We start from the raw sequence: 288,358 nt of genomic DNA on the forward strand, positions 1-288,358 counted from the left end.
AGAGGTCTCTGCTTTGAAACCAAGAGTGATCTGGCTGGGTAAGAGTCTGGGTCACCAGCCAGAAAGCCACAGTGAAACATACACGGATGCATAGCCCGTGGCCACAGGACTCGTGGAATGTTTGGTTTGGAAGCTTTTTAGCAATCTGGGACAGTTCAGAAGGATCAGGTGGCAGCAACCGTCCTCAGGTCCTCAGTCCAGCTGAGCCGACAGCAGGAGTCTCTCACAGTGCGTCTTTGGAAACTTCTAACAGCCAGAGCCCATGAAGACTTCACAGGCAAGGTCCATGGCTGCGGGGGTGGAGGGTGAAAGTGGCTCACCGTGACCACGCACCCCGTCACAGCCATCTGGCAGGAAGCTAATGTCCACTGCGTGGGGCCCGGCGTGAAAAGACCAATGGCCCAGGGAGCCATGCACTCAACACGCAGATCCCCTCTAGCCAGGCTGATGCCAGACCCCAGGAGCTTCCAGTGCCTACCTTCAACCCCTCTCCCGGCCCTGCCCACTTCCCCTTTCCCATCTTTTTGGAATTTTTGATTCAGGATTTTAAGGAAACATTCGAGGTTTCAAAAGAGATACCTTGCATCTCAGTCAACCAGAAAATCAGATATTTTTGTTTTATCTGCCCACCAGGGGAGATCCCAGGGCTCATTTGTGGTGGGGAGCCGGGGAGACTAAAAGCTTGCGGGGCCAGGAGTGGCAGGTTTCTTGGCGGGAGACACATGGGGGCTGCAGCGCAGCTTATCCACCTGCGCACGCTCAACTCGGAATCGGACGGCGGTAGCTCTGCCTCCGACCTCTTCAGGCCTGCACGCACAGCCGCCTTCCTCTGGGGCTTCGGGGATGCTGGCGGTGACACGCCTGGAGCCACCGTCTCGTGGCCCAGAGTCCACACTAAACACGTCACAGGCACGCCGACTCAGTCCCCCGACAGTCCTCTGAGGTTAGCAGGACTTCTGAACCTATTTTACAGATGAAATGGCAGAGGACGGAGAGGCCAGGCAGCCACGGACACTCTGCTTTGCCCAAAACACCCCCAAAGAGAGCCCCCCAAAACTCTTGTGGGGGCATAAGACACGGTCACGCCCCACAGCTGGCCCCACTAGTGTGGGCGAGTGGAGGCTGCCTGGTGTGGTTGGTAAACAAACATCACTGTTTTTGAAACTTAGCCCACCCCCTTTACCTTTTTTTGGCCTCATTTTCCATACTATTCCATACCCTGAAGCCAGAGACAAGGGTTTTAAGCAATCTTCTAGCTAAAGCTTTTGGTACCTATTTGCTTTCTTTATAGAATATGCATGCTTTTCATTTCATAAGCATAATAACCTCTAATTGTGGGAGATGAAGACTTGACTCTCCTCCACTTCCCTGCTGATCCTTATACATTCTAGCAAAATCATTCATCAGGATTGAAGCATTGTTGTGACTACCTGCACACTGATAACTGTTGGGCTAAATGGTATATGAGGACTATGGGCTTGCCCCCTCACCCCCCTCCCCAGATTTCTTTGAATTAATAATTGCATTATTTGTACTTGCTGACTCACTTTTCTTTCAACATTTGTTTTATTGTTATCATTTTTCATGATGCAGTTTTCTAGGTGCAGGGATCCCTCCTCCCTCCCCACCACCTTCTCTCCATATTGTTACATATAGACAGCACTCCAGGATGGAGACAGTCATTTCATGTGCCTACCTTTTGGAAATTAAAATATATGCTATAGATTTGAAAGTGAGTGAAGGGGCATGGTAGAAGATAGACTTTCCATCTGTTGGCTCACTCCCCAAATGACTGCACCAGCTAGGACTAAGCCAGGCCGAAGCTAGAAGCCAGGAACGCCACCCAGATTTCCCTCATATATGGCAGGAATTCAGATGTGTGTGTCATCCTCTGCCACCTTCCCAGGCACCTGAGTAGGGTGCTGGATGGGAAGCGAAGCACCTTGGGCTGCTGCAACGACATGGGACTGCATGTGTCCCTAAGCAGCAGCTTAATGTGGTGCATCACAATGCCAGTCCTGTGTCTGTACCCACCTTTTCCCTGTTTGCTTCATTCTCTAAAAAAGTCACTTAAGAAGAGAAGGCATTTGAAGCAGTGGCTTAAAGTTGTTACTTGGGATGCTTCCATTCCACGTCAGGATGCCCGGTGTGTTTCTGATCCACCTTGGTCCCTTCCACCCACGTCAGAGACCTGGACGAAGTTCCAGGTTCCCCCTTCGGCCTGGCCGTTACACGCATGTGGAGGTGAATTCGTGGGTAGAAGCTCTCCCTTTCAAGTAAAATGGACTTGGAATTCAGCTGCCTTTCTCATTTCTGGCAACAGAAACACTGACAGCTACTATTGACTGACGATAAACTTCTCATCTGACTTCACCTGCCTCTCCCCTTTACGGAGGCCCACAACTTGCTCCTTCACTTACTTCATTGTCTTTGGAACACAAGGGCATCGATGCTGAAATCATTTAGGAAATTTCTTGGGCACAGAATTAAAGCATCCATTGTATGTAGAAATAGCATTTTTTTTTTCATTCAGAATGATTTGGAGATAGAATTTGTTTTTTGAAAATGCACTGTTTCGCCCATTTTCTATCACTTCAGGCAACTGTGTGTTGTCTCTCCAATTGAAAAAAATGAGTGTCACACCTGAGGGAACCCACTGCAGCCCCGTCCTTCGGGCCTCTGCAGCTGAAATCTAGGGCTACAGTAGTATCATGACCTTGTGTCCGTGTCTAGGTTGGCAGACTGAAATAGAGTGATGCTATTTTCAGGGTTGATGTTAGTCCCACATGTACAAGGCAGCTTTGAGTCGATACGTAATCCGGTGACTGAGAATTAGTGCTCCGGAGGCCCCACACTCAGGTTTGAATATCAACTCTTCAAAAACATTTCCAATTTTTAAAAGATGTGTTTATTTATTTGACACAAAGAGTGAACCAAATGACTGCATCAGCCTGAGCTGGACTTATGAGAAGCCGAGAGCCTGGAACTTCATCCGGGTCTCCTTTGTAGCTGCAAGGTTCCAACGACTTGGGCTATCCTCTGCTGCTTTCCTAAGCCACAAGCAGGGATCTGGATTGGCGGTGGAGCAGCTGAAACAGGAATCGGCACCCATTTGGGATGCCAGTGCTATAGGGGCAGTCTAACTAAACCCCAACACTGCCCCCCTCAACTTTGTTTTTCCTTAACTGTGTCCTTGTGCAAGTTACTTGACATCTCCATGTCTGTTTTCTACTAAATTGGATTATCTGCAATAATATGTCATGGAATGGTTGAGATTGCATGCATACATTTAAAAAAAATAGAAGCACACTAAATATTAGCAAGTATTCAACAGCTGCTAGCTACCATATGATTGTAATAACAACTACCTTGTAATGAACATTCATTACATTCAGGTGATAGCTGCTGGACATTTCCCATGCACTCACCTTGAAACTGACAGAGCTAAGCTTCAGGGTCCCTCATTAACAGATGCTGCTGAGAGCCTGGGCTTGCTGGGAGCACTCCAGGAGCACAGAAGCCAAGCTGCAATGTGACACACTTCTTTTTCTTTAACATTTTATTTTATTTGGAAGTTACAAAAACAGAGAGAGAGATGGAGAAGGATCTTTCTTCTGCTGGTTCACTCCCCAAATGGCTGCAGTAGCTGGGGTGGGGTCAGACAGGAGCCAGGAGTCCAAACTCCATCAGGCTAACCACATGGATGGCTGGGGCCAAGCACTGGACAGGGCTTATGTCCCAGGTGCAGTAGCAGGGAGCTGGACAGGAAGTGTATGTGACCTGGCTCCCCAATACAGGATGTCATCATTGTAGGTAGTGACTTACTTCAGTGCGCCATGATGCTGGCCCCAAAGTGAAGCGTTTCTTACAAGCCAACCTGGTCATTGCCAGAGATCGCAGAGGACAGGCATCTGCACTTTTGAGACCTTAATAATTCACTATGATTTTTCTCATTTCGAATGATCCACTTTGTGGGCTTTCCTTTCTTCTCCTTCCCCAAACCCAAATGCCAACCCTTGCCAGAGATGGGTACAGTTTTAGCCTTGACTTCTGCCCCATATTCTGTCCTGGTCAGATGTGTTGAAGCTACCCAAGTCTCCTTTATAGGGTGGCAAGCACCATCACATCAGAGGCACCCTGACTACATTTAGTCAGGTGCAAGGGTTTGGTGAAGTTAGTACAGGCTGCAGCAATAACCTGCTGCAGCAATAACCTGCAGATAACCTGCTTACACTGAGCAATGGCTTGATGTCTTGCCGGGGTAAAAATAAAAAGCCAAGTATGGGTAACATATTTTTTGTGGCCTGTTATAGATTTAAACCTTTGATTTGCAGGTGTGATTTTAAAATAATTTTTCTTCACAATGTATGCATGGCTGCCCTCAGCAAAGAACAACCAAAGACCAGAAGCCTTGGTAGGCTGCAGCACCACAGATGTCCTAAAGGAAGTGGAGAAAAATCAGTATCCACTCCAGTGATTCCTTGTCCTTAAGAATCCTCAGGGGAATCAGACCATCTGAAATAGAAACTCTGCTATTTTTCATACACAATTGCAAATCAGGAAGTTGCCAGACTTCAGCAGGTCGAGTCTTCCTAGAAAATAGACCTAGTACTTCTGTATATTTTACGTTCTGGGAAAAGATATAGCCTGAGTCCTTTCAGCTTTTCCCTTCCCGAAGGACCTTGGAAGCCACTTGTTGATATTCTGGCCTCACGCAGCTAGAGCGGTGCACAGATGGTTGCAATCGGCCCACACCTCACTTCTTTGGGTGTCACCACTAGTATTAACTGAATGGATGCGACACGCCACCCAGTCAACCATGCTGGACCTTGCTAGGTTTATTTGCCATTCAAAGCAACGAACGGGTACACCCAGTAAAGAGGGCTGGGTGGGGCTACTTAGGATCTTACATTCCTCTATTGGGCAGTAAATGCCAAACCCAAAAATTATGCATCAACTTAAAAGAAAACCACCACATGCTGGCTGAATTCAGGGCTCAGTGAACGTCATGTGAACACACACAACACTCCTTCCCTTCCTATGGCCCACTGCTTTTTAACAGGTGGAAAAAGCAAAGGTGCAAGGGCATGTTAGGAAGACTCAGAACAAAATGCATATACACAGGCTAAAAAATGCAGGTGGCATGGAACATGACTACAACCTGTTTCAGGGGCGTTTATTCAAATTCACACATTAGTCGCACTGAGCCACTCCTTCTATCAGTAGAATCCCAAATGGCTCTGCCAAACCAGGTGGGTTATTCTGCAGCTGCTGTAAGGAACCACCAGGTTGATCCTTTATTGGCCGATGGGCTTGAAAGGAATACATATAGGCTACAACCATGTTACTGAGGGTGGGGGATGACTAATAGAAAGCAAATAAAGCTGAGGAGACTTGTTAAGTGAGGAGAAAGATTTCAAAGAATTCTCCCTCTCCCAGAAGGAAAGAGGAAAAAAAAAAAAGTAATATGGACCTATTCCTGCTATGCCAGGAAAAAGAGCTGTATGCTTCCGGTTTCAAGGCGGAGCAGGCAGTCACAGATGAGGCTGCAGCTGTCTGCTGAGCGGTCTTCTGGTCCCACCTCCACTGCTCCTAGGGTTCATCAGGTGCCCTAAGCACCGTCTGGCACAGGAATCCCCATCCTCTTCATGCATGAGCACAGCAGTCTTTGTGCTACTGTCTGGTTGTAGTCTCTGCTAAGTGGGCATACAGCTCTAACAGACTACCTTGGAAGCCAGGGTTGGAGTGGGCGTGGAAAGCACCTGCCTCCCACATCAGAGCAGGTGCATTGGATTTCCAGCTCCAGTTCCTGATTCCAGTTTCCTGCTAATGCATACTACGGGGGCAGTGATACAGTTGGTTTTCTGTCACTCCACTCCCATGGGAAAACTCCTACTCTGACCTTGAGCTTGGCCTAGCCCCGACTTGGAGAAACAAACAATGCTGTCTTCTCAAATAAACACACTAAACGATTTTTTTTAAAGTGTGGAGAACGTGACTTAAAACGATACATATAATTAAATGTCAATTACTTATTTGAGGTTAACAAATGGGTAAGTTAAAGCAATCATTTGGTAGGCCCTAGCTGTTGCAAAGGAATGAAATAGCTCTGGCAAATGACTTTCAGGCAGGGGGCTTCAAAGTGCTAATGTTATACACAATCCTAATGAAAACATAAATCAATTTCTCAATCCATCAAGTACAAGGATTTACTGAGCAACTGCTATAGGTTTTTATAGGTTACCCTGTGCTCTAATTTTATTTTATGTCTCAGGTACTGTTTGATCTTTAGGAACTTGTAACAAAGATTGCCTATATTTCTGTTAAAAGATTTAGAAATATACAGTTTTTTAAGGCAGCTAATTCATTCATTAAGGATTTAGCCAACTTTTTTCCCCCTATGATTACAATACTTTATTCTTTTGAAGTGAGGATAACATCTTTCTTTTAAGGAACAGATCCACTGTAAAACAATTTTTAATTTATCCATAAATAGTATTAATGACATAACATTGCCAGGCAATTACTACTAGCCCATCTCAGTTTCTGCAAGACTCAAATGAGATTCTTATGTGACTTTACTTAAAAGAATGTAAATTATGTATATTCAGATAATTTGTATGTCTCTCTCCCTCTCTATATGCTATTTTTATTATGAACCTGAGTAGATCACAAGTAATACAATTGTTCTCAAATATACAAACTTCTAATTCCATTTGCCTGTTTTCTTGAAACTTGAATACCACTTTGTTGGGTTCCAAATGCCACAACTCAGCTGCCATGCCCTGGGTTTTTAGTACCATCAGTGTGTAGTATTTCATGCAACCCGCATAACCACCTGGGAAAGTGGGCGGGCTCTACATCTACGGTGAGATCAGAGCCCCAGTAAGACCAGTGACTAGATAATTATCAGTAAAGGAACCTCAGCACAGGCCTGTGTGCCTGCAAAAGCCATGAGCTGTCTACTCATTGATGTTCTGAAGGTTGGTGTTTTCCACAACATTATTGTTAAACTTCATCTATAAGACACGAAGAGTCAAGCAGTTTCAAGAACTACCACATTGAAGTACAATTTCCCCTTGACAGTTCAGCTGCTAGTTTGAATGGCTCAGGGTTGTGTCTGTCTGATCTGAAGCAGGCAGCCAGGGTTCTGACCCCTGCAATTAGCTTAATGTCATTTTTGCTTTGATTGTGTAAAAGATACGTTGGTTTCCATTTTTATTTCTCTGAGAAGCAGAGACAGAGTGAGCTCCTACCTGCTGGTTTTCTCCCCAAATGCATGATCAAGCATAAGCCAGGGGCTGGCATTCAACCCAGGTCTCCCAATTGGGTGGCAGGAACCCCATGACTTGAGCCATTGCTGCTGGCTCCAAGGGTACGCGCTGATTGGAGGAACCTGGAGTCGGGAGCTGAAAGTAGGATTCAAACGCAGCCACTCGGATGTGACATGTGCGTGTCTTCAACGCTCGGCTAGTTGTCCATAGCCAGCCTTGCCTTTACTAGGCTGTGATCCATCACTCCTTTAGCCTGCCACTTTCCTCTGTTGTTACGGAGGCCTGTAATCTGCCACGGACCAGTAGAAAAGGCAGTGGTTCTCAAAGTTGAGCAGCTGCCACTCACTTGGTAGGCTAGTTTAAATGCAGATTCTTGGTCCTGCTCCCAAGCTTTCCGATTTTAGTAGTGCTGGAGGAGGGAGGCCTTCAATTTGCTGCCCCATGAATAAACAACACATACTTTATCACTGTGAGAAATGTATTCTCTACAGAGAGCCCATTTTAACTAGCTTTTAATTCTCATCTACAGCGTGGATGGCTGATATACTATGTTTATGTGTGTATAGATACCCACACACATACATATGTATTTGAGGTATCAGACTTAGAAGAACTACAACATTTTAGTACCTGAACTTTCTGCTCCCTGATCAAGCACTAAATATACTCACATTATTTAAAAATATTTGCTTAAATACCATGCACATGGTGGTCAATGTCCTTCCCAACCTTGGTGTGTCAAAATTTCTTCACAGATACTATGGACACAGGTTCTGGAAACATGGGTTGGAATCTGAATTATCTGATTGTCACCGGGTTCACAAATTACCCAACAAGTCATTTTTATTCATCTCTAGAATGAAGACCCCGCTACCTACTTGTAAGGGGCTGCGGGAGTTAGAGGTAAAATGCCTGGTAAACACACGCTATGCAGTCAGCACTCTAAAAAGAGCTCGGTAAATGCATCCCCCCTTCTGGCTGTTATTATCACAGAAATTTTGTACTTTCTGATTCTTCTCAGGAGGTGAGATCTGCTGTGGCTGTCTTTTATTTCTTGCTTTGGCTGTGTCCAGTGGGGTCCAAAATGTTGATTCCTTACGTCACTGTACAGGGAAACCATGCAAGGAAACCGTGGCTTTACTCTCTTAACCGAGACAAATCTTGGGACATTTCAGAGGGGACCATGACCTCCGTGGAAGAAACAGGCAGACTAACATGAAAAAACACATTTTATTGCACTTAAGTTATAAGAAAATAAAATTTCTAAGTGAATCAAACCATAGACACAATCCCTTTAAAGGTCGTTCTCCTCCATCATGTCAGGTTGTTACATAACTAAAATTAACCAGCTTGAATCTGATTGTTTTAAATCAGACTATAAATAAAACAAAACAAAACAAAAAATAAACAGGAGGAGGGAAAAAAAAAGATCGCCTAAGATACAGTGTTAAACCACTTTCACAGTTCAGCTTGAGTTGTGGCTCTTGGAGAATGAGGCAAACCATCCGACTTTTTCATTCATTTCTCATGTTTGCATGTGACGCCCTTACTACAAAAACGGAGTCGTTTCTGCTTTGTCAGTTATACAGAGCAACAAAACTGTAACAGTTGTTTTCCCAAATACTGTAAAACGCTAAGACTGACCAGCAACTTTATTTTCATTTTGTGTTTTATATATTTTTAAAATATTTTTTGTCAGTTTTACTTTGTACGTTCATCCATTCACCACAGCCCTCAAAAAGAAAAATTTCCCCACAGAACAGGCGGTAACAGCTCTGTCCCAAGGAATGTGTAATTTTTGCCCGGATAAAAGAAAATAAGCTTTGCACACACTCTCAATTCTTTACTTGCAGGCAAACTTCACTCTTTATTATCTGAAACTCTTCCATTCTCAGCCTCTTAGAGGCACAGATGGTTCAAGTTTCAGCGGCAAAAAAGTCTTTTTTTTTTTTTTCTGTAACCAAACTAGAGCAAATTTGGAATTCAGTCTGGGACTAAAACGTCACAGCAGAAAAAAAATAAAAAAAAATAATTTGCTTCTTCTTCTTTTTTTTTTTTCTTTCTTTCATTTAGCAGCATAAATAAGTTTGGCCACTGGGAGTACAGTACAGGGGCGGGACAACAATCCCATATTTGAAGACCTACTTCTAGCACCAGCATCCAGAATTCAATCCAACTCGGGACTCACAGAACCCAGGACAACTTGCCACCTTTGAGCAACACAGGAATCGAAGAGTGTATATGGAAGCAATAGGAAAGAGAGGAACAGAGGCTAATACTGTGATTGATTGACATTGGCAATGGTTGGCAAAAAAAAAAAAAAAAAAAAAAAAGAGCTTTTCATGATAACTGTACAAAAAAAAATTCACAGTAATTTTTTCCTTTTTTTTTTTTTTAAGCTTTTCCACTCCAGAAAAATTCCTTTTTGTTGCAGATGCTCTCTAATTAGAAAGTCAACCAGTACTCATTCATTCGGATGTTATTGCAGCTCCTTTCCTAGCTGTCAGTGGTAAAAGAACAGGCCAGCGGGATCAGCGATGATGTTTCAGCAGTCACACTGCCCAAGGACCACTGGAGAAGAAAATAAAGAAATAATTGCACCTGGTTTGATTTAGAAGGTCTCATTCGCAAAGCTGCCCTCAGTCCAGAGTGACGCGTGTCCACGCTGACACAGCAGGCGGCTCTCATTACTCACGCCTTGTCCCTTCCTCTTCACCGTCTTTGTCTGTAGGTCTTGCCAATCTGTTGTCCCAAGCCAACATCCTGCACCACTGAGAACAAGGGATTTTTTTTTTCTTTTTTTCATTTCTTCTTTCTTCTTCTTTTTTTTTTTTCCAGGGGGGAAGGGTAGGGAGTATATTGTCTACACATTTGGACAAATTCATCTTTCTTGTTCTTCATTTCATGTCCACGTCAAAGTCCAGCACCAGCAGCTTGGTCTCCTCTGTCCCATTCCGACTCCCGACTGCGCACACCAGTTTGGTGTTGGAGGCTCGGATCCGCCACACAACTCCCCCGCTCCCCCCACTCTCCAATGTGACAAGGTTGCGAATAAATTCACCCGTTTTCAAGTCCCATAGTTTTACAGTTCCGTCATCTGAGCTGGTAATTACAAAGTTCTTGTTGAACTGTAAACAGGTCACAGCGCTCTGATGCTTGTTGGGACCTAGGCAAAAACCACAAGGGATTTAAGGACTGGTTAGAAAGCATGCGTGGGTTAGTGACACTGTCATCGGCAGACGGCTACATTAGAAAACACAGTAAATGCAACATCTAAAATGCTGCATATTTAGAAACTTTGTTCTGAGTATTTTAGGATCAGCATGGATGTAAGAAAATCTGGTAGCTATTTATAACTGAAGGCTTAACTTTCAAGAGTTTTGTCTTCCAGGAAGCTTGGTCAGCTACCAGGCACACATTTAATTTTCTGGTTGATTCAATGAGAGCTTTCCCTGTCCAGGATATGGGCCATACAGCTCCATACATGCCACTGATGGACAAGGGGGCAGACAGGACCTCCTTCCCCGTCACTCCGAACTGACTGAAGGTAAAAGCTGAATGAATGGACACTAAACCTCACTCTTGGAGAAAGACACAATTCAGTGAAGGAAAAAACTGGCATGAGGCAAACCCACCGGCTACGCTCCCAGAAAATATATTAGTTCAAGGAGCATGGTTAACGAAAAAGTTAATTACGAAGGCCAACATTCTTGTACCCTATCTAATAGCATAGATTTTCATGTTTTCCTTGTCTATTTTAGCAGGCACCATTAGCCTTTTCCAACCCAGATAAGTGAGTAGCTAAACAGAGGCCAAAGCAAGGTTCTATCGTAGATGCTTTACTCTGTCCAACAAAGTAGCCTTTTAAAAGTCAGATACAAAATGAGCACCACTCCAGGTACTGTGAATATATTGTTTCTCTGAGACAGCAGGATTTTCATCTCACTGTTGCATAACTCAGACAAAGTCAACAGAACATTCATTGAGGACGTGTTAGATTTTTATATTCAAAACACAACTTACAGCATGTGTTTGGGTAAGTCAGAGTGAAAAGGCTCACACTCTTCTTGGGAACGTGCGGCGAGTAGGAGGTTAGTTCTCCAGGATGCTGAAGCTCTATTTGTCTGGAGAATGATCTCATGTTTAATTAACATAACTAAGGACAGGCAGTCAATTCTTACCTTGCAATGTTTGTAAACACTGTCCTGTTTTGATATCCCAGATTTTGACTGTAGAATCTGCATTCCCAGAGACGAGGATATTGTCTTTGAGTTCCATCCCACTGGTTAGCGACTGGTGCCCTGTTAGCGTGTGAATGCAGTTCCCGGTCTCCACGTCCCAAACTCGGATGGATGTATCCAGAGATCCACTCACCACGTGGATTCCGTCAAACTACAACAGATATGGGCTGTTAGCATAGAAGCTTGCAGACTCCTCGGATCAGTAAAGGACCCTATTCTTAACAGAAGTCTGTTAATGCCATGAACACAATGAGGATACAGTGGCAACTAAGACAATGTGCTTTTCATTACGCACTCATAGAGTGTTTTCAAACCTTTCTATCAGAAACGCCTTTTTAAGGCCCAGTGGCTTCAACCTAGTTGCTGAAATAAGAAGAAAACAAAACACTTAATGTGACCAAAATATTTTGGGATCATCTGGTCCCACTTATAGCTACACAGATACACTACGGATGATTCAGAGAGATTGTCATTTTAGGTTTACCTTGCTCATAGGAAGTGGAAACTAATGAGAGAGCTTGTGATAAAAGTGGGTGCTTCTCAGCACTGAAGGCATGGAAAAGAATAGAAAAAGCTCTCCTGGTGCACAGAGAAAGTGCCATTAAAAACAGCGTGGCAAATAAAAGTTCCATTTACCATTTACAAAAACCTCATGCTCATTAGGAAATATGCCAAAAAATAATTACATCCAAATTTTAAAAAGTGGCATTTTGGTAACAAAAGTAAGCTACAGAGCTGTTCTCATAGCTTTGTGGCTACATCAAAAGCACGCACACACACACACACACACACACACACACACACACACACACACACACACAGAAATGTGGTTGAAAATTGTATGTTCATTAAGGTTTAAGTATGTTATGAAACATAAAACAGCTGCAATTCCTCCTCTTCTAATTCATCACTCTGTAATTTAACAATCTTTATCAATATTGCATGGGACGGACAGTATCCCACCAATCAGGAAACAAATATCCTAAGAATAAAAATGTCAGTGCTGTAGTTATACATGCATTTTCTGACCATTCACAGGCAGTAATTTGTAAATAAGCTATGTTAAGTGATAGGAAATATTTAAACTGAAAGTGCTATCTTTCAGGGAATGAACAAGTCCCACTTTCTAACCTTGCTATTAGTCTAGTTGATATTTTGAAAAATGACACCTCATTCAAAGCTACCAGGTTCCAATGGACACAGACAAGGTCAGCTTAGTGGAAGTGGCTTCCTTGTGACCATCATCAGGGGCTTGGCACTGCAGAACAGCTCCGTGCAGGAAGGCTCCACCGGCACTTGAAACGGGGACTGAATCACAATTACATGGTCCATCAACTTATAGCTATTAAGGCAAAGGGGCAGCATTTGGCCAAATTAATCCTCTGCTAAGGAGTTTATTAAAACCCAGGTGATTCTCCTATGAGACTATCTAATCATTAATTAATATAACAAAACTTTGAGCTACCAGATCTCAGGTTCTAAGACAAATATTTGTCTTTTACAGGGAAAATGGATCACAGAAAATTGAAGCCACTCAACGATTTAAGTATTTCTTAAAAATTTATGTTTTGATTATCCCCACTTTAATGTAAAGATAAACAGCAGATTAGTCTGATTCATGTTTTGGACTGGACCGGAGCTGATCTGGGTGAAAGCATGTTAGGATTCACGAGCGCAGTGACGAGAGGGGTAAGACCTCTTACCTGTAATGAATAGACTCTGTTCGTGTGCCCCTGCAGCGTGTGTAGACAGGTCTCAGTCTCCGGATCCCACACCTTCACCATGAAATCATAGGCTCCACTAACAACCCTTCTGCCATCGTACTGAACACAGCGGACTGCTGCGACATGACCCATGAGAACATGTAAACACTGGCCTGTCTCAATATCCCAAACCCTAAGAGTTGCGTCTCGAGAACCGCTAACAACACTGCAGCCGGGGAGGAGGACAGAAAACAGAGAAACAAAATATTAGAACTTTTTAACGATGGGACAAACATGCTGGATGAAGCCAGAGGCTTTTCAACTAGTTTTTTCCTTTCTTAATCCTATGTAAAACCTTTTCGTAGAAACATATGATACTGAGTTGCTCTGCTGGGTGTGGGAAGTGTGGAAAGTTGGGAAGCCTAGAATCCCGTCTGCCAGGTTCCTTGACCCCTGACCTTGCTTGGGACCAGTAGCTCAAGGTCTGTAGAACAAAGTTTCTATTGTGTAAGAAGGTAGTCTAACTATATACAGGAAGATCTTGATGTTACCAATAAAATGGCAAGGTGGGAATTTAATATGTATGTGGGAAAATTCTAGCTGGTATCATTTTGAACAGTTTATGTTTTCTTCATTATGCTGTCATTTCGCAAAATTTCAATTATGAACTCACATTAACTGTGTGATTAGGTAAAAATTCAATAAAGATTAATCACTAAAACAAATCAGAATCTACAGTTTAAACAGGGACAGATACATGCTTTATTCATACTATGGTAAAATTAACAAGTTGGGGACATGTACTCAAGAAGATTGTTTACAGCTATACTGTTTAAATATTTAAATATTTATTGGGTCAGGGGACATTAATACACACAGGTCATGAAGCACCTTAAAATTTTGAACCAAATTATTAAAGTATTAATATACTTCTGTGAAGAAAAGCAGAGTGACACAGATCCTTATAATCATTTTTGGATTACAAATCAAAGCTTAAAGCTCTGGTCATTCTTTAAGAAATGCTGCAGTTTCCATGCTTGAAAGAGTAGAAAATTGAAATGCTGAGAGATTTAAGTCAGAACATAACGGGAGCTGAAACACAGAACTGCTTGAGGCTCATCCTCCAAATTTTGGTGGTAGAGCCCAATGCTCAAAGTAGACTCAAATTACAACTGAGAAAGTACTCTTCTGCCTGTATTATAATTCATGTGTGAAATCTGCTTGTTGGAATGGTTCTTAATAAAGAAACGGACAGAGATAAAGTCGGTAGCAGATTCAATGGAAGGACTCTTCAATGACACGCATTTGGATGAACGAAGTAGAAATTACATTTTTAAAACAGGTATACAACAAAGATCTGTCAACAGAAAGACAATCAAGATTTTAACAAGAAGGGCTTTGCAGGAGGACATAATAGCTAAACAGCAAAGATAGTAAGAAGGAAAAGGTAGGTGGCATGGTTTGGCTGAAGCTGTTTTGAAAAGTGGATTGAGGATTCCTTCCTTAGATCAGGAGGTGAGAGAGGGCTCCCAAAGAACAGAGCAGTCATGCAACCATAATTACAGGAGGATTTCCTGTTAGCTATAGAGTATGTAAACATTTGGGTAACAGGTAATGGGAAAATACATTGGAATCTACATGTCTCAGCTTTGGCCTACAGTTAGGAGATCTGATCTAGAGTAGAGGTGGATGTGTAATGACAAAGACTCACAAGCTGGAAGGCTCAATGATGCATTTGTTCTACTTGCTGAAATGAGTATTAAGAAACAGAGAGGGAGAAAATGACTTGGCTTTGGAGACAGTGAGTCATCAAATAGAAAAATAAGGATTACAGAATGGAGAGTTTCAGGGAGGAAGCCCAAAACACTATTAAACAAGAAAACAAGTTGGACGGCAATCTTCCGATTTAAAGTCAATACCCCACTGGCTTTCCTGGTATAGAAACATGTGAAGCCTAATAAAGTCTAACTTAGGAGTACATTACCATATCTCAGCAGTTGCACAGAGAGGCCAAAAACTCTAAAGTAACAGAGAGGAAAAAGTCCGAGCTGTGATGGTAGCTCCCTTACCGTTTTTCATGCAGATGCATACAACGCACAGTGGACGTATGCCCATATAAGGTGTGGATACATTCTCCAGTCTCTGCGTTCCATACTTTGAGGGTCCTATCCGTAGATCCACTGATGATGATGTTGTCCCTCATTTGTGATGACCACACTCCACCTGTATGGCCCACTAATGTTCTCAAACACTGGAAAAATACTTGAGATGATTACTTTGGGGTAGAAAGGAAACTGACTTAAATACCATTTTAACAGCTCATTAAAATTTGCAGTAAAGTTATTTCTTCAACCTGTCTGATTCATCAGAAAATATTTTTTATGACTCAATTTACTGCTTTATTTGCTAGCATTACATCCTCACACACACCCATGAACAAATATGTAGGAGACAAACACATGCAACTTATGATACGACAGAAACCAAACACACGATGTGAAAGTCAACAGTTCCAGCCCGGCCTTGGGTGAAATAACACTACAACTGCAACTTGGTTCTTTCATGGAAATAGTCAATGATAGAATGCCAACAGTGTTGGGTGTGGCCACATACCACATTTCATCTGAATCTGCCCCAAGGCAATAGTTAGGAGCCAGCCAAGCTACTTCTAGACAAGTAAAGACATACATTAAGGCTCTGAAATAAGTCCAAAACTAATATTACACCATGGAAATATGAGGCTGCTGTTAAACATTTAAGCATCTGACTTGGAATATTTATAAGAGTCTAGTCCAAGAAGCAACATGGTGAAGACAAGCATTTTTATTCTTTCTGTCTGTTACTATTTTTTAGCTGGCCAATTACTTAATTCATGGTAACATTCACTAGAGAATCATTAGGGCATGATACTGTATACAACCAAACAGTAAGCTTTATTTTCAAATTCATTTTTAGTGCCTAGTCTGCTTAACTCCCATCTCACAACAGTTTCAGGTAAGTTTAAATTAACATGATTTACTTCTAAGCAACAGGAAGCTCGTCAACAAGGCAGTTATTGAAGAAAAAGTAAAAGTAAATATCCTTCAATTATACCTTTGAAAAACATTGGAAGTAGTGATGTATAACTTAAGAGTGTTAGCAAAGGAGGAAAAAAAACTGAGCCAACAGACAAAGCACATCTAAAAACCTTTAAAATAGTCATAAAAAACACTGCCATGCAAGTCATGCCAACATCACTTCATAAATATGGGTGGGGTGAGAAGAGCTAAGTTAGAATCTTTGATACCTGTTATTAAAACAAGTAAGAATCAAAAACGAATCCTTGCGTTCCTTTTATCATTTGCACCTTACAACAGTGACTTCGTGACATGCAGTAAGGAGTCAGCTTACCTTGCCTGTGACTGCTGACCAAACTTTCAACGTGTTGTCATCAGAACCACTAACTATTCGGTTACCACAAAACTGTAAGCATGTGATCACATGGTCATCGTGTCCTTTCAGCACCTGTAAGATAAACGTATAGATCATAAATACTCTATTAGGTGGTTATGTTCTTTAAGATACTGGTGAAAGGAAAAAGGAAGCTGCAAACAGGAAAAATGATCTAGTCTATTGTAGAATTAAAATGGACATGGAATACAGAGCATCATCCCTTCTGGTGGATGAATCCAGAACTTAACATTTTGTTATTTCCATATTGTATTATTTATACTTGAAACGTTAGCCATTGGTTTTATTCATTAAGGCTTCATAAAGATGGTTCAAACACAAATGTAGCTTATATTCATCAACTCTGCTTAAACCAAAAGAAAATGCATCTAATTCCTGCATTTTTGACACAAAAGAACAAAAGAAACACCTACTAACTAGAAAGATAGGAATAAAAATGATTAGCTTTTTTAATCTAAAGCCAAAAAAATCTATAATGATACATATTATTAGCGTGACAATATTTCCCCCAAATTGCTTCTTTCCAGTGGTAAAAATACAATATTTAAGCATTTTCACAATTTCATATATTTTAAATATTGTACCAGAAGTACATTTCCATTTAAAAATAAAAACATGTGGGACACTTCTCAAAAAAATCATGTTTGGAGTATGACGTCAAAGGGAGGCAGTGAATCTTCAGTAGGATATACTAAAACTCAACAGAATATTTAGATATTTTCACTTGCATAAGGCAGGGATGCAGTTCATCTCATTTTTAAAAGTTCAAGTAGAGTTGGTTATCAGTGTAGAGAAATTAAGTAATATTAGAAATAGCGCTGCTTACACTTTTAGTTAGTTTTAAATACAGTGTTTTCCTTCTACAAGAGATAGACGTTAAGTTCCGAAATGGGAGTGTTCTAGGTGCTAATGCTGATGAATGGCTTCAGTTACCTTAGGAGATTTGAGTTCTCCTCGCCTCCAGTTGGTGTCAATTCTGTGTTGTCTGATGTATGCACTTTTCCATGGACTGTGGATGAAACCTGGTTTTATTACTTTTCTTCTCTTGATGTGCAATGGTTCATCAATCCCTAAATATTAAAAAGTTCAAGAGTATAACTGATTTCACCAATAGTTAAAATTACATTTTATAATGTCTCCAATTTTCCTCAATGCTCACACCATTAAAATGCATTGTCCAATACTGAATACTGTTATTACAATTCGTAAAAATAACATATGGCATATACTTGCATTCACTATTTTATTTCTCAGAAAATGTTGATGAGTATGTAAAGAAAATGAAATACTGATGTTGTTGCTTTTGTGAATGGAAAATAATACAGTCATGAGAAAACACATGGTAGTTCCTTAAAACAAAACAAAACAAAAACCACAGAATTAACACATGGCCTTGCTATTCCACTTCTGGATATATACCTGAAAGAATTTAAATGAGACTCAGATGCTGGCATTCATATTGACAGATGTATCGTTATCTGTCAAAGGGTAGAAATAAGCTAAGTGTGCATTGGCAGATGAAAGGGTAACCAAAATGTGGCTTATACACACAGCAGTGTATCATTCAGCTTTAACAAAAAGAGGGAAATTCTGACCCATGTCGTAGATGAACCACGAGGACAAACTGAGCTAACTAAGCCACTCACAAGGAGACAAATGCGTTACAGTTTCACCTACAGTGGGTAAAGGGAGGAGGAACATGGAGCAGGCATGGCATCTCAGCTAGGGCAGACGCAGGTGGAGACCACTGCACAGCAATGCGCACACACACGACACCACCCAACTGCACACTCAGAAATGGTTAAAATGGCACATTTTGTGTGGCAATGTGAGCAGTTTTTAAGAAGACACCCACAAAGTAATTCTGTGATCCAAAGGAAAAACAGGGCGATTAATCGTACTTTGTGTATATGAACAATTGAGAAGAAGGTTTCACTGATGAATCCTTGCCATGAACCAGGTAGAACCAGGATTAGAAACAAAGTACATGGACTTCCCTCTTCAAGACTTTATCAAGCCAAACTAAACATCAGCCTTCTGTATTTGACAGTAACGGCCGAGATGGGCAGGATCACCCACAGAGCTACCTGCATTACGACCTATGTTCTGATTCTTTCTCACAAGTATTATCTCTCTAAGGCAAATAATATTTTACACATTTTTGTAAAGTCTTGTGTTTTTCTAGACATCTGCTGGAAAGAAAAAGGTTCTCCCTTTAATTAAAATGCACAAAGCTTTCTCCTCTATTGAGAGGCTATCTGAAAACTAGGTGTCAAGAACAGGAGCTCCATGACAGGAAGAAAACGGCAGCTCACCAAGACTCCACCAACACAAGAACAGAGTCCAGCTCACTAGAGGCATTCGATGAGTATTTGTGGAAGGCACAAATAAAACACTGAAGTTTGGTATCTAATTGATATTATAATTTTTGGATTTCCTTTAAATGATTCTCGTCCACTGCCGAACTTTACTAGGTGACTATCCATGATGACCCATTCTTACCCTCTTCTTTGCACTTCTCTCTCCACAGAAGGTTGTCTTCGGCCAGAATTCTCCAGTAGCGACAAGTCTGAGCCGCTTGTAGCAGGTCTTTGGGTTCCAGGAATGAAAGCACATAGAGTGCCAGCTTCGGAAAAGAAGATAAGCATAGTATACCCATAATTTAAAAAGAAGTACAGAAATAATAAGATTATTATTATCCACAGGATAAAATATTTGTGTAGTGTAATTCTATATTAATGATTACCAAAGTTATGAGATAGTATTTTTAATATTTTTTTAAAAAATTTATTTATTTGAAAGGCACAGTGAGAATGAGAGAGTGAGAGAGTATCTTCCATTGCTGGCTCAACCGTCCAACCAGGAGCCGTATTTGGCCTGGTCTCCCACATGGGTGGCCACAGGAACCCACCTGGGCTGTCACTCAGCTTGCACTGAAAGGATGCTGGATTGGAAGGAAAGCAGCCAGAAGTCAAAGCAGCTTTCTGAAATGGGATATGGGTGTGTCTAATGGAGCTTAGCCCGCTGTTCTACAATACCAGCATTTTCAATCTTATACTCTTTTCAAAGAACACCTACTAACTTCTCTCTGTTCTTGTTTCTTCTCTGGGAGTTTCAACTCAATAACTCTACTTTTTTTTTTTTAAACTTGATTACTTGTTTAAATTTGTTTTCTCTACCTGCTACAGGGTAAACTCACCGAATAGTATCTAAATACTTGTCTCATATCCTGAATGATAAGAAAAGAGATTCCAAACATTCTCTGTGGCATGATTTCACATAATTTCTGAGAGGTAGATATCTAAATTAATAATTATTTTCACTTTGAAAGGTTCATAATCACAATGATGAATCTTTGGGACATTTACACCCTTGACTATAAATGACAAAAGGGGACAATTATTAAGTTGTTCCATAGACATATCAGCATAATTGGGTTCTAAGTACTTTATACTGCTTATGGGGATTTTCTTGATGGGTCACACAAAGCTGTAGGCTTTTTGCCAGCCCTTTGATATGGCATTAATTAAAAACTTTTATTTATAGTATCTTTGTATGTGCATAAAGTCAATTTAAATCAACAAACAGAAGAGGAATGGCAGCCTGTGAAAATGCTTACTCAGGTGTGTCACACGTTACCTATGAACTCAATTAACAACATTTGGACAACAGCTCATTTAATCAGAGAAATTAAGTTAGACATGGATTAAAACAAATGATCATTTCAAGGGGCAAGTGTCATGTGGGAAGCGAAAGCACAATTTGAGCTGTTTTTGGCTGCTAAGTAGGAATTACATGGTATAGACTGCTGCTTCCCAATGACTATGTATGGAGTTCAACATCAACCGTATATTCACTGACTACATTCTAAATACAGAGTACTCCAATTAGCTGGTATTCACTTTAATACTAACACTGATGAGTGATACAGAAAAACTTCCTGTAAAATAATTACCTTCTCACTATCAGAAAAAAAAGCACTTGGTATTATGCAGAGAAATGCAGACACTTAAAATAGAAAGGCCTAACTATATCAATAACCCAAGGATATGTATCCATATAAATATGTTAGTACGTATGAATGAACAGATATACCTTTCTCTCAATACTATACTTTTTAATGGATACTCCATAAGTTAGTTAATTATGAAATTAGCTGTCAACCAAAGCCTATGCGAGTTTATATGGTCAAAATAATAGGAATGCAACACAGTCATGATTAATTTCTATGGAATTATAAGTTAATGTAGAAATGATCAGCTACAAAAGATAATTGTGAAAGAGATGCTAGATAATACCTCATATTGGAGAAAAGTGATATTAAAAAACATCTTTCTGTGGTTATCTGACTGATTTAGAAATCAAGTAATTGATACTACATGTTAGAAAATAACAAATCTAGTACAGCTTGGGTTTCCAAAGAACAACCCATATTCAGCAAGTAAAATTCGCTTCCTTAATAATGGCTAAGAGGTCATCTAATCCAATTTCCACATGCATTAGAGAGAAAGGTGAAGAAACATTCAGGTTCTCAAGAAAGTTCAAGGGCTAGCACCACATATGGTACATTTTCCTTTAAAGTAGCAAAAGCCCTAACTTAACCATGAAATTGTCAGATGTTTGTCTATTTCCTTCGAGACATTTTCACATAGGTAATGCAGAACATACACAAAGCAAAACAGAAAAGCATGAATAAAAATGTCAGAACCAGGAGGCATATAAATCAGAAGATTTAAACCAGGGAAAACATAGAACACAAAATGTTCACAACAATGGTTTATGAATTAAACTGCCAAGCAGAAAAAGGGAACAGAAATTGGTTACGTGATTCCTACTGTTGGGGGAAGTATACTAATTCCTCCAGGCGATCTAGGTTTATCATGTAGGGCTCTGGAATGCAGCTAGTATCCAGGTCCCTTCAAATGTGCACACTGAAAGCCTGACCCTCGATGTGACAGAATTAGGAAGTGGGATCTCTGGGGGGAGGTCACTGGGTCACAGAAGTGGAGCGCTCATGCATGGAATAATCTGCCTCTCCTAAGGGAGAACTCAGAGGATGTTCTTGCCCTCTTTCTGCACCTCACATGACAACAAAAAGATGCCAGTCTACATACCCACCAAAAAAAAAAGAAAGAAAAAGAAAAAAGTGGGGGCCCTCACCAGAACCTAATCATGCTGGCAGCCTGTGAGACAGAAATGTGTGTTGTTTAAGCCATGTACCTTTTACAGCAGCCAGAATCGACCAAGACAGATTCTTTATAGGGCTAACAGATTTCTTGCACATTCTGTAACACTAGTAGAAAGTTACAGAGACTCGTATCTTGTAGCCCAGTCAAATGGTCTAGCTAAAAGATTTTCTATTCATGTGGCTTAAAGGCAAACCTATATTAATAATTCTTCTGAAAGACTATTCTGCCTTCAACAGACAGAAACTCTTACACTGAAAATCTATTTTGGATAATCATACCTTTTCCTTGCCAAGTTCATACTTTCAGTGAGAGTTGCCGTTTTTCTTTCTCTATAACCTATCCGTAAAGGCTGCCATTCTGCAGAAGGTGGCTAACACTCACCCAGAATTGCTAGAGTTGAATGGACTGGACTAATCAAGGGGGAAGAAAATGATCAGAAAAAAGAAAATGTTGGCTGATTCTAATGCTAATTTTAAGTTTTGCCGTAGATCACTATAATTTTCTGGACATTTAACTATAAAAGAAAGATAATGCTACTTATTATGACAAGCCTCCCTTTTGATACTAGTCAGATTTCTGTCAAAGGTTTTGAGATTAAGAAAATGTTGGTAAGAAGCTTTGAAATCTGTTTAATGAAATTCTAAGAAAAGTGTTCCATTTTCCGTCATGAAACTAATAATATTTTAAATAGTGATAGTATTTAGTCTTTACTAAGTTAACACTAATCCCCCTAATTGTTGAAAACAAAGTGAAAATGTAGATACAGATCTGCTAAGCCATTGCACTCATTCCGTCATGTGTCACCACTTTTCTTCCAGCAATCTTTAAAAGAACAACTAAGCCAAGGAAATCTTTATTTTATTGATAATTTATGCTTAGTTTTGTTAGGTTCTTCAACATATGTACACATTCTAACTATAAATTGTGCTTGTGTGTTACTATAGAAAAAGTTACTACAGAAACTCAAAGCAAAGCAAAACAAACAAAAACCCTCATCATTCTGTAGCAATAAGGAGATAAATGCGACTATGAGAACATCTGAATTTTAACAAAAACGCTATTCTGTAAAATAATTTGAAAATAAAAGGCGTGGGGACTCTTTTTTTTTTAAAGAGAGATCTATTTATTGCTTTACCTGAATGGTAGAGAGAGGGAGGGAGGGAAGGAAGGAGAGAGAGAGAGAAAAAGAGAATTTTCCATCCACTGGTTCATTTCCCAGATGCCCCAAAACAGCCAAGACTAAGCCAGACCAATGGCAGGAACTCCATGCAAGTTCTGATTTGGGTGACAGGATTTAAGCACTTGGGTCATCTTCTACTGATTCCCAGCCAAAGCAGCAGGAAGCCAGATTGGAAGCAAAGCAGCTTGGAGTCAGTGGTGTAAACTGACTTAATCCGCTTGTCCCTAACTTGTCAACACTGCTCATTAAATTATTAACGTTCATTGAAAAAAATGAAGCTATGTGGTCGTTAATAATGAGAGTATAAAATTTAAACTGACCCTTATTTATATAATCAAGAATGTTTATACTTCCTTAATCAGTCCATAAGAAAAATTAGTGTTGGTTTGCCTAAACATACAAATGGATAGAAAAAAGCTCTAAAGTGTTGGGAGTTGGTTTGAGTGCTGACTGCTCCACTTTTGATCCAGCTCTCTGCTAATACACCTGAGAGAACAGGGAAGGACAGCCTGAGTGCCTGGCCCCTTGCAGCATGTGGGAGGACCGGAAAGAAGCTCCTGCCTCCTTGCTTAGGACCAGTGCAGCTCTAGCCATTTCAGCCTTTTGGGGTGTTAATCAGTGGACAGACCTCTCTCTCTCTCTGAAACCCTACGTTTCAAATAAATCAGTAAATTTTCAAAAAAGATTTTTGGTCTTGAAGGGATTTAGGATAAACAAAGTAAGGTAAAAAGTACTACTGCCTTCATTAGAATTTTTTCTAAAATCTACTATACTGAGCATATCAAGACAACTAAAGGTTAGGTTACAAGTAACCTGTGAAGATATAATCAAAATAATGAAACTCAATAGTTATTCTCAGATATATCACTTATTCAAGCAGTGTGAAGAAGCTGCACAGTCCATAAGCGTACTTCAATTTGACAATGACATTATTAAGTCATGGTAGATTATAGCAATTCACAGGCCTCTTCACCACTAATTAAGAGTGTTAAATTGACAACACTAAATACCATAATTAGCATGACAATGTGTAAAGGTGGTAGCTCATGAGATATATATGCAAGAGCGCCCCATGAAGAATACAGCTGACACTCCTTACCTCTTTAGGGAGCAACGAAATGAAGTCTCGTTGAAACTGGGGTTCTATCACTTGCATCATATGCTTTACTTGTGTCGGCTCGCAACTATCAATGAGTTCATCCAATGCAAGCAATTTCTCTGGCCCGCTCCAGCTCTATCAAATCATTAAAACATGAGGTTTAACAAGTGTTCCGAATTATAAACTCATAAACGAAAACCCACACCCACACGTACTCCAACTCGAACAAGAATTATATACAAGGTAGCTGTGTATAGTAACATTTTCTCTATAGAAGTCACTAGAGTCTTACCAAATTTACTATTTTTTCTTGTCAAAACTTCTGAGAAACAATGGTTTGGACACAGAAAGTATTTTTTATTACGTGACTATAATAGTTATATGTTCATTTGCCACTCAAGACATTTATCAAGAAACTGAAATTTTATTTGAGAACCTTCAACTTGTGTTACTCCCTGCTGGAATTCTGGTTTGTGATTTTCCTTTCTCTACATTCTTTCCAGTTAATTATGTAAAATTTGACAGGTTTAGTAAGACAGCTATCTAACAGAACATTAGAATCATTTAGATAAAAAATAATTGTATATGTTGAACATTTGAGAAGTGCCTTCCAATAATTAAAAGATTTTTGATCTATTCTATGAAACTATTTTCAGATAAATAAAAAGTAATAAAATACAGAAGCTGAGTAGTAAAATGACAATCTGAACAAAAAGCCAGAGAGGGAAAGAAGTGCTTCACTATAGAAAACCAAAAACGTATAATTATCTTTCAAAAATATACATTCCTCTAAAGATATCTAGGGGATTAACAATAAATTATTTTTTTCCAATGAAGAACACCTGTGTATCAAGCCAAAGAAACCCTAAAACAAGCAAAATATCAGTCTCATAATAATTACACAAAACATTTAAGAATCTCATATTGTTTCTACTTAAGTGAGAGAACATTCATGAACAGGCTTCCATTTCTGCAAATCTATGCTGATCTAAGCAGCTCTTTAAAACATGTCCAATTTGAATGTGGGTAAATAGAGAATAATAGATTTGAGTTTTGGGAGCTACAAACATATGCATTTTGACATTTCATTTCCTTTTCAAACAACTCAGATTTTTTTTAACATGTGACATATATAATATTTGTAAATATTTTTAAAAGCATTTACCCCTTTGGTGCAGAGGACAAAAAAAAAAGCTTCATTCCTTCTATCACATGGTTTTAAAAAACCCTATTAAACATTTCAATAGTATTTCATTACTTTTATTTTTTTCTTTTCTTTTTCTTTTTTTTAATTGTTATTAACATTGTATTATGTGATACAGTTTTATAGGCATACTTTTATAACACAATCCATTTAACCACTGAAAAGGAAAAATACTGGCTTCATCGAGTCCTTTTCTTTTAGCTTACACATACACATACTTGGAATATTCACCCTCAATAATCATCTCGTATCATTTTTGGTCAGAGTGAGAAATTATATATAGATATTAAAAATCCAAATGCATGTGTCTACATACATAGCTTGGAATTTGACTATTCTGTTCCGTTTCCTAAAGAGAACTTAAAGCACTGATTCACAGCTTATCTCTTGGACAACGTGAACAACAGCCACTCATTTCTGATAATTCAACAAAAAACAGCAGAAACTAATTTATTAATTGACATCTTTTACAGGATTTGAGGTCCATTTCCTGTAATAGGTAGTCTCCCTCCACCTCCATCCTAGGAGCATTCATGGACACCAATACAAGAATAGGTCCATCTTGGGTAAAGAAAAACTATGCTGACTCAGAATGCAGCTTTGTAAGGAATTTGGGAACAGAATGTTAATATAAATGTGCTGAGAAAGTTTCCAGAGTGTTAATGGTCACATTTTTGAATGAAAAGATAACCCATATTTCTATAGTAAAAAGACAGTGATAAACCTTTCAATGTATAATTTCCTTACATATATGTGCACGTATTAATTACTTATAAGATACTGACTATATGTGTACTTATTGTTTTCAGTTAATGGATTACTACTGTCTTTGAACAATGAGAAAATGTAAAATATATATATTTATACATAATATATATCAATACATGGCATATTATATATATATGTATATATATATGGCAAATATCCACTAACAGATGTGAAATACCTTTTATCAAAGCTTTTGGAAGTCAGAATATAAAATCTTTAGAAAAGAAGCCAAAACAGAAGATAAATAATCAATTCAGATATTTTGTAAATGCCTAAAACACTGTTGCAAATGTCTAGATATTTAAGACAAAGTCACAACAAAACTATTACTACACAGTAAAATGTCTCCAACAATATTTAGCAATATTTTTCTTTTGTTTTAAAAAACATTTAACAAAAGTCAAATCAGAAGTACATTTCAATTTAAATGACACAGTTGTTACTCTGTGATACTGAGAAGATGATTACGGACAAAGATGAGTACCATAAACTGTAATTACACAGAAAAAAAAATCTATTTCCCTTGATCACACCTATTGAACAGTCTAATTGAAAACTGTGTCTCCTAAGTGAAGGCCTGGACCATCAGAATACCCTTTCCTGCTCCAGCATGGATTTCTGCCCTGAAATCCAACTCTGTATATAAAATTGCCCCCTCAATATTTATTCTTACAGATGCAAGAGAAACATGTCCATAATCTTTCCCTCCAATCTTCCCTTCCATAGCCTTCCCTGTTTCCATAAGATGCAACTATATTCTTCTATTTGCTGGAGGGACAACTCGGGAGGTGTTCCTAGCTCCACTCTCTCCCTACCAGATGGCTCTCCCCTGTGTTTTATAGCCTCCAACTTCAAAAGACATCAGCCTCTGATCATTACTACACTGCTCTAAGCTTCCAGAACCTGTCACCTCGACTTTCCCATAACCTTGTTCTCTGGTTTCTCAGCTTCTTACCTTAGCCATCATCATTCTACTCTCTCAGTGATACTGTTAAAAGTCCAGATCTTCTGGTAGCTTCCTATTTCAGCTAAAATGAAAACCAAAGCCCTCAGATTGGCCTACAGGATTTTAATTTCTTCTCACCTTTTTTCTTTCTCACACTGTTTTTCTGTGCCTCAACACTCTAGGGAAGCTCTTCTTCAAGAGTATTTTCACTTGTTCCCTGGAACATTCTTTCCCTAAATACCCACATGGCTTTCTGTTTTATTATTAGTACCTTCCCTAAGATATTTTCTTGACCAATATTTATTTCTTATTTCAACTTATTTTTTTTAAAAAAGGATGATTTATCTACGTTGAAAGTCAGAGTTACAGAAATCCTCCATCCATGGTTTACTCCCCCGACAGCTGCAACAGTCAGCTGTGCGTCAGGCCAAGCCAGAGCTTCATTCAGGTCCCCTTTGTGGGTGCTAAGGCCCACGTGGAGCAGCCTGCATATGAGCAAATGCCCATGAGATCCTGCTGACATAGGCAGCAGTGACGCCTCAAAGTGGGCCTCTGGACAACATTTCCAAAATTGCCAACCAGTTCCAACCTTTCCATTCCATTTTGTCCTAACTAGAATATAAGTTCCATAAAAGAGATTTTTATGTGTTTTATTTGCAGTTGCGTCCCAGATCCAAAGCCAGGAGTAGAGAGCTCAATTCAGTGGTCAAGATGGAGCGGAAGACATTTGATGTTTTAAATAAGCAGTTCAAAACCAGTGCTTAAGAACCTGTGGTACAGTGAGACGGGTGTTCCTTTGCATCCTAACCAAATGTTGTACTTCATGATGCTGAGTGCTACTGCAGCTAACTTTCATACGGCAAAAAACCATTTCCCATCACTTCCTGCCAATCCGCCCTGTGTGGCCGAATAGCTGTAGAGTATCTACTGGTCCCCATCACACAGTGGGCCAAGCTCTTATCACAAAGCTCACTTTAAGAACAGATTCTAACTCAAAAGAATATGATCTGGATTTATTTTTTGAGATAACAAGAACTCAATCTTCCTGCTTTTGATATACTCAAGACCAACATAACATTTCCTCTTGGTCTTCTATGGATAAATTCATGATTTGCTTAAACTTTTCCATATACAACAAGGTTTCTTGAACATACTATACCAAATATAATTTCAAAGTAAGAACTAAATTCAATCTCTTCTGGCATTACGCTGTAGATTTTAATCTTTTGTTGACTAGCAAATAAGACTTAAACAAAATAAATCAGAAGACATGAACAATTTTTGTGTTACCATGAAACTTGATTAAATCCTTGAATATGTAGTATTTACTCCATTTTGAGTATCAAAGAAGTATTTTGTACCTTATTAATACTTTGAGTATAACAGACTTTCAAAATAGTCACAGCTTTAACACAAATATGCTTTGATTAAAATCACATTTATATAATGCTAAAGCTTTCACATATTTTTATAGCTAGCATCTTTTTAGATCTAAGAAAATCAAGACTCCAAAAGGCGGTTTCTCCATTACATTTCCAAGTACAGCTTTTAAGCACATTTTCATGTGTTCTCTTTTTGACAATAGTTTAGTTATGAGTTTTATTGAGTATGAAAATAAAAGGCAAGAGTAGTTACATAATATCAATACAATTATTCAGTTATTAAGGGGGCAAAGCCCAAATTGGAACCAAGAGCTTGACCTTGTAAGTCAAATGTGCTCTTTCTCTTAGGATATTTCTGAATATAAATTTCAACACACAAAAAAAATTACTGATCTAAAAATTTCAAGTGAGAAACCATGTACTCATTTTCAAATAATATACGTAAATGAAAAAACCTTAGTCTCTCCTAAGCAAAGCAGTAATTTGCAACATCAATCCAGTCACCCAAAAGCTGGAGTCAACAGCTACTCAGAGTTCCTGCTCTTTGTTTTTATCTTTCATTTCCTCTTCAGTTTTGCAGTGGCACTCTGTTTTAATTTTCTTTTATTCAAAAGGGTGTATCATTGGTTCTCACTCAATTTAAAAATGGAGTGCAGAGTACTTTGTCAGAATAGATGGAACTGGACCAAAACAATGCTGTAGCATCGCCTTAGGAGCAACAGAAGAACAGAAAGGGACAAGTTCTCCCATGTTGCCTGTTATGCAACAGAGAAGTCTTCAGAAAATGCCCCACAGCACGGCTACAGAAATCATAGCAGTCTAATTATCCCTCAGCCACACCACTAGGTCAGTCAACTCATGCATCCTCCAACTGACTACAGAATTCCCTCTCCGCAAGTCTGACACTGAAGCAGGTAGGTGTTTAGGCAAGTGATTTGCTTGTGGTGACTCTCTCATCAGGGTGGACAACACAGGGTGGTGTACAAACACCGAGGCCCCGAGAGTGCCAGAATAAAAATGGCTTCCATATGATTAAGCTCCTCATCTACTGGTCTACCCAACCTTTTGTTATTATACATTTCTTTGCTACAGAATATTTATCTTAAAAAACAAAACAATACAGTTGTATACCTGCAGGGGTAATTCTGCATGTTGTTATTGTTAACTAATTTTCTTCACAGTACCTACTTCTCTTATGAAAAAACAAGCAAATGCTTATATTAGGACCAAATGCTGGCCCAACATTTTTTAGTTAATTAAGTCCCAATGTTTTTAAGAAACTAGCTTTATTATTATTATTTACAATTGGGATGCATCAAATAATCTACTGGTGGTTCTAATTTTCCAAAATATAATGGGTAGACCATTTGAACTTTTTGGTGGGTTTGTTTAACTTATTTGAATGGTAGAGAAAGAAAGGAGAAAATGATATTTTCTGCTGGTTTACTCACCACAGGAATTCAGATATTTTATTAAGGAAGGCATGAATTAAGCAAATACAGTACAGAAGATGATCTAAAATTTCTTTCAGGACAAAATAAAGCATAAATGCCTGTTACTATAAATCAAAATTACAGAATTTTCCAGTTTCAAGCTGGGAAATATCTTAAATAGCTTGGTATTCTGAAACTTTAAATAATGGGCCCTAATAGATAAAAAAAAAAAAAATCTTACTTGAACCACCTTCTGAAAACAAGCCTTTCATATAAAACAAACGTTTTGCAGGAAGGGTGTTTACAATGATGACAAAGCAACAACCACAGTGTGGTGGTAAAGCACGCCGTGCTTTCTCCTCACCGTGCTCCAGCAGCTCTGGGCCATCGCTGAGTGCTGTGCGTACCACGTGCATGTGCAGGCATGACAACACACCTTGTCCCCATGGCCTAGGCTTACTCACAGATGACACAGCTTTCAAAGTATTTCTACACAACCATATAAATGTCTGAGATTTATCCTCACCTCTTACTGATGGACAAATTTCTTTTTTTAAAAGGCACAGTAAAACGTAACAATTTTGAATTGTGAGAGAATACATAAGAAAAAAAATCGCCTAAAAATTAAAACAACACGGACCTATGGTGAAAGAACCTAAGAGGAAGGTGGAGGTAGAAATTATCCTGGGAGAGATAAGTTTATTCAACAAATGACTACAAAAACTCAACAAAATTTCTTTTTCGTTGTAATAGTTAATCATGTTTTAATGACAATAAAATACAACTTTGATTCACCCGACTCAGATTCTGCATGTTAGCACTGCTGACAGTGAGATGGATACATGCCTGCGATGAACATCTTAATAACCTAAAATGCCCAAGAGAGAACTCTCTCACCCATATTCCTCTATGCACTCATCAAATAACATGCCAAGCCAGAAGTGACGGAATATATTTTTTTGATGTTACTTTAATGGCTGTTATCAACTTATCTTCATTTTATGTTATCTAATTATTATTTGCAGAGTAGTTGAATACTTAATGCATAGTATTTGGTAACCATTTAATCTATGTGCAGTATCTCACGGGAAGGGATAAATCAGTTTGATATTACTATCAAGTTATAAAATTCACTATATTCAAGTTTTGGGTAACTAATCTTCCCAACAAATATTCAAAGAACCTAAGAACTAATTAAAAAAAAAACAGTAGTCTGAATTTGAGCCTACTGAAGAAAAAATACTGCATCAACTCTGCAAGGATAGTAGGAAGGAAACTTACCTACAATACTAATTAACACAGTCTTAAAGCATTGTTAAATGCCTAACCTCCAAGGCATTTTAAAAAGCAAGAGTATATGCAACAACCCAGAAATCCAAAGCTAGGAAAGAAGGAAAACTCATTATTTAATTAAAAAAAATGCACACTTAAGACAAAATGAGCACTGGATTTTTCTTAATCTTTTATCTAAAGTGAGCATCCTATCTTTTAGTTGTATTTTTAACCGCAATATTCATATATGTCTACAGTGTACACGTTAACAGTCATACCACACATCCCTTCCAGGCCAACCATCACCACTGTCCAGCTCCTGGACAGTTTTATCATGCAAAAACAAAGCCCATCCCTACAAGCACTCTGTTCCAAACGTCACTTTTCTGCAAAGACCTTGCAACCACTAATGTACTTTCTGTCCCCATGGATTTGCCTTTTCTGGATACTGCAACTAAGCAGAATTGATGTGGCTTTTTATGTCTGGGTTTTTTGACTTAGCATCACGTTTTCAAGGTTCATCCATGGTGTAGCATGTAATTGTACTTCAGTCTTATTTTTCATGATGAATAATCCTTTATGGTTTGCAGTAATTAAGCAAGGCATTTCAATACAGTATTTAGATATGTCACCTGAAACATCTTCAGCCATTCCTGGAGTCCTGTGGGTGGTTGTACAGATGTAATTCGGCGCCGTTGTTGCCCTTGGCCATTGGCTGCTCTCAGGTCCCCAAAAGTGGTTGGTGTTGCTGAACATGGTACAAGTCCAGTGGTACTACCAAAAAGAAATTAAAAAAAAAACAAAGTAGAAGCAAGATAAACATTCACTAAGTATAACAGACTCTGATTTAATAACAATCTAACAAACTTCAAACATTAATCTAATTATTGCTTTTATTTGCTTATTCCATAGAGCAGGGGATATACAAAACCTACTTTCTATTCTTAGAGTTAAGTTTCCTCCCTCCCACATAACCACCTGTTATCATCCCGGCAGTGGTAACTGCATCCAAATGACAAAATCTCCACAGTAAAACTGTAAGATCTATATAAAAATAATGTTAAAAATTTCCTTGGGCTATGCAGGCTGTGCTTCTACAGTCTGGTCTTCGGTGACATAACCAAGTACAGCTAAATTTTCTTTATAACAATGTAGAAATGCTGTTTATATTGTTGGATTTCACTAGGCACATTATTCCTCAGTTTGTTCCAGACATCTTCAACATTATTCATAACATTCATCTATTTCTCTCCAATTTTGTATTGTTACTCATAGAGCATTTCTAGATATCTGACAGGACTTAGTCCTGATCAGAAATGTTATTTATTCAAACATGGTATCTAAAACTTACTATGTACAAGTTAAATGTGTTGATCCACACATTCTCTCTACTTTGCTCCCGACTATCAGCTTCTTACTACCATGCATCCCGGGAGGCAGCAGAGTGATGGCTCCCATGGTTGAGTCCCTGCCACCCAGCTCTAGCCAAAATGCAGGCTCTTTGTGAATCGACAAACGGGAGTTCTATGTATTCCTGTTAAAGTTCTTTTCTTCCCCCCTTGAAAAAAAGGTAGGGTGTGTTTAAAGACTTAAATCTTCATATTATTAACTAATCTGTCCCAAAACATCAAATGTATACCTCAGCAACAGACAGGAACTTCAAATATACAGATACACAAATATGCTGTTTGGTCTAATTTTGCTTTAGTAAGATTGCATATTACAAGGCTAAAAATAAAGCCTATGCCTTTCAGATGTTTTTTCAATGTAAAATCTAAGCAATTAAGGACAAAATTTTATGAAAATATTTTCTATTTTAAAAACTTCGTATTCATTCATTTTAATTGTCTTATAAATAACTAAACGACATAACACTTTCACCCTGGTATTAGCCATATGAACCGATCATCAAAAGAGTAGGGCTGACTGAATCAAAACAACGTGACACTTAACTTTTTATCCAAGAAATAATTTGTCAAGGCTAGAAGGAAAAAGTAAAATGAAGAAAACAGCTTCACTCGTCTCTGTCCCTCTACACCCTCTGGTGGAAGTGCCAAATACAGTAAAATTGTCAAGACAGAGGAGGTGGGGATTGGGAGAACCAGCACACAGAAAAGCACTTTCCGGAGATAGCTTTGTGTTTGCATTTTTCATCCTTCCGTTTTTTAATCTGTATAATTATGCTAACTCCTACGTCTCAACAAGAATGCTTAAAAAATATTTTCCACAACTGAATGGAAAAAAATTTAATCCATTTCTCTGAAAAAAGATTTTTTTTCTTTTGCTTCTTTTTTTTTGGAGGAGATTTAACCTTCAACAATGCTTATAATTAAGAGAACTTATATCTAAGAAATGCAAGTTTTATTGCATCTGATTAAAACAGCTAAAAATATTTTGTGAGAAAAGAAGAAATGCTATTAGTGACCATGAAGTTCTTACAGTTTCTTTGCTATCCTTCTCACTTGAAGAAATAACAATTATGTTTTTAAGAGACCAAAGTAAGCTCTTAAGATACCTTTGTCATTTAAATTTGAAATCACTGCATTTTAAGTAACATCCAAAGCCATTTTTAATTAGCTGGGTAATAGATATTGTGCCTAAGTCAGCCTAATTAGCATGAGATTAGGAAAAGTTTTACACTGATGCAAAATCCAAAAATGATGGACTGAAGCAGAAACAAGACTACAATTGTATTAGTTGTTATGGAAACTATTCTTCTAGTATAGAAATGTTATGTGTTAAAAAAAAAAGAGAGACCTACCGGACCAATAAAAGGGAATGTCTAACACTGATTTCATGAAATTTAGTAATTGTGATATTTATTTCACTGCTAAGGAATCTATCTTCAATCTTACATATATAAATATTCACCCCAGAATAGCTGTTGCTATAGTAACAAAACATATTGGCTCATGTTCATATCTAGAGTACTTTTTAGAATTTTAAAAAAAATTGTGGTTTTCAAATTTTGCTCACTGGAGACATTCTGCGTGTCTTGCTTCCACATTTCAGTGATAAAATACAAACTGTAGTGGGTGGTCCTTTAATTTTCTTTAAAATAATGTATTCCTCAATTATGTGTAAACCAGTCAATGGTACTCGTAACATTCTATTCTATGAGAATAACCAAAAGAAATGCTTCCAGAATCAACTCCCCCAGAAGCACAAGCATCCCGACAGCATCAATCCATTCCATATTACCTTGTATATTCTGAAACTTTGCATGGTTTCTTTCCCAGTGAAAAAGAACGAACCTCAGAACCATGGTCCAACTTTCTTTTCATCTATAAGATACAGGAAAAACAAAAAAAGATACTTAAAAATATATCTACAATGGTAATTAAGCAGTTAATTAATTCATACAGAAAATGAGTGTTTCATAACTTCTATTTTTTTCACTTTGTTTTACTCTTAATAAACTGTAAGGAGTAATAGCTTTACAGAAGAACAGTATACTGTGATTAGAAAATTTGTATTCATCATATATATTCCTTGAGAGTATTATACCTATTGACTAGTCCAGTTGAAAGACGAGTATGACGAAAAATCTCGTATTAATCCATGCAGAAGAGTATGCAACATGCCTTTCACCCATCTTCCTTTTTTTTTATATTAAAGTATGTTTTAAGAAAGGTAAACAAAATTCAAAACTTTAAAATCAAACATGGGTAGAAGTAACTAACTGAATTTTAAGTCCCAGCATCACAAAAAGATAAGTAGTGCAAATAAGCTAATCTTGAACAGTGATCATAATAAGGTACAGGGTAATTAATAAGTGATACAAAAAAATAAACTCATAATGAACAGAAAAACTAGAGATGGAAAAATAAAGCTGGGGGCTTGTTCACTGATTTATATGCACACTGAACATAGTTCTACCGGACAGATACTAATTTTAGGACAAATATTATAACTTGAAAAACAGCAATACAAAAAAATTTTTGAAGAGAACAAGTCATGCCTTACAACCACACTTGCAGTTTCAGCTCTCTCATTCCGCCATGCTACAACAGAAATATATTAGAAATATGTTTTGTCAACACTGACACAGCAATACTTATTTATTTAATTTATTCCACGATCAGTTAACGGAGGCCATCCGGCTGCATGTTTACTTTGAAACTAGAAAATAAGATCTGGTAAGATGCAACTTTTTCCACTTCAACAATCCTTTTCAGATCTGCATGCACTAATTAGTTACTGTAGAATTGAGCGTTAGACTGGGGTGGGGGGGAATCTGGAATGACAGATAGGTTTTCTCATTTTTTTAATAAGCTGGGAACCTGTGCTTTGCAGCAGCCTTATTTTTCTACCTATCGGCTCACATGGGAACACTGTAACACAGCATGATACAATATAAATGCTGGAGAGAAGCAAAGGGACCCCAAGCATCTTTCTGAACAACCCTGGATAGGGACTGTCTCTACCATCAGGCATAATCCCAGATACCAGGGGCTAGAGAGGAGGGAACAAGCAGCTCATTTACAAGGTCCACCTGAGTTCCAGGAATACCTATTGGGAAGAAATGAAATTGGTCTGAATTCTTCTCTTCAGAAGTTTCTGTTCTCATATTACAGGGTTTTAAAGTGATTATTCTCAAAATCATAATTTTACTTCTCCAGACATTCTGAGTAAAAAGGAAACACGAATATAAAAGCTGTAATATGCAGCTGGCCACGTGCTTCCATGTATGTAGTTTACCTACCCCCCCCACACACAAGTGAATCCATCACGAAGGTCAGTCAGTACAGACTACCTTAAAATCAAGTTTTCTGATAACTTTCCCAGGTTATCTATTCACTCAAATTAAGTTGGTAATACTGGCTTTCAGAACTTCCCAAGATATCTTATAAATACATTGCTGTAAATGCCATCTGCCAATAACAGCAAACTTTATTTTCATCTTAGAAATCCTCCAATGACTCAAATTGCCCAACATGTATTAACAAGGAAACCACTGAAAAGGGATTTTATTTTTACAGTATTTTATGAAGCACCTTCTCTATTACTACAGAAGTCTTATAGATACTGAACTGTTCATGAAAATACTGAGTTTAGAACCAAAAAATAATTCGGCTTTTTTTTTTTTTTGCAGGCACAGAAAGTACATACAGCTTCCTCCATATAAATCCTAAATATTCAATAGATTTTATACTTTTAAGAGGCAGCTAATGAGAAAAAGGAAAAAAAAAAAACTCATACATATGGTATAGAGAAACTGAAGGCAAGAGGCTCACTAAACGGCAAGTAAGGATGGAGTATTTCCAGGTCAGCATTTAACGAAGCCACATTTCTAAAGTCAATACATTTTCAGTGAAAAATTCACATTTTAAATCCAAAGCTCTTTCCAGCTCACACTGTCTTTCAATTATTTGCTTACATTCATGATATAAAACAGAATACCAGACATCCAGCCACCCACCAAAATCAGAGGATACTGCAGCCATCTCTGACGATTCAGATTTTCCTTCTCAGGCAGGCACACACACGCACGCACACACAACCACACAGCATAGGAAGAAAACAGCTTACTTACTTTGTAAAAAATCATTTTTAATGTGCCGTAGAAACCCATATTTTCTGTATTTTTCCCCTTCAGTGGGTCCGTGCCCCCGTGCGTCCGGCTGCTTGGCACTCTCTGACAGTATAAACCTTTTTCAGGTAGGTATGTCACAGATTCTAATGTGGACATGCTCAGGCACGTCAGAAAAGGAAGATTAGGGAGCAGAACCGGCAGCAAAACTCCACAGTAAAGGCAAAGGCAGCTCAGCAGCAAACCGCTCCTCGGGACACACATACATGCATGCAGCTTGACTGAGGAGAACTCGAGGGAATAATGAGAGAGAACGGAGAAGATTATTGGAGGAGACTGTGCCCTGTCAAAGCCTTGACTGAACAGATTCCTCCCTCAGCAGCAGAGGGATCAGATTACATCTTCCCTTGAACACAGAATGGTGCAGTCCAGGATTCAGCAATGCAGACTGCACATCAATTATATGGTGATCCGCTCCAGGGAACCCGTAAGCACACAACGCACTCAACACAGGCAGGATGTGGGCAGCAAATCAGACTGCCCCCGCACCGGCAGCCCCCACTCCCCCTGCAAACTTTCAGGAAATTATTTTTGCATTTTGTAAAATGTGTTTTTTTTTTGAAGAGTTTTAAATAGCAAGCAACAGTACCACAAATAAGTCCTTTCAGAAGCATTTTGAAAATGCAATATATTATTTAACGTACAGTCCCCTCCAACCCAAACACAGCAAGCTATCTGCACGAACTGTCCCCCTACTGTAGTTCTGGTGCAGGCTGCTCAGCTTTGGCAAGTAGCTTGTGTAGTACAAAACGGGCATTCCCCAAAGGGGAAATTGAATATTCTTTGGGGGAACTGACAGGGAAGCCAGACTGGACCATACAGTAATTATAAAAATTATGTAATATATAACATTGCAACCTGCACATTTCTTGCAGTATCATCTGATGGAAATACTGCCCATGCTTTTCTGTTTTACTCTTTTAAAACGCAGCTTTCAAGAAAACCACCACATACTTCCCCAGTCCACAGTAATGATGAGACCTTTTGAAGGTAAAAAAAAAAAAAAACCCAAAACCAAAAACAAACAAACAAACAAAAACAACCAAAAAAACCTAGCAATACCTAAATGTATGGAGCCCTTGTTTGCTCATTTAATCATGAGTAAGGAGGAGATACTGGTCTTCTTCCTCCAAAATTATCTCGATAACATATTATTTATCATTAGAGGCACTTAACAGAATAGGAAAGGTACCAAAGTTTGCCTGAAGGCAACATTTTTCCGAGAATGACTACCACACAAATCTTGATATTTCATCTTGCAACTTGCCACATAACTGGCTTTGGGGGCAATTATAAGATTCCTTGGGCTGAAAAGACTCATTTATTAAGGGTCTAGTTAATTAACTCCTACCCTTCCCATTATAGTTACTACAAATAAACAGAGTGCCTACAGTTATTTAAAGCACTTACGAACTTTCATCAGAAAAAAAAAAATTATTTGAACTTACTACATTTTAATACTCTGTGCCATGGTGGTAAATGCCTTTGTTCAGTAAAATGATTCCAAATACTGCATGAAACAGTATCATGATGATTAAAAAAAAGGTGTGCCTTTATAACTAAGATGTTAAGTAAATGCAATGTGTTTTCATATAAAATAAATGTAAACAAAAATAAGACAATGTGAAATTCCTGAGTCTCCAGCATGTTGTGTTCTACTGTCTATTCTCTTTTAAATCACCAACTACCTCTCTTAAATTAATCCTTTCTCTCAAAAACAGTACCTACAGATTTCTTTTTTCTTTAGCTCACTTCAAAAGGAAGTTCTTTTTCAACTGAAATCTCTTACTCAACTCAAAAAAGCTGATGCTCTGGAATGGACTCATATATTTTTTTTTTTAATTTGAGGCTTCAGAACACTCATGGTTTAGCAAAGAAAAAAAGAAATTTATCCTTCCCGCTCTGAGCTATTTGAAGAGTAGTAAAGCAAACACCTGAAACTTCCCCCTGAGTTTGTCAGTAATAACTAGCTTGTCACAGGACAAGTCAAATGCTAGTGACGTAGAATATATTTTGACTTCAACTAAAATCATGCCTTATACTTCTAGCCAGTCTAACCTTTGCAAATTAGGCTACTCAAGCTCGCTTCAGCAGCACACACACAAAAACTGGAATGATACAGAGATTAGCATGGCCCCTGTGCAAGGATGACACACAAGTAAGGCCATGCAGGTAAGACCCAAAAACAAGTTCAATAAGGTAGAAGCTACTGTCTCAAACCCTAACATAGAAGATGAAGACCTCTCTTGATTATGTGGCTACAGTGAATGGCTACAAAACTACAAGGAAATCTGTTCTCCATAAGTGTTGCCTTATGTAGTTATTCCCAATCATGCTTTCTTTTTGAACAGGTGACATATCTACATGGTTGAAAAGTCAAAGCCGTGCACAAGAAATCTTCACACTACCATGGCTCCCACTTTGATGGGTTTTATTAATTTGTCTATCCATTTAGTTAGAAGAACATAGTGTATGTTTGTAAGTACTAATAATGACTTCATGACTCGTTCTCTCCAATATCTTGTTTAAGATGTCATTCTGAACTGTGGAGAATTTGCCAAAGAACACCAGTCAAGGAAGTCTGTAGTCAGATTTCAAATTATAAAATAAAAAAAAAATTTTCGTGTTTTCAACATTCTCTGAAGAATTGTTGATGAAAATTATGATTATATTATGGTCAACATAATCTCTGAGAATTTTCTCATTTTCCTATTTTCTGGAAGTCTTGGCTAAAACACAATGTTTAAACTACTCAGCTTTGATATTTTAGTAAATATGATTTTGTGAATATCTATCTACTTTACTCTTGTAATAGAAACGCTGTAAGCCTTAGAACAGTCTACAATCTATATTAAATCAACTTATCTAAAAAAGGAAGTATTATTGCATTTTATGCTACAAAAACAGTAGTTCAATGAAAAGGTCAATGAGTCAACCATATCAGCTAAGAATTATATCATTCACCCAAATTTTTAAAAATTGTCATTATAATACACTAGACTTCCATATAATTTTAGATAGGTAATAATTCTTTTTGTTCTATTAAAAATATTTTGTTGACTCACAACTTATAAACATTACTGAAAATCTATTAAGCCAAGAGAAGTAACCATCAAAAAGACCCTGGAACACAACCCCACCCCTAACTCCACACAATGTACATCTCATCGCAGTTCCATGAGAGCTAGATGGGTAAGAAAGGAGAAGAGCAGGAAAAACGCACCAAGATAGGATGGCATCTGTCCCAGAGTGCAAGCCTCTGGGGAGCAACGGCAGCAAGATGAGTAACCTGTGAGTTACCAGCAGAGGAGAGACTCTGGGGAACAAGCGGTTGGGATGATTAACCTTGTTATTTGGGCAAGTTCAAGTTAAGATAATCTACATATAGGGAGTGAGAAAAATGCATAGTCTTCAAGAAAATCATGTATCCTTAAAGAAGCATGTATCTTCATATACAGTGCTAACAGGGAAGTACCAGAGTGCTTTTCCTTATGTACCTATTTCCATTGTAATAGAAATATTACATATACATATGTACAATTGCACTTATCATAGTTCACTGCAATTATTCTTGTCTTTCCCTACTATTTACTCTTTGAAAGTCCACATTCTAATCAGCTTTAGCAACAGCATTCAGAAAACACTGCTAACAAATAATTAGTATTTTCAAACAACTGGTCATACAAGTCAACAGCAGCAACAACGGCATTGTTTTACGAGGTATAAAAATATCTTTAGTAGTAGACAACTTACCTGTTTCTGTTATAATTGGCTGATGACACTATGAATACCACTGGTTTATAACTTTTCTAATATTTAACACTAAATTTGCATTCTATAATAGAAGGAGCATGTTCATCTTCCTACCAGGGTTCAGGCCTTGGGGTTAGGGGTGGCTTGCAGCTCCCTGCAGTGTGGCGGCTGTGGAGGGTGCCCCTGCCGGGCCAGACCCAAAACTGGGGACTCAGACCAAATGAGTCCTTGGCTTTCTCCAGTCCCAAGAGAGATTTTCCCTCAGGGTGAGTACACCATGAGGGAAACTTGGGAACTGGATTAAAGTCCTAGCTCTGCCCTGCCACTAACACCTTGCAGCAGCATGAGTTAAAAAACAAACAAAAAAAGGAATCTACCTACCAAGTCAGCTGTCTTCCCTAGAGCAGAGAATCCAGATTAGGAGTGAATTCAAAATTTCAACATCAAACACGTTCATGCTGAAACTTCACAAACTCACTGCCATTAAGTTTTTGGAATACAAGTTCTTATTAAAAGGTTTTAGTTAAAACTGGCAAGTTAATAAACTCTTTCTGTTATAGGTATTATCAATTAAAATTATATGTCTGCCCAGCATCTATTTTTCACTAATATAAGTAGATAGCAATTTTGACCATGAAGCTGTAGCCTAAATTTACTCACTCTTAAACATTTGTTTAGCACTCACTGGGTATCAGATACAGGGTTGTATACAATTAAGGTGGGTTTTGTTTTGTTTACATCTTTCACCGAATTTTAGTGACTCACTGTACAGAACAAGGTGACATACTCTGAGAAGCCACTCTGAGATCAAGTCTAAAAATTCTTGGGAATGTGCAAAGTGAAACAGAGCAAGGCAGACACAGTTTGAAAACACAACCCAAGAAAACAAATAATTACAATACTAACGGCTTGAAAAATATTCTTAATCGGGGGAATGTTGATTATAATATGCAAAATTCCACCCCCCAGTAAATTAACTTCAAATCAAAATATTAAAGATTGCTTATCAAAATTTTAAATTAAACATACTTGTAGAGGCAGTACCTTCATATTTTTCCAATTTTGAAGATTAAGCTACGTAAAACTCTCCTAACAAAGAGTATTCCCTTGTGATTTGGGATATATTGATTACAATGTTCTTTTTACTCTTTTGGATTGGGCCAAAGTGATGCTCTCACAAAATGCATGCATGTATGCACCTGCAATTATAAAAAATGCACATAAAGAATGCACATACAACAGCACCAGCTTTAACTGTGATGTCAGAGAATAAAATAGTTGAGAGTTCATATATTCTTGAAAAATCTACATGCTTATCGTAGAGCTGTCAGAGACTTAGTATTGAGTCAACATTCTCTGCAATACTTCCCTTTCATTTATGAGAGACAAGAAGGAGACAGAGATTTCCTCTGCTGTTTCACTGCTTGCATCCCTACAATGGCTGGGGCTAGAAGCAGGAGCTGGGAATGCAAGCCAGCTGGGCCACAAGGCTACCTGTGCCATTGATACAGCGTGTAAGTCTCTGCATTTGGCAGGGAGCTAGAGACCACAGCCAGAGCCAGGTAGCATACAAGCACTCCAGTGTGAGACACAGCCACCCTAATCACTATGCTAAACATCCACTCCCGAACATCAACACAATACTCTGACAGCAAAGTTAGAAAGTTTACCCTTGATTTATTTGATTTCATCTTGATTTATCAGCAAAGAGTGTATTCTTCACATCTCATGCTTCAATTTCAAAATAAAGTACAAGTATCCGGAATTCACAGCCAGTTTTTTTCCCCTCAAAATGTTATCATAAATTTCATATGCCAATATCATAAATAAAGCAAGGAAAACTAGATAGAAGTTGACATCAAGAAAAGGGAAACATGGCCCAGTGCCATAGCCTAGCAGCTGGGGCCCTTGCCTCAAACACCTCGACCGATCCCATATGGGGCCGGTTCTGGTCCAGCACCCTGTTTCTGGCCTGGGAAGGCAGTCCAAAACAGCCCAAGGCTTTGGGACTGTGTACCTGTACAGGGGGCCCGCGGAGGAGGCTCTGGGCTCCTGGCTTTGAATTGGCTCAGCTCCAGCCATTATGGTCATTTGGGGTGTGAGTTAGCAGATGGAAGATCTTCCTCTTTGTCTCTCCTCCTTTCTGTATATCTGACTGTACAATGAAAATAAATCTTAAAAAGAAAAAAAAAAGAAGAAGAAAAAAGGAAAGGAAACAACAATATGACCCAGGAAAAACTTTCCACAGGGAAATAAGTGACCCCAATTATTTCCTATCAATAAGACCTAGAACCCTATTTGCTCTTCTACTTTTCGATCCAATTCCATATTCACTGCTGCTACTCAAGATGCCCAATTATATTTCCCTGACTTTAAAAAACTGTTTCACAGGTATGGCATATCAATGTTGCCTCATTTCAAGGATTTTTTAAAATTAGGGGCTTAGTTTCCTAAATTAGCTGTAAGTCATGACAAAAAAAAAAGCTTCTGAGAAAAGATCTAACACCCCTTAAGAACTAGAGTTAAGAAGTAACAAAAGTGGTATCCACTGAATCAACAAAAAAACATTAATAACAGAAAACCACAGAGACATTTTGGAACTCATCCTAGCTATAATTCTCCTGCTATTTCCTAGTATGTGTAACGTGATACTAAGGACAAAGAAAAACAATACAATAACCTTCTTCCCCCAAAGACAATTAAAAACCCAGCTGGTAAGACAAGAAACTATTAGCTAGAAAGATTACGTTATCTATCAAGGGCAAAGTTTGGAGGGAGGAAATAAGAAAAGGGAGCGTTGATTTTAATTGTTTGAGGAGATCTAACACAAGAAATGGTTCTGTTAAGGAAGTAGGAAGTTACCATCCGTGGATTCGGAGGTGCTCATTTGTGGGAATTATCATCCTTACAGTGCAGCTATTTCTGAACTCAAAAGACTCCTGGTGGTTAGGAAGAGGTCTTACAAGGTTCATTACAGATAACCTGTTTGGTGCTTTATCTCTTTAAAACATTTAATGCTAGAGTTAAAAATGTTCTTTAGCTGATTAGTAATGGTTTCTTCCCAAGTACTTCCTGTCATGACTCACCCTTCTGTTTTAGGACTATATGTGTCTTGCTAAGTTAGAACTTTACTGTGTGGGTGTGAAAACTGTTGACTTCATTTTAGTTATAAACACTGACTAATAAGGAGTCTTTTTGTTTCAACAGGTACTCTGACCAGAAAATGGTCAGAATGGTGCTGAAAGATCTCTTAAATAGTCACTAAAATCTTATATGCTCCCAGAAAAACTTGATAAAAAGACAGTAAAAAATATAGCTCAGGGCAGCAGGTGCACACATTCAAAAATGTAGCGTTTGCTTAGAAAGTTTTCACCTTGTTCTTCCCCAGTTTGCTCTCTTTACATCTCCACTCTATAGCCCCTATAATGAAAGCCTCTTTGTAAGTTATTGGCTTCATTACAGAGCATTTATAAAGCACAGAAATTGTTCAGCCAGTACAGAACAAGGGGAAGGGTTACTAGAAACTAGAAGACCCATGAGATTCAGTGGCACGATTAAAGTGCAGTCCTTCTGAACACACACATGCTGTATATATTAATGCATAGTTTTTTTTAAAAAGCCTACATATATAAAATGCTAACAGTGATCATTTGAGTGGCGAAAAGGAAGATTTTCTGCTTTTCTCTTACCTGTCAAAACAAGTATTACACGCTTCTCTTTTGACCATCTATTGGTCTTCAATGACACAAATATCAAATAAATAGACAAAAGTTCTACACAATTCTGTGTCTTAGGAGAAAAATCAAACTAAACGGAATGACACAGATGGGCAGTTCGGGTAGTAGAGAATGCAGTAATTTTGAAAGGCATTGCCAAGGAGATAACTTGCAAGAACAAATGATAGGATACTATATGAAGGCAGTAAGAATAAGGCCGGACTGGCCGGGATGAAGCAACTGATAAGGATTAGGTTAGAGAAAAAACATGCATGACAGATTGTGCAAGGTCTTTCAGACAATGGTCAAGAATTTACAATGTAAAGTTATAACAGGATTTTTTAGAATACAATTGAGCACATCTCCGTATACTCTTTGCTCTTTTTCTCTTACTTGCTGAAGTCAGAGATAGAGGGAAAGGTAATACATGCAAGTACTGAAACCCTTTTAATTCTTTACAGCAACTGCTCTTCCTTTTCTCTTACCACCTGTACCTCAAGACTATTCTCAAACTTAGCACTTCTCTCCACAAGAGTCCTAAACTTGGAAGAACTGGAACACAGCTTAATTAATGTGTTCCATGTTCTTTGTTTCTATCTCAAGTCTCTGAGAATTCATATCCTATTTGTCTTCTTGCTCTTTTATTTTCTATGTTCTCATCTCATTTTCCCAAAGAGAGAGAGAGAGAAAGAGAGAGACAGAGAGAGAGAGAGAGAGAGCGCGCTCAGATCTCTATAAACTGCCAATGTTTCTGCCAATCTGATTTTAGTAAATGCATACTGAGGTGAAAGATGTGATTACTTAGTTTGTGGACATGAAATACTACTTTACAAACTGCTTGTCTGTGAACATAAAAATAAATTAGAATATAATCACAGCACCTCAAAGTTGAAGAAAGTTTCTAGGCCAAGTTTTCTCCTACTTTTACACAGCAACCTCACCAATGTGGTGTTATCCAGGATCAGCTGACTCTAAAATACATCTGTCAACCTCAAATGTGTAATCTTCTATTAGTTGGCTTGCTGACACAAAGTCTGGATTCAAACTTACTAACATTTTAAAAAACGCAGGCCATCTCTTCTCAGCCCAAGCTACTACTATCATTTCAACAGTGCTAATTTTCCAGAAGAATTCTAAATGACAATAGACTAATGCTTTAAAACCTAGTTACCAACAGAAATGTGGGTTTAAAACTCATTACACTTAAAAATATTTTTGAGGACCTAATCTGACAAAAATAACATAAGATTCTTGGCTCTTGAAAGAGCATATCACAGTGATCTTTAATCAGTTCTTTACTTATTTTAGTACCGCTTACTCGTTCTTTAAACACTCGAATGTTTGATGTAGCTGTCAAGTGGGCGGGGAAGAACCTAGTAATCATGCCCCCACTATATTTAAAAGAGAGGAGTCTAAATATTCATTTTAGAAACATCAATTTACATTTTAAAGCAATGACTGTATATATAATTGAACAAAATTGCATTCTTTGAATTGAAAAAAAAAAATCAAGAATTTTATGACTAACACACTGCTTACATGATTCCCTGTCTTGTCCTAAGGTTCCAAGACTAAAGATCCAGGAAAAAAAAATCTGGGTACAAAGAAATGGAAACAAATGGATCATAAAAACAGTATGGCATAATTTTGTTATGGAAACATTTTCAAAATAATTACTAATTTGAGGAGGTATCTACAGTCTTTTATTTGAAGGGGACTGTAAGACTGATGGTTAGGAGTACACTGATTCGCAAAATTAGTGTTACTTCCGCTCAGCCTAACAAATATAATGGAAATGCTTTACAAACTCATTTAAATTATGATGTCTTCTCATATTTCTTTCATAATTCCAAAAAGGCTTCCTAATGCTTTAAAGTTAACTTAGAGTTATATTTTTCATTCTATGACTCTAAAAGGCTCTTCACATGGGTTCAGAACCCTGGGTTTCCTACCAACTACATAAGGTACAGTATGTAACCTTGGAATGCGAACTACTAACACATGTGCATAACAACTTAATTAAGAACTGCTGTGCACACGAACAAGTGCACAGAGCTCGCCTTTGCCTTCCGCTTCAGAGTTCTTTGAGAACAATTTCGAAAACTAATTGTTTAAAATGTTAGATTTAAGTGTGTGAGTCAACGTATGTTCAAAATTGTACAGCAAGAAAATTCACTCTGGTGGTGGGGGGAACTAAAGAACACCAACTCAAAGGATGTAGAACGAAGCGGCACTTAGTGTCATCTGACAATTTAACATTTTGTTAGCTCACGAGATAGACACACACAAGCATAAAAGTCATTTTATCAAGATGTAATACATTTCAAGAGATGGTAAAGTCATGTTTACCATGACTGTGACATAAACATCAAGGATTAAACATTAAAAAGTACATAATACTTTCTATGATATTATCACTCCTCTGACTTTTATGATACAATTGTGAAAAACAGCTTTTGCTATACCAAGATGTAATTTACTTTCTACCAATCCATTTAAAGACTCTAACTTTGAGAAGTTCATTATATTTGTTTTTATGTAGGTAATACAGGAAAAGGTAATTAGTGTAAGAACAATCCTATGGTGATCAAGTAACTCCAAATTCCATTCCACTATTATCATTGCCATCCAGATGAACCCTCTGAGTCTTATACTGGATCTCTAGTTCTAAACAGTGACACAAGAAGCAGGGAAAACTAAGCATTTGAGATTTCAGGTTGGGGTTACTGAAGTCAGGCCCTCCAGGCAGGAAGGATGCACAAATGAGCAATATGTACTCTGTATTCTGGAAGAACTCCCAAGTCAGGGGGAAGGCCTGACAGGTTAATAAAAATTGACAAATCAATGTCACTGACAAATGAAATGGCTCAATTTACATGACAACACATGCTAGAAAGAGAGTGGAATTACTGTCTGAAAATAATAGATAACAAAATGAATAAAGAGTTAAAATTTTTATCCCTAAGTGTCCACTATCAAGGATTTTGTAAAAAATAAAACAAAAGGGGCCTCGCAGCGTGACCTAGCAACTAAAGTCCTCGCTTTGAATGTGCCAGGATCCCATATGGGTGCTGCTTCTAATCCCGGCAGGTCCACTTCCCATCCAGCTCTCTGCTTGTGGCCTGGGAAAGCAGTCAAAAGTGGCCCAAAGCCTTGGGACGCTGCACCCGTGTAGGAGACCTGGATCAGCTTCGGATCGGCGCAGCACCAGCTGTTGCAGTCACTTGGGGAGTGAATCATCAGACGGAAGATCTTCCTCTCTGTCTCTCCTCTCTGTATGTCTGACTTTGTAATAAAAATAAATAAGTCTTTTTTAAAAAACCACAAAACTTGACTCATGCTTGAATAAAGCTTTTTTTCAAAAGTTTAGTTATTTTCATAGATATGAAATGTAGAATGAAAAGGGGTGGGGTGGAGTGGAGGGCAAGCCATTCTCTATCTACTGGCTCCCTCTCAGATGCCCACAGCAGCTGAGAAAGGACCAGTTCCAGGGCCAGTAACTGTGTCCAGGCCTCCAATGCAGGTGCAGAGGCCAAGGGTCTGACCCACCATGTGCTTTCTCCCAGGGTGCTCACAAACAGGGAGCTGGGAGGAAGCAGAGGTGGGACTCCGTCCCAGGGATCCTGATAAGAGATGCAGGCACATCACGCAGCAGCTTCACTTGCTGAGTGACATCCGCCCCAGCAACTCTCTTTAAAAAGAGACTCTTTTAGGACCAAGATTCCACTGAAATATCTTTTCTCCAAAAATTCATTAGTAGTTATTTTGACTTTGCTTTAGTCAGTTGGGTTCTCTGAATATGAAAAATATCCAAAGAATACTTTTAATGTTAGATACATTTCTAGGTATACTATTCACTCAATCTTCAACACAGTCAACATTATTTATAGATTTCCAAATCTTTGGAATCTTCCAATAAATATTCTAATATTACACACTAAAACTGAGCAATGTTATTAGTACATTTTCCTGAAGTATTTACGCTCTTGTATATAGACACAGTCTGGGAGTTTTAAGTAAACAAACTGATGACAGATACTAAGTAACCGTATTAATTCTTTTGGAGTGGTATCGAGGTCTACAAAATGTAATGAAGCAAAAACCAAAACCAAAAATTTTTGAAGGAGGGGGTGGCTTGTCATTTATTACCTTTTTTTTTGCATTAGACTTAATTAATATTCTAAAAAGGTCTACAAAAAGCTGAACAACCTCTCAAGCTCTGAATACATGGCATTGACCTTAGAGTTTCTCAGAATGATTTAAATGTACTCTGTTATTAGTAAAACCTGTTCAAACACATGCCCCATCTGCCAGCACCCCATCTGCAAGAGAGCTTCTTATTATTGCAGACAGTCCAACTTGTGCCTGCTCCCTTCGCCTCTCTGCGGACCAGCTGTATGGTAATGAGCATTAGCAGCTGAAACATACTGCACGATAGCACAGATAATATGAAATCGGCACGCCAACAGCCAGAACGAGGCTGATAAACTATTACATGGAGGTACACGGTGGCGGAATTTAATCGTGAGGATGCTTCTGTGTGGGGCAGCACATACGTAGTTGTGTGAAATGTGGAGTTTACCATATAACTGAAGAAACAGAAACTAAAGGCAGCACAGGATACCAAGAAAGGCCTAAACTCCAGGCACTGCTGTTAACATCTGTGACCTTAAATCTCAAGTTGTATATAGTATTGATATACCACTACTATTCTGATTTTGATATGACACTGTCCATGTTGTAACTGGAGGCTTCATGAAAGGAAACGGTGCCAGAAGTTAATGGAAGCTATTAGACATTAAGGCAGCTAAAATAATATGTGAGTCAATAAATCATGCTCTTCATTCTTACGTAAGCACTATTCAAGATTCAAATGTAAAGACATTTTCAAACAAAATGAAGAGGCCACATACAGTTCTTCATTTAGGAAAACTGAATTAATTTTAAACACATGATACTCACACTGAATCAATTTTCATACTGTAAGTAGCACTACACCACATTCCATTTATGCGCAATACCTTTTCAGCTACAAACTGAAAAGTTATTCAGGAAATTGTTTAAGAAATTTCACTATTGAAAAGTGGTGTTATATACTTTCAGAATTTGAAGACACTGAAACAATACTCAAAACACTAACCCTGAGTGAAAGTAGCCAAATACTATTATGTATCAGAAGAACTAATTGTAATTTTGGGGAACCAGTGCTGTGGTTATCAGGTTAAGCTGCACCTGCAGTGACAGCATCCCACATGGGCACCAGTTCAAGTCCTGGCTGCTCCACTCCTCAAATCAGCTCCCTGTTAATGTGCTTCAGAAGCAAGGGAGAATAACCCAAGACCTAGGGCCCTTGCCCCCATGTGGGAGACAAAAATAAAACTCCTGGTTCCTAGCTTTGGCCTGGCCTAGCTAGCCGTCCCTGGCTCATACAAAGTGTTTAATAGAATGAATGAACAGATGAAAACGGTAACTGCTCAAATGCATCAAGTGTAGTCAGGGGAAAAAAAATAATAAAACTACTGACCTGAATTGTAAAAAAGCTTATATTAACCTTTCTAACCTTAATCATGTTGATACCAAAGACAATTTATCAATTAAAGACTCTTAAGACTATTTAGTAATCTAAGTTTTACTCGTCATGTTGAAAAATTAAGACTTAATTTAAAAACAGCTTCTCATAATTAAGCATTCATCTTTGAAGGGCTGGTACAGAATTAATAAAAGCAAAATTGCACTGATGTTGGAATTTTGCATATTTTCATGAATCAATTTATTCAAATTTTTATTGTCTCACTATAAAAGTATCTTTTTAATTAACATGTTATTTGACTTCAAATATAAATCAAGGCAATACGTATTCATAAGACTTTTTATACTGCATTAGGGTATTTCAAAAAGTTTGCAGAAAAATAGAATGAAAAAGATGTGTTTTCCATAAACCTTCCGAAGTACCCTTATACATATATATATAAGGAAGTGAATTAACAGTTCCAACTTAATGAAGCATTATCAACCACCTTTTAAAAGAAAACATGTGCAAGTTGCTTTTTCTCAGAAGTGCAAATTTCAAATAGTAACAGATTTAATACTCAGACAAAATTCACAAAAACAGTACCATACTGCCCCTACATGTTCATCTGAGTAGTAACAATGACATTTTAAAATCTAAAATGATAATGTAGAGATTTCTGTGGCTTACCAAAAAGCTGTTTAAGCTTAAATTGTTCCCCAGTGAACTATATAAAATCACTCACACATAAAAATGTAATTAAATATAAGAATAACTCACAAGTTTCAATTTCATGTTAAAGACTATTCTTAGAATAAAAATCTTAGAAGAGAATTTCATTCAACCTTATCTCCTCTTTTGCTCAAAACAAATTTCTCCACCATTATATGAGATCATAAAACAACAAGCCATGTCCTATTGTGATAAAATAATACAACTTCTTAGTATTTGGTGGGTTTATGCCTACATTTATTTAAGAAAATTCAACCTGTTGTAAATTTTAAAGAATGTAAACATGGGAATGGAATTCCACCACAAAATTTTATCAAGCTATTTACATAAACATTAGAGCACTACTACAAAATGGCTACCTTAAATTATTCTACTCCTCAAAAAAAAAAAAAAGAAAGTAAAGAACTCTAATGTAACAGGATATATGCTTAAGAAATGATAGTTCCCTTTGTGAGAAAAGCCTGTTAACTTGGTATTTCGTTAGCTGTGAAAAACACTATAAAGGAAAACAGAATTCCAAATGCAGTGCTCATGTATGTGAATAAAATTTAGCTACTCATCTGTGGAACATATATTTGAAAGCATTTAAATTTGGCTGTATTTGAGACTTAAGACAAAGCTTAAGGGCTGGGGTTGTGGCACAATCAGTTAAGCTGCCACCTGCAACACCAGATGCATACGGGTACCGGTTCAAGTCCCAGCTGCTCCATTTCCAATTCTGCTCTTTGCTAATGTGCCTGGGAAAACATTGACTGGGTCCCTGCACCCACATGGGAGTCACAAATGCAGCCCCTGGTTCCTGGCTGCACCCTGGCCATGGTGGTTATTTGGAGAGTGAACCAGCAGATGGAAGGGTTTTCTAGGTCTCTCTTCATGCTCCCTCCCTTTCTTTTCCTTTTTCCCTGTAATTCTACCTTTCATATAAATACATCTTTTATTAAAAGTTTAAAAAAATGTCTTAAAGATAATTCTTAGACTACTGCGACATTTCAATGTATATTCTATTTTTGTATGTGGGCGAAAATTGTAAACATCAAAGTTCCACATTTTAGGAAACAACTCTTTCTAAATTCATAATTATTTTGCATTTTAGAATATAACACAGTTTACATAATGTAAAGGACACTTACAGTACATTATGTAATAATATCCCCGCAGCAAAATATATGAATATCTAGATAATTAATAAAAGCAGAATAATCATATACTAGTTTGGATTCGATTTTGCTATCTTTATTATAAAATGCTTAACTTTTGGAATTTGTTGTACTTCTGGTCTGCAGACAAGGAACTATGGATTTATTTTGTAGCTGTTTACCTTGGCAGGAGCTTAGTTCAAGTTTATTTTTAGCATATTTTTTATCCATCTCCCATATTCTAAGTCTTAGTATTAAGTCACTTCTGTCAAACCTCAAAATTAAAAAACTTGCCATGTATTGTTCAAATAATCAACCTTGGGGCCTAGTGCTACGGTGCAGTGGACAGAACCACATCATGTATCCCCTCCCTATCAGAGTTTCTGACTAAGCACTTCCCACTGCCCAGCAATGTGCCTACAAAAGCAGCCCTAGAAGGCTTTCCTGCAAAACTAGGATGAAGTTCCAGGTTCATGGCTTCGGCCTGGCCCTGACCTTGCTGCTGCAGCTAGTTGGAAAGGAAACAGTGAATGGAAGATCTCTATCTCTTTGTTCCCCCTCTCACTCTGTTGTGTTGCCACTCAAATAAATGGACACATATTTTACTCTTATTTATTTTTTACAATTATATACTTAACAAAAGGAAGTTGTTCCTAGAAGCTGTTTCCATGATGAAGTGCATTTATAAATCATGGTGTGGGGGCAGTGTTTTGTCACAGGGGGCTAAGGTACCACCTGTGATGCAGGCATCCCATGAGCACAAGTTGGAGTTGCAACTGCTCCACTTCTGATCCAGCTGGCTGCTAAAGCCACGGAGAAAGAGGGAGGATGGCCCAAGTGCTTGGGCCCCTGTTACTCACATGAGAGACCCAGATGCCACTCCAGGTTCCTCGAATCTGATCCAGCCCTGGCCACTTTCTCTCTGTAACTGCTGCCTTTTAAGCAAATAAATACTTTTTTTAAAAAAATAATTTAACAGTGGTGTTAATTTGCTTTGCATTCATTTCTGAAAATTGAGGTATAATGCAGTACTATCAGTAATTAAATACTGAGTCATAATAAATTTGGGGAATGATGGGAATTACATACTTAAAATCTCAGGATTACATTGCAGCAATTAACCATGAAGGCATTTGGAGAGGTGGACATGTGGTCTGACAGTTGTTAGGAGTGGCTGGGTTTGATGTGGGCTCCTGGCTTCCTAATCGCAGCTTCTGCTAAGGCAGACACTGGGAAAACAGTGGTGATGAATAAAGCACTCAGGTTGCTATCCATGGAATTCTTGGCCGCTGTCAATGACATCTTGAAGGAGGAGGAATTGGTGGCTAACCAACTGATGGAAGCTCGCGCGCGCGAGTGTGTGTGTGTGTGTCTATTTCCCCAATAAATAAATAAAGATTAAAACAAAACAAAACAAAAACAACTTGCAGGGCTGGATATTGTGGCACAGTGCTTAAGCTGCCTCTTGGCTGGCCGTGACTCATATCCAAGTTCCACAGTCAAGTCTGGACTCCACCTCCGACCCAGTATCTTGCCAATGAGCATGCTGGGGTCAGCAAGTGATGGCTCTGGTACCTGCCACTTACTTGGCAGAACCACATGTCTGGCCCAGCCCTGCCTTTTGCAGACATTGAGAGAGTGAACCAGAGCATAGAAAATCAATTATTTCTCTTTCATTCTGTGTGTGTGTGTGTTTAATTCAGCATTTCAACAGCGATAGTTAATGCTGAAAACAGTTTGCCCAAGTTAAGATTCCCAGCTGTATCACTAGCTATGGGACAAATTACTTAATCAAGGTAGTTTTCCTTTGTCTCTTGATTTCCCACCTATGAAATAGCGGATATGGAGACATCAACAAGTCTTTGGTAAAAGCTATTTAAAGATATGTTTATTCTGGTATTTGAAAATCTTGAAATCCATGTACTTTTATAATATGCATTTTCCAAAAACTCTGAAAATCCCTTGTTTAGATGGGTGCACCTATTCCATCTAGTTCTATTAAATTCATAGGTTTCAGAATAGCTCTCAACTCCTTTGTGCCTGCTCATATAGTTTTTGAATAACATTAAATCAGAAGCAATGTATAAGTGAATAATTTGCAACAGCATAACTGATGTAAAAAAAAAAAAAGGTTGAGAGCCCAAGTAAAACTACATCCAGCATTCTTCTGATCATTTGCTTAGCAGCCCTCCTCATGGTTTTATTTAAAATTACTGTGCAGCACACAGCACTTTGTATGTTAAGTCCATTAAAGCAATTATACTTTTGTACTAAAGCAGTGTCCTTGTGGTTTACCACTGGACTGTGAAGTGCTTAGAGAATGGCAATTTTTCATTTCTGCATCCCTGTGCCTCATTTTTAAGGCATGATATACGAAACATTATTAAGAAGCCTATATAATCTAAAATAGAATTATCAGATATGTAGTAACTGATAAGAAGTCCCTCATTAAGAAAACAGTGACCTTCTGTCTTGCAAATAAAGATGAAAAATTTTTTTTAATCTAATTAAGCACAGGTACCATTCCTCAAATTTGCACAAATTACCACTTTATTCTTTCTTCTGCCCAATGCTCTTCCAGTATTTGCTGCCATTTTCAGCTACTGCAGAATCTCAAAAGCACCACCCCGAAGATGATATCCTGTGTGTTTCCCCATCATTTTCAAAATTGGTAAGTAGTAATTGCTTTTAAAATTAAGTGTCAAACTGTATCTGAGTTTAGTTAAATTTAGAAAATGTAATATTCAAAATAACAGCTGCATAGGCATTTAAAAACATTTAGTAAACAAAAACATGTCATATTCCTGCAGTATGAAAACTTTAAAGAGTTTTCCAAGTTCAACAGATACTTCAACAAATCAGTCATACAAATATTTATACTAATCTTCTGCATATCTCTAGGAGCATAAAAATTAACAAAGGCAACTTCTGAATCTAAGAGTTAATAGCCTATTGCAAGAGAGAAAATATCTATACAGAGTTGTCATGTAATACCAACGAGCACTTGACACACACACACACACGCCACAATTGTTTCATATTTCACTTTAATGAGTGTGAGGAACATCTAGCCCTTGAGCCATATAAGGTCTGTAAATTTATTTGGGCAGATCCTAATAAGGCAAGTGTAGGTGGGACTGAAGAATTTAATAAATCTACAGTAAGCTAATATTTAAGCTGATGATTTTCTATGGTCCATGAATAACGTTACAAATATTCAAACAGCCCTTGGTACCAAAAAAGGTTCCTCATTCCTCCTGAAATGGATGAGGAGAACAGCAGATGAAGTCATGCTGGAAAGGACTCATCAGAGAGATAAGGTGGACTGTCAGGTCATGCAAAGGACTGGAGAGAAAGAGGCAGAAACTGAACAGGTGGATATCAAATTGATTCATATGTAAGAGGGTGGCATCATGCTAACTTTTAAAGATATTATATTTCTGTAGGTTAAGGAGCTATCTGTCTATTTATACTCAGCTAGGAGTTCCATGAAACAGATGTTGAGTTCACGACACCCCTTTTAGGTATCAAGACATTCAGAAGAGCAGACTTGCTACAACTTTAAATGAAAATGAACCAAGGCTGCATTACAATTTTTTAAAAAATAAACCTAGATTAAGGGCAACTGGACAAAACGATGATACAAACATAAAACTAAGTAATAGTCCAATAAGAAACAGACAGTATTCTGGCAACTGCTCTTGCCAGCATGATAAGTACTCTTACGGTAGAGATTATTAATAGCAATACACTACGGGAGAAGCTGTCATTTACACTCTGAAATCATTACACTCAAATTCAGAGCTATAAAGAGTATAAGCTAATGTAACCAAAATTGAGACAACTACAAATTAGCAATAAATACATGTACAGTCAATAATAAGTTATAATATCATACTAGAGGGGCAGTTGTTTAGATAAAAACACAAATCACAGTTCTGAAACAATTGGTGGAGCATAAGAAAATAACAGCTGATAATACTGTAGATAAAGGACAGGTATCTAGCCTAATAGTTACGCCTCTGGTTATGACAGCTGTGCCCTAACCCGCATCAGAAGAGCTAGATGTGACACCCAATTCTGGCTCCTGATGCCAATCGCCCATTAATGTGGACCCTGAGAGACAGAGGTTAGTTTAAGTAGTTGGATTCCTGAGTGGGGTTTCACCCCAGGGAATTGTGGTCCTGGCCTCCATCTGATCACTCCACTTTCACATCTCTCAACGCTACCACAAGCATTTTGGGAGCAGCAAGTGGGCACACATACCTAATCCCTCCTCCCTCAGCCTCCCAAATACATAAAAAATATAATTTTGTTAAATCTATGGCAAATATTACTTTCTGCAAGAATGAAACATAAAATCAACAATTTTAAAACTAGTTGTGTATTTTCCTTATTAAGCCTTATCCTCTCAAAATGTGCGTGCAGCCTTATATAGAGTCCGGAGATTAACTACCAGCCATAGCATTCAATGAGAGAACTGGCAGAGTGCACCTGTGTGTACCTTGTATTCAGTACTCACATAACAGAGACAACACTCAACTTACAGTGCTTAACTAATGCTTAACCATTTAAACACTTAAATGAGTTAAACACTCAAATTAACTGGACCAGTGACTGAGGTACAAAGTAAGTTCATTTACGATGAGAGCATTCATTAACAGTATTATTATACTAACACTACATTTAGAAAATAAACACTAAAAAGGCAGTATTACTGAAATTTTAGGGATCAGATACAAAAAGATAAATGTCTTCATGTAACAAGAGTAAGGATGAAAATTTGTAAAAGAATGATTCAAATTTTCTTTTGTAATTTAATTCCATAAGTTAACCATAAGCTGAGACTTTAAATAAGCAAAAAGGTATGTATACATGACTTATTAACAGTATTACCGTAATAGTAAAAACTTTGTTTACATTGCTCTTACAATAGTGTCATTAAAATACAGTCACACTCATTCATCTAAATGCCGTCGATGGCTGCTTTCATGATGTCAAGGCAGAGCTGAATGCCTGTAACGGAGGCAGTGTGGTCTACAAGGCCTCAAATGTTGATACGCCCTTTACAGAAAGACAGTGGACTCTGGGATTTATGTTATTCTCCAAGGATAACGATTCATGGGGGGGGGGGGGATTATCATTTTTTTCAAAATATACCCAATTACCTCTATTTCAACTTGATTTCCATTTTCACTTTAAAGGAAAAAAAATACTTTTAAAATGGTATTTGTTCTACAGGTTGATATAAAATGTAACCAACAAAAATTGTTTATATCTATCAGAAATCCCAATTATATATTTTGCTATTCTTGGAGTTTTGGGGTTTCAAATGGAGCAGTCTTTGTCCCATCCCAGCACCCTACCCTTCCTTGAGAACTCTACCATCCCATGAGGGCTCTGTGCTGTCAATACCCAAGTCGCACAAAGTCACGTGGCACCTTAAAAAGGCTATCTGCTTAAAAACTAGCACAGTCAGCCAGACATATCAGATCAACAACTCTGTGTCATTTGGAAGTTTCTACCAAAAATAGTGACACTGCAAAATCAGTGTTAATAGGATATTGTAAAGTGCATCATCATTTCTCTTATCACTCAAAACAAACAAACGAACAAAAACTGCTACCACCCTCACAAAGCACCTTAGAATTTAAGTTCAATACCGCCATCATGAAAGGCATTCCAATTGCAAAGTAAAAATAAAGTAATTTCTTCTGGTAAAGTTTCTTTTCCCCTAAGGGACCACACTGAAAACCATTTTCACTTAGAGGTAACTTTAACAGTTAGATCTCTATGTGTTTACTACTGTTGCTATTAAATCCAATGCTTACAGATCTCAGATGAGAAATCAGAAAATTAATGGCATAACAAACTAGACCACTAAAACTAATATTATACATTGCAGTAAGGTTAACAAATATCCTGAAAATGTTTCAGAGGATACAAATTGAAGTTGTAGTTATAACTACTATTTTAAAGGATTTTTCACAATTCTGAATTTTTTTTTATTTTGTGCAAGGCATAAACTGTGCAAATATTAACTAAGCATCTTCAATGTGTGGACAGCATTTTTAAATATATCTTAAATCAAGGTGGCATATATGTTAATAAACAGTAACCACACAAAACATTTAGTTCACTATTGGGACAAAAAAAAAAAAAATACCTCCACAACACAGTGCTCTGTGCTTTAAGCACTTCACTGTCAAGGTACACAGTAACCTGCTTGAAAAGCTAAACATAGCTGCTGTAAGAACTATATACTGTTAGGCATACAATGGGTTAATTATAGCTGAATCATAGCAAAGGCTTTTTAAAAAGTTCTGATAAAGAAAAATATACATTCTAAAAATGTTTAGTACAAACTTTACCAAAAGTTAAGAGACTACAAGTCAATGTAAAGCTTCCTAAATTAACTAGCTGCAAGGAGGAGGGAGGACAGTTTCCCCGCCCCCAACGGTTCTTGCAGTCACACTCAGTGAGTTACGCAATCATCAATTAGCGCAAGCAGGCAGACTAAACCGAATGTGTTAACTTTGTAACTTAAATATTCTTAAAATTTTTTGAAAAACTTTTTAGCATAAACTTTTCTGTTCATATTACGTTCTGTTCCGCTATTAAAACTGCAAAGCTATAATTGAACTTAACATGGTAACCTAGAAAAGTCACATTGAATGGTGACCCTAAGAAGCCCTCAGGGGAAACCATTCAAGTTCACTATTAATTTTTCTTACACAATCTTTTCCTATGCCTCTTAATGTCCATGTTGAAATATAAAGGTGAAAAACTTAGTGGCATATGAAATAACGCACTATAAACTGTACTTAAGTTTATTAGAAATAAGCAACAAAAAATATTAAAATTAATTCAATTGCTAGTACTATATCCCTTTAACTAAAAATAAAGCCCCCATCCCTTCTCTTCAATTTCTAAAACTATTTGTATTGGTACTTTCTTATACAGAAGCATTAAAATATAAGTTAGTTTATGAATGACTTTAGAGCTATTACAGGCCTCTGTGTAAAATGCTTAAACCAGAGCAGTGATCTCATTCAGCAGAAGCTATAAAACTCACAAGGTGAAAGAAGATGAAAGAAGCTCTTTATGCAAACACAGTGAAGCAGAGAAGAAACAGAAGGTGATAGGAATATTTGTGTTTTATCTTCAGTGTTTAAACTGCATTACATTTTAACTTCCCTCAAAATCTTTTCCAACATGGCTGCCACTCGTTTGGGACAGAAGTGGACTCATAATGAACAAAGCTAACCACAAAATGTACCTCGAGCAAACATTACTTAAATCCCACTAATCAGATTTTTCTTTTAAAGATGGGAAAATGTTTTTCTGGCATTCTGGATCATTTTACTTGCTTGAGAGAAAATTGCCCCTACAGTTAAGAACATTTTTTAAAGTACAGAAAGAGAACTCCCAGCACTGATAAACCTAAGCAGTCATTTCATCCCAAGGAGCCTGTGCTGGTTTCTGTTACTGGCAAGAGGAGGAAGAGAAGGAAGGGAAGATTTCATGTGTTCAGGATCACATATTTTAGATCTAAAAATATATCACTCTAGTAAAGAATTCAAAATAGCGATACCAACTAACTCAGAAAACACAAAAAGTTGCTACGAAATAAGCAGGGTCAAAACTTAGTGTGGAGCACTACATGTCACCCTGAAAAAATACCTAGTAGATCATAACCAGATTACACATTAGGGCAAGAGCTACAGAACAGGTTAGTTTCAGAATTATCCATATACAAACCGTATCTTGGCTGCCACACAATACTATGTAACCTTTATTTTATGTTAAGAGCAAAAACTAAAGTCTTTATAATGTTAAGTTTTAATTTTAGAATAACAGTTTTACAACAATTCAGTTCCTGGGTCAAAGAAGGCTAAGGACTAAGATACTCTTAAACAGAACTAAATACTCTATTTCCTCTGGAGAAGAGGAACCCAGCCAGTTTTTTGCTTTCCCCATGTAACAGCGACAAATTGGGGTTTTCACATTTGCCCACGAATCTTCAAACATGGCTCTTTTACATTTGCCAATTTTATAAAGTTCGCAAAATTTTAATGTCATGAAAAATAAACAGAGGCAGCACAGTGGACTGGTAATCTTGTCAGGCTTTACATTATCGAAGTTGTCATTGGCTACACAGTACACTGATATTTTAGTTATAACTATTAACTGAAATATGAAGCGCTTCTTCACTAAAAGCCACAGGACTTAACTTCAACACACACTAATATTTTCCGCACGTGCAGGACTTACCCGTCTTCGACAAAAAGGAAGGCCTTGAGCAATGATGCTAATGCTAAATATCTTCATCACAGTTTGATGTGGCAGAGGCTCTTTTGCACTTTTAAGATCAACAGGAACCAAGCCATGGTTTAGAGAAGCTTTTCCCGGTTTTGACATTTTGAAACTCCTCTTGGTTGATGCGGTACTCTACATGTAACACAGGCACATTCCTGAAATCTCTAACCACCAGACTAACTTGAGGATTTTCACTAATAACTTGAAAAGGCTGAGAACCCAAGGCCTGCTGCTTTTTTCTTTCAACCTTCTCCTACCGAATGTCCTGACCTGACTGTGGCTTGGTGAAGTGCAAACTATCCTAGAATAGCCAGGAATTATAAACTCCTGAAGTGAAAGCTCCTGCTGCTGCCACTCAAACAGCTGGTGCACCTCCCATACAGGCAGCAATGTGAACACAATCAAACAGGCCCGTGCGGCTGGGCACTTTTTCCTATTTTTCCAATGAACTAACCTAGGTGTTCCCTAGAAAATGAAAGTAACTCTGTAGCAAATGTTTAAAATGTGTATCGCCTCTGTTCTCAAATACTTTAATTCTTCCTTACTCACACATTAGATGATTATTTCAGGAATGCTTTAAGCTGTGCCTCAAAGCTAAGGACGACTTGACACATGCTGAAGTACACACACGTCTGTTCTTAGATACACTGGAGGCAGTTCAGCTTGAACATGCCCCCTTTCTTCAGTGGTTTTCCTCACATACCACTGTTTATCACTTGCTTTCTAAGACATTAAACACAATCTAATTGTCTAGAGCTATTCATATGCACTTTGAGTTATCTTCCTGCTAGAGATTTTAAGCTTAATATTCATAATTATGAAAAAATTTGATTCTACATGAAATACTAATCACACAATTGATTGAAGAAGTATTTTAGAAGCATTTATTCATGAAGTTACCTATGATGGAAACCAATTACAGTCATACAACACCTAAAAACATGGTTACATGTTGAGAAATGAGCCATTGTGCCAATGTGGTACTGTACCAACATCATAGTATGTACTTGTTCAAACTGAGGGTTCCACCATGTCACTGGGTGATAACATCTTGGATGTAACCTTTTGCGATCACTTTTATGTATGTGCCCCATTGTTGACAAAAAAAAAATGTGGCACATGAATGCATAACACCAGATAATAACAAGCCGGCTCACTGTAAAACCCTAGCACTTAATTTCTGACACACCATGGTCAGGTAAATCTTCCGGAAACGCAGAGGAACAAAGTGGTGGTGCCCAATCCAGGTAGGAACCATCCATGGCTCCCCAGCGCCTTCCAAAGTTCTTAGGGGTAAGAATCTGCTACCAATGGCCCAAACTAATCCTCCTCTCACACCAACTCAGATAAGTGCTTATTTTAATCACTTATGCAACTAGTAATTAATTCTAATATTATCATTCAATAGTCAGACCCGTGAAACAGACTGCTATGAAAATCACAAAAATTTTCAATGTGAAAAGTTCTAGCAGAATATAATAAATGTGAACTACAGGATCAAAATACTAAGTGAACTACTCGTTTTTGTTTTTCCTCCCTTCAGTCTACTTTTTCCCCCATTAGTCAGTCATCTTACTTATCTCTCCATTGAGCAACTGTTACACATCTTTATAGTAAGTTAGAATTTGATAAGGAGAGAATTATAAAGGAAAATGACAGAAATGGATGGTTCCTTTTTTGTCTTTGGAGAGATCTACCCAATTGGATTTCAAATGGGCTGCTGGGAAAGTAATCTACATCTAAACAAAGCAACACACCCAGTCCTATCCTGATGGTATGCTCTTCAAATAGACCTTCTTCTTACACCAAAATCTAAAATGTAATTAAAACTGCAAAATCACTGGTGTACGTGACACTTTTCCTCACACAAAAGTAAATTCATCCAACAAGAGAAACAAATGGTCGTTTAGCACTTGAAAAAAAAAATTCCCCTAACAAGTTATTAAGAAAATGTAAACCCAAACTGCAATGAGCTACTATTTTATAGATATCCACTATAGAGCTGGAAGGAAAAAAGGAAGGAAGGGAGAAAAAGAGGAAGAAAGAGAAGAAGGGAGTGAGGGAGACAAAACAAGGTAAGGAAAGGCAAGATATATTGATAGAATATAAAAAACTGGAATCTTTACACACTGCTGTGGGAATAATATATAAAATAGGTGTAGCTGCTGTGAAAAATGACACAGCAGTTTCTCAAAAAATTAAACACAAATTAGCACAAGACACAGCATTTCTACTTCTGGATATCTACCCTAAAGAATTTAAAACTGGGACCTCAAAAGACATTTTTACAGCTATGTTTACAGCAGCCTTATTCACAACAGACTAAAGACAGAAGCAACCAAAGGGCCAGTGATGGCTGAATGAATAAATAAAAAGGGCACAGATACATGCTAGAATATGGACCAGTTTGAAGATACTATATGGAACAAAATAAGTCAAAAAGGATAAACTGTGTGATTCCACTTACATGAGGTACTCAAAAGTAGTTAAATTTATAGGGTGAGAGAGAAGGGTGGCTGACAGAAATAAGAGAAGTTAGAATTTAACTGGTACATAGTTTCAACTGTTAAAAAAAAAGAAAAAGTTACAAAGTAATAGCCACTCCTACAACACTGAGTATAATGAAGTATTCTTAAAAGTGACTGAAATATTAAATGCTGTGTAACAGATATAATTACAATTTTATTTGTTTTTATTGGAAAGTCAGCTATACAGAGAAGAGGAGAGACAGAGAGGAAGATCTTCATCTGCTGGTTCACTGCTCCCCAAGTGGCCACACAACCAGAGCTGAGCCAATCCAAAGCCAGGAGCCTCTTCCAGGTCTCCCATGCAGGTGCACGGTGCTGTCCTTGACTGCTGTCCCAGGCCACAAGCAGGGAGCTGGATGGAAAGCAGAGATGTCTGGAAGCAAACCAGTATGGGTCCCGGCATGTGCAAGGGGAGAACTTTAGCCACTAGGCTACTGTGCCAGGTCCAGATAAAATTACAAATCTAAAAATTTTAAATAAAAAGTAAATGAAAATAGAACCAGTATCATTCAAAAAGCCCAACACAGATCAAAGGATGAGAGAAATGAGACACTATGAAAGAACTAAAAGTATATAAACTATAGAAAAAGAAAAAAGTAAGGCTGATATCCAAGACGACTGTCTACAGCCTCACTAGGCTACTCACCACGCTGCAGCACGTCACCAGCGATTTCGCAGTTTCAGCATTTCCTGATACCGTTTATTTTCCAATATAATCTTTCTAATCATGTAATATATAATCTTTAGTTATTTTATCTTTTAGTAGCAAACACGGCTTTTGCTACATACACTCCCACAGTGCTCCCCACCCAGTTACATTCACAATCTCCTCGGCTGACACTGCATTACAGTTGGAGTGGGGAGGCTGGGAGGTGAGCAACACTACAGCCAGGGTAGATGCTACCTGTATTGCTAGCATCCCACATGGGCATCAGTTCATGTCCTGGCTGCTTCACTTTTGATCGAGTCTCCTGCATCTGGGAAAGCAGCGGAAGATGTCCCAAGTTTTTGCGCCCCTGCACCCACGTCGGAGACTTAGAAGTTGTTCCTGGCTCCTGGCTTCAGCCTAGCCCAGTTCGGGCTGCTGCAGTTATTTGGGGAATAAAGCAGCAGAAGGGAGATCTCTCTCCCTCTCCCTATAAATTCTGCCTTTCAAATAAATTTTTTAACTCTTTTAAAAAAGTTTGTCACAGTGATATTTTTAATCCAAAATTACTTTTCCTGAACTATCTAGAAAACAAGTTTTAACCATATAATATGCAATGTGAAAAAATTAGAAAAAGATACCACATTCTACAAGTTTAATACATTTATTCTGCATAGGAAAATAAATCCAACACATTTATTTAATGTTCACTAAATTCACCTGGTAAGAATGACAAAATATTAAATCCTATTTTTTCACTTTCATCATCAAAAGTTGTCAAAGAACTTTGAGACAAGACCAGATCTAGATCTATAACCTCTGTGCAGTCAAAGCTTTAGGGTAAAAAAAAAAAAAAGTATGAAATTGAAAAGAATCTGAACTGGAAAAATTAAAGCCACAATCTATACAGTCTTCATCTTCTAAGGGTAAAAATTATTATGAATCAAAATGAGATTTCTTATTTTCAAAAAATTCTCTCCAATGATAACAAAAGCAAAACGAAGAGTGAAAATAAAACTTGGCTGATACTAAATTCTGTGTTTTACACTAGAAACTACTTTAGAAAAGCTAAGAGTGGGGACATTCTAATTCAGCTTTTTAATCAGTAAACAGCTGCCCTCAACTGGATAACATGGAGTATTACATCTCCACCAAACCAAATGCTATATGAAAATAGACTGAGTATGTATCAACATGCTTTTGTATAAGCAGCACTAATTTCCAGGTGTATGTACTGTAAGTTTTATCTATTTTGGAGAGAAAAGTAACCGTACTTCTGAAACCATGAATCCTAGCAGCCTGAAAACATGTAAAACACCAACTTCTTAAACATGGGGAAAACCTAGAGAGACACTGTACAGAAAATACATTAAAATTCCCATTGCCCGGGTCTAGTAGCTAAAGTCCTTGCCTTGCACGTCCAGGATCCCATATGGATTCTGGTTCACTTCCTGGCTGTTCCACTTGCCATCCAGCTCCCTGCTTGTGGCCTGGGAAAGCACTTGAGGACGGCCCAAAGCCATGGGACCCCCTGCATGCTCATAGAAGACCTGGAAGAAGCTCCTGGCTTCTGGCTTCATATTGGCTCAGCTCAGCAGTTAAAACTACTGTTAGGATCACTACTTCTATTGCTAGGATAAATAAAATTTCAAACAGAATTTTATGGATTCGATTTCCATTTTAAAATCACTAAGAAAGCAAGCTGACTTCATAAAACCCATGTGTATCAACTATGGAGATGCAAGACACAAGTTTCCACAAAGATCTCCATGACTGTCAAAATGTAACTGTAGCTACTTGGGTTACAGCATTCCAGGTAAAGCTGTCCCCGGAGGATGCCAGTACCCTTCTCTGGGGTGTTTGGGCTGCTCCTTTTCTGATCTAGCTCCCTGCTAAGGGTCTGGGAAAAGCCACGGAGATAGCCCAAGTGTTTAGACCCCTGCACCAATGTGGGAGACACAGAAGCAGCTCCTGGCTTCCTTCTGGCCCAGCACTGACCACTGCAGCCATCTGGGCAGTGAAACGGAAGCTGAAAGATGTGTCTCTGTGTTTCCCTCTATAACTCTGACTTTTACAATGAACAAGTAAATCTTTAAAAAAAAAAAGGTAACTGCAGTATCTTAGCCAGAGTGTGTTGATTTTCAGATTAAAGTTATCTGCGAAGGTTGTGGTAAGTAGGTTTCTACAGATTATTTTGGCTACTTTTTATCATTTCCTGGTTTTCTTGTTTATAAAAGCTTACATTAGCAAAACCAATTATATACAAATATTACATATAGTACAATAACAATTTAGTATTTACAAAACACTTTGCATTTTCTAAGCACTTCAATTATCTCTTAACAATAACAGAATCTATCCTGGATTTCCACTGTTTCTGTCACTCATTATTATATGAAAGGCTAGGATACAGCTGTTCTTGCAAAGCCCGCAGCTACAAACAGCACAGACTTTCTATAAACTGTTCCTCAACCAGCTACAAAAAAATCACTTCAAATATAAGCATATATGATTCTTATATCAAGAGTTCTCAAAATCTCACCTCAAAACCACTGACAGGGAGAATACTGACATCATCTCAAATCTATAATATTCAGTACTTCTATAAACTTAAGCAACCAATGACTTAAATTTTATTGAAAAAGAACAATCAGGATGCTAAAAAAAATATACCCCTGCTGAAGACAAGCAAGTGAGACTCAAGATCCCTGGAATCAGACAGATGGATGTTAAGTGTCCTCATTTATTTAGGGATATAGAATAGGACATATGTTTTCCTATACTGAACTTACTTCCAGTTTTTCCAAACACCTTACCTATCTATCAAAATGCTAAGGTATTTTCCTAATAAGCAACTCATGAATTAGGATATAGCCACTTAAACAGTTTTTATGAAGAACTTAAATTCTGTGCTGGATGACAAGTGAACTCTGCATCTTTTACTAGTAGTAACTTAAAGAAAAATCCAACAAATAATATATTACTATTTGAATTGTGGAAACATGCTTCAATTAGTTCAACATCAAAGAAAAAATTATACTTTCATATTTGCAAAATGCCAGTCAAAAATGTTTTGTAATAACCTAAATCACATTTAAAGTGATTCTGAAAAAGTTCTAAGGCATGCAAGTGCTTAAAGCACTCAAAAGGATTATGACTTCCAGTTATAACGTCTGTCAGAAGTCACAGTAATAAAAGTATATGAAAGATCCGAACATAGTATTGTACTTCCTTGCTAATTTTGGGGGGAATCCCTATTTACTTAAGAGAAATTAGGTTGGTGTAAGAAACAGCACATACAATATATGTAAATGCTAAACAAATGTTTTTTAATAATTTAACATTTGCAAAATAACAGGGCATGAACTGTACATGTTCATGCAGTATTTTCAAAATAAAAGTTCTGGAATGTCAGGCTACGTAAAATACCACAACTGCTTTGATTTATACAATCAAGGGCAGACTGTCCAATATTTAGACTACTTCAAATTTTGTTGGAAATCTCCAAATGATTGGTTGAAAATGCTACAAGTGCAAAAGTAAATCACAGAAAACCATTCAAAATAAGCCCTAAGAAAATGAGAAGCTTAAAAGTGAAAAAAGAAAAGAAGTCCTTAGAACACCAGAAACTTAAGAATCAAAAGCTCTACTTATTACTTATTTATAACTCAATTATTGGACTAAACTATGGTCACAGGCAACCACACAGGATACCAAGAATACGGACTTGACAGTTCTAGGTTCAGCTCCACCACTAACTGGTAACCTCAGGCAAATTTCTTAACTTGTGCGACACTTCAAATTTCTAAAAGTGAAGATTGGCCTAGGAGATCAGCAACAAAATCTTCTGCAGTGTATTACGGCTTCTATAGCTTCAGGTACACATACAATATTCTTGGCAATATGTTGGATTGTCTATTTGGTAAGTCTTCCTTTATTATAGCATAATAAATAGTATGTACTCACATAATATACCTAAATAAAATTCTTTTATTTAACCTTGCCAAAACAGACATCAGTGTTTGTATTATTCATGTATACTTCTATAATTAGCAAATACTGTAATTAGAAAAATTTAAGGTACAATGTTTAAAACGCAATTAAGTAGATGAAATCAAGAAAAAGATCACAAGATTTCTGATTCCATGTTGTATTAATATATATTTTGTACAGTAATTTATATATTTTCTTCATTTATCTACTACTGTAACCTAAACAATGACATTCCAAGTAGATAGATAGCTACACGCTGTTTTTTTTCTTTGAGAGACACACAGAGAGAAATAAGAAAGAATTGTCAGTCGCTGTTTCATTCCACAAATGCCTCAAACAGTTGGGGCTAAGCTGGAAGCTAGAGGTCACCAGTGAACTCCAAGTCTTCCATCTGCACGGCAGGGACTCAATTAGTGGAACCATTAGGGCTATCTCCCAGGGTCTGTGTTAGCAGGGACCTGGAATCAGGAGGCAGAGCTGGGACGAGTACCCAGGCATTCCAGTGTAGGACTCAGGCATCTTAAGGATTTCAGTTGTCAACTTTAAAATTACATTCTTCCTCATTCTTTCATTATGAATTTAAAGAAATATTTAAAATGAAAAAAAATTTACCCATCAGATTAAATGTTGTAAGTATTTCAGAAATGCCCACTATGAAGCCCTCACTGATGATAACATAATTTACCTCATGATTAAGTTTAATTCTTACAGTGTGTGCTGTGTTACCCAGCTGTTAAAATAGCCTTGCACAGCTGCTCACCAAGAATTTAGTGGCTGATTACTATAGTCATACCTTTTAGTCAACTATGACAAAAATGACATAGTAATTACAGGTATTTCAGTCATGCAAAAGCATCATATGAGGACTGGGTAAGTCACTTAAAACAACCCAATTCTCTACAATTCCCAAAATATAATTCTCATTCTCACGCTAGGAAAGCCTGTGAGATTTATTAACATCCACTGAAACTATTTCAGCATAGAAGCTGAGTATAGGATTACTTAGAGTACAGAAAACATTTTGTAGAATGGAGCTACAGAAATTACATATTTAGTGACGGCCCCTTTCTAGAATGGGCTGGCAGTTGATATCCGTGGAAAAATTGCATCATCAATAAAATACACCCAATGATATACATCAACAGTAACTTAATAGTTGAATTTTAAAGCAAATTCAGAATTCAAGTTTCCATTTTTTTTTCCCAATAAGTAAAACATTAATGGCTATCAAGAAGAGCTGAAAATAAATGAAACTCATAAAAATCCTCATAGTTCTTGGGATGGAAAGAGAAAGCAGTCTGGGGATGTTAGGAGAGACCACTAAGAGAGCAACGAGAGAGGCCAATGGAGTTTGCAGCTACTGGTTTTGGAAAATTCATTGGTATTATTTCAGATTAAGACAACAAAGACAGGAAATAAAATGCTGATAAAGTTCCTAGCAGATGACCTTTCATTTCACTTAATTCACGACAAAACTGCAAAGTACTTTTCAATAGGCTAGAAAGTGAAGGTTCAGAAAGGCTTAAAATTTTCTCCAAGGCTACAGAACTGACAAGTAATGATGTCCCTGCTATGTGTCACTCCCAATCTCAAGCTCTGTAATAGAATGTCTCTTGCATTATATAGAATGGTAAGTCCCAACCTAGTCGTGGTACTTCTCAGGCTACAAGTGTGGAGACTTCCTTCTGGTTAACTGTATTTCAGACATAAGGGAAAGTTTATCAGATAATTGAGTTCCAGACAATTACAATGAAGCAGTAATACGCAGACATTCGTGTGTTATATACAGATTTTTTCAACATGCTTGGTTTTACTGAAGTTCAAATGAAAAAAATAATGAGTAAGAGGAAATATAATATGACATCCTGTGGCAAACTGCTCTTGAAGATGGTCCCAACCATGATCTCCAGGTTGCATCCACTTCTTGAAATGTGACTCTGACACTGAAAGGCAGAGGGTACATGCTCTTCCCTTAAAAACTGGCCTGATTTTTTTTTAACTGTTTCATCCACCTGATATGGTAAAAGTGACAGGTGACTAGGCTTAGTTGTAGTAAGGAGATTCCGTTTCTACTGGGTTTGCTGGAACATTCACATGGTAGCCCTGATGTGCTGCTTGAGTAAAAATTTTTTTGTATCACAGTGGAACATTAATTTCAAAATTTAACAACAGAAATAACAGGAGATTCAGAATGAAAATACAAGTGGCTATTTTTCAGAGGCACAGAATCTCTGGTATTGATTTCCCACCTTGATAATAATAGCCACAGGTAATAATATATAAACAAATCTCTGGCTGTTTACACATTATACTTCAAAAAACTTACTACTGATTTATATTCAAACTAATTTGATAAGTGACAAAGAGGAGAAATATCAACTCACTTTCAGATATCCAGTCATGCCATTTCTGATATTGTTGGCTAAGGGTCACATTTAAAGGAATATGGCCAGCCTGCATCATATTACCAGCTGATCACGCAGGATAATTAATTACTTCTGTCCCATTCCTGGTGTTGTCCTCATAGAGTATTCTAATAGTTCAGTACCTCCTCTGGTTTAGATTTTCACATAGACTTTATTATTCCATTATTTGTGTTTCCCTACAGAGACCACCTCAAATTCCAATGTAACTTCAGATGTACAGTTATTTGCAGACTAGATCAATTCATCGGGCAATTACAACTAAAGCAAGCATATCAAATTCTAAAGGACAAAAGTCCCTACATCATTTGTTAAAGTAGTTAATGTACTTTAGATACACTGCAATTTCATTCCAAACAATCCAATTCCCATTAAGAGAGCTTCACAATGTGAAACTTTTGATTTTGAATAAACAATCTGTTTATCTATGATGTCTGGTGAAGATGGTGGGTTCTTAGGCCAAGCCAAATCACAGAAACACTTTTGTAAAGTCTGGACACTAACAAACAAACAAAAAACTGAGAAAAATAAGAAAATTTGGAATCCCAGGAACTTAAAAAATTCAAGACCACAGCAATATTAAGATCACAGCTGTAACAGCTTTGATTCCCTGGTCTTACAGGGATCTCCAAAAAGCTTGTAGAAAATGAACACTATGAAACTATGCATGGATTTCAAACTTTATTTTCATCAAGATAAACTTACTATTTAATTCCATTTTCCCACAAATGTCTCCAATTTTTTTCACTAAGTTCATTTCATTCATTAAGTTTCTTTTCAGCCTGGCTTCTTCAGAGATTTCCATCTCGATACTAGATGAGTCTTATAAACTGTGATATGGGAAAACAAAGTTACAGGGCTCTCTTACCGCAAATAATTCCACTGTAGCCAAGGAGTCACTGACGGAAGTTAGTTACGATATGCCAGTTATTACTGATATTTTGGAAATAGCTCTAACACTCAGTAGATTAGGTTTCTCAAACCTCCTGACTTTTCGCAAAGTAAGCAATCTCTTACCTTTATAAAATACTACAAACTCTCAACTCCACACTCATGGAATGAACTGGAATGAACATTAAAATGATGTATGCATTTAGCATAGTAATGGGTCTCAATAGGGTCCTCGCTGAACTCCTTTAATAGCTAATATTAGATTGTGGCATATTTTAGAAGAATAATGGCAATTCTTTGTGCAGAGTAATATTGCTCAACTGATTCAAGTGCTAACTAGTAAAGTAGTGTTTCCTCCAGACACGTTAAAAAGACAATTACACTGATATTTCCAGTTGGTCAACAATATATAATAGCATTCTCTGTCTTGCTCATTTGCTCTCAAAGGAGTAGTTCAGGTGTTTCTCACTATATCAAAATACTGATCTCTTTTTTTTTTTTACTCATTTTAAATTCTGAACCACTTAAGAGTTTCATACGCACCAACTAAATTATGGTTATAGTACATCATTTCATTATCGAGCAAAATAGATCAGAATTCAAGCTTACCATTTATTCTATTCACCTACCTACACATATGAATTTTCCAAAATACAGCAAAGAATTTGGTTTTCATAAAAAAAAAACAGCGATACAGAAAACCCAGAAAACCAGCAAAAACACAACTAAAGGCATATGACATAATTATATGAGGTACAGAACACTGCTGATCATAAACATGACTTTAAATTGAAAGGAAGTTCATCGATATTCAAGAGAAATGATTTAGTAAAAGAATTAAAGATCATGTTTTGTTCATTATAGACTGAAAAAAGAGGATCAACTCAAAAGATGAAGTTATTTTGGGTCTATAAATATTACTTGTAGAAATCTTGCTTTTCTCACATCTATTCCTAGAAATCTTAGAGCAACTAACATTGGCTGGCCTTTTGTTTGGATGTATTTTGTGCAGGCACTTGAAAATAATTTTTATAAGAATACACGTATTTGCAAGTTTATATTTACCTCAACACTCAGTCTTCCATCATTGCATTGTTCCTGGGAAGCACCAGGAATAGTCCAAGAACCTGGGTTCCCACTACCCTATCGCAATTTCTGGATCCTAGCAATGGCCTGGCCCAGCCTCACTTGCTCCAGGCAATAGGGAGTTGAACCAGAAAGATGGAAAACACCTCCTTCTCTGTCTGCTATCCTGCTTTCCTTTCTCTTCTCTCCCTTCCATTCTTCTGTGTGTGTGTCTCTCTCTTCCACCATCCTATCTTTCAAACAAATATAAGCTATTTTTGTGGGTTTTTTGAAACAGCACAAAGAAAACTCATAGATATCCCATATACTCTGTGTGAATGCACACAACAAAGTATCCACATTCTGAGCAATGGTACACTAGAACACAAAACAGAAGACACAGCACTGAGCATTTGTAAATACATGTAAAACAGTCCTATCAATAGCATTCAGGTATTATACGGCCCTCTAGTGTTCAATGAAGATACAGATAAATTCTTACGTAATTAAACACAATGTCTCACAGTAAAAAAATAAAACTCTCCAAATTACCAAGTATGCTTAGGATATTACCATATGAATTGCACAAAAACAGATATTTTATATCTTCTGTGGCTTTATATCATTGCATTTTCTTTGGAATTACTATTGATATTAGGAGTGTTCAGTAAAATCATTCTGAAATGTTTTCAAACATTTTTCCCATTAAAAAAAATTCCGATACCGAGACATGCACAGTCAGCAACCATGAGTGTGTTTTAAGTAGGTTGTATCTCACACAGAGTCTGCAACCTACACATCTCTGGATGACAACTATCATTATATTTTTGATTAAGCTATATTTTTCAATAAGGACATAAAGAAAAATATCAAATAGGGAAACAGCATTTTGAAATTAAAGTTTTAGTTAGAAAGTAATAAACTAAGACAAGTCCCAAAAAGGATCTCAAAATCAAAGAACAATGTCATGTTCACAAATTATTTAAAAACACACACATTTTAGAACTGTAATTTTCCTCTGTATCCTACTTCTACAATTCATTCAACTTGGTTGTTCTCCATCACATTAATTTATATGTAGCAGAGCTATTGATGTTATCACTATTCAGAGTAAAACCCTTTTGGTTATAAAACTTAACAGCTAATATTCTGTTACACTAGCAGCAGCAGCATATATTCTGTGTTCACAAGGTTTCTCAATTATAGCAAGAGTCCATTTCAAGTGATTCCTATATATCACTCAGGTTCAAATAAGTACACTCTATGACATCTGCACAAGGTTAAAAAAGCAAAACAAACACACCTCTCAGAAAGTAGCCTCATCATTAAGTGACCCATGTGTATACATACAAATAAATAAACTGCTAAAAATAAGTTAAAAACAAAAGGCTAGTGGAGGTACACAGTTTTACTCAGAAACCTATAAAATAGTGTTAAGGTAGGGAAGACGTCAAATGGAGCTCGAAAGTAGACAGGGATTTGTAAAAGACAATAACGTGAAGGAAGGCCTCAACACAAGTACCAAGATTGCTAAATTTCTCTGTGTTCAGAGAAGTCAAATAGACTTATGTCGTTGAGATGTGGAAACAAGCTGAAGGAATACAACAGACTGTTAATCTTGTATGTGTTATTAATGTAGCAAAACAAATGAAAGAAAGAGCGGCCCCAGCAAACAAGAAATAGAGGGTAAATTCCTCAATCTGATAGAATATACAAAAAACCTTGGGCTGAAATCATGTTTAGTTATGAGAAACTTGATAACGCCCTGACAAAACATGTCCCCTCTCATAACTATTTTCCAATATGGTACCAGAAGAAAAGGCTTGAAAGTTAGGAAATAACACTGTCTTTGGTCACAGATGACATAATCCTATGTAGAAAATCCTACAAATTGTAATATATATATTATATATATAATATATAACATTCTAATATATATTATTATATAGTATTATATACAAATTGTAATATATTATATAGTATAATATATCATATATTATAATATATTATAATGTTATATATTATATATAATATATATATTACAATTTGTAGGATATATATAAAGCAGTTATAGTGAGGATACAAGGTTAGTATATAATAGTCAACTGTTTTTCTCTATACCAGCAATGGATACACAGAATCTGAAGTGGGAAGCTTTATATTAGCAAAATGAGTATGAATGAAACGTTTAGTTACAAATCCCAAAAACAGTTACAAAAGGTATGTGTAGTCAAGTCTAATAAAATATATGAAAGGAAAATATGTTCCCTGTTGTTAGATGGAAAAAACAAAAACAGTATCTTTAACCTTTTGACAATATTGTTAAGAGGTTAGTTCTTCCCAATTTGGTCCATAACTGGTTCAATCAAAATCCCGGCATATTATCCTATGGATATCAACAAACTGGTCCTAAAGCTTCCACAGAGAGACAAATGACTCACAACAAGCAGAACAGAACTGAAGGAGAAGACCAAAATTGAGGCTGATATCACCCAGTTTCCAGACCCACCACAAAATTCTAGCAATCAAGACAATGCTGAATTGGAAAAAGGATGGACAACTGGATTAGTGGAATAGAATCAAGAGTTCAGAAACACATCAACATAAATACAGTCAACTAGTTGTTGACAAAGGAGCAAAGACAATTCAGCAGAGAAAAGGCAATCCTGTACAAACAGTGCTGGAATAACTAGACATTCACAAGCAAACAAAAAATCTAGACACAGACCTTATACCATTCACACAAATTAACTAAAAAAAGGCATAAATACAAAATGCAAAAGATAAAGCTCCTAAAAAACAATATAATAAGAAAAAAAATTAGACAACTTTAGGTATAATGTTGACGTCACCAAGAGCATCACCCTTGAAATAACTGAGAAGTTGTACCTCACTAAAATTTAAAACTTACATTCTCTCTAAGACAATGCCAAAAGAACGAGAAGAGAAGCCAGAGTCTGGGAGAAAATGTACATAAAAGATCCATCTGATAAATGACTATCCTGTAAAATATACACAATTCTTAAATTTCAATGATAAAATTAAGAACCTAATTTTAAAAATGGGTCATTAATCTGGACACGTCGCAAGAAGATAAACAAATGGCAAAGAGAAGATGTTCCAGCCCACATTTAATCAGGGAACTGAGAATTGAAACAGTAAAGAAATATCACCTATTAGATTGGCCAAAATTCAGAATGCTGACAATTACCAAAGGCTGGCAAGGATGTGGAACAAAAGGAATTTTCTTCTTCATTAATAGTGAGAATGCAAAATGAACATTGGAAGATAGCTTGGACATAAGTAAGCATATTGTCAGCAAAAAATCCAGCAACTATATTATTTCACATTTATCCTAAGAACTTGAAAATTTACATCCACACAAAAACCTAATCACAGATTTATTCAAAACTGCTCAAATTTAAAAGTAACCTAGATGTCCTTTAGTAGGTGCATTTAAAAATACACAAACTGTGGTACACACAATCAGGTAATATTCAGTACTAAAACCAAAGGAGCCATCAGGCCAAGAAAAGACATGCAAGAACATTAAATGCATATTACTAAGTGAAAGAAGTCAGCTTGAGGCTACATACATACGATTCTAACTACATGACTTTCTGAAAAAGGTTAAACTGTGAAGACACCAAAGATGGGTGGTTGGTTGGGATCTTGGGCATGTTGGGGAAATATGAGTCCATAGAGGGAATTTTTTTTTAGGACAGTGAAACCACTGTGTATAATACTACAATGACACACAGCTGTCATTAGTTTATCCAAGCCTATAGAATGAATAACAGCAAGAATGAAACCTAGTGGGAATTACACATTCTAGGTAATAACAACATGTCAATGTGAGTTTATTGACTGTAACAAATATATCAATCCAATAAGGGGTGTTGGCAGTTGCAAAGGTTGTATACTTGTGGGGGCATGGCACACATGGAAGTTCAATACATTCTACTTAGTTTTGCTGTGAACCTAAAATTACTCTAAAGAACAAGATCAACTAATTTAAAGACCAAAAAGAAGTGTGGTTAATACAAAAAGCTCTCCCTTTTACAGGTCTTGAAATCAGTAACTCAAGGAAAGTAGAGTATTGTTTATAAAGGAGAAAAGTATTTCTACCTCTACATCGGGAAGGATGGGGGTTGGGAAAGGTATAGATGAAATTATCAGGTGAAGGAAAGTTAAATAGAAAGAATTTTCGTTAAAGCATACTGGTGAGAGGTGGACACTTTTGAAAGATCTATTTGAGAGCTGATTAGAGACAGCCACTTGCTCACTCCCCAAATGCCTACAACAGCCGGGCCAGGCCTGATGGAAATTGGGAGCCAGAAACTCAGAGGATCCCATGTGAGGGCCAGGGAATCAGCTAGTGGAGCCAACAGCTACTCTATCAGAGCATGTTCAGCAACAGGAAATTGGGAGCAGGGCTGGGAAAGCAAGAAAGGCATTCTCATAGGACCCCGGCCATCGCAGGAGCAACTTAAGCACTGGGTCAAACACGCTACAATAATTCTTTTTGAGTGGCCATGCAGGTCAAATGTTTAAACAGTTTACAAAATAAAGACTATTATCAAGTTAACTGAAAGCAGGGATGCAAAACAGTAACTGATCCAGTCATGCAAATTATATACTGATGTGGAAAGGATGGCCTGTACACAAAAATTTACTCTCTCATTATTTGCTGACCAATAGGTCACTGGGTAATCGACATATAAATATTAATAAGCAAGAAAATAGCATATCAAAGGACTTGAATAAGACACAGGCAAAAAAAAGTTTAATTCAATACAATGTAAGTCTAAAATACACCATAAGATCAGAATCTAGTTGGGACAACTTTCAGAGCATAAAACAGATAAGATGGTGGCTTTACCCATTTGAAAATTACTAGCATTGTTTAGCTGCACCTTCAAAATTTAACAAGCATACAACCTGGATGACTCAAAATAAAATCTGTGTTCCAGTCCTTGCTCTACTACTTGTCAGCTGATCGCTGTTGAATTCTTTCTCTTCACTTACTTCTCATTTCTGATTCAACTACAAAAAAGTAGAAATTCTACCACAGGACTGTACAGATAAAGTAGTTATCAGAGTGTCCAGCATGTATTCACAAAGCACTCGTCACAGCGTCAGCACACTGTCATATATACATAGTTCAATAAATAGCTCACGATCAATACCAACATCATCTCTGTCAATGAATGCCCTCTTCTTGTCCCTGATGAGGTCCAGAATAAGTACAGCTGATAGCTGGACTCTGCTACTGCTAGGCTGCACCATGGACACTTCAGGGGCAACCTGTCCAGGGAAGAGCAACAGGACTGCAATCCTGGAAAGACACTGAAAGTCAACAGACTGGAGAAAAGAAGATGATGGATGAAGGTGACAGCAGTCCGTAGGGCTGTCACTGCTCTAAAGGGAAGAACGAGGACCAAAGCAGAGTGATAAATATAAAAATAAAAAACTTTAATACATAAAGAACTGTTTAAAAATATGTAGATATGTCACTTATTCCATAGTGATGACCTCATATACTAGGTCTTCTGACAAAGCTACCAGGCAAAGGCTCATTTTTGGTTATCACACAGGTCCTTTCCAATTTAAGAGACTTTGTGTTACAGCACTGGCTACCACTTGGGGATTAAATTTAGAACCACAGCTGTAGGCAACAGTCTAGGTTGATTGTACCTAGGCAAGCACTACACTGCTGGGAGAAAATCAGTTAATAGCTGGCTGACATTCTGGATCTGCTTAACGCCAAATTTGTGTTAACTATACCAGCGTGCCAACATAATTGCCCCACCTCTTTTTTTTTTAAGTATGTGGAGGGCAGATGCGGGCATTCCAGCAGACAAGGGCTGGACCACTGGACTCAAAACTCCATCTATGAGGGCAGTTACACGATCTGTGGTCTGACTGTGGAGTAGATATGTCATTCTGGGTCTCCTCGGATGTTGAAGCCTGTGCAGTGGACAGCATGTCCAGATGAACTTGGGGGATATGACAACCAGTTCACTGAGGCCTGCAGAAGATATGTAGTACCATGGAGCACAGAACAAATTGGACAGCTTTGACAGCAAGCCTCCTGGCAAATTTACCCTGAGACTGACTGTGTCAGCCAACGGACCTTGGAAGGACTTCTTCATTCTTGCAGCAACAAAGTCAACAGCATTAAAGAACTAGGAAAACCAGTTTAGCAGTGCCCTCAGAATATGCTCACAACTGAGGACTCTGGGACATCAGGTGCCTGTCCCCCATCCCAGGGCAGTGATGCAGTTGGGCTGCTGAGAACAGACCTATCCCCATTTTCGCCCAATACATAAACAAAAGGAGACTGGAAACAGTTGTCTCACACAGTTTCCTCCATTCCTAGACCCTCCCTATCCTAACCAATGGTCCATATGGGCATGCATCCTTAACTATGTAAACATCACCAAAAATAAATTTATTATAGAATTAAATTTAGAGATAGGCTCTCAAATTGGTAACAGAAAGATTACTTAATGAAATAAATTCAAAAGTGTTATGGAGGCTACATCAAACAACTCTTTAAAGAAACTACACAGTAAACAGGTATCTTAAACAAACATGTGTTACTTTTAGGAAGTTGTCTTAAACATGTAAAAGAATCGCTTAGGCTTGAATGAAAGAATCCGGTCCGTGCTCTCTCCATAACACGCAGCTACATCTTCAGGACAACAGCATTACATAATACAATTTCTTGTGGGGAGCATCTTTTTCTCATTTTTATTTTATGAAAGTAATCCATAAAAGACTAAATGGAATAATAATTGGTCCTAGCAGATACAATTCTTTTTCTAAAATATGATACTAATATATGCTTACTGTAATAATGTTGCAACAAGGGGAATTCTGAAGTGCATATAAGATGTAAAAAAGCAATCCTTTAGTCAGCCACATTCACAGGTTATTTCTCACATTTGGTACAATTACTTGCAATAATTTCTTCGCATCTTTTTTCCACACACAATAATCATCAGTCCCTATCCAAACGGGACTGGTTCCGGTTACTCTGCAAATAACAAAATCTGAGCATATTCACCTATATTGCAACAGAGGATTCTGAGAGCCAATATATGTATAGACAGATTGCTATACATATTTGCTTCATTACTAGGACCGTGCCATAAAGATAGTTTTAAATCCTATACTTTAGGTAAATTGTATTTGTAAGCATTTTCTATTATTAAATGCTCCTTCAAAATGGCATTTTTTAAGGGCTCAGCATGGTGACCTATTGGCTACATCCTTATTCTTGCAACCACCAGGATTCCATATGGGCACTGGTTTGTGTCCTGGTTGCTCCACTTCGCATCCAGCTCTCTGCTTGTGGCCTGGGAAAGCAGTTGAGGACAGCCCAAGCCTTGGGACGCTGCACCCACGGGGGAGACCCAGAAGAGATAGTGGCTCCTGGCTTCAGATTGGCTCTGGCCATTATAGCTGGGAAGTGATCCAGCGGAAGTAAGATTTTCTTCTCTGTCTCTCCTTCTTTCTCTAAATCCATCTTTCCAATAAAAAAATAAATAAATCTAACAAAGAAAAGTCATCTTAAATGGCTATATGAGTTGACTTCAACTGATGTCTGCATCTTAACATGATTCTCACACTGGCATTTTAATTTCTTAGCATAGTCTAATGCTATTAGGGCTAGCTGTATTATAATGTTCCTTAATGTAAGTGTCTATACATTGAATACTGAAGTGTTAAACCCAATTTAAATGATATGCTTATTTGGAACAAATGGTCTAGCTTGTGTACATCAGGGGATAACATGACAACTACACACATTATAACATTACCAGTTCTCAACCTCAATTAGCATTAGAAACAAATGTACGAAATTTCTGTGAAAAAAAAAATTTCCACAAGAACTTAATGTCAGCTCAAGACAAAGTTTAGCAAACGAAGTCACAATGTAATATCAAATGACGTGGATCATGAAGGCAATGAACGAAGGCTTCAGAGGAAGTGAGGTTTTCACTTTAGGATGATGCAAAGATTTGGAATATGTTTGCAGGATCTGGCTGGCTTGCTGCTCAAGGCTACTGCAGCAGCATGGAGATGAACTCACACACACACACACACAAAGACTCTGAAAAGCTGCAGCCATTCATACAGATTTGGTTTATGCAGCGGTAAATATACAGCTACTATTTACTGTAGTGACTAGTCTATACAGAGCTAAGGCATTCTGGTATGATGCGAGAAGAGCCCGAGCCAAGGTGCTTTTCATATGGATCCTCCAGCTTTTGTCCCCATTGCTACAGGTGTAAGGCAAGAGGGACGAAGGCGAAAGATTACAAAAAGTCAAAAAAATTTCAATCAAGTGACGGAAGACTAGGATATTAACAAAGATAAGAAAATCTGAGGAGGAAAATTTTAAGTTGATTCAGTTGACCACTCTGGTGAAGACACTCCACAGAGAGCTTGAAACAGAAAACTATAGCTAAAGAGGGTGACAGAAACTTGAAAAATAATTTTGGACCTCCTGATAAGTAGGGACTGTCATTGTGGTGTTACGAGTTGAGCTGCCACCTGCAACATGGCATGCTCTATAGAAACACTGGTCCATCCTCTTTCTTCACAGCATCTTTCCTACCACCAACAAAAACAATATTAACAAAGATAAGGTTGCTATGATTTTATATACACAGGAAACAATTAGCCTCGGAACCATTTTGAAAGTAACTATTTGAAGTTTATCATATGTATAAATACAAATCAAAGAGACAATATAGGAAAGTTTAGCTTCCCAATTCTTTAGTGTACAATGAAAAGCTATAATTAAAATATACTATAGCCCTTGTGGTTGAATCCAATACATATTTCAACATAACCAACATTAAAAGCTATTATGGGAGGCCTAGCGTGATGGTGTAGTGATTAAAGTCCTCGCCTTGCACATGCCAGGATCCCATATGGTCGCCGGTTCTAATCCCAGAGGCCTTGTTTCCCATCCAGCTCCCTGCTTGTAGCCTGGGAAAACAGTTGAGGACGGCCCAAAGCCCTGGGACCTTGCACCTCGGTGGGAGAACTGGAAGAGCTCCTAGCTCCTGGCTGTGGATTGGCTCAGCTCCAACCGTTGCAGTCACTTAGGGAGTGAACCATTGGACGGAAGCTCTTTCTCTCTGTCCCTCTTCCTCTCTGTATATCTGCCTTTCCAATAAAAATGAATAAATCCTAAAAAAAAAAAAAAAAAAACAACTATGATGGGGGCCTAGCAGTTGAAGTCCTTGCCTTGAATGCACCAGGATCCCATATGAGGGCCGGTTCATGTCCCTGTGGCCCCGCTTGCCATCCAGCTCCCTGCTTGTGGCCTGGGAAAGCAGTCTAGGACAGCCCAAAGTCTTGCGACCCTGCACCTGTATGGGAAACCTGGAAGAAGCTCCTGGCTCCTGACTTCAGATCGGCTCAGCTCTGGCTGTTGTGGCTACTTGTGGAATAAATCATTGGACAGAAGATCTTCCTCTTTGTCTCTCCTCCTCTCTGTATATCTGACTTTCCACTTAAGATAAATATATATATATATATATATATATTTAAAAATTCCAGCACGATAGCCCAGTGGCTAAGTCCTTGCTTTACAACCACTGGAATCTTATGTGGGTACCAGTTCATGTCCCGGATGCTCCATTTCCATCCAGCACCCTGCTTATGGCCTGGGAAAGCAGTCAAGGATGGCCCCAAACCTTGGGAGCCTGCACCCACGTGGGAGATTTGGAAGAGGCTCTGGGCTCCTAGCATCGGATCAGCTCAGTTTTGACCACTAAGGCCAGTTAGGGAATGAACCAGCAGATGGAAGATCTTTCCCTGTCTCTCTTCTCTATAAATCTAACTTTCTAATAAAAAATAACAAATAAGTCTTTTTTTTAAAAAAAAAAAAAAGCTATGATGGTTTAAAATAATGTTAAGAAACACTTTTCAAACTGTATCACAGGAATTAATTAGAAACTAATCATAAGTTAAAATTCATCTTAGCATCCAAACTAAGACTTGCAAAGAATTACAGTCTACAAAAGCTTTCAAATCGGTACACAATAAAAGGAAATGGTACAGATCTATCAACTGGGAAATCTGTATCTGCAATCACATGGAAATGTGCAGTATTTCTGCTTTTGTTGAAGAAAGTCCCACTTTCTACAGTATGATTCCAATCTTCTTGTGTAGCTCTTTAAAAGTATTTATCTATTCCTATCTTTTTCCACTAGATGGTGATATAATGACTCTAAGACTGTTAAAATCACAGACTTGATTGGCAGACATTGTGGGCAAGGATGTATATTTGTGGCATTTAGACTGAAGGATATAAAACAGACAAAATGAGGTCCCGGGCTTAACACTTCTAAATCACTCCAGAGTTTCAGGTACAGAGTTATTTGCTTAACATATTATATTCCATTTAATCTTTACAACACCCAGAGACTTTTTTTTAAATTGCTGGGAGGGGGTACTTATTTGAATTTATTTGAAAGACAACATTACAGAGAGAACAGGGAGCAATCTTGCTCTCCCAGTTCACTTTCCATCTGACAACAATGGCTAGAATCTTATTCCTGATCTCTCGCAGGGGCAGAGGTTCAAGAACATGACCATCTTCTACTCCCGTCCCAAGCACGTCAGCAAAAAGCTGGGTCAGAGGGGAGCAGCCAGGCTTTGGGCCAGGACTTGGACTGGCGTTCCTGCAGAGGATACCATATTCCAGGTGGCAGCTCAACTTGTAACACCACAATGACAGCCCTGATATATTCTTACTTTACAGAGAAAGAATTTGATGAAAGGAGAGTAAATGGTAATGATCATACAGTAAGTGGTAAAGTCAGAATTCAAGATCAGATGTGAAAAGCTATCACTATATAATACATTATGGAAAAATCAATCTTGCCAAATCGTGACCCTTTCACGTACTTCCACCAGCTTCTTCACATCTAGTACTCAAAGCCTCCACCTGCGGCTCCACCATCCCACAGTGGCTCAGGCTCACATCCTGTCTACTCTTCTTCCAATTCAGCTCCCTGTTTATTTGCCTAAAAGCAGCAGATGATAGCTGAAGTCCTCAGGTCCCTGCACCCACATGAGGGACCCAGAAGAAGCTCCTGGCATCTGGCTTCAGATGAGCTCAGCTCTATCCATTGTGGCCATTTCGGGAGTTAACCATCAGATGGAAGATCTCTGTCTCTTTCTCTAACTTCAAAATGTAATTTCAAATAAAAATCTTCAAACAAAATTTAAACAGGCAGAGTCAATGTCGCCAGTTTTCTTCCTTCACAGAGGTAGAAGACATAACTAGCTATCAATGGGGTCATGTTTACAAGTGTGTAATATATTCAAGATGACTCCATTAACTAGAACTTCTTATTTTCCAGGTATACCCAACAGACTTTCAATAGAAATTCTTTGTCTTGAAAGTAGACTAATCTGAGGGCTTTCTGAGGTTATAATTCTCTAGAGTTGTACAGAAGTGTGAAACTTAAAGAGTTCTACAAAATTTCAGATATTAGCCACATTGTGCTACAGTTTCTTGAAACCTCTTGATTCCCTGAGTGGTTGGAGGGTGGTGGACCAAACATACCCGTTATCTTGATCGCTTGACTAAATGACGACCTATCCACCCAATTCCTCTATCATTTATCATTTAGACACTAGAGACAAGAGGAGGCCTTGAATCCATAAATTCCAGTGTACAAGACACACTACTTATTTCAATGGGTACATTTTAATAGGATTTTTTTAATTTGGGAACAAAAGGAAAGTATATAATTGTCAGGAGGAATCTAACAATTAGGAGGTAAAAAAAAAAAAACAGTTTTAAGTAAATGCTTGTCAAATTCCACCATAGGGGGCAGCATAGCACACAAAAAGGAAAAAAAACGATTCAGCGCATTTTAGGATTAAAATCTCCCTGCACCTTTGTGGGAGGCCCAGAAGAAGTTCCTGGCTCCAGATCAGCTCAGCTCTAGCCGTCTGCAGCCACTTGGAGGAGTGACTACATGGACAGAAGGTCATTCTCTCTGTATTCCTTTCTACCTGTAGATCTGTCTTTCCAACAAAAATAAATATATCTTTCTTTAAAAATTTCTCATTTACAGTGCGATTTGGAATGAGCCACTTGGACTCACTGTTTACCTATTACCTATCTTTCAAAGAACCTTGTACACAATCCAGCCTTAATAAATGGCAATTCTTACTTTTTGTACTTTTAGCATTTGTTCCAGAATCAGTAGAAGAGTGATTCACTGACTCACTTCCCAAAATGCCCACAACAGCCAGAGCTGAACTGGGCTCAGCTAGGCTGGGCTCTGTTTAGGTTAGGAGCTAAGAACTCCAGCTAGCTCAACCATAATGATGGTAGGAAACTCAAAATCTTGAGCCATCACTTGTTGCCTCCCAGGGTATGCAGAGCAAAGAATGTGGAATCAGAGGCCAGATCAGGCAGTAAGCTCAGACACTTGCAATAAGGTATACAGGCATCATAATGAGTCTTAATGACTAGGCCAAATACTTGTCCACAAACAGCAACTCCTGTTTACCTGACTACCACTGCTCTTGACTTTTAATATCAGGACAACCTGGAATTTGTACATTGTTTGTCATAAGCTCTCGGGGAAAAAAAAAAAAACTTTCAGGGACAGCACTGTGGCACAGAGGGCTAAGGTGACATCTATAATGCCAGCATCTCATTATCAGAGCAGTTCAAGTTCCAGCTGCTCCAATTCCAATCCAGTTCCTGCTAACGTTCCTGGGAAGGAAGCAGAGGACAGCCAAAGTGTCGAGGTCCTGGCACACAAGCAGGAAGCCCAGTTGGAGCTCCAGGCTCCTGATTTTGGCCTGTTGCAGTCCACTTGGGGAGTGAGCCAGCAGATGGGATATCTTTCCCTGTCATGCTCCTAATAAGATAAATAAACCTTGGTCTTTTTTTTTTTAAGTAAAAAATAAACTAAACCAAATAAAGCCAATATTAACTAGGGTAAAAATAAAGTGCTCCAAAATTCGAAAGTTTTCTATATGCTTCCAAAGAAGCAGCCATGCAACTAGGAGGCATGCTTTCTCATTTACACAAACAGCACTCAAGAATAAGGTGTAAAGGATAGTGATGTTTTTGTGTTTTGTTTTTGGTTTTTAAAGGAAACTGACAGAAAGTAACATCTGAAAAGTATGCTGTATTAATATTTAGAAACTCAATCTTTTATTAACATTTTAAAATATTTTAAAGATGATTCTTATGCTTCTTTTTGAGAAAAAATATTTAATTTTTTAATTGAAAACAGATTTACAGAGAGGAGGGACAGCAAGAAAGATCTTGTATCCACTGATTTACTCCCCAAGTGATCAAGTGGTCAGCTTAGCAAAGGCCAGAGCTGAGCCGATCTGAAGCCAGGAGCCAGGAGCTTCTTCCAGGTCTCCCATACAGGTGCAGGGTCGCAAGACTTTGGGCTGTCTTAGACTGCTTTCCCAGGCCACAAGCAGGGAGGGAGTTGGATGGGAAGTGGAGCAGCGAGGACCCTAATCAACACTCATACGGAATTCCAGTGCTTGTGAGAGGAGGATTAGCCCATCAAGCCATTCCGGTGGGCTGCTTCTGTTCTTTCCTAAAGTGGAGACTTGGATGAATCGGGTGGACTACGGCAGAGTCTGTAGAACTACCTTATGTTTATTTCAAGCTCTTCTAAAATAATGGATTTGAATTACAGTTTCATGACACCTTTCATTTCCAAAGACTTATTCATGTGGGTGACTGACATTTTCCGCTTAATTAACGCAGCAATAGGTGACTTTTCGAGTGTTGTTGGAAGATTGCATACCCTGGGGATGATCCTGAGGAAGTTTCAGGAATAAACCAAAAGGAAAAGACCTGAAGTCAGTTTCATGCTGCAATGCTACTTTGTTAAAGGGCACAACTGCCTTGCAATGGTGCAGCCTTATACTCTTAGCCATATTTATGAAGGCAAATGACCTTACAATAAACAACCTATCAAAGCATGTACACAGGAACCCCCGACACACACAATCTATTCCTGTTGTTTTCAGTAACCAGCCCATTCTTCTTGTCTTATATGTGCAAATAGCTGTAAATAATAACAGAATCGCTAAGAAAAAATTCAATGTTATTTATTAAAATCTAGTGATATAAGCTGTTTATGAAAGTTATGTTTATGACTTTAACCTGAAGGTAATAAAAAATAAATCTGTATCAAGTTTTCCTATAGGATATTATGTTGATTTCTGTTGGAAAAGTATGTAAGAAAAATCAGTGAGCCATCCTAAACTGCTCAGCAAAGCTTAGGCTGGACGGGACTTCTTGCAGGGGTTGGTATTGTAGCTAGCAGGTTAAGCCAACACTTCCTGCATGAGCATTCCATGTGGCTACTGTTTCCTGTCCTGGCTGCTCTATTTCTAATCCAGCTCACTGCTAATGGACTGGGAAAAGTACTTGAGGATAATCCACATGCTTGGGCCCTGTTAACCACCGAGGATACCTGGACGAAGCTCCTGACTGCTGGCCTCGGCTTGGTCCAGCCCAGGTTGCTGTGGCCACATGGGGAGTGAACCAGCAGAGGGAGGGTAGCTCTCTGACTCTGCATATGCATGTAACTCTGAATTTCAAATTAATTATAAATAAAGTATCTTTTTAGAAAATCATGCAATTGAATCTTAAGTATCAAACGCCATTTCCGAGCCTTCAGGCAAAGAAAAAAAAAAGTGTGTGTTTAAAATTACCTCTTGATACAGTCATCTGAATAAAGCCAGATCCAGATGGGATGAAAGCTGGGGATATAACACCATGTAAGACCTAAGCTTACTAACAAAAAGGGTCATAGTTGGTAGCAGAACATCCAACTTGCAGATAGGCAAGGGAATTCGAGCATATAAACACATTTTAGGAGGAATTTTGTAAGCTGGAGTGATGTTGTAGCAATTCAAGCATTGATCTAAGTGTGTAAAATACTTAATTTTAGGTCAAGTTAGGTTAAAGGAGATGATGTAAAAACCATACTATTCATGGGCTACAGCAATGAGTCACTATAAAATGGAAAACTAAGCAACAGGAGAGAGCAGATCTACCATTATAAGCATTATTTATTTTAATATCTGTAAAAATATTGTTCAGGTTAAAATGTTCATTTCCAAAGTGTGGTTTAACTCACTAAGTCTACTCCACATTGGGTATTCAAGCTTTGTATCTATGACAAATGACAAACAACCAGAACAACTTCAAGGCCAACTTCCAATAGCATATGTTGGAGCAACAACAGTGAACTCATATTCCAAACACATCAGCTGCATTTTAATAATAAAAGATCCTTGATTATTTCACTTAAGTAAGTCAAGTTTTATCTCGACCTTCCACACCCCGTGCAAATCCACTAACTTAACCCTATGCCCTGGGAACATTTCTATTTGTAACACATCCTAATACCTTCTGTAAAACAAAAATCAGTTTGCTTTAATTATTACACATCCTAAGAGTAATCTCTAATAAAGCAAGGACTGTAAGAAAATTCTTCTGACACGGCATCTACTCACTTTGGATGTCTTTGTGTAGAGGGAGGAGGAGAGCTGGTGAATGGGGGCGTCCACAGCACTAGTGGAGTTGGTGACACTGTTACTATGTGTATGCTCATCTTCTCGACTACTGTCATCAGACTGATCAAAGTCATCACTCTCCTGGTCCATCTCCTCTTCCTCCTCATCCTCCTCATCCTGCTCACCAGCATGCTCTTCATCCTCCTCTTGTTCTTCCTGGTTTCCTGAGGAGTCCTCATCCACTGAAATAAATCTATTGTTGTTTTCTTCCAATGGTCCTTGATGGGAATCGTTTTGGTCTCCAGGTCTGAGTTCTGCTCCAACAACCTCGCCATTCCTTGCAGTGTGTTCCTCCTCTTGCTGTCGGAGTTGCTGCTCCTCCACCACCCGATTCATCTGCTCCTCCTCAGCCTGGCTTGAGGAAGGGTTCCCTCTCAGAGAGCCTCCAGTTCGTCGTCTTTTGCTGCCCACAGAGAGCAGTTCCTGATTCATTTCCAAAAGCCAGCTTGCTACTTCTTGGACCTTGGCTAGACTATCACAAGATGCAAAAGTTTTCACATTCTGCAGGGGGAAATGGAGGGAAAAACAGGTTTGTACATTTCCATGTGCATTTGTTTCATGCTTGCAGACTAAATATCATTAAAGAATATTACGAATATTTAGTGCCACAGAGACATCAAGACATTCTGCAGTAATTACAAAAGTCACGAGGCTTTATAGAGGCATAAACAACAAATACAGTTAACCACTTTATTTTAATATGCTTCTTTCAACAATTCTAAAAGCAGCTTTATGGTTCAGTTGTTTTGGCCAGTAAGACATAATTTAAAATAATGTTAAGTTTTAGATCAACAGTGTTTATTGAACTGTAGACTATGTGAAACTTCTACGAGGTGTTAAGAAGTGTACCAATAAAAACATTCTATGCTCAACTGCAGGAAATGCTGAGTAAATCCAATTAACACAGTTTTTGTCATCCTAGCAAGGCCCTAAATATTCCTGATGACACAATCTTGCCTTTCTGATACAGTTCTCAAATTAGGGAACAAGGATAATCATTACGATGTTCATTTTTCACAATGAATATAAATCAACTATCAAGCAAACAAAACAATCTGGTTTTTCTGGTTTTTCTTGTTTTTGTTTTTACAAAAAGGAAAAAGTTCTTAGGTTCATACCCTCTGACCCAGTAATTCCATTTCTGGCAATCTATCCTAAGGAAGTAATCCTAAAACAGAAAAAAAGTATACAAAGGATGCTCACTGCAGCTTTAACCGAAAAAACAAAAAATAAAGATAAAAGTAAATGTAAATAAAAACTCAAATGTTCAAGAGGAAAGAATGCATAAAATGAAATATTTATAGCACAATTCCTAAATACCATATTCATCAAAAATATGGATAGATATGAATATGATGTCATTATATTACAGAGAAAATGAAGAAAATCATCAATGATCACAGTATAATTTCCAACCTGCACGCAGAGTCATAATTTAAAATAAGCTCTATTTTGACCAATGATTATTTTAGATTCTTTCAATTCATTATTAACATATTTGTGAAATTTTAATACACTAAATAGTTATTTTTAACACATGCTCTAAAATTATATGTGATATGATCTTTTCATAATATTCATTTTTAAATTTCTTTGTCTTTGGATCTGCATGGACAGGTCTGAGTTTACCTAAGATAATATCAACATATTACATATTATTTTTAAAAACCATTCATAGATATAAAACAAACTATAAATCAAGAAAAGCAATAAATGAAATTGTCACCCTAAAATGCATTTTTTTTTAAATTAACTCAGAGAAAAAAAGATACAGTGTGGTTTAAAAGACTCACATAAAACACAAACAGTAACCAAATCTTTTAAAAATCAATACAAAACTGCTATTTCTTATCATCAAAAGTACATAATGTCAAGATATGCCAAAGAAATAATTTTTGTTTTATTGATAATTAAAAACATTAAGTTTGAATTTGGTAAAATAAAATCTGATGGCTAAATGTTGACACCATTTTCACTATTTCCTCAGCAATTAGATGTGAAGAGATGGTCATGAGCACCACTGATGATCAAAGAAAACCACGTGCTATTTAAATGGAAATGTTCCTCACTTCCCTAACCAGGCCATCAGGCCTCCAAGATGAGTGCTAGCTTGGAGCCCAGCACAAACAGGAGCCTGACACTCAACTGTATCCCCTTTCCTATCTACAAGAACTGGATGTTGAAAAAAAAAAAAAAAGCCAAGAAAGAATAATCTCTTATTGTCTTACATTTACAAAACAAGAATTACTAAAATGCTCAAGAACTGTTACTCTAAAGCAAATATTCCTTGGGCACTCGATAGAATGGGGAACGTCATAATTTTGATGATAATAATATTAAGAAATGATTATTTACATGCCAATGACATTTATTAGCCTTTTTTGATCAGAACCCACTGTAAAATTAGATTTTACATTACAACTCTGCACGCACATATTTAAACGTACTTGAAAACACTGGTTTCAGATAGAAGAAATTACGAAACATTTCTAATAGACAAAGTCTACCAATCCAAATTTTTTTTTAAATAATTATTACATGGTTGATCAGGGTGGGAAGGATCAAGGTTTAGGGAAAATTGGGTGAATTTGTTACTTCCAAATTTGCCATTTCTTGTTGTTCCTGGAGGGAAGAAGAGAAACAAACAGGAAAACTACTCATGACTTTCCACACATCCCAGTGTCCAGGGGCGAGGAACCACCACCTCGTATCAACCCAACAGTTATTATTATTTTTTGTAGTTACTCTATGAAATCTCTTTGGAAACTGAACCATTGCTCTTAAGGGAAACACAATTCCCGCAAACCTCTGATGAGAATATTTTTGCAACCAATCAGTGCACACCCTCATATGTGTCTTAGTTTAAATATACCTTATTTAATACATCTTATTTATTTCATCAGCATTGGACCTAACAGACTACATGAAAGCCATACCTGAGTGAAGCTTATCTACCATGCACATCTTTATTTTCTCCATAAGGCACCACCTAGCCTTGTTCTTATGAACACTAACCAAAACTTCACTATTTTCGGGGATCATTTTAAACATAGAATCAAAAAGAACAAAAACAGGAATGGTATTTTACAACTGATTATGAGAAGAGGGTGTCTTTACAGTTTATGAGCTGAGACAAGAAGGCAATGTCACCTTGTTGACCTCAAATGGAAATATACATGTCAAGCAGCTCCAATTTTTGGCCACTGTGTGCAAGCTCAATTCCACAAACGTCTGTGAAAGTGCCTCACGAATTGATTGGATGTTTATAAATAAATTCTATTGAGTAGGCAAATCCACAAATAAAGAATCCATAAATAATGAGGATGAGTTGTACCTGCTTTATGCAAACCCTCTAGGCTGAGTGCTGCCTGCAATATAAGACTTAGGCAGTATTCTGTTATCAGTGAAGATATCACAGCTTTACCTATTGCCAAGGTTTTACCAATCTAGCAAAGGATAAATTTGCAGAGAAATTACAAGCTTAAGTGGAGATATGTATCACTAAATGTTAAAGTAAATGAGCAATTTAGACAGTCAAGATAAAGCAAAGTTGAACTTTGTAATAAAATACTTAATAGAGAAGGATAAAGGACCTCTTCTTCTGACAGTGTGTTTCATGGAAAGAGTACAGAGGAGATCCCCCAAAAAGACATCTATAAGTCAGCTCCTTCCTAGGGGAAGAAGTGGTATTATAAAAAAATGTGTTCTTTAAAAAAATAAGGTTATTTTTTAAGAGGTCATAGGAAATTCAGTATAACTGTTAGAGACACATTTGTAGCACTTTAGACCTGATTTCAGCGTGTCTTTCAGCTACTTTCTCGTGAACTTGCTTCCCCAAAATGCATCTGAAAATTCAAAACCATTTTAATGCTTACTTCGGGTACTCTAAGGAATAAAAACGGGCAGAGTACATGTAACATCTTAGAGATGAGAGCTCTGACCCAGAGTTGTGAGTCTTCAAGGGAAGAAAAGTCTCAAGACAAAAATTAACTGCAATGATAGTGGCTGCTGAAGAATTCAGGCTCACACTCATGAAGCGGTGATGCAGGCAAATTACCAAAGCCTCCAAAAGTGCAATACAAACATGTGCACAAGTAGTGTAACAGGTAGGACCATCAGACCTGAGCTACCAGGCATTTAAGAAGCTTTAGGACCCAACACCTCCTCCTCCCCCAAAAAGACCCAAGCCAAACTGTACTGACGATCAGTCAGTATAAATCAAAGCTTGGAATTGCCTCCTGCAATCAAGCTAAGATTGGTTTTTAAGGAGTCCTGTTTCCCTCATAGAGTATGCCTTCCTATGAAAGGTCTACTTTTGATCAAATATACTTCTAAGCACCTGGAATACATGATAAACTTAAGCATATCTTAGCACTACACAGACCAAAATCCACAAAGTGCTTCCCATGTCACTCACAGTGGAAGTCATTACCTTCTACACTTACTTGTTGGGCCCAAAGACACCACACATCTTCCACTGCACTGAGCTCACACCTTTTCCCATAGTTTCTCTTTCTCATTTCGCTCTGCCTTTTCTGTCTCTCTAAAGTACCCTACAAACCCAGAGCCTACATCTTCCAGAATACTCTCCCACATCTTTGCATTACTTTCAGTAGGACATCCATCCCTTAATCAAAGAACTTTCCCTAAGCATTTCATTAAAACCATAATATATTTCTGCACCACATCCTCCTGACCCTGCTTCCTGATCTTTTCCATAGCACTAGGAACACAGAAGCACAACCTGGCACACAGGTTCACCTATTTACACACAGTAGAATTTAACCTCGATGAAGAAAGGATCTTTCACTATGGTCATCTCCAGCACCCATAAAAATACCTGGCTCAGCAGGTACTAAAACACTGGTTTACTGAGAGAAGAGATCACTAAATCTGCTTGAAGAAAAACATGCACTGGAATGCTTTCTGCAAGCTAGGCCACAAACACAGCATCAGTCATTTCAAATACTTTTGAAACCTGGGTGTAACTATTAATATCCTAACATTTACTGGTAAATTATCTTTTAAATCATAAAACATTTTTCTCTTTCTCAAATTTTTGCTATTTTCAATACAAGTGCTAAACAAAGATGGAGCTAAAAACAATAATAAACTGAAAACTTTTTTTTATTAATTCTGGTTCCATATCCTCTATACTGAAGCTAAGAGATCATACACACAACTTCAGGTGAAAATTTTAAAAACTGCAAATTTGGCTATAAAAGGATCCTTAGATTAACAAAAATCAAAACAAAATGGACAATACTGAGAAACAGCATCATCTGAGCATTAAGTGATTTCATAAAATTTTATGGGTCTGAATGAGGAGATTTAAATTCACATTTCTAATCCATTATTCATGTCTTTACTGGAAAGCACAGAAAGGGCTGTTTTTCAGTCCACATGAGAATACCTTGTTTTTATGCTGTTTGGCTTACAACATCTATTTCTATTCTGGTCAAATTTAATTCTTTACTCCCATTTACTCCACTATCTCTGGGATCAGGGTTTACCACATTACAAATAAATTTTAACTCATAATAAATACCAGATCACTTGAAGACCTTTTTTCCACTGTAAAACATTCATTCTTTTTTTTAAATTTATTTATTTTTATTGCAAAGTCAGATATACAGAGAGGAGGAGAGACAGAAAAGATCTTCCGTCCAATGATTCACTTCCCAAGTGACTGCAACAGCCAGAGCTGAGCTCATCTGAAGCCAGGAGCAAAGAGCTTCTTCCAGGTCTCCCACGCAGGTGCAGGGTCCCAAGGCTTTGGGCCACTTTCGACTGCTTTCCCAGGCCACAAGCAGGGAGCTGGATGGGAAGCAGGGCAGCTGGGATTACAACTGTGCCCACACGGGATCCTGGCGCATTCAAGGCAAGAACTTCAGCTCCTAAACTACCACGCCGAACCCGATACTCCTTCTTCTCTCTGGTATCTTAAGTTTCCTTGGCATCAACCCTCAGTAAAAGCATTAGGCAGCTCTGTTGCTCTTCTAGATTGCCAGCTCCTCCCTTCCTTGCAGTTTCTTTAAAACACAATGTTTCAACTACCCAACTGGGCCAGAGACTCCGAATTCTATTATCTGCAGCTACAGTGTCCTTCTGCACCTATTAGTTTTATAAAAATGTCAAAAAGTCACCCCAAATTAATTATTTTAAAATCAAAACTATGTGGCCCATACACATCTACTGTCCAAATGTACTCGTTGAGTCTCCTACTATTTTTGCTACTTCAGTGAATGAAACCATATTCTAGCCGATTACACCAGTAAGAAACTGGATAGTTTCTCTTCTTCCTCCTTCTCATCTCTAACAATTTAGAGTTTAAAGTCCAAAAGTGGTCAAGCACGCTGGGTATGTGCAAAGCCAGACAGCAGTACAAAACAGGGGAGTGAGTATAAGCAGATGGCAGAAAACCTCTGCGGGCAATAATGTGATAAAGAGAGGTAGAACAAGCAGTAAGAGATGTCAACCTTGTCTCTGAGGAAGGTGGGGAGTGATCCATACAAGAGGTCAAAGGCAGAACAGGACAAAACCATGCATCTGGGGGAGGGGATTACATGTATGCAGAGTAGAAAGCTGCCTGGGCAGAGTCAACACCTGTCTATAAGGAGGATATGGTTGTCATAGCAGTGTCCAGCTCAGTGGCCACGCAAGCTAACCTGCTTTGGGCAGCAGGCCTGTTCGATAGCCTACAGCCATCTCTCACCTTCAAGTCCTTGGCAATATCCACGTGTGGCCATGGAGCCTCCTGGGCTTCTCCCAAGAAAACTATGATCATAGTGAAATTAACAGAATTAGGCTCACCAAAGCAGGTAACGCCCTGTCCTCTCCATCTTGTCACGACACCTATTTCTCCGAAGACCCAAACAGGGATGGATATCAATATTTTAAAAGCTAAGAGACATTACAAAATGGTTAACTTCGTTAAGTAAAGGCCATTTCAGTCAGGAATGTTTAAAGAGCATCTATCACACAAAGAAATCCAATGGCTTAGCAGAGGCAGTTCTCAATAAAGTATAAAAGAAGAAGGGGCCCTTTAAAGAAAATAATAGGCTAGATTGTGTTGAATACTTTGAAGATGAAGAATGGCTACAGAAAACTAGCTTATGTAGTGCTTATTTTTTAGTCTCTGTAAGGTGTGAAAAAACAGCTGGGTTTTTGTTGCAGTTGTTTACTTCTAGAAACACGATTCTTGAATTTAAAAGAAAAATGAGCTTTTGGAAAACATCATGCTACAAAAGGAAACCCTGAAATGTTTCCACTGCAGCTTGGGGTTTGACAGTGAAGAAGGGTGCCATTAAGCCCCAAGTCTCATTAGAAAGCACCTGGAGAAGCTGTACACAAAACTGAACAGATTCTCCTTCTATTTCAATACAAGTGCATAACTGGGCAGGGGATCCTTTTCGCTGAATCTTCTTTTTGTGAAAATATGACTTGAAAAAAAAAGGGGGGGGAGAGCTGTAGTCTTACACATTCAAGTTCAGTTTTACTGATCTTCTCCAGACAAGTTCTGGATTTCTGTGAAGAAAAGAATATTCTGCTATTCACGGGAAAACAATGAACATTAAGCTGCAGCTTTCAACTTCTCGCACACATGAACAATCTTTTCCTTATTCAACAAACAGCGAGAGTAAGCTCAGCAACAGTCTCGTTTCAGCTGAAAATGAAATCTGCATGACTCACTTAACCCATATTTAATCCAGAATTCATATTTGTGCAGCAAAAAAGACATTAAAACATTAAAAGAAGTTTTACACTGAAGAAGCGTACTTGCAAGATTTTTAAGATCCCAAAATAATACTTCAATGTTTATGCAAACCTGTAAAAAAAATCATTTTTCAAAGAGCTTGGCCTACAGTTGAGGCAGGTCATCTGGCTCAGGGAGGGTATGCTTCCTCAAATCTTGTATAAAACATGGCTGTGCTGCACTTTTGTTCGCATTGCTTTGGCTTATGGTTTTAACAGCTTTAATATTCAAAACTGCCAACATATTTTCATGTTGGAAATAACTAACAAAAATCATTTATAACTTTTATTTTAAACTAAATCTGCTGGGGCTGCATTTAAAAAAATTAGTCCCATTTTGGCATAAGCTAGTTAAATAAAATTTATGAAAAGTAGAGATTAGATTCAAGGAAGCTGAGCTGAGCTTAATTACCAGGGTGTTTCACCTTTTCTCAGGAAGAGTTGGTTTAAGCAGCATATGTAGTTTTCAATAGGGAGCGAAAGTTCTCTTTTGGCTACCGTAACTTATTTGGATCTCATACAGCAGAAATTTGTGATATGGTTAATAAAAGAAAAGATGAAGTAAAAAATTTTTATTTTGTTTTTTTTAAAAAGGAGTTTCCTCTACCTCTTCTAATGATTTATAAAGAGCTGAAATCGTTTGATGTGAACGGGAAACCACACAAAAGAGAGGCCAGTGAGTTCTGAAATACAGAGCCACAGAAAACAGCATCCTCTACTCAAAGAACACTGTCGGGCCCAGCACGGTGGCACAAGTGGTTAAGTCCTCGCCTTGCACGCCCCGGGATCCCATATGGGCGCTGGTTCTATCCCGACGGCCCCGCTTCCCTTCCAGCTCCCTGCCTGTGGCCTGGGAAAGCAGTCGAGGACGGCCCAAATCCTTGGGACCCTGCACCCGCGTGGGAGACCCAGAAGAGTCTCCTTGCTTCTGATCGGCAGAGCATCGGCTGTTGTGCTCACTTGGGGAGTGAATCATTGGAAGGAAGATCTTCCTCTCTGTCTCTCCTCTCTGTATATCTGCCTTTCCAATAAAAACATAATAAAAAATAAATCTTAAAGAAAAAAAAGAACACTGTCAACTATCAATGAATCATTATATCTAAGACCACGCCAATGTACTATGAGCTGAATATAACTACTTCTACACAGCTGTCCCAAGGTAAGTAAGAAAGAAAGGAAGGAAGGAAGGAAGGAAGGAAGGAAGGAAGGAAGGAAGGAAGGAAGGAAGGAAGGAAGGAAGGGAGAGAGAGAGAGAGAAAGAAAGAAAGAGAGAAAGAAAGAAAGAAAGAAAGAAAGAAAGAAAGAAAGAAAGAAAGAAAGAAAGAAAGAAAGAAAGAAAGAAAGAAAGAAAGAAAGAAAGAAAGAAAGAAAGAAAGAAAGAAAGAAAGAAAGAAAGAAAAGAAAGGTAGGTAGGTAGGTATGACTAGAAAGCACAAAGCAGAGAGTAACATCACAACTTGTTTGTGACATTCCTGCCAAAGATGCACAATCTGAATCACCTAAGGAGGAAACATTACATAAGAAGCCAAAGCAGCAGCCACTGCCCAAAGCGCCCACTACCTTCAACAGCGTTATTGGGACCACACAGGAAGAAAGTAATCCAGGTATGTAACTAAACCATCTTACACTTACAAATGTAATCATTTTCATCAGTACTTCAACAACTGGTGAAATTAAAATAGAGTCGCAAGAACTGACAGCATAATGTGTCAATGTCCAACATCCATATTTCAAAATGTTTGTAAGTGATCATACAGGAAATGCACTTGTTTTTAAGAAATAACTACACGAGTGTTGGAGGGTAAATCCCATTGGCAGCTTCTTATACATAATCCAGGGCAAACTGAAAGCTTCATGAGATTTTCTGGAAGTAGAAAGAGGGAGCAGAGGATCTGGATATCACTGGGGTTCCCATCATTTGTTACAAACCATCTTCACTGTGCCCCCACACCTTTGTCGCTACTCATCACCGAATCCTGCTAAATCTACCTCGGGGTCTCTATCCAACACCGACTAATGAAGCTGTCACCATGCGTCTCTTGCTGAACTCTTTCAACAGCAGCCTTAGCCATTTCTGTTGAAATAATAACACTTTGCAAGTCATTTCCAAATTTTTACATGCTGAATTTGTTCTAACAAAGGCAAAATACTAAACAAGTAAAAAGGAAGGAAGTTGATGACAATACTAACTTTTTATATTATCCCAGTATGTTTCATATCTCTTATCTTTGCAAATGTTTCCTTCTCTCAACCTCCTTGACATTTTTATGCCCACTTTTTATTAACGCTACTGACAACATGAATTATCTTCCCTCCTTCTCTTACTCTGTGACACAGAATTAAAGAACTTGGCTAGCATCGGTCTTCTGCAAAAGGTTCTCCTCTTTCCCCCTACAAAAAGGGTAGAAACAAATGGAATATTTAGGAAAACTGGGGAACAAGGTAAGAGAAAGTAGTGAAGTAACTATCAGATGGACAAAGGGGTTAGCCAAAGCACGGAGGCCAGACTACCATACTGCATATTATCTCTTTCATATGCATGAGAGAAGTAGAAGCTAGAAAAGTGACTCTGTGCTACCACAAATGGCCTACTATGCAATTCCATAAAGCAACCAGAAACTACTTTTGCCCCCTTTTTTATGCTAACTGAAAGCATAACTTCAATAAATATTACAAGGATGAATTTTTAAACTGCAGTGACGCATCTATATATTTACAAACATAATAAATGATAGGCTTATTTCTATAGTCAAAAGTGTTGTTCAGCTATCCATATCAACATGACTGCCCACATACCCTGCTACTTATGACTTCTAAAAGGATTGAATGAGTGGGTCTGTACAGATCTCAAACATTTTTGCACACAGAATAACTCTAACATATTTAAAAATTTTATTTGAGAGATGGACAGTAAGAGAGCTCTGGCTAACTCAGTCCCTAACACTCACATCAGACAGGACCTGTTTGGGACTGGCGCCAGGAACTGCTTGAAGGGAAGGTATGGAGGGCTCCCACGTGGGTGTCAAGCCTCAGATCACTGAGCTCTCACCACAGCCTCCAGGGCCTCCAGGGAGAGAACAGCGGTAGTCAGGAGTCAGGCAGGAATCAAACAGATAGATAATCCCTCTTGGGAGGCGGGCATCTTGATCACTAAGTTAAATGACTTCTAAACTCATTTTAAATTCTGTTTTCTGTTAACTTTTTAAAGTATCTCTCACAAAGAGTACACTAGAAAACATAAGAAAAGCAGATTTTTACAACATGAAAAAAAAAGTGTTACACATTTTTTTTTACAATGTTTCCAGACTAAGTCTCCCTCTGAAACAAACCCAGTGCTTGTGCCAACAGATCCTTCCTTTAGGTCCTTTAGGTAGAGCACTGGGGTCACCCCGACCTCACTGCTCACCTATAGAAGTTGAAATCTACACAAGAAAAGGCGAACAACCACGGAAGTCAGACATGTGCATATTCAGTCATTAATTATCCAAAATTTGAGTGGAAAAGTGGGGAGATCCACAAAGGTGACTAAAAAGATAAAGAAGGTCTGACAAACACATGAACAATTATCCATTAATGTCAGATTTGCAAATTAAAACTATAATACTGCCTCCCATCCTCAAGAACTACTTAAAAGAAACAAACGCTACCAATGTTAGTGCAAACAGGAAACAAGTTAAACTGTCACATGTAGTTCATGGGATTGTAAAAACATTAGCAACACTGTAGAAAATCATTTGGCAGTTTCTTCTAAGAACATACATTTATCCAGCATGTTCCCGAATTCATCATTAGGCATTTACCTAGAAATTTTCACAAACAGGCTGGAGAAAGAAGCGTTTTATTCAACCTAGACAAAAAACTCAACTATTTATCAAGAGAAGAGTGGATAAAAAAAATGAAGTATGTTCATACAACAGAAGAGAAATAAAAATAATGAATTTTTGATATATGCATGTAGCAAATATGGATGTTAAAAACAGTATGTTGAATGAACAAAGGCACAGAAAAAGAAATATGGCTTGTTTCATTTTATATATTTAAAACTCCATAAATCAAAGCTAGATGATGAAAACAGAACAATAGTTGTCTACATGTGGTAGGGACTGACTGGAAAGTAGCACAAGGGAACTTTTAGAGAAATAATCTCAGCCAAAGCTGGTGCCGAGTAACAGCTACAAAGGTTTTTCAAAAATTACGCACTCCGCTCCTCATAAAAAATACTGCAACTAAAAATGAACACATACGTTGAACACACAAAGAAAATATGAGACTCCTAATTTGAGCCTGTTACATAATGAAGGAGGCTTTGGTATTCTCTGCTGTGGTATTTTTAGTTGATACTTCCTTACAGTCACACCAGCTATAACCACATATAGTCACACCAGCTATGATCACATACAGTCACACCAGCTATGACCACAGACAGTCACACCAGCTACGATCACATAGTTTCACCAGCTATGATCACATACAGTCACACCAGCTATAACATACACAGTCATACCAGCTATGACCACATAGACAGTCATACCAGCTATGATCACATATTCAACAGAGAAGGTGACCGTCATCCACTGATCCATAATACCTGATTTTGAGGCATCAGAACATAACTTACTGTGAAACACTCTAGAAGGTAAAGATTTTTGATCGAAAACATGAGGACCATATAAACAACTATTTTAGAAGGAACAACACTTGAAGCCACTAGAGAATCAGAAAAAATTACAGTCTGCAAGTTATAAAAACACATGGTTTTAAGGAAATCCTCAACTCCATCATGAGACTCTAAAGAGTAGAAAGGAATTATTAAAATTCTTTTAGCTGATGCTTCTACTCTATCATTTTATATAGAGAAAACGTGAAGAGAAAACTTTTCTATAAAGACATCTTCTGTAAAGTAATGGGCTCACTGGGGGAAGCTAGTGACCATTCAATAGGGTTCTTCTGCACAATCACAATTTTAGCAAGGCAATGAGTTATTGTGGATCACAAGAAGAAAAAGATGATGTATTATTTGCTTTTTAAAACTCAGGACCCTTTCTTTTCATGTGCTAGCGCTTACCTGTGTTCCTGGGAGGTGGCATTTGGTAAGTGTGCAATTAAGTCCCCACATAAAGCCACACTGCTCTCTATTTAATCTCTTTCCCATTTTAAAAATTTCTGCCTGGATTTCTCTGCTGGTTCTCAGAAGCAAAACAATTACCTCATTTAGATGACTATGCCAGACAATCATGATTCACAGATAGACTCCCTGAAACAATCCTTCCATCTTCCTCTTCAAATTCCTGGCAGGAAGGCAGGGCCCACACTGACAGGATAGTGCCTAACTGTGCTGTACTAAGTGTGGTTTCAGAAACCACGTATTTAAAGTGAATTGCAAAAACTGCAAGACAAACATCTACCACAGATACACCTGTGTAAAATATACAAATAAGTAAAATTGCTGTTGTTTGTACTGTTACAGTTTAAAAAAAAAAAAGAGTGAACTTCATTCTAACCAAAACCTGTTTCTGTTCTTATTTCCTCACACTATGGTGATTTAAAAAAACAGAAACTACAACCACCACCATTATAAAAATTAAAAAACAAAAACAGCTAAAACAGTACTTTTAAAACAAGAAATATTATATTCTACTTAAAACTGTTATTTCTTTCTTGGTATAGACTGAGAGCTATTGTTTTATAAATGGTAATGAATGATTATCTTCTTACAAAGCTCTTCTATCTAAGCAGAAATAAAGCAACACTGTCACAACAATTGAATCAGTAAACTACTTCACTTATGTGTTGATCTTTAATTTCTCACACGAGAAATTTTTAAGATTTTTCAGGTTATAGAACATTATTTCTGGACAAACCTAACAAGGCAGTAGTTGTAAAACACTCTCAAACTTCAAAACACCCTTCCATTTCAGTACAAACAATGCTGTGTTGTACACTCATCCCAAAACTAAGAGGAAGCATTGTCAGTTGCTCACAACTGGAATTCCTTATCACAATGAGGATATGCTTTAGGATTTGACCACTATACACAGTCATTAGAGTAATTAAGAAGACAGTAATAGTGGCCACTGCTTCCACAATCACTGAAATTCATATGTCCTCACATCTGGTTTTCTGAATCGTGAAGGTATGCCTCTTGTCTAGGCAAAATTAGAGCACTAACTCAAAATTTGTGAATGGAGACATTAAAAAAAGTCTTTTTTCTATAATAATTCAGCTATTCAAGACACAGAAACCAAAACATCAGCACAAAGTCTGACAGATATGAGACCTGTATATATTCAAATTAATGAAGATGCTTCCCCTGAATTCATTTATTTTTATTTAAATTATTTTTATTTTGATGACCTTTACATAGTTGATTAGGGTGCAAAAGGTCAAGGGCTAGAAAAAAGTAAGACCATTGTTTCCACATTCTTCTTCTGGTATCTCCGAGCAATCCACTGGTTGAACATAGTCCACCTGAGAGTCTCCATTTGCTCAAATATTCACAGCCACTTGGTTCGGGTAGTTGATCAATTTGTTCTGTGCTCCATTCTCCGTTATAGTACCAAGTTATACTGTCCACTGCTCCATCTAAGCCACTGAGGAGGCCCAGCTCTAACACAAGCACTACATAGTTGGACCATGGAACTGCAATTCTCTCCATGGTTGGAATGCTGAATCAAGCAGTTCAGTTGGAGGATCTCCAAAGAAACTTCACCTGATGTGATCCCAGACTGATTCTTCTATGTGCTTGCCCATACAGGGTCCGGCACAGTCTGTCACCCCAATCAGCTCACGTGCACACTGGTGGTTGCAATTGCTGGGTCAGTTTTGTCTCCAGGCCTGTCCCGTACACAAACCAATACATGTTGCAGTGCAGCCCAGTACTACCTACCACACATTTGGCCATGTAAACCAGTGGGAGCTGCAGCCTAGTTGGGGCAACCCTCAATAACCCCCACCAGGCCTGCTCCTGTCCTGGTTCCCATGTTTGCCAGTATGTACAGCAGACTGGTCCAGTTTGTCCCATAGCCATTCAGCTTTCATGAATGTCAATGGGCACTGAAGCCCAGTGCAACCAACCAGCCCCACTATCCAGCCCAACACATTGGCGTCTGCAGGTGCCATTCTCTGTCTAACCATGCCTGTCCCATTCCTGGTTCCCATGCTCGTCACTGGGAGTGCTTCACTGCCTAGCATCTAGTAGTTAACTGTGGTTTCTGATTATGCTTTGTTTGGAATAGTGGCGAAAAGAATAGTGCATTAATGTCACAAGAGAACCTGGATGGTTGTGCTTCAATGTGCTCATGGAGTTTTTGGATTTCAGAGAGATAAATTGATTAAACTTTGACTCTAAAATGAGGTATCAAAGATTCCTTCAAGAAGTGAAGTGAGTATGTCCTGATATTTATCCACAGGCTTAGTTATCTCCTTTTTAATGAGACGCAGAAATCCGGTGTTTATATAACAACAGTGCTGTCCTGACACTGTAGTTAGAATTCTTGAACTCCGACAGCATTTTAGCATTAGCAGAAACTCAAGGGGCAGGTGTCTGGCCAGACATTAAGATGTTAAATAAAAATTCCCGTGTCTTATATTGCGCTGAGTTGAACATCTGACTCTGGGATCTGATTCTAGCTTGTCACTAGTACAGACCTGAGGAGGCATTAGGTGATGGTTTAGCAAGTTGGGTACCTGTCATTCCTTTTCCAAAAATGTTAAAGTATAACCATTATCCAGTGAGATACTGACATTTCTGCAATATTTCTTTATTTTCGGCAGGGGAGCAAGGGAGGGAGGATGTGGAGGGGTTTTCAACAAAGCTCCCATCTTTTGGTTCACTTCCCGAAAGCCCACAACAAAAGGGACTATTAGAGGTCAGGATTGGAGTCAGGAACTCAATCCAAGCATCCCTGTGAGCACCACTAACCTGATTACTTAAGCCAACCCAGGTTCCACATTAGCAGGAAACTGGAATCAGGAACCAAATCCAGGTATTTAATTTGAGACATGGAGGTGCTAACCACCAAACTAGATAATCAGTTTCCCCCATAATTTTTTATCAGTTCCAATTTGAGGTATGTTAGACTTCCCCTCTCTTTGCCCTCTATTTCCCACACCTCTTAAACTTCCTGTTTTGTTTTCAAGCTTTGAAGTTGCACTATTCCTTAGCAACACTGGAATGAATTTACATTGTGTCAGAGCAAACTCAGATTTCTTTTGGTCAGCTGTCCAGGAAGCTGATTATCATTTTAAATAAGGTCATCGCTGGAGTATTTTAGAGCTACACAGTGCTCTGTGGGAAGGGCTGTTTTTAGCTACAAATTCTTACAAGGTAGAAGAGCTTTCTGACTACATCCAGGGCTAAAATTGATACATTGTCAATCTTTTGAACAGCAGTTTTGTTTTCTGTTCATTCACTTAAAGTAGAACCTTTTGGGATTCCAGCTTTATGTGTGGGTGTCTCTAATTAGTTACTTACCTTAATTACAGCTTAAGTCCTTTCATACACTCAGCCACAGCCAAACCCTAAAATTACAAGCTCAAGGCCTGCAAGTTTGGAGAACTCGCAAGGCAAAAGCTGGTCTGAGCTTAGGCTCAGCACCCAGGATCCTTTGCACTTGGCCAGACTGAACTTTTTTTTTTAGGTCAGCACAACTTTAAAGCTATACATTCACTTATCTGCTTTAATTATACCTGTTACTTCTTTGTTTGAGGTTTCTACTAAGTATTTGACCATAGCTAGAAAGAGAAGTCATAACTTCCTAAAGAGAGACTTGGGAAGAATTTACAAAAAACACACTACTGAAAGTGGCTAACAATATACTATTAGGTGGCAACCAGGAATACAGTAGGAAAAAAGAAGAATAAATTACAGGAGTTAAGATATGTGCAATGTTTTGCTGGGCTTGAAACTGAGTTGTATGAAAAGCGGAAATGAAGCTCTTAGACTGAGAGATGTGGTTCAAAGAAGCTGAGCATTCAACCTTGACAATTTCTGCATGTCATAAAATGAACTTACGGCTGGCAATCACAAAGGGTTATAAGCAGGGAGCTAAAACTGGCATAGCCATGCATTAGAATGCAGCAGTAATTTTTAGAAAAGCAATTAGAAAAATAAGAAAGTAGAGCTGTGCTCTTCAAAATCAAACCAAGCCTTTGGGTCCAACTGCCAATTTGCCAGAAATAAAGGGAACAGATGAAATGTGTTGAACTCCATTATGTGGGTGCAATCAGCCAAACTGGCTACCAGAAAACTCTATGAAAAACCAGGTCAAGTATTCCACTACTCCACTATCAATATTCAACACAATAGTTCACTTGTGCAGCTAGGCAGCTAGGCAGCAAGTCGTGGCTGTTCAATCAATGGGCTTTTCTGGATTTCTTTTCTCATCTTTTCTTTTCTCTTCCTTTTTCTTTTTTAAATTTTCAGTTATTTCGGAAGCAAAGAGATAGAGAACCTGCCAGCCAGCCAGCCAGCCAGCCAGCCAGTCAGTCAGCCATTGAGCCAAAAGAATTTTCCATGTGCTAATTCACTCCTCAAACATCTTCTGTGGCCGGGACTAGGTCAGGGCCAAAGTAAGGAGGTCAGAACTCAATCCAGATCCCCTATGTGGGAGTGACAGGTACCCAACTTGCTAAACCATCACCTAATGCCTCCTCAGGTCTGTACTAGTGACAAGCTAGAATCAGATCCCAGAGTCAGATGTTCAACTCAGCGCAATATAAGACACAGGAATTTTTATTTAACATCTTAATGTCTGGCCAGACACCTGCCCCTTGAGTTTCTGCTAATGCTAAAATGCTGTCGGAGTTCAAGAATTCTAACTACAGTGTCAGGACAGCACTGTTATATAAACACCGGATTTCTGCGTCTCATTAAAAAGGAGATAACTAAGCCTGTGGATAAATATCAGAACATACTCATTTCACTTCTTGAAGGAATCTTTGATACCTCATTCTAGAGTCAAAGTTTAATCAATTTATCTCTCTGAAATCCAAAAACTCCATGAGCACATTGAAGCACAACCATCCAAGTTCTCTCCTTGGTAAATTTTACTGGCTAAAGTAACTGCATACATTAGAAGCCTTGGATTCAATTGAATATAATGTTTCATAAAAAGAAACAGAATACATAAGTTATAAATTCATCACCCAGTTATGAATCCCAAGTTTTGGAAAAATTAGTTTAGGGCCCAGCACAATAGCCTAATGGCTAAAGCCTAATCTTGCATGCATCGAGATCCCATGTGGCCACCAGTTTCGTGTCCCAGCTGCTCCACTTCCCAAAAGCCTTGGGATTTCCCAAAGCCTTGGGTCCCTGCAATCACATGGGAGACTCAGAAGAAGCTCCTGGCTCCTGGATTTGGACTGGTTTAGCTCCAGCAGCTGTGGGCACGTGGGGAGTGAATCAGCAAGCAGATGATGGAGGAAAGATCATTCTTTCTGTTTCTCCTCTCTGTTAAATCTTTCCATAAAAAAAAAAATACAGAAATCTTTAAATTAAAATTTTTTCTTTCAAAAAACTGAAAACCAGATACCTTCCTATCACGATTTCACAACATAATGTAGAACTTAAAATCCCAATAAATAACCATACAACCTGTATAAATACAAACAACCTACCTTCTGTAAAATCTACAAAATGCACAAACTCTAAGCTCACTCCATTTAGGGTTAATAACTGCATGCCACGAAAACAAATCTCATTAAAGGAACACTGAGGCTCTTCCTTTTCTCTTACACTAGAAGGCAGCAACCTGAAGACAGGGTAAAAGTAAATAATTCTTTCTATATTTTCATCTCAAAACAGAAGGATAAAAAAATGACCATCTCAAGCTATAAAAGTTTTATAGATAAACAAATACAAAGCAGTTAAATTCATCTAAACCAAGTTATTCCATATTCACTGGCAAGTTACCAGGCACCCCTTAAATGCTCAGCATCATATAGCAGTATAAATAAGCAATCTGGCATATTTTATTTGAACCAGGGAAAAGCCTATGACATGCCTCCTCCCTCAGCGTTATCACTGAATTTATCTAAGCCTAAACCCGATAGTTCAACTAGAGAAGGACTTTTATAGTTTATTCATATTGGAAAAGTGCACGCCAATTTGAATTAAAGTGCTGACACAACCTAAGAATAGCATCCTTCACTCCAAAGTGGCAAGAGTCTAATTAGAGCGAGAAGTTACATCAAGGGAAGAGCTTCACTACCAATTTGTTGATCATCACCAGCAATATCCAAGTAGAAAATATGAACAAAAGAAATGTGTGAATGAATTAAGGGGAGAGTAAACCTTGACTCAAACAATAAAAAAAAAATCTACAGCAATGTGTACACCCAAAAGATATGTGTGTGTATATATATCTTTACAGCTGTATTTCTAAAACCAGTTAAATTTTGTTTCACGTTCTCCCATACAGCATTAAGGACACAAACATGGTAGAAAATAATCATTCTGTAACTTTGGGCAATTTACTAAATTTTCGCCACCTTGAGATTCATATTTAAAAAGCAGATAGTATTTCTTGAGTGGTATGTGCAGCCAGCGGGCTAGATGTCTTATATATTTACGTACACACACACATGAATGACACCTCTTAATATGCAAAAGAAACCTCTCACACAATCAGTGTCATTTTCCATAACTACCATCCAGCAACGTAAAATTTGATTCAATCACAAGGAAGCCTAATTCCAGGGCTTCTTTTTTTCATTCTGTGGTAACAACATGCTGAGCTCAATACCTATACTATCTGAAATAAAAAAAGGACTCTAGGGGCCCGGCGCGGTGGCGCAAGTGGCTAAGTCCTCGCCTAGCACGCCCGGGATCCCATATGGGCGCCGGTTCTAATCCCGGCAGCCCCGCTTCCCTTCCAGCTCCCTGCCTGTGGCCTGGGAAAGCAGTCGAGGACGGCCCAAAGCTTTGGGACCCTGCACCCGCGCGGGAGACCCGGAAGAGGCTCCTGGCTTTGGATCGGCATAGTATCGGCCCGTTGCGCTCACTTGGGGAGTGAATCATCGGACGGAAGATCTTCCTCTCTGTCTCTCCTCTCTGTATATCCGCCTTTCCAATGAAAAAATAATAAAAAAAAATAAATCTTTAAAAAAAAAAAAAAAAAAAGGACTCTAACACATGACAAGATAGCCCGCGGTCCCGTTTTAAAACCCAAAGCTATAAAAACCAAAGTGTAAGAAATGAATAGCTTGGGCCCAGCGTGATAGCCTAGCCACTAAAATCATGACCTTGCACGCTCCGGGATCCCATGTGGGTGCCAGTTCTAATCCCAACCATCCTGATCCCATCCAGCTCCCTGCTTGTGGCCTGGGAAAGCAGTAGTGGAGAGCCCAAAGCCTTGGGACCCTGCACTCACATGGGAGACCTGGAAGAGGTTCTGGCTCCTGGCTTTGGATTGGCTCAGCTCTGGCCACTGTGGCTGCTTGGGGAGTGAATCAAAGGTCGGGAAATCATCCTCTCTGTCTCTCCTCCTCACTGTATATCTGACTTTCCAATAAAAATAAATAAATCTTTAAAAAAGGAAATGAATAGCCTTCTGCTAGGAAACCTATGCCATCAAGCACTACTTCCCTCTATATATAGGAGATGCTTATGTGTCTTAATAACACAGGAAGAAAATATAAATGCACAGACGCACATAAACCCAGTTCCATGCCTAAAGTATCAATGACCAAATGAACAAAACTAGACCAATGGACAGAATTAGACTGCTGTCCATCTTCCTATGAGACATGTTTCTAGAGTACGAATTCATCCATTCATCATTTAGGGTGATAAGGTCAGTAAAACGTCAAAGTCATTTGGTTTTGAATGACTTCTTAAACAGTAATCTATTAATGGTAACAGGAACAAATTTTCTAAAAAAGAGATGGCCTTATCTATATACGATAACCATCTTTAAAAAAAAATTACAAACCCTACAGAAGAAAACAACCACAGACAGAGAAATGGCCTAAAAGTGCTGGTCTTCCCACAAACTTGGTAAAGAAGTTGTGGAAAGACTTTCTTCTTATTCCCTTTTTTGAAAGCCTATGGGACTGTATCCTAGATTCATTTAACAATTTTGACAATTTGATTATAAAGTGAAAATAAATGCCCATAAGGACCTCCATCTCAAAGGAGAAAGCATAAATCTTAAACTTATTATTTGATGCTAGATGCAAATGTTCAGATATATTCTTGGTCAAAATGGTCATTAATTTTGTTAGGACACAGATTACAAAGCTGCAAAAGTTGTCTACTGGTTTGTCCCTAATTTTAGGGCTTGAATTTACAGAACTCTAGTTGCTGTCAGAGAAACATATATTGCTTTACAACAGAATTGCCTGTATTTCAGTATTTAAGGAAGCCTAGTGTTACTAACTGCTTCATTTGGGTCTGGTTTTACTACTTCAGTATCTGCCCTTAAAGAAATACAATGAATTGTAACATAAAGTTACTAAACACAAATTATTTTAGTCCATCCAAGAGACAGCCCATTTTTGTTTTAAGAAATATTGTTTATCTTAAATACTAATAAAAAGCACCATGTTGAAATATTCAGGAATAAAAATTAAGCAACACAAAAATATATACTTTGATAACAAAGGTAAAACATATAATATTTATAAAAAATCAAATTCAAATTCTGGTACATATTGTATACAACAGGCTTTCCATGACCTCCAATTCTGTATCCACATAATCAACTACAGGCTGAAAATATGCATAAAAAAATCACTTTATGACTGTACTGGATATATTTAGCCTTCTTGCCATTATTCCTTAAACAATTACATAGTCTACTGTCTTAGGGACTACATGATGACATAAAGCACAGAGAAGGATATGTACAAGTTATATGCAAATATTATATCATTTTATAGAAGAAACAAACATGCATGGAACTTAGTACCCACACATTTCCTGCAAACAACCCCCCCCAAGACATAAAACTTGTGCTGAGGCAGATTCTTTACTTTTATAATAGTGCCAAAGACAATGACACCTATTAGGATGATATACATTGTCCACTAAGAGCAATGTTTTTGAGTTTACATCACAGGTGGACAAGTTACATAAAAACATGAAATTAAATGAGATCTGCAAAAAGTTCATGAAAAACTACGCATAGATTTCAAAATCATTTTGCACCATAATAAATGTGGCTTCAATTCCATTTTTTCATTAACTTTGACCTGTAGCACAATAGCCATATCAGTACTAATTTTTTCATGAACTTTTTAAGTACTCTCATATTTCCTTAATAAAAACCTCCATTAAGAAAGTACTTTTTATCTACCCCAGTCACAAAAAAGCTGAAGAACAAAAATTAACCTCCACATTTGTTGTGTTTAGTTTTTGTTTAATCTTCAGGCTCTTGAATCCATTAGCAGCATATGGAGCCCGAATCCATGTGTCATTTAGCAGACTCATTGTTTGCTTCTAATTATTTGTTCAAATTAATAAACAAAATGGGAGGAGGGGTGGCAGAGACTACAGTACTACAGCCATCATCATCTGCTTCTTTCCAGGGTAAGCATTATCAGAAATGCTGGATCGATCAGAAGTAGAATCAACAGGAGTATTGGCTTCCCAGGCTGGATCCTAACAACTGAACCACAGGCCTGCCTGAGGTCAACATTTACATTGCTATAGCTCATAAGGTTCTCAAATGTTTCTAACACTCTAATCAAACCTTGATCTTGGGAATATGCTATTAAAATTAAAGATTACATTTTTACCTGAAACTGTTTTAAATTCAGGTTTTTTTTTTTAAGGAATATTTTTCCAATGATTTGAAACAGATACAACCTAAAATACCAAATCAACCAAGATACAAGAAGAGCCGACCTACCACTTTAAAAATAAGCAGGATATTGGAGCTGGCAAGGAGAAGATGAAACTCATATAGAGCAAGTACAATAATACTAGTAAACAGATTCAAACTAATCATTCCCCTTTCCAAATCCACATCCTACGCATCATACAGAGTATCTGTCCTTTGGACCTTGACCACTCATACCATATCTATAATTCTATATTATTCTATATTATAATTCTATAATATTTCTTTTACAGTCTAAATTAGAATTACAGTAAAGATTTCCTTTGGACCCAGAGTGGTAGCCTAGTGGCTAAGTCCTCGTCTTGCAAGAGCCAGGGTCCCATGTGGGTACTGTGGGGCTTAATGGGAGAATGGGTCACTGATTCAACAAGATGGCGACTAACAGTCAAGGTCATTGTGTTACACAAGGCAAACAAGATGGCAGTCAAGGACAGAGCCCTGGGAGTGAACCAGAGCGGGGTTCAAGTCGTTTCAAAGAAACGCTGATTGGCCAGGGCCATTTTGCTCACCTGCCCCTGGCCTATGGGAGGTGGCTTCTGCAATTATGCTGATCACAACTGGCCACTAGTTTCTCCCTTCCTGGAATTACTGCCTGAGGCTGTTCACTACTCTATATAAGAATCTGGATTTTCCAAATAAACTAGAACTGCTAAGATGGAACCCCTGTCACGTCTGTTTGTCTCTTGCATACCAGGAGGGTGGATGGTGGGCAGCAGATTCATGCCCTCTGATAATGGGGTACTAGAGGAATCTGTAGGGGGGACCCAGCAGAGCACCAGTTTCGTGTCTGGTTGCTCCACTTCCCTTCCAGCTCCCTGCCTGTGGCCCGGGAAAGCAGTAGAGGATGGCCCAAAGCTTTGGGACCCTGCCCAGCATGGGAGACCTGGAAGAAGCTCCTGGCTTCGGATGGATTTGCTCAACTCTAGCCATTGTGGCCATTTCAGGAGTGAACCAGCAGATGAAAGATGTTTTTGTTTCTCCTCTGTGTAAATCTGACTTTCCAATTAAAATAAACCTTAAAAAAAAAGATTTTCTTCTTCCACATTACAAACAATTAAATTTCAGAGACACTGACCAGGATATATGACTGAGTTAAAATCTAATACACACTTAATACCAACCGCCCAAGTTTGCAACAACCTCAGGGTTTCCTCAACTCCAAAATGAAACTTCTATCTAATGAATACATTTTAGACAATATAAGGCCTCCAATACCTGGTATATAATAATCACTATCTTATTAAACCATAATTTTTAAAATTAAAACAAAGTATTATGGAGACAGAGAGAAGTAACATCCTTCCAGAAAAAATGATGATTTTCAAACTAGAATCAATGTACAGGCTATTAACATTAAAATCTACTGGATTTCATAAATTATTATCAACATTTAAAACATGACCTGAAAGAAAGTGTTTAACTTAAAGTAGCTACCCGGGAGAATCAAGATGGCGGAATAGGGTAAGGACACATTTAAATGGACGGAAAACCTTTAATCAGGATGAAGCAGAGAGGACATATTTCAGGAAATACGGAAGGACAGAACAACAGCAGAGGGGTACCTGGAGACTGACAGACACAGGAAAGCAGCGGGCACAGCGGTGTGGTGTTGCAGTGAATGATATTCCAGCACAGCGATCTAAACTCCACCAGCAGCCGGAACTCCACCAGCAACCAGGTGGGAAGGGACTTTCACTGGGAGCATGGGAGGTGAACCCAGACGGGGAACTGTCTGTCCTGCTGGTCCGTTTGATTTTACCAGGAACAGAGACAGAGCGGCAGATCCCAGGCGGGCAGTGCGAAAACAGCAAAGATTTCATAGCTCAGTCACCCCCTAGAGCTGAATTGGGCACCATTTTGCCTAAGGAGGAAAGGGCAAGGGAAAGAACTGAGCATGCTCTGAGCGGGGAGTTAGCTCATTCCTGATTCGGTGAACTGCAACGACATGGCATTCTATGGGTTCCATCCAGAATAGATCTGGGTAACCCGCGGATCTGATGGCCAACAGATCAAGAACTGTTGTGTTAGCACGTTGGGCGCCATCTTGCACACTGTGGCAATAGCTTTGGGACTGCAGGAGACAACAGTGAACTGCGCATGTGCTGAGCTCGCAAGAACTCGCTGAGGTCCCACAGTGAAAATAATACCGACTGTGGCATCGTACCAGTCAAAACAGGTCTGTGTGGCACCCAAACCTAACATCCAACAAGTTCCGACAAGATCAGTGCAACCAACAACCTAACTAGATAGTACACCTTGTGTCTCTTTAACCCAGGAACCCACTCCAACCAGAAGAGGGAGAAAGGTTGCAGAGACAACAGTGCAGCCTCAGCATGGTATCACAGGAGGTGGAGAGTTGTGAGCCAAGAACTGGGGCTGTGGAGACCACGGTGGATATCTGACATAAGAAGCCAGACCTGGAACTCACTGGAGGTTGTGGCACAAGTGGCTGCAAGCAAAAAGTTGTGAACCAACTGCAATAAGTAAAATCGCATTGTAGACTTATGGGTCACACAGCTTAGAAACCTGCCCCAAGAAGAAGACTCTACTAACCAGAAGTACAATGATTAAGAGCAAAAGAAGAGCCAAAGGCACAATGAATATAACTGAAAACTCCCCTGCAAAGGAACAAAACCCTACGCCAACTTCAGAGTTAACTGAGGAAGATATCAAGAAAATGGGGGACACAGAATCCATAAGACTCATTTTAAAGATTCTGGTAAAAAATGAGAAGTTAATGCAAGAGTTCAAAGAATTTAAGGAAGCAGTAAAGCAAATCAAGACTGGAATATCAGAAATTAAGAACACAGTAGAGCAAATTACAAGTACAGTGGAGAGTCTCCAAAATAGAATGAAGCAAGCAGAAGAAAGAATCTCAGAATTGGAAGATATCTCCTGTTACCAAGGGGAAGCAAACAAAAAGCCGGAAGCAGAGCTGGATCAGGCCAAAAAAAGTATTCAACAATTGAAAGACACTATTAAGAGGCCAAATATAAGAGTTATGGGAGTCCCGGAAGGTGCAGAAAGAGAAGCTGAGTTTGCAAATGTATTTAATGAAATAATCAAGGAAAATTTCCCTAATCTGAAGAAAGAATTGGGAAACAAGATCCAGGAGGGACACAGAACTCCCAACAGGCTTGATCAAAAGCGATCTTCACCAAGACATATGATTATCAAGCTCTCTTCAATTGAACATAAGGAAAAGATCCTTAAATGTGCACGTGAAAAATATCAATTGACATATAAAGGAAGGCCAATTAAGCTCACAGGAGATCTCTCACAGGAAACTCTACAGGCAAGAAGAGAATAGAGTGACATATTCCAGATTCTAAAAGAAAAAAATGGTCGGCCGAGGATAACATACCCTGCAAAGCTTTCTTTCATCTTTGAAAATGAAATAAAATTCTTCCAGAGTAAAGAAAAGCTAAAAAAATTTGCCTCTTCCAAACCTGCCCTACAAATGATACTTCAAGATGTTCTCTTGACAGAGAAGAGGAATAGCACCTACCAAAACCAAAGGCAAATGGGAAGAACATCCCAGTAAAATGACAACAGAAGACTAAATCAATGAACAACCCATTCCTAAAATTACAGGACCAAAGTACCACCTATGTATATTTAACTCTAAATGTAAAGTGCTTAAGCTCAATCAAACATCATAGATTAGTAGACTGGATTAAAAAACAAAACCCATCTGTTTATTGTCGGGAAGAGGCACACTGCAACAAAGATCAGTGGAAACTATATCACATGGGTTTTGTTTTCTGTTGGTTTCATCTCTTCAAAACACTTTCTTCTGATTAAATCATTCAATGACTCATAGATGATACAGTGGCATCATTTTCTTCAAGAAGGTTCTTGATTTTCACTTCTTCAGGTACACGTTATACATTTAATAACATGTTATTTAACTTCTTGGTGTTGTCAATTTCTTTTTTCTCCCGGAAGTTGATTTTGTTTTGTGGCTCTTCATTTAAGGGAAGGTATAGTAGCTGTGTAATGGAGACTGTCATATCTGGTAACATGTCATTTAACTTCATGGCATTGTAAATTTCTATTTTTCTTTCTATTGTTGATTTTGTATCATGACTTTTCACTTAAGGGAATGTACAGTAGTTATGTAATGGAGACTAACATCCAGATGTGAGGATGCAGTGTGGTATGCATCTCTGTTTCCAGACAAAGATGGACTTACAGTGAAACTGTTTATATTATATTTGACAATAAAATTCTGGACTCTCGGGCATTATCCATGCCCGCAATGATGAACATTGACTGAGTATGAAGAACTATATGTTAGTAATGATATAGAGGAACTGGGGGGCGGGGATTGGGAAGGGGATAAGGGAATATGGAACTGTATCGTAAAATGATAGCAATAATAATAAAATGTGAAAAATAAATAAATAAATAGTAAAATAAAAATAAATAAATAAATAAAGTAGCTACCCAACCAACTCTTGCAAATGGGTGATGGATTTAAGAATCAAGTGAAGGTACAGGTATTGCACCACGTTGGGCTAAGCTCCCACTTGGGATATCCATCCCATGCTGAGTGTCAGTGTTCCCCCTTCCGATGCAGCTCCATACCCACAGACCTGGAAACAGCAAATGGAAGCTCCAGTGAGCTCCTGACATCTGGACCGCAAACCCAGATGGAGTTCTGGCTCCTGGTTTCAGCCTGGCCAGCCTTAAGCACTGTGAGCATTCGCAAAGCTAAGTTGCGGATAGAGAACTGGTGTCTCACTGTCTCTCTCTCTGCTCCCTCTCTCTCTCTCTAGCTCTATCTCGCCCTATCTTCCCTCTTCAAAAAAATAAAACCTAAAAGAGAGGAAGAGACAAACAGTAAAAAACTTACAGACCCGGGCCCGACGCGGTAGCACAGTGGTTAAAGTCCTCACCTTGCACGCCCCGGGATCCCATATAGTCGCCGGTTCTAATCCTGGCAGCCCCGCTTCCCTTCCAGCTCCCTGCCTGTGGCCTGGGAAAGCAGCCAAGGACAGCCCAAAGCTTTGGGACCCTGCACCCGCGTGGGAGACCCAGAAGAGGCTCCTGGCTTTGGATCGGCATAGCATCGGTCATTGCACTCACTTGGGGAGTGAATCATGGGACAGAAGATCTTCCTCTCTGTCTCTCTCCTCTCTGTATATCCGCCTTTCCAATAAAAATAAAATAAATCTTTAAAAAAAAAAAGTTATAGACCCAAAAAAAGATACACACAAAAAAGCAAAAGCCAACAAATGGGACTTCATCAACTAACAAGCTTCAGCAAAGCAAAGGGTAACATCAACAGTGACAAGACAACCTGTAAAATAAGAGAAAATATTTGCAAACTATCCATCAGACAAGGGATTAATATACAGAAGGTGTACCGAATTAAAACACTCAATAGCCCCCCAAAAAAATCTGACTGAAGAAAGGGAAATTTCAAATAGGATACAACTCAAAAGAAGATATTCAAATGGCCAAAAAATACATGCTAACAGGCTCATCATCTCTGACATCAGGGAAATGCCAATCAAATCACAGCTATAATAGTATTCCAGCTAGGAAGAATCACTGTACTAAGGCAGACAAGACACCTAATTCTAGTGAGGATGTGGATAAAGGAAGGCTCCTACACATTGTTGGTGGGAATATAAGATTAAAATAGCCATTGCGGACAACAATATGGAATTTTCTCAGAAAGTAAACATAGAAACCACAATTTATATAATTCATATGCCAAAGAGGTATCTTTACTTGTGTGTTTATTACAACATTCACAATATCCAAGATACAGAATCAGCTCTCCAAATACATGAGTGGATTGAAAAATGGCAGTGTGTGTATGTGTGTGTGTGTGTGTTATATAATATTACTTGGCAATAAAAAAAGGGCTGATGCAGGGCAGGCTTATCCTCAGCCTGGAACACTGGCACCCCATAAGGGGGCTGGTTTATGTCCCATCTGCTCCACTTCCCATCCAGCTTCCTGCTTATGACCTGGGAAAGCAGTGGAAAGTGGTGCAGATTCCAGAGCCCCTGCGCCCACATGAAGGACCTGCAGGGAGTTCTTAGCCCCTGGCTTCTGAATGGCTCCGCTCTGGCCAATGCACCATCTGGGGTGGAAGACCTCTTTCTCCTTCTCTCTCCATAAAAAGCCTATCTTTCAATTGAAACTAAATATTTTTTAAAGAAAAAATGACATTCTGCCATCTACAGTAACATAAAATGTAAGTGGAAGATACCATGTTAAGTAAAATAAGCCAGACATAGACAAATATCACATTTTCCTACTCAACAGTTTCTACTCATAAATACAATATCAGAAAAGAGGTAAGAAAATCTCTACAGAGGAAAATTGACACTTAATTAAAATTAGTGTAAGTTTTACTTGATGTTTCTCACAATAGCTTTGCAACTGCTTCTAATCACTGGTTTACTCAGTAATTTATGCTGCCTGATAACAAATGTCAAATCTAAGACTTAACAATTTTGAAAATTCGTTTGCCAAGAGCACTCTAAAAAGTCCATCAAAAAATGAACTAAAGGTTAACTGTGGTGCCAAAAGGTTTTGATATCCATCCCTAATATAAAAACATAGCATTCAAAATTATCTATCATGTACCCATTTAGAAATATTTACTTTATAAATCTGTTAGTCCATTCAGTCTGTTTATAACTTTTTAACAAAAATTTTTAAACTGTTATATTAGGCTATACTATTAAGAAAATACAATCAGTCTTGACCTACAAAAAAAAAAATACAGTTTCACATAGTTTAACTAAATGCCATATCTAATTTAACTAAAATCTCAAGTGTAGAAGAAGCTCCTGGCTCCCAGTTGTGGACTGGCCTGGCTCTGGCCATTGCAGTCACTAGAGGAGTGAACCAGAGAATGGAAGATCTCTCTCTCTGCCTCTCTCCTTCTCTGTAGTTATGATTTTCCAAGTAAAATAAATAAATCTTTTAAAATAAATACATAAGTCTTTTTAAAAATGGAAGATTTATTTTTTGAATCAGTTGATAAGTCCTGGGATAAAACCATAGTTTTAATCATCATCCTGACTGATGCAGATATAAATGACCTTTGAACCATACTTTGAGAAATATTCTAAATAGTATTCCAATATGCTTTACATGAATAATTACTGCACATAAATTACTGCCGAGTAAGAGATAAACATATCATTTACTTACTCAAAACACAAATATTAGGTAATCATATGTCTTCAGACCAAACTTTTCCTCACTGCAATGTATTTAAGGTATACTTCTCCATATTTGAAACAAATATTAAAGTATAGTATTAGACTGTAATTGTACTTTTATACTGATGTTGATTATTTCTTGGTTGTGCAATTTTAAGTTATAGGAACCCTTTCAATCTGTTTCCTCATCTTTAAAAATAATCATCAGAGTTATCTTTCTTCATTATATTGGATAAAATTAACATTTTAAAAAATTGCATACAATCAGTAGGCCTTAGAAAATGACATAACTCAGATTTCTTAAATGTTTTATCTATAAAACCACTAAGAAAGCAAAACTAAAAAGTGATACAAAATAATTCTATCACAACTCAAGAGAACAAGTATTTACTGTAATTCCAAAAGTAACCATAGCCAGTGTTACAAACTAACGAAGTTCACAAATGCTAAGAAATTCTACTTCATTTAGATAATTAAAGATATTTCATGTAAACTCTTATATTTTAGCCATGTGCTTCCAGGGTCCCCAGACTTAGTATAGTATTACCAGAATCTGTTGGTATTTAAGTCGATACTGAACTAGGAATGCAGAGCACAGAGATTATATTTTGCTATACTTAAAGTTAGTCAATCAATGAACTTTTTATGAATTATTCAGTAGAATCATACGTAATCTCTAAATTTTCATGGAGGCTCTTAACCTAAGTACATGAAATTACAGAAGTTACTCAAAATGTAAAACAAGGAAAACAAAAGGGAAAAATGATTTTGTTTTAAAAAAATAAGTGCTACTGCTTTAAGTAGCTAGTCGTCTCGCTTCCACTCGAGGCTGCAATCACAACAGCCATTAGAGTGCTCCACATCTCAGGGCAAGCAAGCAAGTGGTTGTCAGTGCAGCTAGTAAATCACCTGATCCTATTACAAAATCAATTACTGCAGTGTGCATTTCCATTGCTACACAATCTGATGATGACAAAACGATATTGAATAGCTACTGCAAGGTCAAGAAAACTGCTAAGAACATCTTTCATTTTCCATCATTTGAGCCTAGTTATAAGGCATTCATTTTAATTGTATATTTTAATTGAAATAAATCTATGTAGTTACCTTCGGTTGCCTGGGACATTCGGTGGATAATCTCTGCAACTGGTCTGATGTATGGCTACAAGAGAACAGCTCGGAGCAGCAGGTCGAACGGCTCAACCTCTTCATTAAGGAAGAAACAATGCTGCAGCCACAGCCACACATTGACTTGCTCATTAGAAGATCTGACTTTAAAAATCAGAACTGGTGATGTCCCATATATACTTACAGTGGGCTAACTGCCCCATTCTGCAGCTCCCTGAGTGAAAGAAATACTGCTAAAAAAGAAGCAGACAGCTTCTCTACAGACGAAGCCAGCCTCAAACTCATCGCCAAGATAAACTCAGTATTAAAAACTGAAGTCTCCTGGCTACTCTTCAGAAAGAAGGTAAGATGCTTTAATATTTCGAATTCTTTTCTATGAAACCCCAAGTACTTAACAAAGGAGCAAACTCACGAAATTCCAAAATTATACTAACCACTCTGTCTTCTATCAGTTTTCATCTGTTTGCCTACTCCTTCAGCTCAGCCTATCCTATCTGCTCCCTCTGTTAATGCATATTATTTCAGGAGCCAACAGGAATGAGCCCCACCCCTGTGGATCCCCACACACACTGTTCAAGAAGAGTTCAATATCTGGAAAAGAACTGCTGCTGCATTGCTAGGAGAGACATCAGGGAGCAAAATCATGGGATGGATTCTTTAACGTACCAGTCAGAACTGCTGACCTTTCAGGACTCCACAGTTCAAGAAGCCTGCCAAACCCTCGCAGTAAGAATAACAAACCGATTTTACTTCCATACTACAGATTTAACTTACAGAATTGTTTTTAACCTAAAATTAAATAACAGAAATAGAAACATAGGCCTAAGTATTCTTTTAAACAAACAAAATTTAGACAGTAGCTAATGAGGGCAGAAGGTAAGAGGGGGGTTGAACAAGATAGGAAAACTAAGAAAGACCCCCTCTGAACACTATACTTAGTCTGGGGACTCGACAAGCAATAAAATCCTATAGCAACAGCACTGATTAAGAAAATCATTTTAAAAACAGTACAGATAGTTTAAGGAGGCACTGCTATCATAAATGTTGGAAGAGGTTTTTTTTTTTTTTTTAAGGCATACATAGCTTTATAGATAAATACTGACAGCAAAAAAAAAATCGGATTGTTTTGATACTGAATCATCATCTTCCCATTTGGTTATTTTCATTTCATTAGAAAACTTTATAAAGAAGAAAACCCCCAAGCCCCCTGAAAATATAAGTAATAACATTAACTATGTCAGTCTTACTTTAAGTATTATAATTAAGTATTCCATCTCTCCCAATAATACATGTATTTACACAAGGTAATTATAATACAACTTCAAATATCTAGGTCCAAGAAAGGGGCCTCATTAACACAAAAGTTTTACAGTCTTTTCAAACAATTTAATGGACATTTATAGACCACTGTCTGTCAATGCGGGTGAGCATCATTTGTTTTGGGGAAGAGAGTCTAAAAGTTAACCATAATAATAAACACCTTGATTCAATGTCTATATTTGAAACTTTCTATTTTCTGTGGCATTGGAAGTTTCTTTACTTTGTGTACCTCTCGTGTCTAATTTCTTCAATGATCTACGGCTAGAAAAAGCCAGAACGGCTTCTGCCTTCACCTTGTACTGCCCTTTTGATATTCATGTTTTACTTACATCAATTTCCAGGAATATCTAAAAACGGGCATACATTTCACACTGAAATTTTTTTTAAAACTTTTGTAGATAAAAGCTATGGGAGCAAACAAAATAATGCAGTAACCTTTTACTCGCCTGCTGAAGGTAAGGTCTGCTGCACAGAATTTTAAATTCTCATCTGCAGATGGAATTGAGCTGCAAGTGCCAAGACGTCTGCTTCCCGGAGCTGCTCGGGAGAGCCGTCAGGTGGAAGAGCACCACAATGTAGAGTATTATGTAAAGTATTATCAGTTTAAGTTTCTTATATTATCTGACCAAAAATACTTGTAAAATTTACCTATGACTCTGTTTCATAGTCTTCACATCATGGCAGGCATTATCAAAAAATATTATTCAGAAAAAGCAGTTAACATCTAACTTTGGCAATAGATAAGTTTGAAAAGTAAGAGGCATTAATACTTGTTTATTAATGCTAAGTATCATGATTATCTCTTCAATAAACTTCAAATTACAGCTATTTCCCCTTAACTACATCAAAAGTATATGTAAAATATTTAACAATTTATTTCTGTTGAATTCTCATTTAAGAAAAAAGTGATCATGTCAGGATACACTTAAATAGCAGAATGATGGATTTATGACTTTATGGGAAAACTATTGTAATAACACAGGGCAAATCAGTGAGGAGGGGAATTGGGAAGAGTCGAGGGAAAAGTCCAGAGCCCATGGAAATGTATCATGAAATTATAAAATAAAATATTTACACTTGATCATGTTGCTAAACTAGAAGATATGAAATCTACAAACTTGACCCTGAAACTGGACACCTTTCCTCAATACCCAAGCATCTATGTATATACGTACAGTTAAGCAATATGGCCAATAGTTCTCTCAAGTAAAATACATCAGGTGAAAACCTAGCCTGACTGACGCTATCAACTTTTCCAAAAGTAGTGATTCTGACCATTAAAAATACCATATTATCACATGTAGATTCTAATTCTCAAAATGCTGACCTTGGGATTTCCCAAGAGTCTCACATGAAATGTTTTTTATAATAATATAAATGTCACCCAAGGGTTTACTTTGAACCTGGATTATTACAGTTTACAGGAAGTGAGGTTTTCCTCAGACCATGTGGCATATAATATCCACCACACTGACGACAGGAACAGTAAGGAGAAAGTAAGGGGAACCCAGCTATCTTCTGGTAAGCCAAACTTAAAACACAGTAACAACAGTGAAAAAACAATGCTACTTCAGGAAGATATGCCTGTTCCCTGCCCACAAAATGTCAATAGACAATTAATTGTTACCTTTTAAACTTCTCTTTTATCTTCCAATAGGGCAAATATTAAGATCTATAATTTACACAAATCAACAATCTCTGTAATTCAAAGTGTCCCTAAGATCAAAACAAATTGAGAATCAACAGAAATTTTTACTTGTATTTCTTAAGTCGAAACTATCTCTTGATAAAAATTACGTCAGCAATTTTAAAAGAAGAAATTCTAAAATTACTCAATTTTAAGAGAGCAAATTTGGAATTTTACAATTTTCACTGATACATAGTTTAATACTCAATATTCAGTGTAATTTTGGGGCTCGGTTATCATTAGCCATCATTCACAGTTAACAGCTAACATCTAACATCTATTTTTTTAAAATAGCTGATAACTGTAATATCCACAGACCAAGATTTTTAAAAATAACAGAAAAATTGCTTACAAGCATATATATACACATATATAGACATATGTATATATGTAGTAGAAGAAAATCAGATAACAGAAAAAATGAATATGTGAAATGACAAATTCTTAATACAACCAGATGTTACTGTGTTTTAGGCCAGATTTTCCTCTATATGGTCCCAAAGGGTGACGTTTAAAATGAGTTCTTGAATTTGATCTTGGACAAACTTCATGTCCTCAGTCTTTCTAAGAGCTCTGTTTCCTTTCAACCATTCAATTATAAGCACTAAAATACCTACTAAGCACCTACCACATACTTGGAAGGTATAGGAAATAAATATTTGGCAATATATAAAATAAGCAAAAAATCACCCCTTCTTCATTTAAATAAGAATCATCAACCAGTATTAAGACTGATCTATTAGATTTGATACAATTTTTCATCAAAGGAAATCACCTGAGAAAAATGCAAAAACAAAACCCAAAGAGATGGTATTTATAATAATATACCAGGCAAAATACTTACATCCATGAAATAGGAGGACCTGGAAAATTAGTAAGAAAACAAGGCAGATGACTCAATAAATATGAGTAAACAACCTGAACAGGTACATAGTAAGTGAGCATACCCAAACAACTGCTCAAAATATAAAACAGAGCTTCATATATGTGAAACCATGTGTAAATTACAGAAAAACACTTGTCAGAAAGGTTTAAATACCATGAAATACATAATCACCAGGTTGTTGAAATCCACAATGAAACACACGCTTGCCATAGGAGCTGAACCTAATAAACCTGACAGTATCAAGTGTTGGGGAAGATTTGAAATAACTGCAACTCACAAACGCTGTTGGCAAGAAAGTTCATCTATAACCAATATTGAAACCTGTTCACCAATACTTCCTACATAAATGAACACTCATCTCATGACTCAAAGCTCCTTAGTATGGATAAAGTCAAAAGAAATGAGTGTTCACATCCACTAAAAGATATCTCCAAGAATGCTTGTCGCAACCCCAATAATAAATGACTACAATGCTCACCAACAGAAAGAATAAACTGTGGTGAAATGAAAAAGAGCAACTACAACAGCACCTGCAAAAATGAAGAATTTCACAAATATGATGCTGATGAAATAAAACGACACAAAATACTACAGTTGTCGTAATTCCGGTGACACAGAAATAAGGCCGATGATAGAAGTTAGGGTAGTGGTACGCCTGAGGACAGACTGGCAATCTCTCCACCTGGGTACTGGTTAGAAGAATCCATCCACAGGCAACAGAACATCAATCCTATTGCTTAAGGACCAGACAGGCCACATGCACTACTACAATTAATTCCTTTTTAAATTTTATTTTTAATGTTGCTTAAGTAGTTAAGAGGGATGTATACACACTCGGGTCTCTGATTAGGGTGGGGAGGTATGGAGGAAGGTAGGTAGGTCACTGAACTTCCAAAACACAAAACAAATGTTCACTATAGTAAACGTAACAATTAGGAGTCAGTAGGAAAAAATACACAAAGAAAGCTAAAATTGCCAGGAAAACTCTAATGTGTTTCATGGAAAATAAAATAAACTGCTAACGTTTCAACATTAGGAGCAGTACCAGCAAAATAAATAAAACAAGTAAGTATAATGAGAAGCTATAAATTCATGTATCATTCATGCTCAAAGACTTTTCAAACTATTCTCAATATCACCTTATTTTTCATTCCTTTTCATTAAGACAATTTAAAAGAAATTTCAGAAATACCAATATCTCGCCCAACCACATGCATCACTATGCATACTTAAAGTAATTGGCCATTACCTTTCATACTCACAAAATCATTAAACACACTTATGAAATCATATTTGAATGATTTCAATGTTTGGACACTAGCAAACATTCCAATTTCCTAGACTCTCTTAAAAATATTCATTACTTAACTTGATCTAAACAGAAGCCAAGTGAACCATTCTGTTTATGGCCAGAATTTTTCTCAGGTCTCTTATTTTGAGGGTAATTTCCTAGCGATGCCCTTTCACTGTTTTCAACATCATGGACTTGCACAATTTATGCTAGAAATCTTGTACTCTGGATTTCTCTTTATAACTTCTTTTTTCTCACAATGACCATGTATCTGACTCTAACATGTTTCTTATATTTAACTGTTGATAATAATTATGTCAAACTCCAACCTCAACAGAAACACTAGTCATAGAACACGCAGACACATAAGTCCTAAGTGTGAAGTCTGTTGAATAACTGAAAATCTCAACATGGTGTAATAGCTCTACAGTGACAGAAGAGGGAACTGTAATATTTAGAAATCATATACAAAATTATCTTAAAGTTTAAACACTGATATCAATTTAGCAATACTTAAAAATAACAAACATTTTTTCATATCGTTAGAAAACAAGCTATCAAGAGTAAAGTCCAGGCAGAGGTGCAGGTGTCCAGTCCAGGCTTCTTCATGAGGATTCTAGTTCCCCGTGCACCACGGACACGCGGTGGGCAAATTCTGAGCTTTCCCAAGCCGGAGGTCCAAGAATTTCCTCCATCCAAGGGATCATGCTGTGTGCAGATCTCAAATCGCTCTGGGCATGCTCAGGACCATGCACGGCCCACTGCTGCCATGCTGGTGGGTGCAGTCCAGGTAAATAAGCTCAAAGATGTGGGTGTCTGAATCTCCCCGCCACCTAGCTGTGGCTGGGAGAATCCATGCTGGTTCAGGCTTCCTGCTAGGGACCCAATTTCCTATCTGTGGGCTAAGGAGTTGATTAGTGCTCACTGGGCTGGGCAGGAACAAGCATTAGGCTTGTAGCTAAAAACACTTGGACTAATTGGACTCATCTGTATCCAATCTCCTGGATAAATTAGGACAGGAGGGGGGAAGAGTATATAAGGAGAGGTGAAGGAGCCATAAAGAGAGACTTTGGAGAGACTTCTACCATCACTGGTCTCCTGTCGGTGCTTCATCCCCAGACCCTCTCCCTGTCCACATTACTGGCTCTGCTGGCTGGAGCACCTGTCCACAGCTGCCAAGCAGTGGATATATCCTGGGCATCAACTACTGGCCACCAGTGATGAGCTTTAGGGTCTTGGGGGTATGGAATTACTGCCTAGGGACATCCAAGTGGCATCTACATGCCACTTTACATGTAAATGAGGAATGAGTCCTGAGGAACACCCAATGACAGGGTGACTGTACTTGAGGTAAGCAAGGGGACTGAGACCTGGTGGCTTGAAGGGGAGAGACCGGGTGATCCATATGGCTCAGACCAAATCACTAGCACACATGGGAGTCATGAGTTGGGCTTGTTCTCATGGAATATTGTTGACAACCACATGCCAGTCCATGAGAAAGCTAGGGTTGGGGGCCTGTATAGCAGAGATCCAAGTACCTGACTGTCGGAACAGGGGATGGGTCACACTAGGCAGGCTGTGACACTAACCAGGACACAAGAGAACCAGGTCTGGGGGTAGATTCTGTGGGGGATATGTGGGCCCAACCTTGGGAAAAGTAAGTCCCACCACTTAGGTCAAAAGTTGGGGTGGTGAAGGGCTGAGCTAGGAGTGACCATGAAACCTGCCAAACCTCTTGGGTACAGGGACTGAGAACAGTTTGGGCAGGTCCAGGCTGCAGTACCCACATGTGCACCCTAAAACTGGGTGTGAAATGGGCCAGGCCACAATATTCACCAGATCATACAAGGCCAAGATGGAGGGGCAGACTATGTTGGGCAAAGGCCTAGCACATACTTGCATGCATGAGATCTGAGTCTGGGAGTGGCCCAACTGTGGGAACTTGGGAAACTTTCCTAATGGGTCATAGCTCCGGCTGGTGAACACATGCTCCAGTATACTGGGTGTTGGGCAAGCTGGGGAAGGTAGCTACAACTGTTGGCAAATCTGTGGGTTGGTTTTGAAAGGGGGCAAACTAGGCAAAGCCGAGCAAATCCTAGCTTACTGGCAAGTGCAGAAACCAGGCTGGAGTGCAGGTCATGCGGGGCTATGTTGTCAGACCTACCAGTTTGCCAGAGGCAGAGATGGGAGCAGACTAAGCAGGGCCAGGTTTCTGCACCCGCCAGCCAAAGTTGGGATTGGGGGCTGGCCAGATCAGGCCAGGCTAGAGCATCCGAAGGCAAAGGCCAAGACAGGTGAGGAACTATGCCAAGTTGGATCAGAGAGACCACTGGAACACACAAGATCTATTACTGGGAACAGGCCTGGTTGGGAAGCTTAGAAGATGCCCTGGCTGGGTTGTGGTTCCCATTGGTGAATGCAAGGACCAGAGCGAGGGCTGCTGTCTGGTTTGCACACGGCTGCAGTATCCCTCGGCACAAGTGTGAACTCGGTCTGGGGTGTGCAAGACTAGGATAGACTCCAGCACACACTGGTGCTCATGAAAACCAGGGTAGGTGTAGGATAGGGTGGGCTAGATTTCTGTCCCTAATGAGTCATGTGTGAGCTGTGTCTGGTTGTGAACCAGGTTTGGCTAGGCTGTAACACCAATAGCAAAAATCAGAATAGGTGAAGGCCAATCAGGAAAGGCCACTGTTCCTTCTAGGACGGCAAGTGGACTAAACAGGGCTGGCCTGTGAATGCACTAATGGCTGCAAGATATTGCATTGAGAGAAGTTCTGACGGAGGAACTTGGCAACTCCTTGGTTGGAACACAGTTCCTGCAGGTAAGTGCAAGAACCAAGGAAGGGAGCAGCCCAGATCAGGCCAGGGAATGGTACTCACCTGGGGGTAATCACATGTAACTAGCCCTAGCTCCTTTTGGACCATTAACTCTAAAAGGGACTACATCTTCCTTTCCTTGTCTTGGCTGGCACACCTAAATCCATGTTCTACATGGATTTATTAAGCAAATGAGCCTCTGCTAAGGACTGTGTTTTGTTTAAGAATGGCATACATTTGGCTCAGGTCTTGGGCAAAACAAGCTAGGCCAGTTCATATCACCCACTGGCAAATCCCAGAGCCAGGATTTTGTGTGGATCAGGCTGGATCAGGCCACAAAACCAGTCAGCTTACATTAGGGCTGGGACTAGGAGCTGCCTGGACTGGGCTGGGCTGTAGCTCCCACCAGCGTGAGCTGGGATTGGGGATGGGCCGGGCCAGGCCAGGCTACAGCACTCACTGGTAAATGCCAAGGTAAGGTGGACCATGCCAGACGGGAACGCAGCACCCAAACAGCACACATGAGACCCAGCGAGGGAGAGGGAGAACCCATATCCATTCTAAAGGCTTAAAACAAAGTTTCCTTGTATTCTGATTTTTAGAAGACTGTCCTGAATTCCTTAGTTCATTCCAAACTCTGCCGAAGTCTTTTCTGATTCCCTATTGCCCTGGCCATCTGCCTCCCTATTCTAAGGACTCTGTAATACACTGGGCTTACATGGATGATGGAGACCATCTCTATCTCAGGGTCCTCTACATAATCACAACTACTAAGACAACTCTATCATACCTGGAAACCAGAACACGGACATCTTTCCAGGGCTCTCATTCAACCTAGCAAAACAACACAAAGAAACATTTTCTACTAAAAGGAAAATGTATAGTAGATACCATCAAAATCAAGACACTGGTCTAAAAAAGTTAAATGCAAGTCACAAACTGGGAAAACACTGCTAATAGTATCCAAAGAGCTAACTTCTAATCATATAAAGAACCCTGGCAACTCAATAAGGTAATCCAAAGGGGAAAAATAGGGCCCAGTAGCATGGCCTAGTGGCTAAAGTCCTCACCTTGAATGCGCCGGGATCCCATATGGGTTCCAGTTCTTATCCCAGCAGCTCCACTTCCCATCCTGCTCCCTGCTTGTGGCCTGGGGAAGCAGTCGAGGACGGCCCAAAACTTTCGGACCCTGCACCCATGTGGGATACCTGGAAGAAGTTCCTGGATCCTAGCTTCGGATCGGCATTTCATCGGCCATTACGCTCACTTGGGGAGTAAATAATTGGATGGAAGATCTTCCTCTCTGTCTTTCCTCCTCTCTGTATATCTGACTTTGTAATAAAAAATAGATAAATCTTAAAAAAAAAAAATTAAAAAAAAACAAAGGGGAAAAATAAGCAAAAGATTTTAGAAAGCATCTCAATAAAAGATAATGCATTAACAAATATAAATAAGCATTAGCAGAGATATCCAGCATTACAATTAATTAGAGAAAAGTAAATTACTACCACAATGAGGTACCACTATATAAACTAGTCAAACAAGGTAAAGCAAAAATTGACCATACAAAGGATTCTGGGGACGTAGATCAACTGAAATGCACCATACATGGCTAGCAGTAATGCAAAAAGGCACAACAGCTTTGGGAAAGTTTGACAGTTTTGCAGAAAGGTAAATATATAGCTATTTTGTGACTTAACACATGTCCATTTGACAAACTATACACAAATGTTTGTGGCCTTTTTATCTGTAATGATCAAAAATTGCTAACAATCTAGGCCAGCAACACAGGTAAATGCAAAGTACCGTGCATTAAAAAAAAAAATGGAAAACTATTTCCTAATAAGAAGAAACAGTATATTGATAGTTCATCCAATATTACAGGAACTGGTGGGAAGAAACCAGATAAAAGAGAAGGCACAGTATATAAAATTCCACTGATCTCACATTCTGGAAAATATAAACTGACTCGCTGTGACAGAGGCCAGTGAAGATGGTGTATCCCACAGAGCACCGACGCTCAGTCCCCAACCTGAAACCCTGGAGGGCAGCCATGAAGGTTGAGTAACTGAGTTCCTAGCACTCAGTATTCACCTCCCAGCATCCTGTCAATCTAATCCCAGTGGTTGCCAATACTCGGGGAGTAAATCAATGAATGAGGAAGCCTGCATGTGCTCACTCACGCTCTCCCTCTCTCTGCCTCTCAAAAAAATTTCTTTCAATTTGCTTTAAAAAAAAAAACCTGCAGTAACTCATTTTTCTTATACTACAAACTAGACAGTAATGCTGTATATATTCCATATATCCTAACCAGCCCTTCTGCTTGTGAGTGCTAATGTGCATAGTGGGGAAGAGGTAAGAGACACAGAGGAACTCTCCATAACTTTAAAGAAGAGGTTAACAGTCGTTTTAGTAAGTATTAGGAGAAAGGGGAAGGGAGGAATGTGGGGGGAAAACAGCCCCGGATGCCAACATGGCTAGTCTACAAATCAAAGGAATTAGACTACAAACTCTCTTTTAAGGCACTAATGTATACTAATTGAAATTCATACCAGAAACTGAGGTAACAAAACATGGTCAATCCTGAAATTCTAGTTTTTAAAGCAAAATAAATGCTATATTACTAGGCTAGTTATATAGGAAAAAAAATGTTTTTAACTGTCTTATTACACAGAATATATTTATGGAATTTAAAGTCTTAATTTCCATGACAAATGGATTTAGAGAAATCAAAAAACATCCAAAGCAAAATCTGAATCTACTCTGGAGCCTTGCAGGCCTCCCTCTACTCTCTGTGCTACGATGTGGAGTCACTATTATATCACTGTACATGAGAAAACAGATGACTGTCATTCACTTCTCCTTTCATGACTGCACAGCTGGCCAGGAGCTGTGAGTGCTGCCACCACACAGCATGAAGAGAGTTACCGTGGCATGCCACTGGCCTGAGAAAGCACTGAAATTTGAAGCGCGGTTTCCACTAAATGTTACTGTAACACTTCCGCAGGATTATAAAGACGAAAAAAACATAAAAGCAAACTGTTACAAGTCAGGAACCACCTGTACACCCAGTGAGAAAACTCTGAAAAACAAACAATATTGTGTCGCATACTTTCTCTACAACTACACAAAGTAAAAAATGCAGTCCCTGACACCAGCCAGGCCACCTCCCACTAGCAGCTGCCGGAGCTGTGGTGCTCTTCTGCTGGAGACAGGGCAACTTCCCACAACATCAACATCAAACAAGCTCCTTGTGTCCAGGACAGATCCACATCAAATTAAGACCACCTCCACCTAACAGTAACTGCTGTCGAAGAGCTGCTGCTATTGGCTCCCCTGCTTGTGGAATCTACTGGGAAACCAGGTGATGAAATGGGCCTGCTTTCGGACAGTATCCAACCATTGCTCTGACCATCACAAAACCACCCGACCAAAGCTCAAACCCTCCAGGTCTTTCCAGGCGGCTCCTCTTGGAGGAACACTAAGGTTTTCCATATTTACATGCTCTGTCTTGGGGCAATGAGTAACAAGCCATCTTGTCTAACTGTGAGCAATTCTCCTCGTGATCTCTCCTGCAGGGCATTTATAACAAGAAACAGCCTCAAAAGCACTGTTACAAAGGTGAGGAACAGTGAAATTAGCAATACAATTCAAGCAAGAATCATCAACAGATGGCAAAATCATTATGTAAAAACAGTATAATCACATGGCTTCCAAGAGTCGCCCATTTTGTAATCAGAGGGCGGTGTGTGTGTGTGTGTGTGTGTGTGTGTGTGTGTGTGTGTGTGTGTGTGTGTGTGTGTGTGTGTAATCCGAGTCTGATCAGAGAGAAAGGCCTTTTCCAGAATAACCTGAGAATGTGAGGTTTTCTACAAAGCAACTGGCTGGACTCTTCAAACAGTAGGTGTTCTAAAATATAAAATCAAGGCCACAAAGTGCTTCAAGAGTCTAGCACCAATAAACAAGCACAATGAGGAACCCTGAATTGAGCAGCCCTAGCTAGTGTGAGAAGAGATAGAAATTACTTTTATAGTGCTTTAGAAATAATTAGAAAAACTATACATGCTCTATGTTGCCAGATTTTTGTCAATTTGAGGATAATCCTCATAGGAATAAAAATGGCTTTGTGGTTATACGCAGAAAATATTTTATTCTAATTTCATAAGTGCTTAGTATATACTACCAAAGTGTCTAAAACTTACTAATTATCTAACCAACAGAAATCTTGTGTTAATATATAGATATGGATAAAAACAAAATAGATGGAACACAAGAAAGCATAGTATGGGATTTTTAAAAAAATACAAACAGTTGGTAAGTCTAGGTAAAGAATGTAAGGTTATCATTGTATTTTTCATTTAACTTTAGACCCAAAATGTTTAAATGTTTAAATAAAATACGAAAATAACAAATTACAAGAAATAAACAGAATTTTTCAAAATCTAAAACATTATATGAAGTAGTATAAGGCTTGTTGTTTGGAAACAAGTAACATTAAGTTTAGGATTCCAATTTTTCATTTCTATATTGAAATAATAAATATAATAAGCACCACAAATAATTTTTGTAACTGACAACAAACTGAGAAAATGCTTTTAAAACATGAGGCAGAAAACTAGAATATTAACCAAATAGTTTTTTACAGGCAATTTCAATAGAAAAAATAGGAATATATAAGTAAGCAATTCACAGAAGTAGCCCACTTGCCAAAAGATAATCAACCTCACTAATAATAAACACAGATGAAAATAATAAAGGAATATTTCTCAGTTCAATTATTTTTTTTAAAAAGTGTTACTGAGGGAGAAAGGGAAAAAGAAATTATCACCCACTAATGAAAGTAACACTTGAAGGACAATCTTACAGTATCTATTTTTAATGTTTATAACCTATTATGCTGTAATTATACTTCTTTATCACTCTAATGTTCAGAGGCATAACAGGATTGCTTGCTGAAACCTTGCTTGTGATACCAAGCATATCACAATGACTTGACTTTAGCAGTAAATGGATGATTAACTATTAGACTATTATACAATCTTAATATGGCATACTACATAGAAGTTAGAGTAAGTCAGATTTTATATGCTAATACCCTAAGTATTAACATGGCAGAGACACCAAATTTTTAAAATTCATTCTCACCTTCCATAGTAACAGGACTGAAGCTGAGCTCATGACTCCCTTGCAATTACATGTAACTAAATTCTCACCAAAGGAGGAAGAGTTTTGGAAGTAATGTATGTCCTTCTGCATTGGGTATTTTAGGGAACAGGTTTCCAGGTTATCTCCCTTTCCTGACACAGCTGAAAAAAAACATGAGAATAAAGCACAATGGAGTGATGGAGCCGAGATGAGAAAAGTCTGGATCCCCAGACGAGCACACAAGAAAAATCTCCCCAGGGTGATCTAAAACCTGCATTCCTTATCGCAGCCTCCCCAGGCTGGACATGATTTAGCCTCCTTCACAACCTTACCTTCTACCTCTAGGCTCCAATCTTATTATGCTAAATATTATATGATTCCACTTATATAATATATGCAGATCAGTACAATTCATTAAGGCCAACAACAGGCATCACCAAAGTTAAGAAAGGCAAAATGAAAAATAATGCATAATGAGTAAACAGTTTCTGTTCAGAGTCATGGAAAATTTCTGGAAATAGTGGTGATGGATGCTCAACATTGTAAACGTCATTAATGTTAATGAATTATACATCTAAATTGCTTAAAATGAGAAACTTTAAATCATATATACTTTACTGTATTTCTAAAAGCAAAAATAAACTACTATACATTTCTGAGATGACAGATAACCTTAATCGGAGAAACATCTATTCATAAATTAAAAAACTAAACATTGCTTAATGTCAACTTTTCATCATATGCCTCATTACAGCATATACACAATAAACAATGTATATTATGTCAGTTCTCAAAATCTCTAACAGACGCTTCATAAAAAAAAGATACATTCAAGTAGACAAATCTACATGAATGATGTTCATCATTGGCATCAGAGAAGTGCAAATTAAACCATAGAGGAATGCCTTAACTTGGTAATATTTCATACATATATTATATGCTCCAACAACACAATAACAAAGTTTCCTTTAAATCACTAGTAATGTTTTAAAATAAGAAAAACAGATGGCTTCCTGTTGATTATAAAAGTTACAATAAATTATATACTTACTAGCTGTGATATTGGTTCCCTGTTTCCTGTAGGTTGCACTCAGGATGATGACAACAAACTCATAATTGCTCATAATGTTGGTCAGATAGTAAAACGCCCTGGTTTCTTACTTCTAATTTTGGCTGGTTGTATACTTGATAGTTTCATTCCTTTCAGCTATTTAAAAATACTTTTTCCATGTCTCCTAGCCTAAATGACTCCTTGATAACCTCAGGACATTATTTTGCTCTTGCTGAATTCATGATTTTCTCGCTGTCTTGGGCAGTTTGGCCACGTCAATGCATGGCCAGAGTTTTTCCTGTGTGTCAATTCGGATGTCAGCTGTGCTTCCAGGACATGTAAACTGGTGCTCTCTGCCAGACACTATTAACTCTCCCGAAGCTCCATTCTGATGCGTGCTCAAAGCTGGGTGTGCTCTCGCAGGTCTCTCAAACTCTGTTTAAGTGACTCTACTCTTTCTGCTTTCTAGCTGTCAAGCTAATAAGCTTTATTCATATAAAATTGATTAAAAGGTAGGCAACCTCCAAACTACTTTTCTTTACCCAAATTAAATTTAAGGCAGAGGTGGGGGGAAGTGTTCTCACTGCTTGCTGACTTGACTCAGCCAAGGCCAAGCTGGGAGGCAGGAGCTCAATGCAGGTCTGCCTCATGAGCAGCAAGGACCCATCTAACTGAGCAATGTCCCGCTGACTTCCAGAGTGTGCATGAGCAGCAAAGAATCAGGAGCAGAGCCAGCACTCAAGCCTAGGCAGACCAGATGGGAAGCAGGAATTCCAACAGACACTGCTTTTCTGAACCCTAAAATTCATTTACTCTTCTTTAACATAAAAAAAAAAAAGGTTTGCCTTTATTTGTCAGAAAAAGAGAAACCCTCCACCTATTGGTTCACTTCTCAAATACAGCAACAATCAGGAGTGGACTAGCCCAAAGCCAGGAGCCTACAGCTCCATCCAGGTCCCACATGGACAGCAGAGATGAAGCACCAGAACCATCAGCTGCCATATCCTGGGATGTGTGTTAGCAGGAAGCTGGATCCTGAGCAGAGCAGCGGGCACCACAACTAGGCACTGGCTCGGTATCCTAAGTGGCTATTCACCACATCCTACCCCTCTTGCGTACTCTCTGTAGTGTCTGCTTTTCTGTTCAAATCCTCTTTCACTGGGGCTATTTTCTAATCCTTTTAAGCAAAGGATTCTGTAATTCTTGTGATCTAACTTAAAGTTGTTTCGAAGTCTTTAAAGATTTTTAAAATGTCCAGCCATACCTTAATTTATATTGATTTTTTTCCTTTGTCTGGAAATGGGCCTTATTTTTAATATATTTCTTCCTTTCTTTTCTTCTTCTTCTTCTTTTTTTTTTTTTGGAAGAATTATTTATTTCAAAGGCAGATTTACGAGAGACAGGGAGAGACACAGCGGTTGTCCATCCTTTTGTTTACTCCCCAGAAGGCCACAAGAAGCAGAGCAGGTTCAGTCTGAAGCCAGTAGCCAGGAACTTTGTCCAGCACTCCACATGAACACAGAAGCCCAAGCACTTGACCCATCCTTGCTGCTTACTCAGGCACATTAGCAGGTAACTGAATTGACAGTGGAGCGGCCACAATTAAGCTGGCATACATTTGGGATGCTGGCACCACAGGCAATGGCTTTATTCACTTTGTCACAGCCCTGACCCCAATATTTCCAATTTCTTTGCATAGTTAATAATTTTGGTTGAAAGGAACATTGCCAACAGCATAGTATATATAGCAACTCTGATTTTTGTTAAATTCTTTCAAAGGACTGTTTGGCTTTGATTTAGGAATTACAGAGGTCTAACAGCCTTGCTTGAACTCAAAACTGCTAATGCCGACTCCCTTGCAGTGCAACAACTGATTTCACCTTCTAGACTGCTGTCTTCTTTCGGTCTAAAGCTCTATGGATTATGCCAGTATCCAAATAGTTTGGCAGTCAGCCAACGAATTGGGTAGCGGTTGTATTCAGACACAAGACTCACATCCCTGGTATTCTGCTACTTTGAGGATTTCTGCCCTTGGTTGTAATCATGCCATGAGCACTGTGTTAGGGACCCTTGACATCTCAAGCCAGCTTTTAGTCAACCAAGCTGCAACTAAGTTGAAAAATGTACTCAGTTAAAAAAGAAAAACAGAAACGTGAATTTCAGCTGTCAACCCTTTCTGAAGAGCAGAACTCACATAATTATCAAAAATAAGTTAGAAATGTAATCCCACAGAAACTTTAAAATCATGTACTTATTATAAGGAAAACTTTACATATAGCATATGTAGTTTTGTAAAACATCAATATGCTTTTTTTTGCCTGCCAATTACCTGTATATATCTAAAATCAATGAGAATCTCCAAGCATTTTTTCATCACAAGACAGACATAAAGAACTCTGATAAATCTCAACATCTAAAAGACAATGGTTTATTATGGGATGGAATCAAACATGCATCAATCATGGCCACCTGAACTATCAAGGATGGCTCCGCCCTTTGCTAACCCACAAACCTAAATAAATGCACAAGTGTCATTAAGCATCTCACACAGAGCTAATACTTTCCTGGTAAGACACAGAATCAAAACGTAAGGCTTTTCTTAAAACAATTAGCTGAGGAACTGAAGCACAGATGCAAAAATAATTGCCTCCTTTGGGATTTAGCTGTCAAACACAGGAAACATCAATGCTTTCTTAGAGTCCTATAAATAATTAAAAGCTTGTCATACACCTAAGCATTCAGTGAATATGTATTTTAAAATAAACTTGTAATATGACACCAAAAGCACCAGCAATCAAAAACACAAACAAATTAGACTTCATCAAACACTTAGCTCTGAAAGCCATCATCAAAAAAGTAAAGATATGATTCACAGAATAGGAGAAAAATATTTGAAAATTGTGTAATAAGAACCTAAAGTTCATATCGCACAAATACAATCTAGTTTTTTAAATAGGTAAAGGATTTGAGTACAAAGTAAATAAGCATGCAAGCTGATGCTTACCATTCATCACTATGAAAATGAAAAATCAAAACCACAGTGAGATACCACTTCACATTAACTAGGGTGTCTACAACACAAAATATGCCCAGAGGATGTTTTAAAAAAAAAAGCTCGGAATACCTATACACTGATGATGGGATTATAAAACAGTGCACCATTATGACAGTTTCTTCAAAACAATTATATACAGTGTTACTGTATCAGACATCCATTTCATATCCATATACAAAAAAGAAACTAAAGCCTAAGTCTTCACAAAAACTTATACCAGATAAAAATGGTCACATCAGAAATATTCCTAACAGCCACAATAAGACGATACAACTCATCAACTGAAGAAGATAAACAAAATGTGGTATGCAATGGATTATCAGTCACAAAAATGAATGAGATATTGACAAACACACTTTATTATAGCTAAGTGAAAAAAGCTAGACACAAAACAACAAATATTATTATTTCATTTTTATAAAATGTTCAGAAATGACCAAACTGATATATTTGTGGCTGCCTAGGACTAGGAGGTGGGAGATATGGATAGAAGAGAGACTGAGATATCCTAAGATTAGGCAGTAACAATAATTGTACAACTCTGCAATTCTGCAAAAATATCAATGAAATATACACAGAGGGTTGAACTTATATCACAATATAAATGTCACTAAAAATAACTAAATTTGCAAAGATGAAATAAGCATCAGAAACATTTTTAATACAAAGACAACAGGTTCCCTCTAACTCAAATACATGCATTGATGGAAGAAAATTACAGTAATGACTCTTCTCTAACACATCTCTATAAACAGGTTACCACATTTTACATGAATAAAAATGTATGGGAGACTGTCACATGCTCATACAACTGCTATTCCTGTGACAAAAAAAAAAATGCTGTAAGCCAAATAGTATAATTGTGGAATATTTAATCAGCCACTGTGATTACTTTTAGAAGTTTAAAAACACCATTTGGCTACAATATTTATTGCTTTAAACACATAAAAATGTATAAAAGTTAGTGTTTGTCATTAATTATGAGTGTACTTCAAAAAGTCTGTGGAAATGAAGTTAAAAGATAAGTTTCAGTTGGTACAAAAATAACCGATATCCACGCTCAGTATTTCCAAACATGCAGCTTTTTCTTCACCTATCTAGGAAATCTATTCCAAGAAACCCATTCGAGTAATCTATGCCAAATAAATGTATTCCTTAAATATCTTTTATGGACTAAATTAGAAGCAGCCACCCAAAGATCACATATTAACCATTTGATTACATAATGTCTATGTACTTCTCTCCCATTTTTGAAGTACACTTAATAATTTTAAGATCTATCATTATTAACCAAAGCACTTATAATCTCTATGCAAACAAATCTGAAACATTATACAGCTAAAGGAAAACACATTCTTTGATTAATTAATCTATCTTTACTTAAAAATGCAAAAGTTAACTCATTTCATGAAATGATAGGTTGTGAAACTCTTCATATGACATCTACAACATTTTTCATATTTTACTCTTGCAACAAAGAAACTGGGAAGTAAACAAAATACAACCTGGTCCCAATAATGGCGTTTGCCATTTTGTAGCAAGCAAAACATACTGAAAGAGTCCATGGATGACTAAAGAAGAAATCTGAACTAGTGTTAGCAAATAATTGACAACTATTACAAAACCTTAGCATTTCTGCCCACTAAAACCATTTTTTTAACTTTGCACACAAAAAGAGTTTCTGAACATCATGTGCAGAAAGGATCAGAAGGGTCACAGAAGCAATGAGAAGTCTAGCATCCTGGTAAAAGTTAAAAGAAATATAAATGATAATTGCAACTTACATTGGCTATCATAAATATCACTCATGTAGCATGTCTTTAAACTTTAATAACAAGAAAAGAATATAACATCAGAACAGGTACTCACCAAATATCTATGTAGTCTTTTAGAATCTTGCTGATGGTTGGAACTCCCTAAAAAAAAAAAATAATAATTTTATACCAGGAGCCTATCTGTATCATAAAATAATAATAATAATAATAATAATAAATGTAAAAATTGAAAAAAAAGGTTTCATCTGCTCTGTTAAAGCCACCTAAAATTTCCATTTACTAGAGTAATATGTCTGTATTTAAAAATTTAAAATTCATGGCTGGTACTAAAATTTTGGCATAAGACGTTTTCACAACATTATAATTAACTTGAATTTTAAATGTGATATTTAGAGAAGCTAATGAATTATCAAAACATTGGCAGCATCCCCTAGACAACAAAAAGGATGAATCTCTCAGGAATTGAAGAACTTTAGGCCAGAAGCAGGCATCTGCCCTGTGTGTATGTGGGTCTGCCTCTCTGCTTTGCAATACAATTAACTTTTTAAGTAGAACCAAAGAAGTAGAAAATATTTTACAAATTATTCTATTTTCACATAGAAATCACTTAAGAAACAACATTTCAAATCCCATCCTAGGATTATAGTAATTATATGTATGTTTATATAAATATATGTACATATACATTATCCATAAAACACAATTGTATAATCTACCCAATGAACATCACTACTTATAAGTTAGCTGTAAACAGTGTTACAGTAAACTTGCATTTCAAATCCTTTCAGATGTGCCTCAAGTTATCTTAAGTGCAAAAACTCAAAAATAAAAGCACTAAATAATATTTACAGAGTTCCCTACTGGTCAGGCATTTTTCTCTAGAATTCGAAACATTTACATACACTTTTTTAAAATCACAGAATGCCTTATCGTGAGTATGTCATCTGCTTAATGACGGTAGCAACAACTGACTCCACAACCCAATGTTTTAAAACTACCACCATGAAACTTCAAAAACAAAAGAACAAATAAGGCAGAATATTGCGTCCTAAAAATTAAAACTTTCTCTTTCAAAGCCATAAAAAGAATCTGTTTTTAAATTCCATTTAAACAGTCACCAGAATAAAAATCATCTATCTTAACTAGCGGAAAATGTTGCACACCACATATTATAGTAACACACATAAAAATAAAATATTTCCTTATAAGTAAGCCATACTGAAAGAGATCACTATTGTTAAAAAGCAATAAAATTAATGACATCTATCCATAGGCCATGAAAACAGGGAGTAAGAAGACAAACTGGAGGATCAAATATAAAATTGCAAATAATGAAGATTCTATGACCATCTTATCATGACTTTGAATTAGGCAAGACTTTTTTTAAAGAATACACTAAAAAGCAAAATAAAATAGATTTCATTACAGGTAAAAGGTATTCTTTGATAAAAAAAAAAAAGGAAGGAAGGAAGAACAGAAGGAATGAACGAAGGGAAGGAGGGAGGGAGGGGATAAAATGAAATAGAACAGGAAAAAAAATGGCAGTGCACAAGTCCAACAAATGGTTCACACACAAAATATATTTAATCTTAAAGAAAGCTTCAGATCATCAAGAAAAGGGGCAGTAACTTTTACGATAAGCTAGAAACCAAATAACACTTCACAAGAGAATTCTGAACACCTTTTCTAATTATCAGGAGCATCAGGAGAATACAAATTTAACATTGTAATGAGATACCACTAATACCCATCAAAATGACTCATTTTCATCTAGAAATAAACAATACCAGTGTACACAAGAATGGGCATCAACTGTCACTTTCATACCCTGCAGGCAGAGATACAAAATGGTGCAAACAGTACAGAAAGCAATACTACTCCCAAATGCAACAGAAAAATGCACGTATGTGCAGAAAAACAGGTTGACAAGAGGAGTCCAAAACTGTACATCATCTATACGTCACAGCAGTGGTTGTGGCTTAGCATATTAAATGTTACTTGCAACACCAGCATCCTATATGGACTCAGGTTCAAGTCCCAGCTGCTCTAATTCCCAATTCAGCTCCCTGCTAATGTACCTGGGAAAGCAGCAGAAGATGACCAGGTACTTGGGTCCCCACACTCACATGGGAAATACAGAAGAAGCTCCTGGCTTCTGGCTTCAGACCAGCACAATACCAGCCACTGCACCCATTTGGGGAGTGAGCCAACAGATGGAAATCTTTCATTCTTTCTCTTTTTTCATTATAAGTTTGTCTTTCAAATAAATCTTTAAAGAGTAGGCATCTTGCTGTAGATGGTGATTAGCAGGTAAAAGCTCATCTATGATATTCTTTATATAAGTTGATTCAATTATTGTAATCTTGAGCTTTAAAAGGTCAAATGCTAAAAAGAAAAAAAAACCTACCTCTCTTTACCTCTGTACACAAAATTGCACATTAAATATCAGTATCTTTTTTATATTATTGATTGGCTACTGGGACTTAAGGTCTGGTCTTATAAAACAGCTGGAACATCTCTCTATCTCCAAAACACAGGACCTACATTTCCTCCAACTGTACATAAAACACTTAACTTACAAAGCATGGCTTGATACGCTTTTTAAAAAGCTAAAAACACAAAATTATATCGCCCAATTAAAATGAAGTTAAGGTGTATATGAGTAACAGAAAATCCCAAATACAGAAATTCAACGTTATACCTAAATACGATAATCACATGCATGATTCAAAAAAGTCTCAAAAAAATTTTTCCAAACTGTGGTCAAAGTAGTATCACTACTTTTTTTCTTCTCTATGAGAGAAAAGGAAAAGTTTCATCGGTAAGCTTCCACCATATAAAAAAGAATAAGGAGCCATTCAACCTGAGTTGAAGCAACAGGAAGGTGATAATAAAGAGCAAAAATCAATGGGACTGAAAATAAATGGAGAAGTTCACCAAAACTGTCCTGGGTCAGAAAAAAAAAAAAAAACACATAAAACAAGAAATGGGAGAGAAACAAATCTCTGAATAAAAGCAAGGGTATTGCTGCAACACTAAAACAAATGACCATCTCCATGCCCACATTTCAACAACCGAGATAAAACAGATCATGTGATCCTGAAAGATACAAACTACAATACTCATTCAAGAACAGTTACTTCACCCGGATTGTCCAACATACATGAAAGAAAACTTAGCACTCTTGCTCTCCATCTCACTGTGTGTGTCTGTGTGTAATTCTACCTTTCAAATAAAAATAAATAAATTGGGGGCAGGTGAGGTGGCTCAACAAGCTAATCCTCTTCTGCCTCCTGTTGGTGCCAGCACCTCTTGTGGGTACCGATTCCTGTCCTGGCTACTCCACTTCCAATCCAGCTCCCTGCTATGGGCTGGGAGGGAAGCAGGGGATGCCTCAGGTTCTCAGGACTCTGACCCATGTGGGCGACAAAGAACAAGCACCTGGCTTCAGATCAACTCAGCTCTGTTGACTGCAGCCATCTGGGGAATGAACTAGCAGATGCAAGATCAAGTCTCTCCTAATGCCTTTCAAATAAAAAAAAATAAATAAGTGGGCTTTACCCCAATGTGGGGGAAACGGAGGGTGCTCCAGAGCAACTGGCAAACACTGCTGGCTGAGATGCCAGCACTCCATATGAGCAGAGAATGGCCCAACCACTTGGCACCCATCACCATCGTAGAGGACAAGAAGCTCCCGGCTCTAGGTTTTGCACTGGTCCTGCTCTGGCCCCTGTGGCCATTTGGGAAATGAACCAAAGATCTCTCTTTCTCTCACTTTCTCCCTTTCTCCTTCCTTCCCCTCATCCCTCTCCATGTAACTCTGCCTTTCAAATAAAAAATAAGTCTTGGGCCCGGCGCGGTGGCGCAAGTGGTTAAAGGTCCTCGCCTTGCACACCCGGGATCCCATATGGGTGCCGGTTCTAATCCCGGCAGCCCCGCTTCCCTTCCAGCTCCCTGCCTGTGGCCCGGGAAAGCAGCAGAGGACGGCCCAAAGCTTTGGGAACCTGCACCCGCGTGGGAGACCCAGAAGAGGTTCCTGGCTTCGGATCGGCATAGTATCGGCCCATTGCACTCACTTGGGGAGTGAATCATCGGACGGAAGATCTTCCTCTCTGTCTCTCCTCTCTGTATATCCGCCTTTCCAATGAAAAAATAATAAAAATAAATCTTTAAAAAAAAAAATAAAAAAAAAAAAAAAAAAAATAAGTCTTACAAGGGAACACTTCCCAATTCAGAATACCAAAGACAAAAAACACTGACGACAGCACCAGGCCAGCATAGTGGCATAGCAAATGAATCCTCTGCCTGCAGTGTTAACATTGCATCTGTGTTGACATTGCATATGGGGGCCAGTTCATGTCATGGCTGCTCCACTTCTGATCTAGCATCCTGCTTCTGGCCTGGGAAAGCAGTGGAAGATGGCCCATGGTGTTGGGTTCCTTCATTCAAGGCAGAGACCAGAAAAAAGCTTCTGGTTCCCAGCTTCAGACCATCCAGCTGTGGCTGGGTAGAGATCCAGCGGACGGAAGATCTGTTTCTCCTTCTCTCTATATATAACTAATAAACCTTAAAAAAAAATCCATCATGAAGATACATAGAAACTTTCAACAAAATCTAAGTAACTCCAGTGTAACTATACAAAAGAAATGAATAATATACAGCTCATCACCGAGTAAGATAGATTCATCACAAGAATACAAAGTGGAGTCAGTATTTTAAAAGCAAATAGTGGGATAAATCATTAGCAAGCTAAACAAGAGAAGCTACATGGCTGCAAAAGAGGTATTATCTAATCAAATAAAAAGACAAATACACTCAGCAAAGCAGGAACACAGGGAATTTCTGTAATCTCATAAAGGACAACTAAATCAACCTAACAACTAGCATTATGTTTGATAATAAAAGACTAATGAAAGACCATAAACAAAGCTGAATGTTCTCACCATTTTATTCAGCACTGTGTTGCAGGAACCCTAGTGCATGCAATTAGAAAAGAAAATGAAACAAAGATATATGAATATGAAACAAAGAAAAAAAAAAGGTTTTGTTAACAGGCATGAACTGTCTACGTAGAAATTCCAAAGGACTCTACAAAAAAGCTCCTAGAACTAATTATAGTTTTCCACAGTCACGGGAATCTTAAGTTCAACCACAAGTCCTTCATCCCACGTGGGTGTGGGGCCCAAACACTTGGCCTGTCTTCCACTGCTTCTCCCATGCCATTGGCAGGGAGCTGGATTAGAAGTTTAACAGCCAGGACACAAGCTGGTGCCCATTTGAGATGCCATGGGAAGGCAACAGTATTGCCCACTATACCACAATACCCACCCCACATTAAAAATCAAAACAGTAAAGTACTTAACTATCAACCAGCAATGCACAGCTACGTCAGCCAATGGATCTTGGAAAGATTTCCTCAACCTTGGAGCAATGTAATCAAAAGCATCTCAGAACTATTAAAACCACTTAAGCAGTATCCTCAGAACATATGCCACATCGGAGACTCTGGGATGACATCAGCTGGCTGGTCCCCATCCCCAGGTACTGATGCCACTGGGCTGTTGGGAGTAGCCCTCTCCCGTTCCCTCCCCACTTTCCCCAGATGCAGGAAGAAAAAAGGAAATTGGAGGAAACGGCCTCATCCACTTTCCCCCATTCTATGACCTCCCTAATCAGTGTTCCACATGGGCATGTATCCTTCTCAACTATGTAATAAACATAATCACAAAATAAATAAGTTTATTATTTTAAAAAATACCACTGTGTAGTCATCTGTAAGGTAAAAACCATAAAATTGGTGAAAGACCTACAAAACGGAGAAATACACTATGTTCACACATTGAAAGGCTCAATGTTGTTTAAATGTCAATTATCCTCATATTGGTCTGTAGAGTAAATACAATACTCAAAATCTCAGCAGAACCTGGCTGACTCTGAGTATTCACAAAAGCTTGTCTCCTGCACCCGTCAATAATAAATCTATACTTAAATCTCTTATTAAAAAATGGTGTGGTGTTTATATATAATCTTTGTACATATTAAACCAACTTTAAACTATTTAGGATACTTATTATAATATACATGGTACATAAATTTCATCTTGTATTATTTTTTTTAAAGTCTGTACATGTTTGATATGGATATAATTTTTTTCTGAATATTTTTGAAGTGCCAGTTGCTATATGCGTGTAGTTTAAAGTTACAGGGAAAACGGAGTGGCAGTGTGGAGCAGTGGGTTGAGGCACAGCCTGCCATACCAGCATCTCATGAGAGCACTGGTTCAAGTTCAAGCTACTCCCCTTCCAATTCAGCTCCCTGCTGATGTGCCTGGGAAGGCAATGGAAGATGGCCCAAGCACTAGGGCACCTGTCAGCTATACGAAAGAGTTGGAAAGAGTTCCTGGCTCCTCACTTTGGCCTGGCCTGGCCCAACTCATTATAGCTAACTGGAGAGTGAACCAGCAGAAGGAAGTCATCCTATCTCCTCCTCCCCCTGCCTTTCAAATTAATAAAATAAATCTAAAAACAAACAAACAAAACTACACAGGAAAGCAAAAACAAAAATAAAATAAGAATATATAAAACTTAGGAAAAAAAGGAACACTAATTTCAATAATTACTCCACACCTCAATAATCAAAATAAGGTATCAGCAAAAAGGCACACATGTTGATCAAAAGAATCGCATATCCAGAAAGATACAGATATAAGCACTGATTTCTTAAGACATATATTTAGATCCTACTTACTGAGCTATTTATGAATAAGGCAGAATGACAGAGAAAAGAGGGTAGATATTCCATACACTGGCCCAATTCCCAAATGCAAATTGATGGCTGGTGCCAACAAATCTATTCTTGTCTCCCTCGGGGGGAGGGACCAAGTCAGGGACCATCATTGGTTCCCTTCCCAGTGCATTAGCAGGAGACTGCAGCAGAATCCAAGGAGCCAAAGCTGAAGAGCCAATACAGCACTAAGCATTAATATCCAAGAGGTTAGAAAAAAAGGGAGGAACACACCATGCCACAACGCCCACCCCAACAACTGCTTTCTTTCAACAGTACAAAGGTAAGTCAACCACGGGAAAGAGTGTCTTCAACAAACACTGCTAGAACAATTGGATATTCATAAACAACAACAGTTCACCCAACTCATTCCTCATAACCTATACAAAAGGTAATGCAAGGCAGATCACAGAAAAATGAAATAATAAAACATCTGGTAGGAAAAGGAAAAAAATTTCAGACTTTAGGCAAAAAAAAAATTGTAAAAATACAATTCACAAGAAAATTTTATCAAAAAGAAAAAGGTTTCTTCTGCAAAAATAGACTTAATGATATAAAAACATAGAACACACTAAGAAAAAAAACATTTGCAAATGTTTTGCAAATGTATTTGCAAAGTATTTATACAAAAATCAACAAAAAACTCATGCACAGGTACCTGGCACACTGGTTAAAACGCAGCCATATTCCCACACTGGAATGCTGAATGTCCAGGGTCAAAATCTCAATTTCAGCTTTTCATTAACGCAGAGACCCTGGGAGGCAGTAACTGACAGCTAAGGTGCCAGGTCCCTGCTTTCCCTGCTTACCCTGAGGCAAACCTGGGTTGGATCTGTGGCTCGATTCTGGCAGTTACAGGCTTCAGGGGCTGATTCACTCTCACTTCCTCTCCTGTCCTTTTCTCCTTCTCTCCCCTTCCAGGGAGACAAGCATTGGACACAACTATGGAAGTTACCCCTCGCTGCTTCCCAGGATTCACAGAAACAGGAATCCACAACAGGGAGCGAAGTCAGGTCTCAAGCCCAGGTACCCCAAGCAGCATCTTGGCCAATGTGTCAAACATCTACCCTGGTAATTTATTTTAAAACTGGAAGGGGAAAAAAAAAAAAAACAGGCATAGAAAGCTCTCTGACAACAATCTTGCTTTAATAAAATTAACTGTGTAACTGCTATTCTCAGACTGAAGAACTAAACTATGGGTTGAAAGCAGCACTCTAATAAACAATAAGCCAGAACAGCAAACTTGATTACACAGCTATTAAACAAAACAGAATGTAATAATAATGGCAGTAGAAGTTCTTTGGAGCAAGCTACTTTGAAAGACAATTACACATAATCTGGGCTCTCATAAATTGCACTAGCTTCTTGAAGAAACAAAGGACAAAAATATTTACATACATATTTTATATATACATAAAATGGAGACTTTATTAAGTGGTAAAATCTATTTGTAATGGTTTGGATATTAGTTTGGACATGAAATTTCTGACAAGGTTCCCAAGGTGGCACTTGGAAATCAGTGGAACTCTTAAGGCAGAGCCTAAGTGGCAGGTCCTAGGGCCAGGGGCAGTGCCTGTGGAGTTCAGTTCTCAGAAAACAGTTGCTCTACAACACAGCATTTCTCTCCCTCTCTGCCCTCCATGACTCCTCACATGCACTCTGCACTGCCAGCCACCATACTTGTCACACACAAACCAACGGGGTTGCTCAACTACATATCTGAACCTGCAGAGCTGCACACTAAGTAACTTATAAAGTTACTTCAGGTATTTCATTGTTGCAACCAAAAGCTGACTAATACAGTACCTTTTAAAACAGCCTCACAGTAGCAGTCACCAGGCAAGGTGATGAAGGTGTTGCTTGGAACAGCTATACCCCACACTCGAGTTCCTAGCTTGAGTCCCCACTCTGCTTGCAAGTCCAGTTTCCTGCCAACAGGCACTCTTGGGAGCAGAAGATGATGGCTCCATACCCAGGTCCTTGTCAGCCACATGGGAAACCCAAACTGAGTTCAGGACTCCCGGCTTAAGCCTGGCCTAGGTGCAAAGGCTGTGGATATTTGGGAAGCAAATGAAACGATGGGAGATCTCTTTTTAATCTCTCTCCCAGTCTTTCAAGTAAAATTTGAAAATGAATGCATTTATAAAACAAAAAGTGCTAATAAATACTGAAATTTATTAAATATATAAATAAAAAACCTTACAAATGTAATACATTCATTAGCTATGACATATGGTCAAAGAAAACAAACAAAAAAATAACTTGGCATCATATTTTTCAAATTGAAATGAATACGTTACAATTTGTTTCCTCAACTATCCCCAAGACATCTTCCATTTTGTCAGCTTCTGCAGGTGGAGAGATGGGCGGCCAGATCAACTCAAACCAAAATTCATCCTTGTATTTGGCTGTTTCATCAACTTGGTCTCCACCACCCTCGAATAACCCCACATCCACAAGCGTTTTCCTTCAAATGTTGATATGGTGAGGTATTCTGGCTAGTTTTCTTGTAGAATACTTCATACAACCTGCATTTGTTTCATTGTTTCCCAGAGTGAAACTGAACAATTGCCTGTACTTCCCAGAAAGCTCTGCTAACCAGCTGGTTTCAGAACACAGGAGATAACGAAGCAAAAGCTACCTCCTTCCATATTGCATCTTTACAAGAAACATGGCGTTAGATTATCCTACCATACAGCCTGGGTCACTTGGCTGAAGCAGCAACTTGACAGATCTATTGTAAATGAACATTTTATTCTTTTCTTTGTCATAGTAAGTGTTGTGGAGATTGCCAACTTGGCAACTATATGTGTGTGTGTGTATATATATATGTGTATATATATATATATATATATATATGTATATATATGTATATATACTTCTGGCCCCAACTGTCTGGAGCCAACATATTATGACTACTGATTCAACAATTCTCTTGACAAAGCTTTTCTTTTTTCTTTTTCTCTTCCGGTGATTCTGGACTCATGGGCTGTTTTTATAGTTTTAATCACTGATTACAATCAAAATTTATGTGATGCTTATGTAAGTCCATGAATACGTGGCAGATAACCACTGAGTTGCTTGGATTTTGGTGGTGGGCAACCAACCAACTCCTCTGGGTTGGTTATCTGAAAGTAAACCATCAGTTCATGACACTTTCTTACTCTCTCGCTTGATTTGTATTTTCCCAAGAACTGGCACCTTGTATTTTTCTAATAAGCCTTAGATGTCTTCACTGGCAAAGAATAATTAAAGACTAAGACATGGAAGTTTTCATCGTTCTTCTACATGAAATTTCTGGCTCCTAATAATATTAACATATTAATTTAAATTTCTTGCTCAGGGGCCCGCACGACAGCCTGGTGACTAAAGCCCTTGCCTTGCATGTGCCAGGATCCCATAGCTCATATCCCGGCAGCCCCACTTCCCATCCAGCTCCCTGCTTGTGGCCTGGGAAGACAGTGGAGGACAGCCCAAAGCCTTGGGACCCTGCACCCACGTGGGAGATCTCAAGGAAGTTCCTGGCTCCTGGTTTCAGATCGGCTCAGCCCAAGCCATTGTGGTCCTTTGGGAAGTGAACCAATAGACGGAAGATCTTTCTGTTTCTGCTTCTCTCTGTAAATCTGACTTTCTAATACAAATAAATAAATCTAACAGAAAAATTTTTTCTTTCCCAATAAGATAAGTGTAATGTTTTCAAACTGAACAACAGAGCTAATTGAAATGTGAACATGTTGTAGGGATTAAGGATATGTTTTGGGAATTTTGTCCTATCAGGTCACAAAGACATCACTGTTTTACATCAACATGTTACAACTTCAGGATACTGATGCACCACAGCTTATCTAGCCATTTCTTTACTAGTAGACATCTAATTTGTATGAACGTTTTTGTGTTATTCAAACATTTTCTAATTTATGTTAACTTTAGAGGCATTTATTACATTGTTAAAATTGCTGTAAGGTACAAATTTTTTCTACTAGCTGGTCAGATATTACCTGTCTTCTTTCAATGGAGTCAAACTTGTTCCCTTTGTGAAACATACGGCTCTTTATATCAACAAAGCAAACTCTACATTCTGTGCCTGTGTATGTGTATACAATTCTCTTTTCATTTCTTATTTTGCCTACTGGGGCTCTATTTCTACACCTGTAGCAGAATTTTATTTATGAAAGCTCTTCAGAGGATTTTTTTTTCTTACAATGCTGGATATCAAATTTGAGTCCCAGCTGCTCCACTTCCCACCTAGTATCCTTCTTCAGGCCTGGGAAAGCACTGAAGGCTCACCCAACGCCTCGGGCCCCTGCGCCCATGTGGGGCACCAAGAGGAAGCCCATGGATCCCAGCCTACAGCAGCTCAGTTCTGGCCATCGTGGCAATTCTGGGAGTGAATTAGCATATGGGAAATGTCTCTGTCTCTCCTTTGTAATTCTTTCAAGTAATAAACAAATACATCTTTTAAAAAATAAGGTTAGAAAAGGTAATCTTTACATATGTATTAAATCTGTAAAAACACACTGTCTCACATGTCAAAATTAATTCTAACAAACTCTTTCCCTTACAGAAATTAATGTAATAATGTCTACATCCTTGCCATGGGTTTATTTCCAAAAGAAAAATCTAAACATACAGCAGATTCCAAACATTACAATAAAGAAGTATATCAGGTAACTGCAAAGTTTTCCAAATATAACTACTTGGGAATATGGCCAAGGAAAAACAGAGCCCAGCTCAAAAGCTCAGGGGTTAATTCCTCACTCTGCAACTGCCAGGATCCCATATGGGCACAGGTTCGTGGCCTTGCTGCTCCACTTCCCATCCAGCTCCCTGCTTGCGGCCTGGAAAGGCAGTGGAGGACAGCCCAAAGCCTTGGGACCCTGCTCCCGTGGGGGAGACCCAGAGGAAGCTCCTGGCTCCTGCCTTCAGATGAACTCAGCTATGGCCATGGGAGTCGCTCAAGGAGTGAACCAGCAAAAGGAAGATCTTTCTGTCTCTATAAATCTGCCTTTCCAATAAAAAATAAATAAGTCTGGCGGGGGGTGGTAAGGTAGGGAGAAAGAGACAGAGAACAAAATTCGACTGCACAGCTCTGTACTCAAGCAATTCTAAGACTCTACTCCTATATCTCCTATCTTCAATTACTTTTGTGTGTAAATAGTCAGAAAACTAAAGACGCGTTGCCAGCCTCAAAAACAAAAAAACCCACAGGCATTAAAAATAAGCATAATATTACATCAAATAACCTAAATGAGTTAAGTCTCTAGGGGTTTATGATGTTTTAGAAAACATAAACTTGTATACGTACTCTGACTATGTCATATTCTTTCATTTTGTTGTACAGAGTGAATGGTACCTATACCAACTTATTATGCCACTACTGAGACTCTTTGCCCTTACCTAGTCCATCATATATAAATTTAGAGCAGAGCCCAGTGCAGTACCCTAGCAGCTAAAGTACTTGCCTTGAACACAGAATCCTATATGGGTGTCAGTTCTAATCCCGGTAGCCCCACTTCCCATCCAGCTCCCCCTGGGAAAGCAGTTGAGGACAGCCCAAAGCCCTGGAACCCTGCACCCACGTTGGGGACCCAGAAGAGGCTCCTAACTCCTGGTTTCTGATTGGCTCAGCTCTGGCCGTTGCTGCCACTTGGGGAGTGAACCAGCAGATGGAAGATCTTCTGTCTCTGCTCCTCTTTGTACATCTGACTTCCCAATTAAAAAAATAAATCAATCAAAAAAATGTAGAGCAAAATTAGAATGAAGCTCCTTTCTCTGAAAAAAAAGTTTACATTTTTAAACATGATCTCCATTCAGTCTTTATACCCCACTACTGAGACCTATCCAAAATGGTTCACTTTTGTTGAATAAATCTATCTGTGAAAATACAGTTTTGTGATAATCTAAAAATACATACTTCACAATATTGTATATTCAATGACATGATTTCGTTTTCTTATATTTTTAAGATTTATTTATTTTATTGAAAAGTCAGATTTACAGAGAAGGAGAGACAGAGAAAAAGATCTTCCACCCACTGGTTCCCTTCCCAAGTGACCGCAAAGCCAGAAGTAAGCCAATTCAAAGTCAGATGCCAGGAGCTTCGGCATCTCCCACATGGGTGCAGGATCCCAGGGCTCTAGGGCCATCCTCGACTGCTTTCCCAGGCCACAAGCAGGGAGCTGGATGGGAAGTGGAGCTGCCCCTATGGAAACACAAACCAACACCCCTATGGAATCCTGGCACATGCAAGGCAAGGATTTTAGCAACTAGGCTACTATGCCGGGCCCATGATTTTGTTTTCTACATGAAGTATAACTATCATGTCACTTACATATAAGATTAAAATATAAACGAAGAAAAATTAGATGCTACAAGGTAGACATCAATTACGATTTTTTAAGCAGGCTAGATCTAGGGTCCTTCTACCCTTTTGTTTATCCTGCAAATTGTAATTGATGTGAGGTTTTTTTAATTCATTTAAATTGTTACAAACAAAATAATTTTAAAAGTCCATTTTATAATCACTTTACATCTTTGTATTCCATCAGTTTATTCATTTAGCTCATAGGAAGCCATCTAACAATAAAGGTACTCAATATTTATTAAGTAAAATTATCTTAGTTTCCTAAGCTTCACTTTCATCTCTGTAAAACCAACATATTACATTAATGCCATCATGTTACAACTGCTGAAGATTAATAATACACATCCATGTTAGTTAGGTATCTTGTTTCAGTAAATACAATTATGACTAACAATTGGTGCTTTTACTACAGTTTACAACTTTAAAAGGTCCAATAATCCCCTAAAAAAGCTTAGATGAAAATAAGATGTTTTGAAGAAGTAGGCAAGCTGACGCCAAAATTTAGAGTAAAAAGAAAGGGTACTTACTAACAGATATGAAGACCAGTAAAAACTGTAGCATTCTGGAAAACAGGCCAGTAAAACAAAACACAAATCTCCAATTCAGACCTGCAGAGGCATAGAGGCCTGACAACCGCCATCAAGAGGAAGCCACTACTAAAAGAATGGCTCAGCTACAATTAATCATCCACCTCAGCCCAGCTGAAACTTTCCCAGTTGAATTTTTTTTTACCCTAAACACAAAAAATCTAAATTAAACCTTTAAATTAAAAAAAGACAATATGGGATAATTTCAGAAGACAAAAAAGGATACTAAAAAAAAACCAAAAAGCAAAAACATAAAGGAAAAAATGGATCTACTTGGCAGTGAAACTCTAAATTTGAGTATTTAAAAAGGGGCCCATGAAAGATAACAGTGAAGTGATTACATTTTAATTTCCTTAGGGTAATGGCAATACAAATCCAATAGATATACAAATTTTTCTACATATCCTCCAAAAAACAGGCAAGGCACAACTTCAACACAGAAAGTAAAACTACTCACAAACCACAACATAACTAGCAATTTAATAACAGAATCCAAGTTAAATACAAGTTGATGAAGAATGTAAAATTCCAGCAAAGCAAGCTCTTAAGAACAATCCAGAATCTACACACACACACACACACACACACACACACACAGACAGAAAAAAGGAAAACCGAGCCTGAAGTAAGAGAAACAGGATAATCCTCATACAATGGAAGTGTGTCACTAAGTGCGAAAATTGGGAATGGGTGTCTGGGAAGTAGACTGTCCCCTTTGCAACTGAAAATGACAAAAGGAAATAATGCAGAAAGATGGCATTCCCAGAAAGACAACACTTCCAGAAGAGCGGAGTAACCTGGATGTGGCATCCCTTAGAGTTTCAGAGTTAAAAGAAACAAACAAACAAAAGGTGAAAATTAAAGGTTCTGCAAAAACAAATCCCCCTTCTCCAAAGAGCCCAAAAGCCACAGGAAACGCCAAGTGCAGCCTGTTCCTCCCGGGTCACCACCACCAAACAGCAACCTAACCTGCGAGCAAAGGAGACTGCGCTTCACAACACTACCAATACCATAGCATTCCTCAAGAAAGAACTACTATAAACCAAACACATCCCTCACCTGTTTCTAAACCACCAGTGATGCTCAGCCAAGAAGCTGCAGGCCACATTAACCAAAACTACCTAACAGAAACTCTAAATCAAAACGCTTCGGCTAATGAAAATTCTCACCAACAGCTCAAACTCCAGGAAGCACGTAAAATAACACTCTAAGAAGTAGGTACCTGTAACAGGCATTTACAGATATTAAAAACAAAAATTGAAGAGCCCACAACAGAAATGGAGAAAATACCAGAAAGACATGAAAATGATTGACCTATTTCAGTGGAAACAAAATTGAAGGAAAAGACAAAAGACTGCCTCAGAAACACATTCTAGTAAAACCAGAAAATTAAAAAGCGGGAGTAAAGGGAGAGTTCTTGAGGAAACCTCAAGAAAAAAAAAAAAATAGAAAACTTCTCTTTAGAGAGAACTGAAAGGAAAGATGGCACAAGACTTCTAAACAGCCACATTCAAAGTAGCTTTTTCAATTGTTGTAGCTTCTTCAAGAAATTCAAGCAATGAATATATATAATTCAAAAACATTCCATCTAGTCAGGCAACCTTATCAGTATCAAGACTATCAAACACAAATTTAAACCTGGTAGAACTCAAGGACACATATTACGCACAACCCATCGCAAACCACAAAATGAGCTTCATTCTGTAAAACAGAGGTTAAGAAAATTTTGGCAAAAGTTTGATAAACTTTGACAAATCCTGAATATACTTTAATTTTATCATTAAAAACAAACATATGGACCAAGACAAAAAATGCTAACTAAACACTGTACTTTCACACATGTTATAATGGATTTTTTTCAAGATTATTTAAAAGTCTAAGTTAAAGGTATGGGAAGGGGGAGACGGAGTTTTTCCACCCCCTGGCTCACTCCGTGGCTGACAGCAACGGCCAATGCTGATCCAGGCAAAAGCCAGGAACCAGGAGGAGCACTCAAGTCTCCTCCACAGGTAGCAGGGGTCCCAGCACTTGAGCCATCTTCCATCGCTTTCCCAAGCTGCTAGCAGGGAGCTGGATCAGAAGTGGAGCAGCTAGTGCTCAATCCACTGCCCATATGCAGCAGTTCTACCCACTATGCCACAATGCCAGCCTTATAATGGAATTTTTTAAATATGAAGAAAAGGCAGCCAACAAAGTACAAGGAAAAATCAGCTCATTGACATTGAGCAGGCAATAAATTAATGTCAACAGATGCTCATACTGACAAGCCAAACACCCCAATATATCATAAAGAGAGCATACAGTTCATTAAAGCAAAAATACCAATCCTCCTAAAAACGTATATAAAAAAAAGGCTATGTTGAGAAAGAAAACCAACAAATATAACATAGGCCAACACTAAATATATCATACCAAGGAGACAAAACAGTTGGATGAAGATGTCCATAGGCTTGACTCTCCTTTAAAAAGGGCTCATGTTGTACACTATTAAGCAAGAACAACAAAAAATATAACTTTGGAATAAATTTAAGGAAAGAGTACAACTTCTGTGACGAAAGCCTTAAAACATTTGTGAAAGATAAAATGGAAAGAAATCACTAATTTTAGACAGTGCATCAATGAATAGCTTCATTCAAATAAAAACACCAAGAAATTATTTTTCTCAAAAATCAGTAAGTTGATTCCCAAATTCATTCACAGAGAAATGTGTGTTTGAATTTTGCAAGAAGCCAAATATATTAGTAAGAATACAAAAAGCGACTGAACACCTTGTTGGAAAGTCTATGAAGAAACAGGCCTTCACTTAACTGCAGGAAAAAATGTAAAATGCTATCATTTTTGTACAGAGAAAATAAAAAAATATATACCTACCTACAAAACTACCTATGCGCTTCACTTTTACCACAACAATATCAAATTCTAGCAATTTACTCAGAAGATACAACTCCAAATAGAGAAATCAATTTATTTGGCATTTTTTGGTACTACAATGATTGTCAATCTCTCCCCTCTCCCCACCTCCACAAAAAAAAAAAAAAAAAGAAAGAAAGAAAGAAAAAAAAGTTAGTTCAATAAACTGTGGAATTCCCTACATTCCGTACAGCAGTGGGAAACAGAATGAGGAATATTTCTATGAATTGATACGAGGTAACCTCCAAAAAAATTAAGAAAGGAACGTACTCAGGACTAGCATTATTGCACAGCAAGTTAAGCCACCTCCTGAGGCGCCAGCAAGCTGTATGTCTGTTCCATTTCAGAACCAGCTCTCTGCTAATGCCAAGACCATTTAAAAAGAAAAAGTGCATATTGTTTTAGTATGTTGTTTGTATTTTAAAAGGAATTGAATACATACAAATAAAAACATGCATAAATATTAAATGCCTATTTTTCTAAAGATAAACCAAAAAATAAACCAGAAACTAATAACAAAATTGATTACCTACAGAGTGAGTGAAAATGACAAAAAAGAATAGAAGAAAATAAGACTTCTGAGTATGCATGTTTATATATTTTGAGTATGGCTTTTAGCCATGTTGTTATTTGCCACACTCAAAATATTTTCATTAAATCCACAATAGGGGCCTTGTTAGGGACAGGATTAAGTGTTCCTGTTGGTGGTAGAAAAGTATAATCAACAAAACTTATGGGAATAGTATGTTCACGGTTCATAGTTAAGAGCTCTAGAAACAAAAGCATGCCCAGAATCCTAAGCTTTGCTTTTAGTAAAATCTAATCAACAAATGGTAGAAGTGGTGTAATAATTCAACTATTATACATACATGTAGTATATTAATGTTAGTGACCAGGATACTCACTGTGGAAGAAGTCAAATACAAACATGCAACAGCAACAGGAGATTACAAACCCCGTGGTGCTGGATTGGAAATACAAACAGCAGCGCTTTCATCTTGCTCTGCCCAATGTCGAACCAATGAGCCCAGTTCTCCAGAACACACCATCCCAGTAGCTTGGGTTTATAAACACCACTCCCCTCCAAGAGAAACAGGCTCCTTGGTGAAACAGCCAACTCCAGACCCAGAGCAGAAGATCACCAGGGTAAGGATGGGACTTTCTGTTGTGCCGGAAATCAAATAAATGCTCTCAAAATGACTGGACATGTCGAAGAGGCACTGACCAGGCTAATGAGTTTCTGCTGATGAAATTTTAACACAACTGAGGCTCCAGGAAATAAGCAGATGAGTAACTCAGCCCACCAGAAAAACAAGAAAAAAGAAAAACCATGAGCACACAATGATAATGAAGGAAAACAGAAACTCTTCCTTACAGAAGAATAACAGCTAACAAATGTGGAAACAAGAGTACAACCAGGAAAATCATAATTTACAAGCATCAACATAATCACTACAGCCAAAAATCAACAAAAGTTAGGATCAAAATTAAAAAAAAAATGAGAAACAGTATCTACTCAGTCTGAAGGAATTACCATGCAGATCAATGATTACTTGGGGAGAAAAGAGACTTTTAAAACAGAAACTAAATGTGATGTGAACCAATTCACGTACCAAAAAAATGAATAAATCTTGAATAATGGGTCTAAAAAGTAAGTTATAAAGAGATGTAAGCAACATACAATTTTAAAACAAAATTAATACAATTTACCAATTTAAACAAAAACAGTTCAAGTAACCTTGAGCAAAAAGAACAAGGCAAGAGAGATCAACCTAGCTCATGTCAAAACGTACAAAAATCTACTGTAATTATGACAGCGTGGCATCAGCACAAAAAGCTAGGCACCTACACCAGTGGGACCAGCCATGAATCTAGGGCCGGCTGATCTTTGACAAAGATGCTAAGAACACAAATTGAAGAAGTCTTTTCACTACAGAGCACTTGGTAAATTGGATACCCATATGAAGAACAAATTCCTATCTCTCATCATTTATTAAAAAAAAAAAAAAGATTCAACTTAAAATAAGTTAAAAACTTAAGTGTGAATCCTGAAACTATAAAATTAGTTGAAATCGGGAGTCAAGATGGCCGCCGGGGTTAGAGGGACGTAGCAGAAGGTCCTGGAAAAGAGGGGCGCGAGTAGGCTGCAGGAAGCCCGAGAGGAGAAGAAACACAGGGAACACTATGGGAAGTTCCCCAGTTCCGCCACGACCGAGAGAAACGGCGCGCAGCAGTGGAGCAGTCGCGAAACACTGGGATCACAGAGCGACAGGGAGGGAGGCCTAGACTGCAGACTTTGGTAGGTGGCTAGCACGAGCTGCAGTGAATTGTGAATCAGTACAGAGGGAAGGTGCCTCCCCTGTGGAAAGCCAGAGAGCAGCAGTGCGGGAGCCCTAGACTGCAGAAACCTTGGTGAACTGCTATCACAGGGAAGAAACTGGGTGGGCCGCTACAACGGGAAGGTGCCTACATTTGGCAAGACGCAGGACCGGCCAAGCGGTTAGGAAGTGGTCCTCCCTCTGTGAAAGGCAGACAAAGAGAACCCTCCCCACCCCCTCCAGCAGGAGGCCAAACCTGGCAAACACAGACTACCACAATTAGGTTGAGCTGCAAGTAAAAAGAGAAACAGGTTCAGTCAGTAGCAGGAGGAACCTGAGACCAAACAAAAACAAAAACAAAAACGAAACCCACTAGACCAGCAATACTTCAGGTCACCCACCAGGTGGCAGCAGAGATACCCATGCCGCGAAAGAAGACAAATGATCCAGAAGCAGCCAGTGCTGCTCCAAAAACTCACCAAAAGGCCTGGTCAGTCAGAGATTACAGATGAAGAAACTGAAGACGTATCAGAGAAGGAGTTCAGAAAAATGATTATGATACTCTTCAGAGACAAGGAAAAACAATGGGAAGACCTTAACGAATTCAAAAATCACATAATTACAGAAACAGAATTACTCAAAACCGAATTCAACACCTCAAAAACACACTGGGAAGCTTATCCAACAGAATCACTGCAACAGAAGACAGGATATCCGAATTGGAAGACTCCCAAAACGAAAGCAGACAAATCATTAACCAACTGGAGACACAATTACGCAAGGTGTCCAAGGCATACCAAGAGTTGAACAACCAAATGGAAAAGTCAAATATCAGAATTATGGGGCTCCCAGAAGGAGTGGAAAGAGAGACAGGCATACAACCAGTGCTCGACGAAATTATACAGAACTTCCAAAATGCCTGGAACATGAGCCCAGTCCCAATCCAAGAAGGCCAGAGAACGCCCCACAGGGTTGACCCAAAAAGATCTTCTCCCAGACACGTGGTAATCAAGCTCTCCTCCAATGAACACAAAGAAAGAATCCTGAGGCTAGCATGAAGCAAAGACAAGCTTACATTTAGAGGCAGGCCCATCAGAATCACCGCTAACTTATCAGAACAGACGCTCCAGGCAAGAAGGGAATGGAATAAAATCTTTCAAATACTGAAACAGAACAATTGTCAACCAAGAATATTGTACCCAGCAAAGATCTCATTTGTATTCAAGAATGAAATTAAATACTTCCATAACAAAGAGAAATTAGAAGAATATGCCAGCACAAAACCAGCTCTACAGAATCTCCTCAGAAACACACTACTTCCAGAGAAAAAAGAACCAAACCACAAGCAAGGGTGGCAAGCGGGAAGACTACCACATTAAAGCTCACGCAAGGAAACACACTCAGAAACCAGCATCCTCAAAGACACACATACATGGCAGGACAAAAATCACAACCTCTCAGTAATAACTCTTAACAAAAATGGCCTCAATTCACCAATCAAAAAACACAGATTAGCAGACTAGATTAACAAACAGGACCCAACTATCTGCTGCCTACAAGAGACACATCTAACCAAAAAAGACGCTAAGAAACTGAAAGTGAAGAGATGAAAAAGGATATCCCACACCAATGGACGGGGGAAAAAAAGGCTAGTGTAGCGATTCTAATTTCGGACAAAACAAATTTCAACATAACAAACATCATAAAAGACAGGCAAGGGCGGTATATATTGTTGAAAGGCAAGATACATCAGGAAGAAATTAACCTTAACATTTATGCTCCAAATCCAGATGCACCCAGCTACATGAAACAACTACTTATGGACTTAAAGGAAGATATAGATGAACACACCATAATTCTTGGAGATCTGAATACTCCATTAATTTCATTAGATAGGTCAAAGAGACAAAAGCTCAACAGAGAAGCTACAGAGCTCACACAAACAATAGAACAACTGGACTTGGTACACATATATAGAATATTTCATCCTAAGGCCACAGATTATACATTTTTTTTCAGCAGTGCATGGCACCTTCTCTAGGATAGACCATATGATAGGACACAAAGCAAGTTTAACTAAATACAAAAAAATCAGAATCATACCATGCACCTTTTCAGATCATCACGGAATGAAACTGGAAATCAACAACTCAAAATGCCCCAGGAAATATGTAAACTCCTGGAGGTTGAACAATATGCTATTAAACGAGCAATGGGTTAGAGAAGAAATCAAAGACGAGATCAAGAAATTTATGGAAACTAATGAAAACTCAGATACAACATTCCAAAACTTTTGGGACACCGCCAAAGCAGTGTTACGTGGTAAATTTATTGCAATTAATGCTCATGTCAAGGCACAAGAAAGGAATCAAATACAGGAATTAAACACACACCTCCAGGAATTGGAAAAACAGCAACAGAATGACCCCACAAACAAGAGGAAACAAGAAATTATCAAAACAAGGGAACAAATAAATCAAATAGAAACCAAAAGGACCATACACAAAATCAATGAATCAAAACTGGTTTTTCGAGAAAATAAATAAAATAGACACCCCCACTGGCCTGATTAACAAAGAAAAAGCAAGAGAAAGCAAGAATTAGCAGCATCAAAGATAACAAAGGCAACATAACAACAGACACTGCAACCATTAAGAAAACAATCAGAGGGCCCGGCGCGGTGGTGCAGTGGTTAGGTCCTCGCCTTGCACGCCCAGGATCCCATATGGGCACTGGTTCTATCCCGGCAGCCCCGCTTCCCTTCCAGCTCCCTGCCTGTGGCCCGGGAAAGCAGTTGAGGACGACCCAAAGCCTTGGGACCCTGCACCCATGTGGGAGACCCGGAAGAGAGGCTGCTGGCTTCGGATTAGCATAGTCTCGGCCACTGTGCTCACTTAGGGAGTGAATCATCGGATGAAAGATCTTCCTTTCTGTCTCTCCTCTCTGTATATCTGCCTTTCCAATAAAAAAATAATAAAAATAAATCTTTTTTTAAAAAAAAGAAAATAATCAGAAATTATTATAAAGAACTGTACTCCAACAAATCAGAAAACCATTTGGAAATGGAAAGGTTCCTAGACTCCCACCACTTACCAAAACTCACCTCAGAAGCAACAGAAGACCTGAATAAACCCATAACTGAAACAGAGATTGAATCAGCGATCAAAAATCTCCCAACGAAGAAAAGCCCAGGCCCAGATGGCTTTACCGCAGAATTCTACAAAACATTCCAAGCAGAGCTAATTCCAATCCTCCACAAGCTTTTCAAAACAATAGAAAAGGAAGCAACCCTTCCAAACTCATTCTATGAAGCCAATATCATTGTAATCCCAAAACCAGATAGAGAATTAACAGAGAAGGAGAACTACAGACCAATCTCCCTGATGAACATTGACGCCAAGATTCTCAATAAAATCCTAGCCAATAGAATTCAAAAAAACATCAGACAGATCATACACCCATACCAAGTAGGATTCATCCAGGGAATGCAGGGAGGGTTCAACATATGGAAATCCATAAACGTGATATACCACATCAAAAAACAGAAAAACAAAAACCATATAATAGTATCAATAGATGCAGAAAAAGCCTTCGACAAAATCCAACACCACTTTATGTTAAAAACCCTAACCAGGGTTGGCATAGAAGGAACAATCCACAACATAATCAAAGCAATACACAAAAAACCCAACACCAGCATCATACTAAATGGAGAAAAACTGGATCCCTTTCCACTGAGATCCGGAACAAGACAAGGATGCCCACTATCCCTGCTGCTATTCAACACAGTCCTAGAAGTGCTTGTAAAGGCCATAAGACAAGACAAAGAAATCAAAGGAATCCAAATGGGAAATAAAGAAGTCAAGCTCTCACTATTTGCAGATGACATGATCCTTTACCAAGAGACTCAATGCAGAGACTGCTAGAACTTATGCGAGAATTTGGAAGAGTGGCAGGGTACAAAATTAACGAACAAAAATCAACAGCCACAGTGTACGCAAACAGCCCCAAGATGGAAGAAGATCTAACCAGCAAGTTACCATTCAAAATAACAGAGAAAAGCATGAAGTATCTAGAAATAAATTTAACCAAAAGCTTAGGAGACCTTTTTGATGAAAATTACAAAACACTTAAAAAACAAATTGAACAAGATCTCAGAAGATGGAACAACATCCCATGCTCCTGGATAGGCAAAATTAATATTATTAATTATGTCTATACTACCAAAAGCAATATACACTTTCAATGCAATCCCAATCAAGCTACCCAGAACATTCTTCTTTGAACTGGAAAAAACGATACATAGGTTCATCTGGAAACACAAAAAACCACGAATAGCTAGAACCATTCTGAAGAATAGGAACGTATGGGGGGAATCACAGTTCCAGACCTCTGGACGTACTATAGGGCAGTGGTTATCAAAACAGCTTGGTACTGGCACAAAGATAGAGAAGAGGATCATTGGAACAGAACAGAAACAACAGAAGGAAACCCACATAGATACAGCCAATTAATCTTCCATAAAAAGACGACAACCCGAGCAGATGGGAAGGTCTATTCAACAAATGCTGTTGGGACAACTGGATGATAGCCTGTAGAAACAAGAAGATAGACCCATACCTCTCACCATACACTAAGATCAAATCTAAATGGATAAAAGACTTAAACCTACACCCAGAAACCTTCAAACTTTTGGAAGAAAATGTAGGAAATACACTACAAGATTTAGGTGTAGGCCCTGACTTCCTAAAAAGGACTCCAAAGGCAATAGCAATCAAGACTAAAATAAACAAATGGGACCTCATCAAACTAAGAAGCTTCTGTACAGCAAGGGAAACAATCAACGAAGTAAAAAAGCAACCCACAGAATGGGAGAAGATCTTTGCACACTACATAGGTGATAGGAAGCTAATCTCCAGAATACACAAAGATCTACAGAACAACCAAAGCACCAAAACCAACAAACTACTCAAGAAATGGGCACAGGAAATGGGCAGACGCTTCACAAAAGAACAAACCCAAATGGCAAACAAACATATGAAAAAAATGCTCAAGCTCCCTGGCAATAAGGAAAATCCAAATGAAGACAACAATGAGGTACCACCTAACGCCAGAAAGGATGGCACACATACAAAAAACCACCAACAACCCTTGCTGGCGAGGATGTGGGGAAAAGGGAACCCTACTCCACTGTTGGTGGGACTGCAAACTTGTACAGCCTCTATGGAAATCAGTATGGAGGATACTGAATCAATTGAAAATCAGCATACCATACAACCCAGCAATAGCACTCCTAGGAATATATCCAAAACACCTGTTTTATGAGAAGCCAACATGCACCCCTATGTTTATAGCAGAACAATCACTAACTGCAAAAACCTGGAAGCAACCGAAATGCCCATCAAGAGAGGACTGGATAGGAAAGCTATGGTTCATATACTCCATGGAATACTACTCAGCTATCAAAAAAAAAATGAAATACAGTTCTTTGTGGCCAAATGGGCCCAATTGGAATCCATTATGCTAAGAGAAATGAACCAATCCCAAAAGATTAAATATCACATGTTTGCCTTAATCTGAGATGAAAAGTTGTTAATCTGGAAAATAATATCAATACATTGTAACGTTATTGCAACCTCTGACAACATGTATCCAATGCAATAAGACAATGCATTGTAACCTATAATACAACAATTAATGTGAGTCAGAATGCTTAAGATCTACATCAACGAACTGTAAAACCTAAAACACTTTTAATACCTTATGTTACTCCATAATGGGGAGGGAATGCAGAGAAATCCTCCATCTCCCTAATAAATGAGTGGAAGACGTGAAACATAGCCTACCAGGATCCAAACTGATAACCCATAGATAACATACTCGAATCGGCACTAGACAATAGTAAAGCTACACAGGCATAAGGGGGGAATCAGGAGCGACCCTGAAAGCCTCTTAATAGGAGGTCATGCGTATGGGGCAGAGGGGAGACCCCAGAGTGGAGTGGGAGGTCAGGAGGAGGCTCGCATCCCAACCCTGAAGACTCCCATATCCTCACCAAGGACCATCAACACGGACACCAAAGACTACATCCCAACCGCTAAGGAGACCACGGGGAATAGGAATGCCTTCGGAGCCTCCACAGGGGATGAAAGAAGTTCAAACTCTGCAGTACAGAAACCAGCGCCATCGGAACGATGGCTACAAGCCCTGAGCGATCTGCAGAAACAGAATAATAAACTTCCTCTGGGAATAAGGAGGCGAGCTCTCTCTGGTCCTAGCCTGGCTCTGGCTCTGGCTCTGGGTCCCCACCCTCCCTCACGGTGACCATTAGGATCGCTCCAGTAACCCCTCAAAACAAACAAACAAATATACATACAAACAAAAAATCTAGAATGGACAGACAACAACATGGGAAGCTTAGAATCAGACAGGAAACGCCCAGCATGGACCCAAACAGGCCTCACTAGGTAGGACACAAAGATTAGTAACACCTCACTGGGGTATTGGGGATTTCTCTGCACACCCATCCTAAATAAAAAAAAAAAAAAAATGTATTTACTGCTACATGGGCGGCAGATTCATCCAGACAAGTTCTTTTCAAACTCAAATAGCCAACAAGTATATCTTTCAAAGTCCAACATTATTAATTACCAAGGAAATGCCAATCAAAACCACAATGGACTATATAAAATAAAATAACAAGAGTTGGTAGGGATGTTAAGTTGCACATTACTGATGAAATATCATTTAATACAGCCACTGTGGAGAATACGAAGAAGATTCATCGAAATAAATAAATAAATAGGAGTATTCCCATTACTCGAGATCTATGCAAAGGAAATTAAATCAGTCTGTCAAAAGAAGTATTTAGCACTCCCAATGTTTACTATAGCAATATTCCTAAGAGCCAAAAAATGGTAACAATCTACATGTTCATCACTGAGGAATCGATAAAACGTACACATATACACAATGGAACAGGAATCAGTCAAAAGAATCAAGTCTTGTCACTTGCAGTAACGTGTATGGAACTCAAGGACATTACACTAAGTGATTGTGCCACCCACAGAAAGACAAAAACTGCATGATCTCACTGATATGGAAAAGCTTTTAAAAAATGATCTCAAAGAAGCTGACAGAATCATGGTTACCAGAGACTAGCAAAAGGAAGGAAAGAACAGATAGAGAAGAGTTAGGTTATCCACTAAGCTGCAGTCTAGGAAAGAAGTTCTGCTCTATTGAACAGTAGGTGACCATAGATAATGCTAACAATTTCTTGTTTGTTATTATTATTATTATTATATTGGACTGGAAGAAAATATTTCGAATTGTTTGAGCCATGAAGAAATTATTAAAATATTAGGGCCCCTGAACTCATGCAGGGGATTTGGACGCCGCTCACTCCTGGCTCCTGGCTCCTGGTTTCCACTTGGGCCAGCCCTGGCCACTGTGGCTAATCAGGGAGTAAACCAACAGATGGTAGCTCTCTCTGTCTCTCCTCCTTTTTCTGTTACTCTGCCTTTCCAGCAAATAAACAGATATTTTCTTAAGAAAAGTTAAAGTATACTTTCAAAATAATAATTACCACTGAGAGGCCAAATAGTAGGATTCTTCATTCATCAGAAGCATTCTATGAAACAATAGTAAAATACTAATATTTGCTCATTCTGGCAGGATGACATGAGAATCTTATTAATTTCCTTGTACTACTTTTTACACTTCTAATTATTTCATCACTCACAATTTTTAAATTTAAGAATTGGTATTATATAATTCTTAGTTCTATATTGCTATGTAATACTTAGTTCAGTGATTCCTGGCACCTAAAACTAGTTCTGAAGAACTTCGACTACAAACAGTCCTCTGGTGACTCCAGATGCATGTCATGTCAACTGACAGATGCAGAACAACTCTTCCAAAATGACTTACAAGTAAATGTATTTCCTTTACCTAAAAAATTAATTTGGGAGGGCTGGCATTGTGGCATAAATTAAGTTGCCACCTGCAATGCTAGCATCTCATATAGATACTAGTTTAAGATTCTCCACTTCCAATCCAGCTCCCTGCTAATGTACCTGGGAAAAGCAGCAGCTAATGATCCAAGTCCCTGGGCTACTGCCACCCCCATGAGAAACTCAAATGAAGGTCACGGCTTGTGGCTTCGGCCTGGCCAACCCCTGGCCACTGAGGGGGTGACAAAAAAACATCTTCCTTTCTCTAACACTGTCTTTAAATTAAATAAAATAAACTTTTTGAAAAAAAGTGACTTCAAAATGTAGTCTATGCTGGTGGTATTGTATGTTCTCTGGTATTATCCCTTTCTGGAACTCATGTACCGATCTTAAGATCTAACACCATTTGGAAAACTGAGAGTTTACCTGTCTTAGAGACAGTCGTGTCTCTATTAAACCATTCTACTAATTATTATTTTAAATATCAAATAACAGATCGAGAGGGGCAAAACCTACTATTGTAAGACTTGCCACCATAAAACTCTTTGATAAAACTTTTGATAAAAGTTTTTAGTTTAAATGATTTGGCAGGAATTTTGTCCTTCACTATGTCCCTTAAAGTGCTTTAATCTGTTTATAAAAATTTTCTATTTTCTGCTTAAAAGAAGGTCAATGGCTTTCACTTCACTATTCTAACATAATCATGAATTGAAACACGAACTCTGAGCTCTTTGGACCAACAAAGCTACCAGTATGCCTAGCAAAAAAGCAATCTGTTCATTAATGCCGCTGATAAAGCAACCATTTGTTAGTCTCTGAAACATCAGAAATCTCACAGACACAAATTTGCAACTTTTTCCTGATTTTGTCATTTGTACTTGAAAGTTTTCTTACATGCCATTTATTTTAACAACTAAAACACTAACATTCAGAAATCCAACTTTCCACTCTGGACAATTCAGTAACATATTAGATCCAAATGCAGAAAAGTATCCCAGAGAGAAACTACTTATATTTCATTTAATAATTCTCTTGTTCCCATAGAGTCCATTTGTACAGAAATCTGTGTCATCTTCTATTAAGCAACTAAAGGAACAATTCTTGGAATAGCCTCAAAATGAATAAGCAAAAATGTTTCAATTATCCAGTTTCTACTTACTGGTCAAACACAGTAAGGCATGAAAAAATTCTGAAAAGACTGATACTCAACTCTACCATCAATCAGTCAAATTTAAATAGTAAGAACAAACTGGACAACTACCCCAGTCAAACGATAACAACAAAAAATCTTGGTGAATGCAGACTTGTGGCTGACTATATATCAGCCAATGGACATTGGGAGGGTGACATCATCCTTGGGTTGGTGAAACAGACAGCATTCCAGAACTATTCAAACCACTTGGGCAGAACCTTCGGAATATATACACATTGAGACTCTGGGTTGATATGAGGTAGTGGTCCCTCATCCCTGGGTACTGGGATGTTTGGAAAGTCGTGAGTGGCCTGCTCCTTTGTCTCTACCCTCCCCCAGAAACAAGACAAAACAGCAAAATTAGAAACAATGAGTTCACCCATTTTCCCCCTAAACTTCGATCCTTCCCACCCTGATCAACCATGTCATCATTATAAAAAGTAAAATTAATAAAAGGAAAAAAATGTAAACAGTAAGGAAGGTTTATAGAAGAGTTATTATAATATTATATATAATACTAAAAGAAACTAATATAACTTCCTTCTTGTGGGAAGAATCTTCTTATTCCCACCATTCACTCTCTGCATTTCCTATTCACTTTATAAAATTTTACAAAGAAACTTTGAGTGTGCATATATTTTTAAATTTCATAACATTCTGACTTAAAACTTGAAAATACACACAAAGTAAAACACATTATGGTAACTTCCTAGTTTCCCATAGCCAATTTTGGCAACCACCAACAGTCTGCAATTCTTACTTCATCTGTACTTCCCAGCCCCTGGCAACTAACACAATCACTTCTATAATCTATAGATAAAATTTACATATATTGAAATGCTTTTTAACTGCACAGCTTTAACAGAGAAATCCACATAGCCCACAACTCTTATCAGACACTGAAGGTTCTTAGCACTTCAGGAAACTCTTCCAGGCCCCTTTCTAGTCTAACACAACCTATTCCACAGCCAACAGTCAACTACTATTCTCTGTATTTTTTCACCCCAGCTTGGCATTGCCTGTTCTACAACTCGATACAAATAAAACCATACAGCATTATGTCCAGCTTCTTTGCAAGTTATGTCTGTGAGACACATCAGGCCATTTTATCTACGTTAGTAGTTCCTTTTTATTACTGAGCAAGCATTTCATTGAGTCAATGTAGCAAAATTCGTATTCACTATCCTAACATCAAGGTTGTTCCAGTTGTTAGCTATTATGTTTACTATAGACATTATTTTAAAGATCTTTTTTCTTTTTGTGGATTTGTGTGTTCATTTCTGGGCAGAGTGGGAAGGTGGGAAGCCCTAGCCACCTGCTTGCCAGGAACCCACAGATGAAAACAAAACGGGCATTCCCTTGATCTTAGGCTTCTAGAATTAAAAATTGTGATTTAAAAAAATTGTTTTGCAGTCTAAGCCATGCAAACTGTGGTATTTTATGGCAGCTCTAGCACTGTAACACATTTTTTTAAAAAGCACATCTAAAAGCCTGCACTTAATTTACTGACAAAAGGGTCACGGGTATCATTAGCAAATACTATTTAGTGGAAGGAATAACTTGAGACAAGTCAAAGGTGACAAATGAAAAGCAAATACAGATTCTAAGTATCTAGCCAGGGAAAGAACTAAAAGGTGCAGAACATGGTAACTAGGAAGACATTGTTTAAATATAGTATGGTTAACACAGTATGCCTAAAAACCTATCAGAACGATCAAGTGTAAAAATAAGATACTGAGGAAAAAAAGAGATAATTATCAATGCACAGTGCCCCCAGAGAGCAGGCAAGAGAGCTTTAAAAGAAAAATGACAATAAGACTTCAACATTAAGAAGGAATAAAAAGCTAGGAAGGGTAGCAGGCAACCAAAGGCTCTCAGAAGGCATGCTTACTTTCACTGGAAAATAATAGAAAAATTTTTCAGTAGAAAGAGAAGGTCATGTTAGAGGCCTGATGAGAGTAGATGATTGAAAGAACCACTGAGATGATGACGAAACCAGTTAGCAAGAGTGATGTCATATTTCTAAGCAGTATTAGATCCAACTATGGTTGATCACAAATTTATAGGGAAAAAAATGTCCCCTTACATGACTATAACACAGCATTCAGTGGTGCAGGACTGAAGAAATCAGATAACAAAGTGAATCCACAAGCGGAATTTTTGTCAGGGGTGTGTGTGTGTGTGTGTGTGTGTGTGTGTAAAAGGGGAATTCAGGATACAGAGTGGAAGCAGTTAAGACTCTCAGTTTAGGGATATTAAAAATGGAGAAAGCAGACGACTGGAAGAGGCAAAAAGGCTGGAAACACAAATGAGTTGATGGAGTAGCTACAATGGGTATAATTAATCATGCACTCCCCTGCAGGATGCAGGGTGAGAACTGACAGGCTTAAGTTGGAGTAGAAAAACATCAGATTTGGGGAGATCTGAAAAATGAGACTCAGGATACTGATGAGTCATCCATACAGACGCTGCAGCGAGCATTACCGTAGGACCTGGAAAAAACACAGCTATTACGCTCACTGTGCCGCTGGCTTCCCAGAAGCAGACTCATCAGGAAGGCACTCAATGTGAGGCTTCAGAAGGTCCAGACCAGCAACTAACACCATTCTGAATGCTGTGTAATTACTGATTTCTTTATAAATCTTACAGCAATCTATACCATTACTACAGAAAAAAAAAAAAACAAGTTTCAACAGAATTAATCAACGTTATTCTTAAAGGAAATGTAATGTATCAATAACCAGAAGAGGGTTTCAGGATGAAGTCCCTAGAGACAGTGAAATGTATACAGAACAGACTATATTGCCAATCTCAATAACACCAAATTTGGTCACCTGAAAATCCTCCCTGAAGAAATCTTATTCAGAAGGGTTTGTCAAATCATTCTTCAAAATGAATTCTTTCTGGGCCTGGCGCCATGGCAGAGCAGCTAAAGTCGTCACCTTGAACGCACCAGAATCCCATATGCGTGCCGGTTCTAATCCCGGCAGCTCTACTTCCCGTCCAGCTCCCTGCGTGTGGCCTGGGAAGGCAGTCAAGGACGGCCCAAAGCTTTGGGACCCTGTACCCACGTGGGTGACTCAGAAGAGCTCCTGGCTCCTGGCTTCAGATCAGCACAGCATCAGCCGTTGCGCTCTCTTGGGGAGTGAATCATCAGACAGAAGATCGTCTTTGTAACAAAAATAAACCTTTTAAAAATATATATGAATCCTTTCTATATCACAAAAGAAAAAGCGTTAGTGCCAGTAACACTAGGGAAAAAAAAAATCCTGAAGATTGCAAGCTGGCAATGCTCCTTCCCTTCAATGGTCTCAGGGCCTTAAGCTGTACTATTGACCTGACTCATTCAGGTTCTGGGGATGAGATCTAGGCTCCTCACTGGAAGATGGACAACAAAATCTCCTTTCCACCTGCACTCACTCACATATCTAGGAAGCCAGCATCTAGGAAGAGCTGTAATTTTTTTTAAAGATTTTTTTTTTTATTTAAAATTCAGATATACAGAGAGTAGAGCAGGGGGGGAGATTTTCCGTCCACTGATTCACTCTGGAAGTGGCGGCAATGGCAGGAATTGAGCCAATCCGAGACCAGGAGCTTCTTTTGGGTCTCCCACATGGATACACACAAGGCATGATGCCTAGTGGCTGCATCCTTGCCTTGCATCTGCCTGGATCCCACATGGGCACCAGCTCATACCCCAGCTACTCCACTTCCTAACCAGCTCCCTGCTCATGACTTAGGAAAGCAATAGTAGATGATGCAAGGTCTTAGGACCCTCACTCGCATGGGAGTCTAGGGTTCAAGGGCGAATGGGTCACTGATTCAACAAGATGGCGACTAACAGTCAAGGTCACTGTGTTACACAAGGCAAACAAGATGGCAGCCAAGGACAGAGCCCTGGGAGTGAACCAGGGCAGGGGGTCAAGTCATTTCAAAGACTGATTGGCCAGGGCCATTTCGCTCACCTGCCCCTGGCCTATGGGAGGTGGCTTCTGCAATCATGCTGATCACAATTAGCTCCTAGTTCTCCCTTCCTGGAATTCCTGGTGTGAGGCTGTTCACTGCTCCATATAAGAGTGTGAGTTTCCCAAATAAACCAGAACTGCTGAGATGGAACCCCTGCCCATCTGTGTGTCCCTGGCATAGGGAGGCTGATTGGTGGGCAGCAGGTTCATGCCCTCTGATAATGGGTTACTAGAGGAATCTGTTGGGGAGACCCTGCAAGAGCCCCAGAGGATGCTCCTGGCTCCTGGCTCCTGGCCCCATATCAGCTAAGCTCCAGCCGTAACAGCCACTTATGGCATGAACCAGTGGACAGATGCTCTTTCTCTCTCTGTCTCTCCTCCTTCGCTCTGTAAAACTGCCCTTCTTAAAAAAAAAAAAATCTTAAAAAAAACATGTCGGTTATACACCCACATTCCATATTAGTTTGCCTGGGCTCCAAGTGCAGCATTGCTCCAGATTCTTGCTTCCTGCTAATGCACATTCTGGACTCATAGCTCGAGGGGCTGTGTTCCTGACACCTGCATGGGAAACGTGGACAGAGTTCCACACAACTGGTTTTTGCTGGGCCCAGCCCTGGCTATTGTAGACATTTGGGGGACTCATCTTTTTCTAACTGTATCTCTCTATCTCTCTGTCTTTCAAAAAACAAATGCTCCACACAAGATTCTCACGACTAACACATTTTAACTAACCCTTCTACAAATAAAGCTGCTGCCCACCAGAAAATGAGAATCACATCGGTTATTGCAAAAAGCTCCAATGTCAGAATCTCTATGTGATGTCATTTTCCTGCTCTGTTTTCCTATAGCCAACAACCTAAACTGCAAAGGAGGAGGGGGCTTTTTTTAATGCACAAATCCATAAAGAAACTGTAACTTCCACAGACATGATTCAAGTCTAGGAACTGAGTGAAGGACTACAGGCATCTGTACTGGTAGTTCAAGTCACGTTTTTTCTAGTTACACGTCCAATGTTCAATTGATACAGATCAGGTAGTGCCTCCCTGGAATACCCAACTACTTTAAATCATCAGGATTGACCGCCCACAGTCAAAACAAAGTGTGCAGGCCAGTGCATTTCCAGTCTCAAAGGAAATGAAGTCTATGGAAGGGAGAGCCAGCCTGGAATCCCACCAACCCCCTGTGATTCAAAAAGGCATTATCAATAGAAATATCGCCTCTAAGCTAAAGACAACAGCAAGTACAGCTTTCCAAGCATGCTGGCACCACCGTCAACGTGCTTCTCATCACCCTGGTGAACGAAGTGTCTCTTAACAGAGAATACTGGAGAGGGAACAGGGAGGTCTGTACAGTCTGTGGGAAATCCACTCACTCCACCAGCTCTAGTTCTATTTTCACTAATTTTATTTTTTCCTCTGTGTTAGAGCATTGGGTTTTAAGCATGCAACTTTATTTCATATAGGCCAAAATTCACATCAATCAGAGGAGCAAAGAATTAGTTAGCATTCCAGCTACTTGAGCTGGAACCCTGAATTCAGCCTTGAGCAACTGCACCATAGAAACTCATGCAGCCAAAGCAGCAAGCAGCCTTCCTACCCTCCCTCTCACCTTCTCAGCCACACTTCTACACATGTTCCTGAAACTCTGGGGGATATGTCAGCAAAAGTTTTTCTTTTTTAAGTTCTTTTTAAGTTCATATATAATTCTTGTCGGCTCAGTTTGACTCTGCAAAGGTATAGCATTGACACATAGCTCCAATTCCAGGTGTGAAATAGTAAGAACTATGAGGAAGGATAGGGGAATGCTGGCTTTCCTCTTTAAGTTCTTGGAAAACTTCAAACCACAGAAGAACAGCCTCTGCTAACAATGGACACTCCTGAAATTCAGAGTCTGTAAGAACTATGTGCCCAGAATTTGCCATATGAAGAAATATATTCAAAAGATCATTAGCAGTCATAAATATCACATATATTTCTACACTGATTTCAATCTCCTGCAATTTCTTAAATGAAGGAACTTTTCTATTTGATTATTTTGTTACCATCAATTTTGTATTTATTCATCATTGTGAGCCAGACTCAAACTCAAGAGCAGCTGAATTTATGCCTCTAGAGGGCAGCATTTCTCACAGGACAGACAGATTTGGAGAAATAAAGTTTCAGAAAGGCAGGGCTTAAGTTTCTTTCTTCTGCAGCTCTTAGAGCTTTTACCGTATTAGTAAGTGTTGTAACTCTTCAACAGGGTGCTATTATAGTACACAATGCTCCTCAACCTAAATCACAGAACTCCTTTCTTCAAGAGCCATCTCCAGTTGTCAATTTCAGAGAGGCACTCTGGGAAGAATCTGGCAAGAAACTTCTCCCTTTATTCAGATTTACTCTTCTGCCTTTTACAGCAGATCTTCAGACCCTCTTGCACTAACAGGTCATGGCTGAAAACGGAATAAAACATGGCAAGAGCATACACTTACTTCTGTAGACATGAGAAACACTGAATGCTACTGTCTAGGTTGCTCAAATGATAACAGGAACCTAATAACTAATCAAAGAAAAACAACTGGTAATGCAGCTGAGATATATATCGCCATTTCTAGCTTTAAAATCACATGCGGTGAAAAACAAAAACAATTAAAAATACTGTGTATGTACACAAATTCAAACTATGAAAGCTATTTCCATTAACAATGCTTTTACAATCTACATCCACTCAAACTGAGTTCACTAGGGCCGACAGTGTGGCTTAGCAGGGAAAGCCACTTGTGAGACTGGCCTCCCAAATGCCTGCCAGTTCATACCCAGGCTGCTCTGCTTCTCATCCAGCTCCCAGCTAACGGTCTGGGAAAAGCAGCAGCAGATGACCCAAGTGCCTGGGGCCCTGCGTCCCTTGGGAGACCCAGCGAAGCTCCTGGCTCCTAACCAGAGCTTGGCTCAGCCCTGGACACTGCAGCCATCTGGGGAGTGAAACAGCAGACATAAGACTGCTCTTTTTGTCTTTCCCTCTCTCTCTGTAACTGCTTCTCAAATAAGTAAAAAGGCTTGTTATAAACCTGACAGACTTATGTTAGAAGTCACTAAACAAGACTATTCTTTCTTGGTTTTTAAGGCAAATAATGACATCAATTTTAAATACAGAAACGTCTACCCTCCATGTATTCTAGGAATGAGGCAAGCCAAAATTTCAAATAGAATATATATTTCCAAACGTTTTCTGATTACTAAATATCCATCTAATCACGATCATATTTGAAATTTTCTTTTAATCCTTCACAATCACTAGGCATACAGTAAAAGAAATGCAAACAGCCTAAGCAGCTCCTTACAGGGATCTTCATTCGGAAGTCCTCTCACTGTTCCTTGACTGACATCAACCTCATCCAAACAAAAAAAAATAAAGAAAGAATACAACCCCCTGACCCTAAGTAATCAAAATATTTTAAACAGTACACAAGCAGTTTCTGGGATCCTCATTGTGGCATGTGGGTTAACCCAAGAGCTGATCCACCTGCAACCCACCTCCCTGCTAACACTCCAGAGAAAGCAGAGAAAATGGCCCACGTATTTGATCACTTGTCACCAAGTGGAAAACTTGGGAAAAGCTCATGGCTTCAGCCTGGCCCAGCCTTGGCCATTGGGGAACCTAGGACTGAACTACTGAATGGAAGAGCACTCTCTCTCTCTCTCTCTCTCTCTCTCTCTCTAACTCTTTGAAATAGTCTTTAAAAAAAATTTCTGGTTTAATTTCCAATATGCTGGTTATCAGCCAGATGTGACTACTGGTCCAGAGAAACGTGGCATGTTATTGGAAAAATAATGCTTTAATTCATTGTAATATAATCTAAATTTAAAAACTGAACGATCTAAAATGTTTTCGTGCTAAAGAAAATGTTATTGCTTTGGCAGCACATCTCACTGTAACTACTGCTCTGCATTTTATACTGTACATGCTCAACAACAGTGAACATTTCTAGTACTACACATGAAACTGCTACTGAGCAAGTCAGTGACAATGACCTGACTCAGGTACATTAGCAAGATACGAGCAAAGTGGAGCAAAGTCCTGGTGCTGCATTAAAGAGGGAATGCTAATGCAACAAACACAAGCTTGACGTTCTATGGCACACTGCTGCCTCTGACAACATTTCTTAAATCTGAAAGCTATTTCAACCAAAATGCTCCTAAAGTCTTAACTAGGAAATGCTCTTGTATCACCAAATACTCACGTGAGGCTCACCAAAAAGAGTTGCCAAAGGTACAGAACTTTATAAGACAGAAAAAAATTTTGTGCATTCTCATATTCAAAGAACCTAAACAGTAACACTTAGTTTATTTAAGAATTTAATTAACTACAGTTACTTCAAGTATTTAAAATCAGGTAGCATAGCAAGCTAAGCCTCACCCTGTGGCACCAGCATCCCAAATGGGCACAAGTTTGAGTCCTGGCTGTTCCACTTTCAAACCAGCTCCCTGCTAATGACCTGGGAAAGCATCAAATACTGTTCAAATCCTCAGGTTCCCAAGCTACGTGGGAAACCTGAAGAAGCTCCTAGCTCCTGGCTTCAGATCAGCACAGCTCCAACCACTGTGGCCACTTGAGCAGTAAACCAACAAATGGAGGATCTCTGTCTCTCCTCTCCCTGTAACTGTGTTTCCAATGAAAATAAATAAATCTCGGGCCCAGCAAGGTTGTCTAGTGGCTGGAGTTGTGGTCTTACATGCACTAGGATCTCATATGGGCACTGGTTCATGTCCCAACTGCTCCACTTCCCATCCAGCTCCCTGCTAGTAGCCTGGGAGGGCAGCAAAGAAGGGCCCAAAGCCTTTGGACCCTGCATCCACGTAGGAGGCCCAGAGGAGGCTTCTGGCTCCTGGCTTCAGATCAGCTCAGCTCCAGCCATTATGGCCACTTGAGGGATGAGCCAGCAGACAGAAAATCTTTCTCTCCCTCTCTCTTTCTCTCTGTAAATCTGTCTTTCCAATAAAAATAAATCGTAATAAAAATATATAAATTTAAAATAAGAAAATGTTTAAAATCACACCAAAGAAAATTCACTAATTTTTTATCAACTCATTATTAAGGACATAAATTAAAAGGATAGTTTAAATTAAATTTAAAAAGCAACTACTCTTTAAGTTTCTGAATATCAACAAGGTGCTCTGCAATTATTTCCTATCATTTTTCAGCTAATTAGTGTAACTGCAAATTACAACTGAAGTATATGCATATAAGCTCATGATAGAAAAACGAATAAAATTATTACTGGTTTGTGTTGGGAAAACTTTAAATTTCAACATAAATTCCCACACTTGAATAGCAAAACTTTTGCTTTGTTCAATGCTTCAAATCAAGCCTAATAAGAAGTGAGACATAAGTGAGAAAACACACTACTGCCAGATTTGATTTTGATTACTGAATATTTAAAAGCATTTCTTTCATGAATCAGAGTTAATTAGCAAATTTCAGTAAAATTCTCCTATGGTTCAAGCAGCAAGCAAAGAGCCCAAGACCTTTCCACGCACTGTCTTTATTCAATGTTCCCACAGAGCGGCTAGGACTCACCCCACTGGCATGCAGCACATCATGGACAGTTTTAGGAGCTGTGTACATACTCCTCCGAGTCTGCTTCAGAAAGCTGAGCACAGATATTGTCAATGTGTATCAGGCAATGCACCAGAGCAGCAACAGAAACTCAGCCTCTCTCTTAGTCCCTAGTAGAGCTGTCTCATCAAACTGGTTTTAAATTATCCACCTGAAATTCTTTGACAGACATAAAAGATTTTAAATGTCATTATTTTGACATTTTTCTAAAAATATTGAAACCTATTGCAAATTTATTTCTTTGAAAAGCAAAGTGAGAAAGGGATACAAAGAGAGAGACAAAGGGAAACTAGAGAGAGATCTTTCCTTCTGCTGGTTCAGCCAGGTTCAAGTAGAGTCAAAGCCAGGTCCCCCAAAACCTGGGCCACCGGGGGAGTGCATCACCAGATGGGAGACCTTTCTGTCCTTCTCCTTCTTTCTCTCTCACTCTTTCAAATAAATAAATAAATCTTAACAAAATACAGAAATATATATATATTCAAAATGCCATACTGTACTAAAGATAAATATGTAAGCCAACAGAACAGAATTGAAAGTCAGACACAAAAGGATAAATGGTGTATGATTCCATTCACATGAAATATCCAGAATAAATACATTCATACAGGATTCGATTGATTACAGTGTAACATTAGGGCTGGCAGGAGAGGAAATGCAATTACTGATTAACAGGTACAAAGTATCTGTTTGGGAGGATGAAAAGTTTTGCAAATAGTAGTAATGCTTACATAATATTTAAATCATTATTTAATAGATAAAAACTATTTAAGTGAAAGATTTTAAGCTGTATCATAAATTAGAATCTCAAAATGCTGTATCTGACACCAGCTTTTAACTGTGTATATTAATGCAATCACAAAAACTAGGGTATTTTTGAAAGATGTCTAAATGATTACTAAATGCAAGATGCTGCAAGTCTGCCAGAAACTGTTTAGACAAATTGCTGGTGTTTTTTAAACTCGTATTGAATATTAAACTACTATGAACATGCCTGCATATATATCTGTATAAACATATGTATATATACATGCACAAAAATGAAACTTTTTACTTGTATTCAATGTACTAACATTTCTTCAAAATAGTAAGTATTTCCTAAGAGCTAAGAAAAACAGGTAGCAATGCAAAACACATGAGTAAACTGCTACTGCTATGCCCTCCCGCAATCTGAAACAATCTAAACATCAGGACTTCTCAAACTTTAACAAGCGTTAGGGTGAATTCTAACAAGATGGATTCTAGCAAGTGTACACTTCTAACCAGTCCAAGTTGGTGCTACCCCACTGGTAGTTAGCCACACTATGAGACCCAGTGGTAAAGTCAATTTACAACAAGATAACATCAAGATAAATGGCTAAACAGTATGAATGAACTCTGTGACATCAAAACAGATGGTAAAGCTCAAACACAACATGAGGTGGGCATTTGACACAGCTGTCCAGCTGCCATGGATACTGAGCTGCTGCAGTTAAGTCCTGGTCACTATGTTTCCAAACCTGGACACTGACACACCCTATGCATGTTTTAGAAAGTAATCAGAAAATGCTTTGCAGACATTGTAAAGCCTACGGAAAAATGTATGCTGGTTAGATGGCCCACCTACCTCCCACAGGAAAGTGAATTCAGAGTCCCAAAATCTAGAAAAAGTCAAGATCTTTCTTAAGAATAAATTCTGAAAATTTTACACTAAATAAATAAATGATGGATCCAAACATCTGAATAAAGATCATAGAAAATTTTCTTAAGTTGATATAATCAAAGTAAAGAAAACGTTCAATCATAGTTCCATGAAATAACATCCTTGGCTTAACATTTAGAAAAATCCTCCAGGATTCACTGGTACAAAATAAACTTGACAGGAACCAATCCAAATTTAATATAAAACCAAATTATTTGGTATAAATTAACTTACGCAGAGCAGGGCTATTTGTTCAAGTTTTTCAAGTTGAGGACATGATTTTTTAATTTGTTGAGATATGATTCACAGACTTGGGGGGCAATTCAATAGAAGGATGGTGAAATAGATAATTCAAGTATTGAAAGAAATTACAAAACGAGTTTGGAACATCCTGTGCTGCAAGAAAGGACAGCCTTGGAAAACAATGGAGATATGGCCAAAGGACCAATAACTCCTCGAAGAAGCTCTGAAGGGCCAACTCTGGGATAACCAGGGCATCAAAATAAATAACATAATCCTATGAAATCCAAAGAATAAGAATCTATGATGAAGAATAACTGATATAAACAGGAAAAAAATCATGGAATTTTACTTACTTTGAGAAACATATAAAAACAACATACACATAAGAAAGTTCTTTACTGAAGAAGAATTGTAGAAGAAATGATGGAAATACAATACTGCCATAGCTGATGGCTCCAGTAATCGGGTTCCTGCCATGCACAACGGGAACCTGGGATGCACTCCAGTCCCAGCCATCTGTGAGCTAACACAGGCTGAAGCTCGCTCTCTCTTTCACACTTTGTGTCTCAAAAATAAGTTTAACATTTTTCTAAGGTTAGGGGCCCTGCGCACAGTAGCCTAGCAGCTGGCGTCCTTGCTTTGCACACACCAGGATCCCATATGGGCACCAGTTCACATCCTTGCTGCTCCACTTCCCACCCAGCTCCTTGTTTGTGGCCTGGGAGGGCAGCAGAGGACCGCCCAAAGCCTGGGAAGCCTGCACCCACATGGAAGACCTGGAAGAGGCTCCTGGCTTCGATTAGCGCAGCTCCAGCCACTGCGGTTACTTGGGGACCGAATCAGCAGATGGAGGATCTTTCTGTCTCTCCTCCTCTATGTATATCCATCTTTTCAGTGAAAATAAATAAATCTTTTAAAACAATTTTTTTTTCTAAACTTTCAACTTATCTCAAAGTGTTACAGACGGAGAAATCTAGTGGCCTGCTCACTCCCCAGATAATTGTGATATCCAGGGCTGGATTAAGCTGAAGCCAGGAGCCAGGAGCTCCCATCATGAAGGGCTTTTCCTACTAGCAGGGCACCGGACTGAAGGTGGAACAGCCCTGACACAGGCCAGTACACATATGGGATCTATGTGGTTCGTCAGCATTGCAGACTGCGCAGCTATGCCACAGTGGCAGCTTCCCCAGTTTGTTTTTGTTTGGTTTTGTTTTGTTTTGTTTTGTTTTGTTTTGTTTTAATCACGACAGAAAACGTTATAGCAACATTTATTTCAGGTAAGAATTATCAATGACAGTTAAAGACTACGGGGCCAGCACTGTGGCATCACGGGTTAAGCCCTGCTGCGCCTACTGACGTGCGTAGGAAAGCAGCAGAGGGCAGCCCATCTGGAAGACCGGGAAAGAAATCCTGGCTCCTGGCCTCCTCTTAGCCCAGCCCCGGCCGCTGCAGCCAATGCAGAGTAAATCAGAGGAAGACCTCTCTTCTCCCCAACTCCCCTCTCTCACTGTTACTGTTTCAAATATTTTTTTTAAACTTTTTTTTCTGCATTACAAAGCATGATGAGAAATAAGATAATTTTAGCATAGTCACAAAGGACCTCTACATAGGATACTTACTAATTCCAAAGTAAAAGAGCAAGCACAGTAGAGAAACATGACTGCTCCCATCCCAGCCAAGGGAACGAAGTGATTATATCGCACACCTCCCAACAAGAATCATCGCACCAGCGATGCAGTATTCTTAGCCAAAGGTGTTTACCATTAAAACAACTATCATACAAACAGGCATTGAGGTGCATTCTATAAAATTACTGACCCAGTCCTGTTGAAAGGCTAATAGTCCTGACAGACTGTGAAACTGTTTCAATTGAAAGAAAACTGGCATAATTAAACTGCGCCGGATGACAGAGCCTCTATGGTATACTGATCCACAAAAAGACAAAGGAAAGATAATTATTGAAATCTTAATAAAGTCTGGAGACCAGATAATGATATTTGACACTGTTAATTGCCTAGATTTGACCACTATGCTGTCCCTAAATAGGATGCTAACGTTTGAGAAACCTAGATAATGAATATACAGAAACTTAGCATCTGAACTATCTTGCCACTTTACTTTCCTTGAGTCTGGGGGAGAAAATAAGATCAATGAGTAAATAAAACAGAGCTGGTGAAGTAGCATACTTGTATTTTTCATACAATATCAAATTATTAGTGGATCTATAAAGAAAATATCCCTGTTGGCCTAGGCTTTCAGAGTAATAATAAAATTACATGTTCTAGGTAAAACAATGAAAGGATAAAAAAATATCAGACACATTTTACAGAATTCCTGTCAATTCCTCTCCACTAAAAGCAGTTCTACTGCCTTCATGTGAGCCGAATTCCCTTCCCATTGATCCAGTTGTGACACAAAGACATGGCAACAGGAGAGAGGGATCAGAAAAGCCAGAACCATTGCTTAGTGGCCTGTTAGGACCAACAGACCAACCTGGTCAACAAGTTACTGCTGTAACATCAGTTACTGCTGTAAGATCCCCGGGAGGCTCCCATCTGCAGCAGGGCCTGCACAGGACAGTTTAAGGGTTTATCTGACGTCACACACCCTTGAAGTAATTGAACTATAAACTTCAGTTCTCCAGAACTCCTCAAAACATAAGGCAGTCTACAGGATTAGGAAAAAAAAAATAGATAAAGCAGACTTTCCCAAATAAATTTATTAAGAATTGTTCTCAAACAAATGGATATGCAAATGTTCACCCAGAATTTGTAATACTTAAAGAAACTGAGGAACTTAAACATTTAGTAGCTAAATTACAAAATTAATCACCATTTTTTAAAAAGTTTGAAACATAAATGAACTTAACAGTTCTCTTGTCAATAAGCACTGAATTATAAAGAAAGTATAGCTTTACTGACAAATCCCACTCAAAACTAACAAAGAATTTTCATCATCAAAGGATTTACCATTCAAGCAAAGCTGTGTGACGACAGCTGTATTACTAAATTTCTAGAAGTCAGCTATCAAAAGACACATGCATGTACTTGGGTACTGTCAAACTGCTTTCCAAAAAGACTACATAAATTTACTTTCAATAATGGTCTGGGTAATTTTTGCTCACTCACAAATCCTGGGAATCATCAAACTTTTGTCATGTTTATGAAAGGCAACATTTTTTTCCTTTTTCTATATTTGTTTATTTGAAAGGTAAAGAAACAGAGAGAGTGCTCTGAACTGTTCTCTCACTCCCCAAATGTCTGCAGCAGCCAGAGCCAGCTGAAGTCAGGAGTTCAAGTCCATCTATGGTGGGGGGGGGGGGGGAACCCATCCACTGGAGTCCCCCAGGGTGCGTATTAGGAAGAAGAAGGAGTTGCAGTGAACTAGGGCTCCAGTTCCAGCACTGTGCTAAAGGACAGGTGTACTCCAAGCACCTGACCTCCACACCAAACACCTGCCCCTCTCATTGTTTCCTAGCAAGTTAAAAATGCTTTCAGCCACAGGTCCTGCAAGATATGGGCAAGGGTAAATGAGCTTCTCTGTCACTAAAAACATACCTGGACAACCGTTAAAATGATGTTAGGGAGCAATTTAAAAAAAGTAAAAAATGATGATTTAAAAAAATAAAGGTTTTTGGGTAGGCATGGTGGTACAGTAAGGCTGATCCTGTTTCTGCAACATCAGCCTCCCATATAGGCAGCAGGTCTAGTCTGAGCTGTTCCACTTTCATTTCAGCTGGTATCCCAGGAAAGTAATGAAGCATGGCTCAAGGATGGTTTCATGTGGGAAACCCAGAGGAAGCTGCTAACTCCCAGCTTTGGATCAACCCAGCTCTGGCCACTGCAACCATTTCAGAAGTGAACCAACAGATAGAAGATCTCCCTCCATCCTTCTCTCTCTAATGCTTTCAAGTAAAATAAATAAATCTTAAAAAAAAAAAACTATTTTGATTACAGTGAATTCAATCAATTCAATCTAATTTTTTAAAGATTGGTTTATTTTTATTTGGAAAGGCACATATACAGAGAGGAGTTACAAAGAGAAAAATGTTCCATTCACTGGTTCATTCCTCAAGTGACCGCAACAGGCCGGAACCAAGCTGATCTGAAACCAGAAGCCTCTTCAGGGTCTCCCAGTGCAGATGCAGGGTCCCAAGACTGTGGGTTATCCTCAACTGCTTCCCCAGGCCACAGACAGGGAGCTGGATGGGAAGTGGAGCAGCCAGGACATGACCGGCAACCATACCAGTGCATGCCCAGTAAGGATTTTGCCACTGAGCCGTCATTTCAGACCCTATATTTTAACTTCTTTATTTGATCCAGTCCACTAATCTATGTTGTTGGATTGATAAGTTTGATAATAAGATATTAACTACTTTGTGCCAAGAGTTCATCACATCTGCCATTTCACTCCCTAGAGGCCCACGATGGCTGGGTGACAGCAACTCACCTGTTACTTCCTAGGTATACAAGAGTGTCTAGAGTGGATACGTCTTTAGACCTATGAATTTCATTTCTAAAAAAGTACCCTACAATAATACTAGCAATGTATTTGAAATTATGTATATATAAATATACTCACTACAGTACTATCTGAAATAATAGAAGTAGGGAAAAACTAAAGTGTCCATCAATAGGGAACTGCTTTGGAAGAAATATTGCTACAGTGGGGAAAAATGAGAAAGTTCTTAATCTGCTGATATTAAATGATCTCTATGATACACAATAAAGAGACACAGTATCTTTTCTGTAAACATGAGAGAATAACATCACATTCAAACTTTGTATTTGCTTTCGTGTACATTTGTGTTTGAGACAAAAACATTCTGGAACTATTTTTAAATACATATAAACATATTTCACTTTTACTATCTGACATGTCATTAAAAAAAGCCTAATTCCATCTAGATTAGGAAAAATATATGAAGCCTTAGGAAACACAAACTACTGACAGTGTTAACCAGAAAATAAGTGACTTGAATGAGTTCCCAAGTATCAAAAGTTGACACAGTCACTTTTCCACATGTCCCGCTTGGGGAGTGAATCATCAGATGGAACATCTGCCTCTCTGTCTCTCCTCCCCTCTGTATATCTGACTTAGCAATAAAAATAAACTTTTTTAAGATTTTATTTTATTTTTATTGGAAAGGCGGATATATACAGAGAGGAGAGACAGAGAGGAAGATCTTCCATCTGATGATTCACTCCCCAAGTGAGCGCAACGGCCAATGCTATGCCCATCCGAAGCCAGGAGCCTCTTCCGGGTCTCCCACGCGGGTGCAGGGTCCCAAAGCTTTGGGCTGTCCTCAACTGCTTTCCCGGGCCACAGGCAGGGAGCTGGATGGGAAGTGGGGCTGCTGGGATTAGAACCAGCGCCCATATGGGATCCCGGGCGTGCAAGGTGAGGACCTTAACCACTGTGCCACCGTGCTGGGCCCAAATAAATGTTTTTTTAAAAAAAGGAAAGAAAATGAAAATTTCTGTTTCACATCATAGGCAGATGGAGAAAAGAATGAAACTTTTTTTACTGTTTCTTCTCTATCCTTCATTCTGTTCCAAAACTAAAACCTGACTTTCTCAAATTCTCCGCACTATAGATATTCCTTAGTTTCTCAAAATTCAGCTTCAGTACTGAAAAGTTATATCAAAGAAATTCGACTGATAAATGCACACTGTCTACATAATCAATAATTTATACACAGTAAATATTCTAGAGATAGTATAAATTAACATAGTGGAAAATAAGACAAGTAGCTTAAGGCTCAATCCTTCTAAGAGCTGGAATATAAGCTAAAGATTATTGTGTAGATAATAGGGAGTCAACAAAAGTTTGTACAAGAATGAAGATGATACAAAGAGAGTAACAATTATGAAGAATGAGTATGAACTCAAACACTATTCATGATATCCAAAACACAATCCAAGTGTCTCTCATCTGATGAATGAATAAATAAAATGTAATATGCCCATACAATGAAATATTATTCAGCCCTTTAAAAAATTGAATTTGAAAAATAGCTATTCAGGATAAATCAACCATAAAAAGCCATACTATATGACACGATTCACATTAAACAGCCAGAACAGGTAAGGGATTAGAGATAAAAAAAAAATTTCACTGGTTGTTAGAGGATGGGTGTGGTTGATGATTCACGGGGGGATGATAAAAATATTCTGCAATTAGTAGTGTTGGTTGTGCAGTATAATAAAAAAAAAATGAATTACATACCTTAAAAAATTACTTTTATGTTATATTAATTACACCTCAACAGCAATAATAACAAAGCTGAGGGAAGTGTGAAAGATTATAGGTAGAAAAAAATAGCTGGAAAGTAATCCCATGAGTTGTTCAAAGAGTACATAAGAGCCAGCAAGGTTTCTGTTTTTGTTCCAATTCAAGGAGCACTGTGGTCCAGGGAACTCAACTCAGACACCATGTAGGAAGACACAGCCAAGTAAACCAAAAGGTACTTGTTTAGTAAGTAAGCAGTTGAAAGAATGAAGCTGGTGCTGCGGCACAGCAGCTTAAGCCACCCCTTGCAACATTAGTATCTTTCTTGGGAGCCTGCTTCTCATCCACCTCCCTGTGAAAGTATTTGGGAAGACAGCAGAGGATGGTCCAAGTACGTGGGCCTCTGTTCCTCACCTGGGAGACCTGGAGGGAGTTCTAGACTCCTGGCTTCACCCTGGCTTATGCAGCATTTGGGTAGTGAACCACTGGATGTAAAGTGTCTCTCTCTCTCTCTCTCTCAATAACTACTTTTCAAACAGACAGATAAATCCTTATTTTGAAAAAAGGAACATCTAGATATATTGTGTTAAATAAAGTATGTTGTGCAATGTCAATTATTTCTCTTAAATGTAGCTATCAGAAAATCCAATTTAGTTTGAGTTTTATCTCTGCTGGACAATTATGCTTTAAATATTTAGAAGGCAGCAAAATGAAACTGATGGGTGCTTCAACGTAAACTCTGCCTCAGATCCCCTTTGCCTTGTGCTCCAGGAAACAGGAATTCCCAGGGTGTTTCCTGCATGGAAAGCAAGCAGCATGAAGCAGGCAGTAACCGGAAGATGCAACTAGGAGGAAAATCTTTCACGAATTCACACTCTGTATTCTCAATGAGAAACACTGCGATAAGCACATTTTAACATTCTCAGCAGGATATGGTGATCTTGAGCCACAGGTGAGAACCCTCAGATAGTAAAAATTATGACTTTTTTTTAACATGTAGAATTTCCAGCTGAAAATCACTTCTGTTTATGGCCCTCCAAAGACACAAACTAGCAAAGCATGTGAGAAGGCTGTCAAGCACCTATGATTAGGGAGTCAACTCTGGACAAGCTGGAGGAAACGACCAAGGTAGGTCTTCCAGGGTCTGTGCTCAAGGACAATCTGCTCTACCCCGCACTAACCGGCTAAACCAGGATTACTCCAAGACTATGACAAGATCGGAGGAAAACAAAAATTAAGAAATGCTTACTTTCATCTCCCTATTCCCCCAATGTTTTACACATCACAAAAAGCAAATTAATCCACAGCAACACAAAGGTGGAAGAGCGACGGCCAAAGGCTGAGGGCACAGGGAAGAACCAAGAAGGATCACAGCAATCTGTCCAGGCTGATGGAAATGTCGAGCGTCAGTGACAGGGCATGGCACATGCAATTATCAACATCAACCAAATCTGCATACTTCAAATGGATACAGTTTCCTGCATAATTACACCTCAAAAAAATTTATCGAAAATTAAACAGGTGTCAGGTCACCTTTAAATAGCAGAAGGATGCACTTAGGACTTTTCTGAAGGACATCCTACTGTATGATGATATAAGGGAATCAGTGAGGGGAGGAGTTTAGCGATGAAGAAGGGAAAATCCCAGAGCCTATGGAACTGTATCATAAAATAAACTGTAAAAATAAATAAATAAAACTGGCAGAAAAAAAGAAAATTACATAGGGAGTAAAAAAAAAAAAAGAAAAACCTCAATGCGGCTCTGACGATGCCATGTGACTCTTCCCTACGTACCTGTACATTTAGCTATGCAGTTTACCTGAACTTGTAATGAAATGTGCACACTTCCAGTACATGTCAGATTTACTTCTCAATTTTAATGTCCTTAAAGGAACTACATCTTGATTCAGTACTAAGACAGAAAAATGACATTTGCAAAAAAGTATAGAAACACAGAAGTGGAGAATTACAATTTGTGAGGCAAATACTTGCGCTTGGAAGTCTAACAACAATTCCCTTTTCTTTGCTGCAAGGCTAACAAGCACGAGGAATAATACACTGCATCACATTTTAATCCAGTATTTTTCCTTCTTACAGATAAAAATGTAATTTGTCTTAACAGAACTCTAAGATGGCCTCCCAGATTCCGACATTCGGTGTGCATGCCTTTTCTCGCTAAATCAGACAGTAATCCTGGTGTCACTAAAGGAATCACAGATATAATTAAAATCTCCCATTGGATGACTTCAACTTAGGAGAATTATCACAGGTAAGACTGACCTAAAGGGACCAGTGACTGAAAGAAGGCAGACAGATGTCAAGGACTAGAAATTCTCCTCCTGGCATACTATGAACTACCCGTGCAGAGGGGAATCTGGTCTCTGAGGAGCTCACACTGGTCCCTGGCTAACTGTCATCAAGAACACAGGGACCTTCGCAGCCTTATCACAAGGAATTGGATTCTGTCCAGGGGCTGACACGGCAGTGAGGCTGACACCTTCGTTTCACCCTGCTAAGACCCTCAGAAACCTGGCACTACTCCATGCCCAGAATCCTGACCAATAGATGGTGTGAGATAAACAGCTCAATTTGTGCTAATTTGCCGTGCAGCAAAGGTAAACAGAGATTACTTTCATTTCACAGAAAAACAATGCATAATATTTCTTTTAAAGGCCACTAATCTATCATTAAAACAATGAAAAAATTATTAACTCAGCATCACAAGACAACAGGATAAGGTAATAGGACTCTCAAAATTTTACAAGTTAGGACCCAGCATAGTGGCTCAACTGGCTAATTCTCCCCCTTCAAGAATCAGGATCCCATATGGACACCGACTGGTGTCTTGGCAGCTCCACTTCCCATCCAGCTCCCTGCTTGTGGCCTGAGAAGGCAGCTGAGGACAGCCCAAAGCCTTTGAACTCTGCACTTGCGTGGGAGGTTCAGAAAAAGCTCCTGGCTCCTGACTTTGGATCAGCACAGCTCCAGCCATTGTGGCCTCTTGAGGAGTAACTTGCAAACAGAAATTCTTTCTTTCTTTCTCTTGGTTTCTCCTTCTCTCTGAAAATCTGCCTTTCAAATAAAAATAATTTTTTAAAATGTTTGTTTCTACCTTTCTAAACTGATGACATATCAAACAAAGGAAGGAAAGAAAAAAGAGAGAGAAAGAAGGAAAGAAAGGCATGGAAGGCCAGCCTGCATCAGTCCCTATCCATTTCTGAGAATGAAAATTAAGTTATTGTCCATGAAAAAAAGCTAATTTTGAGATCTAAATCATATAGTTGTAGACAATTAGTTTTTCACTTTGGTGAAGTCTGTTATCTTTAAAAAAGGGAAAAATGGAAATCTAAATAAAGACTAGAGTCTAATACACAAAATGAATGAATGAATAGTTGCAATAATAATGCATGCTTTGCCAACCTCATAGAGTGTATGATTAAATGCCATTGGAAACAGCCAGTACTTGTATAGATCTTACTGCATGCCAGGCATTGTTCAATAAAAAATAGAGAGGATAAAGATAGTATAGTCTAATGACTAAGGTCCCAGGCTCTACAGTCGGACTGCCAGAATACAGTCTCAGCTCCACTAACGTGGGAACATGTGCTAAATCCCATTATAAAATAGGGACATTAACAACCATATTTCATAGGGTTCTTGTGAAAACTGAATGAGTTAATAGAAAGAACCTAGAATAATATTTTCCACATAGTAAGCTCTGGGAATACCAAAGAGCCTAAGACTTCAAATCTCAAAATTCTGAAGTGCTTATTTGGGTGCCTCAAACTCTAAATACTTACTGACCTGAATTTAGTTTCATGTAGGCATATTGAATCTCTTCTCCTTTCCTCCCCTCTCCTTTCCCCTCTATCTCTCCTTTACTCTTCCATCTCTAACGAAAACAAAATTTGTTTTAGAAAGTGACAACATGGTGCCAGCATTGTGGGGTAGGCAGGTAAAGCCATCGCCTACAACGCCTACAACGCCTACAACGCCTACAACGCCTACAACGCCTACAACGCCTACAACGCCTACAACGCTGGCATCCCATATGCGCATCGGTCGGAGTCCTGGCTGCTGCATCTCCGGCCCAGCTCTCTGCTCAGAGCCTGGTAAAGCAGCAGGAGATGGCCTACGTGCTCTGGCCCCCGCCATTCACATGAGTGAGTGAAACCAATGACATTTCTGTCTCCTGACTTGAGTCTGGCCCAACCCTGGCCACTACAACCATCTGGAAAAACAGTAGGTGAAAGATCCTCCATCCCTCGCTCTCTTCCCTATCCCCATCTCTGTAACTCTGACTGTGAAATCAACTAATCTTTCTTTTTTTAATTTATTTTTATTGAAAAGACACAGATGATACAGAAGGAGATACAGAAAGATCTTCCATCCACTGGTTCACTCCCCAAGTGGCCACAATGGCCAAAGCTGAACCAACTCGGAGTCAGCAGTCAGGTGCCTCCTCTGGGTCTCCCACACGGGTGCAGGGTCCCAAGGCTCTGGGCCATCCTCAACTACTTTCCCAGGCCACAAGCAGGGAGCTGCAAGGGAGGTGGAGCAGTCGGGACATAAACCAGCACCTACAATGGGATCCCAGTGCATGCAAGGCAAGAACTTTAGCCACTAGGCTACTGTGCTGGACCCCACTCTTCTTTTTTTTTAAGATTTATTTATTTTTATTATAAAGGCAGAGAGCTGGCTGGGAACTGGAGCAGCCAGGACATGAACTGGCACCCATATGGGATCCCAGCAGTTCCAAGGCCAAGATTTAGTCACTGGGCTATAGGATCGGGCCCACAAATCCTTCTCAAAAGTGACAAAATAATATCTCTTCCTTTTAGAGCCTATTTTAACAGGTCTACTTTGGTTCTATTTTCTCCCATTCATTTGTTAACATGTTATATGCCTATCAAGTGGCAGGAATATCAGACTTTTAGGGGAGGAAGCATTAAATGAAAAGATGAGCAAGAATCCTCAGTAAATCAGATAAACATTAACAACAACAACACCAAAAAAGACATTAAAAGCAGCAAAAGTCAAAGAAACTGTGGTTAACCAGGGCAAGGGGAAGTAACTCTACTTAAATCAGGACATGCTTCTTAGAAGTGAAAGTAGGGTCCTAAAGAGATAAATATTTCCCTGAAAGAAAAAAAAATGCATATTCCAAGGACATGAAACAGTAAAATGCAGAAATAATTCCAAATGAAAAGTGGCCCCTCACACGGGGGCTCCGCATTTACAAATTCTGTATCCAAGGATTCAAGCAACCGCAGCTCCACAGTATGCACCTTTACTACACATGTCCAGATTCTTCCTTACAGGATTCCCAAAACAATACAGCAGAGAACCTATTTATATGGTATTTACATGGTTTTATGTATTATAAGTGACTTAGAGGTGATCTAAAGTATACAGAAGAATATGCAAATATTATCTCATTATATGGATGGGGTTCAAGTGTCCACACATTGTGGTGTTTACAGGACAGGAGAGCAAGCTGGATCAAACTCCACAGGCATGGAGGGATACCTAGACACACATATATGCACACATACACACACATGAAAATGTACAATCACGTTTATTCCCAGCCTGCATATTCACCACTGTAAAGCCAGTCTCTAGATACAAATGAAGAAAGTCATATGAACTACAAGACTGAAAATGAAATGACTATTTTCTCAATTCTCCCAAAATGCATACCATTAATAATAAATATTACATAGAGGAAGATACTCAGTCCAATTCCAGCCTTGGGGCATTACACTTAAATCTGTCTCACAGAAGGAAGATGGGAGCAGGCTTTAGCAAGGAAATCAATTAAGAGACTCCTGTGGTGGACAGGGAAGAGAGGAAACAGATACAAAAGCAAATTCCTAAGTTAAAGATCGCTTGACCTGGCAAATAATGAAACAAAAGGGAAGAAAAATGAGACACTATCCAAGGTTGTTCCCAATACATCAACTTTGACACTTGCTTTTTTCCTTTAACATACACTGTACTTGGGCCAAGTGCAGTAGCTCACTGGCTAAATCCTCACCTTAAATGCACCAGGATCCCATATCAGGGTCAATTCGTATCCCAGTTGCTCCACTTCCCATCCAGTTCCCTCCCTGTAGCCTGGGAAGGCAGCAGAGGATGGCCTAAAACCTTGGGACCCTGCAACCACATAAGATACCCAGACGAAGCTCCTGGCTCCTGGCTCCTTGCTCATGGCTGCTGGCTTCAGACTGGCTCAGCTCCAGCCACTGTGGCCATTTGGGGGAGAGAACCAGCAGACAGAAAATCTTGCAATCTCTCCTCTCATAATCTGATATGCCTTTCCAATAAAAAACAAATAAAATTTTAAATATATATATATATAAAACTTCACAAACACATATTACAGCATTGTATGCATAAACCCTCTAGTCTTTATATACCTACATAAATAGTTTACTATGTAAAATAATCAGTTGATAAGGCTAGCACTATGGTATAGTGGGCAAAGCCACTGCTTATAAGGCCAACAGCCCATATGGTTTCGGTTTTGTGACCCAGTTGCTCCACTTCCTATCCAGGAACCTGCTAGCAGATGGGAAAAGCAGCAGAAATGGCCCAAGCACTTCAGTCCCTGTACCCAGGTGGGACACCCAAAAGAAGCTCCTGGCTGCTGACCTTGGACTAGCCCGGCTCCAGCCATTGCAGCCATTTGGTAGTGAACCAGTGCATGGAAGATCTCTGCCTCTCTCTGTGACTCTGCCTTTCAAATAAATAAGCCTTTACCAAAAAGAAAGAAAGAGAGAAAAACAGAAGGAAAAGAAAGCAAGGAAGGAAAGGAGGAAGGGAGGAAGGAAGGAAAAAAAAAAAAAGAGTGAATATGAAGAGTCAATCTCCACCCTGATTGGACATTTCACAATCTACACATACAACAAAGCGCCACATGATGACTCATAATACGTACAATGACTACATATCAAAAGTTTTCAAATTATAAAAAAAAGATGACAATACACACAAATTAAAATCATAAAATCTGCCTGGAACCATTTCCTAGTTACTGAAAAAGTATAGCAAGCATTTTCAGGTTATTTTTGGAGTACCTGCCCTAAAACTTGAAAGAAACAAAAATCATGAAATCTATTAATCTTGTATGCCTGTCTTTTAAAACGAATTTTAAATGAGCCTACCCATGCCATTACACATCTTTATCAACAGTCAGCATTTACACAGAATCAAAGTACCTTGCATAAAGGAAGTAACCAAATGAGAAACAGTGCTTAATTACATAACAGGGGTCTTCAACTTTGGCAAAACTGGCATGTTGAATCAGGTGACTCTTTATTGGGGGTGCTGTCTTACACCATGTTTAGGCCTGACCTCCACCCACTGAGTAGCAGCAACACTGCCTCTTCCCTCTCCATTCTCTTCTCTAACATGTGGCAATCAGGAACATCTCCAAATGCTGCCCAATGCCTCCTGGTGTGACAATAGTAGAGGTTATTTGTTATTTGGCAGGCAATGTTTAGTGTTTCTCATTTGTGACTTCATTTAAGCCCAATTCTGTACATGTGAACTGTTTTCCACATGGTACACATAAACTGAGACAGACAGAGGTTAAATATCTTGCCAAAGGTCGTACAACCAGTTGAGTGCTACTGCTACTCAACTGAACTCACAGGCTCAAGTTCCTGCTCCTAATCGCTGTTTGTGTCATCTCTTACTAATGTCTCAGCCCTTACCATCTGATCCTTCAAGAGTAATATTTTGAATCTTATCTGGAAGCTAAAACAATTATCCATACAAGTAAAAGCAAAATTTAAAAGTTCCTAAACTCAATATAGGATAGATTAAGAAGCCAGCTAGACACTGACCAGCAAATTTAGGAACTAAAGAATTCTTAGCAAAGGAAACTACCACTTATTAAAGATCTAGCTGAAGAGATTTATTCTTTTTTTTTTTAAATGATTTATCTTTTTATTTGAAAGTCAGAATTACAGAGAAAAGGACATAGAAAAATCTTCCATCTGCTGCTTCACTACCCAAGTGGCCACAACAGCCAGAGTTGGGCTGATCCGAAGCCAGGAGCCTCTTCCAGGTCTTCGATGCAGGTGAAGGGTCCCAAGGTTTTGGGTTGTCCTCCACTGCTTTCCCAAGCCACAAGCAAGGAGCTGGAAGGGAAGTGGAGCAGCCAGGACACAAACCTGTGCCCATAAGGGATCCTAGGGTACGCAAGGTGGGGACTTCAGCCACTAGGCTACCATGCTGGGTCTGAACAGACTTATTCTTACATTATCTCTTTCAAATTTCAAAAGCTACCTCGGGGATATAGATATTATCTCATTTTTCAAGCGAGGAAGTTCAGGCTCAGAACAACAAAGTATGCCTGACCTAATAAGGTTCACAACTTAATTGAAAAGAAACATTTTCTAAAAAATAAGCACATTTCATCCTTTTCGTAAAAAAAAAAAAAAAAAAATTTAAAAAAAGCATGCTAACTATTGCTCACTGAAGGTAGGAAACACAACAGAAGGAAAAGTATATGAGTACCGAAAGGTTCATCAGGGAATACTAAACAGAGGTCCAGAGATGACAGGGATAGGCCAGGAGGTGAAAGGCTGGAGCGGGGCAACACGTCTGGGAACACTGTCAGGTGCAAGGCGTGAGGGGTCAAAGGAAAGCTTGAAGACAGGCAACTTAAGCAGCAGACCAAAGAACTGTGAAGACACAGAAATTAAAGGAAATGGCACACCTTAAAGAAGCCTTAACTTTCAGGCTACTTTAAAATGAGGGTCAGTCAGTAGGTGCAGACAAGGTCATTTTACGTCAGACACTCTAAAGCACAGATGAATGATGGATCACATACTGGGCTTTACTGTGGATCCTGTCTCCCTAAGAACAAGCATTTCTACATTCTGTTCACCTAGCTCAATCCCTGAGAGACAACTCAGAGTGCGTGTTCAACAACGATCTGCTGTTGAGGACAGGCAATCCTCAAAACAGACACAACACTCAGGACCAAGATCATCAACGCATCCCCCACTCGAAAGACCAGCACCCTCAGGCAAGTAGCTGGATCTTGCAGTAAAGCTAACACGGATAGAGCACTAACTGACCCAGACATTGTGCTAAGGGCTAATTATCCTATGAGGGAGGGTGGCGCTATTATCATCATCCCAGTTTACCAGGAAACACATTCAGAATAAACAACTTGCTCACAGTCACAAGGCAGCCGAGCTGGAACCTGGGTCTTTCAACTCCAAAACTTGTCTCTCAGCTACTGGTTTACCACATATTTAAGTAGAACTAGACAAAGCTGAAGAAATGAGGATAAGACACACACACAAAAAAAAAAAAAATTAACTGTAACTCAAAACTCTTCTGGCCCTTATGCTATCAAGTAGAGTGGAGACCTTCCCACCAAAGGACACACTGACTGTCCCATGCAGTTTGAAAGGTCAATGACTTAGGGAAACAGATATTTAAGATATTAAGAAATCACTCAAAAGGATACAGACAAGTAGTAACACCCCAAGTCCACAATTCAGAGAAACAACAGGGTGTGACTTCTGACCAAGCTGATCCAGGTAGCCAATGCTGTTTACTATAATCGAGACTTAGAGAAGGAAAGGCAGAAGGGCAGGCCACAGTGAGATGCTGGCCACTATGAGTGCATCCACCCCAGGGAAAAGGACCATGAGGTGCTGCTACAACTGTGGGAAGCCAGGCCATTTTCGGAGCGAGTACCCTCGAACCACAGGCCAGGAGTTTCTTCCGGGACCGTGTCCCATCTGCAAAGGGGATCACTGGAATTCGTGCTGCCCCCAGCTCTAGAGAGAGCAGGGATCTGCTGACCAGGACCCCCAGTGATGGGTCCCAAGGACTCCTATCTAGGCTCCCACCAACTGGGTTCGTACTGAGGCGCCTCAGGTCTCCCTGATGGTGGGCTCTCCAAAGGTCAGTTTCTTGCTGGACATGGATGCTCGATTTTCTGCCTTGTCCTTCTTTCCTGGGCCGAGATCTGTTCAAAGTAACTGTATGAGACCTCTCTGGCCGTGGGCTTGTACTTGGGGGATACCTCCACTTCTACCACTCTGTCCTTGTTATTCCTCTGACAACCGTCCCTTTATTGGGAATGAGATATATTGGTAAAGGTCCTTGTAGGCTCAGTCTTGGCCCCTGATGTACAAGCTTATTTTCCCTCCTGGGGTAGATATTGACTCTATAATCTGAGGTCAGCACCCCCTGTCAACCAGAGTCTCCAGAACCAACCTGGGACACACTGGAAGATTTTAAAGCTGCTTTTCAAAAAGGCACCTAACAGATAAGTGTTTTCGCTATGCTCCCCCACGATACCATCATTGCAGCTAGCAGGATGGGGCCCTAACTAAGAATATTATCTTGCAGGCTTATAGAATCAGGCCCATTGTTGAACAGGCTTGTCAATTTAAGGTTATCAGACAAAAGCCTAGGACTAGCACAGTGCAGGGAACAGGAGCGGATTTTTCACTCCTGGACACAAGCTACTCTGATGGAGACATCCCAAAGGCGTGGAACGTTGAACAAGTGTGAGTCAAGTGTGCTGATCTCACCTTCGTCTCCTTCCTCTGTGGTCTCCAGACCTCAAGACTTCTAGAGCCATTCTCCCTGAACCAGTCTTCACCCCTCCGTCCTTTGCTTGAGGGTCTTTCCTCTGTATCTCGCCCACCTCCCTTGTCCCACTGAATTGTCTTTATAAGCTGTAAAATTGTTTGTTTCCATGTATGAATTTCTAAATCTAGGAGGTTAATATTTTGTATTCACTAAGAAAATTCTAACGCTCAAAAAGAAAAAGTTCCCCTACTCATTATATCAGCATTCTAATGTTTCTACTACCAAATTGAAATAGCTGTAAATAGAGACCACCAACCATGCAAAAAGAAACTGATGTCCCAAATACTTATCTCTACAACCTTCTGGTACTGCACATACATAAGAGGAGCCAGCGTTGTGGCGTAGCAAGATAAGCCTTTGTCTATGGTACAGCATCCCACCAGTTCAAGTCCCAGCTGCTCCAGCTAAGCCAGCTCCCCCTAACATGCCTGGGAAAGCAGCATAAGACAACCAAAGTACACACAAAAAAACGTGAGAAACAGGGGGATGCTCCTGGCTTCAGACCAGCTCTGGCACTCACAACGCTTTGGGGAACAAACCAGCAAAAGGCAGATCTCCAGCACTCCTCTCTATGTAACTCTGTTTTTCAAATCAACTAAATTTGAAAATCAAAAAAAAAAATTAACACTTTACACTAAGCATTAGAAATGGTACTGAAAAGAATATACGCCTCTTCCCATCTATCTGATAACCTATTCATAATCACAAAATCCTTCTTCACTATCTCTGGAATGGAAAGATAGACCCCAAGAATCCCAACACTAATTGTTACCAACAAAAAGTACTTACAATACTGATTTTGAAAACTAGAATATCCATTAAATTAACCACTTAACCTGAAATGCACTATCAGATAAATCACCCTAGTTTCTGCATTTATATCAAAATCTAAAGTTACCTTTAAAACAAAAGATTCATTCATCTATTTGAAAGACGGAATTAGAGAGAGAAGAAAGAGAAACTCCCATCCACTGGTTCACTCTCAATGGCCACACAGCCAGAGCTGGGCCAATCTGAAAATAGCAGCCCATTTTTTTCTGGGTCTCCCCCATGGGTTCCAGGGCCCAAGCACTGGGGCTGTGTGGTCTGCAGCCTGGAAGGTGCATCAGCAGTGAGCTGGATCAGAAGTATAGCAGCCAGGACGGCAGGAGGCGGCTTTACCCGTCATGGCACAGCACTGGCCCCAACACCTGAAGTAACCTTTCCTTTCAACGAGAAAAGTCAGGACAGCAGGATAAGAGCTCAGAAGACAGGACGAGTGCTAAGAAATACATCTCAAGCTTTTTTTCCTTCTCGTCTTTGAATTCCTTCTTATCTTAAACACAGAGCTCCAGTAAAGAGACTATGAAGGCATTGCCAAACTCTTCCCAAAATACTTTCCAAATACAATCAAGAACTATTTATTTCTTCTACTTCTCAATAAAACATTGACTGCCAAACGTGAAGAGAACACATTTCTGAAAACTGATCTTATATTTAAATGAACACAAAAAGGAGTAAATCACATTTCATTGAAAACAGAAAACTAAAATTAAGTAACTGAAAGGATTTTAATTCTTTTTTTTTAAGATTTATTTTATTTTTATTGGAAAGGCGGATATATACAGAGAGGAGAGACAGAGAGGAAGATCTTCCGACCGATGATTCAATCCCCAAGAGAGCGCAACAGCCGATGCTATGCTCATCCGAAGCCAGGAGCCTCTTCCGGGTCTCCCACGCAGGTGCAGGGTCCCAAAGCTTTGGGCTGTCCTCTGCTGCTTTCCCAGGCCATAAGCAGGGAGCTGCATGGGAAGTGGGGCTGCCGGGATTAGAACCAGCGCCCATATGGGATCCCGGGTGTGCAGGGCGAGGACCTTAACCACTGCGCCATGGCGCCAGGTCCAGGATTTTGATTCTTAATTTCAAATTTAAATGATAAAGATAACATTGTTATTCAACTTCCTGATTTTTTTAAAAGATTTTTATTTCCAAGGGTGAAAAAGATGATGGGTCAAGTAGCTAGTTCTCCCCTCACAAGCACCAGAATTCCATATGGGCGCAGGTTCATGCCCCAGCTGCTCTGCTTCCCAGCCACTGTGGCCTGGGAAAGCAATCACTGGGACCCTGCACCCACATGGGAGACCCAGAAAAAGCTCCTGGCCATTTGGGGAGTGAACCAGCAGATGGAAGATCTTTCTTTTTGTCTCCCCTTCTCTCTGTAAATGTGCCTTTCCAACAAAAAATAAATTTTAAAAAATGTACACTTAAAATACTGATAACTAAATTACATCCTAGTATTCCTAAATGGACATTAGTCATTACGGTGACAGTGACTGCATATCATTTATAAAAAAACCTTCCTAATTACACACTGCTGAAGTCTCTGGAAATTAACTAAGATCCAAGCTGTCTTTCCTTCTAAAATGACAGAACATCTCTGCCACTTCTCTAATTTAAAATAAAGCTTTTAACGAAGTATTGGGGAATCCTATACCTACTGGAGATGCTTTGAATACACCACAAAATCACTTGGATGTTAGTCTAATTTAAGTGCTGAATGTAAATGTTGGGCAACAAAAAAGCCTGACTTCACATTTCTATCTATGCCATACTTTAGAAGATCTATAACCTAATAAATTAACACCAACAGCCATGAATTATACACTGACGACTAGACTAAGAGTTTCACAAACATTTCACACTTGATCTTGTTTAATTCTACCAACAATCTTTTGACCCCCGTGTCCCCCGTCAACAGGTGCTGAGACAAATACGAGCGGCCTGAGGAACACATTCAAGGGCAATATCTGAGCAATGTGCTCTCCGTATAAAAGGAGAGTTCTTCCTCAACAACATGAACGCGTTTCATTAGGCAAACAAGCAGCGCGCTATTAACTTACTGCTGCCTCCAAACAGGAACATGGTTGGCCGTGCAACTCACTGTCCTAGGAAGAACTCAGATCTAGAGAATGCCAGGCAATGCCACCTTGCACTGAAAGCTGATAAGTACATTCTCTCTTCCAAAATCAAAACCAAACTAAAAAAAGCCTTGAAGCTCTGCCTTCTGTGTTCATGTCTTTATATACTGAGTTCATTCAAAATACCCACACTATCACATCCAAGTGATGTCTCAGAGGAAAGACTGAGTGAAAGCAAAAACATTATACACTGGGTCCAGCATTGTGGCACAGCATGTTAAGTCAGCGATGCTAGCAACGCTGCCATCCCATTTCAGCACCTCTCCGAGTCCCAGCTGCTTCACTTCCAAACTAGCTCCCTGTTAATGTGTTTGGGTAAAACAGCAAAAAAAAAAAAACAAAAACAAAAAAAAAAAAACCCACAACAACGACAGTCAACATTCTTGAGCCCCTGCCAACAACATGCAAGACCCAGATGGAGTTCTGGGTCCTGACTTTGGTCTGGTCCACCCCTGGTCCCTTTGGCCATCTGGGGACTTGATGGAAGATATCTCTCTTTCTTTCTGTAACTCTTTCAAATCAGTAAATCATCTTTTTAAAAATATATCTTGCCCTATTTTTATTACTTCCTAAATACCAGAACACTTATGCAGTGAAGAAAATGGAGCACACTGCACACGCACACAAGCATATACAAACACAGAGACAACGCCTCCTAAAGCCAGCCACACTGCCGGGAGTGATCCTTCCGCTGCAAATAAAGGGCGACACAGCAGAGGACACGCAGCAGAAACTGCACAGTATCTAACTGCTCTACCAACTGCTCCTCAAGCCTGATGAGGCAAGACAAAGAGGCAAAGACACTCCAACAAAAAGCTCTCCTCTTCAGTAGACAAATACAGCAAAAACATTGGCTCAAGTGTTACCCACAAATTTTAAAGGTACACTTTAGGAATTTTTGTTAGACATTATTCTGTTTTCCAAACATCCAAGAAACTGCAGATGTTTCCATAAATATGTTATGAAGACATAATGGTATATATTAAAAAAAAAAAAAAAAACTGGGCCTAGTACTGTAGCCTAGCAGCTAAAGTCCTCACCTTGAACATGCTGGGATCCCATATGAGTGCCACTTCGAATCGTGGCAGCCCGGTTTTCCATCCACTCTGTTTGTGGCCTGGGAAAGAAGTTGAAAGTGGCCCAAAGCCTTGGGACGCTGCACCCGTGTGGGAGACCTGGAAGAAGCTCCAGGCTCCTGGCTTCGGATTGGCTCAGGTCCGGCCGTTGTGCTCACTTGGGGATTGAATCATGAGATGGAAGATACTTTTCCTCTCTGTCTCTCCTCCTCTTTGTACATCTGACTTTGCATTAAAAATAAAAATAAATCTTTAGAAATAAATAAATTAAATAAATAAAATAAAAACTGTATGTCAGTGTAAAAATGTAATTGCTAGAAAGCATACCCATCCATAATGATAGGAAACATTGTAGATTCAGAAAAGACATTCCCTTTAAACAAGTGATGAGGACACCCGTGAGGAAGCGAGCTCACGCAGCAGGTCTCCCTCTGAACCCGCGTCCTCACCGCTGCACCAGGAGGGCTCGGACTTAAACAAACCTTGCTTTGCCCAGAAAAAAGAAAACAGCAATCATCTAAAAGCACATGAAGGCATAAGACAGACTAGCTTAATGCTTAATGGAAACAGTATTTTAAAGCAACTTTACTCATCTGTTTATAAAGAAACACATAATAATAATAATAATATTTTTCCCTTGGTCTACTAAAAGCATCACCAAAACAGAGAAATTGCAGATGTAAGATGAACATCTTAACATCTTTTCTTTTTTCTTCAAGATTTATGTATTTATTTATTTGAAAGTCACAGACAGACAGACAGATATAGAGCAATCGTTACTCCTCTGGGTTTGCCCCCAGATGGCCCAGTCAAGGCTGGGACAGGCAGAAGCCAGGGTCCAGGAGCTTCATCCAAGCCTCCAACACGGGTGGCTGGGGCCTAGGCACTTGGGCAAGCTTTTGCTGTTTTTCCAGGTCATTAGCAGGAAGCTGGATTGGTAGCGCAGTCACCGGGACACGAACCACTGACCACATGGGGTCTAGCATCAAAAGCAGCAGTTTAACCCGCTGAGGCACAATGCCAGTCCCAACATCTTATGTCTTTCAAATTACTACCCACTTTAGGATTGAGATAATAAAAAAAATTACTTGAAAAGGCGAAACTTAAAGGGAAGCAATCAACTATCCTTACCAAATGAATAGTAAATCCTTATGTGATCTTCTGAAAGGTGAATTATAATAGTATACAGTAGCACTGTATGTCACCCAATGCAGGTATCTACTGATAAAACAACTGCTTTTTCTATTAGTTGCAATGTAAAACTGAACACAGCAAATTATCTTCTAGACAACATATTTGAGACAGACACCCTTTAAAACACAGCAAAGCCTTTTAAAGCACTCATTTATATAGGACTGAAATGACTTTAAAATAATAGGTGAAATAAACAAAAATGCGTGGCTAACAATTCTATTCATTGAATTAAGTTGCTATAAAGAGACTAAGTCTTTAAGCATCGAATCTGCATGTTCTCATAATTTGCCTAATATTTTTATCAGCTTTGAACCAACCATAAGCACTTCTAATTTTATATTCAAACTATATAAAACTATACAAACCATATAAAATTTATAGTTTGCTTTCAGAAACTTTCAAAGGCATACCCATAAGATTCTTCAGATACTTCTGGCCACATGAGACAAAGTCAATGTGGGCCAACTATGGCATCTCTGAGTAAGAGGCGCAAGCAGCACAAGAAGAGAAAAAGGAGACTGGAGGCATTGTCTCACCCACTTTCCCCCGTTCCTGGACCTCCCCGACCCCAACTGGTGATTCACATGGGCATGCATCCTTCCTAACTATGTAACCATCCTCAAAATTAAAATAAGTATAAAAACTGGTTTTTCATTCAAATAGCCCCTACTTCTTAGCTGCTTCCCTTCAGAGAGGGTCTTATCCTTGCTCTGCAATCCATAGTTGCCATGACAGAAAAAGCACTAGGCATAATGCACGGTGTGTTTTGCGCAGAACCAGTTTCAGACAGCCCAGAGGAGCACGTCTCATCTAGAAGCCAGAGACCACCCAAAACACAGCTTTGTGCGCCTACGAAGCTCCCACTGCGTGTTAGCAGATCCAGTAGTGATCTGTACTAGACAGCAGTAACCAGTCTACAGGCCAAACTCGATCTCAGTCTTGTTTGTGCGTATGGGAGTTCACTGAAGCCCAGCCACGCACGCGCTTCTCTCTCATCTGCAGCTGCTTGCACACCACACTGCGAGAGCAGGGTTCAGAAGCTGTAGCAGTGCTCATGCGGCACACAAAACTTACAATATTAACTGGTCCTTTCCCAGGAAACAGTTGCTAATCCTTCCCCCACACAATGAGATGTCAGAAGCAGCTCAAGACTTCTTTCTCCAAGAACCATGTCCACAGCAAAAAAAAAAAAAAATGAAACGGGCTGCTGCTAGCTTACACGTTGACTTTGCAGTCACATGGGCTAAAACCAAACACACACCTTTTAAAGTTTTCTAATCATTAAGGTTGCTAAGGAAAAGCACACAGAGGTAGTTGCCTACTACCACAGAGCAGCCCCCTTCCCACTGTCTGTACCAGCAAATTACATTAACACTAAAAAGCTGCCTTTTTAAAATTCATACCTTCACCTGTATCAGAAATGTCTGCGTGGGGGGTGGAGAGTGAAAGTCCCATATGGCATACACCCCAATCACTGTACCCTCATCCAAAAACACCCTGGAACCACCTCCCTGACAAATCGTCTTCCTGAGACAGTCCTGCCATTTGATGTAACAACATTCAGCAGCCAATAGGAAAGTGCTGAATGCCAGCGAGGGAACACTGCAAGTGTGAACGCAATCTCCTCCCTCACAATCCTCGGTGCTCCTTGTCAAAGGCAACACCACGGGCTGACCACAAGCACCTCCGAATCTTGTCAAGTGCCAAGTTAGTTTTGTTTTGTTTAATTTTTTTTTTAATTAAAAAAGGTATTTTTAAAAAGCATTTTCACCACTGCTGTGACAACACAGGGATGTGTCCTCCATTGTACAGGACACAAAGACACATACCAACTGTGAGCAAGGGAAGTAGGCTTCTCTGTCGGCTATTTATAGTCCCACTTCGTCACATCAAGACCAAATTTAGGATAATAACAAGAGCAACGCAGGGGCGGTGGCTTGGTGCAGCCGTCCACATCCTGTATTCCTCCACAGGAGTGCCTGGTTCAAGTCTTGACTATTCCACTTCCGAGCCAGCTTCCTGCTGAGGCACATTCTTGGGTAAAGGAGCAGGCCATAGCTCAAGTCCCTGGGGGCCTGCCACTCTGACAGATTGGCCAGGGCTCCGAGCTCCCGGTCCTGGCCTTGCCCAGGCTCAGATGCTACAGGCATTGGGAGGGGGAACTAGCAAAGGCAAGACCCCTGTCTCTGTCTCTCTCTCTCTGCTTTAAAAAAAAAAAAATGAATAAAGAAAACTCTTATAAAGCACAATGCAAGGCAAACTTTAACATTCATTTAGGGAAATAAATATTAAATGCTACATATAGCCTCCTGAACTTTAAAGACCGGTACATGCAAAAACTTGCAATGGTTTCAAAAATACAGAGTCGGGTCTATGGGACAAAACTAATGGCTATATTTAAAGACTGCTTTGTCCCCTCCCCTTTTTGAAAAGATCTATTATTTACCTGAAAGGGAGAGTCGCACGCGCACACACACACACACACTCCATGGTCTGAACCAGGCCAAAGCCAAGAGCAGGAACTCCATCTACACGTCCCAGAGTAGCAGTGGCCCCGACACTCTGGCCATCCTCCACTGCCCTTCCAGGTTGGAAGCTGGAATGCAAACAGAGCAGCCAGGACGCCAGTACTCCGCTACGGAATGTCAGCACCACACAAAGTGACTTAACCCACATGCCACTACACCAACCCCTACTCTGCCCTTTTCAACCTAAGTCTCACTCACTTTTACAATATTTCTTTTATACCCAGTTTCATCCATTCCTTGTTCTTCCCCAAATATGAAAACATTTATTTTTCACCTCTTCCTTCCTCCTCCTCGGGATGATCAGAAACCTAAATACAAAATGACACTCAAGTCCACATTTCCAACACATCACTCATTCAATTATTGCTGTTCCTTCAAATTGTGTCAGCATGCAGTTTGAACCCTAACATGTGCTGTCCAAAATAAAGTCTAATGTCCTCTTTCTGAATTCTGTAAATACTGGAAACATCTTTTTCATTCTTCCTTCTGTATAGTCACTATAGCGTGTTTTGTCTTAAATGCTATTTCTCCAAACAAGTTATCTGAAATTACCCTCTCAGGAGTATTGTTCTCAACTGCTTCCCCGGCTCCGTCCACACCTCTGCACAAACTCTAAACTGATCTCAAGCCTACTCAACAACCCTCTCTGCATGTACTGCCATCAGACTAACTTGCTAATTACACCTGTCCCTTACGTCTTTCCACTCCAAACGTTTTAAATCCTGTCTCCCCAAGTTCTTCTCCCTGAAGAGATCTTCCCAGATTTGGCTGACACCCCACGTTGTTCTGCATGGTCCCTAATGAAAACACACAAATACATTCACATTCTATCAGGAACCAAACACCTTCACTACCCTCTTCCCTTCATCCACCAGGAGAGGAAAAAAATAACTCAAAATCACGCCCTAGCCATATCAACAGCGTGGGAACTTAAGTAAGCAAAAGTGCTTCAAAGGCAGGGACCCCAAATACTCCGTCATTTCCATATCTATACAATAAAATAGTACCAGTGCTCTTAACTGATTTACAGTAAAAACAATAAAAATAGTTCCTGGACTTAGCAAGCAACTTTGATCAAGTATAACCCTACAAACTCTGGTTTGTTGATTTGTTGTTCTTCCTTTCTAAAAATCAACACCAGATTTTCCTGTTACATCTGTGAAAAATAGAAAACATGACTTCCTCAAAGTCACAAAAAATTACATATTATTGGGGCCAGCATCGTAGCACATCAGGTTAATCCTCCACCCTGTGCACCAGCATCCCATGCAGGCATCAGTTTGTGTTCCAGCTGCTATACTTCGGATCCAGTTCACTGCCTGTGGTCTGGGAAAGCAGCAGAAGTTGGCCTAAGCCCTTGGACTCCTGTTCCCACATGGGAGACTCGGAAGAAGCTCCCAGCTATCTGTTTCAGATCAGCTCAGCTCTGGCCATTGCAGTCATTTGGGGAGTAAACCAGGAGATGGAAAATCTGTCTTTCCTCCTCTCTGTAAATCTGCTTTTCAAATAAAAAAAGATAACATAATACTCAGAGACACTTGTCATTGATTCTAACACTGCACCCACTAGTCAACATGTTCTGTCAGTATCTATTCAAAAGACAATTTAAAGTTCCTTATAAAACCATAATGAGAACAAGGCACGTAAGCAAATCAGACAGCTGCAGAGGTTCGAGAAGGGGGAAACCAGTCAAAGAAATGCAAGAAATAATTCTCAGACAGACCAAAAAAGTTGGGGAAAATGTTGGTAAAGAAAAATAACCAGGGGCCAGTGTGGTGGCACAGTAGCTAAACATCCACCCTGTGACACAGTCATCCCATATGGGTGCTGTTTACATCCAGGCTGCCCCACTGCCCTTCCAGCTCCTTGCTAATGCACTGGGAAAGCAGCAGAGGATGGCCCAAGTCCTTGGTTGTAGACCTGGAAGAAGCTCCCGGCTTCTGGCTTCAGATGAGCTCCATCCTGGCTGTTGTGGCCATTTGGGGAATGAACCAGTGGATAGAAGACCTCCTCCCTCTTCTCCTTCCCTCACTATAAAACCTGCCTTTAAAATGAAAATAAATCATCCTTTAAGAACAGTAACAATCAGGCCCAGCGACATGTCCTAGTGGCTAAGGTCCTCGCCCTGAACATGCCAGGATCCCAAATGGGCGCCGGTTCTAATCCCAGCTGCTCCACTTCCCATCCAGCTCCCTGCCTGTGGCCTGGGAAAGCAGTCGAGGACGGCCCAAAGCCTTGGGACTCTGCACCCGCGTGGGAGACCCGGAAAGAAGTTCCTGGCTCCTGGCTTCGGATCAGCGCAGCACTGGCTGTTGTGGTCACTTGGGGAGTGAATCATTTTCCTCTCTGTCTCTCCTCCACGATGTATATCTGACTTTCCAACAGAAATAAATAAATCTTTAAAAAAAAAAAAAACAGTAATAATCACCAGAAAAGAAAACCAACAATTGGTTTAGCTCAAAACACAAACTCCTGGAAGCTTCAAGAAGGTAAATGTGGGAAACATACATGAACTCTCACATGAGGGGGCATTAAACATGCAGAACTTTTGAAGTGAAGGGAGAAGGTGTCGGAGTTCGACAGAAGGTAATCCAGGCGCTGACTGGAGAAGGCAGGCCAGAAGCCTCTCAGCAATGACTTCAGAGGCCTCAGCCCCGCCGGCGGGACCGGTTCGCTAGTCTCCAAGCATCAGACCTCAGCTCTGGATGCACCTGTGAATGCTCACTAGCTCCAAGGCCCTCTAACCCGGCACTCCACAAGGATCTCTGAAATCCAAGTCCCAGGCCCTAGACACACAAGCTTTAAAATAACGGAGGGGAAAGCGACTCCCCTAAGAACTAAGTATTGGCCATTCCTGTGAAAGTGATAGGCAGCAATGAGGCAACAAAGCCTCAAACCATTTTCCCAAATAAAACAGTCTTGCCACTGAAAACATTTCACTCAAAAAAATGAGCACATTTGGATAGAGACCGGGAAAAGTAACAACTTTTATAAAGTGGTTTATGCAGTACATCCTCCTCCTCCTCCAAAAAGCTGTTATTTCCAAGAAGTCAGGATTCTCTGAAGTTAACTGCAATCTGTTACAATGTTCTCCTGACACAGGAATGGGAGACAGAAGAAAGGTGTAAAAAGTATATATATACACACACACTTTCTTATCCATAGGTACGGACATGAAAACCGGTCTTCCTTCTCAAGACTCCAACAAATAAAGTGATTGTACTTTACGACTTGCACAGAGGAGACGGTTCCAAAGCGAGGCACCCATGGGAGAGGTAGCCCCCCACCACGCCCCATATACAAACTACAGCGCCCTCTCCCCCCACTGCACCAGGCGAAGGGCTATTACAAGATGTCCTTTGTGTGCACATATGCTCTGCCTTCCTCAACTTCTCTGTGCCAATTCCTGCCCAGACAGGTGCCAAGTAGCCACTCCGGAGTAAAACACAACTCCCCCAAGAGAAACTGGGCCACACTCGCACGTCTCCTACAAGCTAAAAGGTTACACACCCCAGCCAGAGCCACTCGCGGTGCCAAGGAGAGGTAGACCCTCTCCCGCACACATGCACACAGACACACGCGCGCGCACGCACACACACACACGTTCCCCCGTGCTGCTGCAAAACATCTGCACAACTACAAGGGAGCAGCCCGGCATCCCCCAGTCCCCTCTCCGGAAGGGCCACTCACACTGGAGAGAGAAGAACCGCGGCGACCAGAAAGCGGGTCAGCTCCCTTCCTGCTCCGGACTGCGGCTGCGGAAGGCTCCGGCGCGCTCGCTGCTGACTGAGGAAGGAGCGCGGCTCGCGTGTCGGCCACCCGGGGAGGAGGAGGCAGCAAGCTCCGATCACCTCCTTTCTTCTTCTTCTTCTTCTTCTTCTTCTTCTTCTGCTTCTTCTTCTTCTTCCTGGGTCTCTGCAGCCTGAGACTTCTGCCCCTCCAGGGCCACTTGTCCTGGGACAGTCACGTTTGGGAAGGCTCCAGATTTTTTTTTTCTTTTTATAAAGTTTCCTCTGGGCGGAGGATGCGGCCGGGCCCCCCGGTTTCCTCCCCGGCCCCCGCCGCCCTTGGAGAGGGGGCTGGGGCGGGGGAGGGGGCTCCGAGAACTCCTCTCGGGGTCTGGTCGAGGAGCCGGAGGGCTGACCACAGACCGAAGGAAAAGACCCCCTGAGGGGGCACAGGGGAAGGGGAAAGTGCGGGAAGAACCGCGGCGCCGGTCCTGCTCTGCCCGCCGCCCCAGCCGCCGCTTCACATTGGGGTCCCCGCCCCCCCGACCGGGGGGTGGTTGCCGGGCTTGGGGTCCCGGTTCATACACTCCTGGGGCGAGATGCTACGGCCCCGTGTGGGTGGCCGAGGCGGCGGCGAAGCGAGGGTCCCAGCCGGCTCCGCTCGGCGCCGCCCCCGCTCCCGGTTCCCGCATGTGTCGCTGCGGCTGGGACCCCCCTCCCTTACACCTTGGGGGGTCCCTCGGCCCCTCCACGCTCCCGGGCGCCTCGTCAGCGTCCTCTCACTGCGGAGCAGCTAACCCAGTCCCGGCCCGTGGGAGCCGCCTCCCTGCCCCCCCGGCCGCCGGCTCCGGCTCCGGCTCCGGCGTGTGCAAGCCGCCGCCGCTGCCGGCCAGGAAGGTGAAGGGGGGGAGAGGAGGGCGGCCGCGGCTCTCGCTGGCCCAGCTTGGGGGCCGAGGTTCTCGAAGGCGGCCGCTGCACAGGCGCTGGCTCCTCCGAAGCTCCCTCGCGCTCACTCTCTCGGCGGCGATCGCAGCAGCGCCCGAGCTCCGCTCGCTGTCTCCCTCGCTCTGTGCGGGGCTCTCGCCTCACTCCAGAGAGAGGGGCGGGAGGAGAGCGGCGCCTACCGATGACGCAGTCGCCTAGCAACCGCTCTCCTCGCCCCGCCCGTGGCTCTCCGCTCCCCGGCTTCCTCCCATGGCCTGTTTTTTTTTTTTTTTTTCTTCCCTCCCGCCCCTTTTCCCCTCCCCTTGCACCCCGCCCGCCTTTCCAGCCACCCCGCCCTGGGCGACTCTGGCGCGCTCTGATGACGCTCGAAGGGAAGAGGAAGTCGGGGAGCCGGGAGCGGGCGGGTGGGTGCGCCTCGGGCCGCGGTGCTCTCCGCCGCCGCTGCCGCCGCCGCCTCTACGGCCGCGTCAGAACTGGAGAGGAAGGGGAGGAGCCGCGCCGAGCGTGAGCGGCCGCCTGGGCTCAGCCCCTGACCCGAGGGCGGCGGGCAGAGCTGCAGGTGGCGACGCCTCCTTCGGGAACCAGGAGGCGGCCCTGGGGCGCACGGCCCCGCGCACCGGCCGGAGGTGAGGCGCTCGGGCCTCGCGAGGTGCAAGCGGGCCGCGGGGTGGTCCGACAGCCTGGCCGCGCTGCACCTGCTCCCGGCAGTGGCCGCCCCGCCCTTCCTGTGGCGCGGGGGCAGGGGGTGAGGCCCCGGCGAGTGTTGGACGAATGAATGAATGGACGAACGAATGTTCTCTCACGTGGCCCCGGCGGAGATGATGGACGTGCGGACACTGTATAGCCTTTACCCGCAACCCCGCGCCTTGTAAAGCTCACAGTTGTTACCAGGTCCCCTGCCGCCCCTCCTGGGAAGCAGACGAGGGAACGGGTGCGTCCCGAGACCTCAGTGCCGACCCACGAGGCACCGGGAAGGGTACCGGGAGACTGCAGAAGGGTGTCTGACCGCTGTACGAGGGCGGTGTTTTAGCAGCTCCACGCTCTGGGGAGTCCTTCTGGCTTTACGGTTTAGAGCCTTAGAGAGCTGGTCCGCGGCGGTTCAGCTTTATCCACCGCCAACATCAAAACAGGGCTAGCCTGTGTTTTCGGTTCTGATTCAGAGGTTACTGCTTTCCGTTCTGAAAGAAGTGGTTACGATTAGGCCTGCCCATCCCACAGGTGTGGGCCCAGGGAAGTAAGTCCGAGTAAAAATGCTTTAAGGTGTAGTTCTCTAGAAACAAAAGGGGGGAGGGCAAAATCCTCAGACAACTGACTTGGAACTTTCCCTGAGGAGTGGTATGAGACTGAGGTCAAAGCGGCCCCAAGCATGAGGCCGACTTCACCACAGGTGCATCTCTGGGTCCTGGCCCACCCGGCCACCTCAAGCGTTGGGGTCGTGGGTGTTACCCTCCCGTCCCAGCACAGGAAAGGGAAGAACAAGAAGTAAATGTAGGACAGACAGATTTGAGAAATTCGGTGCTAACTGCCACCATCATATGCAAACAATAAATGAAGGAAAACGTCTAACTGGGTAAATTCAAAGGTTCTTACTATAATGCTGCCCAAGAGGCAGGAGGCAAGGAGTAGAACCTGCTGGAAGAGCAGCATCTACTACCGCCCTTGACCTGAAATTCGCAGAGCAGGGTTGAATGTCCCGCCTCCATTACCCTGCTTTTTGGCTTGTTTTTACCAGACATAAGCCTCCTGCTAGATTCCCCCCAAAGACTCGAAGAAATGGCAGCAGCGAGCAATGCCCTCTGTGGCTGCAAAGTCAGTTTTTCCCCCATTCTCTCCCCTCTGCCTATGTTACATCAGGGAATGGGGGGAATTAAGGAAGTAAACTCACGAATTTAAAGGATTTTACGTAGCTGAGGAACCCATCGCTTAAACTTGTAGGCTCTAAACGAGGATAGGAACATCCAGGCTCCACAGAGCAGTGTGAACAGCTGCAGAGCCATTGGACCAGCTGTGGCTTTCCAGCAGCCAACTCTCCTGGCACTGCCGAGAGTCTGCAGGTAGAAATGGCGCCCGGGAGAGCCTTGAGCCACCCACGTCGTAACTAACCAGGGCCCCAAGCCCACCTGCTTCAGACTCGGCTTGGGAACAGGAGGAAGTCGCTGGAACCGGCCTCCAGGGAGAAGATGAGCATGCATTCCCATGTGGTCTGTGAAGGTTTAGTTCCTCAGACAGCTTAGGTATCCCTGGAGACAAATAGCTTGTTCTTTTAAAATAACCGAGCAATATGAAGTTTCAGGTAACCCTTCTTTCCCTGGTTCATCGATTTGTTTATGATTAAGATCTGCATACTATGTTGAAATATAACAAAGGGACATTTGTGTGGGGTTCTTGGATCCTACACATGCAGTTGAGCACCTTTGAGCAGCTAGTCACTGTTCTGCTATCCTTGTCAGTGGCTTTTACTGTCAAAGACTGCAGGAACTCAAGTATCTGGCAACTTTTTCCCTCTTGAAATGCCTTCCACCATGTATCAATTGTTTTTTTTAGCATTTTTACTAGGAAATGCATTTTTGATACATAAAGCAATCTTATAGTAAGCAGTTTTAAAGGAAACCACTCATCAGTCAAGTCAAGAAGTGGAATATTGCCATCTCCCTGAAAACCCTACTGGTAACCTAGAACATCTATCTGCCTTTTTCCCTCTTAGAGGTAGCCGTCATCCTAACTTTTGTGATAAACCATTTCCTTGCTTTATTGTTTTATCACAGGCATGTATCCTTCAACAACATATAACTTAATTTTTTCTATTTTGAACTTTACATAAACACAGCAGCATAATATATGATCTGTGCACTTGCTGTATTTGTTCAACATTACTTTTTAATCCATATGCTGTTGAGATCATTGGTGTAGCTCACTTTAATTGCCGCATGTTATACTGTTTGTGGCAATATGTGACAATTTGTTTAGCTCTTCTCTTGTCAGAGGGCCTGTAGATTGTCTCCAGTTTAGGTAGCTACAAATGGATGTGATTGTGAACATTGCTCAGGTATGTATGCCAACACATCTGTATCCATTTCTGTGTGATGTATACTCGGGAGTGGTTGTGTGTGTGAATAAATAATAGCCACTTGTCTCCTGAGGCGATGTACCCACAGTGGACATGCGCAGGTCTGAGTCCCCCACACCTCCTGTACTTGGTACCCTCAGCGCTTTGATTCAGTCAGGCTGGTGAGTGTAGAGTGGTATGTCATCACGGTTTTAGCTTACAGTTCCCTGATTACTGATCTCTCAGGGTCCTTTTCATGTATCAATTAGCCATTTGGATTTCCTGTTCTGTAACTTTTTTAACTGCCTTGGCTCCAAAATGACATTTGCAGTCCCTTCTGTCATACACATGGTGTGAGCACTGCATTTCAGCGAGAGCAATGCTGCCGAATTAGTTAGGCTTGGGAAAAGTTCTTTCCAAAGTAATAATAGTTACAATTTACCTTTTTTTGTGACTGTGATTATAATTTTTTTTTAAAAATTTGATGATTTTACTTGAAAGTTAGGGATTAGGAGAGGGAGAGATAATGAGAGGGATTTTCCTTTGCTGGTTCACTTCCCAAATTATTGCAGTGTCCAGAGCTGGGCCATTCCGAAACTGAGAGCCAAAATCTCCATCTCCCATGTGGGTATAGGGGCCCCGAGCCTTGGGCCATCCTCCACTGCTTTTCCAGGCCATAAGCAAGGAGCTGGATCAGAAGAAGAGCATTCGGAAATGTTAACTGGCACACACATAGGTTGCTAGAGCCACAGGCTTGATAAGTTATTTGAAAGGCAGAGTGACAAAGAATGAGAGAGACATCCTTCGGGCTGGAGACAGGAACTCCAGGTCTCCCACATGGGTGTCAGGAGCCCAAGGACTTGGGCCATGCTCTACTACTTTACCAGGCACATTCGCAGGGCGCTGGGTTGGAATAAAGGAGCTAGCTGGGATTTGGATGGCACTCCATCTTAACCCACTACACCACAGCACCAGCTCCAGTTATACACTTAGAAGTATGACTATAGGCTTTATTTTTTAACCTTTACCTTCCAAAATCATACCATCTTTCAACTATTAAGCTATTACTTGGATCCATCATAGTGAATTTTGCTGTATTTCATTTTCCCACAAGTACATAAAGGCAATTTTTATTCTCTTGAAGCCATTTCACTAAACTCTAATGTAATCCTTGCTGCTTTATATTTTTCTCACGGGCAAGCATGTAAGAAACCATTTTCCCAACAGTTTTATTTTTCATTTCCCAGGTCCATTGGTTTTGTAAAGTCACAAAAGCTATTCCTTTCTTCCTAAAGTTCCTGCTAAAATAAATGGATTTTCTTTCTTTCATTTCACTCAGTAATATCATGTAGCATCCATGTCATGGCCTGACAGATTTCTCAGTGTCTTACATTTATGGTGTTTAATTTTCTTCTCTGTTCTTTGTCTAGAGTCTGGTCTTCAAAAACTGAAGACTACGACTTGTAGTCAGGAAAGCAAGTGAGTAGGAAGCCTGGACTGCACCCCAAGTCTTCAGATCACATTAACTCCGGGTGCGAGTTCCTGTGGAAGATCCACCCCTACAGCTATGGAATGTTGTTTGTTTACATCCACATGGCACATCTTTCTACAAGTGAAGCTATTTTAAGCCTAACAGCTTTAAGGTCAGACTAAGATTAGTTTAAAATTTTAGTATGGATAGAAATAATAGGCATTAAGTGGAATAAAACTTTTTAAAAAATAAATAAAATTTCTTTAATCTCCTCTTTATCTCGTACCCATTTACCCATTGATTCTTTTTTTTAAAAGATGTATCTATTTTTATTGAAAAGTCAGATATACAGAGAGGAGGAGAGACAGAGAGGAAGATCCTCCATCCAACAATACACTCCCTGAGTGACCACAACGACCAATGCTGCGCCGATCCGAAACCAGGAGCTAGGAACCCCCCCCCCCCGCCAGGTCTCCCACAGGGGTGCAGGGTCCCAAGGCTCTGGGCCATCTTCTGCTGCTTTCCCAGGCCACAAGCAGGGGGCTGGATGGGAAGTGGAGCTGCCGGGACTAGAACCGGCACCCACATGGGATCCCAGTGCGTTCAAGGTGAGAACTTTTGCTGCTCGGCTACCCCATCGGCCCTTACCCATTGCTTCTTCAAAGAATAACTGCACTTCTGGAGTTAACACTGTAATACAGTAAAGCCACCGCCTGTTGCACCTGCATCCCATATGGCTACCAGTATAAGTCCTGGATGCTTCGCTTCTGATTCAGCTGCCTGATAATATGCCTGGAATGACAGCAGAAGACAGCACAAGTCTTTGGCCCCTACCGCTGGTTCATGGTTTCAGTCTGCCGCAGTCCTGGTCATTTTGCTGCCATTTGGGGAAAGAGCCAACAGATGGAATGGTTCCCCTCTCTCCTTGTAACTTTGCCTTTCAAATAATTTAAATAAATCTTTAAAAACAAATATGACAATACTTCTTCAATATCTGAAGGTAAGAATTTCACCAAAAAAAAGCAGTGATTAGTAATATCAGATATTGTAGGATATATCCTTGGATTTGATGTTCAGATCCCTAATAGTTTCATGCTATTAAAAATTCTGGGGAGATTGTCAGAATTTTGTGATTTAAAGATTGATTTTACTTGAAAGAGCTATACAGAGAGAGGGAGAGGCAGATATTGTATCCATTTGTTCATTCCCAAAGTGGCCATTAATGACTACAAGTGAGCTAGCCGGGAGCCTGAAGCCAGGAGCTTCCCTCAGATCTCCTGTGTGGGTGTAGGTGCCCAAGGCCCTGAACCATCTACTGCTGGCTTCCCAGGCCATGGACAGGGAGCTGGATCAGAAGCAGAGCAACCAGGAAACAAATCGATGGCCATAGAGGATGCCGTTGCCACAGTTGAAGGATCAGCCTGTATCCGACCATGCCATCCCCTGTGGAATTTTTTTAAAGAACAAATCTACCTTAAAAAAGGTACAGATCATTGTGTGTTACCTCTCATCCTCTGGATTTGTAAAGATTAATTTGAAAAATCATGGATGCCCACCAATTTTAATGTGAACTAAACTCTAATTCACTCACGATTTTTTAAAAATAATTTATCTCAGGCCCGGCAGTGTGGCCTAGCGGCTAAAGTCCTCGCCTTGCACGCCAGGATCCCATATGGGCACCGGTTCTATCCCGGCAGCCCCGCTTCCCTTCCAGCTCCCTGCCTGTGGCCCGGGAAAGCAGTCGAGGACGGCCCAAAGCTTTGGGACCCTGCACCCAGTGGCAGACCTGGAAGAGGCTCCTGGCTTCGGATTGGCATAGCATCAGCCTTTGCGCTCACTTGGGGATTGAATCATCGGACGGGAGATCTTCCTCTCTGTTTCTCCTCCTCTCTGTGTATCTGACTTTCCAATAAATAAAATAGGCAGGGAGCTGGAAGGGAAGCAGGGCTGCCAGGGATAGAACCGGCGCCCATATGGGATCCCAGGCGTGCAAGGCAAGGACCTTAACCACTTGCGCCACCGCGCTGGGCCCCAATAAATAAATAAATCTTAAAAAAAAATAAAAATAATTTATCTCAAAGTTTCAAAGGAATTCTTTGGGACATAAACCTCTTTATCATAGTTAAGAGGTAGTTCTATGTAATAACATCTTCCTATTTTAAATGTTGAAGAAAGCAGGCTTAAAGTAAGTAAGTACAGGGACCAGCATTGTGGTACAATGGATGAAGCTGCCACCTGGACCAGCACCCTCCCTTAGGCTGCACTTTTGAGTCCCAGCTGCCTCCAGTCCAGCTTCCTGCTAACAGGCCTGGAAAAGCAAGGGAACAGGGTCGAGTCCTTGTGCTCTGCTGCCTGTGATCCACAGGGCCTGCCTCCTGGCTCTTTGTCTTAGCATCTGGCCATGTGCTTAGGGACTTCCAAAGGAAGGAACTTTTGTCCCTGTGGCTTCACATCTTCCTGGTCACAGAGTCCATTCCGCAGCCTCCATGCGGTTCGGCTGGAGCCACATGGCCAGTCTGACTCATACACTGTGGTCTGAAGGAACGTGTGTCACTTCCAAGGCTTCATCCATGACGGCTCTCATGATTTGTGATTTCTCCCTTGTCTGAAATGCAAGAAGCAAAGATGCTGAGATACTGGTTCACATGACAGGAAGAACCCAGATTCTTGAGTTGCTGCTCTGAGGGCTGCTACTATACCCTAGTCACACAGTATATGAACACATGTAGCGGGCTAAGTTGCTGTTGCTAAATTTAATCACAGAGTTACATTCAGAACACGGTGTATTCTTGCTTGATACATAAAGATGAGAAAAGAGGTGAGTTTTCAGCCCAGTGGTTATCACTTGGGATGCTCATGTCCCAAATCAGGGTACCTAGGTTCAGGTCCTGGCTAGGCTTTCAATTCCAGCTTCCTGCTAAAGTGCATCTCAAGTATCTGGGGCTCAGCCATCCATGTAGGAGACCCAGCTGCACTTCCATGCTCCTCGCTCCTGGCTTCAGTCTGGCCCAGTCCTAACTGTATGGGCATTTTGGAGCATGAGCCAGTGCAGAGAAGCCTGCCCCCTTTCTCTCTCTCTCTCTCTCTCTCACACACACACACACACACACACAACTCTCTCCCACCCCTATACCTTTCAAATACAATGGATATAAAGTGTTGTTTTTTTTTACCTTCTTGCAGGTTTAAAATTTACCTTAAAAAGAGAATCAACATTTCTCTATGAAAGTTAATAGGAAGCAATGCTGTTAGGGAGGTTAGTTTACACAGGCTATTGTAGCCTGCTGTGAAGTCCTTACTCCTTTGTGCTATGCTTCTGTTGTAGAAACTGGAGCTCTGAGTTTCTTGTAGAAACTGCAAACTCTAAAATAACTTTTTCGAGAGAATAAAGAAAAGCTAAAGGCTGACTCTTCAGTGGAAGAAGTGGCCCGGGTTAGGATTTCACCCCTCTCCAGGTTAGAGGCTTGCTCTTCAACAAACGGGGGTCCTTTTTAGGATAAAGATATGTTCAGTTTCTCCAGCTTTTCATTCCCCCCCCCCCAAACACACACACACAAACACACCCTCAGTCAACATTTAATAAGCAAATAAACCTAGGCCCACCGTGTTCTCTGGAGCTGCTCCTATGAAGTGTACAGAGCCAGCCCCTCAACACTGTGCCTGGCACCTCCGGAATATGTCAGTGCCCGGGCCACAGCTGGACACGCTCTTCTTTCATTCTGTTAACATAAAACCATTCTGTGTAGCCAACTTAAAGGTTTAGAGATTTAAAAATGGTTATTTCATTAAAGAAAAAAAAACAGCACAGGAAACAACTTGGAAATCAGTGTCAGATACAATTTCCCTAACACTGTTGGCCAATTGCAGCCTGAGGGAATCTCTCACTGATTATGGCTCTCTCTCAGGTCTTCCGAACAGCCTGATTTTTGCTACCATAACTCCTGTATTATTCTCCTCACAGATCTCAAAAGCATTTGTCTGAAGCCCAGTTTCCGTATCCATCCTTAAGCAAGCAATCCAACTCTCTCAGGTGGTCACTTTTCACAGAACAGCCCAGGGGAAATTGTTAATACTGTAGACAGATACAGGTAAGAAAAACCCAGCTCCCACAGCCATGAAGGGCTTTACTATGTTTGCTCACCTGGGAGTCAGGAGTTGCTGCAGCCCAGCTGTGCCAGCAGTACCTAGGCTGTATGTCTTCCTTGGCCATGCTTATTGCCTTCTGTGTCTTGTTCACTTTTATCCTCAAGCCTGTTGCCTGAGAGTCACAGCCTTGCCTCCCCTCAGGAATCACATCCACAACTTGCTTCTCTCTAGGTCTCACTGATACAAGGCCAAGCCCAGCTCTAAAGAAAGATGAGAAGTGTTTCAGCCAGACAGTGTCCCAAAGTGAGGTTGGAGCTGTGCTAACAAGACACACAAGAAGAATAGATAAGGGATAGAGAGTGGCCAACATCTGACACACACTTACAGATGTTTCCATTAATGAGAAGAATCATCTCACCCAGAGATGAAATGCCATTGTCTGAACTCCAGAACAAGCTACCATTCAGTTTTTAAATATTTATTTTTATCTGAAAGAATCATAGAAGGAGGAGGCAGAGAGAGAGATCTTTCATTCACTGGTGCACTCCCCAACACATCACACAGTTGGGTATAGCAAAAACCTAGATCCTGGAACTCCATCCAGGTCTCCCACACGATGGCAGGGGCCCAAGTACTTAGGTCATCCTCTGCTGCTTTCCCAGGCATGTGAACAAGGAATGAATGGGAAGTTGAGGAGCTGGGACTCAAATTAGCACTGCAATGTAGGATGCTGGTATTACAGCTGGTAGCTTAGCTCACTGCCCAACAGCACCAGCCTATCACTTTTGTTTTAAATAGAAGTCTTTCTCTAATACTTTGCATACAATTATCACTAGTAGTTAGAACATTTGTTTCTTATTTATCTGCTCCTTGTAGAATAAGTATTCTAACAATTTGGTTTTGCGGTGGCGCAGTGGTTAAGGTCCTCGCCTTGCACGCCCCGGGATCCCATATGGGCACCGGTTCTATCCCAGCAGCTCCACTTCCCATCCAGCTCCCTGCCTGTGGCCCGGGAAAGCAGTTGAGGACGGCCCAAAGCTTTGGGAAACTGCACCCGCATGGGAGACCCGGAAGAGGCTCCTGGCTTCGGATTGGCATAGCATCGGCCGTTGTGCTCACTTGGGGAGTGAATCATCGGACGGAAGATCTTCCTCTCTGTCTCTCCTCTCTGTATATCCGCCTTTCCAATAAAAATAATAATAATAAATAAATCCTAAAAAAAAAAACAACACTTTTTGCGGGTCGCTCTCACCAGGCTGCAGCTCCCACTGGTTTATGTGAGGGCCGAGTATGGCTGTGCAGAACCAGTCTGAACTGCAACACCCATTGGTTCCAGTGGAAGGCGGGGCTGAAAACAGAACCAACCCAGCAATTGCAACCACCAGCTGACCAGAGTGATGGACTGTGCTGGGCCCTGTACTTTCTGGTGCATACAAGATTCTGGCCTGGGAACACCTCAGACGAAGTTTCTTTGGCGATCTCCCCAATTGAAATGCCAGACTCAGAACCCTAATCATGAAAGGACAGAAGATGGAACAAGTCAATCAACCACCTCAGCTATAGGTTGACAGCAAAATACCGGGAAAATAGAGACACTATGATGGACAAAGTCAATCAGTGGATTCTTCAACAACCTCATCGTGTTTGGAGGGGTGGGACTGGCAGCAATTCATAACTGGTGAACTATCGAAACCACCTGAGTGAATATCTCAGAGCATGCCCCACATCAGGGACTTGGGGTGGGTGGGAAACCGGGTGGGGCTTCTCCCTCAATATCCGCCTTTACCTCAGATATATGAAGGTAACAATATGGAAATAATAGTCTTACCCATTTTCCTGTAGCCCTTGACCCTTTTTACCCAAATTAACTATGTAAAGATTGTCAAAATAAAAAAAGAATTTGAAAAAAAAGAACACTTTTTAGGGGCCCGGCGATGTGGCCTAGTGGTTAAAGTCCTCGCCTTGAACACACCAGGAACCCTTATGGGTGCTGGTTCTAATCCCGGCAGCTCCACTTTCCAGCCAGCTCCCTGCTTGTGGCCTGGGAAAGCAGTTGAGGATGGCCTAGAGGCTTGGGACCCTGCACCCGTGTGGGAGACCTGGAAGAGGCTCCTGGTTTCCAGCTTCAGATCGGCTCAGCACCAGCCATTGGGCTCACTTGAGGAGTGAATCATCAGATGGAAGATCTTCCTCTCTGTCTCTCCTCCTCTCTGTATATCTGACTTTCCAATAAAAAAAAAAAACACTTTTTAAATAAGTAGATTTCTGATCTCCATAGTTTTCTGTTACATCATCATTACTAAACCTGTTTCATTAGTGATATTTTAAGCTTTTTTTAAGACTTGAGAATGAGAATGTTTATTTATTTCTTTTGAAGGCCAAAAATAAGCATTATTTTCCTGAAAGTTACGGAACAGTTGCAAGCTCTTTTTCTTGAACTGTTACTACCATTTTCCCCCAGATACTCGAGGAATTATATGGTCCTCATCAAACTTTCATATTTTTTTTGTCATTGTCAGCTCATAGTTTGCTGCTTGACTTAACAGTTGTAATCCATTACAAATATTTATTTATTTAGATTCTGAAACATTTAGTTTAAAAAATAAAGTGTCAACTTCACTGGATCTCATGCTTGGCTAGTGGAAGCCCCTTTAAGTAACTTCTGCCTCTTTATGACCTTTTTTTTTTTTTTTAAGCAGTTACTGTCTTTCTAGAACAACCTACTATTCCAGGCTTACCTTGCATTTCCTCTATCCCAAGGTTAGTAACTGTTACCTCTCCAAAGTGTAGGACTAACAAATGAAAGGATTGCCCATTAAATTTGGAGTTCAGGTAAATGAAATTTTGATATTAGTGTATCCCTATAATAATTCTGTATTGCTATATATTTGATGTCTGTTTATCAGCTGAATATGGTGCTCTCCCAAAGAACTGATTCCCAGAAGTGGTGGAATGGTGGTTAGAAGCCGCACAAAGTGTTGGTGGCACTCTGGGTCTACAAGGCTGGTGTCCTCTCTGGGCAGAGCTGGGGTACACACAGTTGTAAAGATCTATGTTGATGTTGTCATATAGATACATATAAATGGACTCTACAAGAAGTTTATAGAAAATTAAACTAAGTTTATTTCGGTGCAAAAAAAATTCAAATCCATGCAAAGTTTTTTTTTTTTAACTTTTATGTATTTGTTTATTTATTTGAATGCTAGAGTTCAGAGAAAGGAAGACAGAGCTCTTCTGTTTGCTGGTTCCCTCCCCAGACACTGCAGTAGCCTGGGTTTTACCAGCCTGAAGTCGGAAGCCTTATCTGGGTTTCCCACATGGGTTATAAGGACCCAACCACTTGGGACATTTGCTACCACTATTCCAGAATGTTAACAGGGAGCTGAATCAGAAGTACAACAGGCAGGACACAAAGCGACATCCATATGGAATGCAGGTATCACAAAATGTTCAACCCACTGTACCACAATACCAGCCCCATAGGTTTTTTCATTGTATGCATTTCCCATGAACTTTTTCAAGACTCCTCATATGTTGCAATCCATGAGTTCACACTGGTAATTCTAGCACAACATCCTAAGATTTGTTCTAAGTTTCTCTCCACATTTTTATTCCATTCTCTTACAGTGAGAAACCCAGATCCCACTATCCTTAATTCATAAATCTAAGTGATCAGTTCCTTTTTTTTTTTACCAGTATACACCCACAGCCATGTTGCTGTTACTCTTTCCTCCTGGGAAGTTACCCCTTCCTCAACCTCCGTGTACCTTGATACCCACATGAGGACATTCCAGGTGTAGGCACTAGCTGACACCTCACCCCAAGCTGCTCCACAGTGCCCATGACCTGGGAACAAGGCTTGGGATCTGGTGAGCAACATCCCACCACACTTCTGCACAGATACTGTACTTGCCCTAATCAGGCCTGTGCAGAAGCCCTCCTTGTCCTGCTCTGGATCTGAAACCACACCCTAATACTGTGTAACCAGTAAGTGGCTTAGATTTTGGACCTACCTCATGTCAAAGGTGACACCCACAATTCTTTCTCTACCCTATGGTGAGTCACAACCAATAAAGAATTATGACTAGGTTTTTTATTTCTTTCCATTATTTTTGTACAATATTTAAAAATGACAATGCATGTGACTAGAAAATAATAAAGTGAACACCTGTGTACTCACTTGCTGGCCTGAGAAACAACGTTTCCAATGCCATAGCCATCCCTTTATGCGTGTGACTTTACCCCCTTTCTCTTCCCTCCTCCTTTCAGAAGTAACCTTCATTCTACTCTTGTACTTTCTATCACACACAAACACACATTTAACACACATATTTGCTTTTTGTATATACATGATAATGTGTTCTGCCACCCACTTCCCCCCGCCTCACCATTAGGGCCCTACGATCCGTTCAGATTAATACATATAATCATAAGTGGTTCCATAACGCCTCCAGTGATCTGGGGCCACCAACCCGATATCCTGTGATCCCCATTGACTTCGGGACTTTTCTTGGCATCAGCCACGATCTAGATGAAAAACAATTCAGAGCTTCTCAGAATGTACTAGCACATTTCTTATCACATACATAGTGCCCTCCTGAAGCACTGTGTTAACCTGGTGGGCTCTCTGGTGTTGCATGATAAATGCCTTCTTACTTCTCATCTCTTTGAACTTTTTGACTTCTTCCTCTTTCTTCCAAGAAGTCCTGACATCTCCAGCTTATCCACATCTTCAAATTTCATGAAGTCATTGCCGTATTAGGTTTCCATGCATTCCACCAGGATGTTAAACCCGAAGTCCCTGGATAGGACATCTGTGTTAATAAACTCCCCCTCTCCAGCATATATTCTGCCCTTCCTGATCTGGTCCCTTTCAGATCCATTTCCAGGCAAGTTCTCTCGATTCTGGCTGATACAGGATTACTAGGTTCTGCAGTGTTTTTGGTGAATAATATCTACAAATGATGGTATCTCCCTGCTCGGCTCATTACAAGGCTTCTAACTGTTGATACAAAAGCAATGGAGAGAGGCAAGAAAATACAGACAAGCATCCTCTTGCAGGGTATCGGCCCTAAGTGGGGACTCTGAACCATCTGCATGGGAATAGGAGGCTAGATTCCTCCAGCAAGAATTTGAGCACAAATGACATATTGGATGTGTAAAAGTGAATACCAAGAGGAACTGGTGGAAGAGTGGAGGGAAGAGACAGCAAAACAAAGGCTCTGATACCAAGTTACTTTACAGATCAGATTTTCACTGAAAAAAAAAAGAAGGGGGGGGGCCTCAATCTTACAGCCCACTTCTGGGAGACATGTAGAATTTAGCAAAGTCCTGCAACCCAGGGAGCCATAGCAGCTGGACTGTTGTCCTTCAGCTCACATTTGCCCTTGGCTGAGAGCTTCTGCCTTGCATGGGTCTGTCCCACAAAAAGTTCGAGCCCCAAGGCCCCAGATGTCCACAAATGCTTCCACTGAGGCTAGCTTGGGTTGTTCTGACTGCCTAGAGGATATGAGACAGGGCACTGATGCTTTTAAAAGACTTGTTCCACAATTTTCTACCTGTACATGCCCCATCATCACCATTCTCCCTTTGGCTGCTTTCTTTGTACAATAGAAAGAAAGCACCTTGCATTCTGTTACATCTACATTTATTTATTTATACTCTGTTCCTTCACCCTCATTGGAACACTGGCCAGAGACTTTCTCTGATCTATTCACCACCATATCCACATGAGCAATGCCTAAACTCTAGATGGATAAATATTTTTGAATAGATGAGTGAATGGACAAAAGAAAAATATTCTTAATGTGATTTAAAGCCCCTTGACCTCTATGGTTAGGAAGTTAGAGCTTGAAAAAAGCATGTACTGACCAACTCCATGAGAACAAATGTGTTTGTCAAGGGAATCAAACATGGAAAGTTAGTCCATTCAGAAATATTTCTTTCTCCATTGAACAAGAAAGAGACAGTCAACTCACTAAAAAGGAGTCACAGAATTTTAAATTTGTGAAAGGGGCGGGCACAGTGGCATAGTGGACAGTAGGTTAAGCCTCAGTATGCAGCTTCAGCATTCCGTATGGGTACCAGTTTAAGTCCTGGCTGTTCCACTTCTGATCCAGTTCACTACCTGGAAAAGCAACAAAGGCTGGCCAAGTCTCAGGGTCCCTTCAGCCACTTGAAGACCATGGAAGAAGCTTTTGGTTCCTGACTCCAAACCAACCTAGCTTCAGTCATTTGTGGATATTTGGAAAAGTAGAAAGTGAACCAGCAGATGGAAGATTCTCTCTCTCTCTCTCTTTCTTTCTCTCTCTCTCTCTTTCTCTTGCTGCTTCTGCTGTCTTCTCTCTGTCCTCTCTAACTCTGCCTTTCCAATACAAACATAAATAAAATCTTTACAAACAGTGAAATCATTTATTTAGACAAGGATTATCAATTGATGGTGAAACTATTAGGAGTTTGCTGCAAATGAGGTAGCCTCTTGTAGTTAATGCATAGCGCTCAGATTACTTGATGATTACAAGGGGAAAAACAAGCTTCTTCACTGAAGAAATACCTGGCAATCACTGTCTTAACCAAATGATCAAATTCTAGCATCACACAATGGGACAGTCTGTTGACATCCTCATGTGATGTAATATAAAGCGCACAGCATGACCTGTGATGTATTCTTATAAAAAAATAAACAAGCCTTGAGACCTCATTTCCAAACAAAGGTGTAAGTTAAATATATCCATAAGAAAACACTCAGAATACTCAGACAAATCTTTATTGTTGGGCTGCATGATATTTTAATTTGGGGCGGGGGGCTGTGTTTGTTTGGTTTGGTTCATCTCCTCACCTGTTGATGGATATTTGACTTGTTTCCTGTTTAGGGCTATTACAAATAAAGCTTCTTTGTGGGCAGGTTTGTGTTTGGACACTTACCTCTCTTGAGTAAATACCTAAGGGTTGAAGGGCTGAGTCATTTAGCAGACACAAGTTGAACCTTTTAAGAGACAGTTGGACTGTTTTCCAAAGAATGATTCCATCTTTTGAATGCTCACTGGGCAGTATTGTGAGAGTATCAGTGGCTTCCCACCCTCACCAGTGCTTGGTGAGATCAGTCGTTTTCATCTTACCAATTTTACCAAACTGTAGAGGTATAACATTGTGCTTTTAGTTTGCATTTTAAGTTTTTAAGAATACTAGTTTCTTTCCTTCCCTTTCTTGCCTTACGTTTGAGAAACCTTTGCCAGGCTCAAGATCATTTTACAAAGTTCTCTGTTTTATTTCATAAATTTTGTAGGTTAGGCTCTTACATTTAGTCCCATGATCACATTTTTTAATATGTTGTTATAAGCATAAATTTCTCAATTTTTATCCCAAGTTTTTGCCCCTAAAGAGCTAAGAATTCAAAGCAGAAGCATAAATGCAGTATACAAATGAGAGTAGGATTTATTTTGAAGAGCAAGAGGGAATATATATTCAGCAAGAGTTTGGGCAACCCCATATGGGGAGATAGTCATCGTGAAGAGACCTCAGAGCAGCCTATGGCAAGAGAGTCAGAGAAGGAGGCCAAGAGGAAGAGCCCAGAGGACAGAAATATGGAACATGCTGGAGAAGTACTTATAATCAAGGGCCAGAAGCCAAAATGCAAGGCAAGAGGCATTCTCCCCATGTGTCGATCATTTTTATGGGGTAGCGGTTGGTGTCCTGATTGAATATACAACTAGAGCACAGTCCGGACAGGGTTTACTATATCCTGGAGTTTCACGGTAACTCCCTGTGGAACTTAATTTTTAGGCAGCCATCTTGGTATCGCCTTCCTGATGAAGCAGGTGCATCACGGGGAAGGAGGCACACTGGATTGACACTTAAGGGTTGGAATTACAATGGAGGACTAGAGGCAGACATTTTCAGGAACATCTTCTGTATCACCTATTGCTACCTAATTCACCCATAACAAAGTAAGGTCAGTGTAAAGTGATCAGAATAAATATAAAGAAGACATCAGTTGAGAAATACGTAACAAGAAAAGGATGTGGGAATTCACCATGGCCTAGAGTTTCTAAGACAGTCTCAATTTTTAATTTTATGTCCTATTTCGTCCCAACTGTTACCAACAAGTCGTTTGAACATACATATTTAAAATAAGTTTTATGAAAACAATAGTAATAAATAGCTTTTATGAGTACCATGTAGAGTCAAGCTCATTAAAGTGTTTCCATACTGTTTTATGGATTTTATGAGCTACTTGAACATAAATTGCAGAAGCCATTACACTCAACCCCTAAATAATATCATTTTCATATCCAAGTTAATAATAACTCTATTTGCAGTTGATCGTCAATTCTTCAGTTTTCTCCTAGTGTTGTCTCAGGTTTTCAAAACGAGCATTCACTCAAATTTGACATATCGCAGTTGGTGTTTTGTCTCTTTAGACTCTTAATCGGAAACATTCTTTTATCAGCACATGTTGCATATTGTTCAGTCATATAAAATTGTGGAAGGGTGGACATTGGGCACTGCAGCTTGGGCCACTGTTTGGGGTACATGCATCCCATAGTGGAGCACATAGGATGAAATCTCACCTGGTCTTCCGGTGTGGCTTCCTGCTGGTGGGCTTCTTGAGAGGCAGCAGATGATGAAGCAAAGAGCTGGGATCCCTGGCACCCACAGGGAAGACCTGCATGAAATGCAGGCTCCTGGCTTCAACCTGGCCCAGCCCTAAGTACTGTGGGCATTTAGGAAGTGGACCAGCAAATGGGAGAACTCTCTGTCTTTCAAATCAATACATTTTAAATTTATGTTTTTAAAACATAAATGTTTTTGTTTGTTTATTTCTAAAAAAGATTTATTTTACTTTTATTTATTTATTTTTTTTATAAAATTTTATTTTGACATTCTTTACATAGTTAATTAGGGTAAGAAGGTTCAAGGGCTACAGGAAAGTGGATAATACTAGTATGTTTTCCATATTGTTACCTTCATGTTTAAAGGGGGGTATTAAGGGAGAAGCCCCACCCAATTTCCCACCCTCCCCAGGTCCCGGATGTAGGGCATGCTCTGAGGTTCTTGCTCAAGTGGTTTTGATATTGCCACAGTTATGCATTGCTGTCAATCTTGCCACTCCAAGCACTATGAGGGCTTTGAAAAATCCACTGATTGACATAGTCCATCATAGCTTAGATGGTTGGTTGACCTGTTCTGTCTTCTCTCTTTTCTTCGTTAGGGTTCTGAGTCCAGCATTTAGATTAGGAAGATCTCCAAAGAAACTTCTTGTATGTGCTAACAAGTACAGGGCCTGGCACCGTCCATCGCTCCAATCAGCTGGTGGTTGCAATTGCTGGGTTGGTTCTGTAAAACATAAATTTTTAAAAATTGGAGAATGCAAGTTCATCTTTGATAACAGAATGCAGATCAAAGGTTGCCTGGGGAAGAGGTCTAAGAGAGAAGGAGGGCTAAATTGCTTGGGATTCTGAGGAAACTTTTTTTTTTTTTTAAGATTTATTTATTTACTGGGCCCGGCACGGTGGCACAGTGGTTAAGGTCCTCACCTTGCATGCCCGGGATCCCGTATGGGCTCGGCTTCTATCCCCGGCAGCCCCGCTTCCCTTCCAGCTCCCTGCCTGTGGCCTGGGAAAGCAGTCGAGGACGGCCCAAAGCTTTGGGACCCTGCACCCACGTGGGAGACCCGGAAGAGGCTCCTGGCTTCGGATCGGCATAGCATCAGCCTTTGCGCTCACTTGGGGAGTGAATCATCGGACGGAAGATCTTCCTCTCTGTCTCTCCTCTCTGTATATCCGCCTTTCCAATAAAAAAATAATAAAAATAAATCTTAAAAAAAGATTTATTTATTTATTGAAAAGTCAGATATACAGAGGGGAGGAGAGACAGAGAGGAAGATCTTCCATCTGATGATTCACTCTCCAAGTGTGTGCAACAGCCAGTGCTATGACGATCTGAAGCCAGGATCCAGGAGCCTCTTCCGGGTCTCCCACTCGGGTGCAGGGTCCCAAGGCTTTTGGGCTATCCTCGACTGCTTTCCCAGGTCACAAGCAGGGAGCTGGATGGGAAGTGGAGCTACCGGGATTAGAACTGGCACCTATATGGGATCCTGGCACGTTCAAGGTGAGGACTTAAGCCACTAGGCCACATCGCCGGGCCCGGATTCTGAGGAAACTTTTATGGGTAATAAGATGTGCATTATTTTGATTGCATCAATGGTTTCACGGCTCTATAAATACATTAAAACTGGTAACTTCAATATGTTAACTTTTTCAGATTTATTTATTGAAAGTCAGAGTTACACAAAGAGACAAAGATAGAGGGAGTGAGATACTGCATCCACTGATTCAATCCCCAGATGGCTACAATGGCTTGGGCTGGGCCAGGAGCCAGGAGCTTCATCTGGGTCTCTGACCGATTGCAAGGACCAAGCATTTGGACCGTCCTGCACTGCCTTCCTAAGGCAGACCAACAGAGAGCTAGATCAGAAGTAGAGCGGCCAGAGCTGTAAGCAGCACCAATATGGGATGCCAGCATGGCAGATGGTGGCCACCTGCCCACTCCATGCCCACTCCAACTTGTACATTTTAAATATGCAATGTATTAGACATCAACTACTATGCAACAGTACTGTAAGAAGTTGGACATAAGTGAAATAAACTATTACAAACAACAGGGAAGTTGCACTTGTCAGACGTCAAGGTTTTTCCTACTTGTTTCCAGATCCTCTTCTGATATCCTTACTTTACACAGAATTGAAACAATTGGTTTCAACAATTGGTATTCCAACAATACCAACATTATGTGTCTTGTTGTAGCATAGTACAACGCTTGGGATGCCTACTTCCCGTTTGGGATTGCCAATTCAGGTCTCAGCTGCTCCACTTTTAACCCATCTTCCTGCTAGTGTATCCGGGAAGCCGTGGAAGAACATTCAAGTACTTGAGTTCCTGTCACCCACGTGGGACACCCAGTTAGAGAGTGAACTGGAAGATAGGTGTGTGTGTGTGTGTGTGTGTGTGTGTGTGTGTGTGTGTGTGTGTATAGTCCTCCTTTAATATAGTAACACTGTATTTTAAGTTTTCAGCTACTTCCCAGGAAGCTGGGGGTTTGCAGAAGGAGCTGAGTCTCTCTTTCATCTGTTTTCCCCTGACCACGTTAGGTTTATTGGCCTGGCCTCTATGACCTCAAGCCTGAACAGTTGATGTCCTTGTCTACGATTTCTGCTTGCAGCCCCTCCTTTACACATGTTCTACCTTTTGCCTTCAATCCCTCTGATAAGGAGAAACCTCACTCATTGTTGAAGTTTATTTTGGAAGCTCTGCTGATCACTCTGACCCCAGTGAGAAGCATGAAAGCATGTTTTCCTCCTGGACCTCCCTCTCACTCCATTCTGACTGGTGCTGGTGCTCTTCTGGCTGGCTGGGAGCAGAAGGAGACAAGGGAGGCGTTTTCTGGGATGCAGACATTCAGAAAGTGCAAACAATTCCAGCAGTCCAGTATTTCCAAGCCTGGATCCAGTCAGGTCTCACTGATCCTGTTTGAACATTGCCCCTCTTCCTTTAGAATGTACCCCACCTTCTGAAGAAGCAGCTTGCAGAACATATCATATTCAGTGCCCAAAACTGTAAACGAAGGTTTTTAAGACCTAAAGCATCGTGATATGGTGATGATGAACAAAATACCAACATTATAAAGGAGGCAGGATCAGCATTACTGGTTGTTCCTGAGCTCTGGGCCCTGATGTGGCCCCTGGCAGCACTGGTTCTTTTGCATACCACCTGCATGTGAGGGGTTCTTTATCCAGGGTGCTCCGAGCACCTGGCCTAGGGCCTGGCAAACCATGGGCACTTTCATCTGGCTCATTGATTGGACTGCTTTCCTTAATAAATGAAGCCACGAAACAGGAACTGTGATGAAGTCTAAGGATATGTATATATATATGTATATGTATATATGTATATATATGTATATGTATATGTACATATATATATATATATATTCTTCTTCTATTCGGAGAGACAAAGGATTGTTTCCAAGACAAAGGCATCCTGCATATGAAGATAGAGCTCAGTCGGGGAGAATGAGATCTATTGTCTGAAATATTTCTGTCTTTAAAATTGCTCTTTTTTCATGCCCTACACCCGGGACTTGGGGAGGGTGGGAAATTGGGTGGGCCTTCTCCCTTAATACCCCCCTTTTAAACATGAAGGTGACAATATGGAAAACATATTAGTATTATCCACTTTCCTGTAGCCCTTGAACCTTCTTACCCTAATTAACTATGTAAAGAATGTCAAAATAAAATTTATTATATAAATAAAAAAAAAAATAAAATTGCTCTTTTTTACACCAATAATAATCAGAATAATTGAAATCACTCTGCCTGCTTCTTTGAAAAAAATCTTAATTGTTTTGTTTTGAACAGATACATATTTCTGATATGTAGCTTAGCATATATTAGCCCCTTTCCAGATTTTCTTATCTTTCTATTATATATTTCTTTCTCACAGCAGGGCTGAACAGAATTGTCTGTTTGCAGGCATTCACATTCTTTGTGATTTAATAACCATTTTGCAAGTCCCCTTTTGTAGGCCTTAACACTTCAACATAAAAGCTGGGAAAGTATTCAGTGACAAATGGGGTATCCCAGTATTGCCATTGTGTCCGGGATGTTAATCAGAGATTAATTATTTGATTCACTTCTGCAGACCTCATGATATCATCACACGTACTCGCTAATCTCGTTAAAACCGGTTTGGTTCTCACGACTCTGTCAATATACAAACTGCACAGAGCCCCTCAGTGCTTTAAGGGGCAAAACCTATAACAACTTAATGATCAGCTGCTCAGGGCTATGTGCTTGGCAGCATTGTTTCGGATTGTACAATTGTGCATGTACAATTAGACTGTTTTGTGTGATGATAGTCTATTTTTAGTGTTATGCAGTCTTATCAGAAGATAAACACAAGCAGAGTTCAAATGGCTAAAGAACTCCCTTGGTAAAGGATAAATTCTTGTTCCTTAAATTGGGGTGAATTATGTCCCACCCTCAGTGAAATCTTCAAACTGCATCAACTATCGTGTAATGGAGATGTACCTCCTTCATTGCACCTAAAAAGGAGAAACGATGAAACATGAAATATTTTCAAGTGAAATAAAGCTAAGTAAAACTTAGGACTGGGTTCCTTGCTCTGTTAACCTTGTGAAAGCTGGCAAATGGAAGATAGAGCTGGTGTATCTAGCCAGGGCAGTGGGGCGTATGAGAGGGAGGCAGGAGGAACACACTAATGGAGGACATTTTATATATTCATTTCATCAATATTATTTGGAATTCATAAATTGCCTTCTGAACATTTAATTACCACTTGGGATTTTATCGCTAACTAAAGGCAAAAATGAGCTGATATATGTTGGCTATTTGTTGGGAAGGAAGATGCAGATACACTGTCAGGTGAAACAAAAACAGGGGGAGAACACCTCAGGGCAGCTGCCTTTGTCTTGCTTTATCAGGTTTTGTAGTCAAGAATTGGAACAGAGTTCGCACTGTAAACCAGGAGGGCTCATTCTTATTACACTAAGATGAAGGAACTGGTTAGTCCGGAAAATGGTAAGCCAAGTGTGGGTACCCCTGGTCTCCTCAGAGCTGATGATGTAAGCAAATGATTTTCTCAGACGAGAAAAAGAAGATCTTCAACATAACAGACATGGCACATGTTGCCTTGGGAAATCCTTAGTTGCTGGAAATTAAAATTAGGCAGCTTGGAAGCTGAGGTCAAGAACGGCAATCTTCTTGTCTCATCTACTCAGCACATACCACCATGTGCAGCATCTGTCAGGGGTTTCATGCATAATTTCAGCCTAGAGTATTAAAATATGTGAAGGAAACTTACTAGCATGTGGGCAAGTGAAAGAAGCTGTTAGGAAATGAGCACCTGTGATTCTAACTAGCTGATGACATTCTGAAAAAGGCGAAACTGGAAAGACAATAAAAGAGCAATGGTTACATATATTCAAGGGTGAAGGAGCACAGGGATGTTTAGGGCGATGAGGCCACTCTGTATGCTGCTGTAATAGTGGATACCTGTCACCATGTACTTGACAAACTCCATAGACGGGACAATGCCAAGACTGAATCTAGTGTAAACTAGGAATTTTAGGTGACAGTAGCGTATCTATTGAGCATACCTCTCATAGCACATGTACCACACTGATATGAAACTTTAAACTGGAGTGGTAGAAAGCAGTATGTATGGAAGCTCTCTGTAATTTCTGCTCTTTTTTTGTGTGTGTAAGTCTAAAAAGTAAAACCTATTATTAATAATAACAATAATAAAAGATCTATAAACTTTTATCACACCCAAGGCGTTCATTCCATGCTTAATATTAAAAAAAGTGAACAAATGAATGTGATAACCAAGGTAGCATCCTTGAGAATCCCATTCTATTTTGAGTAAATAAATAGCCATTGAATGCCAAGTAGAGGACTGCCAGGCAATGTACGCTATAGAAAGCAAGAAACCACTCCTTCTTTCGAGAAGTTCAGACAAGGGCTGTTTCATTCTCTTGACTCCAAGAATCTTTGGGAGAAATGACGTTTACCTGCCAAAGAAGAAAACAAAAAGGAACACTTTAGGGAGTGTGACAGATTAGGCAGTTATTTAAATCGCACTCACTGGGCCCAAAACAAAAATTCCAAGTAGCTCACTGTATCAGACAGAGAAAGCAGCTCAGTGAAAACCAAGGCGACACCCTCCATCGCATTAACTGAGTAGAATAATCATTATCTCTTGAAGCCACTCCAAAGCTCAGATATATGATTTTGTAGGTTATCTAAGACATGCTACTAGAATCATCAGAGTATGATAAAGAATACAACACAAACTTTTGCTTGTCATAGGCCTCACAGCACAAGCTGTTTTCCTCATAAGGACCTCCAAGTAACAGCATTAAATGAATCCGGCAAGGGCAAAGGAGGTGTGTCATTTGGTGCTTCCAACAAAACAGAGCAAAACACAGGCTCAAACAATTAGAACACCTCTCTCCTCCCTGAAAAGGCAGAGGTGGCTCTGCCCCTTCCTGCTTCCACACCCGCTCCCTTGGCTGACCTCAGAGGCGGCCTTTATTCTTCAACTGTGGCCTGGGTGTGTATTTTAAACTGATTCAGTCTATACACCAGTTACAAGATATCAGGTGGTAAAGCAAGATGACAAAACCAAAGCAAAGATTTTCCCTAAATCCTGCTGCACGTTCAGTTAGAGGAGCGATGGTCTACTTCAGATGGCTTTAACAATGATCACACACTCCCCGAATTTGTAAACAGTGGGCACTTTCATCCTAAAGGGTTAGACACCAACATATTGGGGGCATTTTTCAAATTTCCCTAAAGACTGTATGACATGACATGAAGGTAACACATACTTCATGGCCCAAAGGCTTAGTTGTACTACTTTCCAATCAAGAAAGTTATGTATTCGGTCTGAGTCTCATTGCCCACATTTCCTAATATAAAAGGGTCATGGGGACACTTGTCCTTCACAACAAACTCTTGGGATGAGAACAAAATGAGAAAACTAGAAGCGAAAGGAGCATGTGAAGCAGCAGTGTCATTGCTTCCCTCCCAGGAAAGATGGTTTGCTCAAGAGGTACTCAGGAAAGGGCCTACATAATTACAGGGCACAGCTCAACCCTTGACGTCAGTGACGTTGGGGGACTTGGGACTGCATAGAGTTGCTTATTTTTTTTTTTCAGCAGACTGTCAACACAAGGGCTGCAGCATTCAGATGTGCCAATGGACCCCTTATGTGTGTCTTGGGACCTGCAGCTGGAAAGAAAGGCTTAGCGAATAAGGATTTTCAATGTCACCTTTTATAATAAACTCATAGATGGCCAAGTGAACCAGGTAACTGACTGTTCAAACCAGTAGGCAGTTGGCCCTCAGAGTTTGAAGTACATTTTAAAGATACTATACGTGCAGTTAATAAAAGGGAATCCCATCCTGAACCCTTAATTTTTAAGGTGGTGAAAGATACACAAAAACACAAAACTAAAAGAACAGGCTATTCTCTTAGACCTATCATTCAATCTTCACATTTTAGGCAAAATTCCATCATGGCTGATCTTAAAATTAAAGTAGAATTTAAATCAACATATTCTTAGTCCTTTTCTGTACTTAAATATGATTGTACACATTTCCAAATAGGTGCCAATATTCTTGACTAAAAGTCTTCTTTTAGTTTTGTGGGGGTTTTTTTAAACGATTTATTTTATTTTTATTTAAAAGGCAGAGTTACAGAGAGGAGATATAGAGGAAGAGATCTTCCATCCTCTGGTTCACACCCAAATGGTTGTACAGCTAAGTCTGTGCCAGGTAGAAGCCCAGATCCTAGAGCTTCCTCTGGGTCTCCCACATGTGTGCAGGAATCCAAATACTTGAGCCGTCTTTTGCTGCTTTCCCAGGCACATGAACATATGGATGAGAAGCAGAACACCCAGGACTCCAGTTGACACTCATAGCCTGCCAGTGTGACAGGCAAGTGGCTTAACCTGCTAAGCAATAGTATTGGCCCCAAGACTTTATATTTTTCATCAGTAAGGTGGTATTTGCTACTTTTAAAAAAACTTGCTGTGGTTTGAATATTCGTGTCTATCCAAAATACAGGACCAAATTTAATCCTCAGTGCAGCAATGTGAAGAGGTGGGGTATTGAGCAGGCAGTCAGGCCGCAAACAGTTTCACCCTCATGGATGGTTTTAGCGCTTCGTGAAAGGGCTTGGGAGAGCCAAGTTCCCCTTTTGGCCCTTCCACTTCCTCTGGGGGAAGCCGCAGGGCTGGAACATCTTCCTGAAGAGGCAGCCACAAGGCGCCCTCTTGGGATCAGATGGCAGGCCTTTACCCACCCCCAGCTGGGACTTCTCAGCCTCCCAGTGTGAGGAATTCATCTGTGTTATTCATATTACTCAGCCTGTGGTATCTTGTTACAGCAGCAGGAACAGCCTGAGACACTCTAAAAGTTTCCCAAAGCCTAAGGGGAACTGTCTCACCTGTTTCTTCCATACCACAATGTATTTCGGAATTCTCTTGCTTCCAGGTCCGCCTGTCATCTGCATGGCCCTGGCACACCTACCTTAGATCCCACTGCCACCCTTGCTGGTTTATCTGGCTCTCACTTGTTTTTTTCACCACCTGGTCTCAACGTGTTGGATGACTTCATTCACTTTCCCTACTAATAGCTATTGATGGGCCACAAGCAATAGATACCAAACATCAACAAAGCACTCCTCCTTTCTGGTTGCTTCCAGCTTCCTGGGAGAAACAAGCAAACACCAAGTGAGCAAAGTATGTACAAGTTTCGTTACATTCCAGGAAGGAAACATACAGTATTTCCTGGGATAAATAGAGATCTGGAGCCTGGGGAGGAGCAGGCTGGATTAGGAAAAACTTGGCTTTGTTGATTGAATATACAACTGGACCCTAAAAGGCAAGGAGCTAATTGGCATGAAATGTAAGTTCTGTTAAGGTGGCTGGATTTAAGTTACAATTTAAGGAACAATTGAAATATGAAAGCTGACATTTCTGATTTGTCTTTTTATACTCTGGCTCCAGAATTGTAATCAGTTTGTTTTCCAAGAGTCTCTGATTCCTGTTATGGGAAAATGATATTCAGAAGTCATCATTTTGGATTTATCTTAAAACCACCCTGTTTTTTATGTGGAGTGTGGAATAAAAGAGAGTTGAGTGGGGCTGTCTTTCAAAAGTGAGTTTCTTAGTATTCTTTCCAAATAAATGTATGCAGGTGGGTAGAATTTTGAATGGAACGACATTGAATCTATAGTGTCCGTTGGGAAGACCTGACATCCTAACAGTGATTCTTCCTATTCATGAACATGGATTAACTCTCCAGTTTTCTTAGTATTGTTGATTTCTTTCACCAGAGTTTTGTGGTTTCCTCCATGTAGACATTGAGCTTACTTTGTTAAGTTTACACCTATTGATTTATTTATTTTTGGTGCTTTTCTAAAGGGCCTTGTGATTTTTTTTTCAGTTTCAAATTCATTTCTGGTACAGAAGAAAGCAGATTAACTTTGTTGTATCCTGTAACATCGTAGTCACAATCTTGCAATAATTACCAATGAGGCTTCTTTTCACTATTGTTGTTATTTAGGATTCTCTACACAATGTAACTTAGGGCAAGAAGCTAGATGGGAAGGGGAGCCACCCAGACTCAGACTGGCAGTGCAGGCAGAAAGTTGGCTTGCAAAGCCACGGTGCCAACCCACCTTTCCTGTTCTTTGAAAGTCTTTTTTAAAAATAGTATTGTTTTGAATTAAAGCATTTAAATAAGCATTTTTAAAGAGTCTCTTGCAATTATGATTTCTTTTCTCAGTTCTTCAGCTATCCTATTTTGAGCCAGTAAGAGTCTGCTTCTGTTGCCCCGTGAGTACTTCCACTTGAACTCCAGGGTCTTGGATTGTTGTTCTGCTGTTTGCCATGACGAGGTACTCCAAGATAGTCTTTTTGTGCTTCTGGCTCCAGAATTGTAATCAGTTTGTTTTCCAAGAGTCTCTGATTCCTCTTATTGGAAAATGGTATTCAGAAGTCATCATTCTGGATATTATTTTAAAACTGATGGCTCCCCAGGGCACTGGAGGCTAGGGGCGGGTCTGCCCCGCCCCCACAGGAGGAGGGGCCACAGGAGCCGGTTACGTCACCTACCTGGCGGGATTCCAGTTGACCAATGGCACACCTGAATGGACATTCCTTGCATAGTTGGGACACGGACAGCCCCTTGCCCTCCCACGTGTGTAGATGGGTATAAAACTCCCAGACACGTGTCTGAGAGGCCCTTTTCGCTTCCCTCTTCCTTCCCTCTGCGCGAAGGTGGCCCAGGAGCGGATTTTCCAATAAAGCTTCCATCTCAACTCTGAACAACTTGCCGATATTATTTCACCAAGCAGGCGGTCGGTCGGTGGACATTATCTAACATTTGGTGCCGGAAACCCGGGAAGGGATGCGTGGGCTCCCTAAACTGGTTGAGCTCCCCCCTTCCTCTCTCCACCTCTAAGCCGCCAGCCCCAAGGCCTTTGCCGGCTGCGGAACGACAGACGTGAGGTAAGCCCCTCCGCCCTGCTCCTCCTGTCCCAAAAAGTACTCCCCCAACCTCCTGCAGACCCCCCAAACCGTGTACACGTGGTCTGCCTGTCCTGAGCCCTCAGCGAGACGGGGGACGCCCTGGTCGTTGACCGGCTCCCACCTATCCAGGGCCCTCAGTGGGGTGGGAGACGTCCCCCCTACTGACTGGCCCTCCTTAACGGGGAACCAGGTTCCCCTCTAGTCTAAATTTCAAAGCGGGGACGCCTTCTTTGTGTTTAGATTAGCCGTGAGATACTTTATTGGGACAGGATGGGCAACAAAATGTCCCGAGCTCATGGCCCCCAAACCCCCTTAAGGTGTTTATTGGCCAATTTTAAAACCATGGGTCTGGGCCAGGACTTACGCAAAAAACGCCTTGTCCATTTTTCAACCGTGGCCTGGCCACAGTATGTGTTGGACAATGGCTCCAAATGGCCAGCGGAAGGCACGTTTGATTTTCAGGTCCTCACGGAATTGGGTAATTTCTGTCGCCGCGAGGGTAAATGGTCTGAAGTTCCTTATGTGGAAGCTTTTTGGAATCTCCGTTCCTGCCCTTCCCTATGTTCCTCCTGTTCCACGACTCAGGTTCTCCTGGCCAAGGCCAAGCCCTCTCAGTCTCCTAAGGATCTCTTAGATTTTTCACCTAACCATACCTTTTCTGAGCCACCAGAACTTTTAGGACTCAACCCAGCCCACACTTCTTCTTCACCTCCTCCGCCAGCCTCTTCATCCGCACTTTCGTCTCTCTCAGAGCCTTTGGCCCATCCACCTCCATATGCTACCCCTCCAGTTCCTCCGCCATGTTCTTCGGTCACCGCACCTCCACTTCCTGTCCTTTCATCTTGTTCCCAGACTTCCTCTTCTTCACTTCCTGCTCAGACGCCATGTTTGCCAGTGACCTTGACCTCACTTCCTGAGCCGCCACCAGAGTGCAAGGCCACTTCTACGTCACTTCCTGTCCCTCCGCCATGTTCCCAGACTTCCTCTTCTTCACTTCCTGCTCAGACGCCATGTTTGCCAGTGACCTTGACCTCACTTCCTGAGCCGCCACCAGAGTGCAAGGCCACTTCTACGTCACTTCCCGTCCCTCCGCCATGTTCCCAGACTTCCTCTTCTTCACTTCCGGCTCAGATGCCATGTTCTCAGCTAACCTCTGCTTCTCCCTTTAAGCCAAGTTCATGTTTTCAGGTTACTTCCGACGCACGGGTGCCGACGCCATGTTTACCGGGTCACTTTCACTCACCTCATGCACCACCCCCTTCATTACCGGAACCCTCCCTTCCTCCATCAGCGCCGACCCCCTCTCTCCAGGCCTCGTGGTCCCCACCGCCCACACAGGCATCTATTCCTCAGACCTCCTGCCCTTCAGTCTCCCCTTCCTCTTTTTCACCAGTTAGCTCCCGTACCCGTTCTCATGCCCTTTCCACCTCAGTCACACCTGCAGGTCCCCAAGGTGAAGTTGCGACGACTGCCCTTCCTCCCGACTTTGCTGTTCCTTTTGCCTCGACAGGACGCATGTGCCCTCTCCGGGAAGTGGCTGGAGCAGAGGGAATAGTCCGGGTACAGGTGCCATTCTCCATCCAAGACCTTTCTCAGATTGAGAAGCGTCTGGGTTCCTATTCCGCCGACTCAGACACCTTTATCAAGGAGTTTAGACATCTTTCCCAAGCTTATGATTTAACTTGGCAGGATATACACACCATCCTAACGTCCTCGCTAACCTCAGAAGAGCGACTTCGCATTTGGCAGGCAGCCCAGGATCATGCGGACCAGCAGCGCCTTGCAGACCAGACACTCCTGCCAGGGAAGGACGCAGTTCCGGATGCGTCTCCCAGCTGGGGATATCAGGATGGTCAGCGGGGCCGCGGCCACGTGGCCTGCATGATCCAACATCTCCTGGCTGGGATGCAGATAGTCTCTAACAAAGTGGTTAACTATGATAAGTTACGGGATGTTATACAGGGCCCTGATGAGAATCCAGCAATGTTCCTGAATCGGTTGACAGAGGCCCTCATGAGGTATACCAAGATAGACCCAGAGTCTCCCCCGGGAGCCACGATACTGGCAACCCATTTTATCTCTCAGTCTGCTCCGGACATCCGGAAAAAGCTTAGGAGGGTGGAGGAAGGTCCCCAGACCCCTATCCGAGACCTGGTAAAAATTGCATTTAAGGTGTACAACACCCGTGAGGATACTAAGTTACAGAAAAAAGTAGCCCTCCAGTCCCAAACCCTGGTAGCTGCCCTGAGGCCGGTGAGTCAGCGGGGAAATCGGTGTTCCACTCCACCGGGTGCCTGCTTCAAATGTGGTAAGGAGGGTCACTGGTCTGCATTCTGCCCAAACCCTCGCCCGCCTAAAGGGCCATGTCCTATTTGCAAGCAACGCGGACATTGGAAGAGTGACTGCCCAATGGCCGGCTCGGCTCCGGCGCCTCCACGTAGGGACCCAGCCAGCCAGGTGGCCCCATCATTTGAACTTCTAGGACTGGCCGAGGACGACTAGAGGCGCCCTGACTTGAGGACCCCCATCACCCTCATCGAGCCCAGGGTAACGCTCCAGGTAGCGGGTAAGTCCATCAATTTTTTGGTGGATACGGGGGCTACCTATTCTGTATTACCTGCCCATTCGGGCCAAACGTATCCTTCCCAGGTATCGGTTATGGGTATAGATGGCACCCCTTCTAACCCTTTGAGAACAGGTCGCCTGTCGTGCTCTCTCGAGGGGATACCCTTTACCCATTCCTTTCTGGTCATTCCATCCTGTCCCACCCCCTTGTTGGGAAGGGACATCTTGTCTACCTTGGGTGCCTCTCTCAACCTGTTTGGGACACAGCCTTTGTTGGCAACACTCCTTCCCTTACTGGAGTGTGACCAGGCTGATGGATCATGGCCCCTACCTCCCTCCATAGTTAACCCTCAGGTTTGGGACACCTCCACACCAGTTGTGGCCACCCACCATCAGCCTGTCCAGATATCCCTTAAGCCAGACGTTCCTTACCCTTCCAGGCCACAATTTCCTATATCCCTACAGCACAGGCAGGGACTTAAGCCCATTATTGATCGCCTTCTCCGTCAAAAACTCTTGATTCCCACCAACTCCCCATGTAACACCCCCATCCTACCTGTCCGCAAACCTTCAGGGGCTTATCGTTTGGTTCAAGATCTCCGCCTCATTAACGCGGCAGTTGTCCCTATTCATCCAGTAGTTCCTAACCCCTATACCTTACTCTCTCGAGTCCCTCCTGACGCCACTCACTTTACAGTCTTGGACCTCAAGGATGCCTTTTTCACCATTCCCCTTCACAGGAACTCCTACCATCTGTTTGCCTTTACTTGGGAGGACCCAGACTCTGGCCAGTCACAACAGCTCACATGGACTGTCCTCCCAATGGGGTTCAGAGATAGCCCCCATTTTTTTGGCCAGGCACTGGCCAAGGACCTTGTGCTGTATAACCAAGGCAACTCTACCCTACTACAATATGTGGATGATCTTCTCCTGTGCAGCCCTTCCCTCGAGGCCTCACAATCCTCTACAGCAGCCTTACTAAATTTTTTGGGAGACAAAGGATATAGAGTTTCCCCAGCCAAAGCCCAGCTCTCTTCTCCACAGGTGACCTACCTGGGAGTCCTGCTCCAACCAGGACAGAAGTCCCTCACAGTGGACAGAATCCAAGCCCTTAAGGACCTGGGACCACCCACAGATGCAGACTCTATCCTTTCCTTTTTGGGATTGGTAGGGTTTTTCAGACATTGGATTCCCAACTTCGCTGTGATAGCTAAGCCTCTTTATCAGGCTGCCAAGGAGACCCCAAAAGGACCCCTAACCTCCCCAAAGGAAGTGGCCCGAGCCTTCATCAGACTGCGAGACTCGTTAACCTCTGCACCCGTTTTGTCCCTCCCCAATCCCCAACGCCCCTTTCATCTCTTCACAGATGAGCGACAGGGAATCGCCGTAGGCCTGCTGGCACAACCCCTGGGCCCAACTCATCGGCCGGTAGCCTATTTATCTAAACAACTTGATCTTACAGCCAAAGGCTGGCCACCATGCTTGCGGGCTCTAGCAGCAGCAGCTCTCCTAACGAGAGAAGCTTTAAAACTTACCCTTCAGTCACCCATTACTGTGTTCTCCTCTCACCACCTCAAGGATCTTCTAGGAATGAAGACTCTCCCCCTACTCAGCCCCTCCCGAATCCAGGAGCTACACCTACTGTTTATTGAAAACCCAGACATCACTCTCTCTCAGTCTCCACCACTCAATCCTGCTTCTCTCCTTCCTGTGCAGACGGTTTCCCCAACTACACATTCTTGTCCCCAAGTTATTGATTTTTATTTACTACCTAGGAATGGTCTCCAGGACCAGCCTCTCCCATCGCCGGACCTCACGCTGTTTGTGGATGGCAGCTCAGTGCGGGGAGCCAATGGCTGTCGTCACGCAGCCTATGCAGTGGTAACTGAGGATTCAGTCCTTGAAGCACAGCGCCTTCCTCAGGGAACGACTTCCCAGAAGGCAGAACTTTATGCGCTCATTCGGGCATTGACTCTAGCCCAGGGAAAGCGGGTCAACATCTATACTGACTCTAAATATGCCTTTCTCATAGCCCATTCACACTCAACCATCTGGCAGGAGAGAGGATTTCTCACCACAAAGGGCACACCCATAACCAATGCCTCACTAATCAATAAACTCCTCCAAGCCCTTTCTCTTCCTGCACAGGTGGCCATCGTACATTGCCGAGGACATCAGTCTTCTGAGGATTTAGTAGCACGGGGCAACAATAAGGCTGATCACACTGCTAGAAGCCTTACCACTCAGATGCCAGCAGCCCCCATACTATTTCTATCCACCTCCCTTAAACCCTCTTACTCTCAGCAGGAGCGACAAAACCTTCTCACCATAGGAGGACAGGAGCATCCGAAAGGTTGGATCTTTGTTGGTGACAAAATAGCACTATCCTCACAGGATGCCATGCCCCTCCTTACTGAAATTCACAATTCTTTGCATATAGGTCCAGATTCACTACATAAATTCTTAACACCTCTATTTTCCTGTCCTAATATGCGTGAACTGCTCCGACAAATCCATGCTTCATGCCAGACCTGCTCTGTGGTGTCTTCTCAGGGGGCCCTCAAACCAAGAATACCTGCTCATCAACTCAGAGGACACCAACCTGGAGAAGACTGGCAAATAGATTTTACCCATATGCCCACACACAAAAAGTTCCGTTACCTACTTACTCTGGTTGACACCTTTTCAGGTTGGGTAGAGGCATTCCCAACGGCCAAGGAGACATCGGCGGTGGTGGCAGAGACCCTACTTAAACATATTATTCCCAGGTTTGGTTTGCCTTTATCCATCCAGTCTGACAATGGGCCAGCCTTCATTTCACAGGTCACCCAACAGGTGTCGGAAGCTTTACACATCACTTGGAGACTCCATATCCCATACCATCCTCAATCATCAGGGAAAGTAGAGAGAGCCAATGGAATCATCAAGGACCACCTCACTAAATTGTCCTTGGAGCTCAGATCCTCATGGGTAGACCTACTTCCCTGGGCCCTAATGCGCATCAGGGCCGCCCCCCGCAAACCCCTTGGATTGAGCCCATTTGAGTTGATGTATGGGCGACCCTTCCTGGTTACCCACCAGTTTCCCACGAAGCCTCCCCCCTTGGCTAACTACCTGCCTTATCTTACTCTTGTTCACAAGCTCCTCCGAGAACACGCTGACCGGTGTCTTCCACGCCCTGACCCGAGCTCGTCAGGAGATCCGGACGCCCTTCCTCTCCAACCAGGGGACTTGGTTCTACTCAAGACCCTCCATCCAGAGACACTCCAGCCTCGGTGGACCGGACCTTACACAGTAATCCTCACCACACCCACTGCGGCCAAGCTTCTTGGCCACACATCCTGGTACCATCTCTCCCGCCTCAAACCTTTCCAAGCCTCTACCTCACCTCAGTGGAAAGTCCAGCAAACTGGGCCTACCACTCTTACCTTTAAATGCCAGCATGCTGAAACTCCCCCTACTCCTGCTATGGGCCCTCCCCCTTCTCCTCATCAGTTCTGCACAGATTCCTCTCTATCAATTCACCATCACACAGGCATTAAGCGCGACAGATAGCACACAATACCATCCCCTTGCTGTCCAGGAATGTCCTTTACCCTGTACAGGACCCCTGGTTATTCCATTTAAACAGAAAGAACTTATAATGGGACGTTCCTTTCAAGGAGGTGGCTTCACTGGCCCGCCTATTCAGTGGGTAAGGAAACTAATTTGTTTTCCCTATCGACAGACCAACTCTGCCTGCAGGACTCAATGGCCAGAGAACTACGGCTGTCCCTGGAGTTCCTGTATCCTCGACTGGGCTAATGGAGGACTCAAAAATCCTCATGCAGGACCTGCTGGATCTGATGCACCACTCTGGCAGGCCTCCTGGGCAAAAGGATACCCACTCATAACCCTTTATTGGAGAACTCTCAATCGTCGTGCTCCTAGGCCATTAACTTGGAGTTTTGTTATCCAGGACCCAGACCATCATCGATGGAGCCAAGGACAGACCGGAGGCCTCTATTGGGACGGTACACATTCTAGTTACCCATCCCAGATCATCACCATTGCCAGGACCCTTGTTTTACCTCTTCCATCCTTTCATAACCTCTCTTTTGAGATAAGATCCCAGGAAGAGGCCTTAAACCAACAGATCGACCTGTCATCTGGCCGCTCTTCAGGGTTACTACCCCCAGAAGGGACACCAGAAACTCCCAAAATGGGCACAAGGACTCCATTCTCTTGGCTCAATCTCATTAGGCAAGCCATGCTTTTGCTCAACCAGACAGGTTTGCCAAAGAAAAAATCCAAGAAGCCTCACGGGTCACTCTCAACCAACTGCTGCTCCACCCCTACGTCCCAGTGCCCACGGAGCACTCTCCGGACCACAATTAGGGACTACGCCCCCCCCTTCAGAAGGAAGTAGCCAGAACGACTTCGTCGCCCCCTTTCCTATTACCAAGAGTCCGGAATGATGGCTCCCCAGGGCACTGGAGGCTAGGGGCGGGTCTGCCCCGCCCCCACAGGAGGAGGGGCCACAGGAGCCGGTTACGTCACCTACCTGGCGGGATTCCAGTTGACCAATGGCACACCTGAATGGACATTCCTTGCATAGTTGGGACACGGACAACCCCCTTGCCCTCCCACGTGTGTAGATGGGTATAAAACTCCCAGACACATGTCTGAGAGGCCCTTTCGCTTCCCTCTTCCTTCCTCTCTGCGCGAAGGTGGCCCAGGAGCGGATTTTTCCAATAAAGCTTCCATCTCAACTCTGAACAACTTGCCGATATTATTTCACCAAGCAGGCGGTCGGTTGGTGGACATTATCTAACAAAAACCACCCTGTTTTTTATGTGGAGTGTGGAATAAAGGAGAGCTGAGTGGGGCTGGGGACACAGCAGGAAGCAGTGTGGCACTTCAGGCGAGAGGCCAGCCAGCTTGAGTTACTGGCGAAGCCTTGGGCGTGAAGTGGACTGACTTAAAACATCTTTTTATGTCATAGTCAGTGAAGTTGTTTCTGGGCTAGATGTGGGGGATGAAAGAATAGGACCTAAGGGCAGTTTTGTTATGTTTTGGGGAAAAATTAATGAGGAGTATCATTATCAGAATACTTTATGTTCCGAGAAAGACTTGAAGTGGCACACTAAAGCCCTCTTTCAAAAACCCAGTGGCCTAAATTTTAAAGATATTATATAAACAATGTTTTCATACACTTCCCCAAACTAAATCATTTTTTGTATTACTTTGTATACTCTTTTGGCCCTTCACTGAATCAACAATTTAACATTATAAGCAATATGCTCACGCATCTTAATAGTGTGCCTTGCTTTCACGGAAACAGTTTGAAACATCACTATAACAAATATGCAAGCAAGGGCCTGCATTTAGCCTCGCAGTTAAGACGCCTGTGTCACACATCAGAGAGCCTGTGCTTGATATCCAGGTCTTCTTCCTGACTTCAGCATCCTTCTGATGCAGATCTTGGGAGGCAGCAGTAATGGCTCAGGTAAGTAAGTTCCTGCCACCCATAGGGGAGGAGTACATTGAGTTTCTGGCTCCCTGCTCAACCCAGCCCTGTCTTATGGGCATGTAGCAGGTCCAAAGGACATGCCAATAGGTAGAAGTTTCTCTCTCTCTCTCTCTCAACTAAAGGAATGCATAAAAGTATATTTAATTATGCTAACATGCAATAACGCATTTAATCACTTTCTTAGTTGGGGAGATTTCAGTTGCTTCTGATTTTTAATTATTATGGCTTAATATGAGCAATGAAACAGGATTACAATCAACAAAAATTAGTCATAAGCAACAAAAGGAGATGCAAGTTGAAAAAGGTGATTGATGACAAAGAGGGAGGAGTGTGTCACACAAAGACGTGCAGTTGCACCTAGCAGGAGGCAGGGAGGTGGCAGCGCATTCTTTATTTCTTATCTGTTTCTCTTGGCGAATCTCCTTCCTTCTTTTTCCCCTCCCCCTGATGGTCTTTTGTCGTAGGAGAATCAGGTGATGCCACAGCCAGAGGTTATATCGCTACCTTGACCACACACAAAGGGTAAGTGGCAATTCCCCATGCGGGTAGCTGTAGATCAGGAGCTGGGGTTACCTAATACAAACACAGCTTCAGGGAGTCAGGCCAGTGCAGGGGGAAGGGTGAGAGGAGATCTAGAGAAGTCAGGATGAGGACTCAACAGGCTGGCTGACCCCTAAAAGATGCCACTGCATGTTGTGGGGGAGGGGTGGATTTCTGCTCTAAACAGGTCTGTAGTCATCAGTTGCCTTGTTTCTTCGCGCTTGGATTGTAATCTTTCAAGTGGAATGACTAGACGCCAAAGGTGGAACGGTTACCACGGCTTGTTCCTCAGAGGGTGTGAGCGGGGTCACGCTGCTGACAGGGGAGGAAATAAAGGCGTTAGGAAAGACTGGTCCGGCAACTCTCGGTGAACCCTTCCTTATCTCCCAGATGTGCCCTTAAAGTCCTGGACTCTCCCATCTGCCGTGAGCACTAGCATGGCTACGCTCTCCACACTTTGGGTTTTCTTCAGTGTTTACTGTACAAAGAGAAGACAGAATAATGCAGTTCATTGTTTCTGCCACAAAAATTGTGTTCATAAATGCAGTTATGAAGTTGCAAATTAATTGATGCTCACAAGTAACTACTCCACCGGCCTCTCCTCTTGTTTTATTGGACCACTTTTCCAAGTCTCCCAGAAGCTTCTCTGGCCTTTGCTGCCCTCTCTTCCATTTCTACCCCTCAGACTGACACTCCATAATATGACATCAGTCTAAACTGTCCCTCTTGCCTGAGCAAATGTTGGCTTCCAAAGATAGCAATTACCCAAGGACTCCACATTTTTTTCCCCACAAAATGATGTGCTTGTTTTCCAGTCAGGTTCAGCATTTTAATCTGCATTTGGAGTCTTGAATGCGTACCTTTGGGAGTCAGGCAGGGGTCCACACAGCCCCCCCCCCCATCACACACACGGAAAGGATAGAAACAGCACCCGGTCAGTATCATCCAGGCTGACCCTGGCTCACGCATGGGGAGAGACACCCTGCAGAGCTGGAGCTGGCGCGGCAGGGAGGAGCAGGGTGTTGGCGTCAAGTGAGACTCAACCAATAGAAAAACTGGCAAGTGTCCTCTGACCTAAAACAAATGACAGCATGACCTCTGAGCATGCAGATAGCTAGGAAACTAAAGGTGCTGTGTGATGAAGAAGGCGAGGATAGAGATGAGGTTTGTGTAGTGGCTATAAAATGCCGTGCATGGTCAGGCCTTCTGGCATAGCACCTTAAGGGGAGTGCTCATTTGAATCCCCATCGGCTGCCTATGAATGCAATTGGGAAAGACAATTTAAACCACACACATGGAAGAGTCACATGGAGGTCCTGGCCCCCAGGCCTTAGCTTGGCCCACGAGCCCAGGGCGTTTATGGCTATCTGGGGCAATCAAAGAATGGAAGCTGTCTCTATCTCTTCCTCTGTCTTACTTCTGCCTTTAAAATAAATAAGTAAATTCGTTATTTTTAAGATTTAGTTATTTATTTATTTCCATTGCAAGGTCAGATATGCAGAGAGGAGGAGAGACAGAGAAAGATCTTCCCTATGATGATTCACTCCCCAAGTAGCCACAGCAGCCAGAGCTGAGCCGATCCGAAGTCAGGAGCCAGGAACTTCTTCTGGGTCTCGCACATAGGTGCAGGGTCCCAAGGCTTTGGGCCATCCTCAACTGCTTTCCCAGACTACAAGCAGGGAGCTGGATGGGAAGTGGGCCTGCCAGGATTAGAACCAGCACCCATATGGGATCCTGTTGCTTGCAAGGCTAGGACTTTAGCCACTAGGCTCTCATGCCAGGCCCTGTTTTTTTGTTCTGGTTTTTGGTCTTGTTTGTTTTGTTTTGATTTTTAATTGTGGTCCAGTCCCTCGGACCACAAAGATAAATAAAATGGTCTGATCCCATATGCTGAGAAAATGATGAGATCCCACCTGTTAAGGAAAAGATTTGGCATGTTTTTGACACATTATAACGTAAAACATTGCCCCTTCTCTTCACTTTATAGTAACATTCCCCATGTTGTTTGATTTAAAATTGTGTAATTCACAAAGCCACTCTTATTTCTAAGTCATGAGTCTCATTCCTCAGCTTTCTTTCTTTTTTTTTTTTAAACAAATTATTTATTTGAAAAACAGAGCAAAGGGCAGGTGGGGAGAGAAGGGAAGGAGAGACAGAGGTGTTGGTGGGAGGTAGACCTTGGAAATCTTCAGTCTACTAGTTCCACTCCACAAACAGGCACAACAGCCACACGGCTAGGCTGAAACCAGAAGCCACATAACTCACAGGGACTCTAGCACTTGGACTGTCTTCTGCTGCCTTCTTAGGCACATTGGCAGAGAACTGTATAAGCAGTGGGCCAACAAGCATTGGCACTGGAACATGGATGCTGGCATGGCAAACAGCAGCTTTACCTGATGTGCCACAACAAGGGCCTCTCAGTCTTTTGTTGTCTTTTTTTTTTTTAAGATTTATTTTATTTTTATTGGAAAGGCAGATATACAGAGAGGAGAGACAGAGAGGAAGATCTTCCATCTGATGATTCACTCCCCAAGTGAGCGCAATGGCCGATGCTATGCCAATCCGAAGCCAGGAGCCTCTTCCGGGTCTCCCACATGGGTGCAGGGTCCCAAAGCTTTGGACCATCCTTGACTGCTTTCCCAGGCCACAAGCAGGGAGCTGGATGGGAAGTGGAGCTGCCGGGATTAGAACCGGCACCCATATGGGATCCCGGGCATGCAAGGCGAGGACCTTAACCACTGTGCCATCGTGCCAGACAGGTGTCACCTGGTAGATGTGTTCTTGCCCACAGTAAGATGGAACTTTGCAGGTGCCATAGGCTATGGCCACAGCCAGGGAGAAACAGCAGCAACTGGAGGGTCCATCAGTCAGTAAAAGAGTGAGAGCTTCCTCAGGCTTACGGGCCAGAGAGGGAAGCAGCCCTTGCATTGCAGCATGCACAGTTTGTGTCATTTGGTTTCTGAATTTTCAGGAGGCAGGTGCTAAAACAAATAAATAGCTAGTTGGCCAATGGCCTTGAGGTTTCTGGGACAAACCAGGCACTGCCATGTAACAGAGGGGCTTAGAACTGGCCTGAGAGTGCTCCCTCCTGAAGCATGTTGAAGAGCTGCTTTGTTGAAGAGCTGTTTGTTCCAAAGAACCCGAAGAACAGCAAAAGCTGTGACTAGCATCATAGGGTAACAGCAGCAGGCAAAAAGCCCAGAGAAGGTGTGGGAGGAAGAGCAGATGAAGGCTGGTCCGCAGGTGCCTGATGGTGCACACTGTACTGAGAAAGAGGTTAACAGCCACCATGCCACAAAATGATGATTCGTGCTGCCTTTCCATTCCTTCCGCCTAACCCCACTGTGCTCTGGCTTTGCTGCAATGCAGAATTGCAAAGTAACATGAAGCTCAGCTGTGGTCAGCTCCCAAGGAAGTATTTAGCATGTATTTTTAATACATTCTATTTCCAAAATCTGCCTTTTCTCTTGGTTCTATTGTAATTCCCTCCATGTTGCTCCAGTTAAAAGTGTACAGCTCCTTGGGAGAGAAGGGCCCGCTCCGAGGTAGATGGATGCCCAACTCGCTCCTTTGACCCAGAGCTGCCTGTGCTTCTGGCACTGGCAATGACTCACTCCCCTCGGGTGCTTCATTCCTAATAAATATGAAGTCATGTCTTTGCTTTTGTGTTCTTGGCTAAAAAATTATGAGACTGAAATGTTGTACCTTTTGGGCTACCGGGCTTTCTGTAGCAGTGAAGCAAGATAAGTTTATATTCAAATGATTCTTGAATTCAGTGCACAAAGGAAGAGTATAAGATTCAAACCCCTGGGGAAGAAGAGTTGCAAATGAAATCTCCAGGACAAACCAGGGAAAGGCCTTCTTACAATAAACTCCAGAAGTGGAAAGAGGATTTAAAACAAACAAACAATGAACAAACAAAAAGCTAGTTGTCTATTACGTTTTAGCCATCAGAATGGGTGGCTTGAGATCTGATTGAACTGGATGGGACTGTAGTTTTTCTTTCTTTTTTTTTTTTATTTTGACAATCTTTACATAGATAATTAGGGTAAAAAGGTTCAAGGGCTACAGGAAAGTGGATAAGACTAGTATTTTTTCCATGTTGTTTCCTTCACGTTTAAAGGGAGGTATTAAGGGAGAAGGCCCACCCAATTTCCCACCCTCCCCAGGTCCCGGATGTAGGGGGGACTGTAGTTTTTCAAAGCAGTGAACTCCATTTTGTGTTTAGTGTTTTGTTTTGTTATCACTCTGTTGCTGACCCACTTTCGGATACGGATCCACCAACTCCAAGTTCCTAGGAGAGTAGGAAGAAAAGTTATTTGCTTTTATGCTGCAATGTATTACACTAATTTACGGCACTTCAAGTCCGGGCAGGGGCTGGGCTGTTCTTGTTTTATAGAAGAACCTTTTTGTCCTTTGTTGGGGATGTTTCCAGCAATTTAACAATCGACTCTAATAGAATCTTATGAATAAAACTAATGAAAACATGAAGAAATGAACTCCAGAGACCAAACATACAGTAGCTTATTGTTCAACCTCCGGAGAATAGAAATACCTTCTCTCCCAAGGTACAATGGTGCAAACAGGAACTAACACTCGGGTTTCAATGCACCAGGCATCCAGGGTCAGGAGGAGGCCAGTGAGACTGACCTTCATTGAGTCAGCAGGAACCAACGCAACAAACGGGACCAACAGAGAAGTTATACGTGGTTCAGCTTTGAGATGTGTCCCTGTGATTGGTAATGCTGTTTCAAGAGATTCAGATGACCAAATATGGTTCTCTGTCCCTTACCTCGTTCCATTGCGTATGTGTTCAGGAACTCCACATCTGCAGTGTGCTATCACAAGTCAGTCCTCATTTTGCCCCATCTCTTGAGTCTTGGGCGAGTGCAAGGATACGACTACAGGGAATTCGTAGAAAACAGAGTGAAAAGATTGGGTTTATCTTGAGCCAATATTTTTTTTAAAAATCCACCCACAGTATTCATTTCCTATGAGCTTTCTGCAGCTCTTTCATATATGGAAAACAGGGAAAGAAAGAGGGGTGCTACTGAACTGCCTGGATGGCTTTGACCTGCAACTTCTTCAATGCACCCAGTCTTGGGCTGCAGTAACCCCTCCATGGACTCTGGTCAGACAACGCCACTTGGCCTGGGTGTCAGTGTCCTCATCTGTACAGAGACGGCTGTGTGTGATCCGTGTTTATCCAAGTCTGTCATCCATGCCTCTGGGAGCACATGGGGTGATGCCAGGTGGCAAAAGACAACTGCTGTAGGTTATGAACTTATTTTATTAGCCTACCAGTGATGTTTCTTCATCTTCCTACTTAGAAGCATTTAGGTTTTTCTTTTTAAAGATGTATTTGTTTGCTTGAAAGGCAGAATTACAGAGAGAAGGCCACAGTGGCCTTTTAGCCCAGACCAAAACTAGGAGCCTAAAATTTTATCTGGTCATGCACACGAGAAAAGAGGTCCAAATACTTGAGCCATCTTCTGCTACTTTCTCAGGCACATTAGCAGGAAACTGGATCAGAACAGAAATAACCAGGACATGAACCTAGGCTCCTGTGAGATACTGGTGGCATGGCAGACAGCAGCTAAACCCACTGTGCTACAACTCTCCCACTCTCCCTCCTCCCACCCCACCCTTTTAAGATAAAATGCTACCTGGGTCTGGATAACTTCTCAGCAGGCTAAAAGAGTCTTGACCAAGAAAATCTCTTGGAAAAGCATGAATTCCTAAAGAATAGGTCAGAGACATTGGCTGAAGTGGCATCTGTAGGAGGGGTCATTGTAAAGAAGTAGGTAGTTGTGGTACAGATTTGCTCTGTTTCAACAGGCGATGCCCACTTCTGGACTCCGAAATTGGAACTCTTCTCCTCCTCACCTCTGCAGATAATCACCACCACCCCTCAGCCCTGCCTCACCCCGGATGGTGGGGGTCAGGGTGGGGGGAGGCTGCAGTAACTCGGTGCTCCTTTCCCCTGCCCCCACAGCACCCAGCTAAGGGCCTCTTCTCTCACTGACCTCTCTCCACGGACTCTTTAACTTCCCCTCCTTTTGTCATCAAGGGGTCCCCTTCAAGAAGCCGGAAGCACTCCCCAGGAGACCAGCCACCCAGTCCCTTTGCTTAAAGAATGCTCGCCCACAGCCAGTACCACCATGAGAAGATCGGAAGCTTAGCCATCCTATCTGCCAAGAAATTCATCAACCTCTTGATCCTTTCCCCAAAGAGAAAAGTCGTAGCTGTGTTCGCATGAAATGATAGGAAAAAGATCAAGCGGGGGAAATAAAACTGGAAGCATTTACAATATTTGGAAAATGAATCAGTCATGAGGACTCCAAGGTGAGAAGGAGGCAAGCAGGTGTGCCGTCAAGCACAGTCAGAGAAGGTGACAGGTGCTACACGGCTGCTCAAGAGCCAAGACCCCAGAGAAGATGGGAACACCAGCCTAGGGGTTGACCCTTTATCCATTGTTCCTTCCCTCAGCTTCTTTCCCATTTGCAACTGAAACCCTAAAGGATGCCAGTCTGCATGGCACCTCTCTGATGCCCAATCAATCCAGCTTGCCACTTTCACAGGCCCAAACTAGGCCGAGGGCCAACAATGCCAGCTTGCACATTTCCACCCTATCCAGGAAGACAGGAGCCACGCCTTTGTCTTGCCCTTGATCTGTACCTCCCTCCCTTGGACAGACCTCTCACCTGCCTGGTTACTTGGCAGAGCCACCCCCACTTGCACATGTCCACATCCATACACCATGTTGGGCTCACACAGATGTCTGAACTTGAGTGTGGGCTGCTGTTTGGCCCCTGGTATTGCACAACCTGCTTGGCAGAGATTTTCTTTTTTAACATTTATTTTATTTTATTAGACAGTCAGATACACAGAAAGGAGGAGAGACAGAGAGGATGATCTTCTGTCCATTGATTCACTCCTCAAGTGGTCGCAACGGCCAGTTGAGCTAACCCAAAGCCAGGAGCCCTTAGCCTCTTCCAGGTCTCCCACATGATACGGGATCCCAAGGCTTTGGGCCATCCTCGACTGCTTTCCTGACACAAGCAGGGAGCTAGAATGGAAGTGGAACAGCTAGGATTAGAATCAGCACCTATATGAGATTCTGGCAATGGCAAGGTGAGGACTTTAGCCACTAGGCTACTGTGCTGGGCCCTTGGTAGAGAGTTTTAACTTGAGAAGGACCATAGCTAAGAGAAAGGTAGCAGACATAGTACCTCAGGACTCCCTAGCAACTGACCAGGCCCTGGGCCTCGGAGGACTGCCAGTTCACACACACACAGGAAAACATGGAGAGGTCATGGCACTTAAAACGGTGCATTTTCCAGATCTAATTAAATGACCAACCTTGCAAACAACATCACTGTTGGCTGATCTTAGAGCGTATTTTCTTTCAAACATGATGAATGGCACAAAAACTGAGAAGTAATTGAGTCTAAAACAAAAACATTTTTTTTTTAAATGAGAAAACGTAAGAAATAGTTATTCGGCTATAGAAGAAAAAGAAGGCTATTTAAACTGTTGTTTTAAGCTGAGAGTGCGAGATCTATTCCTTGAAATGTGGCAAAGAATCTTGAGAATTGTTTTAATTGGAGAGCTCAGTGTCTTCCATTTTGAAAATTGCCCCTGAGTTCTTAGGCTGTACAGGAGACGCGCACGGGAAGTTCAGCTCAGCAAGGTCACGGCTTTCTGAGTTTCATGGGAGTCGTCACAGCTTTATTTTTCTCAGTTGCTACTGTTTGGTCTTTGATAATTGTATTTCTAAAAATAATCATAATTTTAAAAAGATTTATGTATTTTTCTTGTAAAGGCAGATTTACAGAGAGAAGGAGAGACAGAGAAAGAAAGATCTTGTATTTGCTGGTTCACTCCCCAAGTGGCCACAACAGCCAAAACTGAGCCTATCTAAAACCAGGAGCCAGGAACTTCTTCTCGGTCTCCCACGCAGATGCAGGGTCCCAAGGCTTTAAGCCATGCTCTACTGTTTTCCTTTGCCACAAGCAGGGAGCTGGATGGGAAGTGGAGCAGGTGGGACATGAACCAGTGCCCATATGGGATCACGGTGTATGCAAGGCGAGGATTTAGCCACTAGGCTATCGTGCCAGTCCCAATAATTGTAATTTTTTAAAGATGCATATTTATTTATTTAAAGGCAGAGTTATGCTGCGTAGGGGAGAGATAAGACATTGTCCATCCACTTGCTCACTCCCCAGACAGTTTAAACCTCCAGGGCAGGGGCAACCTGGAGCCAGGAGCCTGGAACTCCAGCTGGGGCTCCTACACCTGTGGCAAGGACCAGCTTCTGCTGCTTTGCCAGGTGCATTAGCGGGGAGCTGGATTGGACCTGGGGCAGCCAGGACTCAAACTAGCATGCATATGAAGTGCCACCAGTGCAAGCAGCAGCTCAGCTAACTATACCGTGATGCTGGTCCCTGGTGATTATTGCAAATTCCTTTAAGAATATGCCCGACCAAAACCACAGTGGCCAGTTAAATCACTCTCAATAGATGCTTATCACAGTAAATAAAAAAAAAAAAAAAAAGGTTAAAAACAAACAAAAAACTTTAGCACCTCAGCCTTTTGGCTAAGATCAAGTGTAAAGACTTCAGCCTGCATCAGGCTAAGATCTCCTTACTCACACCAAGGGGTGGATGAGGATTGACTGTCACCTCTGACCTCAAGAAGTAAACTGACAATCTACTGAGTCATGGTGACCAGCACCAGTATAGGTGCTCCTTGCTCCTCCTAGCACTGTAAAAAGGATCACTCAAGAAAAAAAAAAATCAAAATTCAAGCCTTTGCTATAGTTTCTAACTGAGCACGTTTATGTTTTGCTCCGTCATCAAGTTGAGAAGTCACCACTAGAACCATTGTAAGTGGAAGACCACCTTGGCTAAGGAACCAAGAGCTAACTGGTAAATCTTGAGGAAACCACGCCCCTTTCTTCCTCCCCCACTGACCACAGCCAGGGCAGCTACAGAGCAAAATCACGATGCCGCCACCAGGGAAGGCAAAACCTAAAGAATCGCGTTTGGAAATAAAAACCCAAAGGGGAAATCATCCCTTCGTGGCCTACTCTGTTTTTTGTTTTTGTTTTCATGCAGAAGCAAGTAGGGAATTAGGAGAGTTCCTGAGATGGGTTATTTTGTGACACTAAGGATGATGACAAAAATGATGGCGTAATTAATGAGGGATACCGGTTCCTGCCCTTCCCACACTCTTCCTGGGGGACCAGGAGTCATTTCTGGCCCATCGAGTTTGGGGATTTCTCAAGCACACAATGAAATGTAGCTGCTGAACAGAGACTGACATCGAGTTTCTTTTTTCCATGCTGTGTGAAATAAATGCTTTTCATTCATTTCAGAAAAGGGTAATATAGCTAAAATATAAGTGTTGCAATTTTTGAAAACCATGCAAATATCCTAATTCTAAGAAAACCTCTTCGTTTTGGTTTTTGACTGCCTACAAATTGGGTTCAAACATAGTCACACTCAGAGTGTATATGCATACATTTGGGCAGAAATAGCTCACAGGAAGTAAAATCCACCCACGTGAACAAAACCCCATTCTTCTGTCTGTTTACCAACACTGACACTACATGTTGCCAAATCGCTTTGCTCCTCTTTGTTTAAGGCACAAGGATCCTACAATTTGTGAGACATTAAACTTAACCAAGTTTTGGATTTGTGATGCCAGCAGGATTTCATTGTAAAATAAACTTAATACACAACCAAGCCAAACATACAAAATCGCTGTGAGCCTTGGAGTCCTGCTGGCTTCCGAATGGTTTCAGCTTCTATCACTCCGTTCTCTTCTTGATCCTAATGACCTCTATCTTCTCCGCCTTCTTCAGATGCTCTCCCAACCGCTTCTGAGGCTCCTCCCACTGCCTCCTCAAGTTTGTTTGCTTGCTTCCCTTCCAAACCACTTTTCAAATCTTGAATTTTTCCCAGGGTTCTTCTCTCACATTGGGCAGTTCATCTAGCTCTTCTAGTCTCTCTCTCTCTCTTTAAAGGTTTATTTATTTTTTGAAAAACAGACTTATTGAGTGAGAGAGGCAGATCTTCCACCTGCTCACTCACTCCTGAAATGACCATAAGAACTAGCAGTGGGCTAGCCCAAAACCAGGAGCCAGGAGCTTGTTTCAGGTCTCCCATATGTGCCATCTTTTGCTGCCTTCCCAGGCATGTTAACAGGGAGCTGGATCAGAAATGGAGCAGCTGGGACATGAACCAGCACCTACACAGGATGCCCAGAGTTGCAGGCTTTACCTGAGGCACCACAGCAGTGACCGCCTACTGCCGTGGTTTTAACCTGGTGTGTCTGGTGCCACAGTAAACAGTCTGGGACCCCTTCATCCCACACTGGAGTGCCGGCGTGAGTCTCAGCTTGCCTTCTGATTGCAGCTTCCTGCTGAGGTGTGCTCCAGGTGGCTCAAGAAGTGGGATCCCTGTCGGCCATCCGGGAGATTGAGATGGGCTCCAGCTTCCTGATTTTGGTCTGGTCCTACCCCAGCTATTGTGGTGTCCCTGTCTCTGTCATCTCTCCCCGCCCCCACTCTCTTTGTCTCTCTTCCAAGTAAATGAAAATAGGAAAATTAAAAATAAAGAAATCAAAACAGCCCTCAGCTGGTGTTTATGCAGATACTGTCAGTAATGGTGTTAGCCAAGGCTGCTCTTCTCCAATTATTAGTAACAATAGTCTCCTGATCTGCCAAATTGAAGGACAATAGGGTTCTATCATGAAACTGGTTAGATTCAATGTCCAAACCCCTGAGGTTCTATCAGGTTTTTTTTTTTTTTTGGTCTGTGAAGAATGCATTTTAAGAAATATTTAGCTTGAATTGCTTCCATTTTGTTAATTTGGTAAGCAGTTTAAAATATCACAAAGTCTGAAGCAGCCAATCTAGTCAAATGTTTTGAGGCGAAAAATGTTCAGCGAGTGTCAGAGTCAACTAGAAATTTAATCTTACATCTATATCTACCTACTATCTATATTCATGTTTTAACAAAGGACCAAAGTTGTATTTTCTTTTCTTTTTTTTTTAATTTATGAATTTATTTGAAAGAGCTACCGAGAGGGAGAGACAGAAAGATGTTCCATTCGCTCTCTTATACCCCAAATGGTCACAATGAGCTGCACTTGACAAGTACAGATTCAGGAGCCGGGACGTCATGGGTCTCCACGGCGATGGCAGGGTCTCTAGCACTTGGGCCATTTTCTGCTGCTTTCCCAGGCCACAAGCAGGAAGCTAGATGGTAAGTGGGCCATTTAGGACATGAACCAGCACCCGTACCGGATATAGGAGGTCACTTACCTGATGCACTGCATCTATAAGAATCCCTTATTAATTTTCACACGTAAAAACTCAGTGTGTAAATTTCTGTTTAGCTACCTTGATGGCATAGATGGACAGAGATAGACATCGTCTCAATTCATTGTGTCTGTCTTTGGCTATCACCTGTGACAACATATGGCAGTCCAACAGGAAAAGAAATAACAGCTGAGTTACACGTTCAGGGCTGAGGAGAGCGGCACAGAGAAAGGGGAGGGCCTCCCAGGGGGGCTTCAATTTTTACGTTAAAGCCCGCAAGCAGAAGCAGTGTGTGTATGTGTGTGAGAGAGAAATCAGGCAGGCATGCATATACATGAATAGGAAGGGATGTGTGTGTGTGACCATGCAGGTATACACATGCATGCGTAGGAAGCTTTCCAACTGGTTACCATATAAGGCTCTTGACCCAGAGAAGTAAATGCACCACGAAGGCTGGAAGCTGAGGAGGCTGCACTGCACATAGAAACGACTGAACGGCAAAAGCGGGATGTTTATCTCAGACACGACTTTTGGGTTAGATGTGAGATTTTAAAAAATACGAATACTAAAACTAGATGTTAGCATCTAACTGCTCTCAGAATTTGCAGGAACAGGTTAACCCAGGGAAAGGAATCAGCTGACAGAAGACAGAATGTCTTGGGTTACCAGTGGCTGCTGCAGGCACTGGAAATACGTATTGACAGAGGGGATGCCTAGCTGTGCTCCCCATGCACACGTGCCCCACCCTTGATAGAAGCCCTCTGGAGGAAGGCTCTGTTCTTCCAGGGAGCACTCTGGGCAACTGCAAAAGTGGACGACAAAGGAGACGAACCCTTTAAATGACAATAAGCACGAGGCACAGCCAGGGACTTTGAATGAATATATCCAGGGGGAAAAAGAGAAGGCACATATTTTAAATATTTGTTTATTATTATTCTTATTGGAAAGTGAGATATACAGAGAGAAGGAGAGACCGAGAGAAAAATCTTTCATCTGATAGTTCACTCCAAGTGGCTGCAATGGCCAGAGCTGAGCCGATCCGAAGTCGGGAAACAGGAGTTTTTCCAGGTCTCCCACGCAGATGCAGTTTTGGGCCATGCTTGACTGCTTTCCCAAGCCACAAGCAGGGAGCTGGATGGGAAGTGGAGCAGCTGGGACATGAACCCATATGGTACCCCAGCACATGTATGGCAAGGATATAGGCTACTGTGGTGGGTCCAAGAAAAAAGATCTTAAAGGCCAACAGAGATATGGGACCTCATGAGGATGTGGGCAGGAATCTTGGCAATCCTCAGTGAGAAGGGACTCTCGGTCCTCCTGTGTACTTGGTAGTATATGTGAGTTCTGATTGGATTAGCTGGTTTGGCCAACTATGTGGTTAGTTGTCACAGTGTGGATTCTCTGAGTCTCAGCTTACTCTGGGCAGATGCCTGTATAAAGTTCTGCATTCAAAAGAAATCTGGAGACGCTGCACAAGACAGAAAGCTGTTCTTGCACCTGACTGCCTACTGCCCACCAGAGTGCAGAGATGGCAGACCTGGGCCACAGCAGCTACTAGAGCATATAGCAAGTCTGTCCCTGCCTCATGTTCTTTATTCTCTTTTTCTTTTTCCCCCAGAAAGATTCATCTGTTTATCTTTCTTCTTCTCGAAGAACCACACACACACACAGAAGGAGAAACAGAAGCAAGGAGATCTTCCCTCCACTGGTTCACTGCATAAATGACCAGGACAGCTAGGTTGGACTGGGCCAGAGCCAGGAGCCTAGAGTTCCATTTATTTGCCCGCATGCGTGTCAGGGACCGAAACACTTGCCCAGTGCTGGGGTCCGTGTGATGGGTATGGAAGACAGGAAGGTGTGAAGAGTATCGTTCTATCGCAGGCAAGGCCGCAAGGAACTTCCCGCTGTGTGGCAAGACCCGGCGGATGTCTCTACAACACCTGAATGCAGCTCCACCTCGCTTTGCATGGACAACCCCATCGAGATTTCTGTAATTTATTTAGGCATTGCCTGCCTCTGCGGAGTTACTGTTAAATATCAATAGGAACTTAGAAGCTAATGTTGCTGGTGCCGTTTTTTAGCCAAAGAGCTACTGTCACTGTTAGGGCTGCATCCTGTGGCAATATGCTAATCAAGGGTGCTAACTCCCCTTTTGATCCTATGCTAATCAAGGGTGTTCTGTCTTCAGGTGTAGTGGGAACCTATTCTTTCCCTCTTTCTTTGATCTTTTAGGTCCCTTCCTTCCTTGACTATCTCAAGACCAAGCTGTAAAGTAATTGTGGTAGGAATGTGTTAGTGACTGATATGCACCATCTATTGAGAACCTTTTCCTAGCCAGGCGCCAGGTGCCAGGCACCAGGTGGTTAACATTCTAGCCTTAGGTGAAACAAATGGCAGAGTTATCTTTGGAAACACCCACTTGACCATGACGTAAAAAGTCTGAGCCAGAGTTTGACTGATTTTGTATAAATAAAGCGGACAGTTTTTGTGCGTAGTCCATTATGATGATGAAGAGTTACTAGTGGTCCGTCTCTTTCTTTGCGCCTCATCCACGCACCCTTCGCGAGTTCCGAACTCAGCTGGAGCTGGACTTCGGCAGCCCAGCCTCTGAGTTGGGAGCTGGACTGGAAGGGGAGCAGGCAGGACTTGAACTGGCATTTCCAGCATCACAAGCAACAGTTTAGTTCGCTGCACCACAATGCCAGGCCCAAGGGTTTTATTCTTTATCAGAATACTTCAGAAGGTTCTTGGAAAGTAAGATTTAAAAAAAAAAATTGGGTATGCTTGAGAGTAAAACATTTTGTAGTTTGCAGATAGGTTTTGTGTAAACTCGTTGACGGTCATTTGTAGGCAGCTTGTAAAATTCTTTTCCTACAAACACACTTATCTCTTAATGCCATTTTTTCATGGACTTTATGAAGTCCCCTAGTGTTAAATGGAACCCCATGGGGCCAACGCATTTACTCACCTGGCGAATCCTCCACCTCTAAGCACCGGGATCTCATATGGGTGCCAGTTTATGTCTTGGCTGCTCCACTTCCCATCCAGCTCCCTGCGTGAGGTCCAGGGAAGCAGTCAAGGACGGCCCAAAGCTTTGGGACCCTGCACCCGTGTGGGAGACCTGGAAGAAGTTCCTGGCTCCTGGCTTTGGGTGAGGTCAGCTCCAGCCATTGCAGTCATTTGGGGAGTGATTCAGCGGATGGAAGATTTTTCTGTCTCACCTTCTCTCTGTGTTTCAATTAAAATAAATAAATCTTAAAATAAAATAATAAATAATGAATATAATAATAAATTTAAAAAGTAAAAATAATCAAATAAAATAAATGGAACCTGGAAGGTGAGAGACTGTAGGTGTAATGGAAAGTTCTTACTTTTCATCTCTGATGCCCTCCATTCCTTCAGAGGATATGTTTGTTCCTGGGAGCCAGGCTGCCAGCTCCCAGGATGTTGGGTGGTCAGTTCTGGGGCAGCCTGGAATGCCTTAGCATCCTCATTCCAGAGTCCTGTGCCTGAACTCAGGGTTGGGAGAGCTGGATTTGAGTGGTCCCAGGAGCTGGTGGCATGACCCTGTTGGGGCTCCTACTCCTCTCAGGCCATGAGCAGTTAAGTTCTGCTAACACCACCATCCCCTGGATGTAGGACTGTTCCCCAGTATGGTCCCACTAGCTCCCACTCTTCCCTTGGCTCATCTTTTGCTAAGCTCTGGAACCAGACCATGAACACATCCGGGCTGGGGCTGCTTTCCAAGAAAGCCTGCGTCAGCCGGCTGAGCAGGGGAGGCGTTCCGCCCCCTCGTAGCCTCCCACTGCATCAAGTCCAGCGTCTCCGAAAACAAGTCCAATCCTGAGCTGACCCGGAAATGTGCTTGGAGCCCCTAAACTGTGTCTTCTGCACCCTGAGTTATCTCTCTGTCTGCCTCTCTCTCCAGCCACTCCTCTGGCCTGGTTTTCTCACTAGGAGAATTCCATCCTCGCTGCAGTGTCGCAATGCCCACAGAGCATTTTGCTGTGTTGAGTTGATGGTGTGGCTCTGAGCAAAACGAGGGTTCCCCAGGCTGTTATTAAATAAGCACCACTAGGATATGCCTGAAAGAATTTCTGTCGAGGTTATTTAAAACATAATACATCCTAAATGTTTTTTTTAATGTCTTTATTGTGCTATAATTCGCCTACTATTCAGTTCTCTGTTGAAAGTATACAATTCAGTGGGTTTTTAAAAATAGTTTCTTAAATGGGATTGTGCGGCCACCATCATAATCAAACTTTTTCAAAAAAATTTAAAATCTAATTTTAGCATAGTTTCATAGTCCCCCAAAAGAAGCCCTGTATACCTACGAACTGCCACCCCACTTCTTGCTGTGCGTCCACTCCCGAATGGCACCAATCTCCCTCCTCCCTCTATGAACTTGCCCATTCTGGGCACATCGCAGAAATAGAATCATAACCATATGTGGTCTTTGGTGACCCAAGTTTTATGCTGTTGAAACACTCAAAGATTTTTTTGTTTTGTTTTGTTTTAAAAGGTTGGCTCCTTCAAATAAACCTCTGGCAATATCCACTCCAGGAGGCAGAACTCATTAATCAGGCAGGAGGAATGCCGGGTGACCTTTTTCAGAGCTCTTGTATTTTAACAGGGAATAACAGCGCCATCACACAAAGAAACGGTTCCTGCTGAAGGAGAAGGCTCGTTGGTGAATGTCAAACAGCGTGCGAGTGACTGTCCCTCTCACTGCTGGCTCCCAACCACTAGAATCTTCTGTCTCCCCATATTTTGAGGCATTGTCAGGTTTTTGCAAAAGGCCAAAATTCCACTACAGGCCTCCTTAACCGGCCGGGTGATGCTGAGGTTTTTAGTAATTCTTGAAAATGCTCCTGACCATGAAACCTGTCATTTCATTTCAAAGGCACAAGTCTGGGTCTTTCTGACCAATTTCATGGGGTCTGAGATTCACATTCTTTTCATACTTAAGTGTTTCTCAAACTAGGCCCAGTACAGTAGCCCAGTGGCTAAAGTCCTCACCATGTATGGACCAGGATGTCATAGGGGTGCCAGTTCTAATCTCAACTGCTCCGCTTCCCATCCAGCTTCCTGCTTGTGGCCTGGAACAAAAGCAGCAGGGTCTTGAGACCCTGCACCCACATGGGAGACCTGGAAGATGCTCCAGGCTCCTGGCTTTGGATCAGCACAGCTCTGGCCATTGTGGCCACTTGGAGAGTGAACCAGCAGATAGATCTTCCTTTCTGTCTCTCCTTCTCTCTTTCCAATAAAAATAAGTAAAATCTTTAAAAATGAAAAAAATTCTTTAAATAAATAAAAGAGCTCTTCACACTGGGGTGTACCCAGACACTGGCAGCCGGCCTGCTGTCAGGCCAAAGTTGTCACTGTGGCATTTCTAGCACACGTGCACACCTGTCAGAACTGCTCACAGAGCATTGCTGCTGAGATGTGGGGCTGGCAAGCATCACTCGGGTGAGTGTTATCATGTGGAAGTGGCACAGATCTCCCGTATGCCCTGGCCCCTGATGGCTCAGGGACTGGTGCGGTGTGAAGACATGCCAATGTGATTGACTGTGGGCTGTAGAATGACTCGGAGGACACAGGCTCTGTATATTTCAAGGTTTGAGAAGCACCCTGGCTGTACCCTTCCTTCTTCTGTGTGCATAGGAGTCACATACCATTGAAAAAGATCTGTATGTCCATCAGTCAGCAAGTTGCCTGCCATGGGAAAGACGAGGTCGAAGTTCATTAGCAGACTAAACTTTCCCTTTAACAAGACCCATACATTTTTTGATCTTTAATTCTGCTTCTTACACGAGGTCTAGCCTGGTGTGGCATTTCATTCTGTGCCCTTGCTAACCAGACACAGAGGGGTGATAAATGGAACAGGATTCTCAGACACTCAAGCCAAGAGGGCCAGACAAATGAGCCTGACTTCAGAAACGTTCGAGGTTATTTCTCATGTCCTAGTGCTTGTGCAAGAGAACAACAGTGGCATAAAATCATGATGGAGGCCAGCAGTTCAGGATGGGGCCCGTGTCAGGTGGGACTCAGTTTCTCTGGTGCTCATAGGGGACAGCTCTTTGTGCACTCTGGGAATCCTCCCACGGGGAACAACAAAACACCACAAACTACACACTGACGTCATCGCTGGCTGGCCCAAGACAGGAACGGCACCATTTAAAGTAGGGGCCCTAGAGTCTCTAAAGAAACTCATGAGCCGGAGGAAGGCAGGGAGAGAGGTGGGGGGGAGGACAGGCTCCTGCAGCCCCTCATGTGTGTGCAGGAGGAGGAAGGGAGGCCCACCTCCCATTCACCAATTAATTTTACAGTTGCATCTGCCTTTCCTGCCAAGCTCCCCATAGAGGAATTTATCACCTTCTGTTCTGCGTTTCTTCCCCAGGCATGAGTCAGAAACCAACAGCACTGTGGCTGGAAGAGGCGTTGTCAGCAAACCCAGTTCTTCTCCAAGCACCTTCAAGCAGAGCCAGGAGCCTCTCGTGCCTTCCTGCTGGGGCTCTGCGAGCCGAGCTGGCGCATCAGGTCTCAGGCAGCTTGGGCCAATAATAATAAGAAAGCCTGGCTTCCATGCCAGGCACTGTTCTAAGGGCCTTGTGTATATTAACTCGTTCGATTCTCATGGCAATCTTATGAGATCAGTGCTGGTACTAGCACCCTCTGGCAGACGAGGGAGCCGAGGCCTGGGGAAGTTGAGTAACTTGCTCCAGGTCACACAGCTCTGCACAGGCGTGCTGGGCTGGCAGCGGCGTCCCCTCCTTGTAACCACCACTGTGTTCAATAGCTAAGAAAGCAGAACAGCTTCACGTTTTGCTAAACAGAGAATATGAAGCCTGGTTTGGTGGCTTCCTCATGTTTAAAGCCAGTCGTATTTAGCACTCAGTGATCACTCTGTCGAGACCTCCTTTGGGAACCAAAAATCTATGAACACTCAAGATACTTTCATAAAATGGTACAGGATCTGCCTGTTTATATTCACCCATAGGAGCAAAAATCCTCCCTACCAGGGCACTTTAAAAAGTTGATGCAATAGGGGCCTGCGCAGTAGCATAGCTGGCCAATCCTTCACCTGCAGTGCTAGCACCCCATATGGGAGCTGCTTCAAGTCCTAGCCGCTCCACTTTCAATTCAGATCCTTGATTGTGGCTTGGGAGCCATGGGACCCTGCACCCACATGAGAGACCTGAAAGAAGTTCCTGGCTCCTGGCTTTGGATTAGCTCAGCTCCAGCCGTTGCAGCCATTTGAGGAATAAAACATCAGATCAAAGGTCTCTCTTACCCTCCGCCTCTCTCTCTATTTATCTCTCTCTTCTTCTCTATAAATTTGCCTTTCAAACAAAAATAGGGGAAAATAAAGTTAATGGAAATAAAAGTTAAGTTTTTTTGGTGTACAAAATGAAAGTGGGAACCCATGTAAAGTGTTGCATGCGCATGTCCCCTGAGCTTTTGAAGCCCTCCTGCACCCTGAGAAAGTCGTATAAGGAGTTGTCACCCAGCACTGTTTGGGGAGTAGTGACCACAGGCAAGAGTTCATATGTAGTCAGTACAGATACACTTGTGGTTCGTGAAGATTCTCCATCCGCAGTTGGTTGAAACCAAAGAGGCAGAAGCCGGGGGTACAGAGACCCCACTGCACATAATAGGGCCCATCAAATATGCCAGTTTCAACATAGGGACCGGGGTCTGTAACCACTGTCCCTGTTCGACCTTTCTCCTGACCTTGGGGTAGCCCTGGAAGCCACAGCTGGAAGATGTTCATCTCCATGCTTGTCTGTGTCAAGCAGCTCCCCCAGAGGGTCTCGGGGAAGCAGCTGGAATCCCAGGGCTGCTGGGCTGCTCCAGGGCAGAGCTGCGGACAGAGCCAAGCTCTCCGACACTGCGCCAGCTCCAGGCTCCTTGGCCCTGCCCCAGCACTTGCCTCCACATGTCTGCAAGCGCCTGCAATGCTGCCCTTAATGAGGACAAACAAATGTGCTCATCACGTTGAGTTCAAGTGCAAACGATGTGATCATGCTGGCCCCACTCAACAATCTTTTCACTGAAAAGATCTGGGAGCAGATGTTGCAGACTTTACACAAACGGGGGAACAGAGGGAAGGTTCTAGAAGTTCATGGAAATGTATATTCCAGAAAAACTGTACATCGCTTTCATTTTTTTTTTTTTGGCAATGAAATAAATTTGTCATTGCACTTTTCATAAACTTTTTAGAGTCTCTGTTTATATTCCAGATAGTCAGAGTGGGTTGACAAAAGGCCCTCAGCAGGACAGCCACAGGGCATTTGTGTTCACAAATTAATCCCAGTTGGCCTCACCTTCAGGGAATTTCTCATGCAGCTTTAGCTACTTATTTCACTCTGGATCCATCGGGAAGCCTGGCCTTCTAAGCTGCCCCTCGCAGTTAGGGGACTAGAAAACTGAAACTACATGAGACATTTTCAAGGGTTCATTCAAAAGCTGCTAATCTCAGTTTTTCAGGGCGTATAAATCCTCAACTTCTTCTGCATGGATCGCTTTGTGTCTGCCGACAGCCCACAAAGCACCATTGTTTCTGGAAAGCCTTGCCACTTGAAAATGAACCTGTGTCCTCCCCATGCGGCAGGCGCTACAAGAGCTGCGGCAAGATCTCCACCAGACAGACGGACAGAGTAACCATGGAGTGAGAGGAACACACAATCCTGCTCTGTGTGAATTCATAGAGAAATGGGGCTTCGGTTGCAACACTTCCCTGTGTGCGAACTGACCTTGTACCAGCTGACTCAGGAGCGCGCTGACTTTGTCCCGACTCTGGTCATGTGCCACTTTAGGGCACCTGCTTCCCTTTCAGGCTCTGCCGGGAGCATAGCTATGATGGTGTGATATTTCCAGGTAGAATGGGAAGACAAAAAAGAAAGGAAGGATCGGATGTCTCCCCCTACTGACTTTTTTTCGTTTAGATATTTATTTTTATTTGGAGGATTTTATAGAGAGGAGAGACAGAGAAAAGTCTTCCATCTACCAATTCACTCCCAAAGTGGTTACAAACATCCAGAGCTAAGCTGATCTGTAGCTGGGAGCCAGGAGCTTCTTCCTGGTTTCCATGCGGATGCAGGGGCCCAAAGGCTTGAACTATTCTCTGTTGCTTTCTCCAGTCATGATCAGGGAACTGGGTCTGAAGTGGAGTAGCTGTCACTGCAACCAGCACCCATATGGGATATCACACTGCAAGGTAGAGAATTAACCTGTTGAATCACAAGGTCAGCCCTGCTAAATAAATCGTTGAAAAGAGAAAAGTTTCAGTAGATTCAAAAGGTAGCAACTATATTTATATAGAAATTTTCTGCATATTTAATATATTTGCTTAATGCATTGAATAGCATTTTTTAAAAATTTTATTAATTGCATTGCCTTATGTGACACAGTGTTATAGGCACTGGGATTCCCCCACCCCTCCCCCAGCCCTCTCCCCATGGTGGATTTCTCCACTTTGCTGCGTTACCACAGTTCAAATTCAGTTGAGCTTCTTTCATTGGAAGTATTTGCCAAGCATAAAGTCCAGCGTTTTATTATCCTAGTGGGTTCAACGATTTCTTGGTGAGACCATCTCCGGTCTGAAGGTAAAGCCAGCAAAGCATCATCCCAATCAATTAAAGGCCCTACTGATTTTTTAATAAGGCTGCCGCCTTCTGAATGCATGCATCATAGAATCAGATGCCACTCCAGGGTTCCCATGTGCACCTCCGCACATCTTCAAATGCATCTGCGTTAGTCTTTTCTTTTTAAAGATTTATTTATTTTTACTTGAAAGAGTTAGAGCAGAGGGGGAGAGATACAGAGAGAAATCTTCCATTCACCGGTTCACTCTCCAAATGGCTGCAAAGGCCAGAGCTGGGCTGACATGAAGCCAGGAGTTTCTTCTGGTCTCTCACATATTTGAAGGGCCCAGGGCCTTGGACCATCCTCCCCTGCTTTAACAGGTTATTAGCAGGGAGCTGAATCCTAAGTGGAGCAACCAGAATATGAACCGGCACCCCTACGGGATGCTGATGCCACAAACAGAAAATGAGCTGGCTATGCCACTGCACCGGCCCTTGCCTTTGTCTTTTGTACATATGGCCATGTCACTTATGCTTACATACTTGGTTTCTCTCCAGAAATTATGTTATACCAGTCATTTAAAAATACAGATCCTCCTGGCTCTGGCCTGAGATCAGGGAGCATTTAGCCACTACTTGGAAAGTGATGGGAAAGTGAGCCACTTGGGTAAGAAACACGTTGGCTAACTAGGAGGACAGTACTGCTTTATGGTAAGGGAGCTGCCATCTTCATCTTCAAATGGTGAGGACAGACCGGAACAACTGTCTTCATGTCTATGTGCAACAATAGGGGGAAAATGTCATCCTTTAGAGGGAACTCTACTAACAGGAGATGCTGCTGGAATGCCCTTATTTCTTCTAGTAACTTCTCTCATGCGTTTTGCTCTGAAGTGGGACATTTTCAGTAGACAAAAATATGGTCTCTCTCTCTCAGGACCTATGTGGTCAAGTCAAGAGCTCCTGGGATGTAACGTAAACTGCGTATTAAAAAGGTTTCCCAGGCGCTAGTGTCATGACTCAATCGGCCAATGCCCCGTCTTTGAGTGCCAGCATTCCATGTGGGTGTCGGTTCATGTTCAAACTGTTCCACTTCCCATTCAGCTCCCTAATTGTGGCCTAGGAGAGCAGCAGAGGATGGCCCAAAGCCTTGGGACCCTGCACCCATATGGGAGACCCAGAAGATGCTCCTGGCTCCCAGCTTAGGGTTAGCTCAGCTCTGGCCATTGTGGCCACTTGGAGAGTGAACCAGCAGATAGAAGATTTTCCTCTCTGTCTCTGTTTCTCTCTGTAAATGTGATCTGTCTTTCCAAAGTAATTAAATATTTTAAGAAAAAATTTAAGAAAAAAAAAGAAGAAAAAAAGAGAAATGGTCTTATGGAGTGTCAGCTGGGCTGGCCCTATTCTCTTCGTGGTAAAAAGTATTCTGAAACAATCTTGTAACCTTTTCTTGATTTCATTGAGGCTGAAATGAATTCTGATTCAAACATCATGACTTCATACTTAAGATACTTAAAATGGACATAGCCAGTGATTCTTGGGGGAAAGAAGGCAGGAAAAAAAGCTTGGGGATTTCACCACATTTCCATGTGAAACAGTTAAAACCCTTATACATCTGCTGACCTAGTGAATTTACTGCCAAACCAGTAGCCAACGGGTGTGCCTTTACTACTCAAAAATGATTTGGTCATTGTCACTAACAGGCAGTCTTTTAAAAAGTTTATTTTGAAATAACACAAGAACGAAAGAAAGAATAAATAAAACAGAAAAAGTAAGAAAAAAGTGTATTTTGGTTGATTTATTTTATTTGAAAGTTAGACCCCACCCCACCCCCACACACAGCTCTTACATGTACTGTTACGGTTACTGGATTATGCGGGCATTTGGGATAAGCCAAGGCCCGGAAGCTAGAACTCAGCCTGGGTCTCCCACATGGGTGGCAGGAACCCAAGTACTGGAGCCCTCACCTGCTCCTCCTAAGTGTGCACTTACAAAAATATTTATTTTTATTGGAAGGGTAGAGTTACAGAGAGAGACAAAGAAAAATCTTCTATCCATTGGTTCACTCTCCAAATGTATGCAATGTCCAGAGCTTGTCTGATTTGAAGCCAGGAGCTTCTTGTAGATCTCCACCGTGGATGCCGTGGATGCAAGGGTCCCAAAGCCTTGAGTCATTCTCCAGTGCTTTCCCAGGCCATAAACAGGGAGCTGATGGGGAAGAGGGATTGCTGGGACATCAACCAGCACCCATATGGGATGCTGGTGCCACCTGCTGAGGCTTAGACTATTAAGGCCTGGTGCTGGCCCTAGAGTGTGCATTATAAGAAGTTGGATGGGGGAAAGAAAAAAAGAAAGAAAGAAGAAGAAGCTGGATGGAAAGTCGAAAAGCCAGGACTTGAATCGTGACTGAGCCATGGGGTGCTGGCAGCCTACGTGGCTGTGCCTCTGAACCTAGGCCGTGTCTGCTCTCTTGGGAAGGATCTCTAAAGCTCTGAGCAGAGCTAGCCTGGCGATCAGCAGCAGAGCTGGCTTTTCAAAGTCATCATTCCCAGTCAGAGCTTGGATCTTTCTGGAAGCCTATTCCCGCAGAAATCTGCCCTGGCTGATGGGTCACTGCCCCATGGTGTGAGAGGGATGGGAGCAGGCAGGGTTAAAAAGGAGGCAGAAAAGGCGGTAAAATGATAGCAAGGTTAGGTCCATCTATTGTATTTTCCTATGTCTACAGAGACATTTTACACAAAGATCCTTCTCCCCTGCCCCCACCCCGGGTACAAACCAGCAACATCCTCTCCAAATGGAAAACGTGAACTAAGAGGGAATTGCAGCCAGTTAAATGTGCTCTGAGCCCCTGCGTGCGCTCTCTGTGCTGATGCCCATCGTGAGCAGCTTGTAAAATCAGCCAGTGTGACTGTTCACGCACAGGCTCTGCTGATCTTACAAATACACAGTCGTGCAGCCGCCTCTCCAAGGGCAGGCTGCGGCCTGACGTTTGCACAGCCAGCAGAAATCATTTCTTGCAGGAGATAGAATTTCGTCGTTTAGCAAGATTCCATCAAAAGCAAGCTGCGCTTTCAGCCCGCCCAGGCCGTTGAATGTTTCAGGGAAGGCAGCTGCCCTCCCCCCTGGCTGCTTCTCTCCAAATTATTAGGCAGCTAGCAGGTAAATCAATGCATTGTGTACAGGAAGGCAGAGTGAATTCTGCAGGTCTCTGTATTGAGAGTATTTATCACGCGAGGCAGCCACAAGCTTTAAAAAAAAAAAAAAGCAGCATACATCGGTTTTTCATGATTATTAAAGTAAATCACATTGGTAAAGAAATGTTGAAAAATAAGAAACCTTGAAGAGGAAATTTGCTTTTTATATTCTAATGGATTTTCAAGAGACAATATCGTGCATAGACACAACGCTAATGTAATTATATTCCCATCTTTCTCCCTCCCTCTCCATCTCACCCAACAAAATTTGTTTGTATTTATTTATGGAACACAGAGAGAAAAAGCTCCTATCAGCTGGTTTACTCTCTTGAGTTTTACAGTAGGTAGGGCTAAGGCCAGAGCCAGGAGATGGGAACGCAATGCAGCTGCCTCATGTCCCCCCTCAGGAACCCAGTTGTTGAAGGCTTCACTGCTGCCTCCCGCATTTGCTTTGGCCGGAAGCTGGAGTCAAGAGCCAGAGTGGGGAATTGAGTGCAGGCATTCCAATGGGGCACGCAGGTATCTTAGTCACCAGGCTGAAGTCCTGCACCAAAAAAGAAAAAAAAAAAAGAGTATTCACAATTTAGCGATGCAAAGAAAGCTAACCACTCAAACACTTCTAACATGCTTGCATCCTGTTACACAGCATTCTATGATAATATTCCGTCTGTTCTCTGCTCTCAGTTCTGTAGCACACACACTGCCTATTTAGTATCTTCTCTTGGGGGATGATAAGTAATATTTCCATGAATATGCTTGCCTGTAATTTTAGTCTATGTCTCTGACTTGCTCCTAAAGACAGTTTTTTCTGTGTTCATTCGTTTCTTCTTCTTCTTCTTCTTTTTTTTTTTTTCAGAAGTGGGATTTCTAGATCAAAGAGGTAAATAAACGAACGCTGTAGCATTTAAACAAGCATTTTCTGGGTTAATTGGGAAACACGCTGCTGTGTTTACTGACTGCACACTGCTGTTTGTGTGTCAAGGAGACACCTGCCAGGAGCTCTTCTCACACCAGTGCCTGTCGACAGTAAGTGGCAGGCGTGACGCCTCCTCGGAGAGCAGGTGATGAAAGCAGCCTGCTTTTGTCCTTTCAGAGCTGCTTCCCCCTGCCTGTGCTCCTCCACCTGCTCCCACCTCCTACCACCTCCTAACATCCCCTATCCCCCCACCCCCCGGCTCATCTTCATGGGCAACATCAGTGGGCTGCTTTGCCCTTGGCATTTCTAATTGGCCTCAACCAATCAGAGCCTCCAGCCTGTAGGCTTGGAGGGTACAAAGACAGTCAGCACCTCCATCTCCCAAACTGCTCCCAAAAGAATTATTGTGGTTGATTGGATTTTTTTCAAACTGCATTTTGGGGGCACGTATGATAAAATACATTTACCCTGTCGAACATTCACCCACTGCTATACCACAATCATCACCACGATCCATTTCCAAGCCTTTGTCATCATCCCGAATGGGAATCTGTCCACTAAACAGTAATTCCCCATCCCCCCTCGCTCAAGCCTCTGGTAACCTCTGTTCTACTTTCCATGCCTATGAATTTGCCTATTGTTGGAACCTCTGATAAGGGGAGGCATGGATTTGCCCTTTTGCATCTGGCTTATTTAACTCCACAGAGTTTTCAAGGCCCACCCACATTGTAGTGTGTATCAGATTCTCATTCCTTTTAAGGTAGAGTAATATTCCATTGTATGTCTATGCACCTGGTGATGGATGTCTGAGCTGCTTCCACCTTTTGGCTCCTGTGACAGATGTAGCGATGGACATTGGTGTATGATGCTGTGTCTTTTTACCAGGCTATAAAGCCAGCTAGGGTGGGGAACGGGGGAGTCTTTGCTCAGTCACTACTTCCTTTCCTTAATCCTTTAGGACCAAGGTGGCAGGTGCACCATGGGCTGCAAGTTTCCTATATTCTGTGCATGTCTTCGGGAGTCTTCTCTTTATTTCTTTCTTCAAATTACCCAGTATGTGTGTGCCAGCTCTCTTCCAGGAGCCTGACTGTAAACTGTCTCCACTTTAGTCCTGTACAACTGGTTAGCTTTAGGAATGCACCCAGCACATCCCATCTGCAGATATCCACAAACATGTAGAGCCTCAAAATAATACCAGCTCCAGTTCTCGTTTCACTTCAGTGAAGTCCAAACAGCTAGTGCTAGCATCTGGGAAATTTTCCTTTTCAAGATGTTTCCCAGTCCTGCAAATGCTATTAATCTAAGGTTTAACAGGAACCCCTGTCTTTAGGACTCACTGTTTAAAAAAAGATCATTTATTAATTTTTATTCATTTGAAAGGCAGAACAACAGGGACCTTCCACATGTTGGTTCATTTTTCCTATTTGCCTGCCAGCAGCTAGGGTTCAGTTAGGTCCAAGCCAGGAGACAGAAACTCCATCTTGGTCTCCCACAAGGGCAGCAGGAATTTAGTACTTGAGCCATCACCTGATGCCTCGCAGGTACATCATTGGGAAACTGGCTCAGAAGGGGAGGCAGAGGCAGATCCCAGGCACTCCTAAATGGAATGCAGATGTCGTAAACAGCAGCTTGACCTACTGCTGCCTACCCCAGCCCTGGGACTCTCATTGGCAATTCTGACCAAGATGGTGCTATATAGATCTGCTTCAGGAATTCAGGCCAAAATGGGGCAGGCATTTAGCCCACGTTTACACCTCCTGTCCCAGGTTCTGCCCCCTCGGTAACTCCAATATCCCTTATTGGAGAGCCTACATTTAAACTCTGAAATCCTATAACTTCCTGCTAATGTGCACCCCTGGAGGCAGCATGCGAAGTTTCAAGCTCTTGGTTGCCCACCGCCTACATGAGAGAGTTGGGTTGGATTCCAGTCTCTAGCTTCCTCTTGGCCCAGCAGGCATTGGGAAATGAATAATCAGAATAGGAGATCTCTTTCTCTGTTATACTTAAAAGAAAAATGAAACTTATATATTTTAAAATATTCTATGGTAGGGGTAAAAGGCCAGGGCTGAGGGCCTGCTACTATGGCTCAGTGGCTAAATCTTCATCTTGCAAGCGCCAGGATCTCTTATGGGCATCGGTTTATGTTCTGGCTGCTCTACTTCCTACTCAGCTCCCTACTTATGCCCTAGAAAAGCAGTCAAGGATGGCTCAAACCTTTGGGACCTGCATCTCCTTGAGAGATTCAGGAGAAACTTTTGGCTCCTGGCTTCAGACTGGCTCAGCTCCAGCTGTGTCAGCCATTTGGGGAGTGAACCCACGGATGGAAGACCTTTCTGTCTCTTTTTCTCTCCATAAGTTTGATCTGCCTTCCCAACAAAAATAAATAAATCTTAAAAAGGAAAAAAAGAGGCTAAGGCTAAGAAGCAACCAGAATGCAGCCTTCTTACTTCTGAAAGTTGCCTGACAAGCAGGACTTTCGGTAGTATATTTCCTGAGGAATGCAGTGTGGCTGCTCCAAGTGTAACGGCAAAAGCCGCAGCAGACACGCTATGATTGTATTACCAGTCCACTCCTGGCAAACAGTGGCTACACCTTTAAGTGGCACTGGGAGATGAATGGGAAGCTGAGAAGCAAGTTACGAAAACAGGTTTTATCTCCTTCAATATTTTGCCAAGGGCAACTCTGAATTTAAAGTATTACATAAGTGATTATAATATCTTGGCTTATTATCTCATTTTTATTTTCCACCCAGACAGGTGGTAGTTTGGGACAATTCATTCAACTTTGCTGATATTAAAAAAAGAGAGAAATAGAAAATACTCAGCTACCCTAAGAAGTATGTAAGATCTTACCAAAGTTAAAATTCTTTGCCAGTGGTTCCATATTGCCAACAAGGAAATGAATCACAGAAAGGTTTAAGTGGCAACTCCAACTTCAAGCTACTAAACTCACAGCAGGGCAAACTTCAGCTTTAAATCCAGACTGCCTAGTTCCTAACTTAGCAGACAGGCCAAAACAAAGAGAGATGGAAGAGTAAGAAAGTTAACTGCCCCAGCTATAGACAACTGCCTAGATTGTCTTGTACCTCAGCAAGTGTTACCCTGCTGGGAGAAAAGCAGCCAACAGCTGGTGGGCATTCTGAATCTGGTTAACTGTAGCAGCGTGCCAGCATGGTTGCCTATTCTAGTTGTTGTTGTTTTGAGATATGTGGAGAAGACAGGGAATGCCAGACCAGGACACACCACCCTGGTCCCCAGGTCAGAGGGTGCGATGGATTGCCCAGGAAAAAAATGATCTGGGGATGAATTAGAGTGAGAGCAGCGGAAGGGCATTCTGGGGGCTTCCACGGACTAGGCCACTGCACTCACAGGTGGGCAAGGGAGCTGAGATGGAGTGGTTTAGAAGGGGAGGGGGGAACCAGTGGATCTGTCTGGGTCAGGCCAAGAAACCTGCCCAAGTGAAAAACGTGGGTTGGGCTAAGTATCATCAGCCACTACCCACTGGCACACACAAAAGCTGGGGCTGGGGGCATGCCTAGCTGGATTAGGCCATAGCATCTATCCATAAATGTTAGAGCAGGGTTTGGGCCATGTTAGGCTGGGCTGCAGACCCACCAGAATATGAAAGAACCAGATCTGGGGGGCAGATCCTATAGGAAACTCTTGGGCTTACCTCTGTAGGACTATAGCACCTGTGAGTTTCTGTGGAGAGCTTAGGCTGTAATGGGCTGAGACAGGTTGGATCACAGAACTCTCCTGATAGGAACCCACTTGACATTAGCAGGAGCCAAGGCTGGAAGGAGGCTGGGCTAGGCCATGCTGCAGCACCTGCTGACATGTATGAGATCCGAAGCTAGCAAGGGGCCTGGTGGGAGAATTTGGGGGAACTCTTCTACTAGGCTGCAGCTCCCACTGGGAGCTGGGCCAGGCCAGGCCAGGCATGGCTGTAACATGTGTCAGCATTTGTGTGAGATGGGTTTGGGGTAAGCTGGGCCAGGCCAGGCTACAGCAATCACAGATATATGTGAGATTCAGGACAATGGGTAAGCTGTACATTGCTGGGCCAGACTGAAACATCTGCCAGCAAGAGCTGAGACTGTGGGTGGGCCATGCCAAGGTGGATTGATGCAGCTGCAAGCACATGCAAGATCTGAAGCTAGGAATAGACCTGGCAGTCCAACTCTGGGGACTCCCCTGCTCAGCAGCAGCTAACACTGGGGAGAACAAGAGCTGGGGCTGGGGACAGACTGGTCTGGGTAAGGCTGCAGCACCTGTTGGTGAAAATTTGGGCTAAGTTTTGGGAGGTAGGCCTGACTTGGCTAGGTTCCAGCTTCTGCTGCTGCTCATGAAAGCCAGAATGGGTGTGGGATGGTCTGAACTGGGCACCTGTCAGCTCACATGACAGATATTTCAGGAGGTGAGCGAGGCTAGTCTAAGCTGCAGTATCCACTGGTGAGTGCCAGGACTAGGGCGGACCATGTCGGACTGGGCCACAGCACCCACCAGCATACATGAGATCTGGAGCTGGGAGTGGGCGTGGTAGGGGAACGTGGGAAACTCCCCTGCTAGGTACCCACAAGAGTTAAGTCAGGTCATCAGAGCAGAGGTTTCTTGGGGGACTACCCAACCAGCTACTGAACTCAGATCTCAGTCACAGGGAAAATCAAGGATGTGTGTTCCAATCTTGGAATACACGCAGCAGGACTGGGTCTCCTCAGTCGCTGATGCCTCTGCAGCGGACAGCATGGCCAGATGCACACAGGGACATGTTAACCAGCTCCTCTAGATCAGCAGGGGACGTTAACTGCCTCATCGGAGGGTATGGAGCAGTACAGATTGGCCCACTTTCCCAGCCAAAGCTTTGTAAAGTGTTCTTGGGCCTGTGGATGCACTAAGGTGTGCCAAAGTGTCCTTGGTGAGCCCCGCTGGAAGGCAACAATGTCTCAGCACTATCCCAAGCATTTGAGTAACACCCTCGGAGCACTTGTTCCCACAGTAGGGTCTCTAAGGTGTCATCAGTTGATTGTCCCCATCCCTGGGTGCTGATACAGCTTTACAGCAAGGAGTGGCCCTGACCCCTTCCCCTACTGCAGATACAGGTGCAAAACAAAGTTGAAACATTTGTCCCACCCACCTTCCTCCATATCTCGACCCTCCCAAACCCTGATCTGAGACCCACAAGGGCGTGTATCCCTCCCAACTAAGTAAAAAGTATTACAAATAAAAATTGAAAAATATAAAAACAGCTTGAACTGGTACTCATATGGGATGCTGACATGGCAAGCAGTGGCTCCACCCACAGTACTGGCCCCACGGACAATTTTTAAGTAACATCCTAAAAGACAAATTTCCTTATCTCAAAACCTGGAAATAGATGGTGGTGGTCAGAGCACACTGCGATTTCATGTTATGTCCTTTTTTTTTAAAGATTTATTTATTTATTGGAAAGTCAGATATATACAGAGAGGAGGAGAGACAGAGAGAAAGAGCTTCTATCTGATGATTCACTCCCCAAGTGAGTGCAACGGCCGATGTTATGCCCATCTGAAGCCAGGATCCAGGAACTTCTTCCGGGTATCCCACGCGGGTGCAGGGTCCCAAGGGTTTGGGCTATCCTCGACTGCTTTCCCAGGCCACAAGCAGGGAGCTGGATGGGAAGTGGAGCTACCGGGATTAGAACCGACACCCATATGGGATCCCAGAGCATTCAAGGCGAGGACTTTAGCCGCTAGTCCATGCCGCTGGGCCCCAAGTTATGTCTTTATAATGTTGTTTCTGATGTGCTCACACTCAAGGAAAAAAAAAGAGGGGGGGGCAATTAACTTAGCAATCAAACAGAAGAAAAGCAAATAGAGAAAACAGACAAAAATGCACTTTGCAACTACTAGACCCCTCCCCCAAACATGGGTGAGACTGGACAAGTGGTCACCGTGGTTAACACCATCAGTTAGCTGGGGGGATTTTTTTTTTTTTTTGAAAATGCAAAGCCTATGAAATCACACCTACCTCAAATGAGCCGGATGAGGATGAGAGAGGTGTCAGAAACACAACCCCTTCAGTGCTGCTCAGGCACTGGGCAGAAGCTGTGGTTTCAAGTCTAGCTGGGCTGCTCAGATTCTGGACAGGCCTGAATCCCGGGGCTGAAGAAGGCTCCTTCTTGAGCAGTGTCAAATATTTTCAAACTAATCCATCTCTTGGCACTCCCCGTTCATATCTGAACTGGTTGTATGTGTATGTGTGTTTGCTTTTTTTTGAAGGCAGAATTACAGAGAAAGAGAGAGGGAATCTTGCATGTGCTGGTTCACTTCCCAAATGGCTGAAATGGCTGGGGTTGGGCCAGGGTCAGGGCATGGAGCCTTGGACTCCATCTGAGTCCATGGGTAACAGGGCCTCGAGAACTCGGACCACCAGCCGCTGCCTTCCCAGGGGTAGCAGCAGGAAACTGGGTTGAAAGCAGAACATCCAAGACAGAAATGGAAGCTCATACAGGGGAGGCCTTCACACCCTGCACCGCATTGCCAGCCTCGTGGATCTTCACTCGCTCGTCGTTTTTCCTGACTGTGCAGCAGGCTGTCCTTTAAGAGACTAAACTGTTTTCACAACAACCCAGACTATGAACAGCTGGTAAATCGAGCTTTTAATGTTTCATGTTTCAACATAACATTTGAGAATATCTATTTCATCTTTTTCAAGAACTTTATCCTAAAACACTATCGTCATCCTTATAGAAAACTGCTGTTCGGAATCAGCCGAGGCTAAGAAAAACAGAGAGGGGCCTTTTCAGCAGCTACCATACAACCTGCATTCACTTCCAACTCGGAAATACATTCCAACTATAGTGAAAAAAAAAAAAGAAATCCTCTTACTTAGTAGGCAGTTGCTTCAGAAAACGTACAGCAGGTTGTCCCCAAAGCAAGAACTGTACTTTCACTTTTACAGTGTGTACAGTCTTTGGCCAGCCCTGATAGGTCACCCCACCCTACTTGAAATATTTTCCTGACATGCCCCACCCTGAAACTCATGTTTACTGCTAGAGTCGTTGCTACAGGTGGAAATCAGAAGGCAGCACCTGCAGGGCCCTAACATTTCTGGCATTATGGATCAGATAAAAGACCATGTGTGCATGACAGCTTCCTGGAAGCTAGGTGCTAGCCTGTATCCTGATCCTGTAAGATCAGGTTCACCTCCTCAGTGATTTGGGCTAACTGGATCACACAGTGGGTCCATTTGGGCACAGAGCGCCTTCACATGGCCATGCAGACATGACACAAGAATCCCATACTCCTGCGAGGGGTCTTTAAAAAGCCCTTGAGAGTGCACATTGTGGGGGGGAAAAAGACACATATGAGTTCAAACATTTTAGCACAAAAAATTTTTTAAAAATTCCATCTTCCATGAACTGTTGGACGTCCCCTCCTACTCCTCCATAAATTCAGTTCCTTTTGTTGCTGCCTACCTCTCTGTGCCCATAGAGAGAGTAAGGAGTTAATAGGGGTATGAATGAGCCCACCTGTGCGGCATTGGCCACAACTGCTTAGCCATCACAGGCTAAGATCCTGGCCTAAACGTCCACGTCCCATGTCAGAGTACCTGGGTTCAAGTCCTCGCTCTGCTACTGATCCTGCTTCTCTCTCAGCATGCACATTAGGAGGCGGAAGGTGCTGGACTGAGTCCTGACCGTCGCCTTAGGCCTGACTGTGGCAGTCACTTGCTGAGGGAGTTGGCAGATGGGAAGGTGGTGTCTCTCACTCCATCATGCTCTCAAAAAAGTCAATAAAACCAAGAAAAAGTGAGCGTGCACACATTGACATGCTATGGTGGAATGAAACCAGGATTTTGGTGCCCAAACCTGCCTGCTCAGTTGCAGAGAAGACCTAAGAAGCATTCCTTCCTTTTGTCTCTGCCTCAGCGGCAGGTCTCCAGGTGGTGTGGGGTCTCCTGTGCAGTTTATGGTTTGGGGTTCCTGTGGACTGGATGGGGTGTGGACCCCTGTGGGTAGAGGGAGCCCTTTCCCTAGCAGTGTATATGTGTAGTGTAGTGAAAGTGTGAGCGTGTGTGGTTGAGTGCAAGGGTATGCGGGTACGTGAGTGTGTGACTGTAGGAGAGAGAAAATGTATGGCTAGCTGTGTGACAGTGTGTGGGATTGTGTGAGTTTTGTGAGAAAGTATGCAGGGAAGCGTAGGTGAGTGAGAGAACGTGGTTATGTGCGAGGGATGAGTGTGTGCATGCGTTTGTGAGGTCACACGGGTAAGTGGGTGTGACAAAATACTATGTGTGTGAGTGTGGAAAGTGTGTGAATGTGGGATATGTGAGAGTGTGAGAGAATGTGATTGTGTGTATATGTGTGTGTGTGTGAGAGCGTGTGTGTCTGGGTGAGTGAGTGGCGGTGGCATGAGCCAGGCTCCATGCAGAAGCAGCCCAGGCGCCAAGTGCCGGGAGGCAGTCTGGAACCCCTGATGTGCACCGTGCTCCAGGCTAGGCGGAGAAGTGTCGTGGTTGGGTGTGAGCAAGAGAAGTAAGAGCTGCATGCTCCACCAGGCTCCATGTGTTCCCATAGTGAGCTTGGGTCTCACAAGGGATGGCCCTCCAAGGATTAGGCCATGGGGACACAGAGCCTGGCCTTGGGCTGCTGCGTCTGGCCAGCCTGGGAGGCAGTCGGCAGAGTCTGTCTATGTGGCTGACACGGATGGGTTGCTGACATGGGACAACTTACTTACCCCACTGTGCAAATGGGCTGATAATAACAATAGGTTCAGAGTGATGAATCAACAGGCATGCCTGTTGACATGGAATGCTGTGTGGCAGCTTTTAAGAACAGGCGTGCAGGTGGACTCCCCTAGGACAGGAGTCTCAGGAACATTGGGGAGGCAGGGGAGAAGCTGTGTAAGGCCAGGCCAAGCAAGGAGGACGGAGGGGAAGAACATCAGAGCTTAGTGGTGGATGTGCAATGCTAAAAAGGGACACCAAAACTATAGCATGGCTTCCTCCCAGGATGAACCAGAACGAGGCTGGGCGCTCATCTCTGATCACAGTCCTTCTACCAGGCAGAGCAGAAGAGAACTCATCACCCCTTTGACATAGAAAGAAACCCAGAAGCCTGGCGTGATGACTACATCGACTGAATCTAGGACTGGGTTCCATATGGGTGCATATATGTTCCAACTGCTCCACTTCCCATCCAGCTCCCTGCTTGTGGCTTGGGAAAACAGTCAAGGATGACCCAAAACCTTGGGAATCAGCATGAGAGACCTGGAAGAAGCTCCTGGTTCCTGTCTTCAGATCAGCTCTGGTTACTGAGGCCACGTGGAGAATGAACCAGCAGATGGAAGATTTTTCTCTCTGTCTCTCCTTCTCTCTGTAAATCTAATCTGCCTTTCAAATAATAAATAAATAAATCTTTAAAAAGAAAGAAACAGAATGTGGAGCCCAGAGTACCAAGGTTGGAAGACCCAGCTCAAGTCAATGGAATTCTTTCTCTAGAACATTTGGTAGCAGGCTGTTTTAACCCTTCCAGCATACCACAAGCAGCTCTACTCACATAATTTATATACCTTTAAGATCCACTGAGCATCCTCCATGAAGCCTGGCACAGAAAACAGACCCAGTACTGGGTGTCGTGGCTTGAATTATGGTCGCAATACATCCCAGCCCTCCTACTGTCTAGCTGTTGAGTGTTACTTTTTTTAAAAAATAAAGATTTATTTATTTTTATTGGGAAGGCAAATACACAGAGAGGAGGAGGAGACAGATAGGAAGATCTTTTATCAGATGGTTCACTTCCCAAATGGCTGCAATGGCTGGAGCTGAGCCAATCTGAAGCCAGGAGCCAGGAGCTCTTCTGGGTCTCCCACGCGGGTGCAGGGTTCCAAGGCTTTGACTCCCCTTGTGTTGTCATAGTAGACATCCTCCCTAATCTGTGTTTAACGCCATGGGATTAAAGAAGAGAGCAGAGACCAGCATTGTGGGTGTGGCGGGTTGAAGCAGCTCCCTTCTGATACTCGCATCCGCATCTGAGCGCGGGTTGGAGCCCCAGCTGCTCCACTTCTGATCCAGCTCCTTGCTGTACACCTAGAAAGTCAGCAGAGGATGGCCCAAGTACTCCTGGGAGATCTAGAAGGAGTTCTAGGCTCATGGATCTGGTCTGGCCCAGCCTCCCATGTGGGGGCCATTTAGGCCTGCCCACCCTTCTTCTCCCGGCCCCAAGTCTTTGCCATTTTGTCTTTCATGTAAATAAATAGATATTTTACTAATAAAATAAAGAATGTTGCCATTTCATGAAAAGTGCTGACAAAAAAAAAAAAGATGTATCTATTTTTATTGGAAAGGTAGAGTTACAGAGAGAAGGAGAAACAGAGAGAGATCTTCCATCCACTGGTTCATTCTCCAAATGGCCACGATGATTGGAGCTGAGCTGATCTGAAGCCAGGAGCCAGGAGCCAGGAGCTTCTTTTGGGTCTCCCACATGGGTGCAGGCTCCCAAGGCTCCTGGCCATCCTCTATTGCTTTCTCAGACCATAAGCTGGGAGCTGGATGGGAGGTAGGGCAATTGGGACACAAACCAGCAGCCATATGGAATGCCAGTGCCACAGGGAGGAGGATTAGCCTGTTGAGCCACAGAACAGGTCCTGAGAAGGGTTGACTTTTTCAAATCCACTGCTTTTGCTACCGGCAAGGAGTTCTAAGTTGCAGAGCCCACTCAGACCAAGCTGCATGGGGGAGCGAGGCAGGTCCACCTTACCAGTCCTTGCAGCCAAGGAGCAGACACCAGGAAGAGGACAGTGCTGGTGACCACAAGTGGCATCTGCCTGCCTCTGATGGAAAGTTCTGATAGAGAGTTCTGGCACACGATGGCGGTTCGGGCCAGTCATGGTGATTCCCACCTAAGCACCAGTCTCATGCTTACCTGTGACACATGGGGTTTTCTACAAACACTGGGGACATGGCTGACTCCCACCTTCAGGAAACACGTGCAGCTGGCTTCCCTCAGGTTTGGGACCTGCAGGAACCTGTGGTGAGCAGCGGCCTGGCCAGGCCAGGTGGTGTGGGTGGAGTGTGGTGTGTTTGTGGGCGCACAGAGGAACTCCCCCAGAGTTCCACCTGCAGTCAAGCTTCAGTGGGCACTTATAACCCCTTCACCACGCCCACCACTCTCCAGCTGCCCATGGGAATTTCCACGGGGGCTACTCTGGACAGGAGAGGCAGAGGTCCCAGGGCTGAGATCAGGTTCGACTAGACCAACCTGGGGCTACAGGTTGGAGGGGAGAGGGAGTGGGGGGGGTGACCACGAAGAACTGTGATGTCCCTTCCTCTCTGCTCCGGAAGACCACGGAGCTTCCAAGAAGAAGCGCGCTGTGCGCACAGTGACCCGTACCCGGTGCCTCCTCTCTCCCCACTCCCACAAGACTGATCCTGAGACGACACCGGAGGATGCTCCAGGTCTCGTGGCTTCCAAATGGATGGAGGTCGCTGTGGCTCCCCTCCCGCAGCCGCCGGAGGCAGGGGCCTCCCGCGGGGATCTTAGCAACGGCAAGGCGCGGTGCTGTGCTCAGGGCCACGCTTCCCTCGGCGCGGAGAATCACCACCGACCGCGACCAGCGCCGCCGCGACCGCCCAAGAGGGCGGGAAAGGTCGGGGTGGGAAGGGGAGCCGGGCGGCGCGCTGTTCCGGGAACCGCCGGGGGCAGGTGCGCGGAGGTGGCTGCGCGGGAAGGTGCCATGGGGTGCCACGGCCCACGTGTGGACATCGCTGCCCTTCCTCCCCAGTCACAGCTTTCATGAGGGGGCCCGAGCCGAGCATCTACGCCAGGAGAGCCAAAACAGGCAGCAGCAGCAGGTGCGCGGGCCCTGCGGGGGACCCACGACGGTTGTAGTGGGACGAGAAGCAACAGCGGCGGCGTGCGGCTGTTCACGCCGACAGCAAAAAGCCCAACGGCTTGGCATTTCCGCCTCCGAAGGAGGGGGCTGCTACGTGGAAGCCGCCGGAGACAGCCAATTTTGAGAATTTGTGGAAATGACTTCAAGATGCGGATGCGGCGAAGCCGTTCCTCCCACCCCCCCACTCCCGCCGCCCCTGAGGGTCTGGCTGGCTCCCTGAGAGGATTGCACGAGGATGCTAAGGCGCAGCTGAATTTACTTTCCCCATTTTCAAGGCGGACGCGATAAGACAGTGCTGGGCGAGCCCTCATCATCATTACAGCCGTGCGAAGCATTCGCTGCTCTATTGGCTGTTTCAAGTTAATAGTAAATCAACTGAGCTGCCACTAAAAAGATGATGCATTGGCTTAATTCTGTGTTGTTACAGAGACAGCAGCTGAGTTAATATATACATGGAGAGGCTGGCAGACGCTGCCTGTTGGCAGTAACGTTGCTTTTTATGAATGGCTCATTTATTTTTTTATATGTTCTTTTAGCCATGCCTTCAGCTCTCTCCTCTAAACTGAGCCAAGATCCCAGGACTCTGCAGGTGAAAAGGAGGACAAGTCTGCTTTAATCTTCATTTCTTTTATATTTTATTGGTTTAGACTGTTTGGTTTGCATTGTTTATTTGAAAAGTAGAGTGAAAGAGAAAGACATCTTCCATTGGCTGGTTTACTTTCCAATGGCAGCAGCAGCAGCCAGGAGCCCACAGCTCTACTGGATCTCCTGTGTAGCTGCAGAAGCCCAAGGGCTTCAACCATCTCTTCCAGGGCCATTAACAGGCAGCTGGTTGGAATGCAGACTAGCCAGGCCAAGTGCTCTGATGTAGGGTGCTAACATCGCAAATGGCAGCTTAACCTGCTGCCTCTGGACCCCAGCAACTGCTTTTAAAAATGTTTTTGAGGGGCCTGGCACCATGGCCTAGCGGCTAAAGTCCTCGCCTTGAACGGGTCGGGATCCCATGTGGGTGCCGGTTCTAATCCCGGTAGCTCCACTTCCCATCCAGCTCCCTGCCTGTGGCCTGGGCAAGCAGTTGAGGACAACCCAGAACCTTGGGACTTTTCACCTGTGTGGAAGACCCGGAAAGAAATTCCTGGCTCCTGGTTTCGGATCGGCGCAGCACCGGCCATTGAGGCCACTTGAATGAATCATCAGACGGAAGATCTTCCTCTCTGTCTCTCCTCCTCTGTGTATATTTGACTTTGCAATAAAAATAAATAAATCTTTTAAAAAAAATGTTTTGAGGCACCTTCATCATGGCATATAAAGCCTGCTCGTGCAACTCTGGAATCCCATATGGGTGCCAGTTTGAGTCTTGGCTGCTCCACTTCTGATCTAGCTTCCTGCCAATGGCCTGTGAAAGTAACAGAGGCTAGCTCAAGGCCTTGGGCCCTTGCATTCACGTGGAAGACCCCGAAAAAAACCTCTGGCTTTGGATTCATACCAGCACAGCTCCAACCATTGTAAGCCATTTGGGGGAGTGAACCAGAAGATGGGAGATTCTTTCTGTGTAATTCTGCCCTTCAGTTGAAAAAAAAATTTTTTTAATGTTTTTGAGAGAGAAGCAGAGGTTTCATCAGCCAGAAATACCTACATCAGCCAGGACTGGGCCCAGGCCAAAACAAGGAGCCTGCAACTCAATCCAGGTCCCTCCTGTGGGCATCAGGGAATCCAGGGCTTGAGCCAGCACTGCTTCCTCCCACGGGCTGCAACAGGGGCAGCTGGAGGCGTTGGGAGCTAACGCTGGGTGTTGGCCCCAGATCTTCTGATATGGGAGTGGTCATCTCAACCGCCTCCTAATCCCTGGGTTCCCTGTCTGCTCCTGTGTTTAAATGGAGCCAGTGAGAAGGAGCTGTTTAGGACAGCTTCCTAAATGGTGACAATCGAGGTGGAAAATAGATTTAGACAACAACTCTGTGGCAGAGGTCAGCTTTGGGAGTGCCAGACGGCTATTTGGTCATTGAGTCTACAGCTTGGGTGCTTTTCTGTTTCCAATCAAGACAGTGGCTCATGGTTACAGGGCAGCCTCCCTATCCGCTCACCTCCAGCAGGAGGGTGCTTTGCTTGCACTGGGTGAACAATCATGGGTAGAGGAGCATAAAATACATGAACAAAAACAGAAACAAACAACGCACACAACCCTCAGAGGAAAAGGCAGCAGCGGGAGAGGAGAGCAGCAGTGGACAACAATCCTGCTGTCACAGCCATGTTCACAGTGGGACCCTGAAGCACCATCACTGGCCAGCGAGCAGCACCACTAAGCCTTCCTGGATTTCTCTGCCCACCAGACCACCTGCTCGCCACGGCTTTTCAATGTTTGTTGTACATTCAGCCTGCCCTTAGTAGTTCCCTCAGTGTACTCAACCTTCCTTCTTCTACACAGCCCTCCTAGGAGATGCAAATGAGAAAATTGAAAATGGTTCAATCACAGCTGTTTGGGAGTCACGGGTCACAGCTGAGGAAGGATAGACACTCCTGAAAACATATGGCTAAGATGAATCCCAAGTCAGAGGGTCAGGATTTGAGTCCCACCTCTGCTTCTACTACCAGTTCCTGCTAATGCACGCCCTGGGAGGCAGTCAGGCATATGGCTCAAGTCCTGGTGTCCCTGCCATCCACATGCCCTGAGTTCCTGGCTCCTAAACCAGTGGTTGGGAGATCCCTCCGTGTGTGCATCTCTGTCTGACAAATAAAATACAAAGGAAAAATCTCAAGGCAACATATGAGAAGAGGAAGAGCAATGTGGTCCAGAACTTGAGCTCCAGAGGCAAATCCCTTGCTTAGAATCCTGGGTGCCTATTCCTACGTGACCGTCAGCAAGTTGCTCAATCTCTCTGGGCCTCGGTTTCTGGGAAACAAATTCAATACTCGTGCCTGGCTCATAGAGCTGCATCGCAGTTTGAGTTATGGTGGTAAGGTTCCTTAGCGATCCCACCTCAGGTCTAGTTCCTGCCGAATGCTTGTTCTCTTCCCCAGGTCCACCTGATGTCCAGTGGTGGCTTAGGAGGCCAGGTCTCTGGGAGGTGGCTGGGTTATAAGGATTCTGCCCTCATTAGTGAGATGAGTATCCTCAGTAAAGGGTAAGAGTCAACTCCCCTTGTCTGTCTCTCTCACACATACAAGGACACCAAGGGAAGGTACCATCTGGCCTTCCCCAGGACCCATTCTTGCCAGCATTCTGAGCTTGGACTTCCCAGTGGACCCCAACAGGAGCCGGGGTGGGAGGTCCATTTCTGTTGTTTGTAAACTACTCAGTGTAAGTAAGTCAGCTTACTGTGACTGAACTCACTCTACTAAGTACTTCCTGAGTTATGCACACGCACACATAGCCCAGTTGCACGTGTTACCCTAAGCTCTGCTAGTGTCTGTAAACCTCTGTATTTCCCACTCATGGATCCTCCTAAGGTAACTGCAGCTGGACATACAGGGGAGAAAGGCTGAGTGAAGGGATTCCTACCATGGAAAACTGAGGTGAGCTCCTTTCCTAGTACTGGAGGTTACCCACTGCCCTGCTTGTTGAGGCATCTGTCAAGACCTGAGGGCTCACTGGGCTCAGGGCAGGAGTGCAGAACATTCCCACTAGGCAAAAACAGACCCGCTGCCCAAGAGTCATGCTCTGAGGGAGATGGGAATTCATTCACAGGGACTAGATAACATTATGGTAGGAGGCATCCTCTGGAAGGTGTTAGCACAGCTGACTAACTGACTAACCTGCCATACTGGCATCTTATATGAGCACCAGTTGGAGTCCCGGCTGTTCCACTACCAAGCCGGTTCTCTGTTCATGTGCTTGGGAGAGTAGCAGAAGATGGCCTAAGAACTTGGGCCCCGCCACCCATGTGGGAAACCAGGGTAGCACTCCAGGATCCTAGCTTTGATCTGTTCCAGCCCTGGCCATTGCTGCACTTAGGATGTAAACCAGTGGATGTGACATTCTCTCTCCCCCCCCACCCCATAACTCTGCCTTTCAATAAAAATAAGTAGATCTGAAAAAATAAATAAGTCAATAAAAAATAAAAAGAGGCAGCCTCAAGTTGAACTCCCTCAGTGTGTGGTTAGCACGAGCCTGCTCAAGAGCTCACAGGAGACAGGTCAGTATCCACAGTTCAGCCCAGCAGCCATGCACTGGCCTGGCAGACATGTTTCTCGGTGATCCTGGTGACTTCTCTCATTTTTCCTCTCCTTCTTCCTCTCCTCCTCTTCCTCCTTCTCCCCTCTCTATTTTTTTTTTTTCAGTTTCATTGGCATACATTTTGGGTAAAGACACAAAATACCAAGGCTGGAAGGGAGTTCACAGTTGCTCCCAGAGACGGCATGCCATAACTCTCTGCTAGAGGAGCACCATGTAGGATGCTCGTTCCAGCTGCTGGCTCCTGAGCCAGACCACAGGCTACTTGGTGCATGAGCCCCTGGGGCAGTGACCTGGGACTCAGCATTCTTCAGAAACAATTCTGATGCTTTTTTATGTACACTCTTGTGTGAGGACAATCGGTGTGGGAATAACTTTATCCAGCTTCCTTATTTTCCAAGTGGGGAAACAGAAGGCTAGAGAAGTGAGACTGTTTCTCAAAGCCTCCCAGCTAGCAAGCGCCCAAAGCAGAACCCTGTGGTATTCTGCTGGCAGACAGGGCTTCAGGCTCTCTGGAGGTGCCACCTTCACAGACCAGCAACTATTGAGTTCCGCTTCCTCTCCAGTTGGCACGCAGTCCTGGCAATGTGGGACTTCCTGCCATGCTTTACAGCAGAGATAAATCCTGTGTTTCCAAACACAGTTAGAATCCAGCTTAGGCCCAGGGAAAACAAATTCATTTTAGTGAGGATCTCACTTCCAGTGCTTCTGAATTTCTGCATGTTGCATTTGGCAATTTAATGAGATTTCACTGTGACTGTTACTATAGAATGGATGAGAAGTTGTTACACAATGAGACCACAAGGGGTAAGGCATTTGATGCAACAGTTAAGCTGTTGCATTGCAACTACCAGCTGACTGGCGTGATGGACTGTGCTGGGCCCTGTACTTGCTGATGCATACAAGTATCTAGCCTGGGATCACCTCAGACGAAGTTTCTTTGGCGATCTCCCCAATTGAAATGCCAGACTCAGAACCCTAACCATGAAAGGACAGAAGATGGAACAAGTTAATCAACCACCTCAGCTATAGGTTGGCAACAAAATACCAGGCAAATAGAGACGCTATGATGGACAATGTCAATCAATGGAGTTTTCAACAACCTCATCGTGTTTGGAGAGGCGTGATTGGCAGCAATTTCAAAACTGATGAACTATTGAATCCACTTGAGCCAGTATCTCAGAGCATGCCCCACATGCGGGACTTGGGGTGGGTGGGAAACCGGGTGGGGCTTCTCCCTCAATATCCCCCTTTATCTCAGATACAAGAAGGAAACAATGTGGAAATAATAGTCTTACTCACTTTCCTGTAGCCCTTGACCCTTTTTACCCAAATTAACTATGTAAAGATTGTCAACAATAAATTAAAAAAAAAAAAACAGTTAAGCTGTTGCTTGGGATGCCTACAGTCCATATGTAGGGGTCTGAGTTCCAGTCCCTGCTCCACTCCCATGGAATTGCTGCCTGCTGATGCACACCTGGGAGGCAGCAGGTAATGGCCAGTGAATTTGGGTTCCTGCCACTCAAATGGGAGACTAGCATTAAGTTCCTGGCTCCTGGCTTTGCTTTGGGCCAGCCCTAAAGATCATGAATAGAACTACTTCCTAGTCTTTTAAATCGCAGAAGAATTACTAATTACAACACAGAACTCCACACAGTGGCAAAGGGTAGATAATGCCAGAGATGAAAAAATGTCCAGGAAATGGGGCAGGATGGCAACGCTACACAAAAACTAGCTCCATCTCACCTTAAAGCAGTGTTACGTATGAGGCAGCCTGGCTGGTGCGTCTGTCTTTACAACTTAAATAGCACAGGGCAGAGGCTACGGCTAGTGTGTGCACTACCTGTGCCTCAACACTTCCCTCAGTGTTGCATAAACACTCCAAACATGCAGCCTGGTGGGCGGGACGGGAAGTTGTTGAAGAGTGAGAGAATGGCTACGTGAGAGAGTAAAAAACAAAAACAGACGGAGAATGAAGTCAAGGAGGTGCCTAGCTAATCCTTGGGGGGAGTTAGAAGGGGAGGGAGCCAGGTGGCAGTGAGTTCAAGGAAGCACAAATACCAGTCAGGCAAACTTGTGGGAAGCCTGAGAAATGGAATTTAAAGCCAGTGCACAAAGAGGCTTCTGTCCTGCTCCATATCTGCTAGCAAGCAAGCTACAAAACCAGCCAGAATGGATAGTTTTCTGTTCTGATTTCATTCATTCACATTTCATTTAAGCAGTGATCCAGTTATTCCAAAAATACAGTTGGTCTCTGTGTCTGTGGGTTCCACAGCCAAGGATTCAACTAACAATCATAGGTCATAAACAACCTACGAAATAAAGAATTGCATCCGTACTGAACCTGTGCCAACCTTGTCATCATGCCCTACCCAATTCAATGCAGCAACTACTTGTACAGCATTTGCATTGTGTCAGCTGTTATATGTAATCTAGATATGATTTCAAGCATATGGGAAGATACGTGTGGGTTATAGGCAGATATTGCATTTTAATTATATGTATTAGTTTATTATTATTTGAAAGGTGGAGAAAGCAACACAAACACACACACAGAATTCCTATCTGCTGATTCTCTCCTCTGCTGTCCCACTCCCCCCATGAATTGCCTGCAAGGGCTGGGGCTGAGCCAGGGCCAAATCCAGCAGTCAGGAACTCAATCCAAGTTTCCCGCATGTGGTGGCAAAGACTCAACAACTGGAGCTGCTCCCGGGATTTGCATTAGCAGGAAGCTGGAGTCAGGAGCCCAAGCTGGGATGAGGACTCAGGGGACTCATCCTAGCCACCAGGTGAATGCCTTCCCCTAGAACATTCCACAGAAGATCATAGGCAGGACCTGAGACTCCTCAGGCTCTGGTTTTTAGGGAAGTCCCACAGCCAGTCCCTTAAAGACAGAGTCACGGACCCAGCGTGATGGCCTGGAGGCTAAAGTTCCCATCCTGCATGCATCAGGATCCCACATGAGCACCTGTTTTAATCCTAGCAGTCCCGCTTCCCATCCAGCTCCCTGCTTGTGGCCTGGGAAAACAGTTAAGGACAGTCCAAAGCCTTGAGACTCTGCACCTGCGTGGGAGACCCAGAGGAGGCTTCTGGCTCCTAGCTTTGGGTCAGCTCAGCTTTGGCCATTGTGGCTGCTTGGGGGGTGAATCAGTGGTTGGAAGATCTTCCTCTCTATCTCTCCTCCTCTCTGTATATCTGACTTTCCAATAAAAATAAATAAATCTTAAAAAAAAAAAAAAAGGCTGAGAGCCATGGCTGTATTACAACTGCTGTAACGTGGCAACTGCAGACCCTCAGCCCGCCATCCAGATGAAGAGCTGGGTCACACACCTGGGATTCACACCCCAGCTGGTACCACCCTGCCCTGCCCTGGGAGGCCCTGTAATGCCAGATAAAGCCACACCCTATGTAAATGTTTGGGAGGAGCTGAGCCTTCCCCATCCCCAGGAGGGTCAAATTCCTCAGCTCTGCCGCCCCTGGCTGTGCGGCGTGGGTGATGTGGGTGAGTCTCTCCGTGTGTGTGTGGGTCAGGTCTCTGTCGGCACACGTGCAGAGGCTGGGCTACACAATTCCTGAGACCCTGCGGTTCTCCACTGTGTGTCATTTACTGCGGTATTGCGAGCTGCTTTTCAGTGCTGGGGGAGGCGGGGTGGGTAGCTGTGTTTGTGCCTCCCTCTTCCACAATGTTAACTCCCTGGGGTGGAATGAGTCATTGGCTCCAGATACACAGTATTCTTAGGAGTGCAAGGTTTTGTTCAAGACAGCCTGTGTCCCCCTTGAAGGCTATCCTCGACCAAGATGCATCCTTTAATAAGTTTTGGCCGTGAGGTGTTAAGTGGGTGGGCTGGGCTCTTCAGGAACCCTTTTTACCCTCCTTCCTCCTCCCGCCTGCCAGGAAGGTGGATGCAGCAACAGAGCAGCCATTCTGGGCCAAAGGTAAACGTACTTGCTAAGAACACAGATCCAGGGAAACAGAGCCCAATTGTCCCAAGTCTCCTTCCCTCATCCCCCAGTCTCAGACTTCCCACCTCTAGGTTTCCTATGAGAAAAAAACCAAACACTTGTTTAAGCCCCTACTCTTTCTTTTTGTTTGCTTTGTCTTTGTTTTTGCTATCTTCAGGCCACCAATTCTTTAATAAAATATATGTGTTTCTTTATTTGAAAGAGAGTTGGAGAAAGAGAGAAAAAGGATCTTGCATCTTCTGGTTCGCTCTCCAAATGGCCACAATGGCAAGGGCTTGGCCAGGCAATAGCCAGGAGCCTAGAACTCCATCCGAGTCTCCCGTGGGTGATAAGCGTGCAAGCACTTGTGCTGTCATCCGCTGCTTTCTCAGGCACATAAGCAGGGAGCTGGATGAGAAGTAGAGCAGCTGGGACTTGAACTGATACCAACAATGGGGGCAGCAGGTTAACTTGCTGCACCACAATGCTGACCTCCACTCATTCTTACCAATGTGTACCTTCAGTCGCTTCTCTTACTCTTCTTCTAAATGCAGTATTTTCCTTAAATTGTGCTGCTAAATTTGCTATAATCTGCTGGACAAATGGATGACCTCCAAATCAATGGGCATCCTGCTGGATTCATAGTCAAACTGCTTCTCCCCGGCCCCTTAGCACTGTAAATCACAACACTGCTTTTCCTGTCACGAGTAACAGGATTCAAAATTCCATGCTATCTTTTCATTCCTCTTTCATTTAATCGGTTTCCAGATCCTCTACACTCTCCATTCATCGGTCTAACATTTGAGAGCTTATTATCTTGAGAGATGATTGGAGCTGCAGGTGCAAGGGGAAGCCAGACGTTTATCATGAAGTGTGCAGTCAAGACAGATGTTGGCCAAGCCCTCACACAGACAAACACAGAATTGCAACTATATCAAGTACTACAGCAGAAAAGGCACTGGGAACACACAGGCTCTGACTGGGCTGGAACCCAAAGGATGAACGGGACCTGTCAGGGCCAAGTGTGGGCGGCAGGGTGGGCGGCAGAAGCAGCAGGACACAGAAGGCCTGAGGAAGGAATAGGCAGAGAGCATTTCACAGGCAAAATGGTTGCTTACCAAAGTGCTA

General features: G+C 41.3%; 1 protein-coding gene and 1 pseudogene across 7 annotated transcripts; one reads left to right on the plus strand and one right to left on the minus strand.

Moving 5' to 3' along the window:
* Nucleotides 1–8,485: 8,485 nt before the first annotated feature.
* On the minus strand, nt 8,486–206,035 carry FBXW7 (F-box and WD repeat domain containing 7). Of its 7 annotated transcripts, none has more exons than XM_040966610.1 (13): nt 204,901–206,035; nt 137,101–137,147; nt 86,998–87,558; nt 34,343–34,425; nt 31,774–31,915; nt 24,137–24,271; nt 19,171–19,294; nt 17,602–17,738; nt 16,609–16,722; nt 15,288–15,469; nt 13,219–13,444; nt 11,456–11,666; nt 8,486–10,440 (listed from the first exon to the last, which is right to left on the minus strand). In XM_040966610.1, exons 3-13 carry the CDS (start codon nt 87,487–87,489, stop codon nt 10,172–10,174), a joined length of 2,115 nt encoding a protein of 704 aa, XP_040822544.1. In that variant the 5' UTR covers nt 87,490–87,558; nt 137,101–137,147; nt 204,901–206,035; the 3' UTR covers nt 8,486–10,171. The 7 variants fall into 7 exon arrangements, with proteins under 7 accessions (XP_040822544.1, XP_040822545.1, XP_040822542.1 ...); XM_040966611.1 differs by lacking the exon at nt 204,901–206,035 and adding an exon at nt 141,950–141,967; XM_040966608.1 differs by lacking the exons at nt 137,101–137,147; nt 204,901–206,035 and adding exons at nt 88,176–88,225; nt 89,505–89,627.
* Nucleotides 38,817–38,912, plus strand: LOC121147625 (annotated as a pseudogene).
* Nucleotides 206,036–288,358: the final 82,323 nt, after the last annotated feature.

This window comes from Ochotona curzoniae, unplaced genomic scaffold, assembly GCF_017591425.1.
Source record: "Ochotona curzoniae isolate NIBS_2020 unplaced genomic scaffold, NIBS_Ocur_1.0 scaffold_4506, whole genome shotgun sequence".
In the NCBI taxonomy this organism is placed as follows: Eukaryota; Metazoa; Chordata; class Mammalia; order Lagomorpha; family Ochotonidae; genus Ochotona; species Ochotona curzoniae.

Coding starts and splice junctions, on each gene's coding strand:
- FBXW7 (XM_040966607.1), bottom strand. CDS start 93,844: ATGATCATAGTTTTCTTGGGAGAAGCCCAGGAGGCTCCATGGCCACAC. Junction 24,272..31,773: donor AATGGCTGAAGATGTTTCAG/GTGACATATCTA, acceptor ATGATTTGATAG/AGCTGGAGCGGGCCAGAGAA. Junction 11,667..13,218: donor ACAGAGTCTATTCATTACAG/GTAAGAGGTCTT, acceptor TATCTGTTGTAG/TTTGACGGAATCCACGTGGT.